Here is a 288,358-nt window from a genome sequence, read left to right as displayed (position 1 = left end):
ATCATTGCATTATTATTTCAAACCATCTTCATGAGATATATATTTTTTTTATTCTTTCTTTTGGGAAATGTATTGCACTTCTCCGAGACAAACTAATCATTCCTCCGATGACCCACATGGATGAATGCTATTCTGAGCCGACCACCTTTAGATTAAAGTAAAAAATGGCAATATACTGGAAAGAGAGGACACTCAATGTGTCAGTTTCTTCCCCCAACACGCATGAAATATGTGGAATTCATCACAACGACAAAGTGCCTCTCTGCCTGCTCTACAACACTACACAAACATAGGCCGTAAACGTAACGCAAAGAGCAGAGGATCCTCAACTCAGACGCTCCAGGAATGCTAACACGGTGGTGTTGGATTTCCCAGCTTGCACTGCTCCCTCTCGGGGTGAAGCAACTACAAATTCTCACAGTTCAGGGGTCAACAATGGATGAGATGTGACTGCACACTTTGAGTGAACTTGAGGGGATCTAAAGATTTTTCTAGGCTCAAATAAAAGTGCTAGAAACGGCACGGCGCTAAACGCAGGCAGTGAGACAGTTTAGCATGAACTCCACATAATCCAGCGAAGCGCTGGAGGTGTCAGATTCCCTGCTGTGAGCCTGTCATCTGCACACGCCATCCTCAGTCCTACAGTGCACCATCACACTCAGTGAATTCTATATTGAAAAAGATCCTAATGACAGAGAGGCTCCAGGGAAAGTCTGTTTTTACAAAAAAAAAAAAAAAAAAAAAAAAAGGACAGCATGTGCTGGTTCTTACACAGCAGATATTGTCTCAGCTGACAACAGTCTGATAGCACGCCTGGGACGAGCCAGAAATTGTGGATGTAATGGATTGGAATGATCTGGAGTTGTGCCCAAGCCTCTTAAAATGCAAACCAAGTCATCACACTGATAGCAAAGCTTTCACTGCTGACATTTGGAGAATAGAATAAAATTATTTGGAGAGAAAAAATATTTCAAGAGGGCTCTGTGAATAACTTAAGCTGATTTTTATGGCAGAGTGTTGCAGTGATCCCACTGTTTTAAGTCAACAGGAAACTGAACGAGGAAGACACTCTGAATAGGTGGTCCAATTCTATCCACATTACAGCTCAATTTTCTTTTCGAAAAACTAGAGAAAAAGCCTCAGAGTGGTCTTTAGGACCTGATATGAATATGAAAGGACATCACTCTGCCCTCTGTCAGTGTGACAAAGGACACGGCTGTGAAGCTGGGAGACGAGCTCTCATCTGGCTAAGCTCTCACAGCGTCTGTCCAGAAACCCATGCATTCCTCTGTTAATTTCCCCTCAGTGGGCAGGCACTTTCCCTGCCAGGGACTTGTCTTACCTCCGGTCTGACTGCTGCAGCTGCCTGTGTTTGAATGAGCGTGGCCAGGAAGTACTAGTGAAGAGTTCTTCCTGTGAACCTCTGGGATCTGAACGGGTCATACTGGGGTCACTGCAAATACTAAGGTATGGAGGAAACACAGCTAATGCACGTCCTTAAATAAACCCTTTAAGACTAAAAGCCAAAGTCATTCTAACTAAAGGATCGACTCACTCATAGCCTGAAAATACAATATATTAATGTGTTTCTGAAAAGCCCAACGTTACAGATGCACTGATTGAGAAAAGCCGGGCCATAATAAAACCAATGTTTTGTAATGATTTCTTCATAAGTCTTTCACATCTGACCATGACAAAGAAAATCACAGCTTTTCTTAACACGTGACTTTCTGCCTATTGATACATGCGACACAACAGGAACACGTCGACAGGTGACTTGGTGCACATCGACGGGCCGATGAGCTGAAATCAATGTGTAAGTGATACACTGATGAATTCCAACCCAATACTAAACTTTTTTTAAGATTCCATTTTGGCCTTTCTGCCCGTTTTGAGAGGACGGTGCATATAGTTTATAGAGTACAAAACTGGGGTCAGCACGTACTCTGACAAAATGCTCTCAGCATTCTGTGCAGCACATAGTAAAGGAATCCGCAGCTTTTCTTTTGCAACATAATTAAATGATAATGAATTTGTTTAACAAAGCAGCAATTTGCGATCATTTGCAGAGTCATATAGGTTTAAAGCTGCATAAAAAGCACTATATTATGTACATGTCAAAAGTTTTCCAACACTACACTGTAAATCATATATGTAATCAGGGAAGCCCCTCCCCTAAAAAAGATGACATCAGCCCTTCATCTGCATCAAACAAGCAGCATGCCGCTTTGCACTGTGGTACTATTAAGGTTACACCATGACCTCCCTACTATGGCGAGCTCGTCCCAGCTCATTTTGGTCTTAATGGAGCACCGCCACAGAACAAATGTTTGGGGCGGTGGCTGTGTTAAACAAGCCGGGGTCAGGGTCTATATCCCATAGCAACCGCTGGGATGCAGCCTCCTGGGAAAGCAGACATTCCGCAGAGGAGAGAGCTGTTCGACTGCCTGGTTACGACAACACCGCAAGTCTTAACATGCACCCCATTCCAGGGCAAGAACGCCAGATACCTGGTGGAAACACTGAAAACAACACACCTTTAGAGTAATGAAGCCGATTAGGGCAGAGCATAGCCTGTGTTTGAATGTATACCATAATCATGCTGCTGTTATTAACTATATTTTGTGCACAAGATCTTATATCCACAGAACAAGAGGAGGCAAGTCAAGCCTGCTGAAAGGACTGTTTTGGCTACAGCAAAAATAAATGTACAAAGAAAACTTTTCCCACAAGATATAAAAAAGGTGAGAAGAAGAGTATACCAAATATTTCCTTTTATATGTCCACTTTACCAACTCAAATTTACTAAGACAAAAAAGAAAAAAAGAAACAAACCAACACACAATGAATCACAACTTCTACCACTTCAGTCACTGACTCAGATTTCTTCATATTGACAACTCCATTTGGCAAACTAAATCGAATGTCACACAAACACTAGCAGTAGGCTGCCCCTTTGGTCTCTAATCATGCACCTTGTTATAATCCAAAAGCCTGTCTCATAATAAGCTTACACGTCCACAGGCAACAGGCTTTTTCAGTCTAATAAACCTGTAGTTAATTCATTTCCTGAAAAGACCAGCCAATATATTTGTATAATCATTGCCAAACATTGATTACCCAAGTCAGAGTAGATGACACAACGGTCTCTTCAGTCCGCCCACAGACCTGTGAGGAAGAGCGCGAGCCCGCCCTGACTGCCTGACATCTGTGAATTGGATTTCCGATTAGAGTGGTTTAATGTAATTACCTTGAGTACATTTTGCGGTCTTAGCTGAGTAACACAGCGATGCATCACCTCGAGCTTCGGTGTAACACTTGTCCCTAAAAGGAAGGTGGCTGTCACAGTGCTCCCAGAGGAGTGTTATTATGTTTTGATGGACAGGCCTTCACCTGTATGAGCTCAGCATTTAGATTTAAGTCAAGACAGTAAAGTTGTAGGCTTCCTCCATGCAGTACTAAGCTCTTTTAAGACTACAAATTATAGTCCTTACTTTTACATTTGCAGACAAAAAAAATAAAAACGTGGACCCTGTTTCATAACAAAGTTCTTCTTTTTCTTTCTACTCAAAGGCTGCGTAATGAAACAACATCATATGGTTTCAGGACAATATCTTTCAGTCGATGAAAAAACAACGATTGTGTCGTGGTAAGCCTTAAATCGGATAGAATCTGCCGGACAAAATTAAACTCTGGAACTTATCAGATTGTCGTTGTATTTCATCAAATTATTATATATTACCCAGCAGCCCTTGTCTGCACAGCATTAAAAGGGATTGTACTTCAGACGAAGGCCCAGAAGGCTGTGTCTTCATAACACTGTGATGCTATCATAGAGTTAAATGAACATGCACCAGGAGCTCATCACCAAAGCTTTTACAAGTGTCCTCTATTTCAGGCACATTTTGGTGTGTTCTGCAGACCGGCTCTCCATCTTTGTTTTGGGACATTTTAACCAACATCTGCCAAAAAAAACCGACAGTAATTGCACAGATGGCATGTGGGTAAGAATGTCAGGAAAAATTGGACAACATTTTTTTGTAACTATCCCTAGATTAAGACTCAGGTCGAATTAAAAGACACAGGATGATTGGAAGTATTGATCATCAAACTCATCAAGATCTGCCTTTCAGGGTCACTGTATGACAACTATTAGAAATGACATCTAATTAGCTTACAAAATCACATCATAAGAAATAAAATGTAGTTTTGATAAAGGGCTGTTCAAAAAAAAGACAGTACCAGACCACTGCTAAATAACTGAGTGTGGCTGTGGTGGTAACGAGCTGCCGATAGTGAGTTTTCGGGTCTAGACTGTATGTAAACACTTAATAATGCATCTGTATTAGTTTTTTCGAGAGGCCATGGGCTGTTTCCTTGCAGATTTCTGTAGTTAGGTTGCATAATTAATCACATACCAGGCTGTTCGTGCACATTACAGTACAGCTGGAAGCGAACAAAGAAGCATGCCACTGCTGCTGCTGCAGCTACTAGTCTGCTCTGGTTTAATTGTGTTTGTTTGGTAATGCAAATAAAGAAATCATCACTCTGTCAAACCAGTCCAGAGTGTTACCATTTCTATACTACAAGTTACACTGGTTCATGGAAGAATTTGACAGGAGTAGCACTTCAGCCTTTTCCCCCCCATTCAGATTTATCCACCTCCTTCATCCCTTCTCCAGAGCCTACCTGAGCAGGCTGGAGAGCGGATGAGAGGAGGCGCCGTGTCCGCCACTGTTGCCGCTTCCACCGGTCCCGGACGATCCGCCGCCCGTGCCGGCGGACTGTCGCTTCCCGGATAAAAGCTTCTCCACTGCGGCCAGGTTTCCCGTCCGCGCCGCTTCAAGAAGTTCCTGCTCCTTCCCCATCGCGGATCCCAGAAGAGAAAAAACTGAGGAGGCTCGGGGAAGAGAAGGGAAAAAAGGGGGAGGCTTGGTTTGTTGTGGGAGTAAAAATTCCTCTGCGATTCCCCCCTCTCTCAGCCTTTTTTTAAGTTATTCCTTAGTATGAATCGTGTGGCGTGGAAACAAAAGCTCCCTGCGCCGCTGGATCGGTCCGTTTGGATCCACGGTGCCGCTGTGCTCAGGGGGTGGGGGGGAAAGTTTAACTCAGCAGCACGGTACCATCACCGAACAAACTTCCTCTGAGCAGACCCCCGAGTCTCGTCCGTCACTTCCTCGAAAAACTGTCCCTGCTTTCTGCTGCATCTCCAGCCTTTTTACGCACACATGCACACAAACACCTAGTACCCCCGCCCGGGCTGATCCACACACACTGCGGATGGGAATAAGCAAGATGGCGTATCGGGGACTGAATGTGGGCATTTATCAATCCAGGGCTTCCTACATCTGTTTTATTTTATGTCTCGAGTCCAGGGAACATTTTTTAAAACCTAAACTTATAATTATTTACAAGTGTTCGTCACTTATTAACACTATTTGGATGTCTCAATAACTTGAGCTCCCACTCCCTTTAAAATATGCATTCATCAAATTTACTAACGTGAACTACGAAACCAGAGACTTTAAAATATTTGGATGAGTCTATCAACTTTAAGGATAGAGGAATGAAGTCGCATAGGAACGTTTCACAGATTTTATATTGTGGCAACATAATCAGTCTGAGTAATAGTAAATACAAAGAGTGACCATAAACTCCAAGTATTAAAGGAGTTACAGAAAAAAAAAGTAAAAACTGACAGAAACTTTTTTTTTTAGACCATTTGTTTATTAATTTTATGGTAAAGTCTAAAGTTGTTGTTTTTCTAACAATCACAGCAGGAAAAAAACGTACAAATTGTGTGGCTAACGAATTTGATCTGGTTTTAAATAAAACAAATTGTCCGTCTGTATTGTTTGGCAGTGTCAATAAAGTTACACCAAAACCGGAAACGGAAACACAAGCCCGTGTAATAATAATGCTAGGTTGTTGATTGCATAGATATCTATGGTTGATTGTATCGTCTTTTGAAGGCTGGATATAATTTAAATTGTGTTTAACTTCTTTCACATGCCCCGATGTTAGCGCAATGTGTTAACTTAACTCAATTAATAGTTAGAATCAAATTATTGTAAATATATACTAACGTTAGCTCCTCGGTTGCTCGGTGTTTTGTTGACGCCTGGCTGCAGAGAAGGTAGGTGCACATTTGTATTTAATCTTATTTGTTTGTTAACAGAATAAACCGTACGTCCTTATTGAGACTTTATAGCGTACTAATGTCGCAGCGGGTCTGTAAGGTAAAAAAACATGTACATGTCTTGGTTGAATTTGAAAGTCAACGTGCTGTAAGCCAAACTGTCCAAGTGAACTATTCAACATCCATTCAACAGCATAGTGAGGGATCATGGCTGACCCTGCACGGATAAAACCAGAAGGAACCCCTGAGAGAACTGCTTCTTCAACTGAGGAGCAACCTGACAGTAAAGTGGAGGATCCAGAGAGTACACAAAGCTCGACATCAAATGAAAACAAAGAGTCTTGCTCTCAGGATGAGAACAAACACGAGCTGAAGACTGTGAGTTAATGACCAATAGAGTCTATACTTCTTAATACTCCCCTTCGGATATGTTAAACTGCTTAAATATGGTGTTGGATATTTTGCTGAGCTTCTCTGCTGGTGCTGTGATATATACCTCAGGACGGCATCACGAGACCATGAACCATTTAATACATGCAAATCTGAGTTGACAAGTGACAGCATGTGTTGTTAAAGTAAGGAATATTACTATCAGGCGATTGTTCACTTAGGGAAAATGTTTCATGAGTTAAAGTAAAAGTCACTGTATTGCAGATAATGCTTGTGTCCCAACAGTCGGTCCTAATTCACTCCACTACCTACTATTTTTTTCTATTTATCTGCAGTTGGGGTTTTATTTTATTTTTTTAAAGGCTGTTAAAAGTTGTCCTTTACGATACAGGAAATGGCAGCTGGGGAAGACGAAGACGAAGGAACCTCTGGCCAACCTTCTTCCAAAAGATTAAAGGTGGAACCAGAGAAGAAAAAGGAGAAGCGCCAGAAGGTTGATGAGGATGAAATACAAAAGATGCAGTAAGATGGAGGTTTATCTGGAATAACTTTGTTAAAGTCACACACCCCCTGTAAACATCACCACTCACCTCCTTCATTGCGTGTCTTGCAGAGTTTTGGTGTCGTCCTTTTCTGAAGAGCAGCTGAATCGCTACGAGATGTACAGACGCTCTGCTTTCCCGAAGGCTGCTATTAAGAGAGTAAGAATTTATTAAAAAAATATAAACCGTTTTTTAAACTTGTGAAACAGTTTTTTTTTTTTTAATTGATATTGTGCGTTCTCTAGTTGATCCAGTCCATTACTGGCTCATCAGTGTCCCAGAACGTGGTGATTGCCATGTCTGGCATTTCCAAGGTTTTTGCGGGTGAAATTGTTGAAGAAGGTGAGCGAAGGACGCAACAACAGAAATAACTCCAAACACATGAATACTTTTGCAGAGTTAAGGTTCATTTGTCCTTGCAGTTTAAACTTTACCACCTTGTACTTAAACACTTTTTTTTTTTTTTTAATCTTCACAGCCTTGGATGTTTGTGAGAAGTGGGGAGACACACCACCACTTCAGCCCAAACACATGAGGGAAGCAGTGAGGAGGCTGAAGAGCCGAGATCAGATCCCCAACTCCAAGTACAAGAACATTCTTTTCCACTGAGGAACCTGTAATCAAAAGATTGTACCGGGGTACCTTCTCGAAAATGTGGTCGCCATGGCAAGTCAAGATTAGTAACTGTATTGAAGAAAAAAAACAGATGAAACTGTTCAATACTCGCCTGTGGTTCACTTTTTCTGGTGAAGGAATACAGTTCATATGATTTATATTGATGTGTTATGCGTGTAAATAAAGTCAGTTTTATACTTGATGACTTGCGTTTAGTGGTGAATTAATTGCTATAAAGCCTAGTGAACTCCTGCAGGACATTCGAGCATTCGTGTTCAACTTGATGTTTGTTCTTATGTCAAAAGATGCTCAGATTCAAGAGATACTGTATGGACTGTAAAAAGACAAGAACACGTATTTTCTCATTAAACTAGAGCACAATTGAAAATGTGTTGAGCAGTTTATCATTTATTATTTCACCTTTACATTAGTTTACACATACTAGCTTTGGTTCACAGAACCAGTTTTCTATTAGTCTCAATGAAGTGATAAAGATGTTACAAAATCCAACATAACACCACACGGCTGACAAAATACTGTCCAACATTTGTGTCACTGAGGAAGATTTCACAAGGACTCTTCTGCAATCCTTGAAGTGAAAACAAGTGCAATAACCAGTGAATAGTTCACACAAGTGCAAGTCATTCACGAGGCAGAAACTCTACAACATCACTTCAGAACATGCGTCGGATTTTCCAGGTCATTCTTAAGTAAAGAGAAAACACTTCTAGTGAGCCTTTATTGATTCTCTGTCCAGTTTGTCTGCACAACATGGATGCTACTTAACACTGAGATCTGACTGAATAAAAAAAGGACAATCTCTCACAGCTACATGTTGTATCAAGCATGGGAAGTTCAAAATTATGTATTGTAAGTCTATCTTTTTTTTTTTTCCTACTAAGGCCATGCAAAATACCGACATCAAAAACTGAGATCACACGTAGAAGTAATAGTGAGGCTAAAAGGCAGTATCTCTGCATTATTACACTGATGGAGTGACGATGTATTGAATCCACATGCAGCTGAACAGTGAGAGTCAAGTAGATTTTCTTTTCTTTTATACCTTTCAACTTAAAAATGGAGGAGTCCTACATAAAAAAAATTAGTAGTGTTACCATTCTTGAAATATTTTTGGTTAAACCAAGGCTCTCTCTCTCTCTATTGCTTGACTATTTTACATTCCTCTTTAAGAATGCAAATCTTTCATTCATAACTTTCAAGGCAACCAGTGTTTAAAAAGAATAATAATAAAAAAAAAAAAAGACATTTCCTTGACAGAAGGAAGAAAATATAAAAAACGATGCATGGAATGGGGAGTGTAATGACAAATCACCGCCACCAGGGGTCTCCCACGCACCAAGCGGGACAAAGAAATGCAAGTGAAAGTAAGTTGTTAAGAGCTTTGCCACTAAGATGGATAAGAATACCTCTGAAGGCAGAATGCTAAGCCACTGATTGAACAATAGAACTGTTGTGCATAAAATGTCGCTCATAGAGACACATTTTTCAAGACAGTGTTCATAAAATGAACGTTATACTGTTACAGTCTTTGTGATGAACAAATCCATCATTGTTTAATCCCATGCACATAACAAATGTATGCATGGGGAATAGAGCTTTACAGGTATATTCATCCGCTAACTGGCCTGGTAGCGAGGAGCTGCAGCGAATCAGGAATAAACACAAAAACAGTGAAAGTGTTTGTAGTGAGTTTGGTCATTCACAAGACCACACGCCAAGTCTGTGTGTGCAAACATGAGTACCACAGTCTTTCAAATGACATTTTCTTTGATTGGTATGGCTTTAAAAACATCGTGTAGCAATAAAAAAACAATAAATTATAAACTATAATTATTACAAACAAGTAAAACAATATCCAGAATAAACTTTTAGTTCATGAGTGCTTCATAAATGTGCACAGGCAACGTAACGCTAGCAGTCGGACTCGTTTCCTCACAAGCTAACAAACAAGTCTTAAGGAGATCAAGTTTTAGAACTGTGGTAGCTGGTTTAATCCTTCCAAACTTCTCGAAACCAAACAGCTGAGAGTGAGAACTGAATAACCCAGTTCTAAGCCGCTCAATCTGTTCTCCCCAGCTGAGGGAGAAATGGAAAGGCGCGTCACCCGGCGTGAACGTTTCAACCACAGTGCACATTGTTTTCACAGCACAAAAGCAGCATGGCGGACATTTCACAACTCAAAGTAAATAAAAAAAAAAACCAACACTGGGAATGGATTCAACCCGCTTTCTGAGAAAGGTGAGAACTTGATAAAAGTGTGTGTGACCGTTCCTCCGTGCTGACGAAGCAATCTGAGGTGGAACATTGAGCTTGATAGGCCACTTTCTTTTTGTTTCAAAAAGTGCAACGTTTTTGTTTTTGTTGTTGTTGTTGTTTTGTTTCCCTACAGTTTACAACATATTTTCAACATGTAACAGCTGACATTGTTATTTTATAATACTTTAAAATGAAAAAGGAACACACAACCGACAGAAGCAGTCAGTATAACGAAGTCTATTTGTGCTAGACTTAAATTAGCACTGTTCACAAAGCATGCTTGAGAGTGACGGTGGTCTAGTATCTGTCTGGCAGTGTCAGTAAATATGAAGAGAAGGTTTTGATATGTGTTTGACTTAAAAAAATATCTATAAAACAAATACTGAAGTGGAGAGAGTTAAAGCTTGATGATTTTTACCCCTTGCATGCTGTGTGACAAAACACTCGAAACCACACAATAACTTCACTGGTCACACTGATTTGGAGGGAAAAAAGTAACGAGAGTAATTGGTGTGTAAGTACTAAAGTGAGGACTATCTAGACTGCAAGATAAAAAGTCGTACCGTGAATTTATCTATGAGTTCTTTCTCGAGGTTCCCCTTTTTAGTATGAGCGTTATAGGGGATCCAAAGCTGCAACTCAAGACTCATCTTCTTCTCAAACACTGTCCCCTGTCCGGACATACTGTGAAGGAGTCCTGCTGACGTCCCCTCACTGGAAGTCCGATGAGAGGAACCCAAAACTCTCAGAGAGTAAACGTGGGGTCATACTTCCTGACTTCCAGCAGTAGGAGTTCTTTGTCACTGAGGGCCTGGGTGAGAGCCGACTTGGCTTCAGAGAGCTCCGACTCCAGGGCTTTTATCTGGAACGGCACATTAACGGATTGGTTAGCTGCAGCGACAGTTTTTTTGGCTGGTAAGTAAAGCAGATATCAGATTCAGAAAGACGGCAACAGGTGTAATCAGAACTCCATCACAAAATCCTGTGACCAGTAACAGGAGCCGTGAATTTCAGCTGTACTTAAGACACACACAGAGGAGATAGATTTAAACACCAGTTCAAGCTTTAAACGTGAAGAAGCTGAGGTTTCAAGATCTCCCCTACCTCTCTCTGCTGTTGACCCATGTAGAAACTGTAGAAACCCAGGTCGTCTGCTCCAGACACCGGCACACCAGCTGGGGGTTCAAATGGTAGAGATCACTTTCTCTTCTGCTTTTAAGTTACAGCAGATGTTGCGAGCTGGTTTTTACACGTCGTGATCCTGCTCATAGCGAAAGTCATCTGTGCGACTGATCAGCACAACATTTCAAATCTGGTGCACAAAACCTCAAGTCAAAAAATTAGGCAGTCGTCTTTCTCACCTTTGAGCCTCATCATGCCGTCTTCGCCGCGCTCCAGGAGCAGCTTATCTACGACGAATGAGGCCGGGACGGGTTGAGGGGCTGTGGGGTAGATTTTGGGGCTATCGTCCTAAAAGAAACCGAAGAGATCGTGACAGTGAAGCACATGAATTAACACTAAATCGACACCACTGCTGTTGATGTCCTTTTACTCTCCAGGATTGCAGTCAATAAAGCAGGTCAGCTCAGTTTATTACAGCAGGATTAACCTTTCAGTAGCTCTGCGCAGACCACCGCTTCAAGCAGCGATATTTACGCCTCAATGGCTTTTCTGAGTGTCGCAGAGGAGTAATGGGGGGGTAAATGCACAAAGAGGTGATGGCGGCTGAACTTAGTTACAGCACTTTGTCTCAAAAGGGCTATTATTTCCACAGAACATAGCAGAGTAGATTGTTAAAGAGGACATATTAGCCCTCTTTTTCACCTTTTCAAACAGTCCCCCTGTGCTCTACACGAAACATCTGTGCTGAGGTCAAAATATAACATGAATCAAGCACCAGAGGAGGTTTGTGACCCTGTAGAAGCCAGCTCTCAGAACGCTCTGTTTTGGTGTGTGTGTCTCTTTAAATGTAATGACCCCCCCCCCCCCCCCCCCCCCGCCCCGCCAGTTTTCCCAGTAGACATCACTCCTCTGTAAAAATGGCAGACCTGCACAAACGTTTTGCTCTTGGCTGGAGGTGGAGTACATGGGTGGAGCTACCAGAAGAGGGGAGACTATATTCTTACCAGAATCCAACCTGTGATTTCACAAGCTGAGTAAATTTGAAACGGAGCATGTGTTGTAAGACTTATGCAGACCACAAACAAATGACTGGATGGATTTATTTCAAATGTTGTGGGTCTATAGCCACTCAGGTTACCCAAATAAATGTTCAAAAAAAAATGTAGAAGTGGATTTTTGAAATGTCCCCTTTAATTTTCTTTTGTGTATGAGGAAAATATGCTGATATATCAGATATAATCATGTTTTAGTATAATTTAATCAACTACTTGAAAATAGTATGCCAGTATCAACAACCCACCTTAATAGTGATGGTGATATTGCTCAAGTGTAACTGCATTGGCTGACCGTCAACGCTGAACTCATCTTCGAGGAAAGGGCCGATGTTTGACACGGTGGAGGCTAACAGCTCTGCCTGGAAGTCCTGCACTCTGACATCCAGGAAGCCCAAAGACTCGGCCAGAGCCGAGTGGCGGGCGGCAGAAGGACCCATCTCTGACCGCATGCACAGTGCCGGACTGCCTCTGACGCCCTGGCCGCTCTGCGTCTGGAAGGATCTACTTGACGCTGCAGGGACAAAAAGAGGTTAATTTGTCAGCCTGCTGGGACAGGTTCCGTCGTACTCTCCATACTGGGACTGGTGTGTGCTGTCAACAATGCAAACCCTCACAACCTGCGATTTTCCTTTATTAGGTTTTTAAAAACTACACAAAGGCATACCTTGTACAAGTCCAGCATGCAGGTCTGCTACCCTGATGTTTCCCATCTGCACAGGGGTCAGATTATTTGTCTCCACAGCCACCACTTGGTCTTCTCCCTTTACCTCCATGGTACAGGCGGTTCCACTCAGGATCAGCACCAACACTGAGGACTGCAACAAATCACAGTAATGTCCCGTTTAAACCACTGGCATATCGATTTTGAATTGAGAAGTTAAGGTCAGTTTTAAGTTGAACAAATCCGTTACAGCCAATCACAGGAGCACAGTTCTCACCATATCCTGAGACACATCTTCAGTACTTTGGGAAAAAGAGCTGCTCAGTTCAGCTGATGAACGTCTCTCTGTCCCTGTAATCGGGCTGCCCAGACTTCCCACAGCAGTGTTGGTGGGACCTATGGACTCTGGAAACACAAGACGTACTTAAAGTAGGTGTCACCTGGGGTAAAGGAGCAATTTCATCAGCGACTTTGTAGTTTTTTTTTTTTTTGAGCACCTGAGTCTATAAGAACCACAAAGTTCTCGCTGAAATCGCTATGCACCGAGAGATTCTCGTCCGGCAGACTGCCATCCATGATCGCACTATCGAAGGAATGCTGGGACGGCGACTGCTTCATGGACTTGTGGCGTGGGCTGGCAGTCAGAGAGGGGGATGACTCTTCTGAACGCTGGACCTGTTCCCTATAAAAACGCACACAGAGTTGTTAAGAAGCAGCGAGTAAAGCATGGAGTTCGACACCTACAAAAGCGCGAGCAACTTACTTTGCCTGCGGACTGAACAACTTGCTCATCCCTGAGCCACGACTCAGCATGCTAAAGGCATCTTTCGTAATTGAAAACGCCCCTTTGGTCAGATCCAGCGAGGCACTTATGGCATCTTTGGTCGCATCCTTGGTGACGTTAATGGCGCTGGACAGCTCGCCCTCCAGGCTGAAGGTGGACGGTTCACGGGAGAGGACTGGAGAGCGTCCGGGTGACAGCGCAGGTGAGAGGACAGGGGTGTCTTCCTGTCTCGCCAAACCATCCAACCCGTCCTCCACTGCCTCACATGCCTCCTCCACCAGCCCGCCTTGTTCGTCCTGATACGTATTCTCATTGGCAGTATTGATGGAGACTGCGCTTTCCAACCCATTTTCCTCGGGGACACCTTCAGACTGATGAGTGGGAGACATGTCGGAGTCCGTAATGCTCGGGCTGTCCGTCTCTGGGGTGTGGGCTACCTCTCCTTCGGGCTCCGAGCACACTGCTGGCAACAGGAGACCCAATTCAGCAGAGTCCACCAGGAGGGCGAGACAAACTGTGGAGGGTTTCGTCTTCTGTCCGTGAGCCTGCTTAACATCTCGTAGATCCCTGCCCAGCTCGGCGCCGAGCCGAGCCATGGTGTCCCTCATCCTCAGCAGGGCCACATACTGGTAATGGTTGAGCCACATCTTCACTGGAGCGACGGTGTGGGCCAAAAAGTGGAATGAGGCGAGGGAAGCGTCTTCCTGCTCCGAGGAAGCATCATGGTCCCTGCTGGGACTGGTGGAGGAAGACGGTGAATTATTTCCGAAGGCAGAGGGCTGACAGATCCAAACAGACATGGCAAAGGGTTCAATAAAAGGTTGGGTTTTGCCTTTGGGGAATCGCCGAGCTCCATCAAAACCCAAGGTCACACGGGACAGACTGAGAGACCAGACATCCTGGGACCGCAGCCTCTTTATGTCCAGAGGTAAGGGCTCCGTCTCTTGAGAGAGCTGGAGGAAGATGGACGGGACAGGGTGGAAGGCACTCCGGTCTCTTGGGTAAGGGCAGGGGGGTGTCGTCTGGAAGAAAGGGCAGCTGGCGAACTTGTTAAAGGTGCTGTTGAGATCAGTTCTGGAGCCATTAGGGCAGTGAGGAGTGTTGCTGAGAGCCATCTGGGGCACGGTTACAGAGAGGGACTGTGGACGCTCTGGATGGTCCAATATGGAGGAATCCAAGGGGATTACGAGCTGCAGAAAGAAACAAAAGTGGTCACACATAAAAAGCAATACACATCCATTTGTGAAACTGAGGGAGAAAATAAAAATAAAAACAGAACATTACAAATATTTCCAACATGAGAAAAAAAAATTGTTTACCTTGAGCTGAGTTGCATCCATGCAGATGTCTACATGCTCCTCAGCCTTGCTGCTATCTTGCAGATGGTAGAAAGCTTTGACCTGGTCCAGCGTGTGCAGCAGACCTCTGGAGAACAGATTGATCCACAGCACACTGGCTGGATCTACACACAGCTGGAGGCCATTCAGCTGGCCATACAGGTTTGTTGTAGGTACTGGAGGAAGGTATGGAGTAAAGAAATGCATGATTTTCACTTGACATGACACCTTTCTATGGAATCAAATATTTCACCAATTTGATTAACAAAAACTTTTTTTTCCCACTAAATGTCAACAACTGTGAAATATGAAGGACATACACAGGGGTTTGTATAGCTGTAGGATAAGTAGGGTTGCAAAGGGTTCAAAGTTTCCAGCAAATTTCCAGAAACTTTCCATGGAAAACTAAGCTCGGGGAATTTTAGGAATTATTCCAAATCGGAAACTTTCAAATGGGAATTAACTGGAAATTGAGGGTAATTTCATCACACTGTATCATGTCCATGCATAACTATGAACATGTTGTTTTGTCCTGAGCAGACATCCATGCAAAATTAAATCAATTACAAAAACATTTCAACAGATTTACATCACATTTTATAAACATATTACCCCATAATATCATCCAAACGTCCTTCCCTTTCTGTAGTATACGGGTTAAAATATATGGCTTCAATAGTCTGGTGCTCTGGGTTTAAAGTGTGGTCCAGGGTTTGAGAATTCACCTGTTCATGTCATTGAAGATGAGCATTCAAGTGAATCAAATCTGGTTGTTTAAATCAAGATTATGCAAAACAACATTTAAGTTCCCTGTTAAGGGCCAACCGTTAATGTTGTAAATTCCCAGTTTACTCCAGTTTAGTTCCATAAATTCCTGTTAATTCCCATGGAAAGTTTCCAACTTTATAAATGTTGCTGTTACGAAGTACACGTCTTATATGTGAGTAAAGCAGACGACACAACTAAACTTCAAACAGTGATGCGTTGGTGTAGGATACCTGGTACACTGGGGTTGTCAGGAAAGTAGTAGTCTGTTAGCTGCAGATAAACTGCTGGTACGTTGTCGGGCAAACGCAGAGATTTACGGTTACAGGACAACAAAGACTGGGTCTTCTTGTTTTGACGGCCTCTTGTCGACACCTGAAAGTTGAGGTGCAGATGTTACAGCTGTGGCACAGATATCAATAAATAAATGGATTAACCTTATTTGTGCTTCTAGACATGATGAAAGAAACGTACGATTTTATTCTTTTAGGGGTTTTTTGGTTTTTGAATGACGGTATGTTGTGCATAAGCCGTAAGTGTGAAAATAAGTGGCTTCTATTCATGAACTGAAGGTGGAGACCCAAACATGTTGAGAATTCCCCCAGGGTGATTCTTCATATGGGGAACTAAAAGTGTCTTGAAACTAAAATAACTTTGGAACTTTTCTATTGTCTTGTGAAGCAAAGTGAGAAAAGTCCAAAGTGAAATAGCAGAAGCAGCCTGAGAGGGTAAAACGTCCAGGTGGAGGGTTCCTCAGCCTCAGATAGAATGGCTAAAGAGCATTAACATAAAGTGGCATAAACGTAGAGGATTGCATAGTTTTTGTGATGATGTGTTTTACCAACAAGGAATCAACTTGCTTCAAATGTCAGGACTTATTAACAGGCTGTTTGTTCATGCTAAATATTCACACAGCGTCGTATAACTGTAAGAAATCAGCATCTGATCAAACATATCAGAGAGTCAGATTGTTGTTTGAGAGAGACTCCTGTGTCCTCTGTGAGGCCTGACAGCCACATGTCTGCAGGGCTTCTTATCTGACAAACCTTCAGTGCTTTGCACCCTGCAGCACATGACACGATGACACACAAGGCGTGCTTGCTGATTGTGAAGCGAGTGTTTAGACGAGGAGCTGATGCACACGATCTTTTTCACCGTGGCTCCATCCTGACACTGCTCGTGGTCAGTAATGAACCAGGCTTGGTTTTTGAAACTGTCCACGTTCAATGATCCCCCATCAACCGTTCTGTTCTGATATGTCGACAGGCTCCATTCATTTGACTTTCATATGAACATTTTGCTTCCTCACAGATCAAGACGGGATTCAGCAGAGTAACTTCCAGCCCCGTGAGAGTATCTGCCCCCGATTCCTCTCCGTCTCTCAGCTCCTTTATCGACGTGAAGCCTCTGTGGCTCACGAAGCTCAATCAGAACAGGTAACGACTCAGACTTGCCTGGTGGATGTTCACGTCGTCCATCCTGACCACCACGCAGCAGGATCGCAGCCTCTTCAGGGGAGGCCCAGAAGGGGCTGCCACAGAGCTCCTTCTGGACCCCCCCTCTGTGTTTGGGGGGCTCGACTTGAGACTGGACTGTAGATCTGCAGTGAGTACATGGAAGAGGAAACAATCAGTCCCAGGCAGAAAAGACTCAAAAAAAGAATCTGATATTAATTTATGATATGGTAGCCTGTATTGATAAAAAGTCATATCCCTACTAATTATTGTCTTTTAGCTCCTTCCGTTAAATCCCTTGCCAACACGTTATTTGGAATCCAGCACATGGCAATAAACTCTACAGAGACTAAACGCTCACAGGGTGCCGCCTGTGAGTTGTGTTTCTGTCCTACTTTAGCTGACCCAAAGCAAACTTAAGGGCTGTCATTGTGAAGTGGAAGCAGCTTGAAATAACTGCAGCTCAACCGCAAGGTGTTAAAGCGCGAAGACTCTCAAAAAGGAGGGCGAAGGAATGCTTAAGATCGCTGCATATAAAAGGCATCCCTCACTGTAAAGTTTAAAAAGGTTCGCTTCATAAAAAGGGGGGGGGGGGGGGGGGGGGGGGTGTCCGGTGCCTCTCGTCACAGCGTGAGGCTCGGGTGGTGTGAAGTGTACGGCCACGCGCCACTGAAGAAGTGGAAAGGTAAGATCAATCTCTCCTTGAGTCGGGGGAAGCGATGGGTCTCCCTCATGTGACGGGATACGATGCAATCCCTTTCAGTTTATTGCAACAGTTTTTTGTTTTTTTTGTCAGGCCTTTGATTGTCAGCCTTGACTGTGCCCCTGTACACAAAGCGGGCGCTCCATTGAGAAATAGTTTGTTGAGTTGGTGTGCAGACTGACCCCAATCCCATTGAGGACCTCTAAAAAGGAATGTGAAGGCTAATTGATTGCAAACCGGGTCTTATTGTACAACATTAGAGCCTGACCTCACAAATGCTCTTTTGTCTGAATGGGCTCAGATTCACACCAGAATGTTATGGAAAGCCTTTTGAGAAGGGGGGAGGGGACACACAAAAGGAAGGTCTCAGATTTTATATAATTGACCATATTCCTCGAAGACGACGCCTGACGAGCTCATTCTCATGATGCTCAGATGTCCACTTCGAGTCTTAAACTTTATCATTACTTTTTTCCCTTTTTTCACCCAAGACATTTAGCCAAATGTTTTTTTTTTGTTTTTTTTTAAAGGTTATAGCCCCCTACCTGCACTTGCAGAGGAGTTACTGTTTGAGTGGGACCCCTCACTATGCGGCCCAGGGAACCCAGAAACCTCTGCTCTCTTCTGGTACCCCTCTAGCAGCTTGGCGGCCCACTGCAGCTGAGCCTCCATGGCTCCACAGTGGCGCTCCCAGTGTCGACATCCGTCAGCTGTGACAGAAAAGTGGCGAAAGGGCAGATATGATTTAGAATCCAATCAAGGCTTTAAAGTCATTTCCTGTGAAGAAAAAAAAGTCTGATGGAAACTGTGCAGCCTTGCACGCACACACACACACACACACACACACACACACAGGTCATGGTTCGATACAGACTTCATTCAGAGGCCTGGTTGTCCAGCTCGAGTCCGTGTGCATGAACCTGCTCACATTTGTTCAGCATGAAATGTCTCGAGCATGCTGCGATTGTGTTTCCGTATGGATGAACTGCAAACAAACTCCTTCCCTGTGTCAACAAATCTGGCCACATTTCAAACATGACAGTCATGCGTGTAAGCGCTCGCAATGATCGGTGACATTGCTCTAAAAAATTGGGAGTTTACAGTAAAGTTGTATCGTGTTAATCTGATTAGATTAATGTTACAAACTATCCTTTTGAATGTCGCCTTCTTGTTTTATTGAACTCTGTCTTTTCTATCTTTGTTTAATTGACCATAATAAGCTCCAGAGGCTCTGCTGCTCTACAGTCTCCACTGCTGGAATTCCACACTCTCCCAACACCATTAGTCTGCATGAATACTAATCCTCCTAACAGCTAGGCCTGGATACAGTACAGCTCTGGTTACATTTTTTTATTTAACCTTTATTCATCCAGGAAAAGTCCCACTGAGGTTAAAAATCTCTTGTTTCAAGGGAGTCCTGCAGAAGTTACACACATTGGGAGCATGAAAGAGCCTGTGGGTAAACTGCAGTCATTGTCTTTAAAAAAAAAAAAAAGTCAGGAAAGAAAAGACAAAGTATTTCCCTATACAGTAAAAGCGATTTTTTTTGTTACTATCTTTCAATAAAAAAAGACCATATAAAGAAAGAAAAGACAGAGAGAAAGCCCGTCTTCACACTCACCAGGCCTGTGGATGGGATAGTAGTCGAAACCCAGCTTCTTGAACGTAAGCTGCATGGCACCTTGAAGGCCCGGTGGAGGAGACTCATCTAAGAAACGTCACAAGATTAGTCGAGGACGGAGTTCTGCCCGTCACCCGATGCACGGGATTCCCTTCATCACCACGTCTTACATTCACCCAGAAGTTATGAAGCGTAGCTCGACTTGAGTTATTCGAAAACACAGTGGACTTTCTATCCAACTGACCTTCATCCATTGAAGAACTGTCATTGCATATGTGCAGGTCTAAGCGGGATATGAAGGTGTGGTAGGAAGACTCTTTGACGTCATAAAGATCAAAGTATTGACTGGTGGTGTTGGGGGGGCCAGTCGGAGCAGGTGGGGGGTCGGCCCAGATGTTGTGGAGGCCAGGTGATGGAGGTGCAGTCTGTAAACACAAAAGAGGTATCAGTCAAATATATATATATGAATATATTCTGAAGTAACAATGTTTCTCATGTCGTCTAAACATATTGAGTACTTATAAGGTCTGTGAACAAATGTGATCATTCTCCTTTGCAGTGATTCTTCAGATGTTTAGATCAGCACCTGTAGGGATTCAGCAGTCCGGCTCTTCCTTTGCTGGGCGGACTTCTCCATGGCCTCACTGAGGGATTTGGAGTAATGGATAATGGCTTTGAGCTGAGAGTCTGTCAGCACCCACAACAGGTCGTCCAGAATGAAAAGCAGTTTAGACGCCAGCACGTTGCAGTCCTTTAGCTGGAAGACAACAATAAAGTCTTGAACTTGTCGCTTTTGCAATTTACACACATTTGGGATTCATAAGCTGTTCCATGACAGAATGGATAAAAAGTGGTAGCAGCAAAGCCTTACTCTGCGCTTCAGGGCGATACGAATGCGACCCTGATTGGTGATGAGACGTAGCGGGGTGCTGCCCAGGTCTTGGTCGTCACTCTCAATAGCGTCGGCCTCGATCCGTAGACTCTGCCAGTTGATTTCTTTGAATGTCAACACCTTAGGAAAACAATCAACACCTTAAATAAATCATTGGGAGAGCAGCATTAAGACACAGCATATTCTGAAATGCACGTCATGATTGGAGCTAGTGCAGGAAGGTTTTTTTTTTTTTTTTTTTTTTAAATGGCAAAGTATCCGGCCTAAGAGAGAAAGAAAACATAATAGAATTCCTTATAAGCAGATTACAAGAGAAGCTCTCCATCCTAATATAGTCTCTGCAGCTAAGACACAACGAAACAGACGGATGATTTGATTTATTAACCGCCGGCCACAGCTGAGGTAAAATCGTGTTTTGTTTTTTTTGCTCGTTTCAAACCTCCAGCTGGAGCGTGACTAAAGCGTGCAGCTCTGTACCTCTCCTTTCTTTGGGTCTGTGACGCGGGTGTAGCGGAGGTCGCTGCGCTGCCACTTGGGGTTGAGGCTGTTTCCTTGTAGCTGCCAGAGCTCAAAAGAGGCATGGAAGGCACGGGACTGCACCTTGATGGTGATGGAGTTGATCCGAACGGACATGCCCTCCACCACCTTCTCGGCAAAGCCGTACTCGCTGTGAACACGCGACGCAAACGGGAGGAAAAGGCAGCGGTCACCACACACACATACGACATGGAATGTACTGTAGCTGATTATTTAACACTTGACATGTTGAGATCACTTCATATTCCTGCAGGCTTACCTCTGGCCTTCGGTTATAGCTATAGGGGAGGGGCCATTAGGTGGGCGGGGCTCCTCACATGTCCTCATTTCTACCTCGACCTTGTCCAAGAACTGCACAAAAAGAGGACACATCAACACTCAGGTTACTTCTCCTTTTATTTTTGCCCATTGTTATGGTAACGTTTACTCATGACACCAAAAAAAACCCAATTCATACCAGGCAGATGGGACTTGTTTTCAACTTTGTCCATTGGATCTAAAAAAGAAAAGGACAGGGAGGTCCATGAGGTCAGTCACAAACACTTGTCTCTGCACTGTTTAGCACTTACTGGGCCAAAGGGCACAGTAAAGCTCATACAAGTGGATCATCACATTTCTATGAAATCTGATATGTCTGCTTGTGTCAGTTTGAGATTTCCATCTAAACTACTTGGGGCCGTGCTCAATTAAACACACACCATTGATAAAGTCACCTCTGCTTATACTGAAACAGAAGTGCACTAAAGTACTGCTGCCATCTCAGGGAGCTAACTGCAAAGAGCATGTTGTGTTGACGGGTAACTTTGGCCTCAGTCACAGCTTCTTTTTTTTTTTTTTAAAGAAATTTTGGGGTATTTTTGAAAATGGAAATGTGAATAGCACAAAGAAAGCAGCTGCTGGCCACTACCACAAACCTCAGGACCGAGATATACCGGTAGTTTAAAAGAGAACATCACATTCATGACTGTCATGAATAAAAGCAGTTCATATGCAACGCTGTCCTGCACTATTTGACCAGGTTCCTTTTCCCCTCAACAACATTTCAAAATATGTATATAAAGCGATGAACCTTTATATATAAATAAAAGGTAAATAAAGATAATAGATAGATGAAAAAAATATTATAAATGCATTTCAAGTGATGCAAATTTTCCAAAACATGTCGTAACGTGAGATGATCCGGGAACACAAAGCAGCCACCCTGACAGCTGAGTGCACAGCAGCCACTCTATCTCAGGATCACTCTGCCCTCTGGCCCTTTGTGTCCCTCTGAATCACTGCTTGCTTCTCTATTATCAACCACCAGTGCCGGTCTGAAGGATCCAAAACGTCCTCCGTGGAGCCTCTAGCGCGGCTCAGCTCTTTGTTAGTGCCACTTCTCATTTCATCTAGGACGCCGTGCCTTGGAAAAACAACGCATCCAACAACTTAACTTGTGTTTGTTGTTTTGGATATGACTAGAGTGAATATCTACCAGGTTTATTTTTTATATTCTATTCAGAAAAAGGGGACACCGCCTCAACTGTCAGACCAGCTACACTATCAGGTTTGACAAGTCAGTAACACACCCTGATGGCGGCTCTGTTGCAGTAGACCCGTGTGACAGCCAACCAGGTGGGCAGGTCGAGCATGTTCTGCAGAACTTCTTCATCAAGCTCGAGGTTGGAGAGCTGCCCTTCCCCCTTCAGCGTGCTCAGATTGATCTTGTCCGGGGAGAGATTCTTCGTGAACCTGGATGATAACACAAAGTGCACACAAGGAAGTTACACGGTGAACAGTACGAGTCGAGTACGTCACTGATGATCTGGGAACCGAAACATGAACATCTTTGAATGGTGCAGCCTGGACGAGGAGTCGTGCGGCTGAGTGAGTCATCGAAGGAAACAGGGGCAAGGCAGCTTCCCTCCTCGACACACACGTCTCTTCCGAGGATCTTAACTCACCTCAGTGAGGCTGCCGCTGTAACCACAACGAGGCAGCAATCCCACATGGGCTAAATATAGCCAACGTAAGAGCACATCAATTTGTTAAGTATTTTCATTTCACACACACACGTCACATGACTAAATGCCCACAACAGACTTTAACCAAGAGAGGTGCTGAAAAGGCAGCAGACTCAAACGAATGATGGCGAGCCACAGAGCGTGTCTCACGTCATGTTAAATACACGACGACATGTAAACGTGGCCCATTTGGTCAAAACATACCATTTCTATTTCTACTAGCATGCTGAAACTGATTAGCCTGTAAATCCAGTCACAGCTTCAAAGCTTCCTTCAGACACTGAGCATCAAATAACTGCAACACTTTTTTGTCATATTGTTGGCAACATTTAGGGAAACTGCTTTTGCTAAGATGTCACATAAGCACCAATGACAACCATTAAAAGTTCTTGTATGAGTAAATATAGAGTTAGTTCACGTTTGGAAATACTAAACAGCTCCAAGAGTTTTTTTTTAAATGGAAGAGCCTTTTCTCTTTTCCAATGATCGTCCATCATTATTACGACATCTGATCAAAACTGTGCTGTTGACATTTCTAAAAGCAGCATAATTAGTGAGATTAGCATCGGTTAGAGAGTGAATAGACATTCACTTCATTCTCTTTTCACAGCTAATCAGCACCGAGAAAGAAGCCATTGAGCACGCTGTCCTGAAAACATAAATGTTTGGGTTCACAATTAAACTATAAAATCAACGCTAAATGAATCCGTGGTGAGTTGGAACCCGAGACTGTAAATACCCATCTTTATACAGGCTCTGGTTGAAGGAGTGCACTATGTGTAGATTTTTGGTTTTTCATTCAGTTAGGTGTACCAACACATGTTCACTCACAATAATTTACTTTTTAACAGGGTGGCATGGCAACTGTTGACCTGGTTTGTTATATAGCTTATTCCAAACCAAATCAGACAGTCAAGAGAATAATAAAATGAGAAATAACTGAAGAGATGATTGGACTGATAGGCCCATTTCTATCTAAAGAATATGCATGACCTACAACGTTATTTGCATGTTTATCCCTGCATGTCTGTTCACCAAGTATGTGTCCACTTTCTTCTACTTTGGACACTACAGCTGGGATGAGAATACAAAAAGGCCTTTTGAACATTTCACTTCAACCCAAGTATCTCTCAGCGGTGACAAACTGACAGCTACAGAAATGCTGATTATTCTGAAACCAAAACATAAAAAAAGAGGAAAACAAATGTCAGACTCTGCGTGTGTGCGCGCGCGCGCGTGTGTGTGTGACTGAGCAGCAGCATCACATATTGAGGAAAAAGATCGACGAAAGAGGAAATGCTGCAGCCGGCTCTGGAGAGGATGCTGAAGGTGACTGGAATCCAATGTTTTTTCATGTGGAGAAAATTTGCAAGCCGAAGACAAAACAAATCCGGTTTTCATGTTTTAAGTTATGTTAAAAAAAATAAAGAAGTTGGTTAATAAACCTGAACAAGCCAAGTCTTCACCAGAGTACAGGCTGTCAAACCTAAATAAATAGTATATAGAAGAAAAGTTGATTTTGTCTTCATAGTGGATGACACTGTGCTTGAGCTGCAAAAACAGAAGATAGTCCAGATATCAACTCAGGTAGTCTAAAAGATGAGATATTTTGCCTTTTTTCAACAACGTTGAAAAACAACGGCCCTCTGGATCCAAATGCATGAGCTTTTAAAAAACTATATCCGTCCGTCACACATATCCGTTTTAACCACACATCTGCATTCACCACATGAAGTTAACAGTGTTGGTATTAATGTTATTTGTTGGGGTTTAGGAGGTGTGATGCGTTCACTGTCAGGTCTCCTGTCGTCCTGTTCAAACACGTTAGCGTTGAAGCTAAAGGATGGTTTCACCTCTGTGTAAATCAATGTAGCTCAAACACACAAGACAAATACTGTTCTGCTTTAAAGGCTGCAATGTTTTTAAAACACACCATCCAGCTGAGCTAATCCGCTAACACAGACCTATTAAAGGCACTTACCTTGACAAATGTTTCAAAATTTGTTTTTTAATAATCCCGGCCATCTCTGCTAGTGTTTGTATCCTGACACTAGCTGTCCTTTTCACCCTCACTGAAATAAATAAATAAATAAATACTAGCTTCCATGTACCTCTATATGGTAAATAACGCTAGATGGGAGCATGTTTAGCCGCCGCTGGCACAGCACAGGCTAAATGCTATGTCGCTAACAACGGAACAGCCGCTGACCCTCTTTCAGTCTCTCTCTCACACACACACACACACACACACACACACACAGTTTAGATTTAAACAGTTCAGCTTCCACGACACAAAGACGCCATCTACTGGACGTTCTGGGGATAGCTTGATGTCTGAATATGCGGAAAATACCACCTATAATAAAATGTGTGATGTTACATTAAAATGACATAATTAGTTAATAACAGTGTGGAGTGTGTTACTTATATAGGCCTGAATAAATCAATCAATCACCAGTGGAAATACATATGCTAAAAAATAATCATTTACACCAGAGACGTCGCCAATCATTAAATAGTTATAACAATTTCCATATAAAATGTAGTCTGTTTCAAGAGCTCAAGCAGAAATGCAGTTCTCTTCAACAATAATTATGAATTGTCCCCCGGGGACAAATAAAGTAGTTGTTGTTGTTTTTTTTAATTGAATTGAATAAAACAATGGAAGCATGATTTGGGATGTGACATTTTCCAAGAGTGATGAGGAGTTTAATTATGTAATTGAAATTAACAGGTAACCCTTTTGATTCTAAATAAAGGCCTAACATGACATCAATGACCTTACGCTGTAGATTAGTACCAACTGTATTTGCAAAGCCAATCTTATTTGTTTTGAATAAGTTTTAAGGTTCACAGTGAAAAGGCTGATCTAAATTGCCTTTAAATCTTTCCAACACTTCTTTCACAGGATAGAGTCCGTTAAAATCTTAAAGGATGCTGCTTCCCCATTTCTTCAAACACAGCAAGGCCTTAGTCCACTGTAAATCGTGAGAGAAGAACTGAAGGTACTTCGCTGCATGAGATGTTTAAAGTATTTCTAAAGTGCCTTATCATTTAAATACATTTTAATCTCAGATTATAATGTGTTTATCTCTAAAGTTGTCTCTCACAAGATATTTTATAGACTGAAGGGAACCAATGTCAATTGCGTTTATAATAGCATATTCTGTATGTGTGAATGGTATTCTAAAATTTTAAAGATATTCCGAATATAACATTAACACATTCATCAATTGGACAACCAACATATCATTGTTGTATCATGACAAGCTATAAAACACTGATTTATTTTTGTATAAACCTAATCCTTATTATTCCAGATAAAGTAGGCTACTTATAAGGACTGACATTGAATTTATGTACTAATGTCAAGGCAAAAAACACTTGCCTGTGAAAGTTAAAACTTATTAATTTACATATTATTAAAAGCAGAATTCATATCAACCTTTATAATTGTCATGTAAGACAATACATAGGTGGTGATACATTTAGATAGGAAGATATTATTATCTCTATAATTATTTGCTATAAAAAACAGAATGAAGATATTTCCTAAAATAAAGTGCTTTATTTTGTTTTCTCGAATAGACCGACCCGGGTCTCTGAGTCATGTGACATGCGCACTCGGCCCTGTTGTTGAGTTTGTTATGACAAGTCGAGGCCTCGGACTAAATTAGGAGTATAGCCTCCCCTGTTTTTGTCCAGGCGATTCCGCGATGGAGGGCATGGACCTGGACCTGGACCTGGACCAGGAGCTCATGCAGAAATTCAGCTGCATGGGCACAACAGACAAAGACATCTTAATATCGGAATTTCAGAGGCTCCTTGGGTTTCAGCTAAACCCCGCTGGATGCGCCTTCTTTCTGGACATGACCAACTGGTGAGCTCGGGGACTCTCCGGCCTCCTCCGTGCTTTACGTCGGGCAACAGATAACGAAACAGCACACTAGCCTTTTTCCATCTGTCTGTACACTCTTTACACATGTATACGGTTAGAAAGCAAGGATATTTAATTACAGACGGGTTTCTCCTTTATTGTGATCCAGAGAGAGAGAGAGAGAGCGTTTACGTTAGCGTGGATACAGTGACAGCTAACGACGCTGTAGTAACGTAACTAGCGTTAGCTGAGTCACCGTAAATGGACCACGACTTTTGATCGACTGTCAGGGGGTTCATGAAGGCAGCTTAGCGTGTGTTTCATTTTTTAAATATGTTCCGAAATATAAATAAACAGTCGTCAAACGTCAGTTTTGTACAATTAGGAGGAATGTAATGTAAATAAATGGACATTTAAGTGTTTTCTCGGTGAGATTTGTCGAGGTTCTTTGGGCTGTACGTAAGCACTTTACAGTAAACGAGTTACTTAGCATGACGATAGCAACATAACTGACAGTTTACAACGACTGTCTTATAGTCTTAATAGTTCTCCTTGTGTTAGTGTATGTGTTGAGACAGTAAAAACAAGCGCCACGTCTCCAGTATCGGCACCCTGGATGGTGAAACATTAACATTTTTATCTCTCCTTGGCCACAACCACACAGTACTACTGCGGATGGTAACTGTTAATGACGTAACCTCGCGAGATAAAGTTTGCAGAGGTGAGCTCGAAGCTCGCGCGCAAGTTGTGCAAACGGGGTGAGTATTTACCTTTCTGCACATGGACAAAATGTAGTTCATAAAACGCCTTTTGACTCTTGTATATCACAGTGTCAAAGTGGTTTACCTGATTTTAAAATTCGACAGCTGGAATAACACATGGACTTTAAATAAAAGGAAGGAAGGAAGGTTAAAAGGGGCGGGTCATTTTAGTTTCCTCCGTGTATGTAGTATTCAGTCAGTGAGGGACTTTGAGAGATTAAAGAGACGTGCGCGTTGGTTTGTAGCACTGTACAGACTGTAGTAATATCACGTGACGTGGTGTAATAGCTGCACTGCAACTGGCGTTCTAAAAATAAAGCTGCTGGTTATGGATGAACAGCATGTCACACAAAAAAGCCATTGGCTGGATCTCTGTGGCTTTACTGATATCTCAGAGGTTTGCCACTGAAACCCTGTGAAATGGTGTCATTGTGACGGATTTGTTATTTAGTACACCTTAACAACACCGTGATTCTTGTTGGTCTTGTCAAAGTTGTTCCCGAGGTTTCTACATTTTTTTTGTTTAATGGGTGTTCATTATGTTTGAACTTTCAGCTAGAGCTGTTGGAAATATATCTAGAGTTTAATAATTTTTCATGACAACCCTTCGTATGTAATGCTTAAAAAAACTGTTTATATTTAATCTTGATGGAAAAGTTGATCAGACTCCATCCTAGTTAGTGGAAGAGAGATCGAAAATGAGATGGGACTTTCTGTGCAAACTCATTTATAATCTTGCGGTTACTCGATTAAAATCAAACAACGCTAAATTCAGTCTGTTCTCATTACTTGGATTTCTGCTTTCTGCTGTCTCAGGAATTTACAAGCAGCAATCGGAGCCTACTATGACTTTGAGAGTCCCAACATCAGTGCACCGTGCATGTCCCTAGTGAAGGATGTTACAATCGGAGAAGGCGAATCAGTACCACCGGACACACCTTTCACAAAGACCTGGAGGATACAGAACACAGGTAAGTCTGCTCAAGTAGAAGACTAGAACTGATAAAAGACCCCCCCTTGCTAAAGTTACAATCTCATGTTTGTTTGTGTCTCCTACAGGTGCAGAGTCGTGGCCTCCCGGGGTTTGTCTCAAGTATGTCGGAGGAGATCAGTTTGGTCATGTAAACATGGTGATGGTGCGCTCTCTAGACCCGCAGGAAACGGTTGACGTTAGTGTGCAAATGCAGAGTCCAGTGTCTCCGGGCATGTTCCAGGGCCAGTGGAGAATGTGCACAGCTACCGGACTTTACTTCGGAGGTAAGGAGCACAAACCCAAAAAAACACACACAAAAAAAAATTTATAATAATCCTCGTGGTGAGCCAATAAGCACACTAACGCTATCATGAAGCGTTAACAGAACGATGACTAATGAAGAAAGAAATGTTGCAGTGCATTTTTCTCCATTTTGACCTTCAGTATAACATCAGTATAAAATCTATCATCTTTCCTGTGATACCAAAACTAGCCTGATATCTTTACAATCTGAAATTAATCTGGCTCTAGCCTATTTTTTTTCCAGAGAATTATACATTTGTAAATGGTCCTGTGAAAAAATATTCCAATTAGGAAATGACCTAAAACCAGCGTCTCGAGGCGAGCTAACCAGAGGGCTTATATCAGGAAGTGTCTGTGCATCAGCAAAGACAGCGCACCGAACACAACGCAGCCATTAAAAAAAAGACCTTGAGGCTTCAAAGTGACGTTTGATAGACGCAGTGCTTATTTCATTCTTAATGACATGCCACGTTTTCAAACAGAAAGTGGTGGTTATTAAACAGCACAGCGGAGAGATTTCGACTTTTCCGTTGTGTTCTGTTCAGTTGTGACCTCAGAGTCGGCTCAAGTTGTCAGCCGTCAGTGATGGATAGAGGCTTCAACAAATGTCCCACCAATGCTAATACAGCGGTTAGCAGTAGTAAGGCCCCTCTTCTGAAGATGAAGCCATCTCAGTAAAATCCTCTCAAAGGTGGACTATTCCTTCTGTTAGTACTCCCAAATTAAAGCTGGAGTCATTTATTTCTTAGATGAATGTCTCTCTGCAGGTAGATGATGGATCCCAGAAGGAATTTCCTTTAGACTCTCCTGCTCAGGAATGAAGCAACAGAGACTAACTCAATAAAAATTTATAAAGGTTGTTAATATTTTATGTAAAAGAGAGTGTGAATGAGAAAGACCAGATCGTGAATCACTTATGGGCTCCCTGACTGAAGTTGCGCTCGAGCGTCATTTGTCATTGTGTAATAATAACATCGTGTCTGATAAACAATAAAGGATATATAAAAATATGTGAACGGACAGACCAGAAGACTGAAGTTTTTTTTGTCCTGACATTCCGTTTGTCTCTTGGACAGATGTCATTTGGGTGATCCTGAGTGTGGAGGTGGGAGGCCTTCTCGGCGTCACGCAGCAGCTTTCCTCTTTCCAAGCCGAGTTCAACACCCAGCCTCACCGCAGCCTGGAAGGAGACTACAACCCCTTCGCCTCTCCAGAGAAGTGCCCCAACAGCAATAACAACAGCTTCCATGATGCCAGCGGTCACATGGTTGCAGAGGAACATTGGCAGGGAAAGGGCAACGAGCTGCAGCAGGATCAGAACGGACTCTCACACAACTCTGTGGATATAGTAGCAAACAGTCTACAAAGCAATTTATCAGTAGTCTCTTATAACCAGGTAAGACATTTCAAAGACCAAGCGAGTGAATCATAGTCGGGCTTATTTTCCTCTCTAATCCAATCCATCTGTCCTTTGTTTCTGTTTACTAAACAACGTTAAAACCGATCTCACCAACCTCATCTGACATGTACGAACCTCTAGAGCTCAGATTCAGCTTACTCTGAATTATTTTCATCTCACTGTTTACAGAAAACATTACCGCTGGGTGCTTGTACTCCCGCTTTGACTATTTAAGAGGCATCTGATCTTTCAAAAGCACGACTAGAACTAGAGAGGTCGCTTTTTTAGAGGATCTTTTTTTCATGCTTTCTGGCCTCAGGGATGGGATAGGACAGATGTAGAGTGACAGGAAATATGAGGAGAGAGAGAGTGAGGAATGACTATATATAACACACACACACGTTTTTTTCTGATAGTCGATAATCCGAAGATAAAAAAGGTCCCTGAAACAATTATTGTGTTATTTTATTTTGAAAAATGGGAACAACAATCATCAGAGAATTCAAAGGTGTTTAACAGAGACCGGCTGTTACATACCTAAAAGTCTTTTGTCTCATTTGAGTCATGTTCCGACTGAAGTTGCAGCCCCTCTGTCTTGTTTTTGTTCCTGCAGGGTATACAGGAGCCCTATCCTTTTGGGCACTCTTAAATCATGGGACACGTCACAGTGAAGCAGCACTGAACCATACCTCTGGAGTCTGTCACACCAGTAAGAGAAAGAAGAGGCTTTATCCATCTTGAAAGAAAGTGTGGAGATTCAAAAACACTTTATGCAAAGTCCATCCACACTTTTTGTTCTCCTCCTGATAAACCAGAGGCCGACGCTCCTGGCGTGGAGCTCAACCAACATCCCACAAGCCACTGTATGCACGCGTGAATGCTAAGTTAAAACTGAGTGCTATGAGTCCTTTGAGTGAATACTTTTTTCTTTTCTTTTCTTTTTTTTTAGTTGTCAGAGTGAAAATGAAACAATGACAGGAGTGAGTATTTGTGAAGTTGTGTGTATATGCGTGTAGAACCGGAAAGATAGACTTTGGAGGAAAAGCCATTTATTTTGCCAACTGATTCTCCGGTTATCTGCTCTTGACTCTTTGCGCATCAATCGGGCATCTACAAAACACGAGATTGGATTGAATGATTTCCTTTTTATCTTTGTTTTCAATTAATTATATAAAAAAGAAAAGAGGGAACAGAAAAATCCCCAAGAATATACATTTACAAGATGTCAGTTTTACAAATGCGTTGTGTGTTGGGCAATAGTTTTTTAATGGTGCCATAAGTGTGCGCACATTTACATACAATACCATTTTTGTCCACTGGAGGGAGTCGACCACTACTTTTAACAAACTAAATGTTTGGACATCTGGAGCCAAAAAGTATTTTATCTTAAGCTGAATTCTATAAATGGAATCAACAAAACCAACTATATTGAACTGGTTTAGCACGTAAGCTAAAAAGTCTTATGGGTCGCTCGAGGTTTTTTTCCCGTGAATAAAAAAAGAGTCATTACTAGTTTTTGGATTAAACACATCTATGAAGTTGTAATAAAATATAAGCAGAATGTTATAAAAGGTATAAGGAAGCGTTAGAGATTTACTCATTTTTAGAATTTAAGATTTTGCTTATCTTTAGATGCCTTCATTCAAATAAAACATACAAAATAAAAGGATTGATGCACAATATGCCATCAGACATTTTCTTAATGCCACATGATCGGCAGTAAAGTAATAACTAAACTATTCTATATTTAAGAAATAATTAAATTTACATCCTAAAGCTGTCTTGGATTTTCATCATATTAAGTTGAATGTATTCCATGAATGTATTAAAGGATAATGTATTTGGAAATATTAATTTACCCAAAGATTTGACATTGTATATTTGTAAGGAACATTTTTATTGATGTTCTGACTTCTCCTGTCTGTTTATTCAAACTCTTTGTGTAAGACGTTTCAACATTTGAGTCCTACAAATGTTCTCATCAATCATTGATAAGCTTCTTCTGCGCGTCAACATTGAATCCTATTTGATCATTTAAGATGCAAACTTCAACAACACAAGTTTAGATCAAGTGAAAAAGACAGAATCACATCACTGCATATTAACTTGCACTAACTGGCTGATCTATGCACTGAGTAACGCGACCTCCACGATGAGGCCTGAGTGAGTGTACTTTACTCCTCGACAAGTACAGTTGAGTCCTGAAGGGTCTATCGCCTCTGTGATTTTTATCTGAGCCTCTGAGTTAGACCACCTCGTCAGGTAAATAACTGTCGTCATTCAGGCGCTAACTGTTAGCCCCAGGGTCACTACGCTTTGACAATACCAGCCAGTAAATAATACCGCATGGGAAGTGCATCTCTGGGCTACGTTGTGTTTGACTTAACATTTCCTGCGCGAGCTGCTGGTGATCCATGTTTCTCTATGCCGTCAGTGTCAACGTGTCAACTCATCAAGTGCAAAAAAAAGTGTGTTGTGTTCTCAGTGTAGTTTCTCTGAAGTGTCCACTGGCCAGATTGCAGAATGAATCAGTTGGCATTGGACTCGTACAACAGCACATTTCTGAGAGTGAGGAAGTGCAAACAGATGAAAGTTTTTTTTCCCTTGTGTGTTTGATGAATGTTTGTATTAATAAATTATCACAGAAAGCTGGAGATGTCTCATTGTTTGTGCTACAGGGTCCTTCAGTTACATTTTTTCTATTTTATATTATTTTGACCCACTAAGGGATGTCGGGATACGTAGTCTTCTCAGTCATCGTTACCTTTAAATTCAAGCAATGTAATGGTCAGTGACATGAAGTAGGCTTACTTGTATAAACTACTTATAACTACCGTCCATAGGCTGCCGTTTTGGTCTGAAGTACGGCTCTAGTGATTGGTCTGAATGTGTGATGTAGCCACGCCCCCTCCATTTGCGTCTAAGAAATGGAAATAATAACAGGCAAATAAATGTGGCATTATGAAATAAAAGTATTATTCTGTTCATAAGCAAATTAATTTATTTAATTGAAAAAAGGCAATCCATACATTAAGGGTGTTTAAAGAAAAAAGAAAGTTCAGTTCAAACTTGAGACAGACCGTGACCAGTTTTTGCTCATTTAAGAGGAGGTGTGAGGTTACACAGAAGCCTGGAGCTTTACTGGTCTTCGGTGCCTCCTCATCTATTGAAAGCCTTCTGTGTATGTCAGCTCTGTCCAGCAGCAGCAGTCTGCAGAGCCAAAGTGCCTGAGGGAGCAATTCTCACTCGACATGTTTAGGCTGAATGTTCAATGTTTTACAGCCAAGCACAGGAGTGACATTAAGGTAGAAGAGTGGGTGTGAGATTAGAAGTCCCCCCCCTCCTCAAAAAGTATAGAACTTGTGTATCAGCTTCAGTTTCCAATCAAAACTGTATTGCATTAAACTCTTTGGTGTGGTGGGGAAACATCCTGCCCTAAGAAAAATGTGGAATGGACACAGCTGTAGATATGATACAGCTCCATGATAAGCTTGTTTTATTCAAGGTGAGTTGGAAACCTGTATAAATTTCCCCAGGTTCAGGGAACTCTTGCCTGATGTGGGTGACCACCCTAATGTCCCCAGCACCGCCGCGCAAAATTGCAGTATGCCAGGTGTCTGAAGAAACTGTGTAAAACAACTATAACTATAACATAGTTAACTATAACTATAAACGGTACACCGTTTTGCAGTGCTTTGTCCTAAATGAGAATAATTTCATATGTAAAGAAGGAAAATGTTCAGGATGGAAATAATAATGGTTGATCATACAGATGTTGCAAAACTTCTGATAATTCTTTATTACTGTGCACTACATGCTAGGAAGACAAATATAAAAATAAAAAAAAAACTTTTCTCTGTTGTCACTTGACTTTGATTTTGTAAAACTGACCTAAGGAGAGCGTCTGCATCTCACCACAGAGCTGCATATCTGTCCCACACACAGCCTGCAGCACATCGGGGTTTGTGTGGGGGGCAAACATTGTGTCATATAGCTGCTGATGGTAATGGCATGGAGTGAGTAGGTGATTCTTAACCCCCTCTCCGACCTGTTCAGTTGTAAGCCTACAAAAAAAAAAAAAGACTCGAGGAAGACTTTCTTGTGTGAGTGATTCATAGGCGGCTCTTTAGTATATTCCAACACACTGCACAAACATTACTGTTAGGTTTAAGTAAACATTTACACACTCTTGCTTTCTTTTCCCTCTCTTTGACTCCTGTACTCACGCCGTGTACCAGTTCTTCAACTTTTCCATTGACAGCGTTTTAACTTTTCAGAACAACTCAACCCTTTATCTCTCTCTCTTATCTTTTTCCTGCGGACGATTTATGGATATTTTATGTATCCTCGAGAGATCCCACAAAGCCAGCACTTCTGGTGTCATAGGAGTTCAAACAAGCACACATGGAGATGTGAGCAAGTGAAGTTAGCCCCAGTGTGTTCCTTTCAATCAAGCATTTTCTTCCCGAGAAATTCACTTTAATTTTCTTCAAGCTTGACGAGCAAACTGCTTGTACTCCAATTAGGATCCAACATGACATGATAGTGAGAGGTTTTTTTTTTTTTTTTAGTACCTGGCTTGTTTAAGTGAAACTCAACGTTTTCTGAAGCGACGACACATTTTATACTGTAGACTTGTATTACAATAAAGTCTTAATATCACTTTTAAAAGCTACAATTCTTGAGATGATTGTAAAAAGTCAAAACTCACAGCTTCACCCCCCAGGGCTGTTCAGACTCACTTGCTGTGTTTACTTAAGGAGCTCTCTATATGGCTACTGCCCCAAGTCATTCTTAAGTAAGCTCTTAGAACAGCCTCCTACATCGAGGACACACCCTGTCGCTCAGAATTGATAAGTCATAAAAGCCATGCAAGTCAAATAAGTTGAAGTCTTTCTGATCGGACCACGAGTCAAACAAGTCGTCTCAGAGTGGACACAAGTGGACAGACTCGGGTCGAACTACAAACAGCACATCCACCCTCACCTGAGAGCAACTCAGTTAAACGAGACCTCTGACGTCTGTCCACACCAACTGGGACAGAGGAACAGTTGAGGAGAGGGAGCATCAGCATTGGGAACTGACAAGGTAAGACTGCAGAGGCCTCTGTAATCTACAGGCTATCAATGTTACTATACTGATGTTACTGCTAACAAAATATTACATCATGTTATATGCCACCAAGGCTTTGAATACACTATTGACCTGTAGTGGAAGCTGTTTTAGGTATACTGAACATGAGTTAAAGTAGTAATATTTTTGGTGGTGGCTTTGTGTAAAACCTCATACAGTTTGGGGGATCACAATGTGGAACTCGTGAGCCACAACCCTAAAAAGAGGTCATGACGCAAAGTGGAAATATTCACTGATTGACTCTAGATTTTATCATTTGAGTTTGATGATCATTTGCATGTAGCATTGTGTGTACATAGTTGCTCACCTATGTTGTTGTTTAGGCGTATGTATTGAAGCGTTCGCATGACTAAGTGTTTATTTTTAAGGCTAAATTAGGGCCAAACAATGAAACAAGAAAACACTGCTTAAGGGTTGGAATCTAAAATGTGACTTTTAGGTTGTTATCTGAAACTCATGATTTCTATGTTTATTTTTTACCTAACTTTCACATACACTGATTTAATATAACTCTAATAAGTGCATTATAAATAAGTCAATTTCAACTTCTAATATTAGTTACATTAGATGTCCAATATAAGGTTTCCTACTGTACGTTATTGTCATTTTTCTCGTCCAGTTTGTCCGATATTGTGCACTTTTCCTATAATTAGATATTAATTACCAATTGTTATGTGAGAGCTCAGTTAAAACAAATATCTGACTTTCATCATGAGTACAATGATAAGTGTACAGATAAAACCACTGACTGTACGCCCTTAATTTATTTGCATGCTGCTGCCCTGCAACCTGTGACAGACACACACACACACACACACACACACACACACACACACACACACACCATTCAGCAATAGCTTGTAGAGGTGTGTTATCTAATAGGTTTACTTTGGTCCAAAGACCGATAGAAAGAAGGCAGCGATAAAGGACTGTAGCATTTCATAGCTCTGAAATGAAACGCCACTCATGTTTAGTTGCTATCCAACAAAGTGTTAAGAACAAGTATGGAGCATACACATAGACACATTTTCATGAGCATGCTGCTTTCACATGAGCAGAAAAGATAACAAACGCATAGAAGACATTAGTCCCAAGGGAGAGGATCATCTAGAAGAGCAAGTTTTTCTTCGTGTTACTGCTACTAAACATCTAAACTGCCCGGAGGCGCTGAAATTACAGCAGAGACGAGGCCCAAGTGTCCAGCCTAGACTGCCATAGAAGTGTTTTTTTCTTCAGAATTTGTTCTCTATGTGGACATGTGTAACCATCATTCGCAGATGGGGATGCTTTATTGTACATATTGAAAAAGATAGCAACTCGTTTCTTTTTTATTTATCTTCTCTCCTGCAAACGTAAATGTCTCACGTATTGGTTGTATTGCTGGAGTCCAACTTTTAAATTGTAACCTCTTCAACAGTGCCATTGTTTTGGAAACATTTAAGAGTGAGAAAGAGTGGTGACCAGTCTGATTTTACCTCTCACAGTCATTTACTCAAAACCTCACACTGTTATGAGCTGCAGGGCTAAGAGAACCACCGCACAGAGAGCGAGCTCACCTGAGGAAACATCGGTATTAATGAAATAGATGATACAAGTTTTCACATTAAAAACAGGTGAAGTAAATAATATAATAAAATAAAATAAATACTTCTCATTGATCCGCTTATTAAAGTTGTCCCCACCCTTATATCTTATTTTATCAAGCTTTCTTTCTATTTCTATTTCTAAAAGATAATTGAGATGCTTTAAAAAGGCCCGTGTTAAAGAAAAGGTGGTGGAGTAGTTTGCTTTGTGATGTTTTAAAAGATGCGGAAACAATAATTGGAGTTAAAGTTGGAGTTTCACCCAGGCTGGATCTCAAATGTATTCTTAAGTATTTGCAAATAGTTTTAATTTGAAGTGATATTGAAAGTAATTGAAAGACAAACAATGGCTTTTATAAATCTTACAGTCATCAAGGCTCTTGGCGTCCTTATTTTAAAGTAAGTCCCAGCAAAGTAAATACCATGGATCAAATGTCAAGTTTACTTTGGGATAGCTTACTGTTTAAATATTGGGCATTTGGGTATGGTTTCAGTCATATCTCTGCTCAAAATGTCATGTATGCTGTGCTGACTTTATTTCACACTTTCTTCTTACAGCGTGAAACCAACTCGAACATGGGGAGTCCAGGCTGTGAACACACAGGCTTCACCTCACACTCACCTGTTTACATCAGCCACCCACACACTGAAACCAGGCCGGCCTGGCTGGATGACGGGGAGGACATCAAACCCCCGCGCAGCTTGTTGGGGCTTCCCGAGCTCAGCTGGCCAGGGGTCTACCTCCCCTGCTGTGACAGATTATCTATGGAGGACCACCCTTGGATCCTGAGGATGACAGAGGACCCTGCTTCTGTTGCTGCTCCCCCATCCAGGTCTCCGGAGATGAACCCAGCCAAGCCCAGCCAGGTCCAGGAACCTCCCTCTGAGATGCAGGGCCAGGTGGAGGAGCGCTGTCTGGAGCAGGTGCAGACCATGGTGGTGGGTGAAGTACTGAAGGATGTCGACACGGCATGCAAACTGCTCAACATCGCACCAGGTAGGGAAAACAAAGCTGGTTAATATGAGGTTATCCTGATGACATTAAATAGGAATACCTGTGGCAAAAAAAAGAGTTGGCAGAAGTTGAAGTCTAAAAAAAATGTCACCTTCAAAAGCGATCATATATTTGTTTGCTCTTATGTCAACATCCACACAGTGGTACAACTGATAACCGGTGAGCATCGAGGGCCCTGCCTTCCTTGTGCAAACACTTCTGTTGAAAGCTCATCTTCACTTCTTCACCTAACTCTCAAGCCATGAAATCGTACAGACAGTGTGTGGGAATGTTTGCTTAGTTTCTGGTTTCTGCTTATTGTAGGAGACACACGTCATAATAATTGTTGCATCTTATTTCAAAGTGTAAATGAGTAAGTCAGCAGTTAAGTTTGGCTTTATCTATTTTGTTTACAGACTGCAGACGAGATATTTTTTAAAGAAAATATCAGAATGACTGTAGCATTTTTTCTCCCTCGATCCTAATTAGATCAAGCCTGAATATTGTCCCCAAATATTCCAAATCCCTTAGTTTGTAATTCAGACTAGAAGGTTAACGAACCGTAACATCTTAAAGGTGCACTATAGAGTTTTCAGTTTATAACTCGACACACAAACTGTCCTGAGAGGAACATTTGGTCATAGATAAAATACTCTGAGAGAAGTTACGGTGGGGGGGATGTAAGAGTGAGACTGTCATTCTCCTGGTAGCCTTTTAGCTCCAAACAGTGTTCCAGGAACCCCTTTTTTCATGTGAATAGAGTTTGTGTATGTAGTTCAGCAAGTATAGGAGAGAGTTGTTTCACTTCACCAACTTTCAAATTTGACTACCTATACATAGTGCACCTTTAAAGATCTTAAACATTTGTACTAGAAGTCTGCACAGAAAGGATAAGCCAGTGATTCGTTAGCATGGAAACTAACGTTTGGTACGCTCGAAGTTTTCGAAAATGTAAAAAAAACCAACAAATGTTAAAGCCTCTTTTCTGCAACAATATCATTTTCTATTGGGATTAAGCCAAAAATGAAGCTATGAAAAGTCTCCCAACCACAGAATTCTTCATTTTCATTCTACAGCTTTAGTTTTGCGAATAGATCTATAAAGATCAAACAGTTAAGCTTCAATCACATGTTTTTTTCAGTTTGATATCTGTTTCACAGTTTGCACAGCTTGTCAAACTCTTTTTTTTGTTCCTTCATTTTCTACTGATTATACTCTTAAAAGGTGATGTATTGTACTTTCAAAAGGTTAAGGTTGTAACAGAAGCCAGGAAATCTCAGTTACAGTCCATGGTAAAGCTCATGTTCCAGAAACACTCGATTCAAAATGATACAAACCATCAAAGTTAGATGATGTGTTGTCTCTGTGTTTTCCATTTTAGACCCGTTGGACTGGAGCTGTGTGCATGTTCAAAAGTGGCTACTGTGGACTGAGCACCTGTACAAGCTGCCACAGGTCAGCACTGTGTTTCAGGAGCTTACGGGGAGGGAGCTGTGCTCCATGACAGAAGCAGACTTCAGACTACGCTCCTCACAGTTTGGGGACATGCTGTATGCACATCTGGACATCTGGAGATCAAGTAAGAACAAGAGAAACGCTGTTTTATGAACCCTCATGGCATCAACACTGCTTTTTGGTCGTTCACACTGATTGTGAAGCAAATGTAACATGACTGAGAGATAATTTAACACTTGGCTTTAAATATTCTGTGTGGGGAAAACTTCTATTTTTGTCTGTTTATTTAGCTGCAGCAATGAAGGAACGCTGCCCAAAAGAAGATGACAAATCTGGTAAGTTATTGGTTATTCCAAGATTTCCTTCAGTTTTACTGAACAAAATGCTGAAAAAAACATGGTTAACTGTGGTCTAACCACTGGTTTCTAAAACTCTCTCCTATTTCAGCAGCTGATGATGGTTCCTGGTCAGAAGTGATCAGCAACTATCCAAACCAGCCCATACACCTCTGGCAGTTCCTCCGGGAGCTGCTGCTCAAGCCTCATAACTACAGCCGCAGCATCCGATGGCTTAACAAGGAAAAAGGTAAAATGGGACGACAGAAAGTCATGGAAACACTTCGAGCATAGACACTTGGTGAGCTTCGTACTGTAAGATTGGAGCAAATAGCTGATTACATAAAACTAATTTACTGGCAGTTACTCCTCTCATGAAATCACAGTGCCTTTTCCAAAAAATACTAGCCCACACAACCCCTCAAGAATATACAGCTTGTGCAGGTCTTACGTCAAACAAGGCTAACCATCTCTTAACTTTAGCTTTATACGGTAACTAGCATACAGCGGTATCAATGTCCTTATACAACCTGAGCAAAAAAGCTAATTGACCTAGTCAAAATGTCAACACTATTTTGTAATTAAAAGTTAGTAAGTACCTCTAAAACAAAGACACATCACTGCAGCTCTCTGAATATTACCCAGAAAGGCTTGCTCATTAAACAAAAGTTAAAAAATGTGCCTTTAAGATTAACTGTCGCAACATTAAATAAAAATATGGCTGACACATTCTACAAATGTTTAAGCCAAAATTTGCGTTGCAGTGAAATGAGGTTCACATTTAAGCTACTGTCAAGGTTCAAACAACTTTTGGTTTGAGACACCTTCACAACTAAGAACATTCCCATTAGCATCAACAACTCTTTATGTTGAAGGGTAAATAGCCCATTTTCAACAACAATGCCGTCCACATTTACCTTAACTGCACTTGCTGCTGAACCCCAGTTTCACAACGATAGCATGCTAGCACAACAAACATGATTTTACCTGCCTTGATATCATTGTGACAGCATTTGAGAATAGGCTACTGGTGGTTGGCATTAATTTAAAAAAATCTACTTTCCAAGTAGAATTGCAGTTGCTGAGGTGCTGTTTTTTTTTCTTTCGGTTCAAAGGGATTTTCAAAATTGAGGACTCAGCTCACGTGGCCAGGCTATGGGGAATCAGGAAGAACCGGCCTGCTATGAACTACGACAAACTGAGTCGCTCCATACGCCAGTACTACAAGAAAGGCATCATTAGAAAGCCGGATGTATCACGCAGACTGGTTTACCAGTTTGTCAACCCTGTAATATGAAAGGAAATCAGACGATCACAAAAAATGAGCTGAAGAGGGACCGAAGATATGCTGGACATAGAGTAGAAGTAACTCAGAAGCTTGCAAGCTTTTATTTAACGTTTCTTTTTAATTGTAAAGACTGCCTATTTAACTATGCACTCCTGCCTATCAAAGAATATCTCTGCTTCTAAATTCTTCAACATTTTGCTTCATTTCCCATGTGTTGTCTATAGCACTCTTTCAAACCCTTTTGGTTTGATTTTTTTTATTCTAGTGTTATTTCTTTTTCTGCTTTTACCTACGGAATGGGAAGATTTAAAGCCCCTGTGAGGAATTTTAAGTTGGGTATGAAACAGACTAAAATTGATAGTGATGTGTTTTTTTATGACTTACAAAAGCAACCACGATCATCAACATAAAGATATATTGTATTGTAATATATTTATATTGTATTTTTTTAGTGCAATGGGTTAGTTATCAGATCTACTTACAGTGCATTGACAGACCTTTCCTCTTTTTTTTTTTTTTTTAACAAGTTCCACAGCATAAAGTCTTAATAAGATATATTTGACAAATAACAAAAAACAGGATGAGACTTTTGGTTAAAAAAAAAACAAAGAAACAAAAAACACTGAACATACACAACAGAAGATCAATAGGATTATAAACGGTTATGTCTACAGGGGCTACACAAACCAAAAGTTGCTCACAGAGGCTTTAAATAAGTGATGTTAATTGTACTATTAGATTTCTTGTTGAGAGGGTGTGGAGAAGATTGACACCCCTCTACAATTCGTAGCGTAAATAAGTGGAGCCAGCAGTGGCTAGCTCAACTTAGCTAACAGGCATGAAACAGCTAGCATTGCATTTTTCCCGGAGGTCCTTTTACAGTATAATGTGTGTTTTTTTCCATCTATTATTAATATTGTTGAGCAAAGTTTCGGAATAAGAGGACATTTTATTAGCCTAACTCTAAACAGAGTTAGGTTGCTTCCAGTCTTTGTGCTAAGCTAAGCTAATTGGCTTCTGGTTAAAACTACACATTTAGTTGACATTTATGATGTCAATATTCAGATCAACTCCTTCAAAAAGAAAATAAGGATTCATTTTGTTTAGTCCCAACAGTAGAGTATTCTTTTGATTTTCCTTTTTCTGAAAAAACACTTCATTTCTAATCTTTTTGAGAAAATTTTGAAGTTGCAGAGCAATGCCAAAGTGAGTGAATATTTCATTAAACCTGCCGATTCATTGAAAGTCCTTTGTACATTTATGCTACAATAAAGTATGGAATAAACACTTTTTCTTTGATTTAAAGTATAATATATATCATTTCAGGACATCCAATAAACACACAGACACTAACCTCCATTTTTTTTTTCTCAACAAACTTGTTTGTTTCCCTTTCAGACCAATATCGCAATATTGACACCATCACAACAAATTTGAGTCAGGGCTTTCATCACTATCGTCATTATTATCTGTGATCATAATCATCTTTATGCATATTTAAATGAACTTCTTGTTACATCAAGATGAACAGGCACTACACCAGTTAGGAGATAAAAGTACATCACTAACTATGAACATACATCTTCTAGACCGCTAATAAAGGGGTTTCCACAACATGAGCTGCTGACCCCTGTGTGCATAAGGAAGAGATCATCAACATAAAAAAAGCATTTACATGTACACCTTTTTACTGCCTCAACATGGTTAGGTCTCATTTTCAACTCAACACAGTTGTACAGTTACAATAGAATATAATCTTTAAATTACATCATCATATACAAATCTGACAGCGTGGGATAACGTCACGCATTTATGATACACTTACAATTCCATTGCAATGAAATTCATACGATATGGTACCTATTTCTTAATATGTTTTCCATTGCTGTTATTTTAATGAAACACATTTACATGTATAACACTACGTTTTGTCTTAATAGTCAATCACTTGCATTTTTTTTAAACATTTTTTTCTGATACATTTACACAACTCATACACACTGGATGAAGATGTCTTACCCCCCAAAATATTTACCTGGTAATGTGGATTATGTGTTTGACCTTGTGTGTCGTGTATATAACGTATGTTTAATGCATGTGTGTGTGTTAGTATGCATGTGGGTGTATGTGTGCATACGCGCACTGATAATGTGGGACAGTTTGATGATAGGAGTCCTTTTTGCTATGCTGGACAGCTTTACTCTAAGACACAACTTGTGAGCTGGTGATGTGTTTCTCCTCATGTGTGAGACCCACACCCGTCAAATCCTGTTCCAGACACAGAGCTAAACACATCTGACTGCAGTTGGTCCAGTGAAAGTTGAAAACTTCAGGACAACTATGTTATAAAAAGCATCTACCCGGTCTAATCAGAGATTTAGGTGCAACTCTTAGCGTTATATCAACTTCTGATTATTGATCTGAGGATTCCTGCTTGAAGTTTAAGTGGAGCGAGTTAGAGATTTAAAAATAACCATGTAATGCACAGTGTAAGAGTCTTCTTACAGGTAGTGCACCACTGTTCACAAATGTATTCCCTGTGTCATCATGCAGTGTTTGCAGACAAATGAAGTCTGGGTGGACTGGGAGGCAGCTGCAAGTTGTTCTTCACTGAAGCTGTTTTAGGTGTGATATGTGAGGTTATTGCATGGAGAGAAAACAGATAGATGATGGTACTGGGTCATTCTTTGGCTCAGCAGAGAAACAGGCCATCAAACTAGTGCTTTATGCTAGGTAGGGCTTTAAATGACACTGAAGAAGCATGTTTAGACAACATGTCCTCTTTTAAGCCCAAACACTAGAACATTCATGTCCTGTTGGAGAGGCTTCGATCGTCACACAAATGTCTGTAGCACAGTGACACACTGACATGCCTCAGTTGGCCCCTTGCTTTGGAAGAAAAGTGCCCGACACAGGAATTGCTTGAAACCCGCTTTTGACACTGCAGTGGCAATCTCCAGAAGATGACTAAATCAGACTTTGCTCTGAGCAAAACAGTAGCATTTGTGTTTCAGCCACTAGTGGATTAAAATGAAAGCTGAATTACTGACCCAAGAATGAAAGCTTGTGCACAAACTCCATATCCTTTCCATGGGTTTCATGGAGATGATATCGCCAAAGGTGTGAAGTTGTGATGCTCAAAAACAAAAAGGATGTTCAAAGACAAAACAAACAGAAAATCACTTCATCATCAAGTCTCCATTCATGAAAGCAGAAGCCTGTGATGCTAAAGAAGTGAACTCTGCATTTGTAGTTGAAGTGTTGCATCAAGTTGCAGCCTGCACGAGGCTGCAGGATTCAGGGAATGCATGTTGTTGCATAGCACATGCTGCTATGCAAGTTCAGAAACAGTTAAAACACATAGCACTGCACACACTGGAAAAGAGGTTGGACCAAACCACAAAGAAAACCAAAAAAAAAACAAACAGAAAAATAGAGGATACTGTCCGTGGTACTTTTAACACTACACAGCATTCCCAATGTAAGAATGACGACTGACCACAGACTGCATTAAAAATGCTACACAAAAATGGCATCACACCATATATACACAATGCAGGTTAAATAAGCTCGTCTTTGTCGGATGGGTTCAATTGATTATATTATCTTCCCATTTTCACAAGAGAACAGACTGCAGTGTACTGCAAGTTTAAATAAGCTGCAGTATATGTTTAAATAGAGCCACACATAGAAGCAATGTGTTCCTGCACTGTTTTGATGTTATAGTTGAGTGTGTATATACTGGAATGACTGCTGCTCCTGTTTTTAAATGTGTAAGTCCACCCACCCCAAATGCTGGATAAAATATATTTTACTGATATATTGTCTTTTAGGTTACTAAGTTTTTATTTAGGCAAGACTGCTTAGCGCATCTGTTGGGCAAGGGATGTGTTGCTCTTAAGTCTCTGGCTATGTGCGGTGCAATTGGATGGGACAGTTCAAGCTGCCTCCAATGGCGCGTCCTTGTCCAGTAATGTGACTAGATGGCCTCGACGTAATTGGCCGGGTACAGTCCCTCTTGGCCGCTGTCCAGACGACCTCTACACCAGCCTTGCTCATCTTCATCCTCAGTCTTGGTCAGCTCGTCCCCTGTGAAGGAGACACGACGTCTTGATCAACAGTGAATGGATGGAATGGAAATGAAGATAGCTCGAACAAAATGCTCCGTATTTCTTCAGATAAACACTCTCCTTTTTTTGTAAAACAAATGATGTAATATCTGTTTTGGAACTGTGCTTTGGAAAGGATTCTAGATACTGCTGAGTTTAGTCCCACGTCTAGAGATAATGTGTATCCAAAAAACCATAAGATAGCCATAGCTTTAACTTCCACTGAGGGAGAGGTACTAGACTTTTGGTGGAATAAATAAAAAGACTGGTATATGTGCTACGGCTAGCAGCTCTATTTTAGCATCGCTATATACGTATAAGCAAAGTACAAGGACGTGAAACATTTCTGGCTCTATTCAGATCCACCAAGCTGCACCTCTAAAGCTCCCCAATTCTTAACATGTTCCAAGAATTAGTTTAACAATAGTGTTACACTTTGTCTTTTTGTGTACATACTATGACACACACATGATCATCAATCCTTTATCCTCGATTCCTCATATTCCACCTACCTAGAAGTAAAAGTATTGCACCCTCTAAAGCTCAAAGAGCCAGCCAAAGGCAAGGGAAAAGTTGACGTGTAAGTTTGCAGGTAAACACGGCTTTCAAAATGTTTCATAAATCAGCTGGAAAAAAAGGTTTTCTGAAGATTCTGTAGGCCTCTAGGACACACACGCATTGTGGGGCGTAACACTGAGGTCAAAATACCTATAGAATTTGCATGCATTTAATAAAATTCAATCAAGCCAACTTTTAGAGAGATCCTGGAATAATTTAAAAACAACTTATCGCCATCTGTGCGTTTAGAAATAGAGCCTGAATGTGCCGTCGAGGAACAAAGACAAAGATGCACAGCTGTGACGTTATTTTTCAGCCTGTCACTAAGTTGTTCATCATTTAATTGATGGCGAGTGCCTGTAATTTGTTTTCCACATGGCTATTATGGACTAACCACTGCTATTGACTATTGTGGAAGGGAAGCTTTGGATCCAAATCAGGGCAGATTTGACACCACCAGTGTGATGACTAAAGTGTAAACTACAGCCTGAAGTGTACTAAACCTTTACATACTTTAAAGAAATGAATGTTGCTGTATGGCAGACAAATTCATTTATCCTTTGTCATTTAGTCACTGTTTCTTACCTGCTTTGAAGGTGAGCTCATCCTGTTCCTGTCCTTCATAATCATACAGAGCACGCACACGAACCCCTTTCCCGGTGCTGGAGTCCTCTTCGAATGAATTACCGTTCCCTCCGTTCTCGTTGCCAGAGTACGAAGCGGGCTGCTCATCATCAGACCACTCAGTCGAGTAGGCTTGGTTTTTTTCATAGCTGCTCACACTGGAGGATGGAGATAACACAGATTGAGATTCAAATACTTGAAGTTTTATTAAAGCAGCTGATTTCTCAAATCAATAATGAATCTATCCTCATAACAAGTACTGTTTGTTCAGCTTTAACCACAAACTATTAAAAACACACACCAGTAAGGCTTCCTATTGCACAGGGAATAATGTTTCATGATAATGATGAACATGGACACTGTCAGGTATCATACACTGATCCTAAATATGTCATCCTGTGAATACTCTCTGGATTACTTTAAACAACCAGAAAATTGTTGACTAAAGTACAGCAGCAGTCCACCTTCAGAGCTGTTTTCTTAAAAGTCTCTTTAAGAAAATAAAGTTAACAATATGAAACGATAATTGCTATTTTTTTCTGTTTCATATTATGTGCTTTAATTCAGTTTTTCGTTTTCACAAATTGTTTTGTCTCATCTTTAAGATATGTTGGAAACAAAAATACATAAACCTGAGAATTATCGTCTTATCTTACAATTTAATTGAAATGTAATATATTAAATAAAATAATTTCTGGGAAATGTACACGAAAGTACAGTAATAGCAGTAATTGTGTGTGCATATTACTGAAGGACTTATCATGATGTTTCATGTATGTTCATTTTCTAAAGCAATGTATCCCTTTTTTGTGAGGGTCTTCAGGGGGGGTTAGGAAAGAAAAAAAAAGGCTGGGAGCCACTACTCTGTGTGCGTGGTGTCTCGTAAACAACAGAGTCCTTGAACTAACCTGCTGCGGTCACCAGGTGGAGCCACATGGTCTGTGCTTGGAGTGGGTGGGGCTCCGTCTGGTTTCTTCTTCTTTGGAGGAGCACTGGCTTGGTCTGGGTTGTATTCCTAGAGATGAGAGTAGAATAAAGAATCGTTTCACACAAAAAATAGAGGTTTCTTATTCATCTTAATAAAAGGTTTAACGCTGCACCTCAAAAGCGGGCCAGTTCATATGCATCCCAGGGCCGTGGTTGTTGCTGAACCACTTCAGGTCCTCTTGCGTGTTTGCAGCCAGGATGGTGCGCTCTAGTTCTCTGTATATTGTGGAATAGCTGTGGAGAGAAAAATGGAACAAATGGTGACACTGGAAGTGCCAGAAGAGACCTGGGGTTGCTGCCAATTTGGCACCAAAACTCAGAATGTAGTTCAATTCTGGGCTGAGATAGATCCGACATTGGGGCAGGACACGACTCGGGTGTCCCCGAGCTTTGTGCTGCAGCAGGAGGAAGGATTTGGCCTGAATTATACAAATAATCTTTTACATATTTTTATTTATGTTGCTACAAGGTCCCCAGATTCTCTGCAATATGCAACGGATACATTTGCAGTTGTATTGTCAAAAACAACGGACAATCCAATCTGACAGTTTTACATATTAATGCAGCCAGATTTTTTTTATTTTGTAATGCTTTTCCTGAAGCTTGAACATGTGGTGGATAGGAGAGGTGAGAGGTGTTATTTCATTTTCAGACCTGCATTTGGAAAAGATGAACTTATTTTCCTTTTAAAAAGCAATGATTTACTGTACTGTTAACCTTTGACCTATACCAAGCTCTGCAGTTAAACTCAGTGATCTTTGAGAACTGTGTACGGATATTTATTGAGCATATGTTTCACTTAAAGCCAAAATAATGTGAAACAAAGGGACCCTTTTTCAATCATGACACATTTGGGTCACTTACACAGCTTTAACTACTGTAAATTAGAGCTTTAATTTCCCTTTGGAATACACATAAGAGAGGCCAAACTTTATTGTTCCACACAGGTTAAAAGCAGCTCACAATAAGACAATCATTCATTGTGAGAAATATCGCACACAGAAATATAGCTTCCATTAATTAGTGCAGTCAGTCTGAGCACATGAGAAAAGCATTCCTGGTTGTGTTTAGAACCATCAGAGCACTGACTGTGACCCAACAGAAACTGATCATATACTAAGGTACTAATAAGCGCTCAATAATGACTCATAAGCAGCCAGTATGCTACTACTTAGCATGCTAATAAGAAACTAGTTATTGGTGAATATTGTGGCCTTAATTTAAAGTGTTTTAATATTCATATTTTTGGTATATCTGGGGTCCTAAATCTTCTTCATCTTTTTTGAATCCTTCATGCAGTATTTTACTGAATTATAGAGCATAAACAACCGCTCACCTTTGGTTCTCAGTGAGGTTAAGGTGGCGTTTGATGTCCAGTAGGGCCTCCTTGAGGAAGGTCAACCTCTTGACTTCATGCTGCTGGCACTGATCGAACACCTGCTCCATGCACTCCATGTACTGCGGGGTGCACTTGTTCAGCTCCTCCAGAGACTTCTCATACTTCTCTTTAGCCTGAGACACAAAACAGAAAAGCTAAATGAAACGCAAAGAACAGGATTTTGACTTTTTTTGGAGCTTATATGCTAAATGCTAAATGTTTGTGGGACTGACAGTAAGAGAACACAGTTATACTAAATGTCTTTTTGTATATTCTAATCAGTCACATTTAAAAGACCCAGTAAAATCTTAATCTGTTCTTAAACACAACATATAATCTTAAACTGTTCATTGAAATGACAACATGTCAAAAGCATGATCAATGCCAGGAGAGCCTGGATCAGCAGGGTAAGACAATATAAATAAATTAAATTAAAATACATGTTAAGTCTATCTGCAAATGTAAGAAAAATCCCTTCTGCTCAAATAATTGATGAACTCACTTTGCTTTTCTGCCTTGACTTTGTTCTTGGTGTGAGGGTGAGTCAGTGTAAATACAAAATTCCTCACCTTCAGCATGTCCTGTTTGCATTTGTCCACTTTCTCGTGGAGCTTCTTCTGCTGGTCTGGTGTGACAGAAGCCTCGGTCTTGCCGTTGGCCTCTCGGGCGGCGGCCAGCTTCTCCTCCTTGCAGGCCATGTGGTAGGTTTTTTTAGCTGCCTCCATCTGCATGAGCAAACACAGGCATCGTCAGTATCTCAAATACATGATCTGATTTGACCAATGGAGCAGGAAGGAGTCATATCTACTCAAGTCAAAGACCTTGTTCAGAGAGAAAACTCTATTCTAATATGATCAGTATAACATTAGTAGTATTATTTCCAGTACAAGAGACCAAAGTGAGTAAAAACACACAATGTCTTCGGAGTCATGTCAGGACAATGTACCAGAGCTTTCAGGGTCAGCCTAAAAGCAGCCTTTCAAAAGTGTCAAATATAAGAACATATAGTGTAATTTCAAGAACAATTAGTTAATGACTGACTCTTTAAGCTAAGCACTAATGGTTTCTGTACGCTAAACAGCAATATTTTCATGTTTTAACATTGCTTTCATCACATAGTATGAACTCTTCTTCAAATGTCAAATGTGATAGACATTAGGTGAAAGTTCTATCTTAATAAAAACATACTCTTTATACAGTCGAAATAACTGCTTTTACTTTACATGCTAGAGCTGCTTTTTGAACGTTTACATCCTAAATTTAATCTAATGTTCTCTTTTTGAAGTTTAAAATATTGGAAGAGCAAAGATCAGTGAGGAGAGATGAAGTGTGAAGATGTGCCACATGTGAGCCGAGTGGCTGCTCTTTTCGGTCTTAGAGTCGTGAAATGTGCTGCCACACACGGCATGAAGATGAGGATTCCTTCACATTTCTCCCCCCTCTCACCTCCTTCAGCTTCTTGGCCCAGGGCTTCTGAGCCTTCTTGAATCCTTCGTCCGCCTCCTTGGCCTCCTTGAAACCTCCGATCATTTGCTTGTGATAGGCCTCCTTCTGCCAGTTCTTCACTTTCTCGACGTCTTCGTTCATCAGGTTGTTCTTCACGTCTTGGTGCAGCTCGCTCACTTTTTCTGCCTCTGTCATGACAGCCAGCCATGCTCTCTCCACAGAGCCGTACTGTGGACCTGAGGGTTGGACAAAAAAAAAAAAACAGTGCAAAAACATTATACCAACCGTGTATAATCCGTTTGTGTGTGTCATGATTGAGCAATCTTTGAAATAGACCTTTCTCGATGAGCTGCCTCCATCTCTTGGACCAGGCAGTTAGCTGATCGCCGTACGCTTTCTCTATCTTCGCACGCTCCTGCAGGCAGCCCATGAGGTCATTGCAGAGCCGATGGCCATCATCAACTCTCTTGACAGCACGTTTGTAGTTCCCTACCTGAGAACATAGAGACAAAAGGGCTAAATGACCGAACTCGATCCGTCTTCTCAGACGACTCGAGGCAAAATATATATAAAGAGTGATGAAATAAGAGATATTAGTTGATATACTAGACAATTAAAGGTGTTTAAAGTAAATCAGAGAAAGATGCTTCTCTTGTGATAATGGCCAAAACTCTTTTTTTAAGCAGTGCAGTGATTTTCAGTTTGTAAGTCCTACGTTAGAATTGTGTTACACGTCTTTTAACGAGTCAAATGTGATGTAAAGCATTTTAAAGTGTTTGTCTGTTTAATGAGCTTCAACATTAGATGATGTTCGGCCTCCAACAAAACACAATCAAAACCACTCATTTCTTTAACTCTTTCTTCGACATGTTACATTGAGGTCTACAGATGACAGTAGGATGTTTGTGCTTTACTTAATCTGAACATTTACCGTCCATATCAATGGCAGTAAAAACAAAGTACAGAAACAAAATTCAGACTGGACATTAGATCATAAGTGTGGAGCACAGGTTTTGTATTTGATCTTTTTTTTTTGACAATGACAGAACAAAATATCTCTCATTATATCAATTGTTCCTCCCATTGCTATTCTCAGCTATAAAACAATACAACAATCATTTATTGAAAATGTCCTCAAGGTTTCTATAAATATGAGCGGTATGAGAGGTTGAATAACAGAAAGTTGAAAAATACAAACGGTAGCAACTCCATCCTATTCTGCATTCCCTCTGATGACATTATAGCACATGCTGCTAAAGTCATGCACATTTTAAGGTCTTTGCCACAAACAGCTTCAGCCACGTTCATTTTCTGGACAACACATCAAAACATTATTTTACATCCTGCTGAGACAAAAATGCAAAAAAAAAAAAAAAAGATTTTGTGTCAAAACTAAATTAGAGCTTTTGCTTTGAGCTTTCGCCACCTTAAGCAAGGCTGCCTTAAAAAAGCTGCCTTAAAAAAGCAGTGCTGTGTGCAGGGGGGCGTGAGCTCATGGTGCATGATGAAGGGAGGGTAGTAAGAGGGGGAGGGGGGCTTTGCTCGTGCCTGTGCATGTGTAGTTATGCAATGACATAGGCTTGTGTTTATGTGTGTGTGTGTGTGTGTGTGTGTGTGTGTGTGTGTGTGTGTGTGTGTGTGAGAGACTGCTTTAATCCTCTTGAGTGGTGTAATGCAGGCAGACAGATTCCCAGTAATGGATGACGAGGTAGAGACAGAAATATGTAGAAACCACGGATGGCATGTGCATAAGCTCTCAATGCATACATTCACATTCATGCGTACACGCGGCTCCTGGAGTGCGTGAGTGTGTTATGTGTTTGTGGCTGCAGAGCTGCACTGTGATTGGTGCCTGACATTAGCATGCATGTGTGGACACTGTTTGAGATGAGGGCGCAGCAGGAAGGCAGCGAGACAGGTGCATGACGGTATGTGTGCTAGCCAGTGTGGCTAGACTGCAGAGTCACACCAACAACAACACACAGGTGGACCGACTGTACACATGAAAACACACTTGAAGAAGAATTCCAAACGCATGGTGAAAATGTCACGGTTTGGTTGTACTTATCAGCCCACTTGTGTTACATATTCGTGTTCAAGATGATACAATCCGAGTGTTTTTTTCTCGCAGTTACTAAACATAAGCTGAGCAGAGCTGTGTAGCTAGCATGGACATGCTATAGGCAGGTGCATGTGGTGAAAGGCCTCCTCAGAGCCGCTGATGACTGAGGCTCTTTGTCTGTGTCTCTGTGGCTAAGAGCTATTACACAAAGAAGACTCTGTCCTGAGGGAATTCATTTACGCTAGTTTGCTGGACACACACAACTCACACATCCTCTTTATCTCAGCACAAGTGAAGATAGATGAGACTCGTACGATGTTTGGAGTTGTTGTGATGTGGCCTGTGATGACACAATGTACCACTAATATGATTTCTATTACTTATTAAATGACAAAGGATTGCGTTGAAGCATCTGTAGCCGACTCACAGTGGCCACAAACATCTTTAACACACTTAGCTTGGGCCTATTGGGAACTATTGTTGTCTCGTTTAACATTTACTGTATGTCCAAGTGGTTAGAGTCAATTCCAAGAGCTTATTCACTACAAGGAAACAACTTCTCTGCTTCACACTTTCTTCTGTGAACATGAATCATCACCTTTAAACAACAATAATGTTTGTCCCCTTTTCCGCAAAATGGAACAAGATCAGACAAAATGCATGCTGAGAATACACAGCAGCCAAAACCTAGAATCTTATTTGTGACATATTGAGGCGATGTTCATTTACATTGGTCCAAACTGAAATGTTTTTCCAGATATGAACGGCCTTGATTAAAACAAAAATAATGATAAAAATAATTAACTTACTTAAATAATTACTTCCAAAAACTTAAAATGCATTTTCACAAAATAAAATGTAAAAACAATTCAAGGATAAGTCAACTACATTTAAAGCTACAGACGCAGAATCAGCCTGTTCTGAGGAGGAGGGCTGTGATAGAGACGTTTATAGGCACGCTAAACTAAAGGATCAGTGTAGATTCTTTTAGGGAGAAACCTCACAGAGACGTTTTGGGGCGCTACGAGACTCATTCCAACTTGTTCAAAAGGAACATAACATTTTACCTTTAAGGGGCACTTTTGATAACTGGGGTGAATCAATTTCAAATAAGGTCTCATTTAATGAATTTCTAAACGACAACCACAGGATTAAAAAAAAAACCCAACTACTGTATGTCTATTAAGAGTAGAGTTAGGGCTGGCAGGTGGTGAGTATAACCACTGAAATGTGCCAACATGTATTCAGGGCTGCAAATGTCAATAAAATACATGAAGAAGTGAGTTTTTATCTTAAGCGGCATGAAACCTTCTTGCTTCAACAGCAGTGACTCTTTTGAAAATATATATGTGATGTGCAATATGATTCAATAAAGCTGTATGATAGGAGACGGCATAAGCAAAGATTAAAGGGCCCATTGTAGCTAAAACTCACAGTGTCTTTGTCCACCCACTGTTCTTCATGTTTTATAACGTATCTGTGATTACAACACGTCTCTTCTGAATCAAAGAAGCGTTCTTTTCTTTTTTTACCACTGACTTGGCAAAAGTTCATCTGAGAGTAGCAGATAGCTTGCTTTAGCTTCATCTGATTCCATCAATTTGGTTTGAAAGCACGACCATTCGGCCCAGGCCTCTGACTGAAAGGTAAAATATAATCATGCTGAGGGACAATCAGTGCTGTTTACATTAAATACTTTTCTTTTGTGATGTGTTTCATGTGAATGCTCATATTGTGAATGACATAGGTGAAATTGTGATTCACTGCAAAGACCTAATGGCTACATGACAAAGATGGGCTAATGTCCGGAGACGTGTGTTGCTGTGTGTGCGTACCTCCCAGAAGCTGTCCATGGTGTCGTCAGCACCAACACATTCATCGTAGGAGCCAGACATTGTCCTGGATGTGGCTAAGCACTCTAATGACTAAACCTGTCCTCTGCAGCAGAGCTGGGTTCCTCATGCACTGGAAAAGAAGAGAACAATGTCAGATAGTTTTCTATTATTTACACCAACACAGAAACAAAGCAGCCCGGTGGAGAACATGGCCAAGCATTATCGGAAGAAGCAATGGAGCAATTTTCTTCTGCATACTGGAGGCAACCTTTCAGTGTGAGGGTTTCTATGTGAGACGTTTATAATAAGGAGATAAAAATAGTCTTCCCCTCTCCATGCATATAGAGCCGTGCCCTGAGGAATGAGAAGGGCCTTCTTATAGTTGCATGTCCTAGAAAAGGAGCCAGGGAAAATGAAGCATCATCGCCATCACACAGCTCTGACCCCAGATCCTTCCAGAGCATACACACACTTCTGACACACTACATCCGAGAGACACACATGGAACGCATGAACAGCAGCCTGCAAAGTACTTTTATTACCGTGTTAACATCATTTAATATTTGCTTGTGTTTCTCTTGATCTGTTTGTTTTTGTTATTCTGAAAGGAGGACAGAGTAGATGTGTTTTGTCATGCTTGTCTTTTGTCTGCCTTCATTTATTGTGAAAGTGTCTATTTTATCAAAGCTGTGAAAAGTTCTTTTCATGCAGAAATTACAAGACGAAAGCACTGTCAAAAGATTTTCCAGTTAAAGTCAGGAACAAAATGATTGTGTAATTGCATACCAATAGTAGAGAGGAACAAATATACTAATACAACATCCCCATATCTATTTGTAAACCTAAAGATGTCCTTTAATGATGTGGCTTAATTACCTATTACCTTATAAACACTACTGACCACAGTCCTGGCTGGATTTCTTCCAACGTTTAAGGTGATTTATATTTATTTGTGTGACGTCTTGTCGATATCTTACCTCCCTGGTTAAAAGTGAAGAGACTGCCGGACGCTATATTGCTATTGAGCACTGTTTGAAGTCTAATCCATTTCGCTCACATGACTAATGGCTTCCTCGTGACAGAGAAGTCTTCATTGTCCTGCAACAACCGCCACGGTAAAGCAATCTTTGCGCCTCTATAAATGAGGTTGTGTTGATCATGTCACTGCACTGGGCTTGTTTTGTGGGTCTTAACAATTAAATGCAGTTGATTGATTCGTTCTTATCAAATTCTGCACATGGTCGGTTCAAAACATAAGTTCATAATCACTTTTTAATTCAACCTAAAAAGAGGTTTATAAACTGCTATATTAGAGCAGACTGTAATCGTTGATTCTATAAAGCACACTGCAAAGTAAGCATGTTCGAGGTCGCTGTACTCGAAGGATGACTTGCATAATTTCAGATAATATGCTGAGTCTGCACTTTACAGTCTGATGTATCCCAAGGAGTCATTTCTTTAAATATTACCAGCACCCTCCATGCTTCATTTTTCATAGTCGAGTGCAAATCCATTCCTGCACTAGCCTCAGTCCCTGAAATGAGTCATGCAAATTGACGGTCTGCGTTAGGCCCAATTTGAACCGGCCTCCCCTCACTTTCCTCACACAAAACATATTGACATAATTGCCCTTCAGAGAAGAATAAGATGTTCTGGAGATGCAAGGTCCATTTCTGAAAGGATAGTATTTTTAGTAGCAGCTCCAGACAAACGCAATGTGTGTTTTTATAGGGGCTCGACTCATCAACGCATTATCAAAGGAACGATTGTACCCAGTGTTGTTGTTTCTAGTTTCAGCTGCGGATCAGGCAATCTATTCTAGCTCAGTCAGTGTTTCTCCTGACTGATTTCGCCGAGCTGTGTGTTATCCTTGGTTACAGCCATCACACCAGTCTGTGGAGTTGTCAAGGCTTTCAGACACAAGCTATTGTAGTAATCACACAGCACAAAATGCCAAAAGAAATCTTTTATGATTGAGCAAATTCATCGTCTGATTCAGAGACAACTTGAGCCTCTCAGTTGCAAAAGGGATCAGCAGCAAAGTGGTCCACTCGCACTTCATCTGGGTTTTTATTCTTTAAAAAGAGGGCTCTGTGACTCAGAGAATAAAAGCAGTGTCTGTGCACCTCACTTTGCTATGATAGCTACAGGGTTTGTTACAGTGTGAGGCTTTTCACTGTTGGAAAACTTGTTTGACTAAAAATAAATAAATAAGTTGACTGAAAGAGCTGCATTATATCATCTGGAAGATCGTAGTCACCATTCAAACAGTGGTTATGATGTTAACCACTTGTTTGTCGAGTGCCTTTTTCAAGACTTTAGTTTAGAATGTGGCGGCTACTATTTTTGTTTTCTGGTGGCTGTGGCTTAGTGGTAGAGTTGGTTGTCTACCGACTAAAAGGTGGGGGGTTTAATCCTGAGCTCCTGCAGCCACATATCCGATGTATCCTTGGGCAATGCACTTTACCCCAAGTTGTTCTTGCTGCTTTGTCTGTGAAGGTAACAATTCCATTGTCCTTTGACACAGAAATCTGAAAATAAATGCTGACATATACAGTAAATAACATACCGTACTACTAGATTGTAACCCACCAAGAGACTCGGGCACATTCTCTTGGACAGCAAAGTCAGTGCAATGAACGAGAGCTATGATATTTGTCTAAAATGTGCATTCAAAAAATCCCTAAAGGCACAAACAACACAATCATGACCAAGAGGTTAAGTTCAGTTATTGTACTAGCTGTAGCAAACAGCTAGCAGCAACCAACTGTCTCTCAAAGCGACCATATAACGTATCCATAGAATTCTACATGTCATTTACAAAAGTGTTCACCTCCATACATTTATCAAGAAAAAGAAGAAGACATAAGACTTGCAATAAATGGAAACTAAAGCCATGTTTTGCTCCAAACTTTAAACAACTCTGCTGTGCAGTGGGACATTTCAATATGTTCATTGCTGTTATTTGTCACAATGGTGTGTTTCTGTTATTAAGCTGCTGCAATAAATAAATCTAACAAATCATTATAATTTTAACGTCTTAACAACTGAAAAGACTATTAACTGTGAAAGTTGGAAAGACCATCCAGAAAAAATATTTGAAGAAATATTTGCTAATAGCTCAGCTAATAACATACGGCAGATAATGTTAGCTGGTGATGAAAAAGAAGAGACTCTTTTAAGTGATCCAGATCATTAAGCTCAGCTCAGCCATTAGAGCTGACTAATGTCCTCTTTTGGCTCCAAGACAGCTCTTCATTTGGTAGCCTGTCATTTTGCTTTTCTTAAATAAGCCAATTAAGCAACGTTTTGATCAAAGATTGACACTTTCATGTGGATGTACTTACTTAAATTATTAATTGTAATCAAACTACATTGCATCATTCCTAGGATTATACAATTTCACATATTGCTTGGTGTAAAACATTAATGTTAAGCACTATTTCTCCTGTGTATTGAACTTGTGTTTTTCTGCTAAAAATGATTGTTTACATTGACACACTGATCACATTGCATATTCTACTGTGATACATAACTTGATATAGAATATAATATTCAGTCCAAAACAGAAACGATTCCAAATAAATCACACTCTTAATGAAGCACACATTGGCACAGCATGCAGTCAGTAAATGTGTACCTGTGGCTGAGTGGTGTGAAGAAAATATCACTCCTTTATTCTGTTGAGTGTTAAATAACAACAACAAAAAGGATTTAAGGAAACCAAGAGCTACCTCCCATGTTTCACATAAATGTTAAGTATTTTGTCATCTCCTACAAGCTACTTCTGTTAGCTAAGATGAAGCTGGATGCTAACTTTACTCTTTGAAAGTGTTAAATAGCCTGATATGAAAGGCGTTAACTAACTTACATTGTCAAACAGCTTATTTTATATTCCAAACTTAGTTTCAGGTAGAAGTTTGATTTGGGTTCATACACCTTTTTGCTTTTCTGCCTTCAATTGAATCAGGAGAAATAGATACCTGCATGTTTGCTTAGCTTAAATCTGAAAAACTAGCCAAACAGCTACTAAAGCTTTACCTTTTCATCATTTTTCCCATTTAAGCCAGAAGAAAAAAAAAACTAGAGTTAAACCACAACTAATATTTTTCTGGTACTTATGCTAAGCTAACTTGCTTCTGGCTGTAGCCCCATATTTAATTACATCAATCTTCTTCTGCTCCAAAACGCTGACTCGTTCCTTTAAGAATCAGTCTACCCCTTATTGAATTCACTTTTGAAGAGGACATTTATTCAGCACTGAGATATGCTTTGTAAAGAAATGTAACATGTGTAACCTGATGGACAGAAAATATGCTGAGAGGAGTTGTAATGACATTACTGTATGTAGAAGACCTTGATAAGTGAAACAAACTCTCTTACTAATCTCTTACCCCTTTCCCCCCAAAAATGATTGTTTTTTTCAAAAGTATATTTTCTGCCTTTTTCCAAAGCATCATGGTTTTCAAATTCAAACTCAAGAAAAGAAAAAAAAAGGTAATGGGGCAAAAAAAAAAAAAAAAAACACTAAATGCTTTATGACATAAAATGGACAAATAGTTAAGCAGTCCTGAATTAGCATGTCTACATTCCACCAGTGGACCAGCTACCTGCCAATCAGTCAAGTCCTCCAATTAGCTTCCCTGACTACAGCAACTATAGTGACATTAAAGTCAGTTAAGCTCTGGCACCTATGCCAAAATCAGAGCTCATATAACTTAAACCAATGCGTCCAGCAGATCTAGATGATGTCTAGAAGGCACGAGGATAAACACAATAATTCATAGATAGTGAAAGCAAAGATTAGACTAAACTCAAACTTGCACCACAAGACTTCTGTTGTCTGGATAATAAAAGTATTAAGAAGTTAGTGAAGATCAAGGGACGATGGGTGACTGAAGAAGCTTTTAGTTACTTAAAATGTTATAATGATTTCTATCCATAAAGGTCAGCCTCAGCTCACTACTACCGATAGAAAACACATCACAGTGAATTCTCCCTCTCGGTCCATTGCCAGTGACAGTCATGGGTCAGGATAGAAAAAGGTGGGGGATTGGGGGTGGCAAGCATTGTAGAGAAGGGCTTATACTACAGTTATTGAGGTTAATCCACCTCAATGGCTGTGAACACACCTCCTTTTCCTCACTGGTGAGGAAGGCATAACGGCGATGGTGCACTGGTTCTTAAATAAATCAGATTCTGATTAAGATTCATTGATACAAAAGAGAAAACAAATGTGTGTATAAAATGCAAAGAAATAACCGAAACATTACAACAGTGTACATTTCAAAAACACAAGAGTTTTGTGTAAATAATATTTAGATGCATCTTTCAGTTTGAAACTATTAATATCAGACACTCTTAAATGTCAAAGACACTTTTGTCACTTTAAGTCTTTTAGAAGTCTGTTGGGATTGCAGCAGCAGTTTTGCTATCTGAATGTGACAATGCTCTACATTTTAAACTTTTGCACAATTGTAAGTCACTAAAGATTCTTCTGCACATTCACTTACCATAGTTGGCTCCATAATGAAAAGAAAAACAATCCAAGAATTTGAAATCAAACAAAGTTCTGTGAAAAAAACAATTCCTTGCTGATGCACTTTTTGACGTCCAAACACTGTATGTCGTTAAAAGTTTGATTTTTATAAATTTTGCAGCTTTGACCTCTGTGGCCAAAGTGAACCCAGCGAGGACGATAAGTCTGACAGAACCAGCGTGTCTCAGAGGCTGAGGGATAATCCTGCAGTGTGCCACTTGAATAGCTTTAGAGGGGGAGGGTGCAAACTGGGGAGAAGAGCAAAGAAGCGGATAGGACGACTGAGACACAAAGACGAGAGAAAGGTTTAATGTAGATACGTTTTTTGGGTTGTTTTTTTTTTTTTTAAATCAATCTTTCTTTCTGCATAGAGACGTGTGAGGATATGTGGAGTTTTGAAAGATGGAGAATCTATTAATATACATTTTATCACTTCACATTGTGCACAAACAGCACTGCACTCCTGTGACTCTCACTCCTGTGGCTGTATGGCACTTAATGCTGCAGAAACCAAAGCTTACATGTTGAATAAAAAAAAAGTTAAAGAGAACCTCTGATCTAGAGGAGACAAATGTACCTGACACAGTCACAAGGTCCAGAGTTGACAAGCCATTTAAAGCACTGAAGGAGAACCACAACAAACATGTAAGCTTGTTACAGTAAGAAGATTTCAGCGAGATGAACTAACTTTACTCCGGCACACAATCAAGCTCACTTTGTGCTGGCTGATAAAATACCTACAGAGTTAAGAATGAGCTCTCCAGTCATGTGTAACACGGTACTGTAAAGGTCTGTGAATCTTTGGGTGTCTCACGACTCAATTTGAATTTTGATTCTTGGGGTATCGATTTGATTCAGAATTAATTTTTGATTCAAAACGATGCTGGATTCATTGATCCATGGATTCAAAATCAATTTATTAAGCAGTTTATACTTCAAGATCTACTCCAGTCATCTGCGAGTCTGGCTGAATTTCTTGTTGCTATATTTGGCCTTCTACTGAGTTAAAGAGCAAAAAAAAAAAAAAACAACAAAACAAAACAACAAAGAAATCAATTTTTGTAAGTTATGAATCTAAATTTCAAATCTTAGAAGAGATGACTCTCACAAAGTTGACGTGCCACAGATGGAAGTTGGCTCATTAGCATAATTGTTAGATAAACCTAAAATACTGAGTAATATTTATTTTTATTGGTAAATAAATAGAAAATATATTTTAATCGGCACTTAAAATCTTAAATCTTGACTTCTAAGACATAGTAACTGACCAAAATGTGTGTATTCTTCATTCTTTGTACAATTATTAGAGAAACAATCAGCTAAACAAGCACAAAACAAACATGCATTAGTAGATGGTAAATGTGCTACATGAGGTTTTAAGCTAATGCTCAACATGACCATGCAAATCTGCATGCATGCTAGCAGCTCTGTTGTACGTTATAGGCACATTGTGATGCCTTTAGCTAAATGCTGACATATTTTAGCTTAGCACGCTAACATTTGCTAAGTTCCATGATACACAAAGGGCAATTGAGGTAACTGGAAAGCCATGAGTTATGTAGGCACATTATCATAAGCTAAAGTATTGAATTTCAAGTTTGATGACAGCAAAAACAAAAAGGAAATGAAAACATCACTAAGAAAGAGGGAGGCACAAAGTTGAGATAGATGTGTTTTCTGCTTTTTTTTTAACAGTGTCAACGTGGAAATTCCAGTCTATTGCAGCTATTTTCTGTTTGTTTTCACCATATGTGACAAAATTAAAGTGGTCTATCAAGTCTTCAGCTGTTGTTTTGATATACAGTTGATTTACGATGCATTCTAATTCATTTGGATTCTGTTTTATATGCACAGCATGCCCTCCTCTTGAAACAACTGAGAAATAGGACACACAAGGACAGACAGGGGGAGGCCTTATGTACAAGCAAAGAGAACAGAGAGGAGAAGATGATGAAAATTGGGGGGGGGGGGGGAACTAGAGGACGAAAACTGGGAGAAGCAGCAGCAAGCTCAGGATGTAACATGTAGCATGTCCGACAGCCACACTGTTCCAGAGTGGTATGTAGAGAGCCACAGGGGCAGGACAGCAGCTGAACACATCAGGACAGAGATGTGATTCATCTCATGGTGCAGGCTCTTGGATGTTGCCAGGAGACAGAGCCGCCTTGTGCAGACTTCACACACAGTTGAGGCCGTCATTAAGCTGGACATGTGACCAATGCTCTGAACAGGAGCAATAAGGTCAGTTCATACAGCAGCACACACAAGATGGGAACTTGTGAAGTATGATTGCGCACTGAACCGCCAGAGAGGAAAAGAGAACTGAAGAGGAGCCATTCAAATAAAGATGCTACAATGGGAGCTGGGGACGTAAATACGAGACGCAGGAGGTGAAGGAAAAGCAGTGATGGTAGAGCGTGAGGGTGTTCCTGTGTTGTGCTGTGAGCCCTCTTCACTGCTTGCTGGGGCATGGAGAAGGAGATTCAAATTTGAACTGACATGTTGATCCAGATGGGGAGTCCGCAACAGAATTTAGGAGGAAAAAAAACACAGTCGTCCTCTTCTCTCTCTCTTCCGCTCAGCTAAAGACTAGCCAACCCAACAGAGGAAACACCTCTTGAACAGCTTTATACCTAGAAAAATGTGTTTCTTTTAATGAGTAGAACAAGGAGAAAACATGTCAGAAGAGAGCAATGGTAAGCTCGTGCTCAATGTAAACATAAGGGATCAACAGCAGCTCTGTTCAGTGTTTTCAGGCAAGGTGGCGCTTTTGTCGACATGCTAATGCATATTAGCTCAGCCTGTTAGCATGCTAATACTTGCAAAATTCCAATGACGGCAAAGCACATTTGAGGCTGATGGGAAGGTCACAAGTTTTGAAAGCACACAGTTAGAAGCTTACGTAGCAGATTAATGCATATTTCCCTCTGCTGACAGGATAAGATACTGTATCAATGACGTCATTGTAAACATTGTGACTAGGAAACTTGAGGGAGGCATTAAGCTCTCTTCCTGGTTTCATTGCAGCCCCTTCAGAAGATATTGAGATATTATGTATAAAAAATATAATGTTTTATGCTACTAGCAGAACTGTCAGACCACCAAAGTCAGGTGGATGACTATAAAGTTCTGTACAACATTTCAGTGTCAGAAACCTAAAAAATGTCTCTCCTAACTTACAACAAGATGTCACATTATTTCTGCTTATGATATCAAAGTAATCATTAATTAAAATCTCTTCATAATGATGAGTCATTCAGATGGATACTTCCTCCATGTGATGGTGTCTGCCAGATATTGCAACATAGCAACCAAGATCACAGAGTCCTCAGATGGCTTTGCCTGTGCAAGCTGTGTGGGTCAAGATTTGAAGCAAACAAGCGCAGGATGACTCAGCTATCGAATCATGAATGTCTCAGCTACAAGAAGAGAATCACGTTTCTGCATCATTGTTTGTTCCTTGCTGGGTGATGGGTTGGAGGTCTCTCCTCTTCCTGTTATCTGTTTACGTCAGGATACATCAGCTTCACTGTGTGATTCATCCAGGTGTGCTTCAGCTGAGCTCCCAGAATAACAGACCACACAATAATTCATCAGCACTGGGATGTAAATAATGAAAAAAAGGCACTGTGTTCATTAATATTAGATTGATTTCTGCAGGGGAAATGTCCTCTCTCTCCCCCTGTCCCTCAGCGGATATAAGAGAGCATGGTCAGCTCAAGGTCACATGGATGATGACGCACCGTCCTACCTGTCATCTGACAGCCCATAAAATACTTGTACTCTGGTTTAATTTTAAATGCTTGGTTTAAGACAAGGAACATCTAATGTCACCAGAGATAAGGTAACAGCCCAGCATTATGAAATGCTCTTAAAGAGAACACACAACAACTGCATGTAAACAAAAGGTAAAAAAACAAAAAAAAGGATAGAAAAACTGGAATTAAAAAAAACAAAAGTAAACTTAAAGCTCCAGTGAGGAACTTTCTGGCACTGTTGCCAAACAAGTACTTTATATTTACCTTTGCTGGCTGTTCCAGTACACGCATAACTACGGATTTTCAAATGAAAACCCCTAAGAGCAGTTAATTGTACAACTCAGAGTGGAAAACGTATTAGAAAGGGCTGTTTCACCCTGTTGTCTGCTACCTGCCCTTTGCAGCAGCGTAAGGCAATAATAACGACAATATATAAATAAACAGTCCCATCTCTGGTGGTCTAGTTTCTTTTTGTAGGTCATGTAGAGGCACCAATGTTGATTTCAGTCTTTTTTATAGTCTCAGAAAAAAACATCCCAAGAGGAATGAAATAATGAATAATTAAAATGAACGGAAGTAGCATGTGTAGCGGGCAGTTCTTCACACACAAAAATATTATTCATAATAAAAAGTCTAAAATATAAAATAAACTGAAACTAAATAAAATACCCTTCTGAAAGTAAGAAGAGAACATATTGTGTTCACTTACACATGCAATAAAAATGATTATTAGTATAGTTCAAATTAAATGCAATCCAAAAAAGATTACATTAAAGCAAACTGTGAAGTGAATCATATCACCAACTTTAGTTTTCAACTATGGCTGTCAGAGATGGAAAATGAGCTGTGTGGGCATAAACACACCTTATCCAATTAAAGTACCACAAAGGAGCCTGCATGTAGGCTCCTTTTTGAAAAGATCAACGAGTCCAGAGGCTGAACACGCAGCTCTGTGAGGCTAAACTTAGGCACAGATGTTATGCTAGCTCAACGCTAACAGCAACATGGTGGAATGCTCATAATGACTCATTGTGAACAAGCTTCTCACATTTAGTTGTTAACATTTGTTAATTAGCTCAAACACAAAATGCCATTAGTTTTGCACTTTGACCACAAACAACAGGATGAGTCTCAACACTTGATCCAAAGGCAACTGGACTTCGCTGGCAATTTCTTCAAGCTGGATGACTGAAAACCTACACTGACCACATCACAACACAAACGTATGTCTTGGCACACGCTGAAATTTCACCCAAACCATTTATAATGGGGGAACTGGGCGGCGCAAGACATACTGTATGTCCCCACATTTGTTCAGTGTGATTCAGGGCTGAACCAACTTAACCAAATCCATTCATTGCCCTCTCAAGAGTAAAACAAAGTTAATATCTAAATCTGAGACTAAAGAGAGTCCTCCCTACCGTATTAACTCAGTAAAACTCCTGAGACATCAGAGCGATTGAACTTGGCAGTTACCTGCAAACTGTTTCGCTTCCTCAACTCTTTCTCGCTCTCCCTGCAAAGTCTCTCTCATTTTACCTCTATTCTACCTTACCGTGACCTTAAATGTCTTCTTGCACAATGAAAATGTCTGGTTGATGGTTGTATTTCTCTTTTGCAGTGCTGCACCAGCTCTAAACAACAATCTAAGGCAGAGTGTAACATGACTGCTTTAAAAAACATCTCCTGACGAGCCACTCAAGCAGATCAATCAATGATCCACAGTCCTGATGACATGACTCACTAACTGCCTCTGTAACCTTGTTTACAACTATTACAAATTAAGCACTGTGTAGACATGACTTGATGCATCCGTTTATAACGACACACGTCTGTTTTACTTAGAACATTTTACTGAGGCAGCTGGCTACAGGAGGATTTCTTGGATGGTCATGAAACTCCCTCTAGAACAAAAATTACTCTACAAATCTAGTTCTAGTAAATCTAGTAAAAGTCAAAGATGCAAGGCGAGACAGGGTAGATTAAAATTGCATGACAGAGTAACAGATCCAGAGCAGCAATGCAGTGTGAAAAAGAATATCACAGAGCGTTTCCTCCTTAAGAAGAAATAGTTTGATGTGCATATACATTTGTTTTACACATTAAGAAGCTAAAATATTTTATAGGTCAATTTTGGATCTGATTAAATCGATTATAACATGGACAAGTATCTTCTCTGGAAATGTTCATAGAAACTGAGTTTTGTAAAACATTTCAAGTAGCAATGCTCTATGGAGAGACGTGCATAATGGTTATCTGTCCATTTCTTTACTTATCATCGAAAAAAACTCAACAAGTAAGACTTTAATTGCAAGGAAAAAAATAATGATTTTCATGGTTCATAGAAGATGAATTTGACTCTACTTATTAACTTTGCCTCTATGAGATATTTGTGTTTCAAATTGTGTGTCAAATTTCTCCACAAGCGTTCAACGGATTGCTTAACCATTTGGTATAATTTACTCATGTCCCCCTCAGGACAAATGGTGATTACTTTTGGGGTTTTCTGACTCTAATCCAGGAACACAGACATGATCTAGTCAATAGTGTACCATTAAGGAACTTGCTAAAGTTGCTACATGGCCAAACAATGTCAAATTAATACAGTTCCCTTCAGGCTAAAGTTCACATCATGTATAGCACTAATAAGCTCATGTTGGCGTGCTCAGAAGCTATTGAACAATGAAGCACTCAGAGGGGCAGTTCATAAAAAACAGTCAACATGTCGACATTTTTTTATGAGTCTGAAGCCCTGATGAAATAATAGCTTTTTATTAACTACCCCTCTGTGTGCCTCAGACCACTTCGATAGCGGTAAAGTTGGATCCCCACACTGAAGGGCACCAGAGGGACACACTCTTGTCAACAGTTTATGAACATTTTATAAAAGATGTTTTCCAAAACCAAAGTAGCACTCCATGCATTTAGATCTTTACTGCTAGGATGCCAATATTTGAAAATGAGATGGTAAACATGACAACTGCTAAACATCAACTTTTAGCTGAGTCATCACGTTAGCATGCTGACGGTAGCATTTAGCCAAATTTAAGAGCAACTAGCATGTAGACTGTTAAATTTAGGTTCTTTGCTGATTTCACTGTAAATCTGTCTGATGCTTTGAAATAAAATAGAACAGTAAACAACTGTATTTTGACATTTTGATATACTTGGAGCAACTACTGAACCATCAATGTCAGTGAAGATTTAGAAGATGCTTCACAAGCTGGTAAACACTGAGAGACAGACAAATATGTAAACAAACAGAGGGACAGAGAGAGAGAGAGAGAGAGAGAGAGAATTGTTGAAGCCTTCTGCCATGTTTTCTCTTAAATACAATCATACGTTTTACAATGCAGTGGACCTATATCACATACATGAAGACTGTGTTGTGATCTAACACCACATCCTGCACACTGCTGCAGTGGTTATGTAACAAATTCAGCTCTAGCCACAAGCCTCCTGACAGTGTAGAGAAAAACGGGGGGAAAAAAAGCATCCAGGGGAGGGCAGAGAGGGACAGGCGAGAGAGGAGAAGCAGAGAGGAGGAGAAGGAGAAGGAGGAGGAGGAGGAGGAGGAGGAAACGGGCATACTGTGATGGCTGGTGATGGAGGAATGAACTGTAGACATGCAGCAGTGGCTGTGTGATGGAGCAGAGAGGATGGAGACTCTGGTTCCAGTCCAGTTTTTCCTGATGTCCAGAGAGAGCAGAGGAAAAGATGAAGGGAGGGAGGGAGAGAATATACTGGGAACCTTAAATCTGGGAATGTTACTCTCCAAACACACTGGCTCCCTGCCTTCATCCCATTCAGCTGCCCGATGCTGCACTGAATACTGATTGGCTGACTTCAAACACACTGCCTCTCTGTGTGTGTGTGTGTGTGTGTGTGTGTGTGTGTGTGTGTGTGAATTTATGAGGTATGCAGGAAGAAGAAAGGGAAATCATTGAAAACAAGACACTGCTTCTGAAAATGACAACAATAAAAGGGAAATGCATTTTGAAACATTTAAGATCAAGTAATATTTTCATTTTAACATTTTGTTTATGAGTAACCGTATTAAATGTTCCACAGATTATAGCCTGTATAACTCATTTGAAAAACACGAGTGAGTGCATTCTTGGGTGTAGCGCACTCTTGATCACTGATCCACTGTCCTGTCTCTTCACTGAAGGCATAAAAAGCCCAAAAGAAGTCTTTAGAAAAAGAGTTAGAAACAAGATTCAGATAATCTGGAGAAATCTCTGTACACAGGGAATACAGTCAAAAATCAGTATTTTGGAGGCCTTGATCTTCGGCCCTCAGACGGCCCTGAATTAATAGAGGTAATGCCGTCAAGGACATCATTGCATGAGATCAGAAACAGTTGAACTGTTTTTTTCCTCTGTGTGCACATTTCGTCAATACATCCACAATGCTAAAAGGAAGCCACAAATAACCCAGATCCACGGCTGCCTTCTCTGGGCTCCAGGTCCTTTCAGACTGTGACAAAGTGGAAAACTGTCCTGCGGTCGGATGAGTCAAAATATGACTTTCTTTTGGTGAATTCTGGACGCCCTGCTCTCTGGACTAAAAAGGAGAGGGACATTCCAGTTTATTGTCCATGCGTAGCTCAAAAGGCCGCATCAGTGATGGTATGAGGGTGCGTTACTGCACACAACAGGGTAACCTGCACATATGTGAAGGCACCGTCAATGCTGCATCATATTTACAAGTTTGTGAGCAACAAAAGCTGAGAAAGTCTTTTCCAGTGAAGGCTTTGTTTATTTGAGGACAATGGAAAACCACATTCTTTATGTACTACAACAACACAGCTCTGTAGTAAATGTTGAACTGGTTAAACAGCTTCTAGAGTGTTCAAAGATAAAGTGATGCTCCAGAGTGATAAACTTGAACATGTCCCTGCTTTTTTGAAACCAATTGCTGAAGTCAAATTAGAACTGGGCCTATAATTTTCCAGAAGTGATACATAATTCTCAGTTTCTACATATTGTCCTTTTCAGATTTTAAATCAAATATGTGCAATGTTTTTTTTTCTTTTCTTTCCAATCAGCACATTCTGTTTTTCTCAAATTGCTGTCAAGAGAGAAGTCTTGCCTATTGCATGGGGCGCGCACCCTTACATATGAGGGACTGTGGACGTGCATTAACCATGTACACATAAGATCCATGAACAGCTGACCAACAGAGCCATCAATAGAGCCACTATGCAAAAAATCTTGGAAGCATCTATGAATGAGAAATATCATATTCTTTAAATACGAGCTTAGGTTGCAGTATCTTAGCTATACCCTTTAAAATGCAGCTTTTACTTCAATATGTTAAAATATTTTAAACAGCCTGGTGGACTGCAGCAGAGGCCTCAAGGTAAATATGACCATGATAACAAGACATTTAGAGGAGATGACAAGCAGACGCCAAAGTTTGCACAGGGATGCGTTCACTGAATGAGCAGACTATAATCATCTTACGTCCCTATTTATACTCACCTCTAATACCCAGAAGCCATTTAGGAGGAGTAACTGGCTGATTACACGGACTTGTAACTGGACCACAGACTTACTAACAGTGAAAGTCGGATCACATTAAAAAAATAATAATAATAAAATTAAAAAAAACTCGGGTTATAAAAGTAAAAGTCTCATCAGGTTTACATTTTGAAAAAAGCAGTGGCCCAAAGAAAAAGAGCGTTCATTTGTCTTCATAATGTCCTTCAAATTGGCACATTTCGAACATGTTGTGTTTATTTGAAGCAGTGCACAACAGAAGCCAATTTGGATCTGAGAGTGATGGATGGATGGATCTGCTCAACCATGAGCCAAAGCAGTGCTGGTGCTTGTTAAATAAAAGAGGGAAAAATAAATAAGTGTGGTGTAAATGTTTCTATGTATGAATTGGCGAACCGGCCTGAAGTCATAAACAGCGTCCTCCCCCACTGGTAGGAGGAAGGAGCACTGAACAGCTCGAATTCTAACTCGAGGAAATTAGAATTTCACCAGCCTACTTTTCAAATCTTCGAGGCCAAAGGCAAAGTGTGTCAGTGAGCAGCAAAAATGTCTTTTTCTATGACAACCAAAACTCTTGTGGAGTATTATCACCTTAAAGACTTGCTTCCCCACTTCTGACTTTTCCTCGAAATAATCCTATCTCCTTCTTGACCTGATCTAAATCTCAACTTTTCAGAAAAAAAATAACATTGAAAAAGTAAATCCCGTACTGTGTTTAACCATTTTGTTAAAAATGTACAAATGTAGCATACTTTATGAGGGGCTTTTTGCCTGTATTAGATCAGACAGCTGAAGAGAGACAGGGTGACACGTAGCAAAAGGCCGACGGTGGACTCGAACCCAAAGCCGCTTTATCGCATTTACACGAGGGCTACTTTTTGCTACAAAGGGCCGATGCTGACCGCTATCAACTTTAGCTAATAAATGATCTGTCTGTCTGTCTGTCTGTCCAAACTGCACACGATCCCTGGAGAAGTCTTTACTGAACTGGTTCATCATGTTCCCATGATGAGCCCTCCTGCATATACAAACAGCGATCTGTGCACATCAAACAGCTGCTAAACCTCCCTGCTGCAGCACGGGCTCTATCATAACGCACACAAGACACACAGATCACACGGGGGAAATCGATAATCACTCCTGAGTGATCATTCTCCCTGGTGAGACAGACATGGCTTCTCTCAGTGAGAGCGCAAAAGGAGAATTACCCTCCAAAAAAAAAAAAAAAGACATATACATTGATTACTGCTATCAAAAGAGGCAGCAGATCAGGGAGTGTGATCAGCTGTAAAGACAACGCTACATTAGCATTGTAATCCTCCTCCTGTAAGTGATCTATTAGTGATCATGCAGTACACTCATGCACAGAGTCGAGCACATCAAGAATAGTTCAATAAAAAAAAAAAAAAAGCCATTTCCTGGCCTCCAGTTAGACCGCTGGCAGGCCGGAACACCCTCATGAAATATTAACAGCATTGACAAAGAGCTATTAATTACCAAAAGTGGTGTGTTTAGCTAAATAAATTATACACAGGGTCCCTAAAAGAGAAAGTCCCTGTTCAAGCCTGTTAAAGTCCTTAACTGCAAAGTGAAAAGGGGATCAGGTAACCAGGAAGACTGTAGAGATCACAACTCACCTTCTCCACCAATGGGAGGTCAGGTTTCCATAAACCTTAGAGAGAAGCTGTTGGTCCCCTGCAGGAGATCACCTGTGCAGAGGAAAAACACACACAACATGTTGGGCTCAGAGCTTGATAGAACTAACAGTGTGTGTAAGTCATGCGAAATGGCTCAAAGTCGGAAATGGAAATAAAAAAATTGAGTTTTAATAAGTGTTTAAACACCATTGATTTTTTTTTACACAGACAAAGACATAACCAGATTAGCTGAGTGAAATGTTGAGCTATTGGAATCCGAGGGAGCGGAGAATAAATGAACTCTAACTGTGAGAGAGGAAACGCAATAAAAACGCGTCTCTTAGTGAACCAGCAGATGCACGCGATTAATGTTTTTAGAGTAATAAACAAGTCACAGTTAAAATAATACCGGATCAACTAATGAACTGGAGGACAATGTGATTATAAAGCCTAAACAGAGACGATGTTTGGGTGAGAACTCTAGGTTGGTTTTTTTGTAAGAGAATGAAGCAGCTCACAATGTACTGCATCATACATAAAAAGAGTAAGACATTCTGTGAGTAACCTTTCTGTTGTCACTCACACATGAAACATAGACAGTGAGGGCTGCACCCAGCATGTGAACATTATATGGATTGGCCGGAGGCCTGGGCATAATGGATATGATCAGGTGAAGCTAAAGGTAGCTATCAGCTACAGTAAATACGTTTGTGCCATTTAAGTGGAGAACGTTTTTTTTTTTATTTTTTATTGAGGAGGGACATGCTGCAAACACAGGTAATACATAAAACATGAAGAAGAGCAGATAGATAGAAAGAGGTTGTTTAAATTCACTCTTTTTTGAGTTTATCGTCACAATTTCTATCTTTATCCTGACATTGAACAATAAGGCACCTCCTCAGTTCTCAGTTTCCCTCTGGTTTCTAACCCATGTCCTTACAGACCGAGCCACTGCCGCACCCTCACACTAATGAAAACTTCAAAACAACGTCATTATGCATCAATCGAATATCTGGGGAAAAAAGCATTTTTATCGAGCACAAACAGCTAACTTGAACTTATCCCAACTTTACAGTTTGAAGAAGTGCTCCATACTATTTACATAACGCTTCACTTGATCTAAAACAGACCTATTTTGACTTTGAGACTTAGTTTAAAATGTTCATTTTGTGCAATCTATGATATGGTGATAAGCATTCTTTACACTTGAATCTATAATCAATAAAATCAATCCTCGATGAAAATGTCATCTTCTGCTTTATTGTCATGATCAAACGGCCATCTTGTCTCCTCTGAACGACCAGCACATCCAGTGCAGGATGTTGATGAGGCTGTAATGTTAAAGACAGGAGGACTGTGGTTGTCTTGTCGTCTCTATCTGTGTGTGATCTATGAGTGGATCTTTCTTCATTCAGACTGAACCTGATCTCTCATCACTGAGCGTGCCCTGGTTTCTCCTGCTCATTACAAACAGGACGAGCCGTTCAGGTAACACAACGCGTTGAATCAGCCCACCCATCGGATGGAGGAAGCCGAGACGTGGGCAAATGCTGAGTCATGGTCACTTTGTGTCACCGATGCTTTTAATTCTGATGGCAGCAGCGACCGGTAGTATCAGAATGTCGGAATCCCAGCATCAATATCTGATGAGTGTCAACGCTTGATGAAGAAACCAAGGAATCAACAACAACAGATAAACGATTATTTGGATACTTCTCCGAAGCAAAACGTTTAAAAAAAAAAGTTGATTCCAGCTTCTTCAACATAAATAGTTGCACATTTTCTTCATCATGCGTGAAACCAAAATATCTTTGGGCTAAGAGAGTGGGCGGAAAAACAACAACAACAACAACAACAACAACAACAACAACAACACACCTGAGTCACTCAAATGGATGATTCTGATATTTTTCTCCAACTTTTCGGACCACAGTATTCATCAATTGCTGAATTCTGACTGTAGTTTTTTCATGAAGAATTTACATTCCTGTACCGTGACGTACCACAGTGAGATGTGCCAATAAAACACTACGTCATCTGTCTCTGAGCATGCCCATGAGGAACACCCCCTCTAGTGTCCAAAGTGATGACCTGACGCTGCAATGTTCACAGGGACATCCAACAAACAACCCCCAAAAACACATAAAACAGCTCTTCCTTATATTTGACCATTAACACCATTTGGAGTGCTTGGACTCCATTTTGGATAGACCCAAAACATCATACACATTCAGGGGTTGGCCTCAGGTCGAGCTGGGAGCTACGTGATGATGATTCAGAGCAGGTAACACAGACATGATTCGCTCTGTTCATGGAAGAAGAAGAAGAAGAAGAAGAAGAAGAAGAAACAGTGTCACATGAGTAGAAAACAGGAAGTGATGTCCTGTCACTGCCCTGATGCGAATAAACCTGCATCAAATATGACGTGTGTCGTATTTCAATCGTTCCCTCTGAATACGCATGATAACATTCACACCAAAAATGAGATTCTTTCTGTGCCGTCCAAAATCTAGTCGATGCTGTTGAGCTTTTTTTTAACGTCATAAATCTTCCTCCGAGGATTGAGTCTTCCCCCTGCGTGTGTGTGTGTGTGTGTGTGTGTGTGTGTGTGTGTGTGTGATTTCGCCTCCGCACACAGAGAAATGAGACACTCCGGCTGCCCTTCAGACTCTCTGTTCTTACATTGCCTCCTTTTTTTTTTTCACACCTTGTCAGACACCACTATCTCTACCTTCTACCGAAGGAGCAGCAGCCTTTAACCCTTTCATCTACACACATTAAAGAGGCTACCCAAAAAAAAAAACAACATGCCCGCTGTTTCACACGTTGTCCCCTCTTTTCCAGGTGTGGCGTGTCAGGACTGTCATCAAACACCCAAAACTGACAATGTAACACAACAGAGATGAAGGTCAGGGGTAAACACAGCGTTCCTTCATGGGAGATGTACTGAGAGAAGAACAGATCAGAGCTAACTGGGTGACACAAGGGGAAAGTTTGCAGCCGAAAAGGGATTTGAAGTGTTTTTTCTACTAGCCCTCTTCTTGTCTTGGTGCATCTGGAAAAAAAACAACAACATAAAAACAAGAAGAAGAAGAGAGAAGTACTCTGATTTGTAGATATCAGTATCCTCTTTATACAAAACATAACACCAGCAATGAGAAATAAAAAGAATGTTTTTGTTCCCAGGAAAATAAATCACAGTTTTCTCTGGCTTCTTCTGTGCCTGCAACATTTGACAGAATCAGGCTACCGCCTCTTTTAGATGTCTCACGTTTCAACAGAAGTATAAAGAAAGAAACAAGAAAAAAAAGAAGCATGTATTGCACTGCATCGAACAAATCCCACACAGTTGTTAATCCTTTGTCAGTAAATATTCACATGGGCCAAAATGGAACCAAATTGAAGAGGATTAAAAACGACCCAAGCCCATTTAGCCAAACTGCCTAAAACTATTCTTTTCTTTCACCTCTTGGTCAAACAATCCCAGCTTACCCTCCCTGTGGTAAATTCATCTCATCACTTCTGTTTTTTTTTTTTAATTTATGGTTAAAGATAACCACAGATCAAGCCAGTGGTTGCCCGAGTGCAAATTAAATTCCTCAGCAGGCAGATGCCGCTTCGCCGTGATCGAAAACAAACCGACTGAAGCGTGGAGAGAGGAACATCACCACAGACACACTGGGAGTACCACAGGAAGTTACACAGACACTGCCTTTAAATGGAGAGGCAGAGTAGTCTTTGACTTAATTGATAGCATTGCTCCTCTCAAGGACACAGAACCAGCGGATAGCACACAAAGACTCAAATGAAAGCTCACACTGAAAAGGAACTACCCGACAGTCTGTACTACCAACTTACTCCACACGTGTCGTCATTCAGAGCAACTGACATGTTTTTTCATAATAAAAAAAAAAGAATAAAGCAAGCAAAACGTCTTGTATCTCCAACAAATAAACATGCCTACTTAGTAGCTATATCTGATGTATCCAAATGACTTATATGGCAAAAGTTGGACTAACACCCGAGAGTCTCTGATCAAAGAACATTCAATGAGCACCAAATATTATGTTACTGGTTGTTATTTGGACACTTTTCAGTTTGTTTTTTTCCTTGAGCAAATAAATTAAGGACATAAAGGTCAGATATTTTAGAGGTGTTTTTCTCTTCAATACCACACCAATAAGATAGACATCCTTCCTGAAGTGTGTGGAGAGTCTTTTAATAAATAGCCAGCACTCTTGAACCCCCCCCCCCCACACACACACACACACACACACACACACAATATCATCATCTCCTCTCTGCAGCTTCGTGTCAGCTCTCTTGGGGGCACCTTGACTGCTGACAGACACGCGCTCCGGCAAACAGTGAGTTCAGCACCGCGGACAGCTCCACACCAACATGCTGAGGCGGGCACGAGCGACCTGCCTGTCAAGCGCGACGTCATCATTGCCAAGAAAAGCTGCAGGCTTTTGACGAAAAAGGCAGCAGTCGAGCCCGTTTACACTCTCTGTGAATACAGAGCCTGGCTGGGTGAAACGCGGCACGCGCACACACACACACACACAAAAAACAACCTCTCAGGTTCTTGAGACTCAGATACGCGTTAACTCGGAAATAGATGTGATGAATGATTACATGAGAACATGCACCTATAATCCCACGGCTAAAGCAGGATGCTCCTCCTCTGTGCTGCTGCTGGTTTGTCAGAGAGGAAAACAATGACGCTAGAGATGGCTCCTCGCTGCGCTCTGACAACCAATTACATAACGTCAGAGCTATATCATTAACATTCGCGTCCATTTCACCAAGAAATCCAACAAAAAAATGACCCCTAACAACTATCCACTACCCAACTATACCGTCTATGCACAGGTGAAACCCAACAAATAGATTTAATCGAGATTATTATGACATATATTGAAGGCTGAAGTTCACATCCCAGCTCTTGTTTACCTGAGTGGCTCATGTTAAGGAACATAAAATGGCAATCCTTCCCCAGTCTTGACCACCGTCTCCATTTACTACAGTGCACTTAACATGGCAACACTCGTTGATACCGTACTGACAATGTATGTGCCTAGTTCAGAGTAGAATAATCCACCATATTGCACCGAAACACAGAGACTCGGGTCAAATGTAGAGATCCTTACAATCCGAAGGGCAATCGGAGGCTGTTGCATAGTAAGAATCAACACACTGCATCAAGCTGTCATTTCAACAGGACGTGAGAACATTAGGGTTGACTGTGCAAAACCAAATCAAATGTGCCAAGAAAACAGCCTCTATATGGCGAGCACAGCCTGTGATAGTAATCCAATATGATGCAAGATTCAGCCTTGGCGTAAATGCAAACAGCGAGACAGCATATAAAATGACGCATGCATAATTGAAACCTGCAACATTTCAAGCATTGCGGACAAATCTGCAGTACTTGTTTTTTTCTGGCTGCAGAGAAATTGGACGTAATCCAAACGATGGGAAATGATTCGATATCGCTTTATCCCCGCGTCGCCTTTAGCTGAGAGGATGCTCAGCTTCTTCTTCCTACAGTGCAGCAATGTGGCTTCATCCACAGAGAGCAGACGCACACAAACACACACTGACTTACCAGATACACTGCTGCTACTGCTGCTGCTGCTCAGGTGCACTAATACCAAACAGCCTCTGCTGCGAATTCTTCAGTATTTCCCCCTTTGCAATGACAGAAGGTGACCCTGCGTTCTCCGCGAGACTCTGCATCCACACGATCACGATGCACGCAGCGAGGGGGAGCTCCACGGCACAGGCGCGCGCGTCCAGGAGGGGGATGGCCCAGCGATTTCCTTTCAATGAACGACAGAAATGGGCTGCAGGAAACAAGTGAGATGAGGAAGCATGACTTGTTAAATTGACCTCACAACACTTTGTGCTAAATCTTTATAAGGACGATGCGTCCAACATATTTGTGCCTGCAGGTGTGACTGAGTCGTTTTATTAAGGTTTCACAATCCTTTGACTGTTTTATGCACAATATTTGAATCCATTTAAAAAAAAAAAAACATTAAAATATTATAAAATTTGTAATTAGTTTTTTTCTAATAATATTACAAGCAATGCGTTTAAAACGTTGGTGATTTATAATGGGGGGGGGGGAGAGCCCCAAATGTGACTTCCACTTTCCAACAAATAAGAAGAGAGGATGGCAAAAGGGGGCGTCACCGCTGGTGCTTGTCAATCACGCCCACATTGCACTACACCGCAGGGGAGGAGGGAGATGAGTGTTTTTGTCCTTCGGCTGCTGAACAGGCTTACTGGTTCTCCATCCAGTGTTTCAGGTGTGCAGGGAAGGTTTTGTTTCCTTGCTTGTTTACAGAATGAATCCATTTTTTTAACCGCAGAAACAATTACATAACACAGCAATATTACAGAAGTTCTGAAAATGCTACAAGACCACCATGAATGAATCTAAACTACTATGTTGTGATCTATTGTGAACTATGTTTTCCATCAATTAAGCCCAACTAAAGAAATGATTGGTTGTTTGAAACTCAGTGTTTGAGTGTTTCCTTTCCTTTATTTTAGTGCACTCTGTTTTAAAGGTCAAACAATGAGCCATAACGCATTTGCTTTTTAACTCTTGCTGGTGCAAAGCCTTTTGAACTCAGTCTGCCAGAGGTATCGTGATATGGTTTTCTACATGTAAAGACACTGAAGTTAGATATCAGTGAACGTCTCTGTTAAATCAGGGGAGAGAACATTCTTGTTTCTGCAGCGTTGTTTAGCTTTCAGCTCTCTGTGGCGCTAAGCGCCCTGCCAGAGCCACTCAGCATCTAAACCTTTTCCCAACGAGAGGGTGACGAAGAGAGGAGGTGTTTGTTGTGAGGAGACGAGGTCGCTGGAGGAGCAAATGGATGTTTGCTTTGGTCGGATTCAGAGAAGGAATAACTCACTGATGGTGAAACGAGAACAGTAATCAAAACGTGTTGTGACCGCTGCTGTGCATCAAGCTTTGTTTTACAGTCACAAACACACACGTGACCATTTCACTTATCCACTCTGACTCTGCTTCTATGACTAAACCTGCACAGCACACCGAATAATCACATCATGACTATTTCATAACATGCACAGAAGGAGACTTCCAACATCAAACCAGAGGAGGCCTTTTCTTCTCCCCTTCTTCATTCTCCTTAATAAATCACTGCACCCTTAAAGCCTCCTCCTCTCCCTACTACACTGTAGTCTCCCTACAAGTGATTATACTTGCTGATTTGTTCTGTGCTTATTAAATTCTCTTTGAATTTCCAATATCAAAAATAAATCATCCTCAGGAAGCAGCCTGGTCGTTTTGGGACACACTATGTAAGGCCTATGTTTTTTCTTTGAGGTTTTCATGCTTGCACAGATAGCACTGTAAGTTTACATTAAAGCACACCAACTATAAGCTTACTGATTATCTAACAGTTACACGGACATGTGAAATGATCATTTTTTACCATGACTCTCCTCTTCTACTAAACGCAAGGTGATCAGTGACATCTAGTGGCCACAGTGCGTCAGTGCAAAAACACAGAAAATGTTTCAACATAAGCAAAAACGTGAGCTGATCATTGTCTCTATAACAGATTATACATGTCCACACATACATTTTGTTTTTACATGAATGATACAAACAAGTGCATGACACTGAAATGAGTTTGGAGCTTCTTCTGTCAAACAATGTTGTAAAAATTAACCGACATTGCTCCCTCGTATGTTGCTTCATGTAACTATTAAAGGTTTTGTTTTGACCGAGTTAGTAGTTTGTTCGTTTTGTGTGGAACTCTTCTGGTTATATACAACAAAAACAAAACTCACATTTATTTTAGGAGCTTTTTATTTGCCTTCAGGACAGCAGGAAGGTTGGACTCGAACCCACAGCGACCGTGATCAGGACTGCTGCTTCTGTACATGGGACGTGTGATATAACCACCGGCCTCAGTAATGATTTCTTGATTGTGTTTCAAACTTTCTGTACATTTTATGAATTCTGCTTTTAAACCAGTAAACACTGATAGTCAGTGAGAACGCAATAAGTCTGAATTGACTGAGTTAGTTCAAAGTGTCTTGATTGCTTTTCATACTGATTTTTTATTTTTTTTATTGTGCCTTCAGATTAGTAAAAAGGACTTATCTGAGTGGAATGAAGAGCACAAATGGAGCCAAAAAATACAAAACTTGATCATTTGTTTTCTTTTTCAATAACCAAAAATTGCTCAAATACTGTTGTCAACCTGAATAAAGCCAAACACAATAGCACATTCTTTATTAAAGGTGTACCAAAGTAAACTCTTCTGTGTGAATACTAAGTCCTAAATGTGAAATACATTTAACGTACAGTATAATGAAAACACTGTTTTGAAAGAGATTTTGGTGATTGCATCGTGTGTGTTGTTTGGAATACGAAGAGTTCTGGAACAGAACCATGACATCATAATGAAGCACACCATGACGTCACAACACCCGTCTTTCTGCTCTCAACTACCAGACAGAGAACAAGCTCGAAGCACAACTGACGGACAAAACTGAATTAACAACAAAAAAAAAAGTTTGAAGGAACATAACAGCTGAGGAACATGAGAGCTTCTGGAGCTGAAAGAGGTTAACCATTGTTTGTTTACTCTGTTGCACCACAGCAATGTTTCAGTAAAACTTACACTTCCAACAAGTGGAGGTAAGGAGTGGAAACTCAGTGAAATACATCACCATAGTGTCATAATGTATATTTGACGGGAGGTTTTCAATTAGCTAAAGGTTAGAGGAGAAGGAACAGCGGGTGACTGCTTGTAACCGTCTCTATAATTGATTTGATTTTTTTTCTGGTCAGAATCGACAAGAGCTACATCTATACATGAAAATCATATATACGCTGGGAATATTTAGCTGTGCAATTTTAACAAGGTATTAACTGTAAGAAGATTTTTGTTGGAAGGGATTAATTGGATTTTTTTAACCTGCACAAACACAGAAAGAAACGGAAGCAGGAGGATTTGGACCGCACCTTCAAATACACTTACAACATGCTTCAAGGGGAGGAAAACATTCACGCTAACTTGGATGGATGTTTTATTTAGAAAGTGTAGGCTGTGTGGTTAAGTATGATGCTATGTATGAATACTACATATTGGAATAAAATTTAAAAAAAAAAAAGAAAATAAAAAAAGACCCCTAAAGAGGGTCTCACATGGAATTTTCCATCTATCAGGATTAAGCTTTACTAACAGTTTTAATTATCTGCCAAACATCTGTAAATTCTATCTTGCTCATTCGACTATGTTTCACTGAATTTGAAGCGAATCCATTCTGTAAGTTGTAAAAATGTGAAACGGTTTACTGATTTTCAGCTGGTGGCGATATCATATTCACTCTTTCTCAAAAATGTCATTTCCAAAGTAAACCAGCTCTTAGCAAAGAGAATGATAAACAACTATAAGATGGTGAAGGTTCTTGGAGAGGGCTGCTTTGGACACGTGATCAAATGTGTCAAATGTGACACTAAAGAGACTGTGGCTGTGAAGGTCTTAAAGAAAAGCAATTCAAATCACAGCAAAGTCAGGGAGGTGAGCGACACTTGTGATCACAATTCAATGATACAATTTCCTTAAATTCATCCTCTGGTCATCATCAGAAACTGTTCCACACTCATTGTTCCTCAGGTGTACATCCTGGAAAAGCTCCGCTGTTTGGACCCCGACAGGTCCAACATTGTCAGATGCCATGAAACCTTCTACAGGATCGACCGCTCCTTCATGGTGTTTGAAATGCTGGATTTAAGTCTCGATGACTACATGTGCCAGACAGGCAACAAACCTTTCCCTTTAAGTGGCATAAAGACCATCATCAAAGACGTAAGAGTAAACCATCCCATAGAGAGCAGAATGCGAGCTCTGTCAGGAATCACACCCTTCATGTTATTGTGACTGATTTCACCTGCAGGTCGCCACAGCATTAAAAGCCCTCAAAAGTGTTGGACTGATCCATACAGATTTAAAACCACACAATATCATGATGGTGGATCATCAGAAACAGCCGTTCAGGGTGAAGCTCATTGATTTTGGCTTATGTCTCGAGAAATTCGAAGTCAAGCAAGGTCAGCGTGTTCAGCCCTTATGGTACAGGTGAGACCTTCAGGGAACCTGCTTTTACTGTAAAGTGCAATTGGTTCAAGTTTGCTTTGATTAAGAATTATTTGTTTTTTTTTATTTCACTTCTTCGCACATTTAGCTTCTCTTTCACCAAATATCAATTTCCAATATACACAACTATGTGTGTGCAATGTATGTATGCACAAGTTCAGCTTCGCCAATGCTGGTCAAACAGAGTTCAGCTAAAGAGAGTTCAACATAGGGGTCCATGTGCTTGTTGCTTGGCCTCTCTGTACTGATTCCAATCACTCTTCATGTCGTGCTCCAGCTTGTACATTTGCTTTCAAATATGACATGATTCTTCATTTTTTTTGTGGTGATGCTTTCCCACATTCAGGTCTCCTGAAGTGATTCTGGACAACATATTTACTGGGGCCATCGACATTTGGTCTCTGGGCATAACAACAGCTAAAATGCTCCTTGGCTTTACACCTTTCCCAGCGAAACATAACTATGACATGGTCAGTATTGGTTCTACACTGTAAGAATATGGTTCTTGAAACAATGGATTTAGACCACACAAAACAAAGTGCTAACAAGACGAAGACTTCTCATATCAAACGCTTGTTTGATTTCAATCGTCTTCTATTCGTCTAAATCTCTAGGTTTCTAAATGTGCTTCCTTCAACACAGCAGTGCTACATTCACGAAGTGTCTCAGCTCTCCACCCTGAGCACGACGTAGAAGAAAAAAAAATGGCCGCCTTGTGAAAATGGTGAATGATTTCATGCTGTGTTTTCTCTAGTTGCGATACACAATCGAGCTTCTTGGCGAACCTCCTCGAAGACTTCTGAATCATGGGAAGGCCACGGCGCTGTTCTACCACAAACGTTACCAGTACCATGTGCTAAAGTATTGGACGTTCAAGGTATAGTACCACAACCGCAAGTTTCTTATTGGTCATTGTGCTGACTAAACTTTGAAAAATTGAACTCTGACAAAGAGATACCTCAAGTAGATCTCGTCTTATTTTAGAAACCAGACGAGTATTTCAAGGAAACTGGTATTTGGCCGATGGAATTAAGGAAACACACCTTTCTGTCTCTGGATGAGCTCAAAGAAGTGAGTTGTCAAGTCGATGGTGTGTGTGTGTGTGTGTGTGTGTGTGTGTGTGTGTGTGTGTGTGTGTGTGTGTGTGTGTGTGTGTGTGTGTAATGTAAACAAGCACAAAAAAAAATACTTTCCACAAGCCAGGAGCTTGTCTTATTGTACACCAATTTAACACATTTCTTAACCATATAGTCCCCCCAAGACCAAGAAAACAGCAAAGAGGCAGCTGAAAGGAGTAGATGTGTTGAGCTACTGAAACAATTGCTTCAGATGGATCCCAAGACAAGGATTACCCCGAGTGAAATCCTGGCTCACCCTTTCATAAAAACGAACTCCAAAAAGCCCAATAACAAGTCCAGGTAAGAATGTCTATATGAGGAGCAGAAAACAGTCTGTGAACTCTCATGAAGTTTAAAACGATCATTTGGTGGTGAAGTAACTGCAGCTCCTGAAACCAACAGGGCTCAAGCTGTCAACAACACTAAAAACACAACAGAGAAGGCGGCTTGTAAGAGGTAAATATATAGAGGATATGTATTGGTAATGGATTGGTGAGCAGGCGTCGTTTACTTTTGTGCATATGAACCGTCCTGCAGATGTTCCTCAGAGCTCCCTGAAGGTGTCATAATGGTCTGTGATCTGTATAGAAATTTAATTTGATCACAGGAGGTGTTTAACAGACATGCGTCCTCGCCTCAATAAAGATCGTTTATATTTTCCCACCTTCTATCTTGTTTGAACCAAAACGATTCTGTACGTTTCTGCAGTCGCAAGGATGTGCAGAACAAGATCGCTGGCAAGAACAAAGCAGACGGAGGCCACACAGCCAGGCCGTTCATCTCAAAGAAAAGAACGACTTCTTTACGCACACCTGGTATCAAAAACATTTACTTTTACTTCTCCTATTTGAAATGTCCCTCTACTCTCCATGTATATGATTCAAGCACTGTCTCTTTAAACATCTGCAGAGGTCTCTGGTCCAAAGGAGAAGAAAACGAAAGGACTTCCACAATTCTTCTCCACTTTGAGGAACACATTACTCTCCTGTTTAAACTGACCTAAAATCCACACTCAGTAATTCAGTCCGTGGAGTTCGAATAAAACTGACTCTGGCAAATTCAATTCAAATTCATTGTCTCAATTGCACTAACTGAAACTTGAGTGCTCAACTTCCATCAATGTCCCACTTGTGTCTGCAATCTAGCTGCTGGTAAATATTTGTAACTATTGTAGGTCAACATTTTGAAATACAAAAGAAAAACTGACAGATTATTTTCGACATGCTGGATTTAATTAGTTGACAAAACAGATAGCCAACATTTCTGACAAGCTTGAAGATGTAGTAATAGTCAAGCCATTGTTCTCACTTTAGAGGATATGACTTTGACACCTTGTTCGGTTATGTCTCTTGTAAAAGCATTGTTCCGCTGGTGATTTATTGATCCGGGAAAGCCGAATGTGTGAATATCTTTCTAACTTCACAGAAGTATGTTACGTCATATACTTCTCGGGTTGTTGTTAAACCCATTGAAATTATGGTTAAACAGAAAGGTTTAGTGCTTTGGTTTGTCAATTTAATTTGTTAAAAGCCTTTAAAGTTATTTTGACCAACACAAAAAGTAGCCTACTGTTGAGATGTATTCAGACTTAAATTGAAAAACAACAACAAAGAAAAATTCAATTTGTTAAAATGCATCATCAGCTTGTCTGGACGATATAAATATGTTGTGAATATGTTGTGTGTATCTTTAGACAGTGACAATGTGACAGCATAATGTGAAACTAAACTCACCTGTGAAGTTGAGCTGTTTGCAGGCAGGTGTTCTTTTGTGATGCTAACTCTTCAAGGATGAGGTTTCACGTTATTATCATAAACCAAACCGGGGTTTTGTTAGTGACGGCTCACTTGACCGCAGTGTAAGATCATTGTTTTTATGTACCCCAAGCCTGATAACAAGAATTGTTTGAGGGTAACATAAAAGCCCATTTCATTTCAATAATTATTTTAAGCCCATATTACAATCTCGGTGTTGTCGGGTGTTGCGGGGTCAAGTCAGTTTTATTTTGAAGGATTCAAATCGGAAGTGAACCCATCACTGCAATAGCCGGAAGACCAGCCAACCGTGACATAACGTTTCCCCTAAAAGAGACGACTTTTTACATCATACAGTAAGTGAGAATTGGGACGAAATGATAATGAATTAACTAGTCTGGTTCAGCTTTAAATAAATAAACCTCGTCAGCTCATTGTTCTGCTTTAAAATCTCCTCAGCAACGGCGACATGGACCTGCGCAGCTAAGGATATAACGGCAGTTTTATTTCTAAAGCTAGCTTATCTACGCAGGCTGAAAACTTTTAACCTTTGGTTTTAGTTAGAGCTGAATATAATACTGAATGTGTGTACAGCATAATTTTTTTTTTGCTTAAAAGGCCGGCTGTAAATACCTAAACCTTTCAACTAACTGACGTTAATCACGTCGAATTGCAACCAAACTAGCAACACTAACATGTCGTGTTTCTTCCACTTTACTATTTTACTGCTTATTTGAAAGAAACCCAGAACAGATCCTTTCTTATTTTCCGTGTTCCTACAGGTTTCACGCTCATTAAGGCAGGGCACTGATACCATGTGGTAGTCACATGAACGACAGGGATGATGAGGCGTAAACAAGCAGGGGGAGCCGCTACACACTGTCTACCATAGGAAGGGGGGCGGGGGGGTGTCCTGCTGCTTGTAAAGGCCCTGCACATGCAGCCCCCCTTTACTGAATATATGCAATGAGCAACAGCACCACTCAGCCTCCTGCCATCGCAGATGGGGATGTGGCAGGCTATGTATTGGTGCCATTTTTCCTCATCACCATCATCGGAATAGCTGCAGCTGTGGTAAGTAGCTGGTTGGATTGCATAACACCGACCTTCACAAAGTTAGAAGGCACTGAACATGTACGCACTGACACAGCCATAGCCATTAACCACACACTTAATCCCCTTCACTTTGTCTGTTTTAGGTCATGTATATACGCAAGAAGCGAAGGTGAGACATTACATCTTAAGACACAATGCCTTGGTGGTGAACTTCTAATTATGATGAATTAATTCACTGTTTGTTTTCCTTTCATGTTGTCTCTCAGAATTGACAGACTGCGGCATCAGCTGTTACCAGTTTACACGTACGATCCTTCAGAGGAACTCAATGAGGCTGAACAGGAGATATTGTGGAGAGAGGAGGACACGAGGGTATGATGCACACTTAATGAAACTAATTAAAGCCTAGAAGTTTGGCGTCCTTGTGTCGTCGCCGTGGAGTCGGGTGGAATTGGCAAGCTCATCCAGTAATCATTAAAATGTGATTGAATCATACCGTTATCTTCGGAGAGATATGCGTTCTACATGGGGAGGTGTTAGAGTAAACATGTCAGCAGCGAGCACATGTTCATTAAAACACAAATCGGCTGCTTCCTTGTTTTCACACTGTGTGTTGTTGGGCTTTTGTTCTTTGTTTTTTTTACATTGTGGTTTTGCTGCGTTATGCCAATCACTCTTACTGGTAAAGCTGTTCCTCAATTGTTCATCCACTTCCTCTGTCACATAAAAACGTCGCTTTAAGAAGTACAGTAGAGTAGAAGCAGCGCGTATATGGTGCAGTGGTTACACTACTTGTTTTATGTGCAGTCCTCGAAGTGACAGTCAGCGGCTTGTTTCAGTTTGAACGATCACTGAAACTGCAAGTTTAAACATTTCCTGGTATATTTATTAAAATAAAAAAACGCACATAAATGTATTCTATCTCGTGAATAATGAATTCATGTCATATGAAGGTCACCAAAATGTCTTTCCTGCTACTGAAACTCATCTGATACTTGTCTTCGTCCAAATTCTCCAGTTAAGTGAAATATAGAGTCATTGTTATGATGAATTAAATGATCGGACTGCTGGTTTTCAGTACGAAACAACAACAACAACACACTGAGGCATGAGCAACACTAGGTGGCGTCATTGTCCAGTGGCAAAAATGTCCGTCCAGTTTAATGGTAAAATGTTTGAACATATCAAGCTCTGCATTTCTCCAAGAGGATTTGAGTTAGTTAATTAGTTAATTAATATAAAGTCATGATTCGGGCTTTTTGCCTTGATCGGATAGAACAACTGAAGAGAGACAGGCTGTCGGGAGGAGAGAGCGGACTATGACACGAAGTTTCAAATACATCAACTCTACGTTTTAACACAAAAGTGGAACGTCTTTGTAGCTTCACATTTCTGCGGACTGAACAAATCTATTGATGTGTAATTTCAATGAACTGATCCTGTGTCATGGTCTCGACAGTTTACCATTTTCTACATAATACTGTACTGAGTTTATGCCTTTTAAAGGTGACCAGCTACCCTAAACTCACACTTGGCGTTTCATGTCCCCAGGTCGTTCAAGGTTGGGCCAGAAGTTACCAACAGCGACGGCCTCTTCTGACCAAAGACGTCAATGCATGATGGTAGTAAGCCGTGGCGTACAACATTTTCTCTGAGGAGACGACCTGCAGCCACAGAAATCATTCATCTTGAAAGTCATGCACAACACAGTTTCTTTCTGTGCTACAATTTGCCTTAAGCAGATTGACCCCAGATTGCATTTTTGTGTACAAACAGAGTGACTGTTAATGTGTGTGGTTGAGATGCAATCTGTGTGCCTAACGGATGCAGTACCTTTAATGTATTTATTTTGATATTATTTATTAAAACATTGTACTGAGGTATACAGTGGGAAGCTAAGACTAATGAGAGGGGGGGGGGGCTTTCTGTACACAGATACAGGTTCCTGGGGGTTTGCATTCAAAATGTTGTGAAAAGGCCTGTTGCAATGGGTCTTTGTTCAAAACAAACTGAAGGAGTGTGTTCCCATTGGGGTAGAGCATGGCTGTTCTGCACTTCTTAAACACTGTCATCCTGCTGTGTATTCATGGCTGGATGTTGTCTGGATAGATGTGTCTAAATATGTTTGCGGGGTATTAAAAACAAACTTTGGTTATCTGCTTAAATGAGGTTCAACAGCCACATTTATTGATGTGAAAGATAGCAATAAGACAAAAAAAAAAAACCCCAATGTTTCCTTTTGATAAATATGGAAATACTTCAAGTAAGGGTGGAGTTTCACTTTTGTGTCAAATGATAAGATTAAACTTTTGGTTTTAATTTACACTCAGATTTTAACTATCTACGCCAAGTCTCTTTGTGGTTTTGCCAAATCCTGTGAATCATCAATGGCATGAAAAGCATGATATGGAAGTAAATAACACCAACCTCCTCTCATCCTAAGAATGGGATGTGACTAGTGCCCTAAAAATGTCCTGTCTTCAAGGCATGGCACCAGCAGATTTACTTCCAACCGGAGATGAATGCCATAGGTCTGACTGTATCAAGCACTCAGGAAATGTTGCTTTTTTTTAGTTTCTTCATGAATTGTAACCTTTGTAAACCTTAGTTTGCCTTGCTATGGTGAATGTAAACTCAATGCAGTTCTTATATAGGAACATTGATTATGAATATGAATTTATCGGAACGATAATTCCCACTCTGCGGTCAGGCTTGACTTCAGATTGAGCTTTTTCAAAGTCATCTGCTCGGTACATGAAAATATTTTTCCTCATACTCATTTTCTACACACTCTACTTCTCTTCAAACATGAAGTTTGTCGCAAATGAAACTGTTCAAGAATCCAATCATTTGACATTGATTTGCACTGGATAAACACTGGTATACTTCTCATGGGCTTTTCAGGTTGCATTTAGAAAAACATCAAAGAACTTCTGATGAAAACGTGGTAGGCAGCACTGTTTCTGCTCTGTTAGCTTTCTGCTTTGAGAATGAAACGGCTGATATATACACTGTATGTGTAAATAAAGTAACGGAACTTTGACTGTGTGTAATGTTTTCAGCATAAAGAAAATCTCAATGAATATCATATCCTGTATGTTCTGATGAAACTTTATTTGAACATTTCCAACTATGAAAATTCATAGTGAACGTTCCCTTTAGCTGAACAGATGACATTTTCAAGAAAGAGGATGGTCATTTTTTAGCCTTCAGTATAGGAGTAATGTATTAGCCTCAACACTGATCAGTCTCTGCTGTAATGTGATTTTAGAGAAAGGTCAGGAAAAATGGTTTGATAAATGCAAGAACTTTGGACAAAAGGAGGGATGTGGTGTAAGCATTTCCTGGACAACAAAATCTTGAAGCATCCGCACGGTTTCCAACAATCTCAGCGCTTGATATTTAAAAAAAAAAAAAACAGTTGCTGTATGTTAGTCTTCTAACATCCCCTCAGAAATTACTTGACAAAGAAGATTGACAAAGAAAATTCTCTTTATTGACCATTTCTGATACAAATTGTTGTAGGGCACCATAGAAATATAGACATTGTACATTTATATACGGTGTACATTAAAAAGAATGATCCCATCCTGTTGCGTTTACAGTATATAAATGAACTGATGTAACATGTTGGTATGATAACTGACACTGATATTGTCAAGAGTAGGTTGATGATGGTGGGGAAAGACGTGACGTGACCATTGGATGAGAATGGCGAGGGTGGCTGTATGTGTTGTATTACCAAAGACACATTGGCCAACAGAAGAAGTTCAATGGAAAGAGCGCCCAGTCTTTAACAAACACACATTTGTCCATGAAAATCTGAACCAACATTTCAGTGCACCAGAAGAATTTAAAAACACACCTGCTAATCTACCACAGTCAGCGAACACAGTCGTCAAGCTGACAGGTCTCCCTGACATGCTTCACACATGAAAACAAAACGGAAAAAAAAAAAAAAAAAAAAAACACCTGCCTGGCGAGCTCTGGTTATGAACGTGTTGAAGATGTGCTGCGCATTTCATCAAATCAACTCATTGCAGTCAGGTTTCAAAAGAAAAAAAACAAACAAACTCTGTAATAACGACACCTTGCCAACTCTTGCCAGAGGATACATTTAAAAACATCAGAAAAAAACCAGTTAAATGCAATCATAACATGGTAAAGTAAGCTGTCGAGTGAGGTATGAGATACCAGGCCTTGAATCGCCTGCTTGCAGTTTTCCGGGTTTCGTAACTGAGGTTGTTGTAGCAGCTTAGGTGTGTGAAAAAAACCCAGTTAAGTGGACTGTGACGGCGGGTTCCCTGACACTTGGAAATACACAAACAACTTTTTTTTCCTGTAGCGGACAGCATACAAACAACACACATCTTCAAGCCTAAGAAAAGTATATTACTGTACTAAGTGATGACAGAAGGACCAAGCTAGGTGACGCAGCGAGAACTAGGTGGAATGAAAAGTAACGTACAGCCCTGTTGGATAGAAGCGCCACCAACTATCCTCGATTACAATCAAACTCCTCGTTTGACCGATTGCGATTTGCCTGATGAGTGATTATGTGAGCGCTTGGAAAAAGGGAAGGACCCATGTGAAGACAAAGACGCAAATGTAACAGCTGTTGTATAAGCTCCCTGAAGAAACGACACTGATGCTCTCAGCCTAGAACTCTGCCGACTGTATCCTTAAAAACACGTATACCAAAAAAAAAATGGTTTATTATATCATGAAAAAGCAGCACACGTTTTTTTTAGTTTGTTTTTTAAAAAAATGGTATGTAACCCAGAGGAACAAAAAACAGTATTCTGATTACCGACGATACACTTTACATCGCTCCTCTGCACTGCAAGACCTGTGCAGGAAGTTTGATGTCCATAATCTGAGCTCATCTACCAAGGAAGAAGGTGGTTAACATGACTACTAAATGAGGAAAGGGGCGGAGGAAAAACAGTTAAGAAAAAAGGGGGAAAACACTACTATCAGTTACCTAATCTCATCCTACACACTGAAGCTCAACTCCATCTAAAATACGATGCGAAAGGAGAGGTTAACCACTTCACACGAACACACGAGGAACGGAAAAAAAAAAAAAACAGCAAGTTAAATCGGTAAAATTCACCTTTGTCCAGTACAAAACAGAGAGAAAAATCTATGCGCCCTACCATCTCAGATGCGGGTTCAACGAATAAGTAACATTAAGCAGAGAAAATGTCCTAAGAACCTTCTTTATGGGAAAGAACAGAAAACATCCAGGCTCCTTGGAGCACACTATTTGTCCAGTATAAAAGACTCTTGTGATAACATGACGTGTAGAGAAAAGGGCTGACACCTTTTCCTGTAATTCGTAGATCTATGCTTTAGCCAGGTCCATTGTTCTATCCAGTGCGGTTGCATGATATTCGTACTGTGTTAACCCTTCTTTTTGGCGGGAAAAAAAAGATGGGCTCTGTCATGAACAGTGGTCATGTGGTGGCACTGGTGTCGCAGATACAGCCCAGTTCTGGTTAACAGTAAGTCAGTATGTTGAGTGAGGTAGCATGCGTTGTCTGAATTACTGGTCCTCTTCTTCTTCCTCCTCCTCCTCTGCAGATGATTCCTGGGATGCCTTTTCTTCCTTCTCCTGTGACAAGAAGGAAAGAAAAGAAGAAAAAGAAAAAAATTAGCCGCGATTTGGTTACACACATGAGGAAAATGTGCCACCAACAATGGCTGCCTGTGATTCATGTCTCAACGTGACTGTTTTTGCTTTAAAAACCCCAAGTACCAACACGAGGGGGAGAAGAAAAAAAAAAAAAAAAAAATCAATGTTATTATAGTTTCTCTTTGATACACCACTGTGGCATGAAGAACACCCAAGGGAAGGGTGAGCCATCTGTAGTGAAAAGTGATTCATAAAAGCAGTGAGTCACAATGAGGCATCCTGCTTTTGACTCCCCCACCCCTCCCACCTCCTCCTCCTCACTATAGAATGAGATGTTCATTCATAAAAATGAGCAGGCTAGTTAAGAGGGTAACTCTGGGTCATTCCTCTCTGTGACTAATTCAATCCAGACTTCTTCTTTCAGAGTACGCCCTAACCACTCATGCACATGACAGAATGTTACTACAAGACCGCAATTTCTCCACGGATTAAAACCAGCATCTTTGACCTGCTGGCGACTCATTTCGTTCGTTCATATAAAATAAAAAAAAAGGAAACTCGGCTCGCCCGTTTCGCTGGTCGGATGTAGGATTCTACAAAGAGGATGCTTTAAATGAACACACGAGAACCAAAAGGAGTGGGGATGACTAAAGACATTACTTTGCTCAGAGGAGGGGGGGGGGGAATTAGGGAAATGCAATTTCTCCCTGCAGACAGTCATACCAATCATAATTCAATTTGCAGAGGAACTGTTAAACGAATGTGAACACTGAACACTCTTGAATGGCTCTTACCTCCTTCTTAGGTCTTCCCCTACGTTTTCCACCAGCAGAGGGGGCTGCTGCGGCCTTCTGTATAAGAGAACAGTTCCCAGGTTAAAAAAAAAAGTGTTGTGAATTTTCAATATGAAATGAGCTCCTCTTTGGCTCATATGTTTGGCTGGAAAAGTCTGTGGTGTAAACAATGCATAGCTCTTCGTGTTGCTGCCTGCAGATGGCAGCAGAGCCTCCCTGTAGACTGGGATGGAAAGGGGGCATTGGGTTCATTGGCTATTATCTGGAAGGCCGACAGGAACTGCACACAGGGCACTCCAGTTCGCTGGCCACCTGGTCTGAGGCTCAGAGACAGCTGGTGGAACTGCGCAGAGACACAAACCCTCCACAGCTTGGCCCTCGCTGCTAAAACCTATATCATACATGTTTGTGCCTTTCCCTCTCGTTGCGTCTCCCTCCTTCACACTGTTTCCTATACATAGCTGAGGACAGAGCGCACGGGGGAGCTGGAGGGCTGGGGCGAGGGAGAAAAATCAGTTGTTGCTATGGAGACGACAGGCAGAGAAGAACTAGGGCTGTGTGCTGGGTGGGGGCGGAGGGGTGCTTAGTGTCAGCTTGGAAACAGTCTTTGCGGCCTCTGCACCTGCACCGCACTGTGCATGACAAGCTGCAGGAAGCTGGAGGACAGGAAGTACACAGAGAGCATCACTCAAAAAAAAAAAAAAAAAAAAAAAAAAGCAGTAAACTGAAGTCTTTACAATGGGAAACACCAGCAGGACTATTTTCTGACGCCATGAAAGGAAGCAGCTAAATCACAACCAGCAGATACATCCCAAGTAACAGCAGGACGTCCTTTTAAGAGGATGAGGTTAGCTACCGTTACAAACGTTCATCAGCTGAGGGGAAGAGGGCTCGAGAAAGGGAAACTGCTGTAAGAGCGAGCTGAGGGGACAGTTGTAGTCTGGCTCAAGGTGCATGGTGACTCAAATCGCCCCCCCCCCCCCCCCCCCCCAATATAAAAACATGTGTATACTCATCTCTGCACACAGCACACTTACTTTGCCCTTGCTGGGGGCTTTGTTTCTGCTGCCCTTGGGACGCCCCCTAGGCCTCTTAGGGGTAGGAGACCCACTTGGTTCCTGAAAATTAATATAGAATATATCAGTCTGCGTTCACACAAAAAAAGGCTCAATTTCAACCCATAAACAGACACTATTGTTGCATTTACTGTTATACACAACAACTACAAGGATCCTATTGCGCAAGAATGGGGATTGGTACATAACGGCATGAAAACTCTAATGTACATTTGTCACTTCAAGGTCAGGAAGGCTGACAGGTGTTTAAAGCTACAGGTAGGTAACCATCCAATGACATGTAAACAAGCTGATGGCTCACCAACTCCTTACCAAAAACATTGGTTTGTTACAGATCCATCTAAGAGTGATCACAATCAGGTGTAGAAAGAGTGTGTCAGAGATAATCATTTAGGGGATTACCGTCAACGCCAATATGCAAGGCAACCTCAGTATGAAAGCAGACATCTTGTTCATTTGCATATCTGTGGTTGTATGCCGTGCCATGGCCGACTCATCTGATATTGCATTTCTCGAGTGTTTACAACCGCAGCTCGTAGCAACCATGCAATTCAATCCTTAAACACCCGGCGCTGAGTGACAGCTATACGAGCCATTCTGAGCCTCGACACTGCTATGTCATCCATTACATGGCGAGTAGAAAGGAGCAGAGGTTGCTTTGTGCAGGGAGGGGGGGAGGGGGTTAAGACCAGTTTAAAGGTGTTTGGTTACAGGTAGCTTACAAACCGGTGAGACACAGGAAGTTTATGGCAGACGTCTACATTTACACAGATAAGGGGTGAACTCATGGTCAAAAGGGTGTTCTGCAGCCATATCCAGATGGATGGTGGATCATGGCTTATCACATGGGCATCAGTGTCAACTGAACCAGATGTGGGCTTGTTTTGTTTGTTACACCCTTCCTCCTCTTAAAGCATATACCAATTCCATGCAACACTGACATAGCTGTCCCATAATTTGAAAAAATATAATTTACTTACGTCAGATGTGTTTACCTGCGGCTGCTTGCGGGGTCTTCCCCGCCCCCTCTTCTCGGTTGCCTCCTTCTCCTTCGGCGAGACTGTCCCCTTGTCGCTCATGTTGGCTTCGTTTTTTCAAACCTGCAGGAGATAAATCACACCGGTCAGGCTTACTGTCTGCAGGACAAGGCGTCGTGCTCAGTTTCACACACGCACTCATACACAAACACACGCACAGCGCGCAGGAATCACCAGGGCATTTAAACTCACTGACCGCAACAACAAACCCAACCGGTAACGCGTTTAACTCAATTAATCCGCACTTATTTCCAGCTCTATTTCGGTCTTATGCACGCTTCCTTAGACCGCCGACGTTACTGCTCAAACAGGGGATTGGTATCAAAACAGATCGGATAATATCTCCAGTTTCGTAGGCGATCCGAGGTCGAGAAACTCAGTACAACACAGCTGAACCCGACGCTCCCTTTCCCCGCACCGACCACGCATAGAGGCCCTAGTTGTTGTGGCCGGTTAATGGGGCCTGTGCATAAAACTCTTCCATGCCGAATACACACACATCCACACCATGACTCGCATGTACTCGGTGGGATTTGCAGCCTTCTTTCCAGACCTTGCTTTTTTTTTTAAGCGCAGAAAAATGCAGGCGAGCGAGGGAGCAGGGTTCGCTCGCGGCGTCTCATGCCCGAGCTACGGCAACAATAGACGGCTTCGCGTTCAGAGCATGCAAGCCTCCCGTCGCCGGAGCTCCGGCGATTAAAATGTAGAATACATGTTAAAAATCGACAATAGCATGCAAAGTTTCCCAGGTTTTTTTCCCCTGCACTCACCTCTATGGCTCGGTTGTAACCTCTCCTCTAAATTTAAGACGAAATGTTTCCTTTAAGCCTGGCTGGTTGTACCCGGTTAAAAGCCCTGCACAGATCTATAGGCTACAGCTTTTATTCGTCAGACAACACAGCCCGCCCCTTCCAAATCCCAGCTCGTGAAGCGCCGAAATACACTTATGAATTGGAAAAAGGAATATCACACATTATGTAAAAAAAAAAAAAAGAAACCGTATTTAAAAAGTCTCACCTGCAGATTGAGTGGTTTGATCCAACGACGGCTTAAATGTAGCACGTGCGTCTCGTCTCGAGCAGATAAGGGGGGGAAAAGGCGCCAGCCAGGGGCAGTTTTGGGGCAATTTAAAGAGCCACCCTCATGGGAGCTGAAACACTAGAGGGCGGAGATATGATAAATGGGCCACCAACAGCACTGGAGGAGCTCAACTACCCCCTCCTCCCACTCTCTTCTCCTCCCAGAACCCTTCATATTCCTCAGGTTTGATCACAACACGCCCAATTAAAAGTTTCTGAATACACCATCAACAACAACGGACCTCAGTCTTGTTGTTAACAGTATGTATTGGCGTATTGGTTTAAACCAGTATGCATTACCATTACCATACATACCATAGTGTCCACTGTGATGGTGAATGAACTGTGACCTCCCCCAATGTAAACAAGCTGGTTTTAGGCAGAGAAAGGCATTTCTTGTTATTTCCCTCCTAAAACATGCTATGCTGGGAGAACTACACATGATTTAGTATCTCTATATGTTAAACTGCCCCCATCTAAGAAAGTCATTCATTTTAAATGTAAGATAAAATATGAGACCTAGTAAAATACAATTACAATATCCAATCTAAGTGTACTTAAGTAAAGCAGAACAACGCTTCATAAGGGTGAAATCGATGGATTACTATCAAGGATTTTATCATTTGCAACTATAGTAATTTAAATGATATAGCTGGAACTGCAGTCTAAATACAGTAAATAACCTACTTGAACAAAGGTATATGATCGAAAATATTAGGCTATTCAAAATGACTTCAAGTGTATGACTCTACGATCTTTAACTGAAATGTAGGAAGAAATGTGTCAAACATGATTTACTGCAAATGTCAGTGAAGAAAAAAAAGCCTTGCACGGTTGTTGTTGGTTTGTTATCGTATGTAGGATGCTTCTTAGATGAAATGTTGTCATTGTGTTATAAGATTTCCTCGCTGATTTCATAAAGCCTTCATCTTACCAGGATAGTGTGATACAATTTTCTTGTCATTTTTAGAGCAGATGCGAATAGGAAAGCAAACTTAAACTTCACCTTAAACTTAAAAACAGTGAAACAAAAGCTAATCTTTTTTTTTTTTTTTTCTAATAATTGAATACAAAAAAGTTTTCGTTTCCTTTCAGCATCGCCTCTGGTTCAGTAAGTAAACTGGCCAAAACTACTTGGTCTGTTGCATCTCTCTCCCTCCGTCATAAAGACATTTATGTTAAGCCCATTGCTCTCAGCCGTTATTGCTGAGACCCTTCTGTATTTAAAACAGAACCTCAAATGCTTATTGCAGGAGTGTGGATTCAGATGAGACACTCCAAACTGTATTCTAATCAAACCAACTATACTTGTTCTTTCACACAAAGATTTCATGAGTCAAAGAGTGCCCTTCTGGAGCTTATGGGGCCTATGCAATTGAAAACATGATACTGATGAGAATGTAGAGTGACCTAAGAGTGGTCGAATGCCCCATTTACGATCACGCTTGTATTTCAATTTTTTACTTCTTCTTTCAGGACTCATCTCAAATAAAATGAGATTTAATCAAATAAAATTGTATTCTCAAATGTATTGATTTATTTCTACACCCAAACTGTAGTTATCTGATGTTAGTGTATGTACATGATAGTACAGGAGTGGGATATTTGGTAAAAGGGGATTGGATAGAGTATGAATGGAGAGAGCGCTTTTCTCAATGAGTCCAATGTTCCGCTCAGCATGTGCTTGCCTTGCATGCCACCCCCCCATCCCTCCCCATTTCTCACTCTATTCACTTCCTTCCTCTCTATCTTCCACAACTACTTCAGCCCCATCCCCCACACCCTCACACATCCCTGCCATACCAGCCCCTCAGAATGTGTGTGGATGGAGACAGGGAAATAGGTCCACTCTGTGTGTTTGTGTGTGCGTGCGAGTGCGTGTGTGAGTGAGTGAGTGAGTAAGGAATGTCGTCCTGCTCAACCACTGGCACCACCTGGAGACCAATCAGGGGACTGGGCAATGTGACCAGACGGACATGATGGATAACAAATGTTTGCATTTTACGTTTGTATGTTAAAAGAAAACGATGGGTCGCATGAAACGTCAACTTTATGCACAAACTTGAAGGTGATAATAGAGCAGTGATTTGGAATTAAATATTCAGATATCATTAATAGGACAGTCTAAAGTTAACCTTGAGATTTTGCATGTAAAATAGCCAAATGATTTTTTGGTTCTGAAATCGGACATGTTGAATTACATCTTTAACTGAGGAAGCAACAAAAACCTATTCAATTGTACAGTTATGTTCTAATTTGAGAATTATGAAAACAAGCAAAAAGACAGGTTAAAAAGTATAACAAGAGACTTTACTTCATGTCACTACAAAGGGACTTATCAATGTTTAAAAGGGTTATCAGGTCAAATAAAATATACTGTACGTTCCGAGTATAGGATATAGGACATTAGGGGTTTTAATAAAGAAGGATTCTTCAAGTTTTTTGTCTTTTAAAGATGGTATAGTGATAGAAATGTGAAATAAAACAAACATTTTCATGTTTATCCATTACAGATCGAGAGCAGATCTTTCTGGCCTCATTTCACATGTTTTGAACCAATACACCAAGACAAATTCCTTGTATATGTAAATGTACTACGATTCTGATTCTCATATATCATAAATACTAATGTTAACAATTTGATCAGCACAATGCTTCTATCATGATAAGTCTTTACTGTTTAATTCTTCAAAGTGCAATTATTAAACAGAGGTTAATTGGAACACAATTTCTCAAAGAATACTTGTACTATTGAGTGTGTTTTGATTGATATTCTTTACAGCAGGATCTGATAGCAGGTTAATGTTCACTTGTCAATCTAAAAATCGAAAAGGTCACGTCAAATCAGATCGCTCTCCTTTATCCCAGACTCAGTCTTTCTGTAGCAGATCCCAACCTGTGGCACAGGAAAACAACGACACAAACGGGTGAGTGAGTTCGAATTGACATGCTAATCAAATCTTCCAAGAGACAACACTTCCACCTCAGACGTCCTCCTCAGAGCCGTCTCTCGCCTCGTGAACTCTGCAGCAGGTCAGGACAGACAATCCTATTAACCATTGGGGGGGGGGGGGGGGGGTCTTCTTGGCCCACTTTGGCATGCTCACCCCTCCCCCCATATGTCCTCCTGCCCTTTCCCCCCTGCCTCCTATATGCTTATCCATCTTCCCCAACAGCAGCTTATTCTCCTCCAGCTCGATCCATTTTTAGGCGCTGTGTAAACCACAAGACTGTTGCAGCCAAACCAACTAACAGATGTGGACATAACATCCTATTCCTGCCTGCGCCTGGGTTTCCCCCCTTGTGCTTGTGCTGCTGCTGTTGGCCCAGGATGAGCCTGAACATGACTAACACACACATACACACACACACCACGCACATCCTCATAAGCGGAGAGGGAGAAAGAAGCAGGAGAGAGAGAGTAAATCTGCCGGGAGGGGAAGAGGAAAAGTGTGGGAGCAGTTGAAAGGCAAGGTGGGCGGAGATGGGAATATGTGTGTGGGTGTCTTTTATACTTCTGCGAGGGGGCGGATGGAGGTTAGTGGGCGGAGGGAGCAGGGCCAGGCTGATTCAGTCATGAGTAGTATCTGACTCACACAAACAGAGGAAGTAGCGCGTGCAGCCTGTTAAGTGAACACAGTGCTGTATTTATGTGATACTCCTATAAGCATTGGAATAAAATGAGCTCTTCAACTACCTAATTTCACCTTGGTCCATCCGTTCATTGGTCACTGAGTCAACGCTCCACTCTCCCTTTCAAATACTTTCTTATCCCCACCCTGAGATTTTTGGACGGGGCTCCAGCGGGTGCATCAGTCATAGTGTGACTCAAGCTTGTGAAATTTCTAAGGGTGAAAATAAAGCCATATTTGAAACTTCCTTTGGCAACAGCCTTGACATGCCTTAACATGTCTATGTTAATGTTTTTTTTCTGTTGCTGTATCACAATAAATAGAGGGAAATAGAGCTCAGTTTCTTTATCTCATTCATTTCGTTTAGAGTCAGATGACTATATCACTGCTTAAGATACAATAGAGCATTTGCATTAGAATATATTCAGAAAACAGAATATCATTTTTCATCACTGACACTTCATGGCCGCATGATAGTGAGGTCAGAGGTCAGCTGCAGCGCAGTACTCCTCAGGCTTATAGCAAATATTTGATGGCGAATCTGTATTGCAATCCCCTTTTAAAAATGAATTATGGATGCATTGGTTGAACATCTGTATCAGACGAGTTTTACCTTGTTGAAAACATTGTTTCAATGGCAAATAATGTTGCATTTACTGTTGTCAATGGCTGATGGGTTTCTCTCGTGTCTCATCAACTTTTAATTTGTAATGCTGGCAAGCTATCTGCTGAATAAGAGAAGAGTTGTTGGACAAATGCTGATTTGTTTTCATGGTCAAACATGAAAGAAAATGTCGGCAGTGTAGGAGTCTCTGAGAAAGATCAATGAGTTGCAGTTTGTAAGATGTGTTCCAGCAACATTTCAGGAGCAGGGACAATAAATGCATTTGATCTCATAGTTCGTTTGAAAAATAGGTACAAGAAGTAATGAAAACTGTATTTGGCTCAGCCATCATCTTAATTATATTTTGAACATAAGTATTACTAAGGCTCTGATTTGCACAATCAGTGCATCTCTATTAACTCTGTTATCTGTTAACGTGTGTGTATATATATATATATATATATATATATACACACACGTTAACATATATATGCATATATATATATACACACACACTGTATATATACTGTATATATATCTATATTTCCACACACATTATCGTGTGCTTTTACTTTCTTTGCAATATTTAGTTGTCATATATTTACATTAGAATCAACACAAAATATGGTGCAAAAACTGTAAACAATAGAAGGTGTTAACAATGTTACAACTTATGTTCATGTTCATTGTTATTATTACTTGTTTTTGTTATTAGTATTTCTTCAGATTACTCTTGTTGTCATTCTGAATACTATTATTTTTGGTGTCTTCAGAACTGTTGTTTCCCCCAACAGAAGAAGAATATCTTCTTTTCTATTATTTGATCAAAGTGTGTGCGCTGTAGCTTTGGCTTCACATTCAACTGCTCTAACACCTGTGTTCTATATGTTTCTATTCAAATCATGCATCTGTATTGAGGGTTAATACAGGGCAGTTGTCTTTTTCTCCAGTAGGTGGCAGACAGATTATCTTTGCATAAAATACTGAATGACATCTTTGAGAAATGACACCACCTTGTGTTGGAGCCTGGACATGAACAGTGCCTGTTTCTTTTACGTATTTCACAAAGACATTTCTTGCTCATTTACATGTCAGATATAAACAATACCGACGTAGAAGCAAGTAGCAATGGCAGTGGAAGAAGAAGTAGAAGCTTTAATCCTTGTTCCACGATGATCAGATTTTTTTGTGAAGAAATGAATCTCTGCTGAAATATTGTTGTGTTGATGTATTTACCTCTCCACATGTCTGAGTGATAAAACACACCTCAGCTCCAGTGGTCAAGGACGTTTGCTCAGAACAGCCCGGCAGATTAGAGATGACGACCAGCAGATGGTGGTGTTACCCTGAGGAAATCTCGTCATACTTGATTCCTCACCTGAATCTGAGCTGTAGCAGGTTTGTTGTCACCAAGACACTCTGTAAACATGAATCGATAATGCTGTCATGTAGAAATCAGTGTGACAATGTACCTCAAAGACAATCCATCACAACGCTTTTCATAAGCCTAGGGATTCACAGATGACATAAAAGTTAAGCTTTCAGTAAGAAACAAGGTTTTAGTGATAGCCCAAATTTGAACCAAAAATGTAGTCCATGTACAGCAGGTGATTTAAAGCCTACCCTCTAGAAATGACAATCACAGGCAGCTGGATGGAGTAACTACTTAATTCAACTGACCCTCACGGGTCTAAAGCAGACTTAAGTAGAGAAAGAAAAGGGACACTGTCACCCTGACAGATGAGTGTGAATTCAGAGCTGTTGGGAGGAGTAATAGATGAGTCACCTTGGTGTTGTTGCATCTGGAGTTTTAGAATTCATGCTACCCCTCTCCATCTTACCTGATTGATCAAAAGGGAAGGGGACCGCCTGGCCATTTCGGGCCTGTCACATCCCAGTGTGGCAGCTGCGGTCCCCAGAGAAAAGGGCCAGCCTGGGCTGCATCTGTGCTGGATACTTATGGAGCCGATCTGGGCTCAGTTTTAGCACTGTTTTTTTATTTCCATTGGGAATAGAGAGAAGATTCTTTTGGTGGATTGCTGATGTGATGACCACAATAACAAAAAAACAGGAAGGCTTTACAGTTGGGGATAAAAGGTACACACTTCTCTACAAAACAAGTGCCAGGCTCAGCTGCAGAGTTGAGTCACTTCAGCATTTGTTTTATTGATTGCATTCTCTTTGGCCTGCCCCCGTCAGGCAAATTGGAAAGAGGGCACCATTGCCTCTGGACCAAAGTAAATTGAATTTGTATGAGCAAGGAGTAGCCGGTCAATGCCCTTTTCATCAACCAAAAACTTGCTGTATAGGTTCATCTTATCTTGTCTTATACATAATAGGAATGTGTAATTTAATTATACAAAGTTCTCCAGTGATAGGTTTTTCACTTTGAGAAAGTTAGAAGCTGTGATCGATATAGAAATAATTGATGGTCAAACATTTACCTCCAAAACCATTAACCTTTTCTGTCTAATGATGCCCCTTCATAGCATCATTTACTCATGAAATCATCAGTTATTTATTTAAAAAAAGGTCTGTTTTCCCCAGAGTACCAGATGTTTTCATTCTAAGAGTTGTAGACTACAGACCCTGATGACACTGACTCTGTAGCGTTGATTTCTAAGACTAATCTAGCTTTCAAAGACACTGCATTGAGCTTTGTATTACAGGTTCACATATTCATTTGCACTCTTAACAACCTGTAAACAGACTTTTATGTGTCAAATCTGTGAACGCCCCTTTACATAATATTTCACATTAATCAGGGTAAGTAATTGGTAGCGTTGGTTCTTCTCTTTCTATCGTGCCTAGACAGGTCTAGACAAGACACAGTTTGCAGATAAGCTGACTTTACTTGGAGCCTGCCATCCAGCTGTTGTAGTTGGGAAGTCCCATAGTGGTGTCTGCAGTAATATCAGTTGACAGATCCCCTGCCTGACACCAGGATGTCCGTCTCTGGCCTTGACCACATCACAGTGTTCGGTATCCTGTGTAAGCGGGTGTCAGATAGCTGCCTATTGATGAATGATTAGAGTTGCTGGAGATGGACTATGGTGCTGCCACCCGTGGGGTTCTAGGTGAGACGGATGAGTCCATTTGTAATGCAGAGGGAGCCCCATAGCTGCATTAACTATTAAAGTGTGGTTATCTCAGGGTAATGGCACGCCAGCAGCACTGAAACAAACTACAGCGAAGGAAGGGGTGATGCTAAAGTTGATGTATAGGCTCTGCTAATGTACATTATCAAGTCCATTCTCCAGTCTGACTGGTTATATGTGTAATGTCACACAAGGTAAACAGGGATGAACAATATTATATTTTGGCTTTAAAATGTATGTTCAAAACATTACAGTATATCGTTTTTATGTGAACACCTGGTGGGCAAGAAAGGTACTTGAACTTTTCTTTTAAATGTAAGGCGCTTTAAAAATAAAATTTATTATTATTTAAGGCTTCCTACTGTTGAAGGACACGAAACAGAAGTTGTCAGTCTTGGTTGCTAACTGCTTTATATTTTCTCTTTTAGTTTTGCGATTGAAGTACTATCTCATGTGTTGTATAAGGGTTACATGACATATGACCATAATTTGCCATTTATTTTACTATCGCTGTTTCTCTGCTGCTCAGTTGATGTAAACATGACTCATGTAAAAAGGCCTGTGCTGCAGCTCCACAGTGTGCTCAATGGCGACCGCAACTTTCCTAAACTCGTTCTGCCCTTGAAGCCTTCGCGGCGGTCATATGACTGAAATGTATAAATTACAAAGTCCTGACATCATGAGAGGGACATTGTGCTGTATTACAAGACAAAAAACATGTTGACAACTTATCAAGGGTTTGTAGGAAAGTCACCATTGAACTAATTCCTAACGAACATTACAGCTAGTAAACATTAGACAATGCTAGTTAAATTACAGATAGCTAGCTAATATTAGAATTAGCTGGGAAGACATGTCTCTGCCATTATGAATTTATATCAAACTGTAATCAAAGTCTTAACTAATTCCTAACTAACATAATAGCGAGCTAACATTAGTTAAATTAAAGATAGCTAGCTAATATTAGCAGTAGCTGGGATTTTGCATCTGCCATTCTGCAACAAACTAAATTTCAAGGCAGGAAATAGTAATCTTCTAATAATAATAGTTGTATTCTCATGTTTGCTGTCAACCAACAGTGGCTAATGCCATGTGAAACCTTTTTTTTGTTGGTTTTATTTTGGGGCTTTTTATGCCTTTATTTATTCTATGACAGTCAGACCCGTCGCCAAACCTTAGTCTTAGGGGGGCATATGAAATGCATGCTGGGCGCATTTTTTAATAATCCTATACTGTATTCGCGCAGCACGCAAACATCACTTTAAACATAACCAACAGCAATAGGACCCGGTACACTAATAAAAGATTCTGTAGTCTAAATATATCTGATAAAATGTATCCAACATAAATGCGTCCTTGATTTTGTGGCAATTTTTTAAGTAACTTTCAAACAAATATGTTTAAGATAGTATCTGATTATTTTGGTTGCATTAAATATAATCTTTGTGTTTATGTAATTATAAATTAAGAGAATTTTTAATGAATCCCATTCAATAGAATTAGCCAGTTTTTAGTTGACGAGCACTTCCTATTATTTTGCGCCTTTTTTCTGCTTTTGAATTCAGCAGCTATCGTCTGGTCACAAGACAAAGAATAATTTAACTCAACAATTTCATTTGGTTGACAAAGGACAGTTTTTTTCATACTGTAATGTTAATGACAACTTGTGGGTGTATGCTGCGCGTAATATTTACAGTCTATAATGCTACATTACAAAACAAAATTAGCAAGCAAAGTAATCCAGAGAGACAGAGACACTGTTGATGTAAATTATGCATGTTATGTTAATGTAGGCTATAGTGTGATGGTATTGCACCACGATATCAGAAAGATATTACAAGTATTTGCACTAAGAAAACAATAAGCTTTATTTGAAAGTTAAATTGTAAGCAATTGCTGTTAATCTATGGTCAATTTTCAACACTAAAATACTGTTTTGATCTAACACAGTTAAGAACTGTAGTTAGCAATGCTTTGTGATGCTCACCTTGAAGCAAACTGACAAAGGCCATAAACAGTATACTGATGTTTTAAATTACAGGACACTACAGTATTTAAAAACATTTTTTAAAGAGGGTTTTGCCTTGAGATCTTGGAGCGCCATCATTAGTGTGGTATGTTTGGTTGTTTGCAAAAAAAATGTCTGTGTACACACAAAATTCAAACAATTACAATTTCCCTCAAACATGTCTGCATTACTAACTGTGTCTCAATAGTGACACACGAGAATGTATGCAAATACACTGAATTTAAATTTTAACTATGTTTTGCCGCAACCTCTCGCATCCCTCCCTGCTCTCCGACGGTGGGTGTAGGAGACAGACGGGACTCAAGTGAGGTTGCGGGAAAAATGTATACGGTACATATAAACATTTGTTTTCTTTTTTAAATCAAACAAAAATCCTTGACACTTCTATTTTAATAACTGTGTCTCAACAGTGGCATAGGAGAATGTATACAAATATGTTTTATTTGAATCTTAATATGTTTTGCCAGATTGCTGTTGGAGTTTCACAAACGCTCAACAAGTGTCATCCTTGTCCTCTCAAAGTGTAGTTAGGACATTTCGGCTGTTGTATCTGAACTTACATGTCTTGTTGATTTGGTTCAAAGGTTTTCCAAGAAGACAGATGTTATTGTCCAGAAGAAGTCTCCCGCAGTCATGCTACTGAAGAAACCCTCTGACTCTGAATGGGACTTCATACAGGTAAGTCAGCTCTCTTTTATTGGTTTTATTATCTTAATAAGCATTGCTTATATTGTTTATTTCTGATTGATTATGAATATAGTTTGACAGAGCGACACTGGACTAATGCGAGGACTGAGAGTAACAGTGACGAGCCATACAACAGTCATCTCTCCTCTCCACACACTCAGACTCTTGCAGTTCACACAGGAGCAGAGTCCTTCCTTTTTCCTGAAGTCAAACACATGACAATCTGGTCCCAGGACTTTATTAAAAGGTCTAATGAAGCTTAGCAGTGACAATGCACCTACGACACATTTTCTTACCTAAATGTCATCCGGACTTAAACTCATCCTTCCATCCGGACTTAAACTTGTTAAAGGTTCTTTTTAAAAGCAAGCTGAATCAGCTAGGCCTTGCTTACAAACCGCATACTGTGCCGATGCTCTGAGAAGACGCTTTGGAGCATGGAAATTGAGTTTTCACACATGACTGTAGAAGCTCCTAAAGTTAGGGCAAAGGTGTGTGCTGTGAGAACAGTCGGCAGAGCCTGGATCTATACGGATATCCATGGCGAAATTAAGTGAGTAAGCCGGGAAAAAACTCATCCAGCTTTCAAAAATCTGCGGTAACGTCGAGTGGCTACAGTGACGTAGACTACATCAAGTACATGGCTTAACTTTCTTTTTAGTCAGTCCGTGATAGGCTGTTGCAGTGTAAATTCCCATCAATCAAACACAATCACACCATTGTATCTTTACATTTTTAATGATTTACTGATAAAGAATGCAACATCAATGCAACATCATTTGCATTTATTATGATATAACATTATGTTTAAAAAAAAAAAAAGATTTGTGCCTCATGTGGGGGGGCACAACCATTTATGTTGGCGGGCCCGGCCCCCTATGGCCCGCTGATAGCGAAGGGTGTGATGACAGTGAATAGAGTCAGAATCCGGGGAGACAGGGAGACAGTGTGGGGAATATAGAAGGGGAGGCATAGGCTGGATTCAAACCAGGGCTACCCACTATAGCCTCCGTACTTGAAGCATGTGTAGCCAGTAACCACTGAGTTAGAGGAAACAAATATACTCGGAATAGTCCAGTGTCCCTTAAATTATCTTTAGCTATTCTCTATTCAGTTGCTGTTCAATAAAGAAGCAGTTAAACAATACTCTGTCTTACCTTTGTCATGACACTGCTGTTCCGCATTGATAAAGCAAATAAACTTCCCACTTTGAGTAGGATGTCATGTGGAAATGGCCACCATAGGAATTAAATTACCGTTAGCTCACATCGTTGTGATGATACCTGTGGAGCTCATGTCCAAACAATGACTGGAGCTATGCTCCCCTTCTGTGAGCTGATGTTTGTCAAGCTGGAGTAGCCTACAAGCCACAGTCAAGGCTACAAGAGTGGAAAAGATGCAGCAGAACGGTGCCTTTAACTACAGACTTGTGGACAGCTCTCCCCTCAGGGTCATACAGTATGTTACCATTACTTGTCTCTTCATTCGGAACTGGGATTTGAAGAATGCTGTCTGACAGCCATAGGCCTACAGTGCAGATGCAGGAAACACATTGCAGGAAACAAAGCAAACCACCGGGAGGACTAAGTCCACATTTTTTAAGGTTAAAAAATGAACTTAAACAAGCAAGTAACCGAGCATTCATTCATCAGGTAATGTGAGTCCTCAAACATTTAGATTACTGTAAATACCCTACTTTAGTCTGCACAACACATTATATATCTCACTTCACGGTTTTAAGTTGTTTTTTCTAATATCTTAAGGTCAACTTATTACAATCTACAGTATAAACTGAATTTGACATGAGTTTTGGTTTACTAAATGACATAATTGGGATTCTTTTAGTTGGTTTTGTTTTTGTTCAACCCACAAACACACTGTACTCTGCGGGATCAAATTATCTTGACCACAAATGAAACAGTGTAACAAAGCTTGCCAGAGTTGTTCGATTTGCCAACAAGCCTTAAAATGATATAGTTACTGCTGGTCAGCCTCAAAGCACAGCCAGTAAATAAAACAAACAACAATGAAGTGGGAAGGGCAGAAAATGTCTCGAGGGTGTCACCTTTCGTGTTTGCTTTTAACTCGACAACAACTGTGAGCAAGTTCACTTGTTCAACTTTCTACTGATGGTCTTTGTCTGCTCTCCTGCTATCGCTCGTCCGCGTCATGAATACGGAGAAAAGAAAATTGATTTCACTGTACCTTTCTTACTCTCATTTTGTCACGACGAAGTCCATCTTGTACGAGTGCCCTCAGAGTCGATTGGCCTGAGGGATGGAGGAGCACAGGGAGTAGCGGGGTGCAGGAACAAACCATCCATCCTCAATATCTGGGAGGGTGGTTTGCAGGCTGCTGTTCCACCTGCCTGCTGAATAAATCATCGCCTGGTCCATTCTGCAGCTGCAGTCCAATTAACCAAAGGGACCCTGTGAATGCAGTTAGGTCGTATGATTAATTACACAGTAGTGACAATACAGACCAAAGCTTACAATATTCCAAAGGGCATACACAAAGAACGGGTTTACTTTGCAGATTTCTGCTCACTTTTGAAGTATTGTTGCATTTTAATGTATTATTGGACGTTTTTACCATTCTGCAACTAATTAAGTGTTTCTCCAATACTTGGAAAATCTCAGGTAACAACATACAAACAAACACACATTTTCTGCACATACATAAATCAGGTTCAACAAATTCCAACTGAGATTTGTTGCAAAGATCAATATAAAACAGGTAAATAAATGAGCAGCACAGAAGATTTCACCCAAGAAGCCAATCCTGTAATAGCAATTAAGGGTGCAATTATTAAACCCCTGGACAAAGCTCTCAGTCCCACTTCTCCATCTGATTTAAATAGTGCCTATAATTGAACATAAAACGGCAGAGTAGAAGGTGGAAGGGAAAGGTTAATGGTACTGACACAAAGGGCAGACAGCAGAGGAAGTCTAGCCTTAAGTGTCACATCCTGCTTTCATCGTAGCCTGTACAAGGAGCCAATTAGACTCAGCCAGTAATTAAGCCGGTTCCAGAGGCCAGGCCCTGGCCTTAGCTTTCTGAGGGATTAAAGCCCTCTCCAAGACAACTGCTGGTAATGACCTCCATCCTTCTATCAATGATATGCTCACATGCTGACGTTTGACTGCTGCCACATCCAATAGAAAGGTCACAGAGGATGTAACAAATGAGAATAAAGGAAAAGAGAGACAAGGAAGTAATTGGAGGAGGGTCTGGTCAATGGGGGAAAGACTGCTCTGCTATTGTTTACTCTTTGCAATTCTCTGTTCAAAATGTTGCAGAGAGATAGATAAGAAACTCCCCCCCCCTTTCTATTTCCAGCATGTGAAGCTTGTTTCAGTAGAACATGAGAGACGGGGTAAAAGTGGACGTGGCATTTCCATCCAACTCCAGTTTAAAGGTTACATCCACATTTAAAGTTGAAACCTCTCTGTGTTTGAATGTGTCTGCAAAATGGCTCAGAATAAGTTAGACTTTATTGTTAGAGCAGATAAAAGAGCTGAAGTTTGTTTTTACTTCAGCTGAATAAAAAGGTAAAAAAACATTTCACATCAATTACAGTATTTGTTTGTATCATATCCGACTTTAAGCAGTAGTGGCTTTAGTATCAGTTTGCTTTAATGATGTGTCTCTTTAAATGAATGAGCTGACAACAGAAGCTTCATACTTACAGACAGACGATGGATCATATCCTATACAGAACACAGATCTACTTCATATCTTTATACTTACATAATCAAATGTCTACATGATTATTCAAGGAGAAAAATGAACACAGCATTATCATCTAACTTTGCAGTAAGTAGTAATAAAAATAAAAATGCAACCATATTAAAGTTTGGATCAAGGTGAATTTATATTTTTGATGAACATAAATTTAACGAATGGAATGTATTTTTCTGTATTTGTTAATAGAAACATTCAAATTGCTTCAAATTATAGATCTAGATATAAATATAGTTTTTTTTCTTAAAGTACACTGTCTAAATGTGACAACAAAAAATACTAATATTTTAATCACATTTAGTGCCAAACATGTTTTATTGCTTTTTAAAATCTCTTTGTTGATGCATTTTCAACTTAGAACAACAAAAAAAGATCCAAGAATGATCAACAAAAATACAAAATGTAGAACACTGACCTTCATTTCCATACCCCCTGGTTTGCATTGGTTTGTCAAAAGATAACAAGCCATTGCAATAAATGAATAAAGATAAATAAAAAGAAACAAAACGAAAAAAAGGTCATACAGTAACACCTGTTATACATGAATAAGAGTGCTATGACTCGTTCTAGTTTGTTTTTCCACTAACAGGAGTGAAATCAGAACTGAAAGGGAAACAAATAGTACTGAACTTTAGGAAACTGAAAATAAAGAGTACAGATTTAGCAGGAATAGTATAACATTTCAAAGATACAATACTTTCACCACATGAATTGAGAGTTAGATGAGAAGACGACGAAACCAATTGATAATGTCTGTCGGACAAATATGAAGCCACAGAGAGCAAATGGGTTTGCTCAGCTTCAACGTAAAAGTGAAATATGTGGATCTTCTAGATGTTTACAAAGTATAAACATTAACGCACCAGGGAGGGAACGAGGCCTCCTTCTTCTGAATTATTTTGAAGATGCAGATTAACTGCACACATGGAGAAGCTGCAAACACTGCCAATGGGAGGTAAGATATTGGACAGTATTTTCTAATGCTGACTTTGATTTAAATTAGTTACAGCACTGAAAAGGTTTTCATGAATGTACAGAATCTGTTGTGTCGGTTAAAGCTGTATTACCCTCCATCCTTTGAAGCGGCTCGTATTCAAGCCAGATTATTTCTCTTCAACCATTTGTGCTTAACGCAGAACACGAGCTGGTGTAGACAGAAATGTATCCAGGCTCCTATTTACACCAGACAAAAGAACAACTGAGCTAATTAGAGAACAAACACACACACACGAGCCAAATAGACTACACACATAATAAGGCCATCAGTGTGAATATCAAACTATCAGTGCAAACAGGGATCTTAGAGTCTGTTGAACCTTCCTAATAAGAAGCATGTATATCATTAATTCAAATAAATACTTTGCAAATATATTAATTCAACATCACATTAAATGTCTAAACTATTTTCTGCTCTATATTTAATTATCAAGTAATTTTTTTTTTACAATGATCACATGTGCATGTCATAATGGCTAGGGGTTTACTTTGAATTGTTTTAATGCAACTTGTACTTTATCAGAATGCTACACATCATGTGTGTATTAAAATGGTGTGTGCAACAATCAGTGTTATGACCAAAACTAGTCAGTCAGTCACTCAATCAAAGAACAGAACCATTTAGCAAAGTTACGTCTTCGAGGAAACTTTACTTCCTCTTTCTTTAAGAGGCAGAAACCTCAAACAGAACCAGATTCATGACGAACTGTGCTGAAGCTGTGCTTGGTTCGAAAAGTGGGACAGAGGGAATACAGGAAAAAGACGAAGAAGAAGGATAGAGACAAACAGAGCAACAACAACAACAATGAATGAGATCGATTTACAGCTGCAATGTCAGTTACAATAATAAGAGTATGTATAGAATTAGCAGGAACAGCTTTGTATGATAATAGACTGATCTGTCTATTATTAATGTGAGCAACTGTAATGAAAGCAGGGGCGACAGGTCAACACAAGGTCTACATAGTTCAGAGAGTATTATCATTGTTAGTGTTATTGTTTTGTTTAATATCATATTGTTTTTTTCATCCATGAATTGATGACTTTTTTTCCCCTTCCCTCTGACTCCTGAGCAAGTGTATCAAGAACATTTCAACTAATGGATATGTCCCGCCATATTTAATTTTGTGTTCAAGGAAAGACACGAATCACGACATGAAAGACACATGAATCCTGCCCCAATCAACATTGTCAGTGCTATCCCCCTCATTATGAATCTAGGAGTAACTATCTTGCAAGGTTGTGCCTCATGACAATGTTTTAGGAGCCGTTTTTAATCCTCACAGATGCCAACGTGGTAATAACAAACTAAGATGTATCCCACACTGTAAAGGCAGTTTAGCGTTGATGGACTGCTGAGTAAAAGCAATTAAGATAAGCATTAATGCTCAATGTATTTTTTTGCATGTTCAGGTTCAACCAAAGCTCTATTTAAATTTCTTTGTGACCACGAGGGTTCGTCTTTGCATGATTACTGGAAGCTGGATACAAATGCTCAAGCACATACAGTCTGACAGTAGCTAAATCTTTGTATATTTAGTTGATATAACCTCAAAAGATTCATCCCCCTCAGCTGGCCATTGATAATCCTGTTGAATAAACATCATTTCCATGAGTAAATATTTCCCTGAGTTCATCTTAGGCACACGATACAGGTTCATCGGCTATAAAAATGCATTGTGGCTGTGTTCTGACTGCTGCTGCTCCCGAGGATTAAAACCAAACATGACTTATCCTGCACGCTGTGATTGTACACGCGGTTCAGTGGCTTTTTTCAGATAGGGTGTCTCAATGTATAACAATGACTCCTGGCTGCAGCTGCAAACATTTCTCTGAATTGGATTACATTCACACAATATATGGTAGGCAACATTCTCATCCTAGATAAACTGAGGCAATGGATAAAGGAGAGGGGGAACAAAAGCAGATCTCTGAGGGCAGAGCAGAAGGGACTTTTTTTGTAAAAGAAAATGGGAAGTCAGAAAAACTTACTGCTATGTGTGCTGAGTGTTGAACTTGTTTGTTAAAAGAAAGTTCAATACTTGAGAAATGGGGTGTTTTTGACAGAGAAGCATGGTTTGCTATTTGTCCACAGTTGTACTGTAATACAAAGCAAAAACTGAAAACAGTTAAGTTAAGTTTTTAAGGTTTTTTTTTTTTTTAGATCAGGGACATGCTAGCATTTTTCAACCCTGTTTCTATTGTCTTAATGCTAAGCTAAGCTAAGAAGCTTGTTCCTCATACAGACAGATGTGAAAGTGGAGATCAACCTTCTCTTGTGAGGTTTTAAGACTCAAAATGTTTCCAACTTTAGTTTCTTAGTCTGTACAAATGGTGAACACCTTCATTTCATGCAAAATAAAATACATTTCAAGCTCCTAAAAGGGGCTTCAATATTTTCAATATCCCCCCCTACCCTACCCAAACTTAACATTACCCACACCCTTCTCGAATCACATCTCAAACTGCAACAAAGACATGCACTTCAACACACTCACAGCTTTATATCTACACACATGGAGTCCCCTTCTCAACTCTCTCTTCTCCCTCTCAGGCTGACCACTTGTCTGAATTCTGAGAGAGCATAATCATCATATAGTGGACTCTATATATCCCGCAATGCTTTGTCTGATGCTCACTAACAAGGCAATATGTACCATCAGGCATCGTGATTCCAAACATTGACGAGCTGACAGTGGTGTTTGACAGCTCTCGTGGCAGAGATATGAGGAGGAGCACGACCAGCATAAATACAGTAACACCAAGCAGTTCATGTTTAGGACATTTTAGCAAGCAGAAGCTATAGAAAAGTGGAATGATGATGATGATGATGATTACAGGCACAAGACCAGAGTCTGTATGCAAAAATAAGTGTAAAAATATATTTGAAAATTCTTTAAAAATTCACATATATTGTTCTGTATTTTATTGTTTTGTGAAAAAAACAACAACAACAAAAAAAACGCTCAGCATAGTTGGAGTTCATCACTGAAAGTCATGCCGTCTTTATGGTAATAATTTATCCCTGGCGGACGTTGAGCTGCACTTTTTGGTTGTGCAACAGCAATACTGTCATCATCAGTGTGCATCGAGAAAGAGAGCAGTGTCCGAAATGGTCTTTTTATCGTGCCGAATGAGTGCACTGCATTGTCAACTACAGAGAACTCCCTTTGTAGGGATTAAGTGTGGGATTTTGGCCTCAACCGAGGCGATGGCGCGACACTTTTATGATCTTCTTCTTCTTTCTTTCCAAATGTCTTTGTTTGATTCTTCTTATATTTTTTCCTTTTTTGTTTTGTTCCTGCCTAAATCAAGGTCTCATTATTTTGCACCTTAATGTCCTCCGACATCCTGAAACTTGAGGACCTCAACTAATGCCATTCTGAAGATTTAGAAAAGAAAGACGAGAGCCCTTTATAACTTCCATCCTGGATGGTCCTGATGACCTACAGTATATTGCCTCGCTCCTAATCAAGGAGAGAGATCATTACAAGTTAAGAGACGCTGCACAGGCCTCACCTGCAGCTAATACAATCACTCTGGGCTTATCATGATTTCTTTGCTTCACGACAGGTAGCTTTAATAATAATGACACTGCATTAAAACAGCTGGAATTAGCCTCTTTGCATAATTGAGTATGTGTATGTGTGAGAAAGGAACAAAGCTCACGGCAGATTCTGAATGTACCTGAATGTGTACTGATAAAGTGAAAACTCTTCATCTTAGTCTTATCATTGTTGCTAAGATGTCATGTCTCATCACATGCATGAGGTTCACACTTCATTAAAATATTTTATTCTGCTAAAAGCTAACAGTTTGCCGTGGGTGTTCTGTTGCTAGTAGCAACACAGCATGTTTTGACAGGCACCTTTTATCTACTCCCCAAAATATCCCGTTGGAGGATTGTCTTCATTTTCTGCTTTGACTCTTGGCCTGTAGTCGGGATTTGTACATTTTGTTTACCTGGAACAGTTATACTTCTAATCCAGCAATAATGTTGATTACACAAAAATGTTTATCTGAGTTAAACATTTTTTTTTTGCTAATATAACAGTCTAAGTAACTGCTTACTGTTGTGTATGTTACTGTTTCCTCTCAGAATAATTCCTCCGCTGTTCTTTCTACGCAGACTTTGTCACCTTTGTCTGCTCCTGTGACTGAAGTCTACATGTTTTTTATATTACTACTTTTAATAATGACTTCTGTCAAATAATTGTTGAATTGCTCAGATAGTTTACTGCCAAATCCTAAGTATGGAATAAGGTGGCAATAAACTATTATTTCATCTTAATTGGAGCATTTTCCATCCATCCATTGATCCGTTATCTTTACAGTTTATCTCATTATCTCATTGCACTGCACATGGTCCATTACGTTACACAATTTATTTTACAATCCCACTGATAATACGTGAGACTTTAACAAGACTGTAGAAATGAAGTTTGCTGGTCTTGTTTGATGAGCTGCACATACTCACAAACATTATCAAACTGTATTGATACAGAATATTCAAGTAAAATGTGTTCACATTTAGGAAGCTGGAAGCAAAAGGAAAGGTTTGGAATTTTTCTTTCAATGCTAAAAACAATTGGCCATCACTAGCCAGAGCCCGGCTATAGATTGAAACTGAAACATGCTTTGATGCCAAAGTCTTTGCCAGCATGCAGTGCTGTGTATTTAACGTTTGTCTTACACTGGACATGGTTCAGATCTGGAGTTCTTCTTCTATCTGTGTGTCAGAGTGTTTGTGTTGTGTTTTCATTTACTAATGTTTTACACCAAGCTGTTGTATGATTAATAGTTGGGCTCTGTTCCTGTAGAGCTGTTCAGACATGCTGTGCTTGTGATAACTGGCAAGAGAAAGAAACTTAATTCAGCTTTCTTTATTACAAGCTCTCTGAGAGAAGTTAATGATTGACTCTTACATTAAATAAACCATCAATGAGCTGGTGTTGATCCACACAGATTGTTAGATACAGATTCCAACTACAGTTTTTATAAATGACAACAATTGTGCTGTAACTAGCGACAAACACTTAAAGGCAGAACACTGATATTTTGGTTAAATGATCTCGGCAGGTTAGAGAACATTTATGTGAAAGCAAAAAAAAAGAAAAGAAAAGTAAATTAGAACGTAATCTGTCTGATACACAGTTAAGAGTTGCACCACTCAGTTTTTGGGGTCATCACGTGTCATATTCTGCCTGGTTAGTTTGTATGTAGCCTGAGGCAACGTTCACATGGAGGACACTGAGGCTCTGTGGTCACTGAGGCTCCATCTGTTCACACACAGTGGGATATAAGAGCAACATCTTCATTGATGTGACATTCAAATACAGTGTATTAAAAAAACCAAAAAAACAGCCCAATCATTTCCATTAAAATATGGTTTGTAATTTCAAAGGATACACTTTATTTTGGAGTCAAACATTAATGACTCTCACCAGTAGGTGGCAGAATAATCTGTCTGCCAAGAACTCCAAATGAAGTTGATCTGAGTTATGTGAATGCGGTATTTATAGGCTGGATTTTTTATTTTTATTTTGTTGTCTTTAATTAAAGTTGAATGATTTTTTTTCCATTAAACAATAACACAACACATGCCTCCACTGCATGGCATTGACAAAGATTCCACCAAGTCCATCCTGACTTTCAGCTTTTATCTCGGACAAACCTAAATTATGAAAGTGTAAAGGGACCTTTAACATTATTTACTGCCACTTCCAAAGCCTTGACAGCCATCTCTAATGCCACATTTAATAAAAAATCGGTTGTGATGCTGCATCTTTTGTAAAGGTTGAATGCCTTTTTGCAGTTTGCAACTTGTTCCCTTGCTGTATTTTGTTGATGCAGAAAAAGGAGATTCTAATAAAAGAAAATGCAGATTGCTCAAACTGAAAAAAAGAAAAAGACATGCACATCAACACGAATAAAAGTCCACATCTAAAAGACCTGTAGAGGTTACTGCACTGTTAAGCGCTGTTTAATGCTAGGAAGGCCACCTGCAGTTACATTTACATCTGTGGACAGCTGACGTGATGCTACACAGGACAGTGGGCCAGACAGATCCATGGCCCGACGCCCAGAACTGTGCTGCCCAGTCCCGAGGCTCAAACTGTGTCCCAACCTGCTCCTCATATAACCTCTGCAGCCACTTCCAGACAACACACACTCTTTAAAAAGGCACAAGGCAACGTTTCTGATCCCAGCAGCCTCCTATTTATTCCTTATTTGGGTTATGTAACGCGTAGCACATTCCTGATCCATCTGTGATTACACTGAGGTGCGATCACAGATGGATACTTTCATCTGCTGTTAGCTCCATGTTGCCTCACTGTCAGCTTTGTTTACAGATTGTTTTATTGGATTTATGGTTGTTTCAGCCTTTAATGTGTCACTTTCCATGAAAGAATGGTAATGTGTGAACATACATCTTAAGATTAAGTGCATAACAAAACATGTGCGTCTGTATATGTGTATGTGTAGGATGTGTGAAAGAAAGATATGTAATAACTCTCACCTTTAGCAGTAGATATGCACAGAAAGATGTCATTTTTTCTATTTTCCCCCATTTCCCCCTATGTTTCTATGAAGAACAACAGAGTCTGCAAAGATGCAGCTTGTCTTGTAACAGCTCAAATACACAACATTAAAATATTACAACATCCTCATATTTGTTCATTAATAAAAAAGGAGTAGGGATACATGGTTCTGTGAGTATTCTGATGATATGCTTTGGATATATGACTTATTTCAGGACAGCACGTACCTTTTATTCCTAATCCAGAGCTGAATGGAAAATCCTCTGCAGGAGACATATTTGTTGTGCTGTGCTGAGTTGCAGCTTCCCTCCGTGCTTTCATTAGGAGCCCTGTTAGCCCGCTACCCTTCAGCCTGCACTACATCAGCACCTTAACAGGAGACAGACAGCAACATAAATATGAGCAGGAATACTGAACACCTACAAATAACAGTATCTCATCCGCTCGGTGAGAGTTTCCAGCAACATCACACTCTGCCCAGTAATTACCTGTTTCATCCCATGGACATACAGGAGCACAGTTCATTTAGATTTATTTGGCGTTTAAGCTACACAAGGTGTGACTTTGCATTTTAGTGAGACAGAATCACTCTCAGGATCCTGAGTCTATCACCACACTACTCGAGGAGGGCTAATCAAATCCTGCAGCACGCCCAATTTGGATGGATCAGGGTTAAAGGGAGAGCAGAATAATTCATAGACGCCCGAGCTCTGTCTAAGGTGAAGGTAGACGCTGATTATTTATTTATACCTCCTCCCCTCATCAATTCACTAATTAATCCTGCGTATCATTAAGGTTAGTTTCCATTTTATGGTTTGAAATTCATAACATTTTCTCTTAATAAACGCTCTTATGCCTTTGAGTCTCAGTTTTTTGATGTTTTCATTACTTTTAAAAGTGAGAATGCTCTGGGGAAAAACAACTGTCTGTATTTGTTCCAGTCTAGAGGTGAGAAAAATAATGTAAATTCAGCTTGTATAATTAAGAATGTGGCCATTTGCCCTTCCAGCATCTTCTGATTGAGTCGTGATGATGTGGATTTATTCTCTTTGTGCTGAACTCTGCCTGAGAATATACAATTAAAGCTGAAGGTAAAGTCAGAGAATATCCGTGTTACCTTGTGAGTAGCACAGGACAAGCTGTCTCAGTGATTTACTAAAATAACTGCTGACACGCTTTTATTTATTTGACAGTTCCTCATGAATTTTGCACTAACAAGCTCAGGAAAGAAATCACGAGGCTTGCCCAAGTTGTTTTTCCCAGTGCACACTAGTGTAACTGGATGTTCCAGGATGTTAATAGTTTGTTGGAATGGACTCCACTTGTAGACAAGAAATGTGTCTCTTCTTTTTACTTTCTGAGAACCTTCTTTTATTTATTTTTTTAGAAGGGATTACAAGATATGCTTTTGCATATTTTATAACAAAAAAACAAACAAACAAAAAAAAAACACCGCAGGGAGAGAAGGTAAAATCAAAACAATAATACAATCTAAATTCTTCATGAGAACCAAACTTGAGTCACCTTGAACATCAGGCACCAACTATTTTAAATGAACAACAGTTTGAGAGAAATGAGTGCACTGAATGTACCGAGTGTCTTCACCTGTACATAAACAACATGAATAAAGACAGGTGTGCCTCGTTCTCTATATCATTTCATTTATACATCACAAGAACATTTGATGGTGAGCTTTGAGTGGTTGTAAACTATTCCTCATATGTTATATATACATTTGTTATGAAGGTTGGATAAGTCATGAGCCTTTCACGAACTCTGCCAGTTTCCTGAAAATCCTTCACTTGTGGAATGTATAGCTTCAATATCCCAAATATCGCATTCAAAATCACAGATTCAGACTCAGATATGTTCAACTTGGAGTGAACTAATAACACAACAGTACAACATGTAGTATCAAACTGAGAATGTGTTAGCTGTGTGCACTTTAAGGTGAAGCCAAGTAATCTCGTTGTACAATTTGTATAATGACAATAAAGGCATTCTATTCTATTCTATTCTAAACTGAGAATGTACAGGGTATTGATGGGTGGATGGATGGATGCTAATGGATAATTTAGCGTGAAGTGCCACGACTGCAGAGAAAAAAAAAGTTAAAAAGTTAAAAAGTTAAAAAAGTATGAAAATGTTGTTGGATTTTTTTCTCATTTAAAATGTAGCAAAAAGCTCCGACTGTTCTCTCTACACTTTCAGTCTCTTTGGTGTTTTATTGCAAAGTGACAGTGTTCCTCCAATATAAGACACAAAGCATAAAAAAAATCCATTGGATTTCTGAAATCCATCCAATCCAATCAGTTGTTACTGAAGATATGATCTCAAATGTTGGAATGTGTTCAGTGTAACATTGTTCCAGCTGTGGAGCTCCACGGACCTGTGAGAGCACTGAGCCCATCAGGTGAAAGTGCAGCTGAGATGAAGCAGCTGGATCTGCTCCCTTCGTTCATTACTGACAGAGCGCTGCGACTGATTACACTGATGGATCAATAAGTGCAATCAGCGCGGTAATGATCAACATATAAAGAAAAGCGATTCCAATGAACAAGGCGAAATTACCCGAGGGATGATCCGAGGTGATCACTGAACGGTGAACAGTACATAAACGTCGGAGAGCGACGTGCGCGCGCGTGATTGAACTGTGTGTGCGCGTGACATGTATCTGCAGAACTTCACACACACACACACACACACACACACACACACTCACACACACACACACAAGGGAGAGACAGAGAGTGACACACACACTGGATGGGGGTTGGGGGTGGCGGCAGTGGAGCTGAAGATGCGCTAGTCGGCGCCTTCAGAATAAAATTCAATACTTGTGTGCTGTGCAGTAAATGAGAAGACGAGCTCTCTAAACGGAGCCGAATACTGGAAAGGGGCCCCTTCTTTAACTAACTGGGTCTTCAAATCTCCACTAAAGACATGTCAAACCTTTAAAGGACCACACACAACAAATATATTCTGATGTTTTGGGGCTAAAACCACCATATACGACACATGTAAAACGAATGAAACAGGAAACCAACAATGTATAACCGAAATCTTCTCATGAAAAAACTTGTTTATACCCACGTTTTAACAAACTTAAATTAAAACAGCAACTCGTATTTTTCTTTAATCTGGTCTAATTCTACGGGTCAGCATGGATTAATTTATTGATCAGTTTGAAAAAAAATAAAAAATAAAAATAAACTTGAGTGACCATAAATTTGAGTTTTGTAAGCATCAATTTCCTTTTCTGCTTCGGCTCTTTTCTTTTCTTTCTTTTTTTTATTTATTTAATTTTTGAATAATTATCGTGTTGTGGAATGTGTAACCAGTCGTGTCAGTGCTATACACAGCACCTTTCCTGAGAGGACCTCATTTCTGGCGTTCAAAGGAAAAAGGGGGAGAAAGAAGAGCCATAATTTCCAATCTTGCGCGGTGGGTGGGTGGCAGCAAAGAAGCACGAGAGGAGGAAGAAGAAGAAAAGTGGGAAAATCTGTGCAGCCCACCGGAGTCTCATTCAGCACCACTCGCTTCTGGACAGCTTCTGAGCAGCAGCAGCAGCAGCGGCAGGAGCAGCTGAGGAGTTGATCGAGAAACAGGAGATTTGTTTAAAAACCTTAAATCCGGACTATAGGAGTAACAACACATCTGCACACAACCAACAAGTCCATCTATATCAAACGAGCTTTCTTGACTTCCAACATCTGTATTCGCCTTTTTTTCCTTCTCTTTTCTTTAATTCCATTCGTGCCGTGGGTTTGGTGACGCTGGAGGAGGCTAACAGGAGCTGGCGGCGCCAAACAAAGACGCAAAGAGAAAAAAAAGAAGAAATAACAAGAACTTGGCGACATCAGAAGTTAATTTTCAACACTTTAGGATCAGTTGTTTCAGGAACATTTTAAAGGTAAGCATGGTTTTTGGTCTTTCAGATTAACAGCATCAAGGTTTAGGAGCAGAATGATGGTCGTGTATCACATTTACGCAGCTGTGTTGTGGTTTCTGTCTCAGATTGTGCTGTGCAAATATGTTTCTCTGATATTATAGGAATGCTGGTGTGCTTAAAATGGTTTATATTTACATGTGTGTACTTAAAGCATTCTGACGTGACTTTACAACCCTCTGTTGTATCTGTGCGTACGCGTTCTTTGGGGCTGCTGTCCCCATTTGTGCTCAACAGATGAATCACCTTTCACTGACAGGATTTTGGAGGCTAACGTTTCTCGAAGTAAGTGTGTGTGTGGGTAGGGGAGAGCGACTTGACAATACAATGAACCCCTTCATCAGCTGCGGGAGACCCCCACTCTCTCTCTCTGCTTTCCGCTCCACTTGCCTCGTTATAGTTCCCCCCCCCACACACACATGCAAGCAAAACCGAGGCAGCTGTGCCTTTCGTCGCTGCAGAGATGAAGGCAGACGCTCATTTTAAAACTAATACACTTCAGTAAAGACAGGGAAAAGGAAATCCTAAAGGCTCGCCGAAATGCGCGCGCGCGCGCTCCTCCCGGCTGGTTAGTATGAATCCATCTTTACACTGAATCATTTCCCAGAGACGCCCCGGTGGGTCAGATGGTTTCATGACGCCTCACTTCGTTATGCATCACTGTCAGGGAAGGCGTTAATTGCTGCTCATATTTCTGCAGCTCGTAGGCTGTTGAACACAGGATGGTTGTTTATATGTGTTCAAACATTATGTTTTATCACGTGACGATCTTCGTCATGGATTTGATTGGAATGTGTATTAAAAGTATAGGCAGAAACAGTGCAGACATACTGGAGTGATAGGAGGCCTCTTGTTTTGAGATTTCTGCACTTATAGACACGGGGTTGGTTCCGTTCCTTCTTCTCATATTTGTTTTAATTGTCTGGATGATTTTTATTGAGGTTTTTTGTTTTAAATTTCCTTTCTAATATGCCTCTGAATTTCTTCTGAATCCACAATCTACTTCAAACGCACCACTGGATTTCAATTAGTAGATAAATGAAGTGAGGTGAAACTCTACAGTTTCAGAACTCCATTTGATACCAAACAAACAAACAAAAAGTATGAAGACAACAGTTTATATTGTTGTTCCTTAAAAAGCTATTACAATAAGTGCCACTTAAAAACTATTTGCACCATTTCATTTTCTCTTTGCAAAAACAGCCCTAAAACAAGACGTTAGTCACCGATTTTGTCTTTTTTGCATTTACTCTCACAGTGAAAAGACAAGACACTGAGTCTTTGCAGTCCCCCAGAGTCCTGCAGAGCCCATCTCCATCAGCAGTCATCATCCGTGTGCACGAGTAATTAACCAGGCGGATAGACACAGTCTATTTACGCGGCTTACGTCAGGTGGATTGGACACTTCATCATATAAATAATGAAAATGTTCTATTGAGAAGCTTTTAAGACATCCTGAAAAACATGTTTTGGACAACCAATCCATAATCATGAGGAGTTTTTATCGGTAGCCTTTATCTGAGCATTTTTGTAGTTAATGATTTGGATGTTCTCTATGCTCTGATTCATGCTCCCTGAAGTTACAACTTTACAACACTTGCAGCTCTATCTTTTCTAATTTTGCATTCCCTCATATGATCTTTTTCTCCATAAGAATCCCCCCAGCGTTGCACAACCCCCAAACATGATCGACCACCTAAATGTCTGTTTGCTCTCGCTTATTGAGGTCCAGTTCAGGCCTTAGGTCATTTAAGGCTCTGCCAATCAGGGGAGGGAATTGTAGGCGGTCTGGGACAAACTGCTTTCCCCAGAGGCCTCTATCAGGGCACAATTACGACACAATTTATTGTTGACAGACTTCCTTAAAGGGCTTGAAACAGAAAATAAAAGTCTTAAAAGGGAGACCTGAACAGTATTCTGGAACTTTATAATGAAACTGGACTTTATTCAATATATTTCTTCATTAACAGCTTCGTCCCAGAAACACAGAAAAGGTCTCATTAAGATGCAATGCTTGGAAGAGCTCCAACAAACAGAATGACTGTCAGCACAAAGCTTGTTACTTGTAACCTTTCCATCCAAATGAGTATCCTTGTACTTTAATCTGTTCCACACCTAATAATGTTCCTCTTGTACCCAGAAAATCACTCAGGATATGTTTACTGTCATTTCCTCCCTCTTTGGTAATTCATTTTCCATGCTGCGGTGAGTTAGTGTGACATTATAGGAACAGGCCCTGATAAATTATTTTCTTCTGTCGGCTTCTTTTTCCTTTCAGACCTGACGTCAGCGCTCAAATTCACAGGAATCAAGACAGACAGACCGAAAGGCGGATAATTGTTCTCTTGTCTGTGTTGAGGGAGTTTTCGATATCCATTCCTCTGTTGTTCCTTATCACTGCCTCTTAATCGCAAACTGTCCACACTCTGGATCGCCTCCTCCTGGCCGCCCATCTGTTTGGTGGTGTATGTGTGTGTGTGTGTGTGTTTGTGTGTGTGTGGCGGGGGCTGTCTGTGTCTTTGCTGACCACAGTCAGATGATCTCCATAACCACCACAGATCCATTCCTCACACTCTCAACACAATCCTATTTTCCAAACTGCTGATTCTTCTTCTTCTCTCTGATCTTTTAACAAGCTTTCCTCTTTATAGGGCTTTGTCATTTCTGCCACATGTGTCTTTTGCTGAAATAACTTCATTTCAGGCTCGGGATTGCAGAAACGTGTACGTCGTTTGGCGCAAAAAGTTTGAAAGAGGTGAAAACCTCTAGCCTATAAATCCCCATGCTGCAGGTAAACTCTCCCCTCACAGTCAGAGTGTTTCTGCGACCCGCCTACACGTTGGACGTCTTCATTAGACGCCTGTTGACACTAATCAGAGGTGACATCCACGAGCACTCAGGTTAATTTACAAGATTTACAACACAAACAATAGAGCAAATAATCTTTCCATCCCACCCAGGTATTCCTCATCCTAATAGAGACACATGCGACAGGGTGTCAAATTAATCTTCGTTTCATAAAGGTTATAATGCTGCATGCTGTCCTCAGCAGAACTGCATCTCAAACTTTAAAAAGTTGTCCCACTTGACAGGCAGTTTATTCTAATGATTCAGGAGCAGAGTAAACCTCTTTTACTTTGACATGTGGTGTAACTCAGACAGTGTGATGTTTCAGTGAGATAAAAAGCGAGTGCTGACAGTTAAGAGTTCAGAGAAGAAGTAACTTTTGTCTTGTTGATACATGGCGGCAACGCGAGCTAGTTCCTCTTAGTGCTGTATTCAAAATGCAGGATGATTATTATGATAATTACAAACTACGAATATCACAAGTAGTGAAGCAACAGAAAATGTAAAATCATGCTTTTTTTGACTAGGGGATAATTGTGTTGCTACTATTGCTGTCATTGACTGCAAATGACATCACCTGTTCAATACTTCCCTTTACATTAATGTCTTCCTCTCTATTTCCTGGTTCACTTCCTCAATTATATGGCTTTACTCTGAACAGTCAGGAATAGTTAAAAATGAGTGTTTCCAAAAATGTATGGAGAGATAGTTCTGATAGGGCAGGCCTCTCATGTACAGAGGCTACAGTATAGGCACCAGTTGCTGGTTCGACTCCCGGAGTGTGACCATTTGCTGCATATCATCCCCCGATCTATTCTCCACACTTTAGCTTTCTCTCTTCAAATGTCATATTGAAATAAAAAAAAAGCAGATAGCAGATAGAAAAACAATGTAAGACGATGAAAGAAGCTTTCAAATAAAACAGTTATTTCAATTTACATTCCCTAAAAGTGTGAAGATGTATAAACTCATTCAATCCCACCCCTTCACCATGAATCATCCTGGCAGTTTGTTATTTTTTATGCAATAAAGTAACGTCAAAGTAAGGTGGATTTTTTTTAAGGAGTTGTTATAACTTAGGCTTTATTTCAGTGTAAACACGTTTTAGTAAATTATCATTTGATCAGCTGCTGGAAACACTGCTTGGCTTACTAAGTTTTAGCTGAAAGATATTTAAGCTACTCAGTGGTTAATGTGTTTCCAAGGCAACATAAGTTATGCAGATTTTTTTTCTTTTTCCAGGCACACATTTGTGACCCACTGAAAACAGATTCACGACCCACTTTTGGGACCCAACCCACTAGTTGAAAACCAATGGCCTAAACTGTAACGTTTTGTCACAGATGTTTTTATTAAGCAGAGTGTCGGACATTTAAAGTTTTCGGACACAGGGTTCGGGGCCATTGAGCAAGGCACCAAACCCCAAACTGCTCTGGAGGGCTCGCTGTGGGCAGCCCCCTCGCTCTGAGACTTCTCCATTAATGCACATCACTAATCCTGTTTGTCCATGAGTGTGTTATTTCAGCCTATGTGTGTGTTCATTTTCACTAAACAGAGTGTAAACCGAATTTCCCCTTGTGGGAATAACAAAGTATGAATTATTATTATTATTATAAAGAAATACTTAATTTACAAAACTGCCTGCAAGTGTTTGTGTTTTACAAAGGAGCCCTCTTTTCCATTGATATTCACAATGTGTAAGTCGAGGCATTTTCCCACACTTGTCGATGTAAAGATCTGCTCATGAATAAATATGAGCATGCCTTCAGCCTATAGAGAGCTGGCTTATAAACTCCAACCAAGTGCCTTGAAACTTAATCTGTGAATCAGATTTTGAAGCTTCTAAAAAAGCTGCCTCGACTACTGCTTCAGAGGAAACTTTTGATTGTGATGATTGTAAAAGGGGATGGCTGTGAAAAAGTGAATGTATCAGCTGGTAAAGTTCAGATTGATTGGGCTGGAAAAAGAAGTGTGAGCCACGAGTGTAGAAATGAGTGGGCAAATTATCCCCTCTCCTCCCATGATGCATGACTTCAGGGCTGGTTTCTTTGAGCGGCGACAGACCACTCCAGATTAGTTCTTGTTCTGCACACCAGAGCTTGGCAGAAATCTCCTGCCAGCAGCAGCGGGAAAGCACAGCCGAGTTCCTAAATCGTGCAGTCAACAGCCACCCGGCTCCGTCTGCACCACTCCTGGACTTGATTACAATTTGTGTGCCACAGTGGCTGGCTCATGGAAATATTCAATTATACGTGCAGTTGGACTGGATGGTTTACTGCAGGGATTAAGAGTCTTTTACCCGAAAAAAATGTATTAAAAAATGGTGTGTTAAGGAAGTGACAGGTTGTTAGAGAGACAACCAATCCTCTAAAACATTGTCCTCCAAATCCCTCCTCTGTTACTCTCAACAGTGAACATTTAAAGATCCAACACTTAGATCCAATTTTCTCATTAGCCTGCCAGCGCCTTTGAGATAGATGGATGCAAACAGCCTTCGTCCTATAACCTATACAATGGTTCGAAGACCAATATTGGTATCAAAGACAATAGACATGATTAATTGCAATCCCATGCTTCCCTTGTTTGGCCCAGGTCCACAATCGAACACCAACAAAGCATTACAGGAAGCTTAGGACAAATATGAGGAAGTACAACGTCACTGTTTCTCCGCAAAGTCCATTGGCATCAGGATCTTTACCTCAGGTTACTGTTGTTGATTGGCTGGCACAAATGAACTCAAGTGCCATACGACATAAAAATCAATTAAGAAATCAAGAAAAGATGCAGGATAATGCCTCCAGCATCTTTGTCAATATTGAGCAAAGAAATAATATTTCCATCCTCGAAAAACACCCCCCGAGTTTTATGTAACAACATTGAATTGTTAGGGGATACTGCCATTAGAGGCTTAAGTTGTCTCACTTGGATGTGTTTTGCTTGATAATGGGCCTGTAGGGCTACTCTGTGCACCGCAGGTCCACTTAATGCTGTGCTGATCTGTTCAAGCCCATTACTCAGAGAATCCTTGTCATTGCCCTTGCCCTTCTTCAGTACCACACTTCAGCTCTCCCGTAATGGGATGTCTGTATTTACAGCAAGCCCTGATTACTAATGCAAGGGCGGCAGTATGGAATGTGTCTACCACTCCCAGCTTTCATGTCTGACACCTGTAAGCAGGGTATTAAAGGCAGTTACTCATATTGCAAATGTGCAGACACACAGAGGCAGATTTGGTGGGCTGCCTGAGCAGCGTTCACTATCTCGGAGAAACAGAAACATGTACACGACAAAAGCGAGTAAATAAACTACGTATAAATATATGAAATATTACCTGTAGGAGGAATATCTAAGCTAGGTAGTGATGAAGAAGTGACAGTTTGCAGAAGCAAAGCAAATCCTGCATAATGATGTGTCAAAAAACGCTGGTCTTATTTTGCCCATTTTGTTTTTCTTCAGTATGGAAGCCTGCAGTTCTTTTTCTTTGAACTCTCAAACAGTGTAAGAGGTGAACGTCGCCTTTTGATTGGCTAGGACCTGTTTGCCTTGGGTGACCCTGCTGGGGGCATAAAGCCCCTGACAACATAGCTCCTAGGATCATTCGGGTGCTCAAACTCCCCCACCACGATAAGGTAGCAGTTCAGGGGGAGTTAAAAAGTAAAAGATATCCATTAAGTGTTAGTATGTTGATTAAAAAGCTTCTCACTAGCATGTTTCTCGCTCAAAATGTATAACAATTTATCATCAATTCTAAGTGAAGGGGTTCAAATCTAAGTCCAAGTGCTACCTGTATGCAGGAAACAGGAAAAACATGGTGTACGTGATCGTATGCATCTCAAAGTTTGCTTTTGCTGAGAACGGACCAGGGGTATCTCCTGCAAATTTGTCATGTGGACAGAGACAGGCGTCTGTTTGATACCTCCTACTCCCCGCCTGACTTGCAGACTGTGTTCCATCTTTGTTTACAGCCTGGCTGTGATAGGATTTCTGTAGACTTTACTTAGTCAATACAAACACTGTTATAGACCCCAGCTGCTTCATAACTTGCACGCAGGCGCAAACACAGCAGGACGACTAGAATGCCTCTGGGTGCTCTTCTTCTCTGGTTGTCTTATCCATGTAGAGGAATATCAGTGCATTTCACATATCAAGACGTTTCACAAGATTTGTCTCTCGTTAGGCCACCAACACACTGTTGGCTTTAACAACCAGAATATGGACACTCTCTGTTAAAAATGTCGCATGGAAGGGCCATATATTTGAACAAATCCAGCTGCAGTGTTCTTGAACAGGACAAAATGTTTCATGATTACGTGAAGGGACAACGTATGAGAGAGTTTTACTGACTATCGGTCTTCTCCCTATCAATCCTACTTAGTTGAAGTGGAGCAAAGCTCAGCCTTATTGTTCCTTTACAAAAGTGTTATTTCAGCCTCCTTGACACAAAAATGATTTAAAAAAAGTGAGATGAAATCCCACAAACAGGGCACACAGAGAGTAATGTATTACCTTCAAATTGTCACACTATTCTGTTTTTACAGCCATAACAGCCAAAGAGTGACTGAGTTTGAATTATTTACCTTTTTCTAGGCACTCATATCTTTGATTCTGATACATGTTCGTGTTATGACTACAGCTGCCGTGTGTTTCTCTTTAGACTTAACCAAGCAAGGCACATGCCAGGACCAGTTAGTGTCTTAAAACCCATCACCTATTGTCTAAAGATGTTTATGCCTCTGGGAGTCGTGGTCCTTTTGCAATATTTGCATAATTTGCAGAAGTTCAAAAGTCAGTATAGGGACACATTTCGTAGATGCTCTGTTGGTAAAGTCAATCAGCATTTAGATTGTTTATTAACCTAATATTTGCAAGAACACTGAAAAACATGACTAGTGGCTGTAAGGTGGATTAGTGAGAGAGTTCCCAGCATGGGAAAGTTTAATGTCCCCGACAACCACTGTAGTCTCATTTAGCCACTTGTTAGCAACCGTCGTTTTAAATACGCGGGTCTTAGCTAATGTAATCTCGCTTAACAAAACGTCAACATCTCTTAAGCTTGTGTTAACCACAGACCTTGTTCCAGGCGTCTAACCACAAACACAGTCAAAATCCCCATTGACTTTTAGAGTTTAGAACCCATGGCGCTAAAATGCTAACTCACTTCTGGGCTTTAGGACTCATTCCTGTGCCAGTCAATTCATCGGTGTTTAGGTCCAATAACTTTTTTAACCTGCAAACCTAAATGATAGTTTTCAATAGTACTGTGACTAGAAACAAAAAAAAGTAGTAAACTTTTGACCCAAAAAATGAACATTTCACCTACAGATTCTGGAATTGAAAGCAAATTACGTGGATAGACATGGGTGGGAAATAGCTAACGCTAGAGACCTTTTTTGCATGTGCAGTTTTAAAGTTATTGTAGTGTTTGAATGTTTTGGCTCATCTTTTTTTATGGAGTTTGTTTAATGACTATGTAGTTTGTCTTTTAGCCCCTTCAAACATGTTGAGTGAGCCAAACTCTATTTTCTTCTGTCTGTCAAACTCTAAGCAGTGTGAGTTTTCAGCCTCACGTGTTGTCTTCCCACAGTCAACACTCCTCACACAGTTTGAGGCCATCACACCCCCAAAAAGGATTATAGAGTCTGAGAGAGTTCAGTGCTTGGGGCTTATGGGAACATCAAAACTGGGCGAGTCTGCTTTATAGCTGTTTTAGTTTTAGTTGTGCTGGATTTGTGAAGCGCCTCCTTGCATTTGCCAGGTCAGATTTGTCTTTTTGTTGCCAACTGTAAGCTCTTATTTCAACCTTCCTTCCTTAATGTTTGAATTTTGGGTCCTATCCCAGTTGCTTTGTGCCTGAATTTAAAAAAAAGAAGAGCTATTTAGATGAAGGCTTGCTTTTACACGTGTAGATAGATAGATAGATAGATAGATACTTTATTGATCCCGAGGGAAATTCAAGCTCCTAGATCATTTCCTTCCTATAACACACAAAAGATTCCATTTGAGGTTGGTTTTTAATGCTATGTGCTGATAAGTCTGGGTATCAACTTAAAATGAAAACCAAAATAGCAGTGGCTCTCAGACGCTCTAATTAGGGCTGCGGTGTGAACAAAAGGCCATCCTTCCAGGTGTACTGTGTGAGCTCTCTAACAGCCATCACAGAGTGCAACAGCAGCCACCCGTACAGACTCTATTCAGGCTTTCTAATGAAATGCTTCATCTCTGTCATCAGACTGCGATTTTCACGATCTATTAAACCTCTTGCATTCATGCACTGTTATGCATTACGTGCCTTTGACTTCTACTATACCGATGCATTGTTTTAATTATAAAGCAGTGGGGACTCTTTGCTGTGGCTACATCATACAGCTGTTTGATGGATTTTTTGTTCTTAGGAGCTTAAGTTGACATCCCTCCGTGCAAACTGAGCTGATTGAATATCAGAGGCCAACATTAAAATATGAGCATGACTTCTTTTTTCTTTGATGTTAATGTGTTTGCAGGCTTTTGAATCCACCAAGTCTAACACACGTCCTCTAATGTTGCAATGCACAAAAATGACCACAGGGTTGAACTCAGGAATAATCTCCTCCAACAGAGTACTAGCGCTGCATGTAATGCCATAGCTTAGATGTTTATTGGAATTTGGACCAATGTATTTGCCCACAAGGTACACAATAAATCACAACTTTCCAGCTACTAAGATTAGTGTGACAACTTGGGCAGCCCAAAATAAGACTTTGCGAGCTACAGTGTTGTTTTAATGAGGCTGAATATCAACAGAAGAAAGTCAAGGCAACAACCTTATTTGATGTCATTTGTTAACTGCTGTGGTGGAAAGTAAGTAGAATCACTCTAAGTGCTGTATGGAAGAATGATTTTGAGGAACTGGTACTTTACTGGAGTATTTCCACTCGATGTCACCTCTAATCTATTTCAGAGGGAAGCAGTTCATGCTTGGTTTAAACTTAAAAAAAATCAAACATCCCTGGTTAGTTTGAACCAGAGTTATTGAACCTATTGGACACAAATTAATGACAGGATAGGCTGATTGCCAGTGACTCCAAATATGACAAAGGACTGACAGAGAGGAAGTACTGTTGTGATATATAACCAGAATGTCTTAAACAGCAGTTTATCATTTTAAAAAGGTTATAGTCGTTTTTTTTTTTTGGTTAAATTTATATATGTCTCACTTCAAGTCATTCAGACGTGAAAAAAACTGTACGTAAGTTATTTGTTTCTTCTGTTCGTCGAACTTGTGACAGAATGAGAGTGTTATACAGCCTTTTGTTTACATCAAAGTCTCCAAATATTCAACAGTATATACACAACACATTAAGAGTGACTACTTATGAATGCCAAAATGAAGTGTCATATTTTTTTATTTTCACCCCATTAATACATTTTTGAGCATAGTTGTCAAAAAGCTAGAGGTATTTCCTTTGTTAAGAATAATTCAATACCCTCCCGCACACCCTTCAGCCCGCTCTGACAGCGATCCATGGGGAATTAAAGCACTTAACAGATCAGAGACTGTCTTTTTGATTTATTGAAGTATTTTTTTTAATTAGACTTTTTGATCATTTTGCAGTTGTCAATGAATGACTCTAACTGTTGCAGAGCACCCTTTGTGTTCAGTCCATCCAACATGAAGATTCGCTTCTTTTCTTTGTTATATATTGATGTTTAAATGACGGTCTTCGTTGTTTTTTTTAAAAATCTCCATAAACTGATTCATATGTTTCCATTTATAACATGTTTGTAGTCAGAGCTGTGTTGATCAATGTTTCAGTTGGCTTTGGTGTGTGCAGGGAAAACAGCCCGAATGGAGACCACAGCAGTCTCTGAAAAAAGCCATACCGGCTCTAATACGTGGTAATATGATATAGATAACTGATAACAGATATATGCAGGAAATGCAGGTAGCAATCCATAATAGATCAAACATTTTAACTTGAGTGACAAATCTGCTTGACGATATAATGCCATAAAGAACGGCAATAAGTGTTCAGATTCCCAGACTCCCTGAAACTCACCATAAGGATGGATCACATCCTAATTTTAAAAAAAGAAAGCCTTTTAATAATTGATTTCTTCTCACCTTGAGAACAGACTTGAAGAAAGTTTGCATTTTAAGTTTTTTTTTTTACGAATCAACATCATGTTTTTATATAGGTACACTTAAGAACCGCATGTAAACCACAAGAAGTCAGGTTCAGTGAAGCCCATTTGTAACTATCATCTGCTGTTGAACTGAGACTAATAAAAGACAGATGACTGGGTGCTATACGCCGCGATGTAATGAATAAAAAGATGACGTAAACACCTCATGGAAAAGGAAGTCTTGGCTGGAAGTGGTTTAATGCTAACTGCTGGCTTCACTGGAAATACTGAAACGTTGTCGTTGTTATTGTCAGCGTCAAATCTCATCCATCAGTTGATGATGAAAGCTGAAAGATTCTGAAATTGGGTTTTTGTAGCTAATTAAGTTAAACAAGCAATATGAAGACATCACATTGCACTCTAACAAGTTCTGATGAGCATTTAAACATTTAGTTTGATCAATTATACACTCAATAATAGATAAATCAAGAGAATAAGAAAACAGCTGATGTTATCTGTGGCATGACATCCTTATGAAATATGTAAAACTTTCATTCATCACATTTTTTTTGAGTGGGGGGGGAGAGGACTTAACTTTAGGAAACCAAGAAAACCACTATCAATATTTAATGATGATGAACAACAAGTATTAGAAACTTTGGATTAAACACTTTAAAAAGGAAGAAAGACTGCAATGGTTACACTGAAATATCTACCTGTGTGTTGAGCTGAATGTGTAATGACAGTATTGGTTAACAGACCCCATCCAGCAGAGGCTCTGCAGATAGAGGCGTGTGCTCCCTGGAGCTCAGTGAGTGGGAAGCTCAGGATCATTAGAGGCTAATGTCAGCCTGGTGAGGTCAGCTGCTGCAGTGATGAAAACATACAACCTCAAAGGAACACATAACAAGCTTAGAGGCAACGTCTCTTCATGTTGTATACAGTGTTTGGTTAAATCCTCCTACCGCCAATCCATAGTCTCGATGAACTGCTATCAAAAGATTTACATGTTTTACCTTCCTTTTTGTCTACAAAGAGGGATTTCAAAATAAAACTGAATGAAAGCTCCAATTATGATTTGGTTTAATTGGGAATGATCTATGAGTGCAACCAAAATGTAGGTGTTAGTAACCTCTTTACTTCATAAACTGATGGAAGTCATCAAAACATGATCAATGCCTACTTTGTTTGATTCATTGTCCAATCAAAAAGGTTAAGTATTTGCTGGTTCTAGCATGGACAATTTAAAGAATTTGCTACTCTTTGTTTTCTTCAACATAACTGTCTAAATTATTCAGCTATTAGTGTCGAGTATAGCTAGCAAACGTTTCCATAACTGTATTGACAATCAGGGCCAAGAGCTTATTTAAGTGTGCTAGTTATTGTTCCTAGTATCCTTAGTTGCAGGAATACACTTGGAGTTGAAAGATGGCAGCCACAGTGTTAACGGTTTGTCATCAGGTTTAAAACTGTCTTTTGTTAGGTTGACTAAAAGTTAGGCTGAGACAGGATTTCCAGCATGGCGGCTACTCAGGCTTCATCCATTAATATTTACAGCCTATGGTTATCTAGACTATCTATGGAAATAAACATGTATCAATAGCTAATTTATTTATAGGCACACACTGGAAGGGGAGTGAGCATTTTAGCTCAGCCAGACAGTCCTCTGAGAATATCTATCACAATCACATCTCACTTTCAATCTCTGACAATCCTCTCATCTTCTCATTGTCTCGAGCAAATCTGCTGCAGTGCTATGACATGGCTTTAATGGGGGGAAAAAAGGCTGAACCCCTTTGCAAATGTTTACACACCCTTGAGTCCTCATCTTTAGCTGCCATAAAGAACATAGTTAAAACAACTTGATAGACCGGTAATTTTAAATGAGACTGCGTGCCCATTGGAGGATCTGTCTTCATTAGAAGCAGATCTGCAGATACTTTCTATTAGCTCTCTATCAAGATGGGAAGACAGTGAGGAGGAAATTACACATGTCACAGGAAAAATGTGGGCAGTCCACCGCTAAGCTCAACGGAGGATGAAAAGCCCTAATCAACGACATGGAATGGCAGTGACAGGACACGATGATCGCCCTGTGCGTCTCTATTTAGGAGATTGTATCCAGCTTCAGACAGGTTGACACCAGCACTGCTTCTCATCTTACCTATCCAGTATTTTTTAATCAAAGGCCTTTTCCATATTTTGGTCATTATTCTTTGATCTCATCTGCTCGAATAACACTCTCTGTTCTTTGAAAGATAACAGCGGCATAGCAAGCCCCCAGAGGAGCATAAACACAACTTGCCAAAATGGTTAAGCAATGACTTTCTGAATTGAAGAATTAAAAATATCAAAAGGACGTTTCCGTGTACAATCCCGTCATGAATTTTAAAGGTCATGATAAGGCTTAGAAACAAAATGCTCTGTTATGTTTTCATATCTATTTTCAGTGTTTCTCTCAATGACGTGGTGCTTTATAAACAGCGTTCCTCCCAGTACTCGTCTGCTGTATCTGAAGGAGAGTCCTTTATGAACAAGAAAAAAAGCTCTCCAAAGAAGTGAAAGCTTCATTATTGTTGCCTGACCTTCAAAGTCAACCTCAGCTCTCAGCAGTGCTTTCCATTTGGAAGAAAATGAGTCTCAGTGCTAATCTACATGCATGATAAAAGAGAAAAGAAACATCACTATAGTAATCCTTGTGTTGCCCTATACTCAGCTGTAGTTTCATCTGTTTCCACGGTTACTGGTCATACCCTCCTGTTCTTTTGTCATTTTTTTCCCTTCATGGGACACTAGCTGATAAATAACTTTATTTAATACCGCTGGTCCTCTGAGGAAAACAAGGAGCTGATGTAGTCATGTGGCTCTTAAGTGAAAAGGGGGTTTAATGTTAAAAGAATTGTATGCTGTCAGCATACAGTTAAACACTGTCTTAAAAAAAAATGACATTGTGTGTCAACAACTACCAATGGCCAACTTCAGAGCACTTCTTTAATTCAGGACTTTTGTCATATAAAAAGTACAACTTGGATGAAGAGTTAAAAAAGGGACTGTGATAGGTGAAACAGAACCAGAGATGTCTTCTTTATTCAAAGACAAACAAACCCTAATGTGTTGCCCTGGTACCTACATTACCCACAATGCACCTTATCTAAGAACAGCACAGAATGAGCAGCTACTAGTGCCCCTGAGACGTTAGCAGCTTAAGGAGGATGCTACGTAGGATCGATACTGTCATGTTAAAACTTCACTCATAACTAACGCTGACATCACTTGAGGTGAGAAGTTTATATGATCAGATCCACAAAGGCCTACGCAATGTGGTCCGAAGAGGAGCTGAAAAAATTCTGATGACATAATTTACATAAGCAAAACTACATTTCTGTTGGGCAGTGGGCCCATCAGAGAATAAACCTTCATGGCAGGAGAAACTCCTGCGGGTGAAGTCCGTAAGAACATATCCAGAGCCTTCGGGTAATCTCAAGAGTTTTTCCGGAGATTTCCGAATGTGTGAAAAGGGTTAAACATTCTAAGTGATAATTTTTAAACTCAACATGTCTTTTTGTATTGCGAAATTCACTACTCCTAAAGTATGCGTTGATATTATTTCGAACGTCTAACATGTCAAAGAGATTCTATAATCAAATACGACTTGGATTATGTGAAATATAAAAGTTTGATATAGGTCAGCTGATTTCAGTTGAAACATCAGTATTACTGCTGTATTCACCCCCACGCTTTGAGCATAAAACCATTAGCAGATTAAATTTGAGTCGTTTGCACACTGGAAATTATTTCTAAATCTTTGAGGCAAGGTTTCAAACAAAAAAACGAAATAATCAAAGCTTCTCTTGTTCCAGCCTTTGACTGTGAGATTTTACAGCCTTTTTTTTTCAGTTATCACATATTTAGTCCTGAAGGTCAGAAGAAACAACACATTAAAGGATATCGACCTGGGCTCTGGGTAAATGTGATAAATAAGCTTTAAAGAAACATTTGTGTGTTTTATTATTTCTGAGTATTGTGTAAACATTGGACGTTGTTGAGCATAGAGAAGGGAATAGGAAGCTGTTTTGTTTCTTAGTTGCTGATCAGTTTCAGATGTTTGTTTTCTTTAAGACAACAGCGTGAACTTTATTGAGCAGATTTTATTTTATAAACAGCATCATGTTGTTGTGTGCTTTTAAGTGAGCAGTAGTAGTGTTTAAATCAGAGTCAATGCAATCCTAAGGGTATGCAGGATGTGTTTGAATGGACATCCCTCAAAACTTAACTACTTAGGTGAAATAAAAAACCTGTTGTTCAAACAAATCCTTTTTTAATTGGGAGGGGATTCCCTTTTTCTATTCTTGTAAAATTGTTTGTTATAATTTTTAAGTATGAGCCTTTTTGTATTCATGTTCGTGTACATAAAACATTACGTGGGTATATTTAGATAATTATGTTCTGTAAGATAAAAAAAACAACTACTTAATTCTCTTCCTTCCTTGTGTCCTTGCACATTTAAGAGTTTATGAATGTGATGTTAATTTGCTAAATTTAGCCAAAAGGCTGGTTTTCATTGCTTGATGTTAATTGATTTAATAAAAAACCCAAGCAAGATAAAAAGCAGAAGAGATACATATCTAGATAAGTATATATAGGATATGATCAGATGAATAATAAATAATACATCTATACTGCAGCTCTGGCATTAAACCACATCTTACTGAATGCTGTATTTTTTTAAATATAATAATAAGACATGCCTGGTATATCAAAGCTTCTGCTTCTGTGCATATTTTAGTTTGTGCCCAGGGTTATGTAATGAGGTTTGTCACCAGGGGTTGTGCTGACACGGGGGACCCTGCTCTCCTCTCTGAGGAAGTGCCAACAAAGAAAACCTGGGGTTATATGGAGACGGCAGGGAGTGTAAACGCCTGCTCGCTAAATCCCTGAAGCTTTATTTGAGAATGAATGATCAGGAATGAATACGGCATCTGTACAAAAGGCAGAGAAACTGGAGTTGCAGGACAACAACGCACAGGCTGAACATAGACTTAAGGGTTTATACTGTCCCTGTCTACTTTCTACTGACCTTTGCACGAAAGAGCCTGCAGAAATGTGTGTTCCTGCGGTGTCAGGCTATTGGTTTTTCAGGGGAAACATATCAGCATGGCACAGTGACACTTGTCATCATGCTCGTCGGGCTGGAAGCGGTGATGGGGCGATACGGAGAGTTCATGACAGTCTGTCGCATGTCTCACCCGGGTGCCTTCAGTGATTAAAAATGGCAGAGCACTTACAGCCTAAACCACAACACTCTTCAGGGTATCATGTCATGGTCAGATCTAATCAGAGACTTGATCCTGCATTTAGGAAAACTTCAGAAACATTATGCCTTCGTTCACTTATACTATTGCAGCCATGAATGGACTTTGCTCCTAATTTACAATAATTAGACAATCGTGATAAAATCACATCATGAACGAGAGATCGTCACATTTCTGGTGTGGTGAGAAGACTTGATGGTTACATCCCTTATTACCAGTGCTCTAACTGGGAGAAAATATTACACACTTTGTTAACAGAAAGGGGATTTTATAGAGGCATCTGGTCACTGTATTTCCTGTTTCATATATACAGTATATTGAAGACATCAGGCAGCTTCAGTTTACTTTAAATCTTGTGGGATGAGGAGCAGCTCTCCTCTGCAGGGGTCGGATCAGCGTCTTGAGGGAACTTCAGGATATATCTTTTACTTTAAAGCTCACAGGGCTGCACAGAGTTCACTAGCTGCCAGTTTAATGGATTGAGTCTGGCTTTTCAGAGGTGCCACAGAGACACTGCTATTTGCCGTGATGGTTAAAAGTCAGGAGACAGAAGAAGCCGATTTGTCCCCAGCCTATTTCGCTCTCTTTTAATCTCCTGTTAAGTGTTTGCTCCACTTACAGCCGGCCAGATTCCTCCATCTATTCACTGTCACTGTGAAACAATGGTATAAAAGAAGAAAATAAGTATCGAAGTCAAGTAAACAGATTTTTTCCTAATTTCATTATCTGAAATTTAGGTCGTTTCAACCAGAGCTCCAGAAAATTACAAAGGTATTCTATACTATTTTATAGTTTGGTAACAGTGGGCTCATCTCTAAATATCTACCATTAAGATTAAGATATACTTTGTTGGTGCCTGCAGGTTCAGTGCCTTGCTCAAGGGCACCTTGGCTCAGGAAGGAAACTATCAGACCCCTTTCCAGATTTGGTTCGTGTAGGGACTTAAACCAGCAGCCCTCTGGTTGCCAACCCAAGTCCCTACAGACTGAGATACTGCTATCCCTATAAGTAATTGTAAATCACTAAAGCATATAACACACTGAAATAGAACCATCACAGATAGTCTTTGAATAACGAGCAACGTTAACATCTCTGAACTGCTTAAATAGTGTTTTGGAAATAAACAATTTAATTGCATCACATTTTGACTGTGACAAAAAGAGAAGGGCAAAACAAATGGAGGAAAAACACATTTATCTCTGAAGTAAATAAATCACAACCTCAAGGACATTGGCAGATATTAGAAAAATTGAGCTGAATACCAAACACAGTAGTGTATGTGACAAGTCTAACAGTCACCACTTCAATACAAAGTAGAAAAGGAACAGTGATTGAAAAAGATCAATCGTTCGTACTCAAAATGCCGAATAGGGCTTCAACTTTCTCAACCTATCTACAGAAGAGTCATGATCGAGAAGAGAGGAAGAAACCCAGGAAATGAGACAATACAAAATGAAAAAATACAAAATGAAACAGGAAATACTAAAGACTAAACTTGGAATTAATACAATTAAAATACACATGAGGGAATCAAGCGACAGCAGGGAAGAGTGAGAACCAAAAACAAGAAAGGAAATCTGACATTGAGATAAACAAAATACAAAGTTAATAAGAACAAATCGACACAAACAAGGAATGGCTGAGCTGGACATGAGAAATCTGAATTGTCATTGTACAATTCCAAATATCACATAAAAAAAAAATTCAACATTAGCCTGGACAACAACTACCGTAAATTCCGGACTATAAGCCGCTACTTTTTTCTCACACTTCGAGCACTGCGGCTTCTACTCCGGTGCGGCTAATGCATGGATTTTTTATGGGGGACAATGAGCTTCTGCCGCAAAAACATTTGACTTCGTCACGTCGGATCTTAATATCAGTCATTTTGCGCTTCATGCACGCACCCTCATGATGAAAAACACACAGAGAAATGCATATGATGCAGCTTTCAAGTTAAAGGCGATCGACCTGGCTGTCAAAGAAGCTAACAGAGCTGCTGCACGTTAAGATGACACTGACAGCGACAACAGAGACTGAGGAAGTGAGTAATGAAGTCATTCTGAGGCAGTGAATGGATGGACTTTTTCTTGTGAAATATATTACGGTCATCTTTTTCATCAGCCGTGTTACAGACACCGTCGGCTAGGCTTCGTATTGTAACGGTTCATGTTGTAAAGTCAGTAGTTGATAATGTGTTCATAATTCCGATTATGTGGAGAGTCAGTGAATGCACCAGCGAGAACGTGTTGAGTGGCTGTATGAGAGAACGCTGGGGGAGAGAGTTGGATTGTTACGGCAAGTTATGACAGCTCTCTGCTGTAAACGGCGTGGTCACGGCCGACAGTGATCGGGTTATTAAAAGTTATTATTTGAACGCTCTCGTTGTCCTTTAACGTCCGTACGGACGCTACAGTATTTGCGGATGTTACCGGTAGCCTACGTCTGTGTAAATAGCTCTTGTTATAGCGTGGACACCTGCGGCTTATAATCAAGTGCGGCTTATATATGTACAAATACATTTATTTACTTATTTTTAGCCGGTGCGGCTTATATCCAGGTGCGCTCAATAGTACGGAATTTACGGTAAGTTGTTCAGATCTTCTCCAATGAAAAGCACCTTTTATCCAGGTAAGGACAGTTTGTAAGAAAGTTTGTAGAAAATGTGCCAATGTGTCAAAATTAGTTTAAAATCAGAAAAACACATCAACAATAATTTGAATCTGTAATGTGCCACAAATGTTCAAATAGTTGGCAGCTATCAGGAATAGTGAAGTTTTCCTCAAAACAATCGTGTCAACAGAAATAGAAATCGACACTCATCATGTTCCAAGGTCAACGTACAGGCTGCAAAACAAACCCAGCAGCACCTTCACAAATCTCAGGGTGACGTCCAACAGCTTCCATGAGCAACACAAACTCAGGTACATGGCCCTGTTAGCAGATGGTGCAGAGTCTGCGCTGTAAAACAGAGACACACCTGCCTCACAAGATAGACACTCTTTTTCCTTTCAGCTCTCAGGAGACTGAAGCTTCTCACCAGGTCGCTGAGCAGTTTTACAGTGTTCGCTGTGAATGATGATAAAAGCCAGAGTCTGTCTCATGATGTAAGTTGGGCCATTTAACAAATCTGTCTGGTGTCTGAATAAGCAACGGAGACACTTTTATGTAGAAAAACAACAACTGTGTACGTGCAAGTGACATTTTTATCTTTAACTTCTGAACTGAATGCTGTCAGATTAATGTACAGGCAGCACCCTATAGTCTGCTTTTGTAGACAGTGTGCATGCCTGTCACACTACAGTTCAGGGTTGGCGCTCCCGCTCTGGATTACAGGCAAGAAAAAAAAACTTTATTTAAGGTTTGGGAAAGACTGTAGTTTTGGGTTTATTCTGCTTAAATACTGTTTAGTGTCACTGCTGACTTTTTCCATGTGCTATGTGCCAATGGTGTATTACACATCTTGTTTATCAGAATTTAAGCGTACATTGAATGAGCTGCTTGTAAAGCCTGATGTCTTCTTCTGTGAGGCTCTATGTGCTATGATGGAGAAAAAAAGGGATGAAAACACCATTATTCAAATTGTATCAATATGTGCAAATTAACCCCCATTTAAGTGGAGAAAGAAACTCCAGATTGGACTCTTGAGTTAATGTTGCATGGATGTCTGAGAAATGTGTTTCAGTTTTTTTTTAATAAGGAGGGACGACAGACAAGCCTTTTAAATTAGGTCCAAGGCGAAAACACAACGTGAAGCCTGGCCTCTTATAATAGAACGGGGAAGTGATAAATAAAGGCCTAACAGCTTTAATTAGTTGTCAGTATGGGGTCTGAGGTTGTGAATCCTCCTCCCACTGCTGCCACGCAGTTCACTCTCCTCTCTTCCTCACATCCTGCATCCTCTCCTTAATCTATGTCTTTTTCTGCCCTCCTTCCTTTTCAGCCTACTTTCTCTCATTGATACCCCATGTGAGTAAATTGAGGGAGGCATTTCAAGGTTGTCTCCATCTTTGATCGTCACACAGTGGACCCCATAGGAAATATCAAATATTAAAGCTACACGGCTTCTCAGCGGTGCGCACTTTGAGACACGACATGCAATAAGAATGCATGGCGTGATGTTCAAAATGCAAAGCACTATGGTTACACACTCTTCCAACGGAACTCCCACGGGATCCTCTTTCCCTCTTCTTTGAACAGTTCGGTGTTCCAGCCCATGAACATTTCCGCAAAAAAGAAACAGGATAACAAAAGAATCTAATCCAGGCTTGCAGTGTGCCATGAAGGGCAGGGCGCTTTCAGATTATACCTGGTGATTTCTGTGACAGGAGGAGAGGAGGAGATGAGGAGAGAGGACGAGGAAGTAATTAGGGAAATCATTTATGGGGTGGTGTTCACCAAACATTCGGAAACTTCAGTCAGTGTTAGAGCGAGCACTTCCAGCTTAGAGGTGATTTAGGAAAGTTCACAAAGTGAGTCTGAGCAATGACAACTTTTACTCAATAAGGATGTCTGGTTTTGTCTCACAATGGCACTCCAATAACAAGTGAAACTCTTAATACGATCACCTAGAGTTACCTTTAGATTTTCTACGCATAGGAAGCAAGCTTTGGGTAGATAATTCTGAACTAATACCAAAGTCAATATGACTGTTGATCTCAGCGATAAAAAGACAAACAGCAATCCTGAATTCAAGATCTGAAAGAACTAGCAAAGAAAAGGACACTGCAATAAGTGATCGGTGCAAAGAGACACTGAGGATGTGTTTCCTGAGACAATGACAGCCGAAATGTTACGCTAACACTGGAATTAGCCTCTGTTTCTCCTCTCGCCTTCGAGCTTTAGGAAAAAAGCAGAATTTAACACATTTGGTCACACTGAAATGGCACCAAGCTGTGTAAGTGTGAATCTGACCTCTGATCAGTTTAAACACTGAGTGATGTGTTGAAGGAAGCAGCTGTGAACAAGGGTGGGCATAGCTAATCAAAAATGCAACTCTGGTAACAAATACAGTAATTTGAGATTTCAGTTGTTACATCATTTGTCTTAATATGTTATTGAAGTTACAATTTAAAATTAACCTTAACATTAATAGTATAATAAAGACATAACAGAAACATCAGCAGTGGTTTGGAGATCTTAAGAGGCCATGACGACTTTGAAAACTCTTTCTTACACTGAACTCTGTTTGAAAATCTTCAAATAACAGAAACCTTTTCATATACGTCGTCTTCTGACGGCCCGCCAGCAGGCTGCAAGTGTGTTTTCTCACCATTCGATCACGCTATACATGGCTAGAAAACTGTGATTGTGATTCCAATCATGTTATCATTTCAAGATCCAAAAACCACAGCAGCCACGGTCAGACCACGACTAACAAACAAGTCTCTCTGATACATTTTCTTTACGTCTGAAGTTTCACTGTCCTCTTCCGGTCATCATAATCAAACGAAAATTAGTCCAACCACACCACATCTATAAAGATCCAAGCGATGATTCAGAATGTCTACTGCTATTCTACTGATTTCTCTGCACTAATGCTTGCAGTCTGACCTTTTGAGTGGCATCTCACTTGACCATCAGGACCTTTCATCCACTGCTCCTAGCCTACTATAGCCAATGAGAGTCTGAGTAGAAACAGGACTTTCTTTCTCTCCCCTCCATGACCGGGATGACACTCCATACTGTCGGCTATAACATCAGGGCCAACAGTCTCGTCTCTTCAGAGAGTCAGGAGCAAAGGAGGTCAGCTGACTGAAGTTGGCGAAAATGAATTGAAGTCAAGAAAATAACCTTAATGAAAACCTATTTTACCAAAAGTTAAATGTTCCAATAATTGTTATTAAAATGAAAGTCCACGATAAAATGTAATATATATTAATGTTAAGAATAAAGGTTAAAGGATGAACAGACGTGTGTCCTGCTGTGGCTGTGAACATTATAGATCTTAAGTTTGACTTGCAGGCCACATTATAAAAATAATTATTTATCTTTGTGTTTCTGGATAGTTTTTACAATGCTGGTTTAATGCTTACTCTTACTCTGGCATCTATGATTAATGGGGTATGTTTGAAATGGTGTTAATGAGATACACATCATATTTGGTTGTTTTGAAACATTCATCCAAGAGTCAAAGCTACATTTCCTCAGCATTTATCTCTCATGTATCACCACATCTTTCAGTTATCTTCTCATGAAAATGAATCACAACTTAAAGTGTGTGTCATTTCTTACATTTAGTGCCAACCCTTTAACATCACAAACATGATCATTTTCCTTGATCATTGGATGAAGAAGGCGTCTGTCTGATTACTGATTCAAACAACACCTGAGAAGTCTATTAGAAGTCTGTTATAGGTCCATTAATGCTGCTTCATTGGCTCACAAGATGAACACATCCTTTGGTAATGACATTAATTGAAGTCGTGGAACAGTGTTAATGGTGTAATGGCATTGATTTATTGAGTAAGGGAAACAAACTTGTCTCTAATGAGATGAAGATCAGCCTGAATATAACCTATATGTGCAATCTAGGACTCTAATCGATTGTTGGTTCTCTGAGGATTTCAAACACTCAAATGATCTTTCAGAAATGTTCCCTTCTCTTTAAGGAGAGCCATATAGCAATACAAGTCCTCCCTATCAATTCTTTATATGTGCACTCAAAAAATAGTCATAGTGAATTTAATATTACCTTTATGAGAATATTTACGATAAGACTTCATCCTGTTTTTAAGTAATTATTTTTTTTCCCCTACTGACACAAGTGATTTGAGAGTTTTGTGATTCCACCCTCTGGTGTTGTGTTGGTTTAAAGAAAACCAGCGCCAACACTCTTGGCCCTCCATACGAGGATTTGATTCCCCCCTTTTGGGAACTGTGAAGTCCCCCAAAAGACAGTGCTTTCCCAGGGGTGTTTATTCTTTTAAATTTCTAGGTCAAAGCTTAAAGCGTAAAAGACACTTCCTAACCTAAAGCAACATCGAGGTTTTTGTAACAGTGATTTCTGGAAATATTTTAGTTAGTGCAGTATGCATAGAAAGTAGCGTTTTTCTGTCTCTGTAACATACTGTAGGTCAAAAGTCATTTGGAAGTCGTCTATTCTAATTCAATTTTTTAAATTTAATAAACATTTGTGGTATGCTCTCTGGAAAATGTTTTATTTGATATCTTGATACTAGATTGAAGTATAAACTAGTCTCTTTACTAATTACTAGTTTCTCGTATAAACCATGTCACGTAAGCCGTCTCTCCCAACAACAACGTTAGGCCGTAAACTATAGCCATACATCGGACTATAAAAGCTCAGGCTTTGGCAAGTTGTGGCAGGTTGAGGAGGAGTTTCATATTTGGATCTGCTCGGGCTACTGCATACTTGCTAGTGTTAGCCTCTTAGCACAGCTTTCACTTTGTCTCAACAGAGGAGAATCGTGAATATGTTGTTGTATTTCATCGCCTTTCTGAAAACTGACACTTTCAGATGTGACATGATTTCTGAGTTGGAGTGCAGTAAACTGCTGCAGAGATTCTAGATGTTGCTTGCTTTTTCTACCGGTGTGTAAACTTACACTAACTGACAAGCCCCTTGAACTCATGTTACTTTTGTGAGCGGTAAAAGGTCAAAGTCTTGTAAGATTTAAGATGCTCAACAGTACGTAGGACAGGTAACAACATTAGCCAGTTTATCTTTACACCCCTATCATCCACACAGCCAAGTAGCTCTAAAGCACACTGCAAACCCCCGAGAATACTTTTCTTATTTTTGCCCATTCCTTTCCTTTTGTGTCTGTGTGTCAGATAAGGAAGAAGTGACCTGACCTTCACTCCAGTGACACGGTTGGAGATGAGAAAAACTAAAGAGGTCATGAGAGTTCAGTTGGCAGGTCCACAGGGAAATGTCACAGTGAGCGCATTAACTCTTCTCTTGTCTACTGTCAAATGTCAGTATGCTAATGACCAGAAATCCATGTCAATAATGTTCTCTCATATCTCATAGCATGCCAAGCTAGGTGCCTCTGCTGCACTTTAAGAGAGCCTGTGTGCACTCCAGTTTCCATGAGTGCATGTGGTTTCTCCCAGAACATGCCAAGACGGATCTGATGAAACATTCAAGTTTCAGAGACGGTCTGTACGTGGTCTCTGTGGAGGTGGAGCAGATGTATGTTCTTTGGTTTGAATCACATATCAAACCCTGTGGGCATCAACCAAACATGTAGATGGTCTTTTTTGAGAGAGACAGTAAAGATGCAGTTCCTGTATGAAGAGCCACAGTACATGTTTAATAGGGTGAATCTACAAGGATTTTTCCTTCATGTTTTCTGTATTAACTTTCACATGAGTCAGTACAGGGGTTATGTATCAGCTTTTGCCTTGATGTCAGATTTACAGTTTTTGAGGAATTATAAGTGGGGATGAAAGGAACAGTTTGATTTAAATGAACTGATTGCATCTGTAGCAGTGATTACCAGAAATACCAAGGTTTCTTCAGAACATATTCAAACACTCAGGTACATCAATTATTCAGGGTATTACCATGGCGAATGTGAAGACCATAAAGTTCTCATTTATTTGCCACTATTTAGTGAAATTTAGATCAATGATGCTATAGGGTGGGCTACTGGCATTTAAAGATAGATATGGCAACATTTTACACATAAATACAAAAGAAATCACATATCTGTGTTATCGTGAAACTGTGAGTGACCTAGTGTGTGCAAACTATAGCCCGCAAAGACAACAATGCAGGCCGCGGGCAATTTCAGCACAAGCAATGGACATTTTTGTCCACCGCTTGTGCTTAAATCTGCTCCTAATCCTAATATTCTCTTACAGTGTCGTATAGGGAACTCTGTTGCTTAGTCCGCCCCTTTCACATCCTTCTTTTTATGTCATGTCTTGCCTCAGGAGACTCCCAGACCCCCTCCTGTCAGACCGGGATAGTCTCTCACTGTGAAATGCATACTGTATGTGAACAACCAGGACTGCAGGGCCAATCCTCCTAAAATTCTCAGGAGTGTCTTATCATAACTTTAAACTTAATTACGGTAATTGAGGTGTGACTGGTTGCATTCCCTCTTTGTTGATTCTCCAGAACCCAAAGCCAGACAAGTTACCAATATCATCCCACTCAATTTTGCTTGTGTATAAAAAAACAAAACAAAACAGAACCACAATGTGCCAATAATTAATTCCACCATGGGGCTGGGCACCACAAGTCTGTCCTTGTCATTTTTTTAATAGATGGTGGACTGTGCTCACAGAAACATATAGAATGTTCTGGAAGAGAAAGATACTGACGCAAAGTTTTCTTTGGTGGAATTTTACTGGTTGAGTGGGAAAGCGTTTAGTGTTTGTGTCTGCCACAGGATGGTCGATCCATCTGCTGCCGTCACTGAGACTAATGGTGAGATTTCAGTGTCCAGTGAAAAGTGACAAAAGAGGAAAAAATTACTACAGCTCCATATGCTTAAGGACAAGAGAAACCATTAAGAGTGGGAAATAACGAAGCAATCTCACTTCAAAGAGATGAAGAACGACGCTCGGAGCGTTTTTTTCTTTTGTCAACTTGCCTGTCTTGTTTCAGACCATTAATAAAGTGCCGCAGAACAATGCAGGGGGGGAAGTTTTTCAGAATTAAGTACAACACAAGTGGGGTGATGTCCATGAATTGACATCTTTTCCACACATTTGATTCAGTATTCATCCAGCAATCTTACTCAATGGACTTCAACATTATTACCATGATAATGACAAAGTATTGATTCGACCTTGTTGCACAAAATTTAAAAAGAACTCTGATTACGCTGATTATGTAAGGAAATTAAAGTGATCACTGTAATGTGGAAACCCTTTTAACCCAACACAGCAGCAACAACAGCGAGGACCTTTAATGGGCACCGCAGACAGAGCAGGCTTATTCCCGGTGGTAATTAGAGCTGTTCAGAAACGTTGCCTAGTCTTTAAGCAGAGCGTTTGTTAATTGCCACCTTTGTCGCAACATTGCTGCTGTTTGAAAAGATAATAACAGCCGGTCAAAGTAATTGTTTCATTATGAATTCATTTGTTGAATTGTTCAGGAATATTCCCTCAAGAAACTGGTTATTGTTTTGCTCTCAAATCTGCATTGTTGCACAGATACTGCTCAATCCTAGAAGAAAATATGTTCAAATCTTATGGGCAGAAACCCAGACGATTTAAAGGCTAAAGGCAATCATTTGCAGGATTGTTGAGAATATTGATTTACTGATTATTTTTCAGTAAATGTAAATTCTGGCATTTTAAGAAAAACTTATTACATAATGCAGAGACATTAATTGGCAAGCAAACACGTTGAGTGAGAGGCAAGTGTTGGCTTGAATCCTGCCCTCAGAAATGGATATGCCGGTCAATGACAGTGATTACCATGCCTGTGCTTCTCCCTCCTACACCTCTCTTGTCACCTCTCCTGTCAGAGCGGCAGAGATAATGCGACCACACTGCATAATGTGGCCTTGTTGTGGTCGTGTTTTACTAACCTAACAGAGGCAAAGATAACCCAGTTGTTTCAATTGCCCAACACCATCTGAAAAATGATGATTAACTAACCCCTCCTCGTGTGTGTGAGCACAAGATACATCATCATATCAACACTCTGTGGCAGCAGATGAAAAAATCTATCTTGTTTAATGAGTAGAAAATGGACCGCTCTAGATTCAGAAATTGCACAGTGTGGGTAAAAGCTATAATTTCAGTGGAGTGCACAAACTGTACACACACGCATGCACGCACACACACACACACACGCACACAGTCTCATTAGGCTCCTAACAGAATATGAATATTTATCCGGAGCATGTGTCCCTTCAACGATCTTAACTTACCACCAGTCTTTAAAAAAAACAATGTGCATTTTTCTTCCAAAAAATAAAACAGAAAATAAAAATGCTGTTGTCAAATTTGGCTTTGATGACATGTGCTGTAAGTATGTGGTAAGTAAGAAAGAAATGTGGCGTTTGTTACGTGCAGGCAGTTTAAACATGAATCTTATATCAGCGTAATGTTTAAGTGTAAGAAGTCCATTGGAAATGTTGTTTTAAACATTTTTTAAAAAACTTTTATTGACATGTTTTCAATTTATTGCTCACTGATGGCTTCACTCATATTCATGTAACAAGGTTATTTCATTGCTTTAAACTGTAAATCCATTTGGTCCCTCCATTATAATGCGTATGTAAGGAAACTGAGTTTAAAATATGTCCAAGATAAAAAAAATAAACAATTGGCTGTTTAAGCAGGATTCACACCAGACCAAATACCAGCAAAAAAACTGATTCAGACAGCTGTTTTTAATTTCATTCTTTGTGACAGTAAGACTCACTTTAATAAACTCTGTTCAACTAAAAAGTGAGTTGCGTCCCATATATACCAGGGTGTCCAATAGAGTATAATTGAGAGAGGTATTTTGTGGTTCTCCTATCAATCGAAAGTGAAGTCAAAAACATGCACCATGTATCAGTGTCATGTGCATTCCAAGCCGCCGCTACCCTGCTTGTAGTGTGCTGGAATAAATGCAGAATGGGATAATGGCAAACATTGAGATTTTAAATTTAAGCGGGACCTTTTGGGCTAATTTGTTTCTCAGATAAAATCAACTGTCTCTCTCTACCAAGTTTGTCTACTGTTTAACCTGTTTGTAAATGACAGAAAACATGCACTTCTCATTCAATAGTTAGATAAATGGCTAGATAAATACATCTAATCCCCAGCAATACAGTACAAACACAGGTGAATCTTTACACACCCTGCATGCCCAGTCAACATGTACTGAAAGAGTTCTGGCTCATTAAACAGGCTCTTTGTGCCTCCATTAATAATGCAGAGGCACTGCGATAGCAGTGATTTGCTCAAAGACCTGCTATCTTGTTAATGCACCATTAATCACACAGGTTGAATCAACAGCCCTGGGGGCAGTACACCCCTCCTCTCTGTAGAGGGAGTGCTCAGAAAACTGGTCAACTCTTTTTCTTGTTCCAGACACATAACATCCACCTGAAACGCCCCGGACATGTAGCTGGGAACAACAGAGAGTTATGTGTAGCCAGAGACACTTTATTTTGTATTACACTGTTTTTCCTATGTAACACCTTCACTCCTTTGTGTCTGGCACATTTTGATCTTGCAGTGTTAAAGTAACAAGGCGAACATGATAAAATATGTGTTGAAAACAAACACCTTAAAAAGACTCTGGGAGTTCATATCACCAGCTCTGAATTAAGTCCTTCTCTCTAAAATATAGTTTTCTATAATGCTCATCATGTCACCGTTTTTGTCTTACCTAAAATATTCCTCTTGCTTCTTTAAGATATAAAGGAAAGTGCACATCCTCAGAGTGAAGTTAAATCTTAAAGCATTTTTCTTCTCTGTTGTGCATAAATGTGCCTTAAAAAACATATTCTTCAAATAGCTCAACACTAGTGAGTGTTCGGGGGCTATTATGTGTTTTACTTCCCAGGTTAAAATATTAAGTGGATGGAAGAAGGGGTATGAGTAACCATAAGAGACAAGAAAGTAACCTGAATCCTCCTGACTTTCGTTTTCTTCTGCTCCCACATGGGTATTGCCACACTTTATCGGACTACATTTCCCACAGCTGGGGATAGACTGCTAGTTTTAAGGCTTCTTTCACTCCCTTCTATTCCCTTTTCTTCCCACCTGCTTCTTGAAATGAAATCAATGTTCCAGCCCTTTTCATCCTCTCTGTAGATTGCCTCAACTGGGGCCGAGTCTATCAGGCTCCACCAGACTCACACTCCCCCTTCCAGCTCCAGCACCTACAGGGAACTCCATAACTGACTAAGCCCCCCCAGGGACGGATAATCCCTGGCTGAAACGCCCAGATTCTGTGATTAATGATATGTCTAGTGGTTGTGACCCTTGTTCTCTTGCTGTGATGCCTCGTGTCAAGCCCAGGGAGCTTTGGAGAGCTGACAAGGGAGACCTGTACAATTATGCACTGGCACAGCGAAACAGCCCCCTGGCAAACACAGATACAGCTTGACAGGACCTTTATTAGCAACAAGACATGTGAAGCGTATACAGTACAGTAAACTGAGAAACAAAGAGAGGGTGTAGCCATTTATCTGCTGGGTGAGCAGTTTGCATCGCCCACATATCTCGCAAATGCATTCGAAATGTGAACTCAAGTGTGGTTAAATCCTCTGCTATATTACATACATGAATTTTGTCTAAAACACACATTTTAAAATGCACCCCGGGGAGACTTTTCCTGGCAAATGCATTATATTCTTTATCTGCATATTCATCCTTGTTTGTATGTGGTCCTATATAAAAGGCACACAGCTGGTGCTGACAATCCCATGTGAACAAGAGTTGACTGAAAGTGCAGTAAAAGGGTTAGTCAAGATCATCACACCTCCTGGAGGAGGGGCTGCAGGCTTGGCTCGCAAATCGTCATCGTCCCAATTGGGAAGCCGTATGGTTTAGTTAATGAAACTAAGTCTTTAACAAAACTAGTCGTTCTCCCTGAAGCCAGTGAAGGATCATGGATTATAAATGAGTGAAAAATTTAGTGGAAAGAACCCAATTTTCATCTACTTACAACTTAACCACGAGAAGTGTGGAAGTAAGCAACAACCAAGACGCAATGAGATTCAATGGAAAAAGGCAAAGCATGACTTTCTCGGTTTAGCTCGATGATTACACCATACCTGCTCACTGTTTAAGTTTAAATTTTAAATTGATTTAGGTCTTTGTTGGATTGAACATCTGAAGAGAGATAGGAAACATTGGTGGGAATTTCTACAGCCTCTGTAAACAGGGTGTTTAAAAGAAGATACCCTCTGCTAACTGGTACAAATCTAAAAATGGATCTTGACCATGTTGAAAAATGATGGCAAATTGTCTTCTTCAGATCATTTTGTCAAAATGCATAATTAGATAGTTGTTTGGCAAAGAACTCCGACTCAAAAGTTTCAAACATGCCCACACAAGTTTAAAAAAAAGGGAAAAGGATAAATGCTTGAGAGGATTCTGAAATCCTGTATAAATTTGAATACTCTTCTCTTCCAAAGTGGATAAAATGAAGTACTTGTTTCAAGCGTCATCGTTTCACTCTCTAGCAGCTAATCTGCTAAATAACTTGACTCCAGCGCAAAACTCGACTGATAAGCTGGGGTGCAATAAATCTATTCCAAATCCACTGTAGATTACCACACAGACAGTACCTGATGGGCTTTTAGTTATCAGCTTTTGTTTTTCTCTCCCTGAACCAAAAGATCTGTCAGTGGATCAGGAGAAGACAAATTACGCACCAGTCCTAATCTTACCCACAGCTTCACCCACGACCAAGCTGCCCCATATTTTACAAAGATACTCATGCAAATCTTTTACATGATCCCTTTATGGATCAAAGTCGATTTCAAAGCTTTCCTCTCCCAAAATCCCAATTGCTCAATCAGACACCTACTCCTGCTGAGGAGCCTCGAGTTAATGACCCTGTTTCTCATCTGGGCTCCTCCCTGTTTTCCTCTGGCGTTGTGGGTGAATGCTTAATCTTCAGGGGAAGCTGTCAGAACATGATGAATGCTAGCAGTAGACTTGCTCACAAAACCTGCATTAATTTTTAAGCACAATTACTAGAACAAAATTTTCTAATTCAGATTGTGCAAGATGACTGTAGAGGCACACGCAAGGCCGGGAAACATGTACTGCGTTCTGCTGAAACAACTTTTTTTTTTGCCGTCTTTCAACACACTCCATGGAGTCTAATTGTAATGTCAAACAGGGACACGAAGAACTGACAGTTCTCCTGTGAAAAACCCAGTTTTGCCTTCATCTCTTAGCACAGATGGCAGTGTTGTGGGGTTGCTAAACCGTCCAACGCTTAGCTGTGTGTGTTGGAAATCAATGTCCCATTCATGGTCCGCCTCATCTGCTTTGATCCAAGAATTAACAAGACACATGAAAGGAACAATTACCAGGTCCCACGCTTCTCTTTAAGGACTGCCTTACTCAAAGTTAGCTTGGTTTTAATGCTAAGCTGTGCTACAAAGAGAGGGTTTGCATTCTCCTCTCTATCGGCTTGCTAAAAATTCAACGAAAGGCTCTGGGGAGAGGGAGATAAATAGGACTAAGGAGGCTGTGATAGAGCAGGGAGGGGTGAATAATTAATGGGTTGTATTCAATTGTAAAAACCCAAGATGCACACAACAAGCCTGTAAATATGGATACTGCAGAGAAATGGGAAAAGAAAGAGAGAGAATTGCAGCTTTTCAAAATCCACGTGTTTCAAAGGACCCTGAATTTAAGGGGCCTTCTTTTATCCCTCTTGGAAATGATGTTTGTGAGACAGAGACCTTGAAGTTTAGAGACAAGGATTTAAAAGCAGCGAGACTTTGCAGTGCAGGAGGAACCCTGGAATCAAATATGTTTCCTGCTCAAAGCCACAAAGGAGACACAAGGTTGTGCCCAGAGTATCTGCTGTGAGTGTGTGTTGACATGGAAGACATGCTTTCTTTTTTATTGAAGTCGACAGGAGAGAGCAATGACTCACCTTGACCTCAAAGCTCTTTATTAAAACAGGATTTTCCTATGGTTATTAACAAATCTGTCAATGTCCAGCAGACACACAACACATCATGTCTCTCATATCAAACACATCATATACTTATATTGCTTTGCATTCTTGTTTGTTGACATCCTGCCTGCAAGATCTAATTTGGTTTTGAAATAAAGTTGAAGCAGAGTTCATCCTTCTCGGTTAAACATACTGAAATAATTCTAACCAAGACAGGACGATAAATGTATCATTGCAACTTATAATTATTTCACTATAAACGGAGCTGAACTCTCAGTTACTCTTGATGAAATGAAGCTTCTCCACAAATAAGCTACCTTGGATGAGATCTAGCAAGCTCAGCTAAAGCAACTACAGAAAATGAGCTTACTACACAGAAGCGGCTTCATTATAGAACAAATATTAGTTTTAGTTGAGAATAATTAAGGATGAACTTATTCTACCACTACCATACTGTCTGTGTATTTTCATTTAAGGCCAGCAGCTGCATTACTTCTACAATACTACTGTGTTGCTTAATTTCATTTTTAGGGATGTGAGGTAGAAACCTGTTGTTGGTCAATTTTCCCAATAATACTTCTGACAAATCTAAAGATCTAAATGTACCTCTGTTGCCTCATTTGTCCCCCATCAAGTCTGGTGTATTCTTCAGAATGTGTGGTATACGGTAAGCGGACTGTGTTAACCCTGGAATTACAATCACTCTGAGCTCTGCTGGTTTTGATGAACTGTTGGACAGACTAGCATCCCCTCTCATTCCCCTGTTAACACCTTCAATCACTGCAGGTGGCTGTCTCTGTTTCAAAGCTCCTCCAGAGGAGCTCCTATAAACTCTGAGAGCAGTTTCTTTCCTCTCGTCCTTAAACAGTTCAGCGGTTTCTGATGAAGGCCGGATGACAACAGAAAGACCCTGTGGCTAAGCCAGAGGCTTTCGCCCCAAAACCATGTGCTGGACCTGCTCAGACAGGTTAATGTTCTGTGACTGACCGACTTTCTGGTCTAATTTACACTTTGTGCTAAAAACCCTCCACAATCACAAGTGCTATGTTACAAAAAGGAAATTCTTAAAGGAGCAATATGTAACTCTGACATGTCGTGTTTAAAATTGGTACTGCAGTCCAAATTTGCGATTAGGGTCCCTGGACTTTAGAACGATCAGCTTGAGGACATAAGGCGGGCAGAGACAGTGGCATCTTTCAAATCACTGCTTAAAACTCATTTATATGGACTTGCTTTGATGTGATCTCTCATTTTAAGATTTCTATCAATCCCTCCATTCCCTCATTAATTTAATTGCTTTTACCCTTTTTTATCTATCTCCTCCTATATGTTTTAGCTTTTCTATTTGTCCCTTCCTGTATTTACTTCACTGCTCTTCGTCACAGAAAACCCCAAACCTGATTGTAGCTGTCTAATAGTTGAAAGTCTTTTTGGCTAATCTAGAGGCTTTTGCTACAAAACCATAATCATTATACCTTTAAACCATATTCTTTTTTTTGATGATTGACTATCACTATAGGCCAAAAGAGAAGTGTATTTACGTCAATGCTAAACCTGAGTATAACCTTAAAAAAGCTTTTTATTTACAGGATCATAAAGCAGAAATTCAAAGAGACAACTCCTTCAAACTTCATCAAACTGTTATTTAGTATCGGCGAAAATGTGTAAAAGAAGAGAAGAAGACTTGAAAGGGAGACTCTGTGTGCACAGTTGGGTTTCACAGTGACTGTGACTTTCACTTCATTGTAACAATCACCATGCACCTTCTGCCTGCAGTACTGTACCTCTCTAGTCATTTCCAGCCAAATTCCTCAGAATGTTGCTGGGAAGAGAGAAAGAGAAAAAAGTGGCAGATTTGGACAAGAGCGCGCTGGCAACCTAATTAGTGATGATGCAAAGCTTACCACCCTAATACCCTTTGATTTCCTGTTTGTGTTCCCGTTTCTATCTTTCAGTTCCCCTCCTCTTGGCATGTTCATAACGTGCTCCTTTTCAGCCGCACTTCAGCTGCCCAGCATGCACATATGACAAGGAAAAAAAATCACTTTCATAAAATCTTTAGTCTGGGGATTAAATCCATGTCATCAGAGCAAAGACTGGCTGGGCTTCCTTTGAAGCTGGATAGATCCCCTAAGAAGGGATGAATGGCAAAGTAGTGCAGAGTTTTTAGTGTTGGCAGATAATATTAAGCAAGCTGGGCTAGTTTTTAAAGTAACGATAGCACAAAAAGGGAGCGATGACAGCGGGATGAAGTGAGCATGCCTGATAGTGGTTGAGATGTTGACAGGGACCTTTGATATGAGCTCGGAAGTGCCAAAGAGTGTTTGGCTGAAAACGCCACAAGCTCAACTTCAATCGAGCAAGAGACTGAACCAATGAAAACTGGACCACAGGACAATGAGATATGAAAGACACAATGTCAAAATAACCCTGATCAAAGATTACCTATTGTAGAAAAGATCCTAATTATTTTTGTGCAAGGTGTAAATCAACAAAACTAATCGATTACAACCTTGTTTCCATGATTTCATGCCTTAAAGGCTTTTTCATCTGAATCTGCTCAATCTGTGTTTCTTAATCTTACACATATTGGGATGCTGTCTTGATGGGTGGTAGATAACAATTACACTGGACATGAGAGACTGCAGTTTAGCCTGTTGTTGGATTCGACAAAGACACTTGGTAAAGGTCAGCAAAAGGCCTGGCTAAGCAAAAAGCTGAGTTTGTGGACCAATTTGCTTTTCCTGAAGATAGTAACATTACGTTCACAGTTCTGGGAATTTTTTTTAAATAATAATTTCATTAAAAAATTCACGTAACCCAAACTTTTCAAAATCAGATTTGAGCCACTTTCTCATGTGGTTCTAAATCAGATACAGTTCTGATTGTTTGCAATGCGACCTCAGCCTGAACATTCAGGTCTGAGTGGACTTTGGTCTCACTCTTGATTGACACACATCGTTGATTCTGCACACGAAGGATGGCTAGGCACAGGAGTCACTCCGACATAGCAGGCAGTGCTCCACAAAAAAGAATCTGTAATTATATTGTTGAATTCTTCTCATCTGCTTATAGAGTTCACATCTTTAACTGCACATTAATGTGATCACTGTAAACCATGCTCTCTTCATGGTTTTGTTGTTGTTATTGTTGTTGTAATTGTATTTAAATGCATTTCCAGTAGCAGATGAGCTCCGTGTAAAGACACTTGAGCATAATATTTGGTTAGAAAACTCGAGCTTTGGGGTCAATTGTACTATTGTTTATTTGTATTGAACTTTCTCTCTTTGGACCAGACATTCCTTTAGCCTTTTCCAGCCACTACTTGTTCCAGTCCAGTTGTCCAGTACAGTCACATTTCTGTGTAACTCACTGACCCGCATTCATCCTTAATTTTATTGTCCCCAGAGGGGCGCTTAGTTTTGCAGGAAAGGTTACAACCCAACACACAGCAGAAAGCAAAGTATTTTAGAAACAGTCAAATGAAAGACTAGGTAAAAATGAAGTGTAAAATCCATAAAAATGATACTGAAGACAAAGACAACAGTTAATCGGATTTATACAGCTGCAAAAAGAAATGTTTTCAACGGAGTATGAACACAGATTTTAAATTGTCCACAGTTCATCTGAGCTATGTGCAGAGGACGATGAAACTCGAATGTCAGTGTGTCTTTCTGCTCTCTGGGACAGAAACGTGTTATTAGGACCCTGCTGCTGTGACCTCCGGACACTCATTCAAATCACTTAGGGAGCGCTCCATTTAGCCTTGCCAGCACACCATACTGTGTAGTGACAGGGTTGGAGAAAGCCAGTGAGAGGACAAAATGGCAGGTATTAAACATAATTTATTTGATTGATCAAATGTATGAAAGAGTTGCAGGTTGAAGCAGCTGGATCACTTTACTGTAGGGAGCAAGTTGCATGAAACATCTAGGGAAACATGTTTAAATGTAGCACTGCTATATAAAGCAACAGACAGCTAAGAATGATGCAAACTATACATTTACTCTGTGCAAGTTGCAGATGTGCACAGATAACTGTTCTGTATTTGAATTCTTTAACCCGTTTTGTCATTGTTTGCTTCACAAGTAACGCCAAGCTCCATGTTGGTGAGCCAAATTGAAATGGGTTGGAAACTACATTGTAAGAGCCGCATTGTGCTGGTTTGGGTTTGGAGCTCAAACTATGTTCCCAGTGAAGGTGATGTGTCATTATTTCCACCAGTAGCTGTACCAGTGACAATACGGTCCAGGTGTTCAAATCATGTCAGGGGTGCAGAGCTGTGCTTGGATGGAATTCAGTTTGCCTGCTTTTGGCATGCTTTGAGAATAAAACAGCCAAAAAATAATCATTAAGTTGTAGCACCTGAAACCCAAAGAAGTGCAGTAAACAGACTTCCTCCTGCTCTGGTTTCCCCCTGTTGAGCACACTCCGAATGTGAAACGGAGACTTTGTCATGGGGAAACGGTCATACATCACCATGTTCTGTTTTGAGGTCTCAGGGAACATGTTGGAGCTCTCGTAGTGTTCCCGTTTGTCTTTTGTGTCTTCAAATATAATGCTACCTCCGAGTCTGACAGGAACAGTCAGCTCTTCTCCGCTGTATGTAAAGGGAACACAGAATAGAAGTGAACGGTGGTGTTCTCATGATAAAAAATCCACTTTATCCATTCAGGCGTGCCTCAACATTGAAACCCTCTTTGACAGGGTGGCAGAAACTAGTGGGATGCAGTATTCATAGCTTCTGTCTCTGGGAGCACAGATAAACCCGGGATATTCTTAGAAGCTGGATATATGATTTGAAATGTGTGATTCCTTGCGAATACATCTTCTTTGCCCCCCTATTGTCATCACCAAGGGAGGTGCAGTCGTAGCGTTCGCTTTCCGTGACAGAGCTATCTCTAAAATGTGCTCAGCTCTGTTAGCCCACTATTACTTGACTATTAGGGTGCTGCTCCTGGGGAGAGATTTATTGGAGTCAGAGAGGGCTTTACATGGCAGCTGCCACAGCCTGCACTCAGGTGATTTTTGTGAAGCAGACACAAGAAAGGGTTCAATCCTGAAACCAATCTGGAAAAAAAAAATGTAGCGCTCTGTTGTTCCCTCAAAGAAAGACTCCTTTGGTTGAGATGTAATTAAAAGATGAAAGCCAATACTTGAATTGTTGTTTACTTCCAGAATATTCCGATTAGTCTTCAAGCAATCTCGTACTTTGTGATATGAATGAACATTTCTTTCCTTACAATTACTTGGACTCCAAGAGTGATTCTGGTACCTCCAGCCTTTCATCTCCACATGCATGACACCATTTTATAGATCGTAGGACACAATTGATTCAGTTCGATCCGCTGCATTCATTCTCATATGGATGGGAAACCATGGCAAATGAAATGAAACAGTTAAAAACAGTCCCATGTTCTTTGTCTACTAATAGACATTGTACTAATGCATTCTGGAGTGATAGATCTATTTTTTGAGTTGAGGTCCAACATTAAGCAAACAGACAACACATTTTAAGCAACTCAGGGCCCGATTCACGAAGAATCTAAAAGCACTAAAAGCTCCAAAAATTGCGCTTCATCCGTCTCGAGGTCTAATTCAGAAAGCTTTTAGCGCTGGTGATACTCAGGTCCAAACATGCCTGACAGTGGCCTTATTCAGAGCTGTCAGAGTGTGGATTTATGAATTAGATGTGTCTTTGGAACTTATTTGCGCAGGTTTAGCTAGCGGAAAAGGTGCACGCTACTTTTGTGAATCAGGCCATCAATATTTTGAATTAGCCAACACAGGAACATGTTATAACTTACATACTGGTTAGTTGATTCTTTTGCTTGTTTAGTCTTTGTTGTGAATTAATAAAAGCTGCACATTGCAGTTGAATCTTCATTCTGTCCGCTCCTTAAGTGTGCCTCATTTGGCACATTCAGGACATTGTGATTTAAGTACTATTACAAACTGCTGCACCCGTCTCCCAAACAGCAGAGCTCGAAGGGTGCTTTTGTGTGTTCATGTTGCAAACTGGAGAGCGACATGAAAAATTAGTTCAGGCAAAGTGGGACACACACAAAGCCTCAGCCTGTGCCTCTTGTTCATTGCTTCACTGCTTCTTGAACAAACATTTTGTTATCTCTCTCCCCCTCAAAAGAAATAAAAAAAAATAAAAAAACCTGTCTTGAATCAACAGCAGTGCTTCACCCCAGCAATTCTTCTACCAATAATTGCACATATGTGTTGGTGGATCCTTGAAGGATTGAGTCATGAATTATTCACATTACACAGACATTCAGAGGAGGGGAAACATGCTTTAAAACTGCATAAAGGAGAAATAGCAACATGTCGCACAGTATCTGTACATTTAAGTGCTGCAACGCTGAGTATAGAAAAAAAAAATCAGCTCCTGTCCACCTGATCTGCAGAGGCAATAAAGGAGCTCCAGATGGCTGGGGGATATTTCTTCAAACAGGGTATACTGTATATTGTGTTTATTATTGCTTTTTTGCAAGCCACCACTATTGATAGATTTATTTGTTCCCAAAAAAGAAAAAAGAAACCTGAAGCACGTTTGGGATTACTTTCAAGAAAGACACAACACGATTTGAGTTTAGCGGTTTAAACACACAGACACACAAATCTTGATGCATCTTTAATATCATTTTTATGCCTCTATGACCTGCTTAAAGAGTTTTTTGGACCATCCTGCATTTTAACTGCTTGGCGTCTCCACAGAACTCATGAATCATCGTGCCTGTTCGCCCTGGGCAGTAACACAGGCTGTTTGTTAATGGAATCTGCATTTTTGCATAAAGAAAGTGTTAATGAGCAAATATGAATGGGCTCTAATATCTGCAGCTCTGGTGGAGCGAGCTAATGGACAGTGTCCTGGACAGAGGGGAAGAGAGTGGTGGAGAAAAGAGGAATTAGCGGTGAGGTGGGTGTCTGGTGTCTGCCATGGAGATGGGATGAATGCAGATAGCCTCATCTATAGAATTACAATGCATGTAATGAAGCTTCGCTCACACTCACTTTGCTTTCCTTTTGTTTTAAAGCGATTTCCATGCCCCTGCACCCTCGTGCGTATCATCCTTTCTTCTTAGTCATCGTACAACAGAGATTTTACACAGAATTAGTGCGACACCGACTCAGAACATGTTACCGTGATTCGTGACACATTGGCCACGAAAGATTGTTTATGTACTCCAGAGAACATTCAGAGAACAAAAAGGCACTTCTTATTAACCCCACAATCTACTGTTTTCAAAATGAAGTCAGTATCAAAGTGATCCCGTGGTATTTTTCTGTTCGTCCACGACGGCAATGCAAAACATAATAGTTTTTAATTTGGCATATTAATAATTCAACAAATGAAACAAATCAAGGCTTAAAAAGTGACAAACTGACCCAGCTCTAAATATAGTGCATCGCTAACTTACTGAATCCATGGAAACGTACTTTCTTGTGTAATCTCTCAAAGCAACAAGGGAGCTGTAGTTACAAAATGTAGAGGATTCAAAGGACATCAAATTGATGTAACAGAAGCCTCCTCCACCACCACCTTAAATCCAGAGCTGTCACTTACACATGTAAATATGTTAACAAAGTGTTCCTTATACTCAGTAGAGCTTACATCCTCTCCTCCCACAGCACATAAAGAAGTAAATAAACATTATTCTCAAACACCATAACCAGTGAGTCACTGCTTGTATAGAATCAGACGCAAGATTGTTCTCTCCATCATCCTTTACCACCTCAAAACAACAGTCATAGTTTTCAGTTATATATCACTAATATAAAGCCTTTCTTTGTCTTGAGCAGCATGTCAGCTGAAACTGTCTTATGTCTCAAAGAAAACAAAACAAAACATGGCTGACATTTTTTTCCTCCTCTGATGGAAAGCTGGAACAAAATGTAACAAAAAGAAAAAGACAATTAATCTAACATAAATGTGCACTGAGTCTCAAAAAGTAACTGCAAAAACATCTCTCTCTCTGCATCCCCAGCATGCAGGTGAAATAACACAGCAGCCAATCCTTACAATTCAAAACCATATCATGTCGTTTCGGCACTGAGTGAACATGAAGTAAGTATGTGTAACTAATCCAAAGCTACACAGAACATTTATGTGTTGGAGCAGACACACATGCAGGCAGTGTAACACTCTGAGCACTGTGGTCTTTATCTCCATTCTCCACTCTGATCATATTGGTCTTTTGGGTCTAAGTAGCTCCTCTGCCGAACCATAACGGCCCAAACAGCAGCTCCCTGTCGGATTAGGACATCACTGTCAGGCAGTCCCAGCTACACCCTGACAGACCTATTAGCGGGACGCATGTCAGTGTGAGGCTCTGCAGAGACGACAGGATGTAGAATGATGGGTGTGTCCTGTTGCATTTCTGAGGCGCTATTCAGAGCTGAGAGAATGAATTAAACATCAAAACATGACTTAAAAGTGTAGAAGCAGCAATACCATCAGTTCAGCAGATGTCAGTATTTCTTAAAAGAAATATCTCACACACTGTTCTGTTACCTTTCTTTACACATTGTATGTTGCTTGGGTCAAGTTTTAAAGCTGCAGTCCTCATTGAAATTCCTGCATTGACACTTAGCTGGGAATTACACAGTTTCATTTTTAAAATAGGGGCGATCACACTGTGTGACTGAATTGTTTATGACACCCGACCAAGGCTCACTATTTATGTGCTCACACTGTACTGGGTTAAATTGTGATGGAGCATTTAGCATGAGTAGTTTTTTTTGTTGTTGTTGTTTTTTGAAAAGTCCAACAAATGGAAGTTGAAATTGGATCTCTGTATTTTTTGTTTTTTTGATACGCACAGCTCAATATGAACACTGACAAACATACCACACTCTCACACTGCACACTCTCAACATAATCAACAAACGAAGGCTAACTAGCAAGCTAAATCACAAAGTATTCCCTAGCAGCTGGAGGTCAGCACCTACTACCTGCCAATGTTTCTCTCGGTCATATATTTGATCAAACAGGCATGTCCACTGTTGCCATGGTGCTTTCAATGCAATCCAGAAGACATATAAACAACTTGTGGCTCTGCTCTCACTATGCAAGTGTGTGTAGTTGTATAACCAGAACATCACAACTGCACAACTAACTCAATGATGCTCAATCATGAGACTCTATGAGCAGTTCAAATCAGGCTGAAAACACTGAATGCCCAGCTTGAGTGAATATTCGGTTGCTACCTAAGTTGATACTGATTCAAAAGATGGCTTTCATGCTTTAAAAAAGTGAAATGTTCCTCGTGTTTAGCAGAGCTGCCTGCCAGCTTTCCCTGTCTCTCTTCCTTGTCGGTGGCTGGCCAGTAGCCAAAGGCTGATTCATAAATGAAGGATTGCTGTCAGCCATCTTTAATCATTTGGCAGAGAAAAAAAAAAGTGTGCTTATTTGAACTGTTTCAGGGGCGCTTCTTATCTGTCCCTTCAGTTTAGGGTTTTATCTTTCACTACTCCTGTGATACTTAGTGAAATCCCCAAAAGCATCTCCTAAGTGGGTATTAAACTTTTCCATGTTTCCAAAAGAAAAATTAAACTGAAGTCAATTAAAATGTTAGCTGAGTGTGCTGAAACGGAGCCCTCCATGAAATCAAAACTTACAGTATTATATGTCTGCCATTTTTTAAACTCGATCAAAACATCAACAAAGTATGGATACAAAATCCCAGTTGCCTCATATATTTTGTACAAATCTGCAAAAACAATTTTCAAAAGTTGAATCCATTACATAAATGTACTTCATTTTAGTCAACTCCTCAGTGGATTAAAGCCTCTAGCTCTGTGAGCCAACAGTGTCAGTACAAACAGCAGCAGGGGACTGTGGTCGAGTGCAGAGGAAGCCTGAGTCCCCCTCAGCACAGAGAGGGGATAAGAAGGGAGACGGCATGGATGCTGCAATTTCCCCTAACTCCGTCTCTCTGCAGACAGCTGATGTTTATCTGCTCTGCCCATCTGGGCCTCATGACTAAACATCTGGTGGAGCTGCCACGGTGCAGGCAGTGTTTCACAGAGTGATGACAGCGAGGGGCCACTCCTGTCCACCCCGTTAAAAAGATCTCCGGAGGCAGGACTTCATTTCTGACGCGTCAGGGCTTCTTCTTACAACCTGTCTCAATTGCCAAAGTATTGTCAAGCATTTAAAAGAGTGCACCTTCATTATAGCCCTTGTGGTTTTATTCGTTTGTGATCAAAATGTAGAAGTAAGCCTGATTTGATTCACATATAGCTAATATCTCGCCTAAAACTGTTCTTTTTAAACTTCCATCATGTCATGAACTCCTTTAAAGTGATCTGACAACATCATTACTAATGTCTCCAATGAGAATGTTTTTTTTTTATTAAAAGCTATTTGTAGGTGCTGCAGATCTTTTCAAAGTAAAACATTAAGATCTCATCAACAAATTACATTAAAGCATTTTCCTTCTGCTAAGGTAATGATGGTTAAAAAGCAGGCGTCGCTCCATCATCATTACCCATGCATCCCTTTGAGCACATGCATCAGTTTCTCTTTCTTCCGTCTGTGTCTTTTATATTCTTTTACAAACAGCCATGCTTGCTAAGCCACAGTCCTCTTTTTTCTTCTCGAGGTTTTCCCCCCAGAAGGAGATGCTTTGCAATGACTGGTAGGCCTTCATCCATTATGGATGCTGTGTTTTAGGGGGTGATCTCTGAAGGATGATATAAATATCTCCTTTCGTTTCTCAGCAGGGTGGGAGAAGCAGCACAAGAAAGGCCACAGTGTCGAGTTAAAGAAGGGGGCGTCTCTACTCTTTGATTTTATGTCTAAAGTGAGAAAAGGCGAAAACATGTGTAAGTGGTTAATAAACTGCAAAGCTGTCTCTAATTCATGAGTTTTGGCAACAGTCTTAACAAACACTTTAGAATTTAAAATGTACATTTCTCTTTCAATGTCTAATATAAATAAGACCTGCATTACAACGTCTGTTCAGATTAGAATTTACAGCTATTTTTAAAATCCAAATAATCTCTTATTTCATTCAAGGTTAGGCTATGCTTTATTTAGCTGCCTCTCTTCCTGGGAATCACAGGAAACACAGGAAGTGAGGCAGGAAGTCAGCAAAGTGTTTGCTACTTCAGTAGAATGGCGTTACGTAAAACGAATAAATCTTTAACACGTTACGTTGTCCTTAAAAGTGCGTTTTGACTGAGTCAGAGATTCTTGGATGTTCATAAATGAGGACTACAACTCCCATGATCCCACTTTGCAACATAAAAAACTCTTTTTAATCAAGGTTTTGGCTTACAGAGCCCCAGCAGCATAATATAGAGTTTTCCTTAAATTAATCGGTTTAATGATTATGTCATGTGATGAGTGGAAAGATGTTTTGAAATCTTTTATGAAAAAAAAAATCACTTCTCCACAGCAGTCCAGCACAACTTTCTTGACCCTGGATGAGGTTTATGCCCTTTGTGTCCTCTGTTACAGGCCACAGCGGGAGGTTGTGTGTTAGCACACAAAAGCAGCGTGAAGTAAAAGCCTGACAGATGTGTGTCTCTGATGGTCAATTGAGAGAGCGAGACGGATAGAGGGGGCGAGCTGCAGGCCTCTCCTACTGTGTGCAGAATCACTGTTCTATTAGCTTGGCACTGTCAAGGAAGCCAGCCATCTTTTTAGAACACACACACACATGCACACACACACACATACAGTATGATTGGGGATTTAAAGGCTTGTACAGACAACGAAGGGCGAAGATATGCAAAGAGAAGATGTGTTCAACGCTCAAAGAATATTGTTTCTTTGATTATCAGAATCCGGTGTTATTAATTGAGCTTTACTGTATATTTCACAACCTTTTGCTGAAACACTCCTGAGAGGCTCTACATGAGCAGAGCAGTGTGGGGTTATGAAGGCTATGGAGCGGTGCCAAGCAGCAGCGAATCAGTTATGCTCAAGGCACATAGAAATAATTCATTGCAGTGCTCTGAAAGCAGTGGAGGCATGGGTGCAACACAGAACAGATTTCCTGTGCAGAGAGCTAGGTCCAGGTATGATTCTGCATTGGAGACTTACACAAGGCAAAACCCCCCCCCCCCTGCATAAATGCAACATGTAATTCAATTCAATTGTTCGTTTCCCTGTTTTGTATAAAAGAAGTTCCTCTTTTGTCGTGTCCTTAGAATCTTACAGTTCTCCTATCTCTCTGCAGGTTTCAGCTGTGGACCCCACTAGGACCAGATGAAGAGCTAAACACACCAGAGTGGTGTGGAGAAGTCGAGAAGAGAGGCGAACACCTTTGCTCTTACCTTATTAGAACACTTTCTGTCGACCGCCGTCTCAGCTTGACCTGTACTCTTCAGTTGCTGGATGAAACCACCACTCACAGCTGCCTGTAAAGAGTGAAAAACAAAGCAAAAGTATTTATGAAGAGATATGATAGAGATATAACAAGAGATCCACAAAGCAAGGCGGCATTATTATCTTAATTGCAGAATTTGTGCCAGAGCTTGAAACCATGAGAAGAGACTTCTGAAGACGCCTGTGCTCTGAGAACTCACCCCCAGGACATTTGCATGTGTGTGCGTGTATGTGTGCACATCCCTTCCTCTTTCAAAGGACTTGAATTTGTACTTGGATGCAGATTTAGCCTTGCATTATGACACTACGAGGAGGCTTTGAGGGAGCCTGGAATGGCTGCCACAGAGGTGTCTGCTGCTGGCTAGTGCAGCTGGCTTGTTATGTCTTGATTGCCTCTGCAGCCAAACCCAAAATGCCAGGCCACACGCACCTCAATTCAATACGCATCGATGGGGACATATCTTTAGGTGGGCTGTTCCCAGTACATGCAAGGGGGAACGATGGCAAAGCCTGCGGGGAGCTGAAGAAGGAGAAAGGGATCCATAGGCTGGAGGCCATGCTATTTGCCTTGGATCGTATCAATAATGACCATGAGCTGCTGCCCAATATCACGCTGGGGGCGCGGATCCTGGACACTTGCTCCCGGGACACCCATGCTCTGGAGCAGTCTCTGACATTTGTTCAGGCGCTGATTGAGAAAGACTCAACTGATGTCAAGTGTCTCAGCGGAGGTCCGCCCATCATCACGAAGCCGGAGAGAGTGGTGGGAGTGATCGGCGCATCCGCCAGCTCCGTGTCAATCATGGTCGCCAACATCCTGCGCCTATTCAAGGTCAGACACTTCACACAGCACCTTACTTCATACTTTCCTTTTTATTCAACACCTTTCTGAACAGGGTTGCAGGGCAACAGCATGGAGGTCAGACTCTGAAGTTGGAAATAACACATAACTGTGCACCACATTCTACACACACAAGGGGCGACACTCAACTTTTCATTGAGTATGACCGACTCGGAGCTCTAGCAGCCTTTCTTTTGACCTTTTTACAGTAGTTTTAGCCACATCAGTTTGAAACATTTCTTCCGCCTGTCCAGAGTACGAGGCACTGATTATTACACCATAATTCTCTTCAGTAATGACACTAATTTGCCAAGAGTCTTTAGTGTTGCCTTCTTCTAATTAATTCAGGGAAGCCATGCATGGTACCATGAGCTAAATGTACTGCTATGAATATAGTGCATTCAGTGAGCTTCTGCTTTGTGTCAGCTCACTAGATGCCAATATAGATCACAACAGAGAGCAACATGTAAACACCATATGACAAGAATACCTGCTCGGTGCTGTCAAACCAAACTAATGAGCACAAGGAGGCATTAACACTCCGTTTTTATTCCCGATGAGCCTCAAAAGGAAGATTTGTCGGTGATTGTATTCTCGCCCTATGAAGAAACAAGAGCGCGGTGAATGGCGCAACTCGCGAAAACTTTTGGCGAAAAAGAATTGGAGAAAGCGTGGTTGGTGGTTATGTTCCAATATCGAAAATACAATATGTTTTAAAGGTGTATATCATTGAAGTGGCCCTATGCAAGATGAGGTCTGCTCCATTCAGGCGCTACACAGCAAAGGGCAAAGGGGCTGAACGGTACAATACAACATGTCAAAAAGCCTGACTGACTGATCACAAGTCAGCCAGAATGAACGCCGCACTCCTTCATCTTTGCTGCTATTTTAGAAAGTGGTTGCTGAGAAACATGACATAAAGCTATCAAAAGCCCTAGTCCTCAGTATTCCTAACTATTTTCAAGTGCCACTCTTCACAGAAACCTGTCACACAACTTTACCTGTGGGAGAATGCATGTTTTTATGACCTACACTATTGAAGGACAAGAGTGTTCGTTCCATAGCCCAGCAATATGAAAAGGAAGAAGATGAGGGTTTATCATAGAATCAGAAGTGAACTGCCAAAAAAACAACCATGCAATAACAAATTTAAAGTGGTGGAAAGTTTAAATATCAACTGGCTCATCTGATCAGTTTTTCTGACATGAAAAAACAGCCAGACGGCTCAGAATGTTTAAACACCATTCAGCCTTCTCAACATGGAGAACAAGGAGGGAGAGACATAAACACAGCACCAAAACATGTGAAATGAAATACTTGATGGCACATTTTCCTCCCTGCAGAAGACAGGACAAATAGTTCATACACAGGTCTAACGACTCTGCAGAGGATGTATCCCCCCCCCTCGCATGTTTTTGGCACAACTCTCAAACCTCAAATGCTTCACCATAAGGTCACCGGACCCAGTGTGGAGGGCACATGAATAATCAGAAAACTGGCCCACTCACACTCGGCTTGGGAGACGTATTAAAACAGCTAACTGGCAGGTCTTTGTTTGGGCAGGATTTTGCCAATGTGTTGTTGGGGTTTCACATTGCCGAGTCAACAAATTGTTTTGATTTTCTTTTTCTTGTTCTCTAAAGAGAATTGAGCCGCTCGATCCAAGACTTGAGGTTCCAGGGAAAAGTTTTGTTGTTAGGATGACTGTTGTAATACTTACAAACTGAGCAAGTACTTGCTTACCTTTGAGTGGTTCGGCAGGCCGGCTGTGGCTCAGTGATACTGTTGGTTGTTTCTGTGGCACAGAGGAACCATCATATTATGAGGGATGGTAACAAAAAAAAGTCCAAAAAAAGCTCAAGAGTTTGTGCCTCAGTTTCTTTTCTAAACTATCATCCAGTTAAAAAAAAAAAATAAAAAATCTCCTTTCTGTCCTTCAAGTTATACAAGCACTAAAAGGCATCAGAAGCAGCCATTAACTGAGCATGTTGTGCATATCATAGTAGAATAACCATGAGCTGCTCCTGCCTGAATCTCTGCATCAGCAGCTGGATCAGAGGGGAGAAGGAAAGAAGCAGCGAAGAAGCTTTTAGGCAATACAGTATGTGCAAATGCATCCACTTTTATTGAGGGGTTGTCATTGGCTCACAAGTGTACTTAAACAGTTGGCATCGTATCAGCTCAGATAAGTATCAAGAAGTCACAAAGTGGAGAAAGCATGTTGGACACGTTTCATTTTGGAACACACATGTTGAATATCTGTACACACAAGATACAATATGAAGGACAAACAAGCAGGTTGGATAGAATAGTGCTAATTGTCAACTGTTTGTAAAATATCTGACCAGACATACATTTCACTTTTTGAAACACTGCATTAGGTTTTATGCTATTTAAATATGTAAACCATGCAAATGAATAGAACAGCAGCAATGAGTTGTAAAACTTCCTGAAGGCTGAACATGACTTTGAATAAGGCAATATTTTTTTTAGAGACTATTTGAAGAAAAGAAAACCAAAAAACCTGAAACATTGTGTGTAACAGACAAAATAGCTTGGAGTGGCTTCCCACTGTGTTTTTTTCACTTCTTCTCAAAATGTTGTCTTCGTTCCTTGTTGGTTTTCATAATACTACACTAAAATGCAAAGTAGAGTTATTGAAAATAACACTTCAGGCAACCTTTAAAAAAAACATCCTTCTTTGGATATTTATACCTGGAGTATTTCAAATAAATATCGTAAAAAAAACTGAGAAGCTTTAAAAGCCTTAAATCAACTTATCTTCTGTATTACACTCGACAGGCGGAACATTTTTTTATGAATCACACTGATAGGAACAAGAAGCCATGGAAATGGGATTTGTATGGGGCCTCGAAGTGGCCCCAGGTGCAAAGAATAATCCTGGGTTTAATAATTCTTGTATTAATAGTACGCTGGGTCACCAGATGATTTTGCATATGCATGAGGTAAACCCTGTAGTGGTATTTCAATGTATTGCTCTGAACCAGATGCATATTACCTCTTGTTGTTTTAGTTAATTCGCGGCCTGGTTTCTGTAATTTTCTCTTCAGGATTTAATCGTCATGCGAGCATTTTAAATAATGTAAACAAGTTGATAAAATGTTCCCACTGTGCTTAATTTAGCTCATCGTCTCTACCATCCACATGGTTTAACATGCACAGTCTGCTTCATACTGTAGCATAATGTTTGCATGTGCTTGCAAACATTGTTTGCTTGAGTTGACTTACCCTGATATGTTGAAAGGCAAGTTTACTTTAGAAGACTGAGGCTAAAGAAGAAGAATACAGCTGTGGATAACATTTTTTTTCTTTTTTTTTTTTTTTGATTTTTGAATGGTGACAAGCAAGTGAAGGCTTTGCATTATTAGTGCTAAAAACTATTAACTGACATAGTAAGTGCCTCTTAAAATATTAATTTGCAAGGGTTGAGGTTAGAATAGAATTTGACAATGAAGTTGTTCTTGATTTTATTAATCTAAACCCCCTCCCAGTAGGTCAAGAAAAAAAACCAGGTAATTTATCTTACTGTTTTCCAAAGTCATTGTGGGAAAAGAAGTTAACTTAATAGTCAAACTTGAAAGACTCAAAATAAAGCAGATAACAGACAAGAGGTGTTGAAAAATGAAGCTAACGCAGCGGTGTCCACTTGAGGCTGACTGAAAATTTTAAGGCCAAGAGTTATTCATAATAAGGGGTGTGGCTGACTGACATTCGGGCTAATCCCACCTCAGCTTGTACTCTTTGCCTGTTACTAGGTTGCTCAAAAGTCAGTTTGAGACAGCATTTCCAATATGGTGACTACCATTGATGGCCCTTAATAGTCCGCTTCAGAAAACCATGGTTATCTACGTCCATGTTTATATACAGTCTATAATAACAGTTGAAAAATAATATTCAACAAAGAGAGAATGTCCTGAGTTGAATTATTCCTTAATAACCTTTCACTCTAAGCTTTCAATATAGCCTTTTTGATCAAATATATATTTGAATTTCAAAGAGAAAAGTCAGGAAGAATCACTAGAAACCACTCTGCAGCAATTTAAACCAAACCTCTGTTCTTGCTGAGTGGCCGTAAGGATATTGACCAACAGTTAAAGCTTAGATTGTACTCTCACCCGGCACGGCTTGGCAGGTCTGGGTCCTTTTTTCTATCATTAAAGTCACATAAAACCATAAGTAGGACCCCCTTCAGTGGAAGCAAGGGTTTCACCGCTCATCACTTCCCTCTAATGACTTCAAAAGACTCGGCTCCTTTCAACCTTCAACCTTTTTCTTTCACTTCATCTGAACTGTTGGGTTGAAACTAAACTCAACCTGATGAGGATGGTGAATCTTTTTTGCATGCTAAACAGTTTCAAAGACAATCAAGAAGAAAGGTAGCATTAACAAGCTGTCATGACGTGTGCTTGTCACTAGCTGCTTCTTGCCTCTACCGGCATCGCCACATTTTCATCTTTTATAAATGATTCATTACATACAAAGCGTGCCCATATAAACATACACTCTGGATGTAAAAAAAAAACAGCCAATATACTGTGGACACTGTTTGGTAAAAGCTGCTTTCCATCCTCATGAGGGAAGAATTTGTTTCCTGACTATAATTGGCTTGCCATTGTCTTTCAGCTCCATACTTTTGGGCTTTTCCTTATCCTCCTCTCGGTCTTAGAGTGGCTGAGGGTGAAGTGTTTGCTCAGCGTTTTAGAGCAGGCAGGATTCCGTCCCCATGGTGTGTCATGAATATTTTACTACATTGTTACGTAATTTACGCCCAGGGATCGAGGTTGAAAGCTCCCTCTTTGCATCGCCTCATCACTGGGTCCAGCTCTTGGTTAGTTCTCATCAGTTGGGTCTTTATACTGCCGTATAAGCAGAAGGCTAGTGCACAAGAACTCGAGGTAATTAGTGGCTGGTTGCTTATGATACTCAAGATGGACTGAGTGTAATTAAAGTCCCGGGCTTTTGATTGTGTCTTTTATTCATCACTGAAAACAGCAATACAGACCTGGCTTAAGGGATTTTGCTGCAGCAGTCAGAAACTGCAGGAGCACACAGTGTATTTCACGTGTAGAAGCTGACTTGCTGAGACAATCATAAGCTTTCAGACAAAAAGAAGGGGTATAGCGCCAGAAACTTCCACACAGCAGCTCTCTAAATTAGGCACAAGCAGGCACAGTGAGTCTGCAGGACTAAGTCTTCTGTGTAGAAGTGAGCATGGAACTCCAGAGACAGATTGAAAGAGGAGGGTGGGTGGGGGAGGAGATTGGCGAGGTGTACCTCAAGCAGAGAGAAGAGGGTTAACTAGTTGCCTGTTGGGCTGTCTGTGAAGCAGAGACCTCGCCACCGCATCTCTCTTCCCTCATTAGAGACGAAGGCAGAGACCCGCAGGCACAGTGCCTGACTCCCCCACAGCATCACACTGTGTTGAGACAGGGCTCTTATTGGATTAACCCGTCAGGCCACAGTGAAGATACACTGAGAGCTTCAGAGGACTGTCAAAAAAGGACACATCTGCTTTTTACTTTCCCTTATATGTGATAAATACATTCATCCGGACACGAGGGTAGCTCCATGTGATTCAACTAAATAAGACATAATATGTGTGTAACCTTTGAAGTGAAGACATAGTGATATGTTTGAACTGTGATATGTTGTATTTCCATTTTGAAGTTCAGTTTACATTTTGGCTAAGTGCTAATAAGAAACATTGAGAATCCAAAATTGATTAAATGGTTAGTACCATCGATATTAGATTCTTAAGGCCGAAACGTAAAATAAACGTTTCTTTGCTCTTGGAGTTGAGTGTGTGGCGTTTTTATCTTTCTCCTATTGTGTGCTCCATCGCCAGCACCTCGGTGTGCATTCTCATCTCAAGATTTTAAACATAGACACCAATTTAATGTGGATAAAATTCACTGCCAACCGTTAAACTCTGGGCATGTTGGGACTCAGTGGTAGAATCGCTCGTCTCTCAATCAAAAAGGGTTGTTGGATCCCAGCTCATGCAGTTTACATATCGGAGTGTCCTTGAGCAAGACTCCTGATTGCTTCCCAGTGGCATAGTCAGTGACTGTGAATATATTTGGAGGTGATTAGTGACTGACTGGCACTTTACATCGATCCTTTGCCATCAGTGTGTGGATGTCCATGTGAGTGGGTGAAAAGCACTCTCCATTTTCTTTTCACTATACTGTATGTGTATTCACTCTTCTTTGTTGAATGTTTATACATGTGGCTGTAAAAACGGTATGCAGAGCATGAACGTCAAAGACGAACGTTTACAATATTGACTTATTGAATTGTTTATTTATCCTTTTGAAATGACTTAACCGTTTAAAATCCCACAGAGTTGTAAATACTGGTGTTAGCTGTTTAAAACTATGTTGTTGTTTTGCTCAGTTTTGTTCTCCACCAATTCTTTCAGAAAACATATGTTTGTTACTCAACACCTTCTTTTCCTGCTATTTGCTGAACAATAGCTGGAAAAGACGTGTGTGTGGAAAAATGGTGCATGTTTTTGCTGCTAGCTTGACATGAGATTGATGAATGCAATGAGGCCTAATCAAAACAGTGAAGTTGCACAAAGGAACAAAACGTTTTATAAAGGAGGTAAAAAAAACAACAACTGCAGTTCGTTTACATGCACTAACCGTTAAAGAAGGTAGAAAGTGGACTAAAAGGTCCACTGACTCACAAGTGTGGCTCGTTATATAGCAATTGCTGTGTTCAGTTGGACTAACATTCCTTGCAGAGCTACACGCAACACTCTGAACTGTTCGTGCTTTATCACACCTGGACAGTGCTCCCAAGGTGTGCCCTGTCACCTTCACACAGCGTGCACTCTGGAGCTGGGTGGTAATTGAGGAGAGAAGGGTCTGGACAGGAGAATTGATTCTGACCAAGTCTACTACCATCCTGTGTAAGTGTAATGTGGTGCACACTACGCTACATTAGTTCATTCACACAACCCATTCCCTGAAATCAAACCACCCATAGCCAGCAAATTCTACGTACTCCCTGAAATCCCTACACAAGGAAAGTCCAACCTCAACGAAAAAACGGAGAAGGCAATCAAATCAATGTGTAAAAAAAACAAGGAGCAAGAAATTGTTTTCAGTGTATTTTAAGGCTTGTAAGCCTCCATGATTTGAACCGAGCCCCTAAACTTGACTTTTCCCACAGAGCACACCTAATCCACGAAGCTGTGTTTCTGTATCCCACATTGTAGATGTCCCCCACCTTCAGCGCTCTGGTTACAGAGAAGCAGCTCCTTTAGTTCAGGATTAGTTCTGCCTCACCTCATTTTTTTTTTCCACCCAAGGATGAGCGGTCAATTCTCAAGAGAGGGATGAGCTAAGGCTGCCCAGAACCTTTTCTTTCTTCTTGGCACTATTTTATCCTTTCATTCCTGCTGTTTTTGTAAAAACCCTCTGCAGGCACACCCAACCTTTGCTGGTGCAAAGTGAAAGAAATAAAAAAGGCTACCATGAAGATGTCTACCTCCATGCTTTCTCTTTCTTGAAATGTAAGGCTCTACTTAAGTTAATGTTTGATTAGTATATTCAGCCAACTGAGGGCATGCCGACCGGAAGGAAAATGTCTATTCTGTATGATTTCATTCTGCTGCTGCTCTGAAACGCTCAAAGTCAAGAAGGGCAAAGAGGAGAACAGCAAAAATACCAACAGGGTTTCCTTATGTTCTCAGTGTTGGAGCTGTCACTTCACAACAGTCTTGAACATTTAGATGTGTACGGGAATCTGACTTTTCAACGAAAGTGAAAAGAAAAACAAACAATCAAATCTTCAGGGGAGACTGCAGCTAACAGAGCACAGCCTAGTTTCCCTGAAAAGAGCGTGGGATTAAAGGCTCAGCGCTGTCTCACCTGTATAATCTCACTATCAACCCTCCCATCCATCACTGTCCTGCTGCATGAGGCTTAAAATGTACTCAGACTCAAACAAACGTCTGAAGCCACGTAGAAAAGAAAATGGTAGGGATAGAGAAGCTCAAACTGATTTTAAATGAGAAGTAATCAATGCTGCCGTGACAGCGTCCGTATTGATCGCGACAATGTGATTTCTATTTTTCTTCAACTTGAGTGACATTGTCAGATGCTGAAAAATGACAGATGAACTGAGTTTATTAATAATGTTAGCACTGCAGATTCATGTGGTCTATTGTTGTTCTTGTAAATATAAAATAAAATGAGCAAGAAAATGTCAACATAATGAAGATTTCATAGGGCCACTGTTAAAAAGCCAGAGATCTTGCAGGGATTGTTCTGTCTGTCGATATCCTCAGTGCACTCTTCAGCAGACACACACACACACACACACACAGAAAAGTTTGGCTAAGCAGCTTGGACATCATCCAACCTTCCAGCACATGAGACAACATGGGGGCTCCCATGAGTCACTGCTGTGTCACACAGAGGGACTCGCTTTCTGCTCTGAGGCGGTTGGGATTTACCATAAAAACAGAACATTCTGAGATAAATGGGACTAGGCAAAATTGATTTCATACATTCATCATCGTGCGTACAATGAATTGTGGCACTCAGCCCTGAAGAAAAACAAGACATTGAATCTGCAGCTTTGCTTACATCCTTAAAGGCTGTGCCAGGGTGCTGATGATCAGCAGTTTACCATGTTCAACATTAAGCATGCTAACTTTGCTTTTTGTCAAAACCCAAAGTTCAACTAAGGATGGGAATTGGCAATTAGTCAAATGGTGAATTATCAAATGGTCAGGGAAACATGATTTTTTGCCGAACATTTTTTAAGTCACCTGAATTCACTGGCACAAATATACGTGGATATTTCGGTGGAAAAGTGAACGTTTGCCAGCCTTGTGGTTCTAGATACAAAAGGATTACTGATGTTTGTCAGATTAATCCTTTGTGTAACATACGTGTGTTACTTTAGAGATACTCAGTTCCAAACACTTTGAAATCATCACCATGACGTTCATGCGCTGAAATTAGATGGGTTTTTTTTTATTGCCTACAAATATATTCACCATACTGAAAGTCATACTTGCAATTGCAAAATGACACTAAGCCTTAGCAACAGTTAGCTTTAAGTGAGTAAAATATGTCACAAGTGTTCCTTTTACTATAAACTGTGTAATACGTAAGAATTGACAAACCACTTGTTCTATCAATGCTCCTTATTAAGTCAATGAGAGTAGTGCTGGTGTCAGGAAATTAAATTCATTCTAAGATTAACTCAATTGATTAACTTGGCATAAATCATTGATTAAGATAATCTCACACTGACTACTGATAATGTATTAAAACATGCTCAACAGACAATGAGTCATTCTGTTTAACTATGTGGGTTAATGTGAGGGAAGGGGCATTAGTGTTTTTAAAATATGCTTACCGTCTCTTTTTAAAGTATCTTGTTTTGTTGCCAAGAAAAATATCCCAAAATGAGAAATTTTGAAGGGTTCGATTTAAAAGCAGACTCATTTAAACACTAGCTGACTCAAAGCAGCACAAATTAAATCATTTAAGTGACATCGACAGCGGATATTCATGAATGCTAGCAGGCAAACGTTCCACAAGGAAAAATAGCTTAAGAGTGGGAGCGCAATATTTATCCGTTTAGTTTTTTAAGCAGTTTGGAAACATTCAGAAGCCTTACTTCTTGATTTATAAGACTGGAGAACATTTCTGATGTTTGTATATCAGATGGTCCCACTTGTCAATTTTCGAAACCCTCAAAACATTTCTTTAATCTTCCCTTCTTTTGTAATACCCATGGGAAGTTGCACAGCAGTGCAAAGGATGAGCACTGTCATAAAAAAAAGAGACATTTGCATGATTTTACAGCAGCTGCACATGCATGAAACCGTCTGATATCTTAAACACAGTGTCCAATAAGACTGCAAAACAAAGAAACAGAATACAGGAAGTAGTCACACATGCTCTCTAAATATTTGTAAACACACATTATTAGCTGGCAGAGGAGGATCAATTCTCATTTACAGGCTAATTATCGTCTCAAGCGCTTCCATGCTGAATGAAAACACGATAAATCCCTAAAATACTGTGTTTGTCATCACCCCATCACTTCGACTCTTTTACCTGCAATCATTACGCTATCAACATTTAAGACCTATTACAGACAGACACTGTGATATTGACGTGTCTTGTGACAACATGCCTCATTTCCTGACATGTTTATCTCAGCCTCTTGCTGCTTGAGTTTGGCACATTTATCCAAAATATAAGCCTTTAACTTCTTTGACATTTCTCATATAAAAAGGAACACAATGTTAATATTTATGACTCCCTCCTTCAAGGTAATGTCCTTGTTTTGAAATGGTGCACCAGTATAACTACATCTCTGACACTGTGGCCATTTGAACGCTTGAAATTCAGTACAATCTATTTACAAACAGCACTAAAAGATTTTCCCCATGTGTCTGTGTTTGAATGCTTTGACAATAACAGTAATGCGAGCAGCGCTGAAAAAAGAATAATAGTCATCTCGTATGAGGCCACTTAGCCAAAGATTCTTTTTGAAACCTCCTTCTGAGCAAACCAGCATTTTGTGTTTCACGTTGAAGTGCTGTTTTGTATCCTGAGGTGCCTTGTATTTGTCACAGCTGATCTGTCTCATGTAACACTGTTTGTTACACAGATAAACATGTGGTGTGCACTCTCATGTAATGTATCTCAAAGGTCATCTGATCTAATCTCAGTTGCAATCCATTATGGATGATTGTTCTGTAGTTTATGGCGACCCCTGAGGTTTTGAAGCACTTAATGTGTGAATGTGAAATTCAACGCCAGCTGTAACAGTGATAATAATCTAAGTTGTAAAAGTGCTTTGGTCTGTCTATTGTTAGGTAAAACAAGACCAATCAAGAAGTACGAGAGAAATGTTGCTAAATGCTCACCCCATGACAGATTCCCTCGATCAGTCTACACAAGGGGTCGGCTGATCATTGGCCTGGCCTTTTCATCTTCGAGGCTAGCTTTTGTTACTTATACGAATTTAACTCCGGCAGCTCCTCACTCTTTGTCAAGAAAGCTGCAGTTTCCTCTCCCTAACTACATTTAGAGCATGATAATCAGCTCAGGGTGGAGATCTCTACCCTGTGGGCCTCTTAACAAAAAAACCTCTATAAATCTAGACCTGATTCATGGCCCCAGCAGTGTTGTGAGCCTTCCAACCAAACACTGCTTTCTCACAGGAAAGGAAATGTCCACAGAACGCCTGTTTTAATCGCAATAACAATGTCACATTCCAGGTTTTGTCATGCATGACTTTCTAAAATCAGAGAGGGGATTTACTAGTTTTTATATCACAACCGCCTGTCTTTGGTTTGACCCCAGATTTACAGCTATATGAGTCTCAATGACACGGCAAAGTCACCAGTACAGATGGGAAACTCACAAGATCCCATTGACCCCTGCTGGATCATGACCATTACTTAAAACCTGAGCACAGTGAGCAGTATCGACATGGCCATGAATAAAGCGAGCGAATGGAATGGTTCCAAAGTCATCCAAAGGTGATGTGCCATTAGATTGAAATGAAACAGTCCAGAAGTACAGTTTCCATATTTGTGAGTGAGTACAGGAAACCAAACTTTGGATGAAGTGTGTCATTGCTATGTTCAGGGAACAAATGTGGTTAAGTTTAGTTTGTATGTTTATCTTTAAAGTGCTTATATGAGTTGTGACTCAACAGCAGTTTATGAAAAAGTATCTCCATAGTATAGCAAGGTACACACATTACGTGATAATGAAGCTGATTTTGGGGCTTCATTAAGACAATCCGAAGCAAAGTTCAGATTTTTTCAACTGTTCTCGACTCAACTCAACTCAACTTTATTTATAAAGCGCTTTAAACAGCCATGGCTGTGACAAAGTGCTGTACATCCATGAAGAGCACAAACATTCTAAACTTCTAAAGATTATCTTGGCATATTTTCCTGTGCTTTGAGGTGATCTCATCCACTTGGAAGGACGTTTTAGCCCCCTTACTTCAAGTTGTAATTGCTTCATATATTTAAGGTGTACGATCTGATCTCCTGTTGTGTTGCGGGATGACACAGAGGAAGCACTCTGTGGATTCCAAAATGGGACGCAAGCTGACTGAAGAGGGAAGGACACGTGGCACAGGAGATCAATTTTGACTCACCTCTAGCTCAGGCTATACTAACATGTACAGTCCATGTCCACGCTGTCTCCATTTCCTCATCCATAGCTGTCCTTTTACAAGGCAGTTTCAGACATAAAATATCGCAATTCTTTTTCGTGTCCATTGCCCTGAATGTTTCTTTTATTTAAAGTTGGGCATGACTGTGAGACTTTTCTGGATTTCCAGTTTTTAGAGTCTGTTTTTTGGTGAATGGAGTCTGTTTGTGTTTTATGTGCTGTTTATTGATGCGCGCCACAAAGTACAGAACCAATACAGTTAGATATATTATTACTTGTTATCTTGTGTGGGGCCTTATGCGTTTTAAAAATATGTGAGTATTATAGTGTTAGCCAGCATCAAATCTAAAAGTAGTGTAAATTACAAGCACTGAGATGGTTTGTTGCATGTAAAATGAACCTTGTCTTGAACAGGTATTTTCTGTAAATACAACTAAAAGGTCTTATAGTATAACTACAAACATTCAAGCAATTAAACAGCCAAGGGGGGAAAGCTTGTGCAATTATATTTAATTAAAGAAAGCAGGTAATTATGCCCAATGTGAGTGTGAAACTTACTTTTACACACAAATGAGATTTAATGGTGCTTAGAGTGTTGTAGATAAACCCTGAAGAAAATGTGTGTTTAATCTGTGTGTGTGTGTGTGTGTGTGTTTTCTTAGTTTCACAGAATAAATGCGTCATGGCTGTGTTAGAAGGTTAGCTCAGTTTCAATCAATTGTTGAATTTAGTTTAAAGAAATTACAGTTTTTTGATATAAGCGATAATGTAAATTATTTAAAGAATGTTTTCAAAACAAAAGCACTTAGAAACAACAGCAAATGTTTCCAAGCAGTGTTTTGTGTCCTCTAAAACAGATTACCTCTGTGGACGGTGACACTGTTGTGTAAAAGCCATTACCATCGACTCAGGGAATACATTACCTGCCTGTGTCCTGTTCTCACAGTTAATCAACTAGTCTGTGTTAATGGAGGCATCAGATCCTGACATAGACACTGTCAGTGATTCTGCAGCTGCAGCAGAAAGCTTTTTTTTTTTGTTGTTGCTCTTTTTCCTCACCTTTGTGAAATGTTTTAAAAGCACAAACGATAGCTGTGCTCAGCCGAAAATCTGTGGTATTGTGTTTGGCCAAGAAGTGACGAGGGAAGAGTTCTGAAAGAGGCTTTGAAAAGCGGAACTCAGTGATGTTAGCAGAGACCGTTTTTTTTTTTTATTCCGTAAAATGAGGCAGACTAATTGTTTGGAGAATGTTCTGCACATTAATCAAATGTGCGACATGTGCACATACACTTCCAGGGTATTTAATGTTTCATTATAAACAATATGGATTGCATGTGACACAGAGGCACATTATAAAACTCCCTTTTGTCCTTCACAAATGATAGCAACTGAAGGAGGGAGGCATTAGAGCATTGAAGAAAGTCCTTTTTGAACAAACAGTGGCCTTGTTAGAGAGGTCTACGAACCTATAACATTATAGTTGTGTTTTTGCCAATCCAAGGGAGGGTGATACCAAACTTAATAAACCCCCATAATAGTTAACCATTTGAAGCTGCTATGAGGAACAATCAATCAATATCGGGGTTTTTTTCAGCGACCCCTTTGAACAAATATGCTAATTCTTATCTCTTTGCAGATCTTGTTCTGCAAATGCCTAAGTCCCATTTCCTGGTGAAAAAATATCTTGCTTTTTTAGCAAATTGTATCAATCTCTTTGAATCTTTGCTGTGGAAGTAAAGGGTGTTTCTTTAGCACGCTGTCACCATAGACAGCATATACACATGGACGTAGTCTCAGTGATGTCATCCACTGGTTTATGAAGTGGACTTTTGAAACCCACCGGTGGTAGCTGTCATATTTGAAATGATGATGTTTTAAACTCACATTCAGGCTACTTTTAATATGCTCAGAGCTGGAGCGGAGGCAATACTTGGTCCTTCTGACAAACCGCTACAACATGCCCACATGGCAGTCAGATCAATCACCTCCATAATAATGCAAACCTATTAGCCTTCATACAATCGAAATGGATTAGTTAAAAAAAAAAAAAAAAATCACCCCATACAGTGTTTGCCAATAAAGAATTAAAGACGCTTTGGAGACCTAATTTGGTCTGTAAACCAGGGTGTAAACATGATTATTTCTTCTGTATAAACAGGCATTTCTAAATGTCTGTGTACGTGACTTATGGGGCTTTTGTAGCCAGCCTCAAGTGGACATTCAACAAACTGAAGGTCTTTGCAGTTCCGCATTGGCAGGCTGCTGTAACCCACCTTGCCTGGCACTTAACCAGAGACAGTTGATGTTCTGTAGTTTGTTTTTTAAGAGGCAGTAGTGTTAGTTTCAGTCGTATTTGATATAAGGCACACACTTCTCACATTAGCTTTAAGATAAAAAATAAATAAATAATAATAATAATAAAAAAAGTGTCTTTAGTTGGCTCAATGGATCACCTTACATAACCTGGCCAGATAAAATGCTGCTCTAGTGTTTTTCCAGGATATTTTTTTCAGTACTGTGAGCCCTACAAATAAATTCAAGTTTCTAATATTTTTCTATGACTTTCACTTTGTCACTGTAGCCAAAGGGACTGGTTGTTTATTGCTCAATATGGCTCTACTTTGGACACTAAAGTTGTGTGTACGGGCCTTAGAGGCAGTGCATGTGTCCATCATCTGCAGCTTTAGTCGATATCAGTGTAGTATGTAGTCTTTGACAGTCATGCATTTTTAAAGCCTGTGTCATGCCATCACATACATTCTCAGTTTATTTGACAGATTACTGAAGTCAGCTTAAACAAGCTAACCATGACCTGCAAAACTTCAAAGAATAAACCAGTTGTAGTTTGAAAGCAGTGCGACATCACTCTGTAGAGTTTTAGGATTTTCAGCAATTTTCCTTATCGTTCTAAATATTTTATGCCGCCATCAGTGGTTGTAAAAGCCACATCCAGAGTGTTACTTCCTTCTTTTTTCCATTTGCAGGTCCTATAAACTTCAAAGATCTGCCTCAGGTTGAAAGCCTGCTTTGCTTACACATGGAGAAGTTGGCTGTCTTTTGGCATCACTGTCAAAGCGCACACAACAATGACGAGATTGAAACACTCGGGCAATCAGCCTACACTGCTTACAGACTTTAGCTAGGCACAGCTTGATTTTGAGCAGGAGCGACTGCAGGCCCACTCACTCAACCCCCTCTGTTGTCTCTTAACTGCTGCACGCTGCATGCTATCAATGCTTCTCGCCGCCCCATTTCTCTTTTCTGCAAGTTAAGCTGAAAAAAGGGGGGTAATGAAATATTTAAAATCCAACCATTGGGCTTTGCAGAGGCAGAGGAGTGCCTGTCTTTTCTCCCAGAGTCCTGTAGAAGGTGTACGTGGAGACTAAGTATGTTGGCCTTGATGCAAGTTAAGCTATGGAAACACAACTTGAAGGGTTGGACAAAAAAAAAAAAGACCTCTGAGATTTGGATGTTGTCTATTAGCTCAGGTAGTGTTAGTCAGCCAATAAGAGTGGGCTGTCTCCCACTTGTTTACATCAGTGTTTCAGCTGTTAAGACATCGCTGCCAAAGCATTCTATTGAATTAGTCTCTGTGGGATGAGTTCTAATTTGATTAAGCAATCTATGCAAATTAAATGTAATCTGTATTACCTTTGTGCAGTTCAGCACAGTCGGCTGTCTGCAATTAAATTGCTTTGAACAGTACAGATAAGGCCACAGAAGACATCCCAAACACTGGTAATTACACCGTGACAACCCTGATGGATTCAAAGACTTTAGGATTCATTTCTTTGTCCTCCCTCTAAGTTTATAAAGGTTTTGTTGTAGAAATCATGTCACGAATTCAACTCAAATGTTATGATTTGACCTTAAAAAGTAGTCCCAGAAACTAGTTTAAATTTAAAGAGCTAGGCTTTTCTGTAATGCTTCTCTTTCATGGTCTGTCGTACAGAAGAAGGAAATAACCCAATTAAATCTTTTTATTTAGGATTTTGGTCTTAATAGCTTTGTAATAGATAATTAAGTGGTCCTAATCAGTCGCATTAAACACCAATGGGATTTTCAGAAGGGACTCAAATCCCATAATACTTAAAAGGACAGACTTAAAACTTACCCTAGATTAATTTGTATCTCACAGAATGACAACACATGGTCCACATCAGTTTCAGATGAGGAAGGAGCCTTTTATAAACTTGGGATGTTTTTCCTCATGCGTTGGTTGAAAAGCTCAACTTTTTTTTTTTCTTCACAACCTTGCTCATTTGATTTTGGTCATTCAACACACATCCGATGGGGTACAGCCAAAGCACACAGATCAATAGTGCAGTCGGAGGCTTTAAAAGCATGGCGGGATGAATGGTTGGCAGAGTGCTTTGAATTATTCAATGGCGCTGTGGATTTGTCAGTTGCTTTTGCGCTGACCGGATTGTTTATACAAGGAACAGCGACCAAGAAGTTAAATATCAGCAGACACATCCTTCACTCTCAGGTTTTGTATGTTGAATTAGGATCAGAAGAAATAAAGAGCACAGTTTACTATGAAATCACTGTCATCATTTGTAATGAAAACAGTGCAAGAGATGTGTCAGAGAATCTAGTGTTTTTAGTTTTGTTACTATACCGGACTTTATGTAGTCATTTGAAATAATAATGGAATTAAAAATAAGATAAAAATACAGACTTAGTTTAAAATCTGTAGGATGCTTTTGCTAGCTGTCCATTTGGAGAAATTAAGATGACAATAATAGTTAAAACATAGTCAGCGGAAAAAAGAAAAAAAAGTCCCAGGGTCATAATTCATGGCTGTTTTAAATCATGTTGAAAGCTTTAAATTAACAACACTCTGCAGAAAAGCTCCACAATGAAACAGTATTTCACATTCAGCTCCAGTGGTCAATATTGCATGACACAGTATATCATAACCTTGTACAGAAACACAGCGACACATAGCTGGATAGATCGACTGAAGTGACAACCATCTATTATACATCAAACTCAATATTCTCCAACTAGCATTTAACGTCAAGCAATCATCGCTTCAGTTATGGGAAATTACAGAGTAATGGGCAAATTGCTTTCCAAGAAGATACACGTTTATAAATCTAGATATTTGAGAGCTGGCTGAGACAGGAGTGAAGAGACAGGTAAAGAGAAAATAAATAACCCACCATCAAGTTGCTTGCCAACATTGGTCATATAAAAGTATTTTCAAGTTTGAGTTGAGCAGAATGTAGAGAATGCAGGCAGCACTGAGAGTGGCAAAAAAACAAGAGAAGGTAAAGAGCTGCCAGGGAAAAAGGCCCTGAAGAGATGTGTTGCTAAATGCTGCAAAATACAGATATATTAAAGGGAAACGTGTTTGTGATGTTGGCAAGAGGACGACTATGAGTAACAGAAGTCCTTCCATCTCCCATTAGGGGATATCACCACATTCTAATCCCAGGTCATCAAAGACTGATGCTCTGTCACATCTTTTTAACTTCTCGCACAGAAGCACATGATAGCCTCATTTGTCGTCCTAAGGCTGGAAAGTCTGTCCAGTTGAAAGCTCTGATCTTCTGTGACTCGTGGTTTTAAATAGAGACTAGAAACTCTGGTCTTTGTAAGATCCTTCCCAGTCTTAACACTGACACTCCTCTCTCTTTCTGTTGCATCTTTGGCAGCAGTTTCCTAATGCTCGAAATGTGACAGGGATAGTTTTACATTATAGTTGATACCCCCCTGATAGAAAATAAACAGTAGTTACTTTGATGATCTGCAGTTCGTCTCGTGTGCTTCTAAAAATTGGCTGACAGTTAAGTCTGTAGTGAAAGAGAGAAACAAAATTGGTTTTGAGTGTTTGGGTGGAAAAGGAAATCCCATGACACCAAACAGATTGAAATATTAGAATTTAAGGGTTTTTCGAATAAATCTTTAAAAGGTATGTGAGAGAGCATGAAATATATGGATTTTTTCATTTAAAGTTGAAATAAGTAATTAGAAAACAGTAGTTAATAGACAATTGTCATGACAGCAGCCATCATAATCCAGACAATGATTGACAGTTCCCTTTTTCTCCAAAATACAGAAATAATCAAAAGCAAGTCTCTAAAAATGCTGCATCGCTTCATAAACCAGTCCTTTAGATATTCACCAGTCATTTAAACGATTTATTTTCATCTGGTTCTACCTCATTAATGTTTTCTATCTAAGCATGTAATATGGATTATGCAACATGGCTGAGCCAATGCAGCTATAATTACATGATTCAGTTTTTAGATTACTGGATTCGCATGTTTTTCACTGAAAAAAATATGTCATGTCAAAGACATGCCCTGTAGGTATTTTTGTGGATGTGCATTATAGGATTATGAAGTGGCAAAGTAGAATTTGATAAGCCCCTGCACCAAATAGTGTTCAAAGCCACGATGTTCATGTCCCCAAAGAAAATGCGAGCCAAAACCAGAAGCTGGATTTTGATCCAAATCTTGTCTAAATTCAGTTTCAGGCAAATTTATCAAAGAAATGGATGTGCATTTCTGTTCACAACAATGATTATTACTTTGAATATTATGGGCTTCTCATTAGAGATGTGTAAATTAGCATATATTAATTCTCATAGATTGCTTCATTAGAAATCTCCAGCATCAACATGAATCAGAATTCAAAATTGCACATAAAATTATCCACAGGGTCTATTTTTTTTTTACTGGCTGCAGTATCTTCAGAACAGAAAGGTTATCATACAGAATCGTCTACGACAACTTGGAAGCCAAAGCTGATAGAAATCCTGAAGTGTATTTCTCCCTCGTTATTTCAGTCACTGGTAGAGAGCTGTTGTTGCCCTGGGCTTAAGGTTATCAAAGGTGGAGGCTTTGCTAGATCTTTGTTATCGACAAGGAGTAAACAAGTAGCCGAAGATTGTCTTTGCTCATGTTTTGATTCACGGCAATTTCTAAAGGCCTTCAAAAACATTGCACTGTAAAACACAAGCGTCATAAGCTGACCAATGATAAAGTGCCTTATTTGACTAATTGGAATGTTGAAGTGAAATCTTGGTGTCTATCTATCTGTCTGTCCGTCTGTCCATCCGTCCGTCCGTCCGTATTACATAAATTCAATCTGTCAAAGATGTTTAAAACGTAATGACACTACGTGGCACAGGTGTGCCGTTTGCTGGAGCTTATGCAACAATGAAAAGTAATTTATTGGGTGAACACAGGGTCTATTTGTTTACCTGAGAAAGAAGAAGGATCCAACCCCTGCTCTTACATGGTGACATGGATTGTGGACAAACTGATCAAGAGTCGAGCATTGAGCCTCCTCTACTGAGAGAGATCATTGAATGTTGAGGCCAAATGCCCGTCTTGTGAAATGCTGCTTGACCAACATGAAGTTATAAACTCCACCGCTAGAGTTTAGACAGTGTAGAGATATATTGAAAAGGTTTGTCGACACAGACACATATTCATGACTTTTCTCATCCAATTAGCCCCTTGAGGACGTAAATCTGTTGACATGGAAAAATGCTAATCGCTCGTGTGTAGCTGAATTAACTGATCAACTGCTATCAAAGTTAACGCCTTTATTACAGGATTAACGGTTGACAAAGTTACGGATTTGATTGACTTTGTGTGATCCTGCAGTAACGTTGTGTTTCTGTCCAGGTCTCAACATAGGCGGTTTTTGTTCATGGAGGTAAAAAGAAACACATCAGAAGAAAGGTAGATGAAAGTTTTCACAGTCTAAATGTGATCATTCCGTAGTTAACACACTGAATTAAAGTTGTGCATATTAACTGAATGAGTTGTCCGCTGAGTTTCTGTTTCATCCACATAATTACTGCAGCGTTTAACGTTGAATGAGTTTATTCGCTTTGAAAGATGATTTCAGCAGACTGGACTCCACAAAGATGCACTACCCGACACCTGTTCTCAATTATTACAAAACACTGAGCCTTTCACACTTGTCATCCGGAGCTCGGGGACACCAGATCTAATTAGCTTTCGCTCCTTTCCAGGGAACTCCAACCTCCTCCTCCCGACTCCAAACTACAGCTATACCTCATTTCTCAAACACGCCTCAGCAGAACAGTAATTATCAACTCCCACTTTTTTGTAGCTTTCCGTAATGGTTCTTGACCAATTATAAAGCGCTAGGATAATTAGTTGCCTTGCCGGCGATGGCTGCGACTCTCAATTGTTTGTCGCTAGAGGCTATCTTTGAGGAATTATTTGTCAGAAAAGAGATGAGAGGAATGAAACGGTACAAAGAGAAGGGAGTGAAGTAAATAAGCTACAGTAGAAGAGATGGAGAGTGTTCTTTATAACAGGGGACAAAGGGCGTCATACTCACTGGAGCTACCTGCAGAAACTCTGAAGCGTTGAAGCAGCCCATGAAATGGCTTCTTTAGGTCATGTAACCCTAAATTGTTCCAAGAAAGAGGTGGGATATAATGGCATGTCTTCTACTTCCTCCTACCAAACTGCTGGGCGATCATGACAGGGAAAACATACGGGAAATGTGGGCAGAGACTCCGGGCTTTGTTTCTGTTTGTGTTTATCAGGCGTCCACAGATCCCTTGCAGTGTAGGCGTCTGGGGTAATGGATTAGAGTACTGGTGCCAGAGATATCATGCTTGAGAAAGAAACTGCATATTTTTGAGTTTCTTTGTCTCCCTGTGAGGCCTGTGTGTGTTTCACTGGTGAGTTAGACTGTTACTGATATGCCCCCTGGCATGCGGGTCCAGTGTGAGCATAATTCAGTGCAACAAAGCTGGCAAACCAGGGGGTGGGGAAGAATGGTGAAGTAACAGGCTGGGCAAGGAGGATTCAACATCAGACTTAGTTCAAAGCTGCAGGAATGGGATCTTTTTTGTAGTAAAAGCAGCCAGGTAACCAGCCTTTAATAAAAAAAAAATATCTTGTAAAGCTTCGGTGAAAAGCTCAATCATAATTAAACGCAGTTTAGTCATTGCAAGCGTAGTAGAGTTAGAAGGGAATCATTCAGCTGGAACTTAATATATGCAAGTGGATCCACATCATGTGAGAATAGCATAAGATGACTCATGAGATGAGCAGGGTGAAGGAGGAAGAAACCTACGCCACAGTGAGGTACAAGAGGGACTAAAGGAGGTCCATTAAAGATGGAAATATGAATTTAATTAATAATGATTGCCAATGTTTTCTCAGCAGCCCAAGTGACTTCGACCACACAGGAGTTAAAAGGCGTGTCTTTTTCATATTAGTGTTTTTCATTGGAGTATTTTTTATAGCCTAATTTTGTGTAAAAGTAATATTCATGCTGGTTTAAACTTACAACTACTGGTTGAGTTGTTTTGTTTTTGCTCTACTTGAGTTTGGTGAGAAAATAATTAAAAGGCATGTCTCACATATAGACTGTATAATGCAAAGATGCTTTCAGTGTCCCAAACTGCATACTCTTCTAATACTTAATATGAAGTCTCATTGAGTATGTATGTCCTGAATGTACAGTATGCAATGTTGTGTATGTGAAAAATACTTAGATGTCTACTTAATTGTCCAGAATGTTTAAGTATGATACAGGAGCACACTGGTAATATTTTCTAAACCACGTACCCCAAAATACATAGCGGCTCAGACTAACAAATGGTCGAGTTTGCCAGCCAGCCAACTGGCAGCATAGAGTTGACAGTTTCCATACTGTAATGCATTTGATTTGTTGAAGTCCAACGATGGCATTTGGCATATTGGAAATGCTGACTCTAACTTCATTTTGGTCATTCTACAAACAGGTGAAGAGGTGGAGTTGAGAATTATCACCAGCCTCCAGGATAACAAGTAAAACCCTCCCACCCTCAGTCAACTCAGCCATTCAAATTCAGGAATAACTTTGAAGGTTAATTCAGTTAACCCCTCCCTCCTAGAGGTTTTATCAATAAAAAATGAGCTATGGATATCCATTTTTTTTAATTAGCTTGTATAGTTGTATTGTTTGTATTGTTTAACTTTGCTGAAACAATCAGCATTATATGGTCGCCACAGTAATGGGGATTGATTGGATTTAGCAGCCAGCCTCAAGTGGACACTGCATTGTTTAGCACTTCCTCATTGGCTTCATTTTTCAACAGGAGAGGTTACCCACTGGATCTTGCCCATCCTAAAAAGGGCAGAGATTAAAGGTGGAAGCAAATAAAAGCCCAATTAAAGTGTTACAGTATGTTACCTGCCAACATCTGAGTATAAACTTCAGATAGAACCAGATGGTTCACTTGATTATACAGCATTCTTGTTGTTGTCATGGTTTAAAAAGTAGCATTCGCCAAAACTACTGCTGACCTGTGAATTCGCCTGAAACAAATGACTAGCTTGTTTCAACACCTTGTCTCTGAGTCATCTCTTCTTCCTCACCTTACACGCACACTTCCCTCAGCAGATCCTACAGCCTTTTTTTAAGCGAACACATACTGTACATTTAAAAAAAAAAAACAGGCAGTGGAATTTTTCAAGTAAAAATAAAGAAATGTCACAGTTCCCTTACAGTAAATCCGCCATTGCTTCCTGTAGTGCATATTTTGTTACACACGTTCACTGATAACTGCCTTCATCTTTTAGTCATTCAATATAAAATGGCTCCTCGTGAAAGCGGCAGATGCAAAGATGAAACAGTGATGAAACAATAATGAGATGCTTGCCGACATATTCTTATTGATGATTCCTGAAACCCTGGGATGCATAAATCGTATCTGTGTCTCCAGTGGAAAGTTGCAGCGCTTCATCTAATATGTGAGGTTGTCAGCTCGCATTCTGTGGCTTTGTTGGAGCAAGTCTCATCTCATCAATATTTTCTGCATGTCAGTATTACTTAACACACTGACGATCTACACTCCTGCATACATTTGTGTTCTCAGGAGAATTACTTTCATTGAATAATAATAATTTATTTCATGAGAAGCTGTTTGGGAAAAGATCTATTATCTCTGGGTAACTGTTTAGAAAACAGGAAACATACTGTATGACTAGGGAACTCCGAATAGAATATTTTAAGAGTTACAAAGGCCACATAGGTGGATACATTAAGGTCCCTTGTTGATCACTTAGACACCTTGTCGTTGTACACTACTCATGGCCCCCTGACGCTGGGCCTAAGTGGTGCTGATATAAACATTTTAATGAACCCTGTAAAAGACCTCAAGGATGATAGATGACGTTTTTCTTCTTTTTCTCAGCCTATCATTTCCATTATCAGCACAGATTTTCCATTCATGTACCAAGAAATGAAAAGCAACAGATCTCTTCCTGTAAAACTAAACTTACAGGTAAAACATTGTGTTTTGTTGTATAAGCAAATCTAAAAGCACAAGTGATCATTTTATTACTCAGGGTTGGTGGAAGAATCTGACATTCAGTTTGTGGCTATTGGATTAATTTAGGTTGAATCTAGGCTTGGGCGGTGTCAAAGTATAGCATGGTATTTAGAAATCCTGATGTTATGACTTTTAATACTGGCGAAAATACAAATGCTACTTTTTCTGTAAGCTTCTACCATACTGTAGCTAGTAGGAGTGCATTTCCCAAAAGTGAGAATTAACAGAACTAAATGAGCGTTATAGCCGCACACAAACTTCACGCTGTTGACGTAACTGAACACAATCGAAATTATCATGAAGAGAGAAAAGCAAACCATCAATATGTTAATGCTGATGCTGATTAATTTTCAAAGTAAGACAGGCGACAAAGTGATTTAGACCATAGGGCAAAATAAATAAACTAGTGGACTTGCTAAGCCCAACAGAATGAAAAAGCATTATCCTGAGACTGCTCAGCCCCTTCAGATCATGTATGTAAACTTTGAGTTTACCAAATGGAGATCTTCCATTAATGCTGAACTAATTAACAGGACAGCGCAGCAGCTTTCTGCTTGCTAGCTTCATCATTGAATGAAATGAGGTAGGAAATCATTGGGGTATTTACTCTGACTCAAGACAACTGCAGTACCACTGGATGTTCAAAACACTGAACAATGAAGACTTCAACTAACTTCTATCAAATGACTCAATCAGTCACCCATCACCTGAATCAAATAAATCAATAAGATGGTCTTGTAATCTACTAGCATGTACTCTAACTCTGCTGTTGCTTCCCTCTTCTCTCCTGCTGTTTCTAGATTTACTTCTTACTACTACGTTGTAGCTGTAGCTGTAGCTAATTAAGCTGCTGCCAGTGTCTATCTTGGCACCCGCTAAGATGCCAGGAGTCCAAACTGGGATTACTTCAAGCCAATGGCCTTTCATTATATCAAGGCCCCACTCAGTCACAAATTCCTGCTCCAGGCCTTGGAAACCCCTCATTATCCCGCTCCTTCCACCGCAATCCACGCATGCACTGCGTCTTAAACACTTAAGATCCTAGAAGGGAGCACTTTAATTTGAATTCATTAGATGGCAAGGCCTTCACTTTCAAACTAATTTTGGACACAAAAACGTCTTTCTACAAAAAAAAAAAAAAAAAAAAAAAAAAAAAGGTGCTGGGTAATGCAGTCCCACAGTACTACAATTGCATATATCACAAGGTATTTAGGCATAATCTATATCTATTATCTATATGTTTAAAGAGAGTGGAGTTGGAGCAGATCAGTGAGGTTCGAGGGGACAGATTGGTGAAGGCTTAGGGTGTAAGAAAAAGAACTTTCGTTGGGGGAACCAGGACAAAGTCTTCAGGAGAGAGGTGATGTGGTCACAGGAGTAGCTAATAAGGAGAGTTTTAGACATACTGTAGTTTATTATGGACTTTGCATGATGAACCAAATACAGTTTCGGCAGCAGAGAAGAAAAACAAGGGGTAAACGTGCTTTGTTTTCAAGAGGGAAGATGGCAGTAGTGGTGATATAACATGTTGGAATGATAGGTTGCTGTCAATAATGACTCCCGGGTTACAAGGATTATCGTGTTAGGGGAATCCTTAGGGTGTGGTCTGGTTTGATAAGCAGTAGTAGTCCAGGGGTTTAAATGCTCGCTTTCAGTACGACAGAGAAAGTTGAGGTTGGTATCTGTGATATCATTAGGTCAGACAAAAAAAGATAGGGAGGGGCTGTGACTGAATCATTACCAGGTTTGATTAGTTAACATAGTTGTTGTGAATGTCTGTTTGAAATGACATTGTCTGTTAGAAATGTGACCGTTTGAGGCGTGTTCGATAGATGTGGCCAGAGGGAGGGAGCTGGTGTTCAAAGTGATTACTTAGATGATGGGGAAACTGATTGTAGGACAGAAGGAGGGGCTGGCTAAGGAAACTAGTGACTTGATGACTTCAGATATAGTCAAACACATGAAATGTATTGCAAAATATAAATAGAATAATGTAACTTGCTGAACTTTCCTCAAGCATTGGCATGACTTGAAGCTTGCAACCAGTGTTAGATCTATACAGAGCTGTGAACAGAGCACCAACTGCTCTTTGACATTGGTAAAATAACTAAATAAGTAAATCATAAAATCACTCCAGAATAAGGTGCATATGAGTGATTGCACACAGAAAAGATTGGTCTCTTGTCTGAGAACATTTAGTATTCTATGTAACACCTCAGTTTCAAACTTTCAGACTTCCAGAACTTTTCCCTCATATAAAAACACTGCTGCAATCTTGATTAGCTGAGGGTGTCCAGTGCTCTTGCAAAGCTCAAACCTCAAGAGTTTTGAATTTGCAAGAATCCAATAAGAATTACAACGTGCTTCATTCACATTGGGTTTTAGTATATGAGTATACTGTGTTATTGGCTCTATTGGCTGTTTCAAGGGATCTCCCTGAGAAAAAAAAAAGAAAGAACCCCCCCCCCCCCCCCCCCCCCCCAAAAAAAAACAAAAAAAAACAGAACACTTTTTTTTTAGTATTGTTTTGTTATTTGTGTGCTCACCACCAACACTCCTGCTTGTATTCATTGGGGATAGGATATCTTGGAAAGCAGAGCCCTTTTCTGCCCAATTCAACTATTTTTCAGTGAAATGGAGCATTGAATTTGTTCAGGCAAAACACTGACATCAGGCACTCCATCAGGCAGTCTGTATTAGCTTTTACAGTCCCCAATCCCATTCAAAAAACTCAATGGAGGTGGTCTTCATAACCTGACCATATTCCCTTTTTGCCAATCATTCAAGCCCATACATCATTGCTGTTCAGAACTATTCAGAAGAGGACTGTTGAGTGGAATTAGAATCCAGAGTATAATGCGGAAAGCTATCTGTGCAGTTGTTTTTCTTTAAATTTTTAATTCCAAACCAAATCTAAGAGATTGCTAGTCCTATCAACTACCATGTGCCATGGATCTGTAATATCTTACACTACATAATGTTTTATCTTGTTTCTCAAAACAAGACCTCTCAAGACCTTTACTCATCCAATACTCCACTTTGATGGGCTAGTTAATGCATTTAGTTTTCCGCAATTTTTTTGGAACAGACCAATTGAAGAAAAGACTATGGCTAAGGACCCTGATCTGATCACAGACTCTGGAGGACTAATTGTAACCAAATCAATCTGAGTAAGAGTGGAGAAAAACGCAACAACAAAAAGTGAGAAAAGAAATATAGTTTTTCATGTTTTTAAGCGAACAGGCTATAGGCTGCAACAGATAATCACTTAATTTGAAAATGGCACATTAAGTAAACACTACACCGTATGGAATACAACAATGTTTGAAGACTAGCTAAACCCCCCAAAAATGTCAGCAAACAAAGTTATCGTGAATTACACCTTGATTCAGTATCTCTCAATCCATTATCTATGGAAAGTGTTTGGTTGAATATGAGTCACAACTTAGTGGACCGATTTTAAGAAAGCTGAAGTTTTTGCTGAGATTATATAGGGCACCTTCAACCAAGCCACATCAGCAGAATTTACCATTGTTATTAATGCAGTCCCTACATTTTGTCGAAGGGAGTATTTCTTTATTGGAAAAACATAATTCTTTTGAAACTAATAAAAAACGTTTCCGAGCTGAAAGTTTGTTTTTTGAAATTATTGATTTCTTTCATGAGAAGTTTTAATAATAAGCAGGATATCAGGAAGTAAGAAACTGCTTACCTTGCTAAGGTTCAATACCACTTTAACAACCTGCTCACTGTGCACCATTCTTTAATCAGTAACACACTACTTTCCTATTCTTTGAATGAAGCATTTAACTAAACCAATCATCTTACACTTGTTGGTCAATGGCACGTCACAACAGCAGAAATAAAGGCTCTTGATATTGTAGTGTATTGCTTTACTTTGGACCCTGACTAAATGAAATGCTCTGGTTGCATGACATAAGAAATCGAACATAAATAGCAATTAGCTAACACTTATTAAGAATTTTGTCACAAGCAAACCTGCATTGGTTGCAACAACAGACACATCAAGAATAGAATTTGATAGAATGTGATGTCTTTAGCATGGGCATTAATTGTTTTCTAATTATATGGTTTATAAACAATGTATGTTTTGAAATAGAAACTAAAAATGACTGTCTTCTTATGAGAAATAGATTGTCTTTTAAATACACATTGCTTCTCAGTTGATCAGCAGGCATACACTTAAGGACACAATACTTCCTCTAATGTTTTTTTCTAGTTTTAAAGGAAAATGTGAGGCAGATTCTTTGGGTGGTATTATCTTTTTCAGTTGTGAATTTGATAGAAAGCAATGCAGAAATTCCAGAGGAATGACTGCATGAGGTGAATGAGGACTATGCTGTGGGATGCTGAATGTAGATTGATGGAGTTTATACAATGGAAAGGAGGGGAAACCCTGTTGATGAATCAGATGGGCTTATCTTCAGACCAAATATAATACATTCAAATCTCTTTCATGCTCACAAAAACAGAATATATGTTTTTTTAAATCCGGCAAGGAAGACATTTTTGGTGTGCTTGTTTTTCAATTCAAATGCGCATTCTGACTCAGAGATATTTGGTAGGTCTACAGCTGCATGAATTTAATAAAATCATATAAAAAATGGTGATCCTATGCATCCAAGTGAAACAAAAGGTTTGAGTTTAGGATGGGAAAAACTCTACGTTGCACACATGCCATGATTGTGTCAGCTTCAGAGCCAGCTGCCCAGAGGACCAACCAATTAAGGCCAACAAAGTGCTAACATGTAATGTGAAGCTTAAATGCTAACATCTGACTGTCGCTCAAAAGGAATGTTGCTTTCACTTAGCCTGACTGTTGTCAAACTGCAGGCAGTAAACTTATTATTCGGCTTCAACATCAAATATAACAAAGACAAACCGACGAAAGCAGAGGTCAGCAGCTGCTTAGAGGAATACTTCAATTATTTAATATTCCAATTAATGTTAAGTAGGGGAAGCTGCAAGAAACATTTAAATAAGACTGAGAGTCTGCAGCTATGCTAGCCGTTTTGTGAGGCTGTACTGACAGACCCATGGAGCTTTGAGAGGAAACACCAGCATGCTAATGTGCTCATGTCAATATCTGTGCTTGACTGTTTGGTAGATTTTCTGATCTACAGAAATAAACTAGCATGCAGCCATTGTTAACTTTTTTTTTTTAAATTTCAAATGTACCTTTCCTGCACACATTTTAAAATATTTATTGTACAACTTCTTTTAAAAATAAAATCTGCACTGAAATTCAAAAGAAAAAAAACAATTATTGATTACAAAATGTTCATAACATATTGTTAATCATCATAAATTATTAAACTTAAACTATTTATTAGTTAACTATTTATCCAGACAAGGTAATCCTTTCTACTTGACTTGAAAAGGTATTATTTTGTATTTTGCTCTTTTCTTTAAGTCTTTGGCAGCGATATTATATTAAAATTCATATAATCCACCTATCATCATACCATTAGCATGATTGAGGCTAAAGCCAATCACAGCAGTTATAATCTTCAGCGCCAAAAGACAAATAGCCGATGTAAGTTTTTCCACAGGTTTATGTTGTAGTGACTTCTGATACTTGAACAGTTGTGGAAGCTCCTGGGAGATGGTCTGCAGTGAGAATCACAGCTTGTTCTATAGCCGTCAGTATAAACCTTTTATTACCTTTCAGTTTGGTAGAAGCAGAGGGAGAATAAAATGGACTGAAGGTACAGTAACAGCTGTGCACTGGCACCAGGGCATCCACCCAGCTTGAGAATTTAATTATACACTTTATTGAAAATTATGTGATATGGTGTCATTTATCATGTTTTGATGCTGCTTGTCATCCTCATCTTTATTTTAAGCTCTCTACAACATACCTGCTCTCAGCTCGTGGCATCTGTTGGCATGGCATCACACACACACACACACACACACACACACACACACACACACACACACACACACACACACACACACACACACACACACACACACACACACACACACACACACACACACACACACACACACACACACACACACACACACACACACACACACACACACACACACACACACACACAGCTTTTGCACTGGCACTGGAGCTAATGTTTGCTTCAGCAGGGCTCATTAAGTTAGATGCAGAGTGAAGATAGTTAGATGCAAATCCCAGCAGAAGTTGATGCTCTGAAGAAAAAGTTGTCAGAAGGTCTTTATTACTTTGTTTTTGTCTCCACCAAATGGTTTGCTTCACTTCAACTTTTTTCTCCTCCTTTCTTATGCATTAGAAAGAAACATTAGCTCAGTGTTAGCTCAGTTCCACATAGCGCTGTCATGAATCAAGTGGTAGAAGTCAAACTGAATTCTGTTTGTCTACACTGAAGAGCCAGATAACACAATATGATGATCTGTCCGGGACAGAATTAGAACAATTTGCGTAGCTCTTGCATGAATGATAATGAATATAGACAATGGTAAAACCTCATGAAATAATAAGCACTGATGAACATTGTCTTTTTTAAGGGGTAAAAAGCTAACGGAATACACACTCACAATGACAACATGCGTTTGGTTAGCACGTATAATGTTGACTTGCAGTTTTGAAATGAGCACTTAACGTAAATTCTGATGCTAATAGTGATTAATTTCATGATGAACTTAAGCACTGGACTAATTGTAATTAAGATGTGATAATATTGCTATATGAAAAGTCAGGGGTCACTAATGCTATGACAAATCATCCTGAAGGGGGGGACATGAGTGTGTGTTCATGAACGTTTCCTACAGGAGGCTCAAAGAGAAGAATTAAAACATGGCTGCAGTTTGTGAGACTTTGCGACGTTTGTAACATTAAACTAGAATGTGCTGAAACACATGAATACAACTGGCTTCAATACTTGTTTAAAACATCTCGTTTGTGAGACCAAATCACACATATATAAATACATGCAACATTGTGATGCACATGCATGCTTTTGCATTGTTTTTATCATAAAGCTGCACAAGTAAGTAAATACTGTAACTGAGTGACAAAGTTAAAAAATATTATGGATACAAACAAATAAAGATGTAACGTTTAGTTCGGCATTTTTTTTTTTTTTTTTTTACTATACAGATTGAATAGTCTTACTTTGTGGCAACAGTAAACAACAAGTCTGTTTGCATCTAAAATATTCTGCGGTGGAGAGTCTGTCCCGGACCTTTTGGCTGTAACGTGTTTTCATCCTTTCTCAGTAGCCCTGCTTTACATTTTCGACATGAAAGAGTGAATTTATTGTGATGTAAAAGATACATTCTTTTCAAGGATTTTATTCAAGCTCTCTGTTTACCTGAAATCGCTGAATTACTTCTAACCTGCTAAAGATTGGGGGAGACTTAGGAAAATTGTTTTGCATATTTTCTATCATTTAAGGTATTGTTTGTTTGTTTTTTTCCTTATTTTTGTGGTGCCAAAAAAAAAAATCTAATTTTCTTTTTGTACTTTAACTCCTCTCCGTTTACCTTTTATACAAACCGTTTGTCACAGTGTTCAGCACTATCCGCTCACAACCTTCAGTTCAGCTGTGAAAAACTGCATCTCAAAAGCTGGGAAAACAAAAATGTCAAACACAATCATTCATCCCTGCAGGTGTGGGATGTTTTCTCACCAGTGTCATTGTTGTAACTTTTCAGACCGTGTGCATCTAAAACAAAAGATAAATCGCTCAACTCTCATAAGATCAGACTCTTTTTTCCCCTTCTTTTCAAAAATACTTTTATACAGTTTTCTATATTCCACTCAGCAGAAGTTTCCCACTGCAGACAACACGAATGCCTTCTAGACACAGCACATTCTCAAGATGGCAGTCTTAGTGTTTCACCGTAAGGCAAAGTACAAAACTTGTTTCACCAAATTAGACAGCATTTCATCACTGTTTACACACCTAGGGCAAAGACAAGGTTTAAAATTCAGAGTAAGAAATAAATAGAAATATAGCAACTCGAAGGCTAATGGGAAAAATGCTGAATATCAAAAGAGGATAAAGCTTTGTCAGACTCTCAAGTGTGAAAAGAAAGCTATCCTCTCTCCTTATAGTGAAAGAGATCTTGAGCTCAATGGGTTAATTTCCTGGTTAAATAAATATAATAAAAAAGCAATCAATGAACATGTGCGTAATTTTGATGCCAGAGTTTCACTTGTTTCTGACGCTAGAGCCCAAGTTTCTCCTGCTCCACAGTCATACGCTCTGCGGCTTATGACTCGGATTAGTTACTTCTGATGGTCACTTAACATATCAACCTCCACCATTAGTGTGTGAATGGGTAGCTGGGACCTGCGGTGTAAAAGCGCTTTGAGTGGTGAGAAGACTAGAAAAGTGCTTTACTGTAAAAGCTCATGTCCACGGACCATTTTGTTATTTTAACATTGCAAATGTCTCAACTTTTCATTACGACAGAAGTCGAATAACTTCATCTTTGTTGCGGGGAAAAAACGGCCTGAAAAAAATCACTCGAGTGGCACTGATGAGTAGACATCCAACACCTGCGCGGCGTATAGACAGGGAAGGATTTGTTGTCACCGTTTTTGAGCAGCTGTTTCTTTCAGCAGAATTGGAGTCAGTGAAAGCTCAGTATATTGTACAACAGCTATTTTCTTCACTGTTACTTTTTCTGCCTTTCTTTAAAGCTGTTTTTTTTCTTCAACTGAGAACATTTATTGTGAACATTGCACAGATTGTACACATACACTGCCAAAAAGGCAGATTCTGATTCTGACATTGTGACAAAGTCGTCATTTGCAACAAAAATCCTGAGTGAAATCATGTTCAGTTTCTTGAACCAGAAGAATCCATCAGAGAAGTTTGACAAAAGTTCAGAAATGAAAAAGACTAGAATGACTTGTACCTACACAGATAAACGGCTCATTTCCATCAATTAATGTTCCCCCTTAGTGTTATTGATGAGTGCTCAGCAATGTTAAACTAATGTAAGCAGCGCTGAGTTATGATTTGAAATAAATGCTCAGTCATGCATTCCAAGCAAGGGATTTATATTCGCTCCCCTTCAGCAGAAATATCAGCAGAGCTATGGTTTGTTTTTTTTCTGCCCTCCCCTGAGCACCATTTACCAGCTGGGAGGAGGTAAATCTCTTCATCGAAATCAATTAATCAAACAGAAACGCACAGCTTAACGAAAGAAGACGAAGCCCCTCACCTTCATGAGTGTGCTACAACATGACTGCAGTGGAATAAGGGAACCTCAAACAGGTTCATGCAGGTTGATATTAACAGAACACTGCATTATGCTTTTAAATTGCTGTTTTTATGAACATGTTTTTAACTTTTTAACTTAAGCACTTAGCGATGTGAGTCCATTATGAATATAGTGACATTTGTTATTATAACTATTATATCAGACGCACACACACACCAGCTCAGGAGCCCTCGCCCCTCACTCACACTCTTTTTTTGTAGCCTTAAATGTCCACTAATTATATGTACACATTCCCTTATCCATCTAACAAGCTGCCCACAGTGGATACGACCAACTGATCCCTCAGAAACAGCCCGTAACAGTTTCAACAAGGTGCCATGTACCATCCACAGGGGTTTTGGGAAATGCTGACTCCAGCAGATTCATCAACACCATACTCCCTCTCATCCTGTTTCACCTTATCAGAGAAGTGCTGTTCTAAAGTCGGGGGACTTCTCATGCTACATTCACAGATCTGTCTGAAGACAATACACAAATCAGACAGACAGGAAAACTGCTGCAGCAGACAAATGACCTGCAGTTTGTGTTGAGTTCACTGTCAGGGAGAAACCTTTTGTTATTCAAAGTTATTCAAGAAACTATTTAAAATGCTCAATTTGCTCCTCATCATGACAAACATCACAGCTTCTCAAAGGGAGGGACTGCTCTGATGTCACAGATAAGCTGCCCAAGAGATTGGTTAAAAATCATAGTTTATTTTACTTTTCTCTTATAATAAGTCCAATCGGGTAGCATTCAAATCAGGAGAATTATATTCTCAGTGGGAGTCTTTACTCTTTATCAGTCTGCCTCCACTTGCGTCTGACATTTGCTCTACCAGCGTGAGGAGCTGCATTAAAATGGGCACAGCGCTTTATTGTGATGGTGGTTTGACTTTTACAAGCTTGGATTGTGGCCAGACACTATGTATGCAGCACCATTGAAAAAGGTGCTGATGGTACACCACTCCTTTCGCAGGCAAGTTGTGTATCTGTATTTTATTCGTCACTGATGCCGTTCGACTGACCCCTGGCCCAATCATGACTTTATCACACTTATTTCACAGGAATAGACCACCTTTGTTTTCTTATTCTTCGTGACATATTTACGTATTCGGAAGATTTTTGTTTGGAGCAACTTAACAACTGAAAACAACTTCAAAACTTCGAGTCATGTTTTAAAATCACTGGTGCACATACATACTGTACCATTGATTGTCTGTTTAAGTGTTATGAGTGAAATATAATTGCCAGCCAACAAGCAGCATCAGCAATGTGAATCAAATTCAACCAAAAGCAGCACCTTTAACTGTCAGCTCTGGCTGCTGCTGCCCGACGGTCGTCCACTCAAAGCAGCCGTGGTAAACGCTATCCAGTTAGTTAGAAATAGAAATCCAATGTTAATATCAGTGGGATAAAAGCCTGATACTAAACCATCAATATGATGTGTTCCAGGTCAGCTCAGTAAAAACGACTTGAAGTCGAGGGTAAATTCAACATCATCATGATGTGTTCAAATGTAAAGACAACAAAAAGAAAGTAAAGGTGTAGGTGACAAACTTGAAAAAATACAGTAGTATGGAGGATAAATGTTTCTTTTCCTATAGCAAATGAACAAACAAGTGGTAACGATAAAGATTAAGAAGGATTATTGACAAGGGCATTAATATTCATAAAAAAATTAACATCCCCATCCCTACTCCTGAGTTCCTCGTAGTTATCCCTTTGTGTTCTGACTGCAACTTTTTGTTTTAATGTAATGTTCTAAATTTCACTGGTGCGTCACTTCTACATAATGGCTTGATAGATAGATAGATACTTTATTGTGTCAGTGTGTGAATAAGAATGGGTGTTTGCCTAGTAGTGGAAACAGACATTAAACAGTGATATATACATGAAGTTACATAAGCTAGTGAGACAGCAGTTGCATTGCAAATACCGGCAATAAGGTGCACCAAATGTTACTTAACTGAATCTCCATACTATCAATCACTTAGCTTTCAGTACTTTGGACTTAAAATGCCTTTCTGTGCACTTTGTACAGAGCTCGCTCTGACTACCTAATGGACTTCCTGATAGTAAAGGTCCTGCCATTTCCCTCTGACCTCTGCATAATGATGTAGTCTGGCAAAGAGGATTCATGGACAACTGGATGTTTTCACTTTATCATAATCTTCTCTTATTTTAGCACACAAATAATGTCAAACTTCAATTCTCCTGAGATGGTTGTTTCTCAAATCCATGCATATTTAAAGGCCTCTTAACTGCATTAAACATTGGGAAAAATTGGCTTCTCTTGATGTCTACTTGGCATTAACGTGAACTGTCGTGTATAAGGGCCCAATATAGAGGAAAGTATGGAGGAGTGATACACACTGTGTGTAGATTTTTTTTTGCGGCAGGGGATATTATAGCGTATATTGTATCATTTAATCTTCCCGCAGTACTCGTTTATAACAGGATCTGTCAGTCAGATAACTACACTGATACTGTATCAAGAGGAAATGAATGCATGCTCTTCATTTCAGCTGCCCCCGGGATGTTCCTATCTATACGTTTTTTTGCGAGACCTTGTGTTTCATAGAAAGAAAAGAAAAAAAAGGAAGATCACAGTCACAGGGGGTGTTACTAAAGTTCAGATAACAGCAACAGCTACTCAGGAACGTCTTCGAGTCGGCAAGTTGCTGAAATGTAAATCTCCCGTTGAGCCGAGATCTAAACCCTTCAGACGGCAGTGCACAGGCCCTGCTACCCATCGTTTTGAGGTTGTCAAATTCACATGATTCTCTCCCAGGAAGTCCCATTAGCTCGGTTATGCTCGGGATATGTGGCTTAGGAAACAAATGTCCTGGAGCCTGGTTTGACACTGTTGCTATGATCCCGCAGCCAGTCTCTATAGCCCTGGGTGCTGCTGTGTGAAGTCAAAGTCCCACACAGAGTTACTGTAAGGCCTTGGCTCTAGGAATGTATCCCACAATGCCCTGTGGCTCAATACTGCTCCAGCAGAGGCAGAATCTTTAAAGGACATCCAGGATAACAAACTAATCCTTTCCCGAACTTTATGGCTTGAATATCAGTAACTTTCTGAGCAAACACACATATAGGGAGGTGAGGAACAACTCTTTTCTGGGACACCATATCTTTATAAAAAAAAAACCTTCACAGCTTCGTCTCGACCTCATTCAACCTCAGTTGTATCTGGGAACATTATGACAAAACCTTTTTGAATTAAAGGCATTTAATTAACATTTACTTTATAAGCATACATAAAACTGAAACTCCCATTAAACTCACAAGAGTCTCAGAGCAGTCACTCGAGTCACCTTTACTTGGCTCAGTTTATGTTGTCCAAATCTTTTAGTTTTTTTTTTTTTTTGCAGTCTTTTGTACCTACCTCAAAACAGCCTCACTTGAGTAGATGTGTCTATGACGCCATGTTGCAGTCAGGGAAGCTTCAGTGTTTAGCCAGCTCTTCAGCAGCCTTAAAACCTTCATCCTAGTTTTTCCACATTGCTGAAGCTTCCACTGAAGCTTGTTTGGTCGGGTAGAATCAGTTATTTTAGAGTTAGTATGTTTTCCTGCTTCCATTCCTGCAACATCTGTTGGTTTGCCATTTGCATGGCAACCAAAGGGTATCTGCAACAATAACAACAGCAACAACAACAACAACAACAACAACTACAACAACAACAACAACAACAACGACGTCTGCAGGTTCCTAAAAAACACAAAACTGAAATCAGTTTGTTTTTTTAACGATACACCAATTTTCTCCCCTTTTTGATACACCCATTTTCTCCCCTATACTCAATATGTTTCTGCTTAAATTCTTGTGAAGTACATATACAAGAACAACCTTCACAATCCCTATAACAGACATTCATTATTCTTTAATCCATCCAGTGATCCTATACCCAATCCCTACAGTGTACAGTCACGCATATAGAGACTGTATGGTTGCTACAATGTCTTCTTAGCGTGACTGGTCCATGTAAAGACAGAAATATCTACACAGCATGAAGAATTACCGACTGGAAAAAAAGGCCTCCTCTCCTTGATTTCTTTTTAAAACAATTCAACACTTGCATTCGAATGGTCAAATGCTGCCATCCCATTCAAATTCTCTTCTCTTGTTTTCTCTTTTTTATGTAACGCTTTAGCATCACTTGGAGGCGGCTTTCAGCAGTTTGCTCATCTCATAAACATACACATGTTCTATTGTAGTCCTCTGTGTTGTAATTACAGCTTTTGTCACTTGTTTTTGTTCATCTAAATGGAATGAATGACAGACTGCAGTGATAAAAAAAGTGCTCAAAAGTCGTGGTTAAAAAGAAAGCATGATGCTGCTAAGTGTGCTCCATTTTTGTTTAAATGTTAGCTCCACTTTTTTCTCCTTCTCCACTAATGGTTTCAAAACAACTATCTCAAAGTGCTGCAGTTAAATACGTTGAACCAGAGAGGACCTGCTTAATCATTTAGGAAAAAAAGAAAAGCACTTTCTTGTTGGTTGGAATAATAATGAAGTGCAAAACCCTCTTGCAGTTTTTTCTTCTTCCGGGGAGTGTCTAATGAGAGAGGTGTCCTACTTTAACAAAGAGTCGATCTTTTGCAGCGCACACAAAAATCCAGACAAGACAAATATAGATAACATAATTAAATCAAACAATGGGAAAAGAAAAATAGGAGCTCAGTAAGACAAGGAGCTCAAAAACGGTGAAGTGGATACTAAACTGCAAAGGAGATACTGAAGACGTACAGTCCGGAGGATTGCAGGGTGATGACAGATTGTTATTTCTGCAGTCTGACGCTAACAGGGACGCTCTGAGGGATTTAAACGTGGGTGTGACATACAGAATCTTCCAAAATGTTAATGTTCAATTCTGTGATTAGATTTGTTTAATTACCATCAAATATTTCTGGAAGCAAGTGTGAGTCAGAGGACAGTGACAGATATAGACAGCATTCAGCAAACATTTACTAATGAAGTGGGCTACTTCAGAACTGTTTTCATTTGAGTTTAGGCACCCAATTAAATACTCACCTGTAGATGTCATTTGTTAAATTAGACGAGGGCTGGAAGTCTTCGGGTGTCAAACAATTCGATTTAATTTCGATTCTTGGGGTCATGATTCGATTCAGAACCTTTTTTTTCTGTTTGGTATGTTTTTTTTTTAAATTAGTAAATTATTCAGGATCTACTTCAGTCATCTGTGAGACCGGCTGAAATTCTTGTTCATCCATTTGGCATTCTACTAAGTTAGAGTGCTAGCCTCGGCACTGAGCAGGGAACGTCTGATTAGCCAAAAAGAAAAGTTATGAAAAGAATCTTCTTCTTTTTTTTTTTTTTTTACAAAATCCCCCCCTTAGAATTACATGTATTTTATCCTTCTACTGTATTTGTTTGCCTGCTTCCATCTCTCCCTTTGGTCTCTCACTCTATCACTTGTTCAGCCCTTACAGTCCCAGTTCTGTTTAAGAAAGGGAAAGGTTTTTTTTTTTTTTTTGGGCTGCCACTGCAAGCAGTGCTTGCTCATGGTGGATGTGTGTTGGGCCTCATTAAGCAAGATCTCAAAGAGCATGGTTTAGTGCTGCTCTTCTTGTAAAGCATTCAAAGATAACTTTTAGCATTTGTTGATCGATTGTTTTTTTTCTCTTGTAGCACAGTTAGTATATGATTTGTATTAATGTGTAACAATTAGTTTGTAAAATGGTATTCTGATGCTAACGGAGTAACAGGTTGCAGTGAACACCTGTAAGCTCCACGACCTTGATCAGTGGCATTTTGTAGCAGGTGCCATCACTGCTGTTATTAATGGAATAAGTGCTGACTGCACTCCAGCAAGTCGTCTGTGTCGGAGGTATTCAGAGGCTCCGATTGCTGCAGACTAATGGCTTTCATTTGGATGTGACGGCTTGGTATTTGCAGGTCCCTCTTGAATTGATGGATTGCATAATTTGGAGTCATTTGTTTACCGAGCCCTGTCTTGTGTGAGCTATTTCGCCTCCGTAGAACTGTAAATAACAGAACAGGAATTGGATGTGATTAATAGAGCGGGTTATAATGTTACAGCTGATTCCTGCAAAATTATACTTGTGTGGGCTTGGTTTTCAGATATTTCCTCAGTGATAAATATTGGTGTTATTTCAGCATAAAGGCAGGTTAATTTAAGGACCTGGTATAAATTTGAACATCAAATGTTAGCAGCGGCTCAATGTTCATATTCTACCTTTGTGAGCTGAATCTGCTTGTTCCACATCGGTGTCTTGTGCTGCTGACGTCTAGACTCACACCCAGGGCTGTAGCTGTACTGTGATAGAATCAAAGAACCTTGCATGGCGGTCTCCACACAGATGATAAGCTAATCAAATCCCCTGCCCAAAGTAGTCCGGAGGGAGTTTGTGTACGATGGCAATCTGTGAGCATCTCGAGCTGAGCCAAGGAGCCTCATCTGATGCCTGATCAAAGGATCCAAACTGAGCTGCTGTAGGGAGGTAAAGGGGCTGAGCTAAAAACTACAAAACTTAAACTCACCACTTCACGGTGAAAAGACAAACACAACTTTATCTTTCACCTGTTTAGTTACAAACAACAATCGTTACTCCCACACATAGACTACCATACAGTTTTAGATTGTGCAACTTTTGCAAGATTTTAGAACAGTGCAAGAGCGGACAAGTCAGGTATTTTGGGCAGACACCAATTACAGCTTATTAATGCTGAAAAATAAATGTGATAAAATTAGAATTTCACAAAGCTGCAGCACAGACTTCGTTGACAGTCATTTCAGTACAATTAATTGCACAGCAAGCAGCCTTAGTGGTCACATAAGAGCATGAAAAATCCCCCAAAGGACCAATCAAACAAGCTGAGACCCAGCAAACAGCTGGCAGCACCCGCCTGCCATTCAAAGCAGCATTTTCCCTTACTTAGCAAACTTTAAGATTTTTGTTTTTCTAAACAAGTGAGTCTCTTTAATGTAGTCCCCATGTAGTTCTTATGAAGGGTTTTTGATCAAACTTTTCAAAATGTGTTTATTTTCTGACTTGAAGTCAGCCATTTCAACATGGGGCTTTGTCGGACTAGCTCACTTTACAGTAGGTGCCTGCCACAAGTGGCCAAATGACGAACTACAGTTTTAAGAACTCATTTTCCAGCCACAGCCATTTTTCCTTTTATTTATAAAATCCATCAGAAATGTATCCTGTAACTGCTTCCATACGCATTGGCATCGTTTTATTCATTTCATGGACCAAAGGTTTTTCTTTAGGCTCTTTTTCATCCATGTGAAGCAAAATCTTTGGAGGCTAAATGTCAAAACGACTTCCACACCGCCTGCAGTCGCACAAACAACAGAAACCCATAAGCCAGACTAATGTGGGTTTTTTTTTTATGAACGTCCTACATGTCGAGGTCAACATGTCGACAGAATCTGTCTTTATGGGAGGAAAGAGACGCGTCAGATGACAGAGTCAAGTAAAGGCTGGCAACATGACTGAGAGCTCTGACACAAGCCCCACATACTACGAGTCTTTCCCTGGGCAGCTGTTTTTTTTTTTTTTTTTTTTTTAATTTTGCCTTTGATTGAACTCACTCCTGCTGTCTTCATAAAGCCCTTTGGCTGTTCGCTCAAAAACATAAGGCATGGGTTTGCACATTAATAACAAATGTGTAAAATGACAAATTGCGTACTACACATCTGTTTTGGCCACAAGCACACAGATGTTGTGATGGTGGCAAATAATGAGATTAAAACACAATCCAAGACGAATGTTCACGCAGAGTTTAATCTTTATCCATCCCTGTTTAATTAGAAGGCCGTTAGGTTTGGGAAATAATTAAATGATTGTCACTATTACAGTGAATCTGATTAACATATGTTCTCTACAAGAGGGAGATTGCTACTGAAATATACAGCATGGTAATATAACAATAGTGCAGATATGGGATGATTAATTACTCCTACAATAAACTATCAATCAAACAGCCATAATGGTGCCAAATACATAACAGTGTTTAATGTTGGAGGGCAACGGTAAAATAGATCCCATTGTGCTGAGAGGAAGAGATACTGCCAAAGTGAGAGGAAGCCAAAAATGACACAGTGCTGATTGGCAACGATGAGTGCTAACATTTCTAAACATACCAGGTACAGGAGTGTGTGATGATATTGTCTTGTCGAAACTTCTGAGGTCACATCATTTATGTGCACGAGTCAACACGCCATGAGTTTTTTTTTTTTTAATTAGAGTGTGGTGAATGCAAAATAAAAATGGTGTCCTTGCAGCCATGTGATGAAAGTCAGATGGATACACACAAAGGTTGAAAGATTGACAGCATATAAATACTGCTGATGCAATCAAACGCAATATATGGTTGCTTTCTATTGTCACTGTGCAAAAAAGCTAAAGTGAAAGTTTGAGAACAGCAATGTATGAAAAACGCCATATGTGCGAGAAGATATCACTGCCATTCTGTCATATTTGTTCAGTCATCTCGAACCTCATCATGATAATAAGCTACAGCCATTATGAGTGACATGTTGCATTTCTTGCCATTTGTGGCGAGCAGGGTGCTGCCTTCATGCTGTGACACATCGCTGCCGCACAGCGCAGAACGTTATGTATTACCGCAGCCCAGCAGCCTCTTGTTACAGCCGTAATTTATGGTGCTATGTGAATAATTAAAGAGGAGTGTTTGTTCTGCAGCGTTCAGGAGCATGTGGAGAGTCGGAATCGCAGCATGATTTCATTGACTTTCGAGGAACGTAATCACTGTTATGTCTTGGTGGCTTGCTTTGGGCAGATGAGTGAAATGTGTAGGGGGAGGGGGTGGGGGTGGGGGGGGGGAGGTAAAGCAGAGAGTTTCCTGATGGGATCTGTAAAATTGGCAAAGCGGTAAACTGTATAGTCGCGTGATAGATGGATCAGAGGAAGGATGCAGGGTAATATTTTGGGAGGGGGAAATCTCATTTTCTCCAAGCTAGCTTAAGGGAGCACTGAACTCAATCAAACATAAATGTAATCAAACATGTCATCGCTCTTTGTAGCCGTAGAGGGATCTCTCTGACCACGGACTCCTCCGCAGACTTCATCCTCCTCTTTCTCTCTCTCTCTCTTGCAGCCCTCTGCCTTCTCTCCATAAAAAAAAGATGCAACAGTCAGTTAAGGAGATATTGAAAAGTGAGGGAACCACTTTACTGCCTCTGTTTGAAACTTGTGATCAGCTTTTCAACAAATTTAAGCCACCCATAAATAAAATGGCATGCACATTTAAGTCAGAGACAAAATGTGTACTCACTCTTGAGTGTAAAGAACTGACTTGTGTTGTTGGGACAGAGCGTCACATTAGGTGTGTGAGTAATTTCTGCCCCCTAAAAAATTCCATTCTGCTTCCTTCTATCTGTCAAACTTTAATCTATTCTGCAGAAGTTGTAAACTAAGGCACTTCTGGTCTGCACTGTGAATCGATATGTCTGACAACAACCTGATGACTTTAACAGGCATTAAAAAATAACTATAGAAATAATCAATCTTCATCCTGATGGTTTTGTTTGCTCGTGTAAGTCATATAGAAGAATCTGTATTAATTTCAGTATATGTCATAACAAGCCAAAACCTCAGTAGTTTTTTTTTTTTTTTTTTTTTTTTTTTAAAAGAACCAATACAGTCAATTTAATCCTTTAGGTTGTCTGTTCCAAACATGTCACAGAAAATGAGCAGAACATGTGTTTTTTTCAGAAGCTGAGATAACAACATTGCCAAGAATGGCATCATCTGCTGTCGGATGAGAGCCAGACAGGCGGCTGCTGTCGATATCTAGTATATGTGCAGCATGTTTTCAGCACCAAGCTATATGTTACGTCTCGAGGGAGAACCGAGAAGGAGTTTATTGATTAACTGGCTTTCTATTTGTAAGACTCTACTGGCACTGACAATGTTTACCGTTCTTTATGTGTGGAATATAATGATGGCTTGGTATAAGCATTGCAATTGTACCTCAATGCTGTATAATGTCGTTGTTTTGATTTTTAGGTGATTTGAAGGCCACTGAATCTTCTATTTCAGTCACTTCATATTCAGTTTTTCGGTTGAAGCAACCGACAGACTGCTTGTCTGAAGACATATTTGAAAATGTCTAGGGATAGGGGAGGTGTGTAATCAAAGCCTGTTGGATGGAAAAAGGGTAAATAGTGTACACTGGGTCTCATCAATCAGTGGGTGTCATGAAGGATGCACATGAACCAGCTAACACACTTCTTTTACACATGAAATGTGTTCTCGTGATAAGCCTTTTCCCATGTTTTAGAGGACCATGGAAAAAATGGATACTGAGGATAATAAGTATTAAAGAGGAAAATGATTGTACAAACCCAAGAGAGCTCAAAAGCAAGTACCTGGTATTCAGCTGTGTTGAGATAATGGAGGGGATATGTTTCATCACACAAACGGGATATAGATGACAGAAAAAGCATGGCTGAGATGCTTCCTGTGTAGATTGATATCCTATTAGTACGTGAAAGGTGAAAGGCACCATAAACAGCTCTGACGACGTCATAGTCATGTGCAGGTGCAGTACTTAAAAGGCTTTAATGCTTTCTGAGTGATTGTTGTATACTTTGGACAGAGCATTACTTTGCTGATGGAAAACCATCTCAAGCTCCCTTGAGCCTCTTCACAAGAAAAAAAAAAAATCTAAATCTAATGAAACTTGAGTTTTATTAAGATTTATCTCAATACAGTTGTTTCAGATTTATTTTCCTGCATCAACAGAGTCATAAAGTCGAGATGGTTAAAACAACTTTTGTTTTAGTTGTACACGGCAAAATTGTACAGAGAATGACACATTTGACTGCTAAAACGGAAGCTGGATAAGACTGGTTTTGTGGTTTTTTTGTTTGTTTTTTTTATATAAAAAACTATACGAATCAACACGACGGGATCAACAAATAAATAAAGTGCACTGCTTTGTCCACAGGGAGCGCTAAGATCTACACAACGTGAAATGGCTTCACATTACACATTAGCAGTTAATGCCAATCCTAAAGTGGAATATAGCTTTTTATGGATTTGTCTGGTTCTGCTTGAGGTTTCTGCCTGTCCAAAGCAGGTTCCTCCTTCCTCCTTTTGCCATGTCTGAATATGGTGGATTAATATTTGGGGTACAAAGACCTGCTCCATATGCAAAGCATATGAGATCTAATGATGTTGACTGACTGAATTTTTATACATAAGCTACTGTGACCAGTCAATTCTTGGAAGCCGAAAAACTTGTCCTCCATCAAGCCACATAAGAACCAGACATCACTGTAACACGGTGAGGGGAAATGAAGTCATCATATAGCCTGAACAGTCAAAAGCAACATTTTTTTTCTTTTGCGTAAAACCACCCCAACTTAATCATTTCATTTTCTTGAATCCTTAAGTTTGATCAGAAAACCCCCCAACAACAATGCCCTTTTACAGAATGTGTATTATCTTTCAATGCATTTATAACTGCTGTAATGTGTCGATCTATATTTCTTCATGCTTAACCTCCCCTAGATTGAATCTCCAGATGCTTGTGAAGCGTCACATGAACCCTGTTTACCATGACGGAACTTGGGTTTCCTTCCCTCTACAGAGACAAGGCTGTAAGCCACCTTGATATCAGTCTCGACAGACTGACTGACAGTTTGTGTGAGCGGGAACTGGGCCTTATGAGATCGTTATTTTCTACAGAGAAATGAAACGGCAGGCAGAAAACATCCTTCATTGTCCTCCAATCTTTTAAAGATGCAGTGCAGCCCTTCAACTGCAGGTTGAACTTAGTGATTGTGTCTCTCCCACACAACAAAAATGTTTTTTTTTTCTTTAGAGACAAATTTGCTCATATTGCAATTTGCCAATGCAGCTGCATGATAAATATTTACCAGCAGTCAATTACCATATCAAGGGATATTACCAGCTAAAGTGTAGATGGGTGCAATAAATATGGGAGAGGAAATGTTCAGAGGTTCACACAAAGGTCTCTTCCATTAAGGATCAGCAGGTTCTAAAAGACTGGGAGCATTACAGGTTCTGATTTCTGTTTACTGCTGGAAATTTGTCAAAAGCAAAAGTAATCCGAATACAATTGCTTGAGCTTTTATGAAAACATTCACTTTAAATAGCCCTGCTTTACAGAATATACAGAACAGCATGAACCTACCTTCAATTCCTCATATTTAATGGCACCTAAGAGTGGCTCCCACACCAAATAATCATCTATATCCTAAAAGCAACAAACTGATGCTTTGTGGGCTTTTAATCCTGCATGTTGGAATAAGCCTGCTCACATCTACCATTTAAAATCTTTGAATATCCTGTTATATATAAGAGGGGATCAACCACCATTGGGTGATCTTCTTTTCTCTTTTTCTTTAACTTCACTGATTACTCATTGGTGTTCCCTTGATTGTTTGTATGGCCTCCCATTATCTAAAGAAGAACAATAAACGACTTCATTTAAATGTCTCTTTGTGGACGAGCAACAATCTTTAGAAAACTGGAAAGAGCTTCCAATTGGATGGCACATTTCATTTGGCCGAGGTATTGATAAGGCAGGGGCTGTGACTTTGAGGGGGATTGATTCTGGTTCGAAGGAAAGGTCATGCTTAATGAGTTGCAAGTGCTATACGCCAGTCTTCCAATATTAGGCAGGTAAATATTCAGCAGAGCAATGTTTAATCAAAGACGAAGCAGATTTCATTAGAGCTCTTTTGCTCCTCATATATTCTGCAGTTTGTACAGATGCTCCAACGTCTTCATGGAGTAGAGGATTTTGGGGCTGTAGAAAGACAGATTGACCTTTGTACTCATTAATTTGATTGCAATTGGACGATACTAAAGTCCAAACTCTGGTAACAGCACTGATCCTTATTCAAGTATAAAAGATATTCCCTGTAACAAGCCCCACAACTGCAGGCAAAAGAAACAAGGTAATTCTCACTGCCTTACGTCTGCATGTTGGAAGAAAAAAGTCATTTTTTGGTGTAAAACAATCGCACCACAGCTAGTCATGTGAAAAAATACACCAAGAAGACTTTCCTATCGAACACCCAGGAGTTATATATATATATATATATATATATATATATATATATATATATATATATATATAACACTTATTTCAGAGCTCTTGCTCTAACTTGCCTGTATTTTCCAATGTGTCATATTAGTTCAAATAAGCGCAGACCAACAACGCTTGTAGAACATGTTTTTCCAGTGTGGAAAATGTAGAGTAACATAATGAAGTCATATCAAATAAAGAATTTTGTGCACTTTCTTTTTCCAAAGGAGCCTTTAAAAGTTTACATTATGGCCAATTCAGTACTTCTACATTGTGATTAGTGTTTTTAATTGAATAAGCCTGACATGATATTTTCATAATATTTATATAAAAAATATGATAAGGAAAGAGGAAAGCTTGTGTTCTTAGCCGCCAAAGAAGGCAGAGAAAATTTGATGTGATAACCTTTCTTCAGGGGCACTTTAGTTGTGTTGTGCACACAGAGGTACTTAAAGAGACTCTCAGATCACTTTCCCATTAACTCTCAGTCCCCTTGTCTATGTCCTCCACCTTCAACTTTATTGATTCTTCACAAGTGTTTCGCAAAGATTGCTTAACTTTGGATTCTTTTACAATTTTGGAATGGAGGCTTTTGTTTGTGCAAGAAGCATGTCATCAAAACCTGCTTAAAATACATCAACGCTGATGGATTTGCTATCTAACAGTGTGTGCATTACACTCGAGTACACCATATGTGTCTGCATATGGAGCATTTTTTTCCCCATAAACTGTCGACAGAATCCATCACAAATAAAATGGGCATGAAGCCTGATCTCTCCTAAGTTCCATAGATTGCTTTGCTATCATGATATATAGACATCTAACAGTGTAATGATTTGTAACAACACAAAAACTACCATTGGTTATCTAAATGCTAACAAAGAAGGGGATCAGCCTTATGTTCCCTTACCCTCCTCCCTTAGCTCCTAACCTCTAACCCTGTGGGAAGATAGGCACACTCTCTAAAGAAGTTAGCCATGACCGTTAGCACTAGTCAGATAAAATAGGTAAGGAATTCTTTCTATTTTCTGGCCATCAGTAACTCATTAACTATCATTGACCGTTTTTAAAAAAGTTTTCTGACAAGTAGGCCTAAACTTATACTTTGGCTAACATGCATGCTAGCCACTCCCATCAGTCATCTGTCAGCTTGCTATCTTGCATTTAAACATTAATATTGTATCAACTATGGACAACTATGTCATGGAGACTGATTACTTAATACCATAGATGTAGGCTGTATGTAATGCCTGTTTGTGACTGTGCCCTATCCTGTCATAAAGCAAAATATTATCATGTTAAATAAATAAAACCTATTTCTGTGGCATCGTAGTGAGGTTATCAGGGGATGATTTAATAGCAGTAGGACAGCACTGAAAGCCCAGGTGAAAAAAATACACAGTGCATCACTGATCTACAACCCAAGAAGAGTCTATTCCCATCTTACTGGGTCGTCTAGAATCAGCAGGAGTCACACATACACACATATCATAGACTTTCCATCATACCATAGCTCTATTTATAAGCCTCCCCATACACCAGTTCTTCTCTCCAGGGAGGTCATTAATTTGCCTCTCTGTCAGTGGCATGCCCCACAAAAAGTCCATCAAAACTTGCAGCCTGCTTATCTACTGTATATGGCTAGATTTGCTGAACTAGAAATTACAGCCGTGTGACTCCTCATTAAGAGGAAGTCGTTTAATTACCGTTTCATGACAAGAGGCCCTGAAAAAGCCTCAAAGGGAGACAGATGACACTGTTATTTTATCTTACTTCTTTAATTTCTGACTTTAGTAAATGGTCCCAGAACAGCACAGACTGATGTAACATATTTCACAGGTAGCTGTTTTATAAAAATGGCTGGCCTGGCTTGGGAGCATATTTTCTTCAATGATGGCCTGTTAGAGCCCGAAATGTAACAATGACCTGAAATGTAAATAACTGGTCGATAACGTAACAAAATGCTGAGCCTAGAATGTAGTAACTTTTTGCTGTTATTACAGATGGGGCAGACAACAGATTGTCACATTTTGGGCAAAAAACTACGTTTTGGGCTCAGAATTTTGTGACATTATCGACCTGTTACTTACATTTGGGGTTTTGTAACTTGTTTGAAATCACATTTCGGCTAGTTGTATACATCTCGGGCTCTAACACGACTGTATACTTGAAATTGTTGATATTCACATCTCCGTTATCATTAATCGGTAAGACATGAGCCACAGAACAATACGGAGAACGTTGTTTTCTCGTGAAGATAGTGTGCTCCCTCGATAAACAGCCTGTGACACTGATAACCCTTTTTCTTCATGTGTGGTCGGTCAATCCCTGCTCCTGCCTCAGCATTTATCAGTGGACCTTAATAGTGAGTTGACTTCTTGACCCGCATGAGCTTTTATCTTGCGTTTTCATTCCAGGCGTAGTGCCACACTGCGCTGTGAAAGGTGTTTAATGAACTGTCTTGCAAAGAGAAGGTTGTGTTGCCTACTGTATGAGCCCTCATCCCTCCTCCCTGTTTTCGCATCTCTTTCTTATTTACAGCCATATCTCGGCTGCTTTCTTTTTTTTTTTGCTGAGCTAGGGAGTACTCCCAGAATTGGAAAAGCCTTGGAGGTGTGAATAGTTCATCTGTAGAAGGATGCATCATTTGTCTAGATTTGCATGTTGCAGAGAGCACAAAAAGTATCAGTCAGACAGATGAGAGACCTGGTTCTTGCATAAAATACGTCTGATTTTGTACAAAGGAGAAGCATGAATCACATCCAAAATAAAGGTAATGCCTTTGTGCAGATGCAGAAAGCTCACTTTGAATGGATGTGACATAACAACCTGAAAATATTTTGGGTTCAAAAGTAGTTGCATCTTTTTGTCGATGAAACCGACCTCTGATCAATGGTTCTTTGTTAGGAGCTGCTGGGAGTGTGTTAGATCCATTCATGCTTGATTTGTTCAACATTGATCAGTCGGTGCATGAATGGGAGGCCCAAAATAGAGGGGGGAAAAAAGGTTTTCATCTGTACATTGTTGAACTATTGTGTGTTCCTGAATTACTCACACAAGTAAGGATTTCTTTGGAACCCCAGAGAGACCGAGTCTATGCAGTCAACTCTGGATTCAGGTGCCAATATGATCAGATTTTCATTAAGCAGAGCACTACTGTCATTTTCTATTCAAGAACTAACGCACCACAGTCTTTAGAGAGCCGGGGAATGTTCAATGAAGCCCTTTTTATTGAGCTCCGGCAAAGAAATTTCCCTGCAATTTTCCAGGTTGGACTTTAATTGAAGTGGAATTTTACTTCCCAACATGTGTTTTGTTGGAGTTTTTTTTTACTCTGCTTGTCAACTCAAATCACTCATGCACCTCTGGACCTCGTCCTTCTGTTGCTAGAGGACATGTTGCATTGGCCAAACAATAGTAGGTAACTGAAATTCAACTTTAACTCTAATCCCACTGGGACCTTGGACATTTTTTAAAAAACATCATTGTTTATGTTGCTGAGGTGTGGCAGTAGCCTTACCACAATTACTCACAGAAAACAGTTCATTCATGAAACAAACATTGTGGAGATTGGAGTATTTCAAGGACATCTATTAAGAGAATGCATTTATGAGCCTGCTTATTTTTGACTGAGAGTGCATTAAGATTCTGTCAAAAGGGTAAATGATAGTAGAATACAATAAGATGATCAGTATCCCAGTTTAACTGGAGAACCTGAAAGTAGCAAGAAATCTAAATAATAAAAAAAAAAACCTAATTCTTGGCTCTTTCTTCTTCCCCATCTTATCACCATTTATGATCTGTATCAGGATCAAAGAGCAGAAGCTGTGATGTTCAGCTCACTGATGAAATACTAATTAAAATGAAGCATCCAACAGCCCATCACAACATGCAGATTTAAAGACAGAACTTTTGACATTGATGCCAAAAAAGGAGGGTTTGGGAGGTTCTTTGCATCATAGGAGGGGGTTTGATCCGATTTACAAACAGGTTTAGTGCTGGTTAACGATACAGGAAATACTGCTCCAGCATCCACAAACAGCTGTGATGACCTCATGGGATTTAAAAACCATCTGATCATCATGCTCCCTATTAGTCCACAGAAAGTGATGCGAATGAAAACATGAATAAAACACAGAGCTCTGTGAAGAAGGCAGAGAAAGACTTAGGGTGTATTCACAACAGGAAAGTCCCTTTAGTTTGCATTCTTAGGTCCGGACCAAATACAATATATATTTTTTTGTTTTTGGTTTGGAGCGGTTGGTTTTCACATTGCACTTTTCACAAGAGGCCAAGAATTTGTAAACAAAACCAAATGTGTGAAAAGATTGTTTAATCTTTGGACAAAAAGGTCTGGGACGGGGTAAAGCGGTAATCGCAAAATGAAAATAAACAATAATGGAGATCTTGCATGCTGCACTCGCTGTCCTGGTATTGAACAGTTTAAGCAAAAACTACATCCATTTAGGTACGAAAATATTCTGTTGTGTAAAGAAATGTAGGCCTATGTATGGGCAATCAACTGATGTTACAATGAATATGGCCTACCTTTAGAAGTGTATGTTCAATAACACTTGTATGTCACAATTTAACACGCCACATTAGCATATAGCATATCTCTATCAATTAAGAGACTTCCTTCATCCGAAAGGAAATCATTGTGTTGGCTTGCTCCAAAAACTACAGCACACAATATGAGCAACATAAAAAGAGGCTCAAATAGATGAAATAGATTAACACTGAGCTTTTTTTTTTTTTTTTTTAAATCATTCAAGAGGTCTTTAAGTTCATCCTGTTAGAGAATTTGGTCAAATATTTCATAAGAAAGCCAAAGCAAATGCTCCAACAACTGAGTAAGTAGACTGCGGAAGCCCTTCCCTTAAAAGACCTCACAGTGTTTTTGTTCCTACTGTATTCATCTGTTTAGCGTCTCAGAAGGAAGTTCTTTGGTAACTGCAAAAGGATGCTGTTTTTCTACTTTGACGGGGAGAGGGGAAAAGTGGAAAAACTTCATAAATATATAATAGCCTGTGTGTTGTTAAGTAGCTTTGCAGTGAGAGTCTGGGTAACTTCCAGTGCATTTAGGTGTGGATTATGACAAAGACTTACTGTGAATACTCGTCGTTTGAAAGAAGGATTTAAAAGCACATGAACCACTGTGTTCAAAGGTGGGTTTTTTTCATGTAATAAATACACATTTTAACATTTTACACAATGGAAAGAATCAGAATTCCAATGGGAATCCATTAAAATAATAACAAAGTGACCAATTTTCTCTAGAATTATACTTAACCAACCGAGTGTAGAAACAGCCTCTCTTATGAACCCCCACATCACAAAAGGTTGAAGGTAAAAGCTCTGCCAAACAAACAAATGAACTGTAAGCTTAAAGGAGCAGGGAGTCCGTCCCCTGCAGTAAGCGTCGCCACATTCACACGACTTAACTCGATCAAAATTATGCTGCATTCATTCCTTACGGATGTAAAAGTTGCCGCGTCAGGCGTGAAGTCGACATAAATCTTTGATGAGATCAACACAGGAAATAATATTGTACGCTGCCTCACCCCATCTGTTATATTTGACCTCACCTAGAGCCGGATCCTGCTGGTGCAAATCTTTGTGTGTGTTAGTTCCCCGCTGATGGGAATAATTAAGTGAAGCCCTTCCTTTGTTTGGGCTTTTTGTTGGGGTTTTAAATTTCCCAGCTGACACAGTTTCATTAAGAGGTCCTTGAACCTAACTTCAGGCTTGATAAAAGAGAGGGGTTCAATTTCTGATTTTCTGCCTCGCCATTACTTGTTTACTTTGGACAAGTCTTCACATTACAACCCAGATTCAATGTTGCTCCCATTTTCATTTGTTTACTTTGTTCTTTCTTGACCTCCATTTGTTTTTAGTCCTCCCTGTAAATGAGCTTTTCAACCCCCCTCCCTTTAGATTCCTCCTTCCTCTGTGGAAAAGGTTCCCTGACACATATGACATGTTTACACATTTCTGAAGGTGAAAAGAGTGACAGATCAAAGCAGGCTGGGAAGACTAATGAGAAGAAAACGCTGCTCAAACAAGCACACATTTCCAGACCGATATACTTCCTGATCATTAGCAGGGTATAGAAGACTAAGGAGGTCATTATTTTTGATATATTCTCTTGAATGGTTGCTTAATATGAAATCAAACTACTGTATCTTTACTGTAACGATGAAGCAGCAGAAAGAGATGCTGCAAAGAGAAATGGACTGACAGAAAGTTTATTTAAGGTTCTACGTCTATTCAAATATTTATAGCTGTTATAGCACTTGACTCCTAAATGGACTGCATGGGCATTCTCCCTCGGGTTTGTCTGCTCCATCTATCCCCACATAGCCTGGCCTGGCACACTTTCCCTCAGCGTGCATGAAAAAAAGAAGACAAAGGCATAAAAGATCGTCTCTGGACTTACTCAGACTCAGAAGGCCAGGTACCTTTTAAACAACTTTTGTCATAGTGCAAATAGAAGCTTAAACAAAATCATGACCCCCCAGAACTTAACATAGTGTTTTATGGAAGATGAATAACCAAAAAAAAAAACAACCCAAAAAACATTAAAAAGCTTTTTGTTAAAAAATGTAGTTATTTCAGTCAGTATACTGTATTTCCATATCTACTCGTTGGGAGGTTCTCCTGAGGAAAGACATAATGTAAAAAAACAAAACAATGCAGATAGTGGATGAAGCAACAAACCCTACTATATTATGCATTAATTTGATACAACATGTGCTTTTAATAACAAAAAAGCAGAGAACAACATGAATGCACTGGTGAGCATTAAAAGTAATGCAGCCGTTAAATTATGTTCACGGAGATCGTAGCGTTCCATTAATACACTCTATACACTGTGCAGTAGTCACATTTTTTAATCGTCACTTCCTCCTTTCATTGGCTCAAGGTGAATTATCTGGGGAATATCCTGCTGCATTCTTATCTTAGCTCCCTTGGACTTGCTGTGGGAAACAATACGGTGACGTCTGAGTGAAAAACTCTGGCTGTTTGCGTTCACATGTACAGCTTTAGCAGGACTTTTCTACAAGCGTGAAAACTGCAGTTCAATAAGCGAGAGCTATTACATGTTAATAATTAGATAGAAAGTGTGCAGGTAAATCTGGTTCATTTCATGCATTACAGTATTGTTTTTGTTAAATACACCATACCATAACATATGGCTGAATATTTCTTAACTAGCCATTTGAAATGAAGATTTTCCGCATACTGTATACCTTCAAGGTTGAGTTGCGCCAAAGTTGATGTTGAACTTACCTTAATATAAACTGAATCAAATGTTTCTTTCAGAGGTTCCTAAGAAGCACAGTCATTATTAATTGATAGCTCATCTTTCTTGCTAAGGCAGATAAGTTAACACAGCCTCCCTATCTCTCTCCCATCTGGCTTTGCTTCGTCTCGCCCGACTTGGTTCCTGAAGCGGAGTAAGTGAGAGAAAAGAGGAAGGAGCGATAGAGAGAAGATTTGGGACATACCCTCTGTAAATGGAGCGGAAGATATAAAAATTTAGCAAGTGGCTCCCTGTGGTCCACCTACAGGGGAAAGTCCTATCTGAATCCTCAATCACTTTAGATTATGAGATCCTTACTAATTCTCGAGAAGATTCAAGTTGTCTCCTTTTTTACGAGGCGCACGGAGTGGAATTTTAAAGTTATTCATAAAGGACAGATGGTTTCTAAGGAAAAAAAAGCATAAAGTTCTGTTTTTTTATGGCACTGTATATTTTAACAATGACTAGGTAACTCAAGAGACAGCAAAGAAAATAAAAACAGAACTTTGAACATGAAAAAACAACAAAGACAGTGCTACAGCAGTATTAACAGCAGTGCTGCTGTTACACATAGAGGTGAGGCCATTTGAACCCTTAGGAATATCTGGCCCATTACTCAGCTTGATTGCCCTCATCATGATAACACACAAAGCCTAAAGTCAATGTATACATCTAAATAATTCTACTTATGTGTATTGAAACTCAGTGTCAACAGTGTGGGCAAACTGTTAATGCCAAATCGTTCTTTAAGCTAAGTGCCAGTGTTAGCTTGCTGCCATGCTCGCCAAGACAATACAAACAATCTGATGTCGAGCAGTTACATTTACTACTACTACAACGTTCGCTGATTGGCAGAAAATGTGGAGAACATCTTACATGTTTGAGAACAATGTTAATTTTATATTTATAATCCATAAAATACCTGTCAAGATGTTTCAACTAGAACCACAAATATTAGCATGCTAGTATCAGAGACAGCACATCCATAGAAGTCTTCTCGCAGTCTTTTCTTTTCAAACACTTTTAGCCAAACTAATCAAGCTGGTAAATGGACAAAAAAAGAAAAGTTCAACCTGTTGGCACCAAAGGGAATAAAAGAATAGGGCAAGAATCTTTGGAATGAGTCATCTAGACATTATGAATATCTCAACAAGCTTTTGTCAGTCTTTCATATGGTTTTAGAGATGTTGGAAACATTGCAACATTACAACATCTTAATTCAACATTACAATTCAAAAACAGGCCATCATCTTTAAAAGAAACTGTATTTGTTTGCTTGTGGCTGATCAGAAATATCACTCAAGTGAAGGGACGCACTCTCCTATCACAATACAATGAACAACACACATGCTACCATACAACTAACAGTATCTAGTGCAGCTGCAGAAATACATAACTCTCATTATTTACCACCATCATACTTGCCTCTAACCCACAATTGTCTGTCACGTTTGGAATAGACAACAAAGTCCATCTAATCTAAATCAACAGACTAAAAACCACATGCAATAGATATAAATGTTGTGGAGTTCGCTATGACGGCCAAGGGTTACTAAAATATTTGGTTAAATTGATGTAATATGCCATAAAATCAGCCTATTTCATTGTGAGAAAGACATGGACTTGTTTAATTCTTTACATATTTCCACATCAGGCTCGGGTGTAGGGTCAGAGGAAACAGTGAGAATATTGTGAACTCTTTATTTTTAATTAGCTCCCTGCTCGCCGTCTGTTATCACCAGTTTTACAGATAACACTGCTGTCTGTCAACAAATATTAGCGCCCGCTGATCATATTTATAGCTACTGCCGACAACGCGGAGGCGCGAATACAAACCCTTTAATGAACTGACGTGGGCTGGAGTCATAAATTAGTGATACAGAAGAATGAATCAGGCGTATTATTATTAAGAAGTAGTGATCTGGCCTACAGGGAGAATAAATAGTCCCTGCTGCTGTGTCATTGGTTCAATTCCTGTCCAATCAAATAACAATGGCAATGCCTTTTCTTTCTTCTTTTTTTTGTTTTAAACAATTTGCGATAAATGTAATGCAAAGATATTTCAAGAATTTAAGATTTCAGATGCAGGAACAACCAGAACCACAATATGCTAAACATGTCATGTGGACCGCTAATGTTGGGATTATTACGACACTTTTAAGATTGTAGATTGGTGAATAAAGTATGAATTCCGACATTATGTGCAAGACTTGTTCTGAGTCATCCCCAGGAATATTAAATCCATTCATATCCCAAGGCGTTGCTGAGAGTTTCCCTTTTTCCCTTCATTGATGTCTTTTTAAGCAAAGCAGTAGAGAATGTCTGCTGCCTGAGGAGAGGAGACAGAGGAGGGCACCAGTTCAGAGAGGGCCAACACAAAAGACAGATCTATTGTGGTAACTGAAAATACATCCAGACATTTCATTACATTTCACATTTTTTAATCATCTCCTCTTAATCTCCCAGCGCTCTCTACAAGAGTCTGGATTTCATATCTCACTAAGACGTGATAGAACATCACTCACCTGAGACGGATAGGGATTTATTTTATGTACATACTTTCAAAAGTTTCAAAGGTATTTTGATCTCATCCAACTTTTTTTTTTTTTTTCCCTTTCACTTCGGCTTTTCATGCTAATTCAATATAACAAAAAGGAGGATCAGTCCAACCAAGGTTTTAATTGCACTTTTTTACAACTTGCACTCAAATGTTGTGGTAAACAAGCACATTAAGCTTTATGCAGAGATTCATTAATCACAAATGTCATTCAGTTCAAAATCTCACAACACTCTCAACCTTTTCGTTGAGATCATTTGCATGTTTAACGTAAGAGATAATTCAATTTCTAATGAGATAATTAATCACAGTTGCCACAGCCCAAATTAGTGGGTGCCAAAGCCTCCCAAATAGAATAACAAACCTGTGTAGGAGCAGCAAAGAGCGGCGTTCTGAATAGGGAAAAAACTATAAGTGCCAGAACCCATCAAATATTTAATTCAGCTGTAACATTTTGTTTTGTTTTTGTTTTGTTTTTGCTGAAGCAAAGTATGAAAAATGAGCCATGTATTTGTAACAAAAGGTTGCAAATGAAATGGAACAGCCCACCCCTGCAAGAAACGGAAATAAATTCTTATCTAGTATTGCCTGTCTCTTCTCTTTTTTTTTTCCAGAGATACAGAGATTTATGCAAACTCTAACAATGCTGAAATGGCTGCTGGCTACTGCTGTGCACTGCGGTTTGGCGCGCGCGTGTGAGCGAACGGTTGAATAAACGAACCACGACAAAAACAGTCGCGTAGACTGGTTTTCACATTGTAACACATTCAGGCTTTTCATAACTGTAAAACTTGTGAATCAGGTCTTGGAACAGTGGCGTGGAGGAGTGCAGGGGGATGTTTGGTGCCAGAATGAAATCTGCTGTTAGGTGTGTTGGAAAAACAGTGGAGCCCACACAACCATGCCCAATTAATCACTTCAGTTCCAACCTGAAAACATGTAAATGTGTTGTTCTGCATACATCGAAAGTGAGTTCACAGAAAACACAAACACATTCCACTTGCTCTGCTGAAAAGAAAAGCTTGAAGTAGTCTTTCCTGATCAACAAATTCACTTCATCTAGAACTTTCTTTGACAACAGCATTATTTTATAGAGTTTTTAAAAGCTTGTGTGATAGCTAAAGATAGTTTTACAACGTAGTTAAAGCGAGATAATCACTCTTAATCTGCAGGAAGGGCAGCATATTTACCAAAATATGTCAAATGTGAATAGAAATAGTGAGTGACAGGAAGGACAAATGTGTTGCATTATGATACCTTTAAAAAGAACACTGCTGTAATGTTAGCTCATCAAGTCTGTCACAGTACATTTCTATGGTCTTGGTGAGACATCATCATCATCATCTGGACCCTCCAGTTCCCAACCCAAGTCCCGACAGACTGAACTTCTGCCGCCCAGTACAGTTGCACCAACTTTAAAAAAAGAAAAAACAACTTAAATGCATATGTGTAATTGTATTATTCATGCAGCCTTCAAATCAAAAACTATACATTTGTTTAACTAAAAACCCCAATGAAAATCTACATGTGTGTGGTTGTATCTTACAGTAATTATGTGTCTTAGTATTGAACATGTATTGATCATATCAAGTTCTTATATCAATCTATATTGACCTATCATTATCGCCTTATACTGAGACTCACTGACAAATAGTAGAATTAATATGAGTGAAGTGTCCCTTTAAAAGGCTCTCACTCTGAATGTTATTTCTCTTTTGTCTTGGAGTCTCATACATTTTGCAGTCATTAAAGTCTCAGAACTAATCACAGTGAACATTTCCTATGTCTGAACGTTTTCTCCCAGCTCATGTCAAATAAAAAATGTAATTGCTTGCAAAATAATTTAGCAGTGTTCCTATACTGTCATAACAGTGAAGGCGAGGAAAAAGAGTAATCATAGTTCCAGATGTGTTGAAAGTTTTAAAAGCACTTCAATATTAGGCGAAGAGAACTCAATAAAAGATTAATGAGACATCTTCCACCTTCAGGTTTATTTGACTTGATGTCACTGTCTCCACTAAATCTGAAAGGAGGTCTGACGTGGTCCAAGAGCTACAAAGTCCTGATGATTTAGACTCTTATTTAGCATTTGAGGACATCTCCCATAACCTGTGCACTGAAAACACATCTAAACAGCATCCTTGCCAACGGCTGCAAGAGGAGAGGGGAGCACAGACATGTTGAAATGTAGCATGTCGTATTTACTTTTTATGTGGTTTCCTGGATTTATGTGTTTGTTTTTTTTAACAGCTTGCTTGGTTGTTGTAATGACAGATGTGTTTGCAGATGAATACATTCTTTTTCTTTGAAATATTCATTGCTTCTGTTTCACCCTCAGTTTGTCTGGATCTTTTTGTGGTGTAGATTTTAAATATAGATGAACTAGACATCTCCCAATCCAACTCAAGAGATTTCACTTGTTCAAAGGCACTAAATTATGTTTCATGTGAACGCAATATAAGTTGTAGTCCAATGTATGGTTTGGCATGGCTTTTACAGAAGTTGATACAAAAAAAGATGTCAGTGCTGTCCTTTCAAAGATCTGTGAACAATTAACCTTTAAAGAAAAAAAACCTTTAACAGTTCGACCAGTTTTCATTTTCACACATAGCTTTAAATGCAGCATGCTCTCAGAGTAGCCAAAAAAATGACTTAATTGACTAAAATCCCCAACCATGCAAGTCAGGAACCTCATTGGCTGATTCATACAGAGCAGACCATTTTATAACTATTATTATTATTAACTATTTATATCTATTTAAGTAGCAGAAAATGCCGTTTTTTTAAATAAAAAAAACTTTATTTAGCATCATATCACCATCAAGTGAATTTATGACGTTTTATAACGTTTTTGACGAAGGTGACTCATTGCCTTGCAGAATAATTAGACTTTTTACCAGTTTTTGAACCCTTATGTAAAAGTGAATTTATGGATAAAGTGCAAAGGAAGAAATTAGAGACTGATTTGTGACACCCATTCAATCTCATTTGTTCGTTCTCGTTTGTTCTTCATTGGAAAAAAATAATTTTTCCACAAGCAGATCGCTGTCCTGCTTCCGGAGAGTCGTCAGTGGACTTTCACGATGGACTGAAGCTGGGAGCGGAGCCAAAGAGTTTTAACACAGCTCTTACCGTCTGTTGTTCTTCCATCCTTTGAGAGCAATCGATGCATTTGTTGACAGTTATGTCTGACGCTTTCTATTTGTCTGCCTGGGGCTTTAGAGTCTCCTTAATCTATAAACAATTGAATTTTAGAAAACAACACTGAAGTCGACGTATCTGCTCTGCTATGTTAAAATGATGCCATGTGAACGGGGAGACTCTTGCGTGGGTCCTGCTGCTCTTGTTAGACAGCCACAGGTTTACTTATTCTTCAGATGCACTGAATGAATGAATTAAACGTTATACCATATTTAAGAATAAAGTCCCTTACGGTTGTGAAAAAGCTTTTCATGCAATTCAAAATAAATAAGGGAGATTTCAAATGGTGAAAAAAGCTAATTTTTCAGCCTTTAACAAGCCTTGGTGAGAGTTTGCAAAAAAAGGCAGATCAGGGTTTGATCGCTGGCCCAAGGATCTGTGGGGAGCTTGCTTTGCTAACTTTGGTCTCACCATATCGATCCCAGAAACAATGGGTTGAAAGATCTCAATGCACTTTATGAGTCAGCAGATTGGGACTGCAGTTAGTCAGAGTGTCAAGCCAAGCTGTGAAGAAAACAAACTTCTTTTACTCGGACAAAGCAAGGAGTCTCAATGACACCAACACAAAAAACTGTTGAGTGGCTGAAAGTAAGGAAGCACATGAAAAACAAATTCTAAACTAGACAAGAGTTTGATGGATTGAAATGCCAAGAAGGGTGTTGTTGAACTGAATCTACACTGTGGGGATTCATTGGAGAAAACTTGGATAACATCCTGAGGTATATTCAGCCGTTTCCTAATAAGACCGTATTCTGTATGGTGCAGCACCGCAATGTTGGATTCATTTGTCACAATTTTGCTTGTGTGTTAAGGCTAGAGAAATAAAAACTAAATCCCAAAAAGCCTGGACACATTAATGGTGCCTCTTGCTGCAGCTCCGTGGATGCTGCCAAAGAAATCCAAACTTGAGTGGCAGGCACTTCCTAGTAACATCTGCTAAACTATGATTGGACAATCCCTTTTTTACTGTAAAGGGGCGGTGTTTAGTGGGCAGTTGTCAGCCTCGGGCACTTCACAGTTATAGCTAAATGAGATGTCCGTTTCTCCATTCTTGTTTTACCTTTTAATCATTTCAGAGGATATTTCAACAGCTGAGACAGTGAACGCAGTCCTGCAGGAAGTACGTATTTAAACACTTCCAGAGCCTGACGAAAGCTTTTGGTTATTTCTTCCCCTGCAAACAGTACCGCTCGAAAATATTTCTGTACAGTTCTAATGAGCATCATTACTCCTGCACTGATGCAGTACCAAATGAGCTCATTGAATTTTTGAAAAGGCACAGTTATTTAAAGTAAGTGATTTGAACATTAAATCTGCATCAAAAATCTGCTTGAGAGTCGCATCACAGCAATTAAGCATATTTCCCAAGCCCATTAGCAATTAAAGGGATGTTACTGGAGTGAGGGGCTGCAGATGAAAACAGTTCAATAAGCTTCTGGGGCAACACATCATATCGTATACTGTGTATGAAGCGAGAGGGTGAAGGAGCTCACTGCAGAGGACAAGAAGCTGAGCTGGCTCACTCTCAGCCTGAACAGATGGTGTTGCGCACACAGCATCACTAAAAAGCAGCTATGAGAATTTTTTTTGAACAAATTACTAAGATCTTTACCACTGAGTCTGGCTGTGAGAAGAGAGAGCCCTCCTGAATTCCGCCGCAGAGAGCAGCCTTCATACACTGAACCCCCTGCCAAGATATTCTCTGTTGCTTGCACGCGCCACATTCACATTCTCCGATACAGAAACAAACCATATCTTCATTTTTCCTCCCAATCCCCGTTTCTTTTGATTCCCAAAGGAGATCAGAGGCGGCCTTTGCTGTGGAATTTAATGTCTTGAGTCAATGCTCAGAAGTGACTGTTGTTCTATTAGAGGAAGCACACTGCTCAGGACTGTGTAGTCCAGCGAGCACGAAATCTCGCCAACACAAACACGATAAGCTCTGCCTGTCCCGGTTCTTGACAGAATGCTGAAATTGTGTGATTGTTGCAGCTGAGAAAATCCCTCAGGTGAAAAATACAACACTGGGAAGCTTCACTGCAGCTCCCACTTATTTGGCAGATATGGGCCTAGACGCGTCACGGCAGCACCAAACAATACATGACAGCAGCAGAATTAAAAACACACAACAAGAGAGGGAGATTTAAGAAGAGAGGGGAGCGTTTACTCAGATATTTTTTAAGCCTAGCAGGATTTTGCTGACAAAAAACCCCAACTATTTTCATGTACTAAGCCTATTGTTTCCAATGTGTTATCACCTGTACAAAATGTATTCCTGAAAATCCGCAGCTGGAAAGAATGACCTAAGAAGCTGCTGTGCACTATAAATGATGTGCAAGAACATCATGTTTTAAGACCTAATTTGCAAAAGTTAACAAATATAAGTACATGTTTCAACCAGCGAGAGAAGCTAAAGGCTAAATTATTGGTGCAAGGAGCTTACTGCTGTATGCTGGAACAGTATCTAAAATAAGACATCATTAACACTGTCAAAACACCTTTGTACAACACTTTTATTTCATTCTGCTAAATCTCCCCTTATGACGTGAAAGAAGTGCAAAAAGAAACAAAAAAAAAAAACAAGTTCACACTTCGTCTGCTTCTAATAGGGAGAGAAGCGCAAGATGTCAAAGGAGAGAAGAAGCTCTGCGTTCTGCCAACGCAAACATAAAGTGAGCAAACGGAGGGGTCGGGTTTACCTCAGCCGGCTGTCACAGCCAGGTGTTAAATCAACAAGTCAGCTGACCGCTGCCAGTCCTCAGGGTGCAGACTCAACACACGCCACACACCCTGTCAGGGCCCGTGTCTCTAAGTGCATCCCACAGGAGCACGTGCATGAAGCATGTCAGCTTCCGACATCGATGTCAGCCGGTGCACACAGTTCAAGAATCTGTGCAATTTGCACAAGCAATTTTAGCTCGAAACAAGATAACAGACACGGCACAGTGGGTTAGCCTGGGACAACTGAGAGCCATCAGTCCACGAGGCTGACATGCAACATGGCCAAGGTCCATTTAATACACACACATATTTCCCATTTCTGCCATTTTTCTTATCCGAAAGGGAATCGAGTTAACAAGGCTGTTTTTGACTGTCATGTCCGCCCCCATCACAAGTCATTACCGATCAAGAACAAGCCTGCACTGCAGCACAACTCTAAAAATGTTACAATTAAATGACACAAGAGGAGGTTCATTACAAGTGCTGGACTCAGCGGCCTTGTCCTGGCGTCACCCAGCGGTGCAAAAAGAAGGTCGGTGTTGAGTTACATGACTTGTTAAGAGCTGGAGGTCACGGGTGTGGACAGAACAGCTGTGCTCTTCACACGGGCCGCCGACACAAGCAGAGAGCGCAGTAGTTGTGGGATCATGGCATTGATAAGGCTGACCACATCAAAGACCGCCGCTGTGTGAAGTGAAGGAAAGAGGAGGGGACCGTATCACCTCCACAGCAGTGCGTCTGCAGTTACTGGAGCAAATATTGGTGAAGTCGGACTGTTTGTGTGAAAAGTTGACTTTGATGTAACTCTGCTGGATGTGATCTGTGTGAGCGAGGCAACTTTTATTTTCTTTAAATCCCCAAAATAAACCACTTATCAAAAATTCAGATCTCACTCAGTAAATAAAGTCACACATCTTGTTATCAGTATGTCGTTTTGAAATTCTGAAGGTTTATAACTGATCTTTGGTTATAGGAGCAACACCAATGTCCCATGACGGAAAGTGTTTGTAAAGGACGAGCAACAATTCATCTGTCTCTTAGTCATAATGTTGGCTGTTGGTTTTGGCAAACTGCTGATTTTTGGGGTATTAGCACGATGCTGATGCACACGGTATCCTTCAGTGACTTTGTTAAACACAGAGCTGTAAAGAAATGTTCTGGTTAACCCTTTCATATTTTAATAAACCAGTTGGATATTGCAGAAATACAAAAAAAGAAAAGAAAAAAAAGTCTTTCTCAGGGTAGGTATGGGGATAATGGGGAAGAGTCCAAGTTCAAACTATTTGAAAAGTGTATTAAGGACATAACCTAACCCCATGATGTTCTCTTAAACTTAAACATATATAAAAGGGACACAAGTCGTCCGAGCAGTCAGATCGTGACACATATATAGAGGTTATAATCCTCCAAGTGACAGCCCAGGTTAAAGTCCAACCCGTGGCTCCATTTGCCGATATCATTCCTCACATTCTCTAACACGGGATGACTTTTTGTTCTCAGGACTATATAAAAGCAGTACTAGCGATTTTTTTTAAGCATAGCGCTGCTGTGTTGACCGCCCTCGACCTGTCAAAACACAATCTCTTCTATTAGTAGTAACATAATTTTTTTGTGTGTTAATTTCAGTGTTTTGTATAAAAAATGGCGATTGAAACCGTTTACATGGCGGGAGCTGTTTATAGATAAGTAGCGTTCAATACAGAGCTGGTATAGGCACATTAAAACATGTTCAACCACTGACTCATGCAGTCAACCTTATTTTGGTTTAAAGCCGTCACCACTCTGCCTTCCATATGTACTGTCTGAATATATCAAGCATGACAAATCAGGAGAGAAAAAAAAGCCATTGCATCAGCATAAAAATTGCGTCCATATTTGAAGTGGAACCATGAAACACGTTATTGAACATCATTAAATCTGGTCAGTTAGCTTCCTAACTGTGCAGCACAAAAGCCAGAGGAAGATCACAGAAGCTCCAACAGCCATGAATCTGAAATAACTTGAGCAAGCAAAAGTTGAGATTACACACCAACTAAGACGTTCCTGCTGGAGGCGGATTCTCAAAGACTTCTGTGGTGAAAGTAAGAACAGAGGGAGTTAAACCTTTTATAACAGCGGCGTGTGAAGACAAGCTGAAGCTGCACTCGCCATCTACAGCTGGGACTTCTTACCGGGACTATTTCGGGAAAAAGTCATTTCGGTTCAAAAAGTTTGACTTCTATCCCTCAAGATTTCACCTTACTTGGTTCCCCATGTCTTTAAACTACTTAACACTATATTTAGCTATATTTATAGTTTTCCAGTCTTTCCCATTAAACAATAATTCGCTTTGTGATTTCTGACTCGAACTCTGGGTATTGCTGCAGCACTGGAGGCAGATCATCTTTTGCTGGAGACAAGTGAGAATTCATGAAGAGATTAGTGTTGCTTGACTGGTGTGGAAAATCTTTCTCAGAAAGTATTGTTGCTAAGCCGCCTGTGATCATCAGGACTATTTAAAGCAGCAGAGTGCCAACTGTTGAGGGGAAATAACAATGAGGGTGACGCTAAGATACCAGCAGATGATAGGTGTCGCCTTATAATTGTGTTAGGTTGTTTTTTTTCATGATACTGCAAGGTTCCATCCTGTTCTATGAATAATTATTGACACAAAGTATGGATATTATACATTTCCTGGTGTATAACAATATCTCCTGCTTTCTTTTTTTCTTTTTTCCTGTTCTCACAGATCCCTCAGGTGAGCTACGCCTCCACAGCTCCCGAGTTAAGCGATAACACCCGCTATGACTTCTTCTCCAGGGTGGTTCCCCCAGACACCTACCAGGCCCAGGCCATGGTGGATATTGTCAAGGCCATGCGCTGGAACTACGTCTCCACTGTAGCCTCCGAAGGAAACTACGGAGAAAGTGGTGTCGATGCTTTCATTCAAAGGTCTCGAGAGGATGGTGAGTCTTTTTTCCAACGTCACTACACCTATACCAGAGTTTATTTCGACTGATGTGAAAACAACCCCATCTACACCACTGACAGAGCTTCTTTTTGACTGGACAAACAATTAACAATCTAGTATTCTTTTTCCCTTTTAAATGATTACACTTTTATGTTAAGAAGAATGCTTCTTCTTCTGCGTATGCTACGCATGTATTTATTATGAATCGTTTCCAATGAATCTGGAGCTGGTTGTTGAAACTAACCAGTGGCAAAAAGAAAAGGAGTAATAGAAACATCAAATAACTTGAAAAGTCAATATACAAAGACCTTACACATTGATTTTTCCAGTCTGCCTCATCAATGCTAACCTTTGTTAAAACGCTGATGCTGAAACCACCAAAACCAAAGGTCACTGATAAATCAAATGCTTGTCTAATACAAAACTTTTATGCTAAAAGTCCAAAAACACAGAGCACAGCTAGCTAGCATGTGGTTAAAAGAAGATGGCCGTTCCTTGCTGTTATTGTACGACAGTGTTTCAGATGTGACCGGTTACAACACGACACCATTCAATATGAAACAATTCAACTCCATTCAAATAGCTTTCTTTATCCGTTAGGAACTTCAGTTGTGTAAAATGCATCACTTAGTAGTGCATATATATTTTACATGACCGACAGCACAGCACAAAAAACAAACCACACATTTCACATTCAACATCTAAAGTGCAGGCCAAGACTATACTGAGTGCTGCATACATTTGGCAGATATGATTGATAATTAAACATGAGTGTGGTTGAAGCTCCCAACTGTTATCTCATTTTGCTCATTTTATATGGCGACCGTGTGAAAAATGATGCTCCAGCCCCAAGCAACATCAGGCTATAGCTTTTACAGTGTCAAGAATACCAGTCATTTTGGAGCAAGAAGCTGCCAGCACATCCTCAGTCTGACCTTTGACTCTTTCTGAAGCCAAATGTAATCACTATCAACATGTCCAGTATTCTCTCTGCCACCTTCTTCGCCAGCTTTTAGCTGCTGCCCCAGTCGTCCTGGAGAAGAACCAGCAGCAGATTACTCCTGCAGCCTGTCTAACTCTGCTGCCTATTTGCCTTACAGTCCATACTGAGGGGATTTAAAGCCCAATAAGACTGCCACAGTTTCATTTCAGATAAATATTATATATTATATATATATATATTTTTGTAAACATTGTCCCATTGAACATTGCTGTTCTTTTAAGATACTTTTGTTTCAAGCTTATTAAGGCCTAACTGAGCTCCCAATTCTGGACTGACAGTATAATATTGCTTTGAATTTCCAGATTTCCCCCCAAAAAAGACAGACGTATAGACGATAAGAGTTCTGGGTATTCAAAGGCAAAACATTTTAATCAGTTTAACTATTTGATTTAAGGTAACAAAACACAGAGCGGTGGAACAGAAAACACCAATTGATTCATTGGCGAATGTCATGCATTAAACTCAAGTCAGGATTCAAGTAACAAAACCAGACTAACATGAAATCGAGAAGGGAGTTGAAAACTTAATCTGAAAGGATAATGTGTTTTTAACCTTAAACCTACTCGTAAGTGTGTTTCACTCATTTTCTTCCTGCATCATCTCACCTCTCAGTACGACATCATAAAGACTATTTCCTCTTGAGGGAGACTTCTGTTTTTGTTTTGAGAGCAACTTTTGACTCTTGATTAAAAAGGTCAGACATGGGTCTCCAGTATGGTCTGTAGTTTTGGATCACAAAGGTCACGGGTTGGTAGCTTACTTCGGTTTTCACGACTAATTGAAAGAAGGTTGCTCCTTTAAGCCCGTTTCTTCTTCATTTTTTTGGTTTGCGAACAGTGAAGAGCATTACTGCCACATGAGTGTGAATACTGTCATGTGTGACTGCCTCTTTTCTTTACTCAGACAAATACAAATTTGTTTCATGCTAAATCTAAAGGCAAGAAAAATGTAGGCAATTTAAAGAGCTTCACATAAAGAAATCAAAAGCATTATGACCACAGTGAACTGTTGCCCTAAAGGATTGTTAAGCCCGTACCACAGCTCCTGGCTGACATGACCAACACATCTGAAAATCCAAAATCTATAGATAAGGCTAAGCTTTCCAACGTTTGGAATATGGTTTCATTGTCATGATAAACATTAAAACAAAGCACTTTTTTGTGACATTGAAAACTTCACAAAAGTAACTTGTGAGCTGTTTGAAACTCAGTCACCTGTCTGCTCACACCTGCTACACACAGATGTCTCTTGAGCTGCTGTTTTCTTTTGCTTAAAATGTCTCTCTCTCTGAACCAGCTGAAGGCTCCCTAAAGGTGCCCCCAGAGCTTTCCAACCTCAAATCAGCAGCGCCTTTCATTAAATCAAGCCCTAACCGAGTCATGAATGCCTAAAGCCCTGCAAACATGTCCTCGTTCCACCTGTTCTGTCTCAGCTCCAGAGATCTTCGACTTAGAGATCTCTGCATTGGTGATGTCTTTTTTTAATTAGAGGGAGCCTTCTGAAGACATTCATTAGAAAGGTTTTGAAAGCACCCAAAGGGGAATTGCAACATGCATGTTGCATCACGTTATAATGTCATGTATTTTTAGCATGATGGTTTCCATGGTACTGTATATTGTGCAAGGATGAAATCATAGTGTAAGGGCGTTGTTACTCAACAAATAAAACCTGGATTATTGATGTATAAATTAATTAGGAAAGTATCCTCAAAAGCAAAAATGTCATTTTCAAAGTCAAATTGTGTTCAACTGGACGAATGTTGTTCTTAGGAGTCATTTCAAATAGTTTGGACATTATTTTATGATTTAAGATCATAAAAAATGTTTAGGGCTGGGCAACCACAAATATCAAAGTGACTCCCCCTGCAGCATGTTGAGCTGTCAGAGCCATCCTAGATAATAATCCCATGTAGAGGATCTCATCTTTCTCATCCCCGCCTGGTTTGATGAATATTTCCTAATTTTCAATAAGACCAAAGAGAGACTTTAAGAAGAGGAGGCCTCTGGTTTTCAACTATTTATCAAAGACACAAAAAATATCTCTATTTCAGTCATTCAGGTTATAAAAAGAGTTTCCTACATTTATTTGAAGGTTTTTTGTGTTTTTCTATCGTGACAGGATAGTGCAAGAGAAACTTTGTATAGAGCGAGTAATCACGTGCAGAAAAACGGAGTCACAGGTCAGACCTGAACATGGGACACCTACTTCAACAGACAAATGCCCCAGCACATGAAGCTCTCAAACTAACCGGTCCACCGTCCTGTGCCACATTTCTAACACTTTCTCAAACATCACTGGTACTTGATTTGACTGCCTGGAAGTCAAAGACAGCAGGTCAGCTGAAAACTGCTGAAAATCATTGTTTAGAGACAAACACTGAATGCTTTCTCTCACATTTCGATGAATAACTATTAGCCTGTCTGCATAAACCTGTGTCTTTGATATCTTGTACTATTTATTATTTACTATGTTCCCTTTCAAAATGAAAACCATACATGTCTGTTTTATCTCCATGCTGAAGTGTGTCCCCATGTTCTCACTTTGATTGACACCAGAGGAGAAACAGACAGAACAAGCAGGCAGCTCTGTCAAATTCAAAGCCACAGGTATTTGGCTGTTTAATGGCTTCGACAGTCGTCTGCTCACATTATGAAATAGCCACTCACATTATGAAACAGCCACATCTGAAGTGACCAAATGTTCTTTGTCATTAAGCACCCAAAGGCCGCACTGAGCAGCAGACTCGCTCGCCTACAGTCACAGTGACTTATTTCAGTGCAGCTACGTGTGAACACATCTTAACTCGGAAAGGCTGGGAAAAAAAAGTAAAACATCATTTAGAGTCTAGAGAATGTAACTAATTCAGCTATTATAGAAACATTTCAAGATGTGACAACTTTTATGAACATCTTATAATTACAAAGTAACTGCTTTGCAAGTCATGAAATCAATCATTTTTAGTTATTTAATCAAAATCCCAAACAGCTATAAGCTTAAATTATTTCAAATAAAGAACTCTTCATTTTGCTGAGAAATCAATTTTAAATATGTTTTTTTTTCTAAAGCTATACCAATGTCTACATTTTCCAATGCAGGGGAGGAGATCTGTTTTGTTTTCACTCATCATGTCGTTACGTCGGGTTGGCACCAACCTTGCCTCATTCCTAGCATTAAGTTCAATCACAGGATCTGTATCAACATACTGTATGTCAGCTGAACATCATTATACTCTTTACTGAGCTCTATGGAGAGGTCAATGTCAGTGCCCGGTTGCCATTGGAGACATGAATGCTTGAAGCTGCGTATCATTAGAACTAATGATTTCTAAACAAAGATGAGAAGTTCTGAAACTGAACTCTATCTTAGAGATTTATTTTTTATTTCTTATCCAAAACAAGAGCAAAGAAGAAACAGACTGACTCCACATACGAAAGGTCGCTCATCAACACACTGCAGCTTCTTCTTCTTCTTATATGGCCAGCTAAACTCATAGATGGGCATTCTGACATTTAAAGTTTGGTCTTTTCTTCCCTCACTCTGCAGCTTAATGTTTCTTTTTAAAGCTAGCTGGAGAACAAACATAAAACCACTTCCCAATGACAACCGCATGAACAAAATGTTAGGTAACTATTCTGACCATTTGAATATCCACTTAGTTTTTTTTCTTTCAATGTGCCTTCTGGCAAGAGGGAAAGAATTCCTAAATGATGTGCGTTTGTCAAGTGAACAGACCGTACAGGCTCACGTTCTATCGCGATGGGCTTTGGCTGCATAGTTTAGGTGTTGAGGTGTCGTGTTAAATACTGGATGACACAAAGTCCCTCTGCCTAGAGAAAGTCATCATTTAAACCCGGCTCACGGGGCTTTCAAGCGGAAACAGAAGTAAACTGGCCACTCACACACTATTTGATCAGACTTACTGAACTCGGGTATTGAAGCGAGGACTGGAAACCGTTTGACACGGCGACAGTGTGTATCTCAGAGGAGGGTTATAAATAACCTTTTGTGTATCTGCAGGAGCAAGCGTGAGCTTGAGTGGAGAAGGGTGAGAATAACATGAACACATCTAAAGGGCTTGCTTTGGCTTAGTTGCTTCTTTCTTTTTTTGTTAAAGTATTGACATAACAATAATAATAAAAAAAACATGTTTTTAAAATCATCAATAACAGCTCGTGCCTAAAATACTGCTGATTTGTTGTCGTACCTTTTCAATATTCAAGCTCATGATGAACAATGTGTTCATGACAGATGGCATGTCTGACAAAAAGTCTTCAGTGTTCATTTCAGGCGTCTTTTCACACCACAAATTAGCAGACTTTCTTCACAATCTGAGGCTCCAAAAAACAATCGCAACAGCTTTTTTTTTTTTATAGAATCTGGTCATCAGCTGTGATGAATCAGAGCATAACAACACATTGATGCATCAGCTTCAACATATGTTATTTCAAAGTTGGATTTCTTTAGAGCTGCAGCTATCAAATATTTTAGTAATCGAGTATTCTATCGAATATCCCGATCGATTAATCGAGTAATCTAATAAATCATACTTTTGCTTAATTGAGGTTTAACTCGTCTCGGGTCGTCCCTACAAACCTGCTTGTAGTCTTTGTAGCTACCATGGTAACGCCTGCTTGTTACAACCAACCACCTCTGCTTTACAGCTGCTGACGCTCACCATATTACTGACAGGCTCCCAAATTAACTTTTTGATTCATTGGTCAAGGTGGCAGGTAGGTGAATAATACAGGCCAAACATGTTTTAACGGCTGAAATAACAGATAGTGTTTTTGCGTCACCTACAGATCTGTTGTTGTACATTTAAATGAGAAAGCATCATGTTCTGTTGAATCAATCACATATTGAAGTCATAGATTAAATCATTTTATCAGCTCAGGAAATTGAGAAATTTTTAAAATATTTACATTATATATTATATTATATATACACATTTGCTTTCATAATGCTGCCTTACTTGACCTTAAAATTCTTGGTTTACATATATTTCCATTTTCTTTGGGCTTTTTTTTTTTTTAATTAATGGAATATCTTCATTTGAAAAGGAACAATGTCTTGCTGTGGACATTTTGACATCTTCAAGTATTTTCCAGATGGGTTTAATATTTTACTGCCAACCAAGTTCTGAAATTGGGCTGTTTGCTGGAGAGATTTGAGTGCACTTCCTGAGTACTGCAAAGCTCTACTTGAGCAACGCAGCAACCTCCAACTACATGGAGGGCCAGTCCCTGCGTAACTCCCTCACTCTGACATCTCGTGATGAACGCTTCTATAAATCCTGTTCGTGTGTCGCACGTCCCGATAACAGAGTGAAAGTTGTAATTTCCCTCTGGAATAATAAAGTGTAGAAAATGAAATTGAAAGCTTGCATACTTGATGTGAAGGGAGCCAACCTTCGACAGACATCTACCAAATCATTTCAAAATCACCATTACATACGGATTCATCATGTGGGGACCACGAGTGGCTGTACAACATCTTATGGTAATCTTTCCAAGGGTTGTGAGGATATTTGACTTTAAACCAAAACTTATAAAATTACAAATACAGTATGTGTCAGAGATTGACTGAAGTCATATTCAATCCTGTGATGACCATGAATTTATAACAGTCCCCCAAATAGTTGAGGGTTGTATCAGTTTAGATCAAGTTGGTTGACCAACAAACCTTTAAAGTGAACAATTAGTCTAACCGGGTTTGAACTGTGCTATTTCCTTTTTCCATAACCTCATGAATTGTGCCATACATAAATATCTGAAATCTTAAATTATGCAAAGCTATCTTAGATGCAGCTGTGTAAATACAGTTTATGAAAATGAATCAATCGAGGAAAGAGTGTAGTGCTACCAAAACGCATGACATTTTCCAACTTCAAATCATAATGCAAGTGCATGAGTGCTCATCCTCACTGGTTTATATTTTCACGGGACAAGGACACAGCAGGTCCAGTACATGAATTCTCAACAGTGAAGGGACAGAAAAGGACCGAACAACATAAATGTTTAATTTTGTACCATGTAAGCTCCACATTCAGAATGTGCTTGCAGTCTCCAAATTGTGCCAGTCTCTGGAATTTAGGACTCCAGAATGGTGTGATCATTGCAACACAACACTTTCACTTGGGTCATTCCCTTTGAATCATTGATCAAACAGCCCTGCAGAATTCAAACTGGTATATCATCAGGGGAATTGATTACAGGAAAAGAGGGATACAACTGTTTTGCAACTTGCTTTTGTCACCCTTGAAAGGCAAGCTTGTCCTTGATGCTCGAGTCTTTGCTCCCTCAGTAGATTTGGATTCTGTTTATTCTTCTGTTTAAAAAAAAGCTGCTGTGCCTCCAGTGTCCTTATTAGAGAGTGCATGGTCCTTTGCAGTAATGCTGGCTGACGTGCCATGTCATTTTCATCCCACCTTGTGTGAAAAGAAGTGGGATTTTATTTCCAGTTGATATTGCACACCGTCCTTTTATATCCCAGTATGTAATCAAATTAAGGGGATTTAACAGAGTCAAGTTGTGACACTCTTTAAAATCAGGCGTTGGAAGAATTTATCTCAGGTGGCCTTTTAATATGAATCCTTCAGAACCTTATTTTGTTTCTTGCGATTTCATTTCCAAAAATATGCACGCTGACGATCTAAGTTTGCCAGTGAAGATTAGTTGGCTGGATAAATTCAAAACAAAATCAATCATTTTTTTTGTCTTTTAAATGACAGCTGAGGCAGAGGAGGAGAGCAAAGGAAGCACACAGCAGTCCAGGGATGACAGGGAGATTATGCAAATGTTTGAAACGAGAGTTGCGTGCTGCACCCTTTGTCATGAAGGAAATGTCAAGAGGAATGATTTGAATACTCATTAACCTCAGACACAGAGTGAAAATGTAGTTAGAAGAAGAGGTTTTTTTCTTGCAATAGTTTTAAATATTCTTTAGGGGCATATTACCTATTATGCAAATTCTCCTTCTTAACTTTAGGTTTTACAATTACTGATACGAAGCAATACAGTCTGGATAATGAATTGTTTTCATGTTTCAAGTCTTATTCATCCAGAATAAAGAGAGACCAGAACAGCTCAAGAGTTCAATAGATAAGGTGTTAGCCTCAGATTCATGTGTAGTTTGGACAGCATTTCCTGTCCATTGTGCATCATTATTCTAATTACATTTTGCATGGAAGACAGAAAGGGACGAAAAATAGGAAGAAAGGTGGGAGTTCACGTCCCCTTGACTCAACATGTCAAACAGGAAATCCCTGTGTATCCCTGAGACAGCTGCTCTTCCTGCTTCAGGCCTCACTGAGTCCTGATGAATGCAGCGTTGGGCTTCTGAGAGTTCAAGAGAGACGCTAAGTGGATTTACTTTGTGCAACCACCTGTGTCTTTGTTATTACCCCAACACTCTCACCTGCTGAGATTATACATGCCACAGAGAAGTTCCCCCCCTGTTCAACAGCCACATTCAATAAAATTGATGGAGCACAAGAAGCCAGAAAACTACAAATGGAAGTGCGTGGGTGTCAAACTAACAGCACACTTTAGGAGAATATACACATTGCATATTTAACCTTTGCTGATATTTTAAAGATAGATAGATAGATGGATAGATAGATAGATACTTTATTGATCCCGAGGGAAGCGTCCGTAAGGACTATTTAGCCGGTGATGAAGCAGACGCAAACTGATACCTTTTGAGCTACAAAAGCAAACAAAACAATCCACAACAAGGTATATTATTTAAATTCACTCATTTTTACAGTGTTATTGCTGTCATGGGGTAGATGTCAGACCGAAGTATTGACTACATATTAGAGGTTTGACATCTAAACGTAGTAAAATTGGCAACAGTTTAAACGTAAATTAAACTTTTTTTTTTTTAAACATGCTAATGCGAGCATGTCACTGCATGTCAAAGCACAAAGCAACAGCGGTGCATTTACCTCCCCTCCTCTCTCTCTCTCTGCGTATGTAATTGTGCATGCTTGGTTTTGCTGTCTTATCTGTCCTCAGAAGTTGAGAGGGACGGTTTTTAAACGGGAGTTATGCTATGTTGCATAGAGCCGTAAGTTTTTCAGGCGTTTTTGCAATCTCTTACGCTCTCTTGAAATTTTATGAATAAATGAAAAATGAAATAAAGAGGTCGGAAAAATACTTTGGCAACCAGAAACTACTTGGGTGGCCCGCTCCGGTATCGTCTGTGTGGGAAACCCTGCGTTTATTAAAAAGCCGGCCACCATGGCCCCACTGTAAATGTTCTTGATTGGCGATGCATTTGACTGTTGAGGAAAGCAGGGTGAGACTGTTGAAGAAAACACTGCGTTCACATGCACAGGTTATAAGAAGAAGAGAGATCACTTGACTACTTCAATAGGGGACATCAAACACGACACAACCCAAAGGTCCTCACATAAGTTTTAATAAATATAGAAAAGGGTGAATTATAACCCCTAACATTTTAATAACCTTTTCATGTACCTTTACTTCAATTACCCCATTATGCTGTTCTGCCTATTTATAACCTAACTTTTAAATTGTTCATTACCTTGTTTGATTAGAAGTTTGCAGCATTTTGCAAATGGTTTCATATCTTTAAAACTGTCACAGCTACACTTCCAAGGGTTGCTTTATGTTCCTTTCAACCACCTGGAGCTCGGCTCCTCAGACAGTTTGAAAACCAATGAAGGGTTTCAGCTGCAGGTGTGCTGAGCGAGAACGATTGTCAAGACTCTGCCACAGATCTGCTATTTGCATAATGTGCTTTATCTCTATCACGTCACACACGCTCGCTCGCCAACGCTAAATGACAGAATTTCACAAAGTTTTCTACCCAGAACTTCAATCTGTGGCTTTGCTTTCGTTAGCTGAAAGTTTCACGGTTCTTCTATGTTGTCTTTTTCTTGTGTTACATATTAGGTTGGCTTTTTAGCACTCGTTTATTAGGTGCAAATAAGAGGTTTGTTTTTTGTTGGTATTTAAAGTCTTAATGTGATTTACAGAAGAAAAAATGTTAACCAAATCTACTTTGGGGACCTGGAGCATTTACACTTTTACTTTTGCCCAATAACAGTGAAACAAAGAAGAGCTTTTTTTCTTCTTCTGGGGATCGTTAATTTCTGTCTCTTGGAGAAGTTATATGCCCAGTAAGGCTGGTCTGGTCTCTGCAGGAAGCTGTCCTGGGGCCTGCCAGAGGCAATATCGAAGGTGAAGACACTTCATCACAAAACGGATGAACCTTCAGGTAGTTGGGTCGTGCTGCAGCTGAGGGGGCATCTGTGAACCTTCAGCAATCTGCTTGTGCAGCACATTGTGGACAGGCTCGAGCAAAGGCCGTTTGTCTGGTGCTCGAAAAAAGAGCACGGAATTAAATTCTGGGAATGATATTTTGTCATTTTTCAGGATGAGGTGAACCAATCCAAACTGGTACCTTCTAATAATGATGTTACTCACGCTCTAATTGACAGCTTGTTTACATAAACCCTGGAAAATAAACTTTTACTAAAAATAGAGTAGTCATTTTTTAAATGCCTTTAGACAACTAAATGTTGCAGCTCTTAAGTATGGGCTCAGACTTTGGAACCTTTACGATCACCAAATCTAAAAATGTTTATGTGAAAAAGAAGATTCTTCACAGATCCCCCTTTCTAGTCCTGAGCATGAACAACAAAGGCAATTGTGCATCACACACTAGGATCAAAGACATTTATGTGAAAACTGTCAGCATCAGCTTTTAAACAATTACAGGAGTCTTTTCCAAACTGTCACTGCTAATAGTTTTATGCTGCTTGACATTAGCCTCAAGGACTTCAGCGTCGAGTTCTCGTTGGCAACGGTTGTGGATTTGTTTCCGTGGCTATTGTAGTCCTGCAAGATAAGTAATGACAACGTCACATTTGACATCCTATCACACTTTTCTGAGATTAAAGCAACAGCTATGACGTGACTTTGGTTCTGTATTCCTGATTCCCAAATAATCTACGCCCTTCATTGGTACTTACCAAGATCGCAGACCTTCTGAGGTTTAAAACGGGCAGTATTGATGGAAACGTTGATGTCATTTTCTGTTCCTTGATTCAGTCAGAAGTCACTCCTGACCATTTAAAACGCTTCAGCTTTTGTCCGAGGCCACACACAACTTGCTGTTGGCAGGATCAGCGGGTTACAATGAAGAATGCTGACAACACCAAGAAGCTATTTATCACGTCCAAAGCACTGACAAAGAAAGTATTGGGATGTGCCAGGGGATGTAAACAGAGATTTAAATTCAGGATGTCAACCATCATTTCACTCATCCATTGTCAGAAATGTATGCCAGCTGCTGAAGATAATAAATGGAGCCTGACAGTGTGACATCAGATGTACCTGCAGGGAGGTTTTCAGCAGCACTTTGGCAACGCCAGAATGTTCATTTCATGCCTGCTGCAGCTCGCTGTTCACCCACGCCCACGTCTGATTACAGAGTAACGCTAATGTTTGTCTTGGAAGCAGTTTAAACTCTTGAGCAAAGGTCTAACAATGTTTTCATCTTAAGAGCTTTGCTTTGTGGATTCTCCTCGGTGAGAGGAAAGCCACATGCACGTCAGGTGAGTCATTTTACCATGGTGTGGAAAAGCTCATTTCACAGTGCTTAGAGGCCCGACTTTGATTTATAAATCATTTGCACTGAGAAGTAAAATGTCACTCAGTCATTCTGAAATCTCATTTATTGTTGCCCCGGAACCTGTTTTTTCACGAATCTTTTTTTACTCAGGATCTTGAATAGTCAACGTGCTCTCAGCAAAAAGTTCTCAGTGGTAGAGAATGACATGCAGTTACTATTCTCTCCTTAAGAATAGAAAAGCACTATTTAAATGTCTGTACATGTCGAGCGTGTCTGCAGGTCAAATTGTAACATTTGTACAAAAACGGTCTGATTATCACAGTTCAGTTCACTCTACAGCTGCTGGGAAATAGGACAGAGCTGGATTTCTTAAGCTTGTTCAGACAAGTCATTTCTGCTTACACCACAGAGAAGAAATAATGGTTTCTAATGTGATGTCATGGTATAGGAAGTGCCGTTTCAAAGTTTTAAAGATTACATTTAAAGGGAAAGTTGTCCTAAAAATAAACATTTTCATGATGTCTGACAGGTGGACTCTTAGCATTGCCTTGTTTTGTTTTTTTTTCTTCAAAGGATTATTTTTGGCCTTTTTGCCTTTATTGATAGGACAGATAGAGTCGGAAAGGGGGAGAGAGTGGGGAGAGACATGCGGGAAAGTGGCCACAGGCCGGACGCGAACCCGGGCCGCCCGCGCGAGGAGTAAAGCCTCGCAACATGGTACGCGCGCTGTCGCTGCCGCTGAGCTATCGGCGCCCCACATTGCCTTGTTTTTGTTGGCTCAGTGTATCTGATTAACAATCCTTATTAATACTCTGTAGCTCATTATGTGCTTTCATTGGATAAGGGGAGGGATTTTGAGACCAAAATATCACATCTTATTTTTTAGTTGGATGTAAATAGTTTTAAATGTTTGACAACAGCAAACAGGACCCTTGGCAATAAGACTGATTAGTTTTATATATTTTTTATTTTTGGTCTGAAACTGCTGCTGCTGCTTCGTAGGTATCAAAAAAAGCGATCATTTGCATGCTCCCAAAAAAGTATTTTATTCCGCTTTCCACTTTTCCTAAATGAGTGATACAATCAACTGCAAAAAAAGACAAGGCAGGAGGAGATCTTTTTGTTTAAAAAAAGACACTTACATCTGTTCAAGCAAAGATCAGCAAAGACTGCTTTGTCTGCAGGCGTTGCTGAAATCAACAAAGACCAAACGATCATCAAAGGAGCTTTAAAACGCTGCATTACACATTCCAGCTCTCTGCTTAAATATGCATCCATTTTGATTCAAAATAAAAGATAAAATAGCTCTCGCTTTAGTTTCTGCAAAACAAAGTATTCTTAATGCATTCTAAATAAATCTCTAAAAATAATACCCAGTAAAAAAAAATGAATTGCAGGGAACCACTGCATTTTTACAGCTTGAAACATATTGCAGCAAAAGAGTGAGATGAATAACATAACGTACAACATAATACACGGTGTCCCTGCTTCCCTCTTGCCCTCAGTGAGCCTCCCCTGTGCTGTGGGGATAAATAGAGAGTGGGTCTACTTCCCTTCGGGAATTAAAGCGAGCTGATATCAGAGCAGAGTTGCTGACAGATGTAATACCATGACTGGTTGCCATTTGGCTTAAGAAACAAGCCATGCCAACAAACACTTTCAGTTGATCCATCAACTCTGAGGCCAGAGAGTGAGTCCACTTTCACCCTCTCGTGGTCTCATATACACTTTCACAGATTGTTAGTAGAGTCATCAATACAAGCTTGAATGGATAGTTTCTCAAATATGGGCGAACAAAGATTAGACTCCTGCAGTTCATAACACCCAATTTAGCAGGCAGTCCAGAGTCGAGCACCTGTTGGGGGGCACTACAGCTGCCTCACTGCTCCCTTTCTAAACATTTATGATAATAAGGCCATGTTCTACGTTTCAAATTGATTGCTTCTGCTCTTGGTGCAAAGAAGTGAAATAAGAAGCACTTCCACTCATAACCTCTCAGTGACAAATGATGTCATTCATTCCCTGTGTCCTTTGTTAATAAACTGAAGTTCACATGGAAGGTAATCAAGTCACCTGTGCTATAATTGTTGGGATGGATGGACTTGATTTTGGGATATATCTGTCACACTTGGCGCTGAAACTTTATGATTTGCTAATTTAACATCAGGTGGCTTCAGCTCTTGAGTGTCACTGTTAGCCTGTTAGACATGACAGTATGATCTCATCAGAGAGATTTACCAATCCTTAAATTGAACAGGCTGAAAGAAAACTGTTGAATCTGACTCAATTATGCAAAAAAAAAAAAAAAAAAAAAAGCAGTGCATGCAGATGTAGACAATAACCAACACATTTTGGTAAATTGAGCACCATATTTCTCCTCCATATCTCACAATCAGCACATGACCAGAGGAAGTGATCTTGTATCATCGTTTGTTGTGGTATCAGCAGTCCTGTGTTTTTTTTTGTTTTTGATAAGCGTTCACACTGATGCATCTATTACACAAACTGGACATCCTGGATCATTTTTCATTGTCACACTGCTACATGAATCAATCTGACCCCCTGCCAACGCAGCCACTTGCATTAGTTCAATGCAAAGCTTTTTTTTGTCTCTTTCTTCGCCCACATTGTCCCCTTTTACCAGCATAGCTGTCAGTCAAAAATGTAAAACAGCCAGCATCTAACAGGGCCCAAAACACAGGAATTCATCCCATGAAGGATATCTTTAGAATAAATAAAATATATTCATTTATATTTAAAAAATGTTGGACCTTTCCACATTTCATCTTGACTGAAATGCAGCATAAGATTCTGGGAACGTGTTTCAGTTAGGGATCCATCATTGCTCAGCATAAACGAGCCAAAAAAAGGCTTGTTGATAAACACAATAATGTATGGATATTCTATCATACATTTAAATCAGAAATGGTGGAACACTTACATTACCAGAAAAAGATACTGTCAGAAGGATGCATCCCAGTAATGGCACTCTTCTTTAATCTGATCTAATTTCACACATTGCCATGCAGATGTCTTTCTTATTAACATCAGAGCATCCCCCCATGAGTACATTTGAAAGCCATTAGAAATGACTACACAGCAAGCCAGAAAATTGCTTCCTGTCATTTTGTTTCATCTTATGCTTCTTTGAAACCCAAATATTCTGCAGCACTACTTTCCCCCAATAACACGGCAACGCAAGTTTACAGAGGAAGCTCTTTCAGATATCAAAGGAATAAATAAATAGAAGAAATTATATGCTCTCTGCTCTGATTACTGGTTTGTTTATGTTGACCGAAATTTACCAAGGTTAAAAATTAGACCCCCTGAAACAGCCAACATGTAGCCAGCCACTGTATATAACAGTACATTGATGTTCAGGTCTCCATGTGTTATTATTATTATCATCATCATCATCATCATCATCATCATCATCGTTATTATTATTATTGTTGTTATTATTAGTTTATTTGAAAGGGGACAGTGCAATTTCATAAAACGCATGATTACACATGGTTAAAAAAAAAGAAACCAGAATTAGCCAGAAGGCTAGTTTTCATCTTTCTCCTGGCCATGATGTCAAAAAGGCAATAAAAATTCCAATTTGAAAAAGAGGAAAAGAGAAGAAGATAGAAAAAAGCGCACAATACATGTACTATGTTATACAAAATACATGCAAACGCGATACAATTCTGCGCTTATCTGCTCTATCTATTTATTTGCATTAGCAGAGCAAAGGCAGACAGGTAGCATGTGTTTGTGTGCTGCTCAGTGATATCTGAGAGGACAAACATGACTCCCACTAGCCCCACATTAACCACAGTTCAACTTTATTTTTCCAGCTGTACATAACAGTAAACCCAGGCCTCATGGCATAATCAATCTAAGAGCTGTTTGTAACTAGTCCAATATCGAGATACACATATACACTATCAAACAAATACGCACTATTTGTACATAAATGTTGTAGATAAAGCTCATTAAAGTGGAAAATGGAGCAGAAGATGAGGTACAATGGTACATGGGTGGAATTGGGATCATTTATCTTCTGAGAGCCATCCATGCAGTTCAAATAAATCCTCATCTCTTCCAAATGTTGATGCAAGTTCTTCTACAACACAATTTTAATGTGTTAATTTCTGTTTTCTCACCATGTCGCAGGAGCATGATCAGTTCTCGTCTTAACAGGTTTCCATGTAATCCTCACAATACTGCAGAGAAGGATTCTAATTTCTAGCTCTGTAGGGTATCTTTGCAGCTTTGCAGTCTGTAATAATTAGAACAAGATATTCTTTATTTGATCCCCCAGGGAGAAATTAATTTAATCCTTTTAACCCCTCAAAGTGAGGTGGTGGTGGGGGGGGGGGGGGGTGCCCTGTCTTGCTCAGGGACTCTTCAGTGGATGAGGGGGTTTACTAAAGCGGGAGGAAACAGGTACCTTTACTGTTCAGGGTCAGTTTCACCCTAATGATTTCAACGTGCTCGTTTGACTCCCACTGTTTCAGACATAGATATGTTTTATAAAAAGAGGCGAAAAAACAGTCTGCACATAATGTAGTGATATTAAAGCACAGCACACTTCCTGCAGTTGATCTAGGGTAACATTTTACCAAGGACAGTCAACATCTGACCTGTGCTGTTGTTTTTCTTTCATGAAATCAATTCCCTCCATCTATCCATTTTTCTCGCTCTCAGAGGCCTGAGCGTGTCCCAGCATGCATTTGGTGAAAAGCAGAGAAATATTAGACATGTTGCCAGTTTATCACAGTGTTCAGATCCAATGGTTTACACAAATCATTCGGTATTTATTTAGCACGATGAATCACTCTTTTGCTTTTATTTATCCTCATTTTTAATGCTATCCACCTCACCTTCTGCATGTTTGGTATTACTCTGATCTCCCCTGAGAGTATTTGAAAAAACCACTGTGAGCACGCCAGCGTTTCTGTCCTATACACAGAGGTGACTGCCAAACAAGGTTCTGCAATATCATGTTTTTATAGCGGGCATGCAGTTCCTGTTTTGTCCAACTTAAAACAGTCCATTAACACCTGAATATAGACACATCCTCTGGCATTAACCCGCTCATGCCTTGGTAAACTGCTAAAGAACCAAAAAGGGACACCTTGGCTTATGTCGTCATGTGTTTTGCAACCAAAACATTACGTTTTTAACAAGCTATGTGTCTGTTTCCCTGGCAACTCATGATGATCTGACTGTTACCTGAAAAGATGATTCATGTCCATTATGCTTTCAATGCAATGTTAATGGTGTCATCTTCACTGGTAAATAGCTACAGCTCAGAAACTGGAGATATTTGTAGTGTGACGCATAGCTGGATTTGTGTTTGGGCTTAATGTTTAATCCACACATGGTAACACTGTAAAAGAAAGATTCAATATCACTGTGCTGGATTAAAAATAAGTACAAATAACTTCAAATAAATTAGCTAGTAAGCCACATCACTGTCCCAAAATCCATCAAAAATGTCCTCGTGTTCATGTCGGAGGTTCAATACCCACCTCCAGCAGCCACATGTCCATTTAAAGGTCCTTGGGCAGGGCATTTAACCCCAAGCTGCTTTACTACTTCTACTGTGGCATGTGAATGTGTATGACTGGATGATTAAAGAATGAGTGACACTTGCCTCTGCCATCAGTGTGTGAGTGGGAGAAAATGGGTAGTTGTGATCTTAAAAAAATAAATAAAAAAAAGTTCAAATCCCTTATTGTTATAAAGTAGATGTGAGTTTATGCACGAGTTGTATACAGTGTGAAGGGAGAATTTGAATGAATCCAATTTTTTTCGATTACATGTTTTAAATACAGGCTGCTACATAGCCAGTGCTTTGTCAGAGAATGGTGAACTGGCAGTCAGCGTCTTCCTAGATGTCCAATTCTAATTCTTTACGCTCCTAGATGATCTTGTCTTGAAGCAACTACTATTACCACGAGAGTTTATTCGGAATATGCTGACTAACATGTAAACAGTAATATTCCAGTAGCTCAGCATTCTGCGGAGCATGTAAAAAACATTCTTCATAATATTGCCTTAACCAGAATAAGGACCATAATAGGAAAATAGTGTGCATGTAAATGTAGTGACTATGTCCTGCGCTACCAATGGAATGACTGCTGTTGGAAGCAGATAGGAATTTAAAGCCCTGTGCGGCTCAAACATGAGCTCTAATTATTTACTGATTGTGTCTGTTGAGTAATAAATCATTTGCAGCCATGCCAGAAAAAGAAGCAGTTGCTTAAGTGTTGATGTTTTCATTAAAGGGTGAATAAAGTGACCGTTTCCAAGCCTGCAGCCAAAGAAAAATATTGACCATCTTTCCTGTGGAAGCTATATTAGTTTCACTTCTCTGTGTTTTCCTTCCTAATCATGGTCTCCAGCTGCACATTAAGCCAGCCTGTGTAGGTATTTCAGCTAAGGGCATCCCAATAAACAGTCTATTTATACACCTGCGTGCTGCTGTGCTCCTGCTACGCTATCCACCAAACGCAGAAACTGTGCTGCAATCAGCCCCACTGCCAGGGAATATTAAATGTTTATGGCAGCACTGTCGCTCCCATGGGTGTCAAATGAGAAGGAATATTAGTGTTTTGAGCTATTAAGAGAGCAGAGACTAGAGCTCACAATAGGGAGACACAAGAGAGGAGACTTGCAGTCTCCTCAGCAACGGATATTTTTGGAGGTGGTTTTGAGATGTCTCTCAGATATGTGAAGTGGTACAGGATGAGTGCTGGCAGATAAATACACTGCTAATTAAGTTTCATTTTTTTTAAAGCAGGAACTTTAGAATAAAGCATGTTTCGTTTTATCATAAACCTCTGGAGGTTATTTGGCGTGAAACAGCTCATCAAGAAATTAACCAAACAAAATAAATGTATTACATATGTTTTGATTTATATTTCACTTTGCTGAACCTAAGTTACGATTCAGTTAAGTGTTGTGTTAAACAAGCCAGTGGTTTTTAATCAGAAACAATTTGCAGGTAATTTTGATATATAACTTTAATTAATCAGCCCACAGTCCTGCATGTCTCTGGAGACACAAACAATGGTGTTTTGCCATCGCTGCTTTCTGGGCTGCGACACATTTGTAATTAATTGCTTCATAATTGTCTTTCTGGTTGGTTTTATTCACAAACCAACATTTAGTGGGATGGATCAAGTGTTTTATTGAAAATCTGATTCCTCCAGAGACACTGATTCCATTAGCTGAAATGAATAAAAATAGATTATGTTAAAAGGAAACAACTTCAACAACCAAGACTAATTAAAAGCTGCTTAAGTTGTATGAAAATTTAATTTTGAGACTGAGAGTGATTCAAATGTTCCGTTTGTAAGAAAATAATACAATACTGGTGGCTTCCTCCCGCCAGTGAGTGTCTACAGATGAAAAGGAACCCTATACTGTTTGCATGGACGTGTGGGTGAATGGATAGTGTTGACATAGAAACAAATTCCCATGTCCTACAACAAACCTCACTGGCCCCATGCAGCCCCCTCCCCCTTTGGGTTTGCCTGAGCTCCCACAAGCGAGGCCCACATCCCTCAGGTCCTCCTCAAATTCTCTGCGGAGGTTAAGCAATGCTGCCACTAATGTGAGGAGAGAAGAAAAGGAAGGGGATGAGTGCTCTGCTTCCTCACAACAGATGTTAGGGGAATGTGGGACTGAAGTACTAGCGAGGCAAAGACATAGACTGTAATGATTGATAGAGTCCGTGAGAGCAGAGAGCTGCTGGTGCTAAATTTCCCCTGTGCCTGCCTGGATGGGTTAAGTGTAATGACACAGAGAGGTGCACAGATAAACCTCTGCTTCAGTCTAATCAAAGACTCAACAATCTCGAGGATGTAGATGGTAAAATAGGTACACAAACATTGTGAAGTGTGAAATACTTCAATCAAATAAATGCTGTCTGCATGCTATCTTTCACTGTTTACCAACTCTTTCTTATACAGTATTTGTTATTCCAGTTCCTTTCCTATAATTAGCCATAAATACAAGAATGAACCCCAAAAAGGATTATCAAAATATGGTCTGCAACACAAATCTGTATATCTACATTTAAATGATAAAAACCTGAAATATTTTCAATTTTCTTTCGCAATTACATTGTGATCATCTGCACAGTGATACTGTAGATACCATCATTTACCATCAGAGAGGTTTTTATGATTGTTTTTATTGCACACAGGGAAATAAGTTGATGAATGTAAATAAAATATAAATGAAATCCAGACCACAAACTCTTTTAATCATAAAGATATTTGTAAGAGGAAGTCTTTTCAGCTCACTCTGAAATCTCAGTCTTATTATATCATGCTCTGACTATGCTACATGTTTATGATCACAATGATGATGCAGAATAATCTAGCTGTGATTGGTCCATTTTGTTCAATCATTACACTCAACAATGAAATATTAGCCTTCATGAACTATGAGGCCAACTGGGTTTTAAAAGTAGAACATAAATAAATCAGGGGTTTGATGTAGCTATGCCAGAAAAAGAAAAAAAAGTCTTGTCTTAGTGCAGTAGGAAAAATCCCAAAACAACTGATATGGGCCAGTACACACCACATAGTAAGAGTCTCTTCCTCCAGTGAGGGAACTGCTAATCCATTAACCAGTCAAGTGAATGTAGAAGCCAGAACGGTTTTGTTGGAGCAGTGACATGCATGACCACGGGAAACCGATACACGCAACCTTCCCAGAGAAACAACAGCGGAATAGCAAAAGTGCCGGTTTGAGGAGAAAAAGAGACATCATTAAATCCATCCACTGTGCACCATCGGAACAACAGTGCATGCCACTGACTGAAGCTCCTCGCAGATGTAACCAGAAGTGACTTTTTGTACCTACGAGCAAAGCGGCCCAACAACAACATTGTTCATTTAAAGGCATCCTCTGTTTTTTTACTCATATTTCCAGTTTTCCAATCTATAAATATGTGTGCTGGGGCCAGGCTTTGTTTTATGGTGCGAGTCTTCCCGCCGTGGAATGAACTAGAGGGTATTATTCCAGCATTGATTGTGCATTGGTCCGGCTTTGTACTTTGTCACGGAAGGGAAATTCATTAGCATGCACACACTCTCCGTGGCATTTTGGCAGGGCGACAAAAGAGTTATCCTGAAATGTTGGACTGGGATTTGAAAAGCCTGGTTGGTAACCAGGGGACGTCCCCTGCTGCCTTTCAGACTGGTGGTCAATACTGAGGTCTTGCTAAGAGGGTGAGAACTCTTCAATCAGATCTGGGGGGAATAAGTGCAGCTAACTAACCTAATCAATTACTAAAGGTTTATTTTTAAAATCGTTTCACGTATTTTATTAGAAATGTACATATTTCTACACAGATTGAAGGTTCCACAAAGAGAAACAAGCGATGCAATAAGACAAACGACTCTGAACAAATGGAACCTGTTTTCAATTACACAATTTATGTGCCTCAAAATGCGACCAAATTCCCATGGTCTCCCTGGCAGAAACATAAACTAGATTGATGGGCCTCCATGCCTCAAAGTTCCCCCTTGTGGTCCAAAGAAAGTTTTTTTTTTTTAATACCTTGCATCTTTCATCATGTGAAATATTGCAACAGTGCACATTTAATAGTTCATCTGACATGAAATAAGGGCAGAGGTTGGAAAAAGATTTGTGTGGGTAAAAGAAAGAAGAGATACACGCCTTGGGTTGCAGCAGTGACTTGCGATTGACATCAAATGTTTACTTTTCTGATCTTTTGAAATGTTTTTTCCAACCAAATGTTTTATCTCTTTCCTCTAACATGATTTTTTCCTCTTATATCTTCCAATCAGGTGGTCTGTGCATTTCCCAGTCAGTGAAAATACCACGTGAACCAAAATCCGGAGAGTTTGACAAGGTCATTCGCAGGCTGAGTGAGAACCCAAATGCCAGAGTGGTCATTATATTTGCCAACGAGGACGACATCAGGTGAGTGCAACGAATACTTCTTATTAAAATGAGTTAATAGGGCTGCGAATGTTTGGGTGTCTTATGATTCCATTAGATTTCAAGTCTTAAGGTCATGATTTCATTCAGAATCCCTTTTTGGATCAAAACGATTCTGAATTCATTGACCCATGGATTCAAATTATATTTTTATATATCAGTACATACTTCAGGATCTACTCCAGTCATCTGTGAGACATAGCTGAATTTCTTGTTGCTCCATTTGGCCTTCTACTGAGTTAAAGAGCTAGCTTTAGCACTTACCATGGAGTGATTACATTTTTTTTAAAGTTATAAAATAATTATAAATATTAGAAGAGATTAATCTTGATTTTCTCATCGATTTTTTTACCACTTCTATGAGTTCATATAACTTCCTTAATTGATTATAGTCTTTATTTGGTACTTAAAACAAGAAGCTACACAAAAGAAAGAACAGACAAAGTCCTTCATAAGCCATCACTACTAAATTACCTTGCAAGCCACAAAAAAAGTAAGAAGTAGTATTAACTTATAACGTTCCCCCCCCCCCCCCCCCCCATTACCTTCCTTCCACTTCGAATAAGAGCCAAAAATAAAACTTCTAAATCTGCTAATGCCTAAAGTGTTAAATGTTCAATTTCCGTGACTTGAGGCTGCTGTTGCTGCTGGCATTAAAATGTCACAAATGTCTCCTGTGTGTAAACAGAAATACATTTGCTTTCTCCTTGTGCAATAAAGCCTGCTACCTGCATGATATATTTAGGAGTTAGAAATGGCAGGATAGGATTATATGTGGGTGTATTCTTGTTTTTGTGTGGCAGGGGTACTGAAGGGTCTCACTTTAGGATTAACATTGTACACCACTTGATTTCTCACTTTACTTAAAGTAACTGGCAACCTGAGATAAATGTTTTGCGCATGAAGAATTTACTCACAAAAAACTAAGGCAAAAAAATTACGTTTTTAAATAACATTTTAAAATATGAAAGAAAAAATCTGAATGATTTTAGTTCTCAGAATGTTTCTGGACATTTCTGACATCATTCTTGAACTTGAGAGTGTACAGATTTACTCCTTTTTTTTTAAAGATTTTTGCAATATTTTGTGAATAATGATAATAAATGTTATTTATAAGCACCTTTCGGGACACACAAGGACACTGTACAACAATCAATATTAAAAAAAAACAACAATGGATAAAATCAGCATAGAAAAGAGGAGGAGAGTGAAATTTGCAGTGGTACTGTTCGAATGAGTCGGCGATCTTGGATAGGTGGGTTTTGAGTCTGGATTTGAAAACGGACCCCTGCAGATTTGACATAGCCTGTTGCCCCCATCTATTGAAACCACAAAATATAGAAGTGCTGTTCAAAGTGTCCCTGCTGTCTTTGCATTGTTAAGACAGATAGTCTGTATTAAGGACCAATTCATTGCTCCACTCTGACATACAGCACTGTTGTGGTTTTGTAAATGGAAATGTTTCCCAGCAAAGCCTTAGTGGACGAGTGTATTCCTGGTGGAAGTGGGCTGCGATTTTGGGACGTTCTCTGGATGATGACCAGGGCAGAAGTCCCAGTGCTCATTGACTTAATCCGGTCCTGATAACGGGTAATAGTGTGGATATGTAGTAATTACAGAAAGCCAGGGGGATTGCAGCTCTGCAGGCCTGCTCTATCCTTGAACCCATTAAGTGTTCGCTGGCAGCAGCTTAATGACAACCCAAATTCTCCGCATAGAAAGGGGAAGATACTTGAGCTGTTCTAATGGAGACCTTTGATGAGACAGTTGATCAACCATACAAACATATATTGTAGTGTCAGCAATATGAGGAGAAAGAGTTTGAACTATGGGAGAGCAACAGGATCTCAAGACATTTAGTGGTATGAGCACAAACTTAGATCTAGTAAAAATCATAATAATAAAACAAACCATACTTTAAATGTGTGTACACTTAGTCCCCTAAAATGATAATCTGACAATAACACATTTTGGTTGTCATTTTCAGTAAATTGTCTGCTGAAATGTTTCTGCTGCAGTTGTGTTGAACTTATTAATGAGCTTATTAATCAACTCTGATTTCGTCCCTGTGGCTGTTTTCTTGCAGTGATTTCAAAATAGAATCAACATATTCTTCATCATGTAGAGCTGTTTTTCTTTTTGTCTCTTTTTCCTTTCTTGCTGGCATTTACTGGGACAGACTGTACTATAGTTCCACTGTCAGTAACTCAGACATTCCCATCACAAGAATAACTTAACCCTTAACCGTGCACATGTACAGAAAGGAGTATTGTAAGACATGTCCTGAAAGACATAAAAGACACTTTGGACAAAGGTCCGGAGGGATTGCAACACTATTATTTTCTTTTTAAAAATGACATTAAGATGGCAGGTATATAATGGCACTGAGTAGGTTTTGTTAAGGGAAAATCCTATTGTTAAAATCAACCTTACGTATGTTTAGAACTAAAAGTTGAAGGGAAATGGAAGTCTTCGAGGCCAGACACTGCAACTTTTCATCTCAACGTGCGACTATCACCTCAGGTTGTCTATCTGTCTGCTCGTGTCCTCTTTATGAAATCTCCTGACATAAGAAAGTCCATTTCTTTCATTTTTCCGACATGGAGAACATAATTGCATCTCTAGAAATGCTCACGTCACTCAGATCAAACTGAAGGAAAAATCATTATCAAACAGAGATCCAATCAAACTAAGGTAAAGAGACATCAAGTAATTTGGATGACTCACTGCTAGCCCGGTACTCTAGTAATTATTTGACAAGGTTACAGCGTCCTTCTTTATGCAGCAACAAAGCGTCAAAGAGATATAAAGATGGCTCGTGTCATGTGTGGTAGAAAGATGCCCGTCTTTTCTCAATACAGTTTAAGGCTTGCTGTTTATTTTGGGACAGTTTGAAGGCTGATAATGCGTCACATACCAGGTGGCTGTGTTTAAATTTTATGTTTATGTGCTCAAGCTTTCTTGATGAAACTCTGCAGCTACAGCAGAGCTTGCTGGCAGTTTTTTTATAGCTCCCCAAACTTACTTTCGTTGGCAACAAGCCTGGACAAATGTAGCAGGGGTGTCATTCTGCCACCGCCAAGAAGTCGTCCACTGCTCTGGGAATGGATAGTGTGTCTATGGTGGCTTTTCAATTCTACTTAACTGCCTCATTGCAGCTTTCTTTTTTTCCACACTCAGAATAGAAAAGTCTCACCATGAGATCACCTCAATGCCAGCTACACTTCTCCTTAAGGGTGCATTTAAACCGAGTTCTCATTGCTGAATGTGCATGACATAGATCAAAACTCTGACAACACAACAATTTACGGCTCAATTATACATCGCTCTCCTTCCGTGTCCCACAGGCGGCTCCTTCTAGCAGCTAAGAAGGCCAACCAAACCGGACATTTCATCTGGGTAGGTTCAGACAGCTGGGGCTCTAAAATCTCCCCGATACTCAACCAGGAGGAGATGGCAGAAGGTGCTGTAACCATCCTGCCCAAGAGACAATCTATCAAAGGTATTTATTACATAATTCCCAAGGTTACCTTCCAAAAAGTCGAAACTGCTTTGTTTTTAAGAAACAAAATGGATTTTCTTCCTGTATTTAAGCTTTTTGAACACTAAATAGCTAATAGTATGAGAATGTTAGTGTCATTTAATCTGCTTTTTGGTTTAATGTTTATCCATTATTTACTTAAGGTCAGTCATCACTATTTCTCAGAGCTTCAAATTGAGTTCTGCAAACGGGGTCTTGTGTCTCTCAGGTTTTGATCGCTACTTCATCAGCCGGACACTGGAGAACAACAGGAGGAATATCTGGTTTGCAGAGTTCTGGGAGAATAACTTTCAATGCAAGCTCAGCCGACACGCTGTGAAGAAAGGATCTGGCATCAAAAAATGCACAAGTGAGTCTACACTTAATAGCAGAGAAGGCACGGGGTCAATGGAAAGCACTCAATCAATGACCAAGAATATTGATTGGCGCTTCTCTGAATACATTGAGAGTGTGTGTGTGTGTGTGTGTGTAGGTGTGTGTGTCTGTGTGTCTGTGTGTGCGCGCTTGGTACGCATTAGTCAATGTATTTGTCATCAGGGAGAAGACAACCACACTTCTCTAATTCAGGTCAAGTGTAATTGATGTAGATAAGTGAAAGGATTCTCTAATTTCGCCTGAGATAAATTAATGTTCCCGTTTATTCGTCTGTTGGGCGGTTCAATTCACAGGAGAAGCGACAATAGCAATCACAAAACTATGCCACAGCATGCACACAAAATATAATCAATAGTAAATCCAACCGGCCCTTTACAAACTTAGCTTTCAGGTCATTAAAATCAGTAGGTTCTCCCAGCCTGTCTCCCATCCAACTGCGCTGTGCTGCACCGCATCTCAAGTAGTTCAAGCTCATTTCATGCCTCGTGTACTGTATGTTGGGAGCATGGTTCAGCACAAAAAACAGACACCATCAAATCTGCCAGTTCTCTAAACTGATGATTACGCATATACTCGTATAAGTCTGGTATAGATGAAGAGATTAAAGTACATAGGAGCAGTGTGCTAACCTTTTAAAGAGTAGATGCCTAAACTTTCATCAACCATTGTTTCCTCAAGATCGGGTAATTCCATGTTTATGTTTAATGCAAATGAGAGAAGTGTTGTAGCATGTCTTGCTAACTGTAGGGACATTCATGAATGGAACACTTCAAAGCTGTTGAAGCACATTTATGAAACAGCATCAAGTGGCATTAACTACAAATTCACACACTTAACCAGAAGTACTTTAGTTGTCCTACAAATGCATGGCTACTAATATCCACTTGTAATTCTTCAGTAAAACATCATCTTTCATCGCATACTGGATGCTACTGTAACCTCAGCTATAGAAAAACATCTCATCCCTGTCAGGGTATTTAATGATTATAAATAAGTACCGTGAAATCCAGAATATAATTTACGCGGGTTAATAAAAACTGTCTGATCTTGGAGGTCTCATAGCTTAAAAAATGGTTTAAACTCGTGCCAAGTTCTATTTTGTTCAGCGAAGTCCTCAAAGTGCAGCTCTCTTAGTTCCATCTGTTTTTCTAACTCTCTCTAGCTACAGTATGGAAGTCGACCTCTCAGCCTATAGTGAAAGATGTGATTTACAGAGGCTGGTCTCTTGAGCCGTGCTGCTCACATCCGCTGGTCACCCGTTGATTGAATTGTATACCCCAGTTTGCTTTAAATGTGTCATTAGGACCTGATAGCCTTCATTATATTTACCAGGACAGCATGCAGTACAGGATGAATGGAAGTGAATTTTCATTTGTGTCGCATGTAGTGTTTGAAGGTAAGGGTTGCACTCACCGTAATAATGATGTGTTAGTCACCATTAACTACTGTATACTTCTGGAAGACATCTATAAATTGCTTCAATTTAACTACAGGTAAAGCGCATTGTTGCGGCATGATCATACGTATAATGCAAGTCAACATTATATATGGTTTCATTCTCATATTTTGAGGTTAGTATCCAAACATTGTGGAGATCAAATGGAAGACAACTTTCATAGACGTTTTTTCCCCACTAGAATAGCTGCTGTGTTTATGTATGAATTATTCACTTTGCCTCTAATCCAGTTGATACACTGCAACCTTAAAATGTCACCAACACAATAGAAGACTTTCTAAATTGGTGCAATAAATGGTGAACCGGCAGAACTAAACAATTAAGTAGAGATTTAATTGTCACTTCTCTTAACAACAGCAAGTCCCTTGGCACAGGCTGGAGATGCTTCCGACCACACACACATTCGAAGGTTTCAGGAGAACAGCTAGCCTTAAATTATTTCTGTATTTATCAGTTGTCATGGTGTCTGCTCTCGAGCTAAATTGCTCGAGGTCCTTTTCTGTCTCTGAGTAGCCTCCGGGGCACGGTAAATTTTTACGGGCAAGAGGTTCAATCATTTCACTCAGGTTTTCACAAGGATCTCTGTGCTCCTTATTGTTCCTTTTGTAATCACAAGCTTCTCCGGTCCTGAATTCTGCGTCACGACACTACAGCGTAGAAGTAGACCATTCAGAATACAGAACCTAACGCGTTACAAACCACTTGTGAGAGAAACTTTTTCCCTCAGAATCAAATTAGTTGTTCCTGTGACTTTATTTGTTATTAAAGCATCCTCTTCAAGTCGTTTTTCAGGACCGAGACATTAAAGTGTGTTTTCCTTTGGTACAAAGGAAAACAACACAGAGTGCAGATGTATAATTCAATTCCTAAAGCCACACTTTTTACACTGTTCTTGTATCTGCCGTCCCAGAGGCCAGGATTTACTTTGTTGACAATTCTACATCGTCACAGCCGATTCGCAGGTCATTTCTCTGCAGCAAATACATTTTCAGAATGCAGAAATACCATTAGGAGTACATAAACAGACCCAAAGCTGCTTACTTTAATTCTTCACATATTGGTTGGATTACATATGGCTGACAATTTGTAAGTTGCGCCAAGCTAAAAGTAGACAGAACCCCAAGTAATCCCACCTTCACAAATCTTATGACCTCCACTTTATCTTCAAACTATTTGAGCAAATCTTGTATTTTATCTAACATTTTTTGGATGCAGTTTGAATTACATGAATTACATCAAGGTAGTATGTTATTGTGAACAAAACCATGATCGACAATTAGATGGACAAAATCTTTTAACTTAGAGTCAGACAAATCATTTTTAGGTACATCAAACCACATAATCCTATCCTGCCATGTCTAACCCTAACCCTTTTAGCTCTCTACATGGACTGGATTCTTGTGTACATCCAATGCCAACTGAAACACTACAGTGGATGAAAATACAGTACATGAGCTACAAATCGAAACTAGAAGACTTCTGATAGTCAAGCGCCTGTAGATTCTTCATTATGCTCTTCAATGACAAGAATGGCTCCAGTTACAGCCCCAAGTCTTGACCCGTTTTGTAATTACAGGAAATCTCAAGCTGGACACAGACCTGCATATTAATGTAGATAGATCAATCCATTTTCATTTATGTAACTCCATAACATTATAGTAAACACAACACTAATCATTAATAAACATTTAGAAACATTGCAGAGCATGCTCTCTAAGATATATGATTTGAAGTAATTTTACTGTACTTCACAGCTGAAGTGGAGTGAATTTATTGCAAGACATTTATTTCTGTATATGAAGTGTAAGAAATCCTTATATTAGGTCACATGTATCACATGTAAGTGAACTCTTGTTTATTTTGCTCAGAAAACTCTGCTTTCAGGGGTATAAAAGGGCACAGCCACTTTTTTCTCAGTTCTTTGAAGCCCCGTCTTTCAGTAAAACTAAAAGCAGGTTTTGGTTTCAACATCAGTGGAAAAAAACCCCCTGTGCATGTATCTAATAAGACACAAAGTTCATAAATGAAATACTAAAAGTCTTTACAGTGGTTCAAATGGAGACTGTTGCTGTGCAGAATCAAACAAATCTTGAGTTTGCCATTTTCTCTGCTCGGAGCGCTCACTGTACATGGCACTATTTCATGCTGCTGAACCGTAAAACGTGATCCTGTTTTCCGGAGTAGAATGAACCAGAATTGACAGATACAAAAGGAGAACTTGTGCAAAGAGAGACAAATTGTTTACAACAAAAAGATGTCAGGTAGTATGAGATTCTCCTTTTCATCACAAATGCATTTGTTGGTTATGAGCAGAGCTGACACATCAATCACATTTACTTTGTGTTGAGAAGACAGCTGCAATCTTTAAATCTGCCATGTCGAAAATACATTTGGCATAAAAACATGGCAGGAGATGGCCCCCCCCCTTTTTTTTTTTTTACCTGGGAATCACTCATTTTAAGGAAAGTATCCTTTTTGCATCTTATAATTGAATCATTTTAGAAAGAAGAAGAGATAGCAGAACATATTCCTTAACATTAAAACAAGTCCGTCTCGGAGCCTGTGGCCCGACATGACAGCCTCTGCCGGTGTAATGCTTCTCGTCGACACATTCAGCACATGTGGAGATTCACAGTTTGAGTGAAACACTGGCTTGAGTCACTCTGTTGTGTTCTATCCCTGCAGACATGAGTCATCAAGGCTAACAGACACAAGCACCTGCTGACATGTACTCAATTACCTGACATTCAGTCCTCACTGCAAACATCAGGGACACCACTCGCATTCACTTGCAAATGTTCAACACCTCTTTAAATCGATTGACAACTAATTTAAATGTCAAAGGTTGTTGGCAAGGTGATGTTTTGATAAAATTGTGATACCCAATTGACAATAATGACAGCCATTAGGATGTAATTTGTTTTCCTGTCATTACTAGCTTGGACGTTCCCCAAAACTAATTCTTGTTTAAAGGCAGTTCTGCAGCTGCAACAATGAATTCACTCACATTTAGAAGCCATTAAGGCAAGGCTCTGTGGTGTATGGTATGTCTCTGGTAATGATAACATATGTCTTTGTTTAGAATAAGAACATGGGGGGGTTGAAACAATTGTCAACCGATGTGAGTCAAGATACTTGAAAAAAGAAAAGAAAATGAAATCATTTTAATGCAAAATTAAATAAGTTATCAAAGTCAGACGCAACCTTCTCCAAAACTACGAGATAATTCTTTACCCAGCAAAGAGTACATGTCAGCATACTTTAAACTTCATTTCAGACCTATAGGTCCGTATCATTATACAAAAAACCTCACAAGAAATAGAAATACAGCATAAGATACAAAAACGAAAGATAAAAATAACGACGCTTGACTGTTATTTTCTAGACAGAAAAAAAAAACTGCATGTAATGATAAATCAACCAATGGTCTTTAAATATTGATTTATTCATTGTTGGTCTATGAAAATAGTTTAGTTTATTAATTTATAATTTAGGTGATCAATTATTTGCCAATGGAAATAGTGAAAAATACAAATGACTTTTCCCGAGTGCAGGCTGATGGCTTCAGACTGTTTCTTCAATACTTAGCCATGGGCTAAATCGCAAAGATGTACTGACCATGACTCTTACCCCTTCGGAGGCTGAAGGGGAATGTAGCCTAAAGTAAAAAAGGAGGTAAAAGTAACAATCCAAAAATCTGAAGAGCCAGAAACACAAATAGTTTGGGATTTTTTGAAATTATTCTAATCAAAAATCTAATCCAAAAACAATCCCTAGCAAGATTAATGCAGTTTACGAAAAGGATAAAAGCAGTTGACTTAGGTTTATGTAAATTGTTAATGTGTTGGCTTATTTTCCACAGAAATCTATGATGAAAAATTAAGTATCATTAGTATGATGTTATTTAAAAAACACTCGCAGCGGCAGTGTGCACGATCCCATGTATTGAGGCTCAGTACTCGCGCGGGCGGCCCGGGTTCGCGTCCGGCCCCGCTCTCGCTCCCTGATTTCTGACTCTGTCCACTTTCCTCCCTCTATAATAAAGGCATAAAGGCCAAAAATAAATCTTTAAAAAAAACACTCTGACCCACCAGGTCAAAGTGAACCACTCGCGCAAAAAGGAACCATCTTGTCCTGCCTTACATCCTAGCACGTTATTGAACAGATCGTCTTTAATGTTCAGAATGACAAATAAAGACATCACAGTGTACATGGGTAATAGAATAAGAGTTTTTTCTGCTCTCTGCCACTAATCAAAGGTAATGATTTGCCCCCATTCACAGAAATATTGAAAGCAAAAGTGTACAGTGTGACCGGGAGCTTCCGGATCACTGTGTTCTTTCATATTCTGAAGGTTAACCTTGATGAAAACACCTCAAGCACTGAGAAAATCAAAAAGATACTGAAGAAAGGTGTCATCTTCATTGACACTGGTGCTTTGTCTGCACAGCTGACTCACCTTCCTGAGCACATTTAAACATCTAGGTAACTGTTAGTCAATGAATTAACCCTTTAAACATCAACTCTGAAAATGGATGCTTGGATAATTGTATAGTCAAACAGTAGTTCATTGGGATACGCAGCACTTTATTGTTGCTGTGGAAACACCAGATGTGATGTCAAAGACCCAAGCGTAAGGTCTGTATCATCCATTCGTATTTAACTCGGAGATCAATTTTAATCAGGGTGGTGGTCAAGTAAAGGTAAAAAAAATCGCTCCCACGATTCCCCACCAACTTTAACGTCAACGTTATTTTTGGGATTGAAAGCCCCCTGGCAGCATAATACGTACTTTGTCTTTAGTACTTACATGTAACCTGAGGGATGAAGTCTTGTGAAACATGTGAATTGTTTTAATTCCGCCGAAAAGAATGGCAACCAAAGGTCTGCCTGACCACAGCAAAACATGTGGACTTTGTAAAAGAGCTTTGTTGGTGACCCAACAGCAAAATCGTCTGAGACATCTTACCATGAATGGGCCAAACATCTTGGTATATTTATGTGTAAAAGTGTGCGAGTGTGTGTGAGGTGGGGGAGGATTCAACTGAGAGAATGTGACGGCCACAAAACAGACAGACTGCCTCCATGGCTCACTTCGCCTGCAGCACACATACACAGAATTCTGGCGATATTCAAGCTCTTTAAACATTCACAGACTTGTCACTGATGGTAAATTGCCTCTTCCAAGCAAGCAAACAGTGGGGGAGCATATAGATAATAACAAGACAAACACAAACTATTCATCTATTTAAAACTAGCACTTGTTAAAATGAAGTGCTGCTGTTGAGAAAAGAAGTGGCTGCCACATGCATCTCGAGAAAACAAGTGAGGGGGGAAAAAAACACAATTCCACTGTATCTTCTACTTTGTGTCATTGGATGTTGTCTGATAAGGATGAACTGTTTGCATTTCTGTTCTTGTGTGACTTGTCGTGCCACATTGGTGAAAGAGATGGTGAAAAGGCTGTGCATTTGTTGATTAGCACTGCGTGCTAAGTAGACTGAAAAAAACACACTAATAGAGTTCCCTTGATGACAGTAAGCAGATAACTTTAATTATATATTTATGTTTAATTATTCGAAATGTCAAAGATACAACAACCGTTCAGTAATTGAAAAGCAGCTTGCAAAAAAAGAGTGAAGCCAATTTCCCCTTAATCAGGCCCCCATTAGCACACCAAATTAACTACAGGTCACCTGTCCCACTTTCCTACAGAATGCGCCATTGACATGAGCTATTCTTCAGCAAGACTGTTTCAAGTTATCCAGTGATGTTAGGGATGTAATAGGGTTCTGCGTATTTTTATTTCCACACATGAGTTGAGCAGAGTTCACATTCAGGAGATTTAATTATTCTAACAAAGCAAAGCAGCCTTCAAAGCAAGCTGAGTGACTTGGACATTCTACAGAGTGGATGCTGAACCTCTATTACAGGGTGTCAGTGTTCGGGTTTCACTTTAATAGGCTCTTCAGATATAGTCACAAAGAATAAAAATGTGTCAAATACCTTCTGTAACTCTAATAATCACTTATCTTCACTGATTCTGATTAGGCCTGTCTTCCAGCTTCTGATAAGCTTCTTCAGACATGACAACACATTTATAGAGAGAACTGTTATTCTTCCAAGAGCTGCTGTGAGTTTAAAATGTGATGAAACTTTCAGGAAGAAATGGGTTTACATTTCTGTGTCGCCATTGATGGAGTTTTAAACTTATTTAGCTGTTGAAGCGTTGATTAATGACCAATGTAGTGAGTGCCAGGGGCAATCCCCCCACTTCTCTGATTACACTGAAATACTATGATAACAATAATGAAAATGAATAAGTCTCATTAACGAGTTATTAGAGAGTGCATTTTTCATGGTCTGTTTTATCAAATCTGACATTTGACAAACACTGGAGAGTTGGGACTCGTTTGATTTCTAATAGCTCTTTAAAGCTCAATGTTAGCAGTTCTGCTTGATAGAGAGACTTACAATTAGAGTCGATTTAATTCAGGTTGGAGCGCTTTATTGTCATCAGCGATTTACATCGTTTTGGATTATTTTGCCTTTTTTTAAAATATTTTTTAAAGGGAGAAATATGATGGAATCAGTATTATTTTACATACAGAAGTACTTTTATATGCTTTAACACCTTTGTATCATTGGGGTTATAAAGGTCTTTAAGTATTTCAGAATATTCCACTCTCCCTATGCCTCAGTAGCTAGTGTCAATTGGAGTTTTTATTTTATTAGTTGACAAGCAAATAATGGCACAAAGAGGTGATAGTCTCAAAAAGGAGTGTGTTTCTACTCTAACAGGCTTTCATTCATTTAGGTCTTACTTTTTAAGTATTTATGACCTTAAAACTGCATTCATGTCAGCTGTCTTTCTCAGCCTGTTCAACAAGGCTTCTGTTAATAAAAGGATGCAGCTGTTAATTGAAACCTTGTTGGTAGTTCACACATTTTTAAGGCTTTAAAACGACCCCAGGTAGGATGAATATACACCCGTCATAACTAATTACATTAATGCTGTAGAATGATTAGGCCTGTATTACTGGTCCTTACACTCCTCTATTTTACTGAGCTAGGGCTGAGGTGATAAGTGCTCAGAATGAGATCTGCTATTTTTCCATCACAGAACTAGATTTATGATTTGAATAGAAGAATTAAAATTAAAAAGCAAACTGAATTTTCCTACGAGACTAAAACAAATAAACACAGCGTGATAACAGTACAGCTGGGGAACTGTGTTTACAACTTACCTTGGGCCATTCATCCACTCTGTAAGAGGTAAAAAAAAAATAAGGGAACTAAAAGGGAGCGGAGTATCGATGACACCGATTTTTTTCTCCCAGCCATACTCTGAGCTCTTGATTGGGAGGTAACATTTGACTTAATGGATATAATAATGAAGACATCACACACACACAAATGAGAGGATCCTTATTATAACATAAGTTGGTTTCATATCAAAGACAAACTTTGCTTCTTGTGTTTAATTAGGCTTTGTTCATTAAATGATGCAACACAGTGTGGAAAGACAAGATTAGGACATGCAACACTAAAGATGATCACTGTGCGATCAAGGATCCACACAGCGTAATAGACAAGGCTGCACGAGGCAGTTTGTGGATTTATTTTAGCGGAGATTGCTTGAGTGATGTCTCGGAGAAATAGTGTATAATTAGTGGTTAAAATGCACAATTCAACGTCAATCTCCAAATAAATGAAACATGGTGAAAAAAAAGAGAGGTTCACAATTGAGCAATCAAGCCTCTTGAAAGGCTATCATTTGCTTCATTTACACATCTAGCAATCATTGTTCAACACTCCGGGTTGACTGTGGATGAGGCGTTTCTCTTCTAGTTATGGTGTTATTCATATCAAAAGTTTCATTTTTTACTGTCAAGAACAAAATGACTCAGCCAGTAAAACAAAGACTTGAACATGTATGGGGTCAAATAACTTGTGATCACATTTCTCTGTACTAGTTCACCATTTCACGTGTTGTAACTTTTCTTTTGTGAATTGTCTTTCAGATCATGAGCGGATCGGGAAAGATTCCTCCTACGAACAAGAAGGGAAGGTTCAGTTTGTGATAGACGCAGTTTATGCCATGGCTCATGCTCTGCATAACATGCACCGAGATCTCTGTCCTGGAAAGGTTGGTCTCTGCTCCAAGATGGAAACCATCAACGGCACACTGCTGCTCAAGTATATCCGGAATGTCAACTTCTCAGGTATGTGCTTGTACACAACTGCAAGTAGTTACTCTACATATGGTGCAATTTGTTCAAACAAAACAATTTGTGTCACTTGTTATCGTAAATGACAACCAAGATCTCGGAAATATCAATGAGTGTGAAACATCAGGTATTATAACAAGCAAAGCAATCATCATATTGTATAGATGTATAGGAAGCTACTTATACATCCTATTTCTGGGCTCACACACAGTGATCTCCAATTATCACACTACGGACCATAAATTGCTCGCTGCAGAAAAAGGAGGCTGAGATCTGTAAGAGCGGCAGAACAGCATGTTTCATAGTTAATACGCAGGAGCTGTGCTTTGTCAGATTTCCTGCCTTATCATTTCAAAAATGTAATGCCCACGCAAAAGATCTGCTGCTTGAAGTTCACTAGCTCTGGTTTAAAACGAACAATAAAAGATTTAAATATACACTAGTCGCTTTCCACTTGCTGTTCTCCATGAATTAGGATTTGTGTGTGTGTGACACTGGCACATACAGACTGTGCACTTTTCTCTCTCTGAAAAGGTCCACTCCAAAAACATCAGCAGAACATCAAATGTAATAAAATCATAGTTGTGATATCACTTTCTGTCTTGAAGAGTTCTACTAGCTTCTGAAGCATAGAGCACACATTTCTGTTAACTTTCTTTCTGACAAGTGACATATGATCCATATTCTCAGACAGCTTGTTGCAGCTTTACAAGTAATATTGCGGTATAGTTTGTCCATCAGGGGAATGCTGACATGTTGAGTTTTAAAAGAAAAATACGGTGCAGGTAGACTTATAGAGGGATCAAATATGGGATTAAAAACTTTAAATACTTAAAACCTAAATATCAATATCAGTATTATCCACAACAAAGCTCGATATATGAACAAAAAAATCCTAAAGCTTCGAATGAAGCCAGAATTATGAATGGATTTTTTTTCTTTTTTTTTCTTTACAGTGATAGACACTGGACAATGTGCAGGCAGAAAAGTCTCTCACAAGGGAATGCAGTAGTGATGACAACAACTTGAAAAGGCAGCTTTGCATTAAGTCAATAAAGCTCAACTGCCATTGAACGTTTATCTGCAATTCTTTGTTGGGCAATATGATTTCCTAAAATCTGTTGAAAATATTTTTTTGTTGTCATTGTCTTCAACAAGCAAAGATGCTTTTAAGGAAGTTGTACTGGGCAGTGTATTTAGAGTCATATACTATATTTCAAGCAAAATAAGTAATAGAACACTAGTAATGGCTGGTGCACAGTATCATTTAAGGATGCTATAGCTATAGACAAAAGACATGCACTGTTTATAATCCTCTGGAATGGATCTGTCCATCTCATGTGAAGCGATCCCCAACTTTCATGAGAGGCAGAATGAAAACGATGCAGGGGTGTTTTAAGACTGTTCTAGCAAATGTGAGACATTCCCACATTACATTTCATCGCCTAAAATGCACTCCATTTGGTTCTGTCTGTCAGCTATGGCCCTGAATAAAAGCAGCTGGAACATTCAAATACAGAATAAGACAGGATAGACAGCTCTGACTCACCTCCTGTTTCTACATAGAGCCTGAATGATTTACACGTTATGACAAATCTCCTCGGCTTACAAGCTTTTTTTGTTCTGTTCATCTTGTGCATAAATAGCTCTGTTCGCTTAATTGTTTTAGACACTGACAGTGTTTTGCCCTCTGTTATTCATATTTAATGACTTCTCTTGGAAATTCTGTCAAAAGGTAAACACTAAAAATTCCAGCTCAAGCTTGTACACAATATTATTTAGCGGGTGGAGGTACAGTTTGATTTAGAGTAGTACAGCAAAAAAATAAAACACATAGAAGAGTCAAGTACACTTTGAAACTTTGATAATTCATTATAAATGTGCAAAGGAGAATCATACATGCTTGAACTGATTGAACCTACTGGTTATGAAGATAATGAAAAAGTACACACAAAAAAAGGTCTAACGGAGGTCAGCAGTGGTGGTTCTAACAACTCGAGGTAATCATATGTCAGATAAGTGGCGTGTCAGGGAGTCGATGCAATCAAACAGACTGTGATGAGAGCAGTTTAACACAGTTAAACCTGCTCTACCCGCATAGATGATTGCACAGTAGTGGACACATTTATTTTGATGACGGTTTCAGAATGTGCTCTTTGGGTGAGGGGCAGTCACGCCCACAGAAAGTACATGACAAGAATAAGAAACAATAAATGTGAAATATATAAGGAAGTTCTGAATGAGGCAAATCTCTTCTTAAAACACACACTGTATATTGATAGATTGTGTCGATTTTGAGAAAAATCTCTTGCTGTTCTGGTTAATAAACACTGTTGAAAGCGTTGTCTTTGCACAAAAGCCTGATGTGATCAATGTTTACATCAACATGACAAGGACCTCTAGTGGCGGTAGAAATTATGTTTTTGTCTGACAGAAAAAAAGGCTAAATAAGCATCATAATGTGATTAGAGCTATGTCGGGTGGCTGTGGCTCAGTTGGTCGAGTCGGTCGTCTCTGTACTAGAAAAGAAGGCTGGGTGTTCGATCCCCAGCTCCTACAGCCACATGTTCAATATGGGGCGGCAGTCGCTCAGTCCGTAAGGAGTTGGGAACCGGCTGGTTCAAGTTCCGAAGCGGATCAAAATACGGACGTTGGGTAGCTAGAGAGGTGCCAGACCACTTCCCGAGCACTGCCAAGGTGCCTTTGGGCAAGGCACTGAACCCCCACCAGCTCAGGGGGCGCTTCCAGTGTGAACCCTTCAGGCATTAATAAAGTGTATAAAATGTTTTTAAAAATTAAAATAAATGGCTCAAGACACTTCCAAGTTGCTACCGCTTCTTCATTGGCGGCGCATAAATGGTTATGATTGGAATTAGTTACTTGTGATGGTCACTTTATATATCAGGTGTAAATGTTTATGTGTGACCTGAAGTGTAAAAGTGCTTTGTGTACTCTGAAAAATAGAAAAGTATGATACAAGCTCAAGTCTATTTACCCTTGACAGAACAAACTGTGGAAGCGTATGTCGACGGTTTTTACAAACCGCCAATAAAAAAACTGTGATCCTTTAACAAGCTTCTCTTGGCCAAGATAAGCTTGGCTATCCTTAGCTAAGAGGTTAAAGTGCCCGAAACACACATATACATATATATATATATATATATATATATATATATACATACACACATATATATATATATATATATATATATATATATATATATATATGCGGAAAAACTAAATGGGCAGTGGAGAGAGGATGTGGAGTTTATTATCTTGGGCACCATAAAGTTCCCAGTATAGTCTGAAGGTCCCCTTCCCTATTTCACATGACATTCTTCTTTTCAAGGACATTGATAATAGTAGTTGTTCAATAAAGACACATTGGAGACTTCACATTTCAAAAGGGCAACAAAAGTGGATTACTGAAATTTTTTTCAAACATGTTGAAGACAGACAGACATGTGTTGGCATTTAATTTCGTAAAAATTGATTGGTTTATAGATTTATGTAGATTCATGTAAAACACCTAAATAGACTTTGGAAATATGCAGGGGAAAAACCTTGATGACTATAATGTAGTCAATGTAACCTTTATTGTTGGGGAAAATAAAGGTTAACATAGTACTTTTCTTTGCAGCAGTTTGTTGTCTACCCTAATGTATATTGAAAGGAAACTCTGCAGCGCTAAGCAGTGACTTAATGTTTCCCTGAAACTCAGTTTACCTGTTCCTGCGTATGCTTATCATGTAACACAGAAAGAGAAAAACAAAAACTTTGGCTGTTAAATTGTAAAGAATGGATCAATTCTCCCAGCACTGGATTGAAGCTTTAATCTGGAAATCTATGTAGCAGGCTTGTGTTAGATAATTAAGCTTAAAGTATGTATGCATTCTTTTATCCATCACGTTCTATTACTGAAAGGCTCGTCAGCACCGAGGCTATTGGGGTTATAACAGGAACATCTTAAAAATCAATGCAGCAGATTACCGGAAACCTGGCTTGCATTTAAGAGTCTTTGGGCTCAGACGAACGGAGAATTTAAAAGGTTTAGTAAAACACTGGGAATATCCATATTATCCCAGTGTATTCTGGGAATTGTTTGTCTGCATCAATGCTGACTAAAGGAAAAAGGAAACCGAGGCAGCTACTACAGTATGAATGTTGAAGAGGAAGTTGATGCCTATTGATGCACGCTATTAAGATGGTAATCCCAGTTATGCTGAATGAAACTGCTAGTGGTTTAATTTAAAATAAAAAAAAATAAAAAAACACATTTGGCGGTAGTTGCAGCTATTTATCGTTTGGACATGTTGTTTTGCAAAGTAAGCTTGGAACAAACAAACCTAATTGAAAGCTGTGTTCAAAGTATGAGTGAAGGCTGGCTGTAACAACAGGTTTCAACATGGTCATTTCAGTGTTTCTGTTTCCATGACGTTTGATTACAGATTGAATTTGGATGTAACTTCAGAGGGCACTCAGCCACAGGGTTATACACTGTTTATGTATAGGGTGGAGCAATTGGCTTAGACATCACTAACAGTGATTAAGCCATGTGTCAAAGGATACGCAGAGATGGGCAGTGGTTTTTGCATACAAGAATGAAGTTGTCTTTTTCTCTGGTCAGACTGATCTATCACACTGGACTTGATAATAGGATTTCAAAATAAAACACACATTTAAGGAGTGTCCCTGGCTTTTAGAGGAGAACCAGACATAAGCATTTTTGAGGTCAGGGTCATAAAAAGGTGGAGAATGTTGAAAAGATAATTAACACTAGCACTGGTCCTTAAGTGTGCCCAATTGAATGGCTAATTAACCATGTAAGGCTTGGCCTCTACTAAGAGAGAGGAAACACAGTACGCTCTCTGACAGCTCTGATGTTATTTCCAAATGACTGCTTTAAAGTTCAGTAGAAAGAATTGTCATATTCTTTTCTTATATTTGAATTAATAGGTTTGGAGCAAATGCATTAGCAAAGCAATGCCATTTATTAACAGCAACTTCATATTACTTAAATTATAAAGCAGATTCCAAAATCTCATTTTGGTGACTTTTTATGTAACAGTTGTTTTCACATCGCTATGGCTAATGGCTTTTAATGCAGTGGAGGTTTTTTTTTACTGTGACATCCTGAAAATGGCTGTTTTGTTTGTTCAAATTAGTCATTCTCAAAGCTCTTCATGTGTTTGCTTTTTTTAAAATAATTAAACAAAGAAAATGTAATTAAAGAACAAATACAAGCACGCTTGGAGTTTCAACTACAGGAGCAGACTCTCACTGCTGAAGACTTCAGTAAAATCTGATTTGAAGGATCAAAAACAACAAATTCACACCCAAAGATACAAACGCAGTGGGTAATTTATGTTGCTGAGCCTCAAGCAAAGGTCATGTTCCCTCACTATGTGAAAATGAAGTTTTTTGATCTTGAATATTTTAAATTGTTCCAATCCGACATGAAATTGCAACAATATTTTTGAACCCAGTTTAGCACAATTTGAAAGTTGTGCAGGGTTTCCTTAAAACTCTGACCTGGTAACTAAAGGCTGTGAGTTTTTGCCTGCTGTGCATGAAACTTGCAAGCGCACGTTAAACTGATCGATTAGAGCAATCAAATTAGTAAAAAAAAATATATATACTGTATATATATCCCACTTAACTCCCTGTATTGCTGAGCTGAACAGGAATATTTTCCTAATTGCAAGAATGCTGGCTGAGGTTCTAGATCTTCCTAAATAAATCAGGATGCTATTAATGCAATGAGAATGTCTGAGGCTTTGATCAGACCTTTGACAAATGCACACAAGCAGAACGGGGAAAAGATGTCTGTTCTCAAAACTACAGTACACAACAACCGAGACTCTGAGCTGTTAAAGGGAACAAAAACTCCAATAAACTGTTCCCTTTATCGTTATCAAAGAGGAGAGTAGGGTCAATACTTGTCGAACATGAACATGAATACTAGACTGGATATGATGCATATCCCTTTTGTGATTCAAACAGCTGCAGTCTTCTCTATTTGATGTTGATCTAGATGCTTATGCAAACAACATCCAAACACTTCCCGCAGGCAATATGAAAATACATTTTAGATGCCATTTAAGTGAGCATTTTTTGTTTCGCACTTTTGAACCCACAATTTAACATGTTGCAGGATTGTTGAATATTGCAGCGAAGCCGGGAGAGTAAAATTTGTGAGCGCAAATAGACAATGATGGGGATGCTATTTATGGGGCTTTCCTCAGAGACACTGTGGTTGTGCTCTCGTCACTAAATCTGTGAATCCTGGTTCTTTCAGAACACAATTTCATAACAAGTTGTGAAGCGGGAATGAGGTTTGCAGGCTTTCTCAGAAACAAGCAGAAACAAGAAGCCGAAGGGCGAGGGCCGGAGACCTCAAAGTGCTAATCAAGATCAGTGGTGTCATTCGTTAGCGCTGTGAGTGGGGACCTCATGGATAACAAGCAATGGAGCAATAAGCAGAATGAAGGAGTGTGAAGTGATGTGGGAACACGAACAGACAGCAGGCCCTGGCCTTCCTCAAAGGACCAGGACAACATAACTGTCAACATCTATTTTGTTTCCATCATTAACACCACAACAGCATTGGCTTGAAATCCCCCTGCAGCCTCATTTCATCTCAGAGCCTTATAAGTTGAAGAGATGTCCTGCTTTATCCAACTCTGCATTACAGCTGTAAGATTACATTTTGCTGTTTTCCTTCGTTTTTTTCTTTTTCCAGGAATTGCTGGAACCCCAGTGGTCTTCAACGTGAATGGAGATGCTCCTGGCCGCTATGAAATCTACCAATACCAGATGACAAGCAACTCGACTGAATATAAGATCATTGGTCACTGGACGGATCAGCTCTATTTAGACGTATGGATGTTTCAAAGGTTTATTTACACATTGCAGAGTATATTGCCCTGACTTTTCTTACTATCAGTGACAGAGTTTGTGCTGGCCGTAACGCCGATTAATCACACCACACTTTGACAACCAGCCATCTACGTTTGGCATATTTGGCCGTTCAGCATTTTGCATTTAGACAAGAAAACCTTTAGCAAAGCAAAGAAAAAACTCTAAGAAGAAGAACAAAATGTGCCCTCTTTATTCATCTAAAGTCTATATCTCTAAACATCCGATTTTCTTTTCCAATCATTATGTGTGACATTTGAATACACTTTAATTTTGCCAGGGGAAACTGAACTTCATTTATTCACCTTCTAATAACTAGTCACTGCTATCACAGGTTTTCTGAAGCATCTTGTTTATGTCAAGGCATTGGTCGATTGGACAGTGTAAATAATAAATGATCTTCTTCCTGGTTGACTTCAGATTTTACAAACAATTGCGCTGACGGACACTGTGTGTGTGTACATCATTTTTCTGCTTAGTGGTACGAACAGGTCCGCAGGAGTAAAAAGACAAGACTTTTTGCAGTAGCCTTATTTTGCCTTCTTAACATCATTACACAATACAGTCATGCACCAGTTTCCTCTCTAACGAATACATATGCATGGAGTGCAGAATCACTAATGTTGCATATGTTTACATCTGTAAAATGCTTTGTTTTTAATGCCAAATATTGTGAGTAACGTGTATGCAAAAAAATAGTTGTTGCTATGCATCATTTATACAACATCCCCTGGGCTGTTGTGATGCACATACTGTAGGTATGATATCAGATTGTTGGAGACATCAAGGTCCTGACTTCCTGCTGCACACAGACCGCCTCATCAGCATTGCCTGCTTGGCAGAAACCTCCAAGGGGAAAAAAAAAAAAAATCCTATGCAGAAAACCAATCTAAACCATCCAGATGTTGATTTGAATAATGGATATAGCTGAAAATTCTCTATACCCTGATGCACCCTGTTTTATTTAATACAGCCTCTTAAAAACGTACCTTGTAATAACAGTAAACAATGTCAGTGTAACAGCACAGGCACATGATACTGCATTGCACTGTGGTGAGACTGCAGAATGTCACAGCTAGACTCCATGTACTTCTCTCCTTCCGTGAGTTCAACATATATCTGAAAGTAATTAAACAGCAGAGCTGTTTCCTGTTTACTTATAATTCCAGGAGTTTGCACAGTGGTGTGTTTTTAACAAGACTTTAGCTTTCATGTGGGAAATATCCTCTCTCTTGTTTGTTCATTCAATCATTCACGTCTGTGTGTGTAAACTAATCTAACCAAGTGGTGATTACATTGTGTCTTCAAGCATTTTGTAGCACACTGTTTAATATGTAACTAGTGGAACAATAAGTAGTAAATTGTGTTCTTGTTGTTGCTGGGTTGGCTTGTAGCATTACTTATTTACATTGTTTGGGATTCAGGGGTGGGAGTAAATTACGTTTTTGTATGGTGTTGTGGAATAAATTGGTAAATTCTGCACCTGTTTCTCCACTGTTATACGTTTCCTCCCCAGACAAATGAGATGCAGTGGCCAGGTGGAACACAAGAAGTCCCATCGTCCATATGCAGCCAACCCTGTCGTCCTGGCCAGCGCAAGAAGACAGTCAAGGGGATTCCATGTTGTTGGCACTGTGAGAACTGCGATGGTTACCAGTATCAGGCAGACACTTACACCTGCAAGATGTGCCGCTTTGATTTGCGGCCTAATGGGAACCACACTGGCTGTGATCCCATACCCATTGTCAAGCTGGAGTGGAGCTCTCCATGGGCAGTCATTCCTGTTCTCATCGCCGTGCTGGGAATCATGGCCACTCTGTTTGTGGTCGTCACCTTTGTACGCTACAATGACACACCTATTGTCAAGGCATCGGGTCGAGAGCTGAGCTACGTGCTGCTGACTGGGATCTTTCTGTGCTATGCTACAACATTTCTGATGATCTCTGCTCCTGATGTGGTTATCTGCTCCCTGCGCAGGATTTTCCTGGGCCTGGGTATGAGTATAAGCTATGCAGCGCTGCTTACCAAGACAAATCGGATCTACAGGATTTTCGAGCAAGGGAAGATGTCCGTCAGTGCCCCTCGTTTCATCTCCCCAGCCTCACAGTTGGTCATAACCTTTAGCCTGATATCAGTGCAGCTCCTGGGGGTGTGCATCTGGTTTGGTGTCGACCCATCACAAGCCATCATCGACTATGAGGACCAGCGCACAGCCAATCCCAAAATGGCCCGCGGGGTTTTGAAATGTGACATTTCAGACCTGTCCCTGATCTGTCTGCTGGGTTATAGCATGCTGCTCATGGTTACCTGCACAGTCTACGCCATCAAGACCAGAGGGGTTCCTGAGACATTCAACGAGGCCAAGCCTATCGGCTTCACCATGTACACCACCTGCATCGTGTGGCTCGCCTTCATCCCCATCTTCTTTGGGACTTCACAATCAGCAGAGAAGGTAGAGGGTTTTTTTTAAATGTGATGGATGCATGCTCAATATTTCTACTATATAGCTGTTGATTTAACACATAATGACCTTTGCAGGCTTGTATAGTTTATACAAGAAAGTCAATCATGACAGCAAAGCCAAATAAATTATTCACATGTTTGATGTCAGTTGTTTTTCCTTCCCAGTGTTCTTCATTCTGAAGAAAATGGCCTATTCCATTTTTTTGTTGTTTTTGTTTTGCTCTCGTGTTTATGCAGCTACTGTTCATCATGAGATGATGGGCTTTGTGCTTCACTGTGAAAATTACAAAGCTTTTACAGTCAACTTACTTGAGAATGATTCACTCACCTCAAGTTTACTTGGATGTGTGTTCTTTAATTGTGTCGTGTACCGAGTAGTCAATCACCGCACATTCATCCAGACAGAAAAAAAGATAATGCGTCTTTGTGAAGTAGCATAAAATTACTTTGGCTGTTGATGTTACTTGTCAGAAGAATGTGAAGCATAAATTAGCTCTTAGGAGAGCACATACAGAGCTGCTAGGAGTATTATAGGCTATAGCTTTACTCAATGAAACTTAGAGGCAGTCTTAGAAGTATGGGAATAGGTATTAAATGTATGGCGATGGATAAGTGTGCATGGACATTAGTCACAACACAAACTGAGAGTAGAAGCCACAGTCTTTAACTTTTAGTTGACAAAGCTGTGCAGGGAACCAGAGGCACAATCGTGTTCTTCTGAGAATTTGTTACAATTAGAATAAGAACAAGTGTGCGTTTGGAGACAATGTATCCTTCTAAATCACTCATTTTACATTATGATGACTGATTGCTCATTCACAACTTTTGATACAACATAAAGTAATACTGGACAATTTATCTGTAAACATTTGCACAGTTTCTCCTCTCAGTGTCAACCTGATAAGTTACAGAGGAATACAGTTTCATGACAAAGAGTCAGAGGAAGTCAAAGAGTGTTTTGTTATGTTTTAACCCTTTCCTTTGCTACCATGTTCGACACTGTAAGGAAAACTTTTCGTTTGATAAAATGCAAATACATTTAGATTAAGTTGCTGCTGCTCAAGATTAAAAACATGTTGAGTATTTTGAAAAGACCTCTGAAGCTTCCGAGGTATATCCCGTCAACTTAATCGCTGCATAGAATGACTTTATTAAGTGTCACTCGGAGGGATGTAGACAGTTTTAACAGTGTGGCCAATAAATGAGTAACTCCTCCCTGCCTATAAACTCAGCCGGTGGTGCAAGGCAGCCAAATAAAATTAATCTCTGTTCTACACTCAAACCTCCTCCGGTGAAGATGAGACTGATAAACTGAGGGGGGAAATCCTTCTCTTCTCACAGGGTTTCAAGTAGAACCAATTGCAGTTCAACGAGATCAAAGAATTGTTCAATCATAAAGTCAAAATGAACGGAACCATTAAATACTGTATGAAATGTTCATCAACCAATTAAAACACACCCCTAAATCTAACACAATAAAAAAAGGCATTGACTTTTAAATACACAACTTTACAAAAAAAAAAAAGAGCTTTATACAACCAGATCAAATAACAGATGTTACGTAAAACAGTAATGGTGGCTTTCTAGTATTCAAGAGTCCCAGTAAGCCTTGACAGTGTTACAGGCACTCAAACTGCAGCAGCTACTGACGTCATTCATTTCTAAACCTACACCTCTGCTTTTTCTTCCGTGACGTTAGCAATTGCTATTCTTTCGTTTACATTCAGAAAATTCCAAGCCAATATATTTTGGGGCAAATGTTTTGGAGGAGCCAGGGAAATGTGTTAACATGCTTTGCGTGTAGGTTGGGATGGCTCTGGGAGCTGCTGTCTAGACGAGGGATTTGATGCTTAATGACTAAAAAGGAGCCATGCAGCATCAGAGAAACCTCATAATGGCTAAGCCTGCTGTGGTTTCGGTCCCCAGCCGTGTTCCCTCACTGCGCCGATGGAGCAGATTGGCAATCATATCGGCGTGTCAGGGAGAATTTATGTCACCAGGGCCCATGGAAGTGGACAAGGGTCTCGGCTCTCCTCGCAGAGTGACTCCTCTCTGTACTCCAGAGGGGGAGCAATATTGTTCCGAACTCACCCCAGGCCACGTGTAATCTTCTCAGGAGATTACAACAGTCCCCCTCCATCACCGAGGAATGCTCATGTTCTGCTTGCACTGTGATGGTATAAAAAGCCCCCTCAATTCTGTTTTGCACTGACATTTTTGACCGACATGGCTTTAGGAGGGTAATTAACAGAGGCCTCTCTACAGTTACAACAAAGAACATTTCTCAGTCACTATAGGACAGCTCGTGTAATCGATCTTATTTTGAACATCATACCGGTAGTATGATATGAGAGCATGTCGTTGTTTTACACACTATAAAATGTTGATCACACTTGGTGTTCATGATGCTGTAAAGACTTGTACAAATATCTACGAGCATCTCGAAATGAGAAGATGAATGTTGCACAGGCTCCCGTACAAACAATGTGTGTCATGATCCAATGTTGGGAAACGGGATTCATAACTGTCGACATGCGAGTGGCTCAAGGCGCTGTGGGCTAGTCCCCGTGACAAGCGCCTCAGTCATTTGCAATGTCTGCAAATGTAACGTCAGACAACACCTCCAGCAAATCTCTATGAGGGATGTCTGCCAGCTGTGATCCCACTCTACTTCTCTGTGCTGTTCATAAACGTTTAAGGGACCTCAGCAGTTTTCTGCGAGAGGATGGAGTAGGATCACGAATCAAAAGTTCTAGTTTTCTTCCAATTTTAATCTGTGCACGCACGGCTCCAATGTTAAACACTTCATTTGCAAGTGTCACGATCACATATGATGGACCTATTTTATTCTTTACTGCCACTGCGCTGACTCATTTTCTACATCAACAAATCAGAGATGGACTGCGCCCGAGTTCGGGGACGATTATCATAAATGAAAAATCACTGGCAGGCCTTTTTTTATATGCTGTAGGATGTTTCTCTCTGCTCCGCAGTGGTTGCCTCGAGCTATATATCTGCTACCCAGCTGTGAGAAGCAGCTGTCACTGGCTTCAGAAAGCACACAATCCGTATGCTGTTGTTGAAAACCTCGGGGTAAAAAACCTCCACACGCACACTACATAGACACCCATCGGGGGGGCACTTCTATTACTTGTACATCGTAAATAAACAAACAGAGCAGTGACAGCAGAGCTCAGGAGTGATGAACCCAGCACATTACAGGCTCCCGCATGATACACACAGGAGTCTGTAAACCATCACTGTGTGTTAAAATGTTGTGATTATGTGATATAAAGAAAAGTTGTCCTCCAGAAGAAGCTGTGATTTACATGAGTTTACCAAAGTAACGCATTGTCTGCTCGATACGACTTTAAAAGCCTCAGCAGTCGATTGAAAGTAATAAATGCTCGTCAATCACATGCTCCAGAAACAATTCTTCTGCCTGCAGCTTTATTAGAAAGTCAGCTTGAAGAATAAAATATCTAAATGAAATGTTCTTTTGTGATCTGTTTTCTAAATGTGCAGTCTTTAGGTGGCTCAGACTTCATTCAGCCCAACCTTTTAAAACTATAACATCAGTGTCCTTTGTCCAATGAGGCTTCAACAAATGAGTTTCTGTGTGTGTCTACTATCTCTTTCATAATACAGATGTACATCCAGACAACAACCCTGACCATCTCTGTTAGCCTCAGTGCTTCGGTCTCTCTGGGAATGCTGTACATGCCCAAGGTCTACGTGGTTCTCTTCCATCCGGAGCAGAACGTGCCAAAGCGCAAGCGCAGCCTGAAGGCCGTGGTCACCGCAGCCACCATGTCCAACAAGTTCAACCCCAAAGGAGGCCTGCGGCCAAATGGAGAGGCAAAGTCTGAACTCTGTGAAAGTTTGGAAACACAAGGTTGGTGTCATGTCTGAGGTAACAAGAGATAGCAAAGAAAGAGATGTTACAGCCACGCTTGAGCAGTAGCTGATTTGATGCTGATGTATTGAGCTGTTACAGTGTAAAATAACAGCAGTAATGGAAAACGCTTCTAAAATAATTAACTTCTTTTTATGAGAACATAATTGATGGCAGTGTTATTTTGCACTTCAGCAGTTCGGGAAATTAGTAAGCCTTACATGGGCATACAACAAATTAGTGTGCCAACTAAAGGGATGTTGTACAGAGGTTTCTTTTTGAGCATGAGCCATTGCAGATGACATTACTAAACTGGGTAAATAATTACAACCTACTGGAGTGAATTTACCAAGTAACTCCTAAGATTGTTTTTGCCATTTTTAAAGATCTATCAGGATAACTTATATTAAACAATATTTGTTTTGCTCAGGTTTCCTTAGCAGAAATAATCCAAAACAGAAAGCGTTAAATAAGTAAATAACTTTCCCGTTTCATCAGGATTTAAAAACTGTCACCAAGTACACCTCCATTCTCTCTCAAACTCTCACCACACTGGAGTCGCGAATCAGGCGGTGTGACAAGGTGCCCACACTATTCCGATTTTGAAAGAGAGAGGACAGGGATGGGTTGGAAATGAGTACATTTCAATCACAAACATGAAGTGTACGAGTAGGCAGTTCCCTGTGTGTGGGCGGTCTTAAATCCAATCAAGCAACCCAACATGTTCTGATTGCTGAAAGTCCTGGTTGTGTACCCTGACAGGCTGAACAGCAATAACATGATGTGTATTAGGACTGAAAAGCCTGTGCCCACACTTGCATTTCTGCCTTTTTCCAACCTCTGAATAAAGTGGTTGTATCGTCTCCTTTAATAGAGACGTGCTGCTTCTGGTTTGACCTGTGAATAACCACTGCTCTTTGTGCTTTATGTGTCAGACTATGGTGAGGGAGGGGACCCTTGTGAGGGACTTTAGACAGGTAACCTGATGAGACAATAACTTTGCCCTTTTGTACTCTGTAACCACTTTAATCCTGTTAATTTCTGCTAATGTTCACCACACCATCCATGCCTGCGGAAAATATGCACTAAAGCATCGTGGCTGCTCCTGGCCTGAATACAGCCCCCTCAGTGATTCGAGGCAGTAATCACACCCTCACACGTCCAACCTTGACCAACACACATGAACTCGGACAGCGATTATCGGTTTGTGCTGTAAAGTGGCCCATCAGCATGGTAAAACCTGTTAATGCGCGAAGATGACACCACTCTGCCTGAGTGCAGGAGACAAGCGATATGTGTCCCATGTGTCCCCTATAATTTGTTTCCCTGTTGACAAAGGAAGAAATTTGCGGTAATGGGACAACAACAACAATAAGAGTGAACAGAAAAAGACAGATGGGTCTTCCTGCTCCAATTCTTTCTGGACCACCTATTCTTTATCTTGGCCTTGCAGCACATACATATTCAAATAAGGTTCATTTATCAATGCTTCTCTTGGATGAGATGCTTCGGATGAAATGGTGAGAATGCCACCTCCCACACACTCAGACACACACACATGGCACTGACAAATATACAGAAACGTTCACCATTACACACAGCACTTTTGCCCCCACTCAGGCTTTCAGCTGGCTTCTGATTGGATTCATCCCCTCTGACATATTCAATCAGCCAAGGCTGCTGTCGGCACATTGGCAGATTGGTAGTTTGATTACCACCACCAAGCATGCTCGCTGGGGACAGTTTTATTTGAAAAAAAATCAACACAGTCGCACACTATGACACTTGCACAGGGGCATATGTGTGCATAGAAGCATGACTGCACACATACACGGCTCCTGTATGTTATTAGTCATGTCTGACCAGCGGTTTGGGCTTGTTGCGCTCCCCGAGGTCTGCCCTCAGGTCATCTGTCGTATCTGTTTTACTCACAGCTGATATTAAATTCCCTGAAACATGAAACGAATTTAAAAGAATGATGAGCACTTTTATCAAACATTGATGACAACACTTGTGGTGCCAAGTCAGATCACATACTGCCTTAATTGATTTTAACATCCTGAACACCGAACAATTCAAAGTCTGTATGCACTGACTGCTGCATGCTCTGCTTGGTGCACAGAGAGATCTCAGGTCTTTGCATGTGGTGGAAAAAACTTGCATTTGAATGAGTACAACTGGACATGTACCACCATTGTGATCTGCTTGGAGACTGTCAAATTCACAATTTAATGACATGATCAGCTGCGAGCAAAATACTCAGACAAGTTTCCCCTGATTTAATGAGCAGTACTGTAATAACAGGTACTTCAATTGATGTGAGTACGTCTCCCACAGAGTATGAGTCTGATTGCATCTGCATTACTGTCTTGTCAAATATATCATGATGATAATGTTCCAATGTCTGCATAATAAAAATGTACAATAATCGACAGAATGACTCAATTGCCACAATCAAGTGCATTCCCTCGACACTCAAAAGTTTTAAACACATTTGTTTTACAAGTCAAATACTTGATCACCTAATTTATTTTTCTCATTAGAAAATTGGCAGAAGATTATTCAGACACATCTGACCATTGAGAACTGTTTTAGTCATATATACTTGAATGTAATGGGTATTAATTGTGATTATTATTTTGTTCAAGTTTCTGTATTTCTTTGTTTTATATCATGGGGGACTAAATTTCTTTGGATTTTTAAGGTTGGTTTGATTAACAAATCAAGGTTTAGGTGTCATTTAGATGACTGATAATCTGACGCTGATATAAAGATCTGTTTTCGGCCGTCTAAGTTTGATTTCATATGATCCAATCACCAGCACCATCAATGTCATTTTAGTCTGATTTAGATCAGGGTGTAAAAATTATCGGAACTTCACATGTTCCTCATAGTACATTTAAGATGTTAAGTGATTGGTTACTGATTATTTAAACAGATAAAATAGTATATAAAATGTAACAATCATACAAACTTAATTTTTATTCATTTTAAATCTTGCATCAACATTAGTTTATTTTGAATCCTCATGATAATTGTACTTTTTTCAGTTTTGACACATTATAATTTAAATGAAATCCAATAATATAGATATTAGTCCTTTAAAATCAGTTTCTAAATTGCATTTTGCTGTGATTGGTTTCACCTGTGCTGGTTTCAATCTGGCCTCCAACATGTGCACTGGATGATTGCTGCCTAAAGCTTCATTGAGTCTCGACCACTGCGTTTCCTAACCCTTGCCTTCTCTCTCCTGTGCCTTTATTTACAGCGTTGGCCTCCAAGCAGACATACATAAGCTACAGTAACCACGCCATTTGAGAAAGAGACGAACTGTGGAATCGGAGTGACGGCCTGCCTTGGGAGAACTCACCTGATTATGGGAATACGAGGGAGATACTTTGAAGCATCTAAAGCGGAGAGTCCTGGGGTGGAAAGATGGGAATTTGTCATTCCATAAACAGAAAGGATGTCTTATTTTTCTAGTGAATCAGGAAAAGGCTTGAATGCCAAATATGAGGAAATTTAAATATGGAAGGAGATTGGAGACACAAGGGAGATTGGACAGTTAAATTTCCTCTTCCCACCCTTTCTAAGGCACATGTGAGCGTTGAGTTGTGACGTTTCCAGATGCAGGCTGAGGGGAAACAGCTGGAGACTACAGTACGTTTTCCTTCTGAAGTGTATAGCACATGATTTCAGTTCTCTCTGAGGTGCTTTTTGTCTCATTTCAACAAAAACAAGACAAACTCGGTTGAGTGGATAAAACAGTATGAAAATAAAGTCATTATTTTTGGTTACTGGTATTACTGGGGTTGAAAGCTGCAACTGTTCATGCCTTATTACAGTACGTTAAGTATTTATTTTATGAACTAACCATATCTGAAAAATCGCAAAAATAAAGCAGTGGGTCATCCCAGATTTTTTGAATAAATGTTTCATAATGATGATGATGACGATGCAATCATCTTGACAAACCAAGTGTACAGTCCCAGAGCATGCTTGTGGGAGCATCACGTGTACTGTGCTGTGTTGTCAACGTCTATGGAATGCAACATTTGTCATGGTTGTCATTCACAGTGGAGATGTCATAATGGACCATTAACCACTGGGTTACCCTCTGCTGAATAAACGGTCATTTAAAACACTAAAGAAGCAAAACTACAGACAAATCGCCATGGAATACCTTTTATATTTTACACCACATTCCATAAATGTCAGCAAGGATTTGAAGACTCATCGACGCATACTTCAAACATCCCCGATTTATTGGCCCTTATTTATCATGTGCTTGTTAAAGCATTTTCAAGCTCATGCCATTGAATGGTTTCGAGGAATGCAAGTTTCAGGGAGAGCAAAAAAACATCTATCATAGCCTTGGCTTCTTTGTGTTTTCTATAGGCGCACACCTATGTTTAATGTCAAGAAATGTAAAATAGTCATATCTTTTAAAGCAGTTGAGTTAAAATAGCTTTATGTTCTTTAGATTTATTCACTCAAAGCTTGGTTTCTGAAGTATACAACAGCACATCAGTCAGGTGAGCTATTTTTAAAACTTGATGGTAAAGTATGACAGATCAAAAGGACTGTTTTCCACAGGGATCTCCTGTGATTTGTGGAGGATGTACTAGCATTCTGTGTTGCTCACAAAGACTGTTTCCCACAGACCTTCTTTTGGGTCATGAAGTTTTGAAGCTACAGTGGAATTGATTAATGAGAGTTTTAATTGTATTTTGGGTAGAAAATTAGGCTCACACAGCTACTCAGCATGAAGGCCCATTTGGAGAAGGTGCAAGCTCCCTTTCATCAAACAGCTAAAATGTTCAGAGATAATTAGCTTGATGACATGAAAAGCATTTCCTCAGGAGTGTTGTACCTTTCAATGAGCAACCCTTTTAAGGCTAATGCTATAGCCTGCAAGGATAGGTTTGTAACTTCCTCTCCTTTTATTGGAACACTATTTTAGTTAACATAAGAAAAGTGACTTCATTAGGCCAAAGCGGGCTTTGTTAAAATTAACATCCATAAAACAACTGGGTCGCCAAGACTGTGGATCCCACTGAGAATGATGAATAAAGGCTGCAGCTACATGCAGCTTTAAGCTTTACTGAGGGAATTTGGGGTCCAAACACATACTGATTGGTTGAGTCTTTAGTTATGCTCTGACCAAAAGTGACTGCATTACCTTGTAGAAAATTGGAAAAGAGTTATTTATACCTGGATTTAATTCCAGTTTTGAAAGAATTTGTTATTAAACAGCATAGAATTAAGAAAAATCTGTGACTCATGAGAAAAGGCCAGTTTATTTTAAGTAATGTTCATCAGGTGGTCAGAAGCATGATTCCAAGAAATTCCACGTTTAGCAGACGAGGAATGCGCAAACAGTCAGTTCTCTGTGATGATCATAATTCATGGTACCACAGGTTTGTTAATCTATGTTGTTCCACCACTTGGGTTGAAAAAAAAAAGAAATTGCTGTTTCTTTCCTCTTAGATACACATTTGATTTTACACAAGGTTTATTTATACTCTCTTATCGTACGTCGAGATGATGGATGTACTGTATACTTTGAGTGCTTGATAAATAAGGGCCAGTGCCTTCATTCTGTGCCTCATGTCCATTAAAATACATCTGCCATCCTTCCCATGGATCCTTGGTGTTGTTTTTGTTCCATAAGGAAAATGGACTCTGTGTACAATTAATATAGGATATGTAAACTCCATTTCTGTCTCCAGTTGCTAAAGTATTTTCTCATGAGCAGTAACTCTGGAATTTGTCTCATTAAATGTTATCCTGAGAAATGCAAAAATATGTATGTTGCATGTCAAAACTCATAAATCATGTGAACAATTTGAGAGGAATTTATCCAGAAGGAAAACTACTGCAGAGAATTATAAATGATTAATGTTGTGGTTGAAATGATTCTCTCAAATCAAACAAAAGGCTAGGGTGTTGCAGCAAATGTTTTCTCATCATTTGATAAAGTATTGTTTGTGGGATTGTTTGTATTTGTGAATATGACCATTTCCTTTTGTGTTCTTTTTGACACAGCCCCCCTCCCCTTTTATTTTTCTAAAACACTTTGTCTGTGTTACAATAGAATAGTTTAAGTGACGACTGAAATTAAATGGCAAGTTAATGTACGTTATAAAAATGAAAGATCATGTCTGCTTTATGTACTGAATTATTTAAAAAAAAAAATACAAAAAAGAATTACAGTGCCTGGATATTTATGAATTCTATAGAGAAAAAAATAAAAATATGTAGAGCATGTTCATTTTTATACAAGATATTTCTAATTAAAGACTGTTTTGCTAATAATGTGTGGATGTTGTTTTCTTTAAATCAAAGTATGTTTAAACTTGAAAAGTAGAAATGAAAACCTTCTTAAAATGTACCAGTGACCTGTTGTGCTGTGTATCTCTGGCATATGTCCCATCCTGAACTTAACACTGAAGCTGTTTAGTTTGTAACTTTACATGTGTCATTGTTTGGCTGTGGCACAAAGATGTAAAGTTCAGCTTTACTAGTAAAGTGACATTTCCCAAATAACCCAAATATTTTCACAGAAATGTTTGTGACAGTGTTGTCTCCGAACAGATAATTAAGTGTTGACTACAGTTAATCTACAAACAGCAACCTAATGTATAAAGTGAAGTTTAAGGGTTTCCTAACAGAGTATGCTCTGTAAACGTGGGCATAATAAGATGAGGTTTTGGCCCATAACTCTTTGGTCAGCTCAACCCTTGAAGTTATTTATTTGTAAATTGTATATCCAAGTAATGATCATATAATGATTTTATGATTTTTAAATGATGAGTTTTCTTTAAATTGTGTTGCAATAGTGGCAAAGGAGAGTGTATACAAATACATTTAGTTTTTGTTGTTTCAATTTGACAGTAGCAGCGTTCATGTTGACATTGCCCTTACAAATAACACTAACTTTATTTCAATCGTTTATAAGTTTGTATTGCCTATTTTGTATATCACATTAAAGCATATTTTAGGCTGTTGTGTGTAGTCTACAGAATAATGAAGTTATATTCTGAGTTGCACTGATATTATAAATCTTTAAAATGCAGAATTTAGTACTATTATCTATAGTGTATCTATTGTAAACTGTGATAAGTTGAGGTAACGTCAAAGTTCTTTACAGTCGCCGTGACCTCCGACCTCCCCGCCGGCCCTCCATCGTGGGTGTGGGAGGCAGGTGGGTTCAATGAAGATCGCCCCAAAAAAAAAAATCAGAGGGGTATCAACATAATTGCCACTATCATCCCTCGACTGGTTGACATCTTTTATCCAGATCAAGACAAATGCTTGATATTTTTGTGGCGTCTCTGCTGCCAGCTCTTTACCGTGACTTAATATTTTTCTTTAAATTTGGTTAATTTGTTTGTGTGCTTTATTTTAATCTACTCAATTTAAACAGGTTATTCTTTAGCAACTGATTTGAGTTATATTAACTCAACTTTTAACAAAGTTAGATTTAATTAATAATAATGTGTGCAATCTGCTGCTTCAATTTTATTGAGTAGTTCATGCATCTCTTTTTACAGAAACTTTTGCATCCAATGAAGGAATCAGGATTTTCAATCTTGTTCTTACCACTTTGGAAAAAATGAGTGGTTAGCCTGAGGAGAAGGTGAAAAAATTGATTTTACCATCAGCCAAAAAACATAAAATTCACATATAGAAAAGGCCAAGGCCATTATTAAGCTATGACCTTATGTAAAATGTGTGCCTATCTCTTTACATGGACTGATTATGCAGGAATGTGAACACAAGTCAGATGCAGGGTCCTATGAGGACGCTGTGTATGTATTGTGAGTTTCACAAGTAATCAGGGAAGCAGCAGCTTCAATCTCAGTTTAATGGTGGATCAATACGGTCAGCTACACCTGCAGTAGCATTGAACAAATTGAGAAAATATCATGCCATCTATAAAAGCTGACAGAATTATGAGCCACTCTAAATGAAAAGCAGAGCCAGTGAAACTATCTTAGTATGGAATTTACTGCAGTGGTAAAATTGGGACCCGGGTGATCACTGATAAGGCACAATCATCAGCCTTGTGTTTGTTAAGTGAATCCTCTGCTCTGCACTATTAGCAACACAGCAATACAACACCCTTTAGTCTGTTTTTCTCTTTGATAACAGAATACTTCCCTGGGAAGAAATGCAAATTTTTTACTAATAAAGAGTGCCCTCCCTACTGCTAAGTCTCCCCCGTGTTTTTTTTGCTAGGGAGTATATTGTTCCACACATAAAACCACAATCCCCCCCCCCCAAAAAAAACCCCCCAACGTTTTGTTGAAAAGTAAAGGTCTTTGATGTCCTCTTCGAGCTTTCACTGAAGAGATAGGACAGTGGATAGAGTTGGATATCAGGGAGAGAGAGAGAGTGGGGATGACATGCAGGAAAGGAGCCACATGGGGCGTGCGCACAAACCACTGAACACCAGCACCCTACTCGCTTGGCTTCTTTTAAGGGGTAATCAGTTACTGTTAAAATCGACGTCAGGTTCAAGCAGTAAACTGTAGATGTTTTGGTTTGAATGAATGGCTGTGAACTTATTAACCTTTTTATTGTTGAGAGTAATAAAGACAAGTTTAAATGAGTGAAATTGTAAATGGTGTGCGCAGATTTCAAATGCCAACTGTGGGTACAGATTTGCAAACAGCTTTTTATCTCGTTTCCTTCTGTGCATCAAACTAAACTACGGTTTTAAAGTTCCGTTGTGACCCTGTTATCACAACAGGTGAGCCTATGGGAGGCTTGTTATCAAGAAGCTGAAAAACCAAGAGGGAGTAGTAGAATCACTTTCAATCAGTTCTGGTGATAACTGTTGCTGCCATGGCGGTGCTTTGTTTCAGCACCAGGCGCTGTCCAGTTTCTGCAGCACTGCTTGCGCAATGTTGAGTGAATGTTTGGTGTATGTCACCAATGTTTTGGTGTTGTTGTTAAAAAAACTAAATAGAAGTCACAATAAATAAAAAAAAATCCTCTTTTCACAATTATTTATTAGGCACGGATTCTACAAATTCTACAAAATTTCTCATTTGGCTGAAAGGCTCCCAAAGGGGAGATGTTACAGTTGATTCAGGTGCCAGTGCAGTTGCCACTGTTTAACACTGAATATGAGGTGGGGTGAGGTCATAGCCATAATGTTTTGCAGTCGTCTTGCTAATGTCGCTGTAATTACACGTTTGCACTAACTGCTACAGTCGTAGATTTAGGCTCTAAAAACAAAGAGGTACAAAAGGTTTGCTGCAGCGTTGAAAAGAGCTACAATGTATTCCTTTGGAGATATATGGCTCATCAAACTTTGTCCACTAAAAGTGTTTGGGTTTTTTTCCTGCCCTGACAAGCTCAGATTGTTTCTTTCAGAGTCTAACCTCATTACGTAAAGAATCCCCAGAGAGACACACCAACACCTCTTTTTCACAGAACAAATTCTGGCTTGTCAAGCCAAACACAGGTGTAAGTGAAAACATTGCTCTAGAGTCTATTTACGTGTCTCAGAAAGGAATAACTGTTGAATTATAATTAGCATGAATCATATCAGGATCTTGGGACAGAGACACCTAATTACATTGGGGCCCTAATTAATTTCATTGAATACACCTGTGATCTTCTGACTAAGACATGCTACATTTTTGTAAGCCTGCCAGGTCTGACCCACCATTACTGGCATAGTACACTGTCATACAGTACATGTCATGGTTCAGGATGAACAGTTCTGCAGGGGAGAATTCCCATAGCAGGAAAGTGATTTACTTGTCAAGGAGGCACAGACCCACTTTGACTGCACTGTGGTCCCCAAGGGCTGATGATGCAAACCCAGTGTATAAATACATCAGCTCTAAGCTCAGCTTCCCAATGTTGTCGGCATGCTGTCAGAGAATCACGTGCCACTGGAGGTGTACACTGAATCTGTCAGGACCTGGTTTTAAAATCATTTGTCAGTCATAATAAATTAAACCAATTACCAGTTGCCTTCCACCATTACATGATGTGTTTCAAAGGGACAGTGTTGACAATACAGGAGTTAATTAAGACAGAAAATGGTTAAAGCTCCCTGCCAACAGAGCTGACAGAGAAAGATGTTTACTGACTACAATGCATTTAAGCTTCAATCATGGCCTTGCTAAAAATCTTAAAAGGAAGGTAATGTATGTTAATAAAGGTAAAATCAGTTTTAGAGAAGGATGGGGGATGCTGTGACAAAGTTAAATCATATCTTGAAATAGTTGTCACCAAAGAAAAGTCATGGAGGCGTTAAAGGCAGAATGTGCAACATTTTACACATAATGACATGGACGGGATGGCCTTGCATTTAAATCTGTTTAAGTCAAGTACTGGAGAAAAGAAGAAGAACATAGCCTTTTGTTCATGCAAATACCATTGGGGAAGGATTGGAGGAGAGCTGCTGGAGGAGAGCAGAGGCGTCACCAAACAGTTTGTATCGGTTTCATGCTGGTGCTAAAGGACGACATCTACTGGATCAAAAAGTCACACATTCTTCCTTTTAAAAAAAGGGTGAAAGAATACAAGCAAGGGGGATAAGATTACGATGGTTTTTTTTTAACAAAGGTGATAAAAATGTTTTCATGACAAATGTGCCCGGGATACATTATTCTCAAGATAATTTCAAACAAATTACCAAGAAAATGTTGCATTTTTTCAACGTTTTGCCATTCAAATGTAATGTTACCATATCTACATCCCCATTGGCCAAATTAATAACTACTGTTCATGGTGTCATTTGGGAAATATAAGCTCTGAAAATAAAATGGGTTTTCCTCTTTTGAAGTATCACTTTAATATATCCACTTTGCTGCTCTAACCAGCAAGATTTTTTTTTTTT

At 39.8% G+C, this 288,358-nt stretch overlaps 10 protein-coding genes across 21 annotated transcripts in view; 6 read left to right on the top strand and 4 right to left on the bottom strand.

Moving 5' to 3' along the window:
- The window catches only part of LOC306833980 (ankyrin repeat and SAM domain-containing protein 1A), a 67,799-nt gene extending 62,154 nt beyond the window's left edge, over window positions 1-5,645 (bottom strand). For 3 of the 7 annotated variants that reach the window (XM_079359675.1, XM_079359674.1, XM_079359677.1), the window contains exon 1: window positions 4,690-5,645. In XM_079359675.1, coding sequence (XP_079215801.1) covers window positions 4,690-4,868 — 179 coding nt within the window. In that variant the 5' untranslated portion in view covers window positions 4,869-5,645. The remainder of the gene's footprint in view (window positions 1-4,689) is intronic. The other 4 variants (XM_079359676.1, XM_079359680.1, XM_079359679.1 and 1 more) reach the window with 2 other exon arrangements.
- A 227-nt stretch (window positions 5,646-5,872) lies between these two features.
- On the top strand, window positions 5,873-7,888 carry taf11 (TAF11 RNA polymerase II, TATA box binding protein (TBP)-associated factor). Its single transcript, XM_079359694.1, has 6 exons — window positions 5,873-6,136; window positions 6,333-6,517; window positions 6,921-7,051; window positions 7,143-7,230; window positions 7,317-7,413; window positions 7,550-7,888. The coding sequence occupies exons 2-6, from the start codon at window positions 6,347-6,349 to the stop codon at window positions 7,678-7,680; spliced, it is 618 nt and encodes a 205-aa protein (XP_079215820.1). The 5' UTR covers window positions 5,873-6,136; window positions 6,333-6,346; the 3' UTR covers window positions 7,681-7,888.
- A 186-nt stretch (window positions 7,889-8,074) lies between these two features.
- bltp3a (bridge-like lipid transfer protein family member 3A) lies at window positions 8,075-25,152 on the bottom strand. Of its 2 annotated transcripts, none has more exons than XM_079359673.1 (21): window positions 24,879-25,152; window positions 22,463-22,625; window positions 21,352-21,390; window positions 21,154-21,245; window positions 20,835-21,024; window positions 20,337-20,477; window positions 20,052-20,222; window positions 19,710-19,890; window positions 19,466-19,552; window positions 18,390-18,554; window positions 17,142-17,287; window positions 15,921-16,062; window positions 14,905-15,098; window positions 13,565-14,775; window positions 13,299-13,483; window positions 13,079-13,206; window positions 12,805-12,955; window positions 12,386-12,651; window positions 11,325-11,433; window positions 11,068-11,138; window positions 8,075-10,825 (listed from the first exon to the last, which is right to left on the bottom strand). In XM_079359673.1, exons 1-21 carry the CDS (start codon window positions 24,920-24,922, stop codon window positions 10,709-10,711), a joined length of 3,993 nt encoding a protein of 1,330 aa, XP_079215799.1. In that variant the 5' UTR covers window positions 24,923-25,152; the 3' UTR covers window positions 8,075-10,708. The 2 variants fall into 2 exon arrangements, with proteins under 2 accessions (XP_079215799.1, XP_079215798.1); XM_079359672.1 differs by lacking the exon at window positions 24,879-25,152 and adding an exon at window positions 22,838-23,802.
- A 1,363-nt stretch (window positions 25,153-26,515) lies between these two features.
- On the top strand, window positions 26,516-32,864 carry LOC306833986 (protein ILRUN-like). Of its 2 annotated transcripts, none has more exons than XM_079359691.1 (5): window positions 26,516-26,777; window positions 28,352-28,506; window positions 28,595-28,792; window positions 29,888-30,207; window positions 30,824-32,864. In XM_079359691.1, the coding sequence occupies exons 1-5, from the start codon at window positions 26,614-26,616 to the stop codon at window positions 30,857-30,859; spliced, it is 873 nt and encodes a 290-aa protein (XP_079215817.1). In that variant the 5' UTR covers window positions 26,516-26,613; the 3' UTR covers window positions 30,860-32,864. The 2 variants fall into 2 exon arrangements, with proteins under 2 accessions (XP_079215817.1, XP_079215818.1); XM_079359692.1 differs by lacking the exon at window positions 26,516-26,777 and adding an exon at window positions 26,980-27,532.
- A 4,638-nt stretch (window positions 32,865-37,502) lies between these two features.
- LOC306833985 (SAM pointed domain-containing Ets transcription factor-like) lies at window positions 37,503-42,554 on the top strand (the record flags this gene model as incomplete). Its single annotated transcript, XM_079359690.1, has 5 exons — window positions 37,503-37,923; window positions 39,302-39,499; window positions 39,666-39,710; window positions 39,823-39,960; window positions 40,826-42,554. 5 exons carry the CDS (start codon window positions 37,503-37,505, stop codon window positions 41,005-41,007), a joined length of 984 nt encoding a protein of 327 aa, XP_079215816.1. The 3' UTR covers window positions 41,008-42,554.
- A 71-nt stretch (window positions 42,555-42,625) lies between these two features.
- Window positions 42,626-83,528, bottom strand: pacsin1a (protein kinase C and casein kinase substrate in neurons 1a). 4 transcript variants are annotated; one of them, XM_079359683.1, is made up of 12 exons: window positions 83,444-83,528; window positions 76,047-76,260; window positions 70,436-70,507; window positions 53,998-54,127; window positions 50,437-50,593; window positions 50,101-50,336; window positions 49,224-49,379; window positions 48,613-48,788; window positions 47,390-47,510; window positions 47,198-47,304; window positions 46,251-46,447; window positions 42,626-45,087 (listed from the first exon to the last, which is right to left on the bottom strand). In XM_079359683.1, exons 4-12 carry the CDS (start codon window positions 54,055-54,057, stop codon window positions 44,978-44,980), a joined length of 1,320 nt encoding a protein of 439 aa, XP_079215809.1. In that variant the 5' UTR covers window positions 54,058-54,127; window positions 70,436-70,507; window positions 76,047-76,260; window positions 83,444-83,528; the 3' UTR covers window positions 42,626-44,977. The 4 variants fall into 4 exon arrangements, with proteins under 4 accessions (XP_079215809.1, XP_079215811.1, XP_079215810.1 ...); XM_079359685.1 differs by lacking the exon at window positions 76,047-76,260 and having other exon boundaries at window positions 83,444-83,514; XM_079359684.1 differs by lacking the exons at window positions 76,047-76,260; window positions 83,444-83,528 and adding an exon at window positions 75,088-75,183.
- LOC306834254 (homeodomain-interacting protein kinase 2-like) lies at window positions 78,919-84,275 on the top strand (the record flags this gene model as incomplete). Its single annotated transcript, XM_079360088.1, has 11 exons — window positions 78,919-79,057; window positions 79,850-80,016; window positions 80,113-80,304; window positions 80,393-80,574; window positions 80,939-81,062; window positions 81,347-81,469; window positions 81,577-81,663; window positions 81,844-82,010; window positions 82,113-82,166; window positions 82,419-82,525; window positions 84,247-84,275. Exons 1-11 carry the CDS (start codon window positions 79,033-79,035, stop codon window positions 84,273-84,275), a joined length of 1,257 nt encoding a protein of 418 aa, XP_079216214.1. The 5' UTR covers window positions 78,919-79,032.
- smim29 (small integral membrane protein 29) lies at window positions 83,721-87,606 on the top strand. Its single transcript, XM_079359701.1, has 5 exons — window positions 83,721-83,820; window positions 84,247-84,538; window positions 84,664-84,689; window positions 84,787-84,892; window positions 86,072-87,606. The coding sequence occupies exons 2-5, from the start codon at window positions 84,431-84,433 to the stop codon at window positions 86,138-86,140; spliced, it is 309 nt and encodes a 102-aa protein (XP_079215827.1). The 5' UTR covers window positions 83,721-83,820; window positions 84,247-84,430; the 3' UTR covers window positions 86,141-87,606.
- Window positions 87,607-87,994: 388 nt separating this feature from the next.
- hmga1a (high mobility group AT-hook 1a) lies at window positions 87,995-94,280 on the bottom strand. The gene is made up of 5 exons (XM_079359702.1): window positions 94,083-94,280; window positions 93,009-93,128; window positions 91,990-92,070; window positions 90,953-91,009; window positions 87,995-90,137 (listed from the first exon to the last, which is right to left on the bottom strand). Exons 2-5 carry the CDS (start codon window positions 93,105-93,107, stop codon window positions 90,069-90,071), a joined length of 306 nt encoding a protein of 101 aa, XP_079215828.1. The 5' UTR covers window positions 93,108-93,128; window positions 94,083-94,280; the 3' UTR covers window positions 87,995-90,068.
- A 24,563-nt stretch (window positions 94,281-118,843) lies between these two features.
- On the top strand, window positions 118,844-283,808 carry LOC306833982 (metabotropic glutamate receptor 4-like). Its single transcript, XM_079359682.1, has 11 exons — window positions 118,844-119,389; window positions 163,462-164,442; window positions 228,808-229,024; window positions 250,459-250,594; window positions 253,960-254,114; window positions 254,362-254,502; window positions 264,009-264,209; window positions 270,958-271,094; window positions 272,650-273,585; window positions 277,245-277,491; window positions 280,760-283,808. The coding sequence occupies exons 2-11, from the start codon at window positions 163,909-163,911 to the stop codon at window positions 280,807-280,809; spliced, it is 2,754 nt and encodes a 917-aa protein (XP_079215808.1). The 5' UTR covers window positions 118,844-119,389; window positions 163,462-163,908; the 3' UTR covers window positions 280,810-283,808.
- Window positions 283,809-288,358: the final 4,550 nt, after the last annotated feature.

This window comes from Symphodus melops (assembly GCF_947650265.1).
Source record: "Symphodus melops genome assembly, chromosome: 13".
NCBI classification, from domain to species: Eukaryota; Metazoa; Chordata; class Actinopteri; order Labriformes; family Labridae; genus Symphodus; species Symphodus melops.
This window is presented reverse-complemented; position numbering and strand designations above follow the sequence as displayed.

What these genes read in the sequence shown, in the direction of transcription:
- taf11 (XM_079359694.1), top strand. Translation starts at nt 6,347, where the DNA reads ATGGCTGACCCTGCACGGATAAAACCAGAAGGAACCCCTGAGAGAACT. An exon ending in CGAAGGCTGCTATTAAGAGA is followed by an intron (nt 7,231 to 7,316) that starts GTAAGAATTTAT and finishes TGCGTTCTCTAG; the next exon opens with TTGATCCAGTCCATTACTGG. An exon ending in GGGTGAAATTGTTGAAGAAG is followed by an intron (nt 7,414 to 7,549) that starts GTGAGCGAAGGA and finishes TAATCTTCACAG; the next exon opens with CCTTGGATGTTTGTGAGAAG.
- LOC306833986 (XM_079359691.1), top strand. Translation starts at nt 26,614, where the DNA reads ATGGAGGGCATGGACCTGGACCTGGACCTGGACCAGGAGCTCATGCAG. An exon ending in TTTCTGGACATGACCAACTG is followed by an intron (nt 26,778 to 28,351) that starts GTGAGCTCGGGG and finishes CTGCTGTCTCAG; the next exon opens with GAATTTACAAGCAGCAATCG. An exon ending in CAGTAGTCTCTTATAACCAG is followed by an intron (nt 30,208 to 30,823) that starts GTAAGACATTTC and finishes TTGTTCCTGCAG; the next exon opens with GGTATACAGGAGCCCTATCC.
- LOC306833982 (XM_079359682.1), top strand. Translation starts at nt 163,909, where the DNA reads ATGACACTACGAGGAGGCTTTGAGGGAGCCTGGAATGGCTGCCACAGA. An exon ending in TCAAAGGTCTCGAGAGGATG is followed by an intron (nt 229,025 to 250,458) that starts GTGAGTCTTTTT and finishes TCTTCCAATCAG; the next exon opens with GTGGTCTGTGCATTTCCCAG. An exon ending in TGGCATCAAAAAATGCACAA is followed by an intron (nt 254,503 to 264,008) that starts GTGAGTCTACAC and finishes ATTGTCTTTCAG; the next exon opens with ATCATGAGCGGATCGGGAAA.
- hmga1a (XM_079359702.1), bottom strand. Translation starts at nt 93,107, where the DNA reads ATGAGCGACAAGGGGACAGTCTCGCCGAAGGAGAAGGAGGCAACCGAG. An exon ending in CGCAGGTAAACACATCTGAC is followed by an intron (nt 92,071 to 93,008) that starts GTAAGTAAATTA and finishes ATTAATTTTCAG; the next exon opens with GAACCAAGTGGGTCTCCTAC. An exon ending in GGGGAAGACCTAAGAAGGAG is followed by an intron (nt 90,138 to 90,952) that starts GTAAGAGCCATT and finishes TTCTTGTCACAG; the next exon opens with GAGAAGGAAGAAAAGGCATC.
- pacsin1a (XM_079359683.1), bottom strand. Translation starts at nt 54,057, where the DNA reads ATGTCTGGCTCCTACGATGAATGTGTTGGTGCTGACGACACCATGGAC. An exon ending in AACCTCACTGAGAACCAAAG is followed by an intron (nt 47,511 to 48,612) that starts GTGAGCGGTTGT and finishes TTCTCTCCACAG; the next exon opens with CTATTCCACAATATACAGAG. An exon ending in TGAGCTCACCTTCAAAGCAG is followed by an intron (nt 45,088 to 46,250) that starts GTAAGAAACAGT and finishes TCTCCTTCACAG; the next exon opens with GGGACGAGCTGACCAAGACT.
- smim29 (XM_079359701.1), top strand. Translation starts at nt 84,431, where the DNA reads ATGAGCAACAGCACCACTCAGCCTCCTGCCATCGCAGATGGGGATGTG. An exon ending in TCGGAATAGCTGCAGCTGTG is followed by an intron (nt 84,539 to 84,663) that starts GTAAGTAGCTGG and finishes TGTCTGTTTTAG; the next exon opens with GTCATGTATATACGCAAGAA. An exon ending in TATATACGCAAGAAGCGAAG is followed by an intron (nt 84,690 to 84,786) that starts GTGAGACATTAC and finishes GTTGTCTCTCAG; the next exon opens with AATTGACAGACTGCGGCATC.
- bltp3a (XM_079359672.1), bottom strand. Translation starts at nt 22,884, where the DNA reads ATGTGGGATTGCTGCCTCGTTGTGGTTACAGCGGCAGCCTCACTGAG. An exon ending in GTATCGCCCTGAAGCGCAGA is followed by an intron (nt 20,223 to 20,336) that starts GTAAGGCTTTGC and finishes GTTGTCTTCCAG; the next exon opens with CTAAAGGACTGCAACGTGCT. An exon ending in ATATCACCATCACTATTAAG is followed by an intron (nt 11,434 to 12,385) that starts GTGGGTTGTTGA and finishes GGTTTCTTTTAG; the next exon opens with GACGATAGCCCCAAAATCTA.